This window comes from Xyrauchen texanus, chromosome 9 (genome assembly GCF_025860055.1).
Source record: "Xyrauchen texanus isolate HMW12.3.18 chromosome 9, RBS_HiC_50CHRs, whole genome shotgun sequence".
Taxonomy (NCBI): Eukaryota; Metazoa; Chordata; class Actinopteri; order Cypriniformes; family Catostomidae; genus Xyrauchen; species Xyrauchen texanus.
Genome location: NC_068284.1, coordinates 22,359,878 through 22,625,839, shown reverse-complemented (window position 1 = coordinate 22,625,839; position 265,962 = coordinate 22,359,878). Strand labels below are relative to the sequence as shown.

At 37.5% G+C, this 265,962-nt stretch overlaps 9 protein-coding genes across 12 annotated transcripts; 3 read left to right on the top strand and 6 right to left on the bottom strand.

The window, feature by feature from the left end:
• The first annotated feature begins 22,596 nt into the window (after positions 1-22,596).
• On the top strand, positions 22,597-91,231 carry tgfbr1a (transforming growth factor, beta receptor 1 a). 2 transcript variants are annotated; one of them, XM_052133702.1, is made up of 9 exons: positions 22,597-22,742; positions 51,009-51,242; positions 64,674-64,913; positions 67,446-67,676; positions 76,797-76,964; positions 77,039-77,195; positions 82,036-82,160; positions 83,036-83,166; positions 86,346-91,231. In XM_052133702.1, the coding sequence occupies exons 1-9, from the start codon at positions 22,628-22,630 to the stop codon at positions 86,469-86,471; spliced, it is 1,527 nt and encodes a 508-aa protein (XP_051989662.1). In that variant the 5' UTR covers positions 22,597-22,627; the 3' UTR covers positions 86,472-91,231. The 2 variants fall into 2 exon arrangements, with proteins under 2 accessions (XP_051989662.1, XP_051989663.1); XM_052133703.1 differs by lacking the exons at positions 22,597-22,742; positions 51,009-51,242 and adding an exon at positions 54,302-54,613.
• A 6,774-nt stretch (positions 91,232-98,005) lies between these two features.
• Positions 98,006-112,504, bottom strand: LOC127649195 (Golgi reassembly-stacking protein 1-like). Its single transcript, XM_052134188.1, has 9 exons — positions 112,346-112,504; positions 107,840-107,920; positions 107,457-107,660; positions 107,253-107,339; positions 106,997-107,127; positions 103,021-103,162; positions 101,362-101,452; positions 100,460-100,600; positions 98,006-100,363 (listed from the first exon to the last, which is right to left on the bottom strand). Exons 1-9 carry the CDS (start codon positions 112,406-112,408, stop codon positions 99,888-99,890), a joined length of 1,416 nt encoding a protein of 471 aa, XP_051990148.1. The 5' UTR covers positions 112,409-112,504; the 3' UTR covers positions 98,006-99,887.
• Positions 112,505-114,698: 2,194 nt separating this feature from the next.
• LOC127649203 (cysteine/serine-rich nuclear protein 1-like) lies at positions 114,699-122,141 on the bottom strand. The gene is made up of 5 exons (XM_052134204.1): positions 122,004-122,141; positions 119,569-119,759; positions 117,632-117,894; positions 117,147-117,443; positions 114,699-116,613 (listed from the first exon to the last, which is right to left on the bottom strand). Exons 2-5 carry the CDS (start codon positions 119,747-119,749, stop codon positions 115,924-115,926), a joined length of 1,431 nt encoding a protein of 476 aa, XP_051990164.1. The 5' UTR covers positions 119,750-119,759; positions 122,004-122,141; the 3' UTR covers positions 114,699-115,923.
• A 9,867-nt stretch (positions 122,142-132,008) lies between these two features.
• Positions 132,009-162,598, top strand: LOC127649279 (xin actin-binding repeat-containing protein 1-like). 2 transcript variants are annotated; one of them, XM_052134316.1, is made up of 9 exons: positions 132,009-132,070; positions 133,011-133,132; positions 133,244-133,298; positions 133,453-133,809; positions 134,127-134,211; positions 150,458-150,615; positions 151,862-151,915; positions 155,211-159,698; positions 160,143-162,598. In XM_052134316.1, the coding sequence occupies exons 2-9, from the start codon at positions 133,011-133,013 to the stop codon at positions 160,143-160,145; spliced, it is 5,322 nt and encodes a 1,773-aa protein (XP_051990276.1). In that variant the 5' UTR covers positions 132,009-132,070; the 3' UTR covers positions 160,146-162,598. The 2 variants fall into 2 exon arrangements, with proteins under 2 accessions (XP_051990276.1, XP_051990278.1); XM_052134318.1 differs by lacking the exons at positions 132,009-132,070; positions 133,011-133,132; positions 133,244-133,298; positions 133,453-133,809; positions 134,127-134,211 and adding an exon at positions 147,253-147,417 and having other exon boundaries at positions 160,143-162,595.
• A 3,967-nt stretch (positions 162,599-166,565) lies between these two features.
• slc22a13a (solute carrier family 22 member 13a) lies at positions 166,566-172,423 on the bottom strand. The gene is made up of 10 exons (XM_052134319.1): positions 171,347-172,423; positions 170,990-171,093; positions 169,842-169,996; positions 169,392-169,560; positions 169,092-169,212; positions 168,340-168,434; positions 168,012-168,226; positions 167,776-167,884; positions 167,464-167,670; positions 166,566-167,243 (listed from the first exon to the last, which is right to left on the bottom strand). Exons 1-10 carry the CDS (start codon positions 171,719-171,721, stop codon positions 167,180-167,182), a joined length of 1,614 nt encoding a protein of 537 aa, XP_051990279.1. The 5' UTR covers positions 171,722-172,423; the 3' UTR covers positions 166,566-167,179.
• Positions 172,424-176,582: 4,159 nt separating this feature from the next.
• Positions 176,583-198,548, bottom strand: LOC127649099 (serine/threonine-protein kinase OSR1-like). The gene is made up of 18 exons (XM_052134027.1): positions 198,310-198,548; positions 196,138-196,250; positions 192,829-192,937; positions 192,567-192,708; positions 191,951-192,006; positions 190,928-191,037; positions 185,010-185,111; positions 184,724-184,857; positions 184,525-184,573; positions 183,915-183,980; positions 183,663-183,785; positions 182,156-182,194; positions 181,915-182,028; positions 181,145-181,212; positions 180,665-180,717; positions 180,479-180,547; positions 180,300-180,364; positions 176,583-180,111 (listed from the first exon to the last, which is right to left on the bottom strand). Exons 1-18 carry the CDS (start codon positions 198,377-198,379, stop codon positions 180,037-180,039), a joined length of 1,557 nt encoding a protein of 518 aa, XP_051989987.1. The 5' UTR covers positions 198,380-198,548; the 3' UTR covers positions 176,583-180,036.
• Positions 198,549-206,495: 7,947 nt separating this feature from the next.
• On the top strand, positions 206,496-242,923 carry LOC127649820 (chromodomain Y-like protein). Of its 2 annotated transcripts, none has more exons than XM_052135089.1 (7): positions 206,496-206,829; positions 233,517-234,327; positions 235,610-235,869; positions 236,080-236,252; positions 236,378-236,588; positions 238,013-238,156; positions 239,332-242,923. In XM_052135089.1, exons 1-7 carry the CDS (start codon positions 206,803-206,805, stop codon positions 239,488-239,490), a joined length of 1,785 nt encoding a protein of 594 aa, XP_051991049.1. In that variant the 5' UTR covers positions 206,496-206,802; the 3' UTR covers positions 239,491-242,923. The 2 variants fall into 2 exon arrangements, with proteins under 2 accessions (XP_051991049.1, XP_051991048.1); XM_052135088.1 differs by having other exon boundaries at positions 235,607-235,869.
• A 59-nt stretch (positions 242,924-242,982) lies between these two features.
• rpp40 (ribonuclease P/MRP 40 subunit) lies at positions 242,983-246,935 on the bottom strand. Its single transcript, XM_052134539.1, has 8 exons — positions 246,523-246,935; positions 246,273-246,417; positions 246,116-246,184; positions 245,881-245,976; positions 245,630-245,755; positions 245,333-245,531; positions 244,018-244,152; positions 242,983-243,485 (listed from the first exon to the last, which is right to left on the bottom strand). The coding sequence occupies exons 1-8, from the start codon at positions 246,637-246,639 to the stop codon at positions 243,287-243,289; spliced, it is 1,086 nt and encodes a 361-aa protein (XP_051990499.1). The 5' UTR covers positions 246,640-246,935; the 3' UTR covers positions 242,983-243,286.
• Positions 246,936-252,566: 5,631 nt separating this feature from the next.
• LOC127649491 (LYR motif-containing protein 4) lies at positions 252,567-254,403 on the bottom strand. Its single transcript, XM_052134605.1, has 3 exons — positions 254,279-254,403; positions 252,874-252,994; positions 252,567-252,780 (listed from the first exon to the last, which is right to left on the bottom strand). The coding sequence occupies exons 1-3, from the start codon at positions 254,362-254,364 to the stop codon at positions 252,721-252,723; spliced, it is 267 nt and encodes an 88-aa protein (XP_051990565.1). The 5' UTR covers positions 254,365-254,403; the 3' UTR covers positions 252,567-252,720.
• Positions 254,404-265,962: the final 11,559 nt, after the last annotated feature.

Here is a 265,962-nt window from a genome sequence, read left to right as displayed (position 1 = left end):
TTCCACCCAGTTACTAGGGGCAGTGCAGCAGTACTGATGGTCTTGTCTCTGGAGTCCTTCAGTCACTTTAGAACACTTGTATTCCTCGTTAGACTAGTGAGAGGTAGTTCCAGGACCCCTTTTCCGTAGAGGCTGATGTTAGTTAGACATTGTGGGACACCAAGCCAGATGTTTGCATATGAAGTGATGGTTCGCTCCATCTTCTCCACGGTTGTTAATGGGACTTCATCCACGGTGAGTGGCCACATTGTCCGGGGGTGGAGTCCAAACTCTAGGCACCAGAGCTTCAGTTTCCCAGGCAGTAGAGTCTTGTTGATGTTGTCCAGGCCGTTAACGATCTCTTGCTTTAGTTGTTGCACCTGCTCTTTGTCCTTGAGGCTTGAGTTGTACCATCTGCCTAGGCTTTTGTCAGGCTGCTCAGTAGGGCTGGGTATCGAGTTCGATACATTTTAGGCACGACCGAAATGCCTCTAAACAATCGAGTATCAAAAAATGTCTTGTTTTTGGTACCTGTAAAACAGTTAAAGGATGGGCAAGGAGGAGGCGAGAACTGGCTTGTCAACATAAATCATATTTAATTAAACTCAAAACTCAAAGCACAAACATAAACACACATGACGGATATGCCCGTAATTCTCTCTCTCTCGAACAATCGTCACCGGCCGCCTTTATCCCTCGCGCGCCTCATCAGGCCGATTGGGGACCGGGCGCGCGATATTCCGACCCGGCACCGCCCCCCTCCGCTCCACAGTACCATATTTCAATACCTTAGGGGTTAATCTTGTCAACATCAGTGATAGGCATGTAGCATGTTAAATGTGCCCAAACCTAAAAGTGCTGGTGATTGGCTGTGGTTGGGCATCAAGGAAAAACACTAGTATCAGAAAATGGTTTGAGTTCCAAGGCTGAGAAGAATGTAATAAGTAACACTGCTAACACTGTTCTACATTACAGAGAAATGCTAAAGAGTAATTAAAATATCATTTTTACAAGCGCACGCATGAAGCGAGCTGCAATGACACTGGGAAAAGCGGTAATGATCCTGAATGTGTCGGAAAAAAAAGAAAGGAGACTGTCTTAACATTTTGTTAATTTATAGAGAGAAATGCACATTCGGGTTGAGCAAACAGACGATGATCTCGGGGATTGACGATGGTCAGAGTGACCGCCAATAGCTGATGTCTTTGACCATGTCATAACGATATTTGTCTCGTTTTCCCATTAATCTATTAAATTATTATTATTATTATCATTAGACTATTAAATTAATATTACAATAATTTGCCCGTAGACACAAAGACACGCGTATGAAGAAGCACTCTTTATAATATTATTAAGTACAGATTACAGAAAAGCCGTATATGGGCATATATGATGCGCTGATACAGAGGCGAGCAGCATCCGCGTCACCAAGTCATTTTTCCGGGGCTTCAGCCCCGAATGTTTTGACTCTAGACTTGAATGTAATTTTAAATGTAGGCAACACAAGTTTAGGTGCAGCTCAACAACAAAAATATTTCTGCATGAATATGCAATAATCTTCATGATGCAGCCTGTCACGCAGGTCTTGGAAGAATGTAATCTACTCGCAATAATATTGCTACATTTTGTTTGAAGTTCACGTGCCATGACACCCACTCACCCCCTCTGCCTCCGCCTCCCGCTACTAGAGAGAGGCAGCTTGTGTCACTCTGGAGGAAAAATGAAACGCCAAGAAAAAAAGCAAAGCAGCCTTTTGGACTTTATTGAAAAGAAGTGTAATGGTGAGGATTTACTGATGTTACCTACATGTTTAGCTTAATGTTTTTAAACTTGTGGGCTGGTTAAGGGTGTCCAAATGTAGGGTGACCATATGTCCTCTTTTTCGCAGACATGTCCTCTTTTTGGACCTTAAAAAGTGTCCGGGATTTGGCTTTAGTTGCATTATGATGTGCATCTGGTCTAATACTTCAGTGTGTGTGTGTGCACATTGCATTGCTTTAACCCCTCTTTGTAAGTCCCGCCTTCTCGCACACCAATTGGTCGATTATGAGAGACTTGCAGCAACTATTGGCCAAATTCCTGCCTGTCAGTCTCTCTGCGAATGCACGAAGTGCTGTTGTGTTCGACATCAAACCGTTTCTTGACACTGACAGTAGCAGCAAATGACAGCTGAGTGGAAACAATCCCCAAACGAAAGTGCAAATTTACAGAAGATTTGCACAAATAATTTCCATGCTTTCGTCCAGGTCGAGATCCGTGGGAAGCAGAATGTATGACATATAAAGCTGGCACTTATGTGTGAGTTGCAAATAAAGGTGCAAGTGATTTAGAAGCACACATTAGCACTGCGATGCATAAAGGGTCAGTAAAAGATGAAAATTCATCAGGTGAATTAACAGACTACTTTTTGCGACCAGGTAAAATTGTTATCACATTGCTTCATTTTACATGGCAATTCAAAATAATAGTAAAAGTAAATTAAGGTACACACATGGCATCAAATATTTTATTTTAGTACATGGACATTCAAAAGAATGTTGCACATTTACATTTATTAATATACATTTATGTTATGCTAATAGAGTGTCTTTTTCACTGTATTAAATTTGCATTCATAGTAGCACTGTTTTGAACCCTATAATAAATGGTCTGCATGGGGTGTGCTAGTCTTTTATGCTTGTGTAAAGGGAGCCAGCTGGTAGAAAGCTGTGCGGTATGTAAACCTCACTCTCCTGTCCTCAAGAGGTGCACTAGCGACTGACGCTAGGGGCTGTAGCCTTTAGCCTCCTTGTTAGCACACCTGCTTCCCACGCCGGAGGCGTCGGTTCGAGTCCCGTTTGGAGCAGGGTGACCAGGACCGGTCACACTTGTAACCAGCAACTGACTGACTTAGATGTTCATATTAGAGTAAACTAATGTTACACCAAAATAAATTGTTTTACTGTTTAATGATAAATCAGGAAATTAGCAATTTTTGAGGTACACGTTGAAATTTCCAATAAATAAATGTACTTCAGTTTTTCCCATTAATTGACTAAACTCTAGCGGCCCACCACAGTCTCTTTTTCCCCACCACGGTCTCATAATGAACCAAAAAATGTTTTACTAAAATATTTTTGCACTTCTCAGTCTCATAATAACATCAAATAAAAAGGTTGTGTTTTGCACTCTCTCTCGCGCACCAGTCAGCTCCTCACCCGCTGCTGTAAACTCACGCGCTCACACACACTCACAGATATCTGCACTGGAGTATTCCTGGATCCATCTAACGTTATTTGGTTGAGGAGCTAATCTTTGAGGTAATTAATGTTAACTAACATTAAATGTATCCACTGCATATATACACTATTCAACACACCGTTTATCATCATCAGTGTACAATAGCAAACAGATAATATTATTGCTGAATTTACAATCATGATGATTAACGCAAATTAACGTTAGTGTTACTAGTTTAATTGGCATAATGTTACACTACTTATGGCTTCACTAGCTAGCTATCTTTAGCAGTCTGAGGTAACATTAAAAGATTAAAAAGAACATTAAAAGGCCATACAATTGCTTGCAATTTCTGATTGTGGGTTGAAATGAAGGTACACATTCCGTTATGTGCTCACACACCAAAAACACTAAAAAGTCTGTCTATTATACAATATTTTGTTGTTATTATAATTTAAAGTTATTTTTAAATAGTATTTGAAAGGAATGTTTTTTCAGGTTAATTGAATCAAGGCCATTTTTTCCTTTTCAAATTATTTCTCAAATGGCCTCGCGGGCCGGGTAAAATGGTCTCGTTCCTGGTTTAAAGGATAGCAGAAACAGCAATTGTCAAAGCAAAGGGCTTTTCCCTTTTTCTAGAGAATAATCTAGAGAGGGAACTCACATAGTGTGAAAAAATGAACAATTAATCTACAAAATATCTGCAAAGATCCAGGGGCGAAAATTTCATCAAAATGTTGGGGGGGGGGGGGATACGTGTACACCGAGGAAAGCCTTACTACTATTATTAGTGTAGCATGGAGACCATTCCATTATCCTTAGTTTCTTTCTGCTTTAATGAAAAAGCTGACTAAATTGACCAAAAAATTCTTCAAAACCATAAATTTTTTGTAAATAATTTGTTTACACAATCAAGCCACCAAAATACAATGGAATTTGAACTTAACTTCAACTTTTATTTCTTTATATATCACATTTAATAGCAACGTTGTTGCTTCACAGTTATAATTAAAACATACATAAAAACATTTACCATGCCTAGCAAATGAAGGCATGACTACACTCTTAGACATATACCCTCACACAACTGTATAGTGAGATCAGTATAGACAAGAAAGAGGTGAAAAAACTAAATTAAAATAAGTTATTACTTCAATTAACAAATACCCTTAACTAAAAGCTAAGTTAAAAAGATAAGTTTTCAACTTAAATTTAAAAGTAATGAAAAACTTCAATATTGTGAAAAAGTGTCCCCATATAAAAGAAATAAAAGTATTTTGTAACAAATAAAAATATTATGTTATAGTCACTGCTCTATATTAAGTAATAAAAATAGCTGTAATTTAAATCAAACTTGCATGACAGGACAGGCACTAAACAAAAGTACCAAATGTATTTTTCCTGGTATCACTGGGCCCCACAAACTCTTGGCATATCTTAGTTATGTTAAGGCTGTCCAGCCAGTCTTTGTGAACATTGCAGACTAACAGGCTGTTAAGTCTGTCTTGGCCCATTGTAGCCCTTAGCCACGTCTTCAGTCTCCACAATGCACTGAAGCTCCTCTCAGCTTCACACGACTGTGTGTGAGTGGGGATATACTACTGTATTAAACAAGCTAGGTAAACGCATAGACTTTATTAAACAAGGGTAACGTTAAACGTTATAATCGCTAACACAGCAGACTGCATCAGTGACAAAAGTACATTGGCACATAAGTACACAATCATATATTTGTTTTTTGACGTGATTTATTAATGACTCAGCATCATCTATATTAAAGAGAAAATAATCACTTCATCCGATGTTTAAAGTGAATAAAATAACATTGACTTACTGGAGTTCCACAATTACTCAAAAACTTAGTTCTTCTCTCCCGCCACCGGAATGTGTGTGGGTCGGTGGTGAGGTAAAAGTGGCGGAGGCGGTGGACCAAAGCACTGTGAGGCAAGGGAGGGGAGACTCAAAATGTTTAAAACGTTTTTTTGTTGTTGCCCCGTTTGCATTTGTATTATTTTATTTCTTAAACAATTATTTTAAGAATATATCATTATATTATTTACAATACACATATTTTAATGATATTTTAGGGGGGGACAACCCTCAGATGGGGGGGTCCTGACCCAAAAGCAGTGGACCAAAGCACTGTGAGGCAAGGGAGGGGGGACTCAAAATGTTTAAAAACGTTTTTTTGTTGTTGCCCCGTTTGAATTTGTATTATTTTATTTCTTAAACAAATATTTTAAGAATATATCATTATATTATTTACAATACACATATTTTAATGATATTTTAGGGGGGACAACCCTCAGATAGGGGGGGTCCTGATTTGTATATATATATACAAATTTGGCCAGAATATGTACATCAAGATAAACAAATATATATGTAAAAAAATATATATATATTTACACAATTAAGTGGGTAATTTACATGAATTTTCAGCATTGTCATTGTCATTGCTGTTTGACCCTTTCTTCATCTAATTATTTATTTATGGTCTTGTATAGCTTTATATACATATAATAAATGTAATATTACACTTATTTTTTCCACGACCTCATATTAACTAAGAGAATAGTTTATTTGCACTTCTAGAAAAAAATTGAAAGGTGATTAAGATCTTTAAAAACTTTGAAGAAATGCTGACTTGTCACAGCAACATAAATACACACTTTCCCTTGTACTTTCATGTAAATTTTAACCTAAAATCTATATGTTTGGGGTGGAGAATTGAGAGAGCTTTAAAGCACTTATATCACATTTACAGTGGGTTTTATATGTTTTAAAGTTGACAATTTTTGCAATGGTGGTGCCCGTTGTCATGACTAGCAGTCTATAGAACTGTCCTTTTCTTTTTTTTAAAACACAAAAAAAATGTATTGAGCTGGAAAATTCAATCATTGAGCCGGTTTGTTATGGTGCATTGCAGGCCGGATTTGGTGGGCCGCTCTGGGCCAGAATGTCCAGGGCCACGTTTTAGTCCCAGTACACCCCTGCCTTGGACCCACCTAGAAAAAAAGGGTACAATTTCTGAATTATTTGGGAGACCTGTGCCCCAGTGGTGATAAGTTTACAAATGCTCCTGGTTGGGTATGTCAGTGCAGGGCAACAATTTCAAAGTAAACTTTGAAACAGTTTTAAAATTCGTGTGGTGGGGATTGAATACAAACAGTGGTTCCATAGTGACACAACAAGATGCTTTTATTTGGAACACAGGTTTGATTTACAGGGATACCTTGATCACCTCCAGGGCCTGCTGGGCCTGCTGGGCCTCCTGGTGCTCCTGGCAATGGAAACTCAGGAAGTCTAACAGCAAGCTCATGAATGATTGAAAATACCTTGAATTTTTGGTGAATTTGGACTGTGCGCTTGACTGCTCACTTCGACTGGTCCCGGTGAGCACATATAAATACAGCCAGACCTTGATCAGTGAGACCCATCAAGCTGCAGAAGGGAATACGAGATCTTAGACTATCTTAGACAACATTGAGCTGTACATCAGAGTACAAGGGGGCTGGAGGAATGTTGAGTTATCTACATATTTTCTTATTCCCTTTGTAACATACGTCAATACAGCAACAAGAATTTTATATCAGAGATGTTGTCTGAAAATTTAACTAGTGATTGAGCTATATGTTTTTTTAATGGATGATGTTGATGTCTAAAATACAAGAGAAAAAGCAGATGGCCGATATAATTCTGATATAAGCAAAATACAATTTAATGACCTCAAAAGAGATGCGCTCAAAATTGCTTAAAGGGGTCATACTACATCACATACTCCTTTTTATTATTTATATATATATATATATATATATATATATATATATATATATAAATACACGTTTTATTATCTTTCCTGAGATCCAGTTATAATGTTGGTATAGTTTTGTTTGTTATTTTGCACAAAAACAGTAATAATTTAGTCATATATAATAATTTTCCACCATGTCCCTGGCCCTCTGTCTGAAACGCTGATGATTAAGCTTTCTGGGCATTTAAGACTTCGATGTAAACAGCCACTGTTGTGATTGGCTAACACTGCGCAACCCTTCAAATAGAGCCATATTTTAAACGCAGTCAAAATAAAATGAACAAATTCCACGAGACCACAACATTTATAAAACTAAATTTCAGGATTAATATATAAATCGCATCCAAAACATTTCATCTGAATATATTAAACTGTTCACTCAAGCAGCACCATAAACTATCAAACAGTCATGTCATATGAAATCTTCATGTATTAAATTGTTTACTTACGGATTTGCAGTCCAATTGTGTTTTAACTGCCCCATCCTTCAATTTACAGTTCCTGTGACTGGTTCACAAGCATATAATACAAACCACACAGAAATGTCCTGAATACACAAACATAATACAGTTCATGGTGCTTTTGGGGTGCTTCATCTGGCTTCAACAGGCCAATTCAGAGACACTGGTTGTCAAATCTCACATCTTCCGTGTTTGTTTACACACAGGACTGCATGTTTCTCCCAGTCAGTGGTAGTAGCAGAATGAGACACAATTTTCAAAGTTGTGGTTGTACCGCTCTTAAAATATGGCACACATCACCGGTGTTGTGCTGAAACAAATCAGTACGATCAAAATTGTACATCTTTACAAATGACCAACAATTAAAAATAGCACAGATGGTTGCAAAAAAGTCCAGGACACCTTCAAAACAGCATGACAGCACAGCTGAATGAAACACAATGTGGGTCTTTATTTTAGAGTTCTAACTTGACATGACGTCTTTTAAAAGTGGTTCTAGATGTATGATAATGGTCAGAGCAGTTCATCTAGTTCATATGTATGTACAAAAACGTTTAAATTCAGACACATGAAGGTGTCCTGTGTCCACTTTGGTTGAATCTCCCATGACAGGCCATCTCTCCCCTCTTCACCTGTGTTACTGACTGAGTGCCAGTGGGCAGTGCCAAGGGTCCAATGACATAAAATAGGCGTGGATGTCTCACTGAAGAAGTAGTCATATGCAAATGTATTTATCCTTGTGAAGTCACAAGTTCTACAAATTCCAAATGTGCCGTTTTTATAATGAATAAATGCTCTTTCTATTAAGGAGGAAGTTTTGAGTTCTGAAATGTACAGTATGTTTTTATAGTACAACGACCTCTTAGATGTCAAGGACAATTTGATTCCTCATGTCATGACCCCTTTAAAGCTGAAGTGTATAATTTCTGAGGCACAAAACGGAAATGCAAAAATAAAAATAGCTTTCCTGAATATTTCCCCATCTGCCTTTGGTCGAACAAACAGATAGTCCCACCCAAACACATGCCATTTTTTGAGCCAGAGTTGCTGTGTCAAGCAGTCCAGATGCTCAAACATACAGAGCAATGTCTTAAAGGGATAGTTCACCCAAATATTACAATTCTCTTATCATTTACTTAACCTCATGTCTTCCCAGATATACAGTACATGACTGCTTTTCTACTGAAAGATTTTTAGAAGAATATTTCAGCTCTGTAGGTCCAAACAGTGAAAGTAAATGAGTACCAAAATTTTGAAGCTCTAAAAAGCACAAAGGCAGCATAAAAGTAATCAATATGACTCTAGATGTTAAATCCATGTCGTCAGAAGCGATGTTATATATTTTTTTTTATAATTTCTCCTCCCTGCCCAGTAGGTGCCAATATGCACAAAGAATGTAAATTGCCAAAAAAATTGATATTAATAGTAAAAAAGGACTTAAATATTGGTCTATTTCTCACCCACATTTATCATATCACTTTTGAAGATATGGATTTAACCTTTGGAGTCTTATGTATTACTTTTATACTGCCTTTTTGGAGCTTAAAAGTTCTGATCACCATTCACTTACATCACTTACAATAATTTCAATTACACAGCTGAAATTATCTTTGTGTTCTGCAGAAGAAATTTGTATACATTTGGGACGGCATAAGATAATAATTTTTTTTTAGGTTAATCCTTCAATAGTGACAGTGTTGACAGTTTTCAAAGAAATCGTTTTGCAAATGAGAAGTTACATACATCAGATTTAAAAGAACGGAACATTTTAGACAATTTTTTATATTTATATAAAATGCATTGTAAAATTCGAAAACAAACATTGTTTATTACCCATTGTCAAGACTCTCTGAGAATTTTTGAACTGACACAAGATGTAGCTAACACTTCTGTTAATAAGCCAAGCAGACATGGTTATTGGTAAAAAAATAAGTCTGCTATATCAGCCTATCACTATACATTTTCAAGATTTTGTGATTTTTTGTTTTGTTTTTTTTCAGCTGGGAGAGCTAATCCCAGTTCCCGAAGACACTTCCTCATCTGTTTGTCACAAGGCCTGAGCAGACCAAGTGACCGCAGTATACCCAGAGTACACAGCCAGGTGTGTCATACATACTGGATTGATATTTTCCATTGATAACATACCAAACCAGAGATGTTCTTGTCAAAATAATTTTGAATCAAACTGTATCCCTGCAAAAAATTTAAATGAATCAGAATGCATTTTCCCCATGCTGGTCTAAAGTGGTTAGTGCTGGTTTGGTGCTAGTATTGCTGGTAGACCATCATCGCCATGCTTTTCACAAACAAAACAAAGTTGGTCTTTTTAGAAGTTGGTCTTTTTAGATTCTTTATAGTGAAGCTGGTTGAGCTAATTATGAAGCCTGGATTTGACAGCATCTAAAAATATACAGTATATTATATTTATAGTAGCTAGTGCCTGAACATCTAATCTCTGCTTATTGGAGGAGTTAAAGAGCTACCTGCCACACTTTAATGTTCTTCCGCACACTCCGTGCCTGGGGTAAGGATTGATTAAACCTTGTTCCATCTTGAATTATTGATGTGAAAAGGTGACAATTTGACATGACCTTTGTTGTGTGTCCATCTCAGTTGCGCCTGGTGGCACTCAATGCTCCATTCACAGGGGACATGCTTGGAATCCGAGGGGTGGATTATCAGTGTTACCAGCAAGCTCGTGTCTGGGGCTTGACATAGAGAGATTTCCTCTCCTCTCACCTTCAAGACCTTTCCACCATCGTCAAGAAAGGGGACCACTTCAGCTTGCCAGTGGTGAACCTCAAAGTATGTTATCAAAAGTATCAGCGCATGCTTAAGTGGTAGATTGAAATCAAGAGTTTTTAGATAAATGAGTATCCAAAATGAAGTAGGCATGCCTAAATATAGCATGTCTAAATCCTGTGTGTGTTCCCTTGGGAGAAGTGCTCTTCGGCAGCTGGATGGCTAAGTTCTCTGGCAATGGGGGCGTTTTTGATCCACTTATTCCGATTTACTCCTTTGATGGGTGAAATGTCATGACACATCAGGCATGGTAAAAGGCTTTTGTAGTAGTAATCCACTACAATTTACTAATTATTTCTCTAAAATTGTAATCAGATTGCTTAAGTTATTTTCTAAAACACTTTTCCACTCAAAGTCTAAATAATGTCTGTATTTCATTGTTTTTCATTGTTACACACAAGTCATAAACTCAGCACTTAACATTTCTCCTTCACAATGACTCTTTATGGGCCATAATTCATGTATTCTTCATGAATAATATATTAGAAATACGCATAACTGTGTAATGTACTTGAAACCCAGTTGAAATCCAAAAAGGAGTCAGACCCCATTTTGAGTCTGAATGCAAGAAAGAATTTCCAGAAGAATGGAAGCTTTAAAGATGCAAAGGAGGACTTGATTGAAGTTTATTGATTGATTGAAGTTTATTTCGAGCTAAATAAAATAAAATAATATATACATATATATTAACACACACACAAAAATAAAAAAATAAAAATAACATAGCACAGCTTATCTACCATATACATAGATATAAATATATACACATATACACACATATTATTTACACTTATAATAATAGTTGCTCGAAAGGGAGTGGAAAGAAGTATAACTTATTTGCTCCCACCCCCAATTCCTTCCCATATATTACCCCATATATCCGCTGCCATTAACAGTTAAATAAATAATAATTTATTTGTTTTGATAATATTTATTTGATATTATAGTTTCTTACAATTACATTATGCTATCTCAATAATCACTATAATGCTATATGATAATCCTCATTATCGTAAACATTCAAATATATATCCCGATCTCTATAATAATCACATCATATATAAAATATAGCCATATCCTAGCATATTGTTTACACATAGTTTTACAATAACAGTAATATCAATAATAATTAATAATAATCATTATCATTATTTACTCAGCTATGTACACATATCCCACTCTTTTGTAATTGTGTCACCATTTACAATATCAAGATAAATAAATAGGAACCATTTATAATCCTAAATACTTAAGTTTATTTTACCATAACCAGTACCCCTCCCAATCACAAACACAAGAGCACCCAGATCCCTCACTCTGTCTCATATTTTGTCAACACCATTTCTTTAAATTTTAATTTGAATTGGTGAATATTTGGGCATTGCTTGAACTGTATCCCCAAACCATTCCAAAGTCTGACACCACACACAGACACACACAAGCTTTTCCTGGTGGTTCTCACCGCCTGGACTTTAAAGTTTTCACATCCCCTCAGGTTATAGCCCCCTTCTCTTCCTAAAAAGAACTTTTGAATATTACCTGGCAGATCATTTTTGTTGGCTTTATGCAAGAATTGAGCAGTATAAAAATCAACTAGATCAAAAAGTTTTAAAATTTTAGATTGCAAAAATAATATGTTTGTATGATCAAAATATCCCACCTTGTGTATGATTCTAACTGCTCGTTTTTGGAGTAAGAAGAGGGTATGTAGTGAACTTTTATAATTATTGCAAATTTATATATACAAATATATATACAAATTTCTATACAATAAGTTAAATAGGGCAGAACCAGTGAACAATACAATATATATAGTGCATTATATTCCAAGATGTATTTAACTTTATTAATTATAGAAATACTTTTAGATACTTTGCCTTGTATGTATCTGATGTGTGGTTTCCAGCTTAATTTACTATCAATAGTTATTCCCAAGAATTTAATTTCTGACACTATTTCTAATGTAACACCATCAATACTTAATAATATTTCTGCCTTTTCTTTATAATTACCAAACATCATTACCTTCGTTTTATTTAAATTCAAAGATAATTTATTAATATCCATCCACGTTTTTAGTTTTACTAATTCTTAATTTACAATTTTTATTAGTGTATTATAATTATCACAAGAAAAAAATATATTGGTATCATCAGCAAATAATATAAATTTCAGTAATTTAGATACACAAAATATGTCATTTATATATAAATTAAATAATTTAGGACCTAATACTGATCCTTGAGGGACCCCACAAGCAATGCCCAGACTCTATGATGTAAACTCACCCAACTTCACAAACTGTTGTCTTTCAGTTAAGTAACTTTTGATCCAGTTCGAAGCCACCCCCCTCTTCTTAAGGACCAACTCCATATTAAAGCCCAAGGTTTGAAATTAAACGTCCAAAAAAAACATGGGTGTGGTGTCAAGGTGTCCACACACACTCTGCTTTGTAGAGTGTGCATGTGTTCGTGTCTGACCAACTGTACATGTTACTTTGACTAGGCTTCAGAAAACTGTTTTGGCACGACTCGAGTACCAGGGGAATACATAAGACAACTAACTACTGTGAGGCATGGCGGACAGGTGACATGGCAGTAACCAGACAATCGTCTCTACTGCATACTGGCAGACTGCTTGGGCAGCACACCCGTAGCTGCTTGAACAACTTCGTTCATGCTTTGTATTGAGGACAGCTACCTACAGGACTCCGGAAAGAACTAGAAATTGGACCATCTACCCTTTTAAACTGGTGTTCCTTTCATTCACTGCAGATGTAGGGAGCAGCAGTAGCAGGACTGCTGGGGAAATATCCAATTTAACATGCCAGAGAAAATGACACTGCAATCATGTTTCACTTTTCTTTGAACATGATGTAAATATGTGTAAATCACCCACTGACTTTCATTCAGCTATGTATTAGAATACCAAAGAATACCTCAGTAAGTCTTCAAGTAAGTGTAGATCTCATTCCATTGTATGACTTCAGATAACTGTGTGCCTTCTCAGATGGTCTTAGTCCCTCTTTACCATGACTAATATAGAGTGTTTTTTATGTGTAATGTATTAACTACAGATTTTAAACAGCAAACTTTTATAGACTTAATCAGATTTAAAAGAGCTTGTATCTGTCTGTAATGATGTGTGGAAATAGAAGGCAGACGGGGGTGTGGATCCAAATGCGGCTTTATTGTTAAATACAAAATAACCAAACTCTGGAACAAAAGAAAAGTCCTCGATGGGAAAAAGTAGACTGACACACAACCGAACAGACAGACGAACACAAGTTGACCGAACATCCACGGAGGGTAGGGAAACCTCGAACGAACACGAGTGGAGATAAACAGGGGAACCTCGAACAGACATGAACAGAGACAGCGCACACAGGCTAGAGCAGAGAGCGGGAAGCGTAGGGCGAAAACATGGAACGTCAACGATCGACAGAAGGAGAAAACAGCGGGGTTTAAATGGACAGACACGGTGATAACAAAATGACGAACAGGTGCGGACAATAAAGCTGTGACAGCGCCGGGAAAGACGGGAAGTGAAGTTTACACACGGACAGTGAGACTCAGGGCAGACAACAGGGAAAACGTGACATGGAACGGGATCAGTGCTGGGTGAAACAGAAAACACGGTGCGGAGGACACGAAACACGGTGCGGACGACACGAGACCGTGACATAATCCCCCCTCAAAAGGACCGGATACCAGACGGTCCTAACACAAACAACAAAACAATAAAAAAGACTGAAGAACCCAGGAGAGAGGGGGGTAGACTAGGGAGAGAACAGACAGACCGGGGGGAATCAAGGGGCACAGAGACAGACCACGGGGGCACAAGGGGCATAGAAACAGGCCGTGGGGGTACAAAGGGCAGATAGGCAGACCAGGAAGGCCGAGAGGGCAGGCAGGCAGACCAGGGAGGCCGAGTGGGCAGGCAAGCAGTCTATGGGGGTGTGAGATGGGGCCAGGGTCAAGTGGCCTGGGGAGCCTCCACTGGGTAGGAACAGGTTTAGGAGGTCTGGGAGGTGGCCACAGGACAGGGACAGGTTTAGGTGGCCTGGGAGGAGGAGTGGCCACTAGGGGAGCTGGCGGAGCCAAGGAGGACTTCTGAGGTGGAGCAGTGGAAGACTTGGGTGGCGGCGACGAAGGAGGCGTAGGCAAGGCCGCAGGAGACCCTGGGGGCGGCACAGAGGCAGGCAGAGCCGTGGGAGACTCAGATGGTAAGGCCTTGGGTGGACCAGGAGGCGGAACAGTGTTGGGCGGAGCCAAGGGAGGCGATGGCGTAGAAGGCTCAGAAGGCGGAGCTGGGGGAGCCACTGGAGGCGGAGCCGAAGGTGGCGATGGCGAAGAAGGCTCTGAAGACGGAGCCGATGGAGGCTTCAGAGGCGGAGCCGGAGACGGGAGAGGCTCGGGAGACTCCGGAGGCAGAGCCGAGGGATGGTCAGTAGGCAGAGCCGAAGGAGGCGGGGGTGAAGACGGCTCAGAAGGCGGAGCCATAGGAGGCTCGGGAGGCAGAGCCGACGGAGGCACAGGAGGTGGAACCGTGGTAGGCGGGGCCAAGGAGGACTTCGACGGCGGAGCCGTGGAGGACTTGTGAGGCGGCACCAAGGAGTGCTCTGGGGACGACGGCGAGGCCTCCGGTGGCGAGGCTGAGGGAGGCTTCAGAGGCGGAGCCGGGAAGGACCTAGGAGGCATCGGTGGCGAGGCTGAGGGAGGCTTCGGAGGCGGAGCCGGGAGGGGCGCCGGAGGCGAGGCTGAGGGAGGCTCCGGAGGGTGGTTCTAGCGGCGGAGCCGAGGGAGGTGGCGCCGCAGGAGGTTATTCAGGTGGTGAGCTGAAAGGCTTCGGAGGCGGAGCCGAGGAAGGTGGCGCTGTAGGGGCCTCAAGAGGTGAGGCCCTAGGAATCTCTGGAGGCGGAGCCGCGGGAGGCTGAGCCGTAGGAGACGGAGCCGTAGGAGACTCGGGAGGCCGAGCCGTGGGAGGCGGAGCCGTGGGAGGCTCAGGAGGCGGATCCGTGGGAGGCGGAGCCATAGGAGGCTCGGGAGGCGGAGCTGTGGGAGGCTGAGCCGTAGGAGGCTCAGGAGGCGGAGCCGTAAGAGGCTCGGGAGGCTCGAGAGACTTGAGAGGCGGAGCCCTGGAAGGCTCGGGAGGAGGAGCCCTAGGAGGCGCGGGAGACTTGAGAGGCGGAGCCCTGAAAGGCTCGAGAGGCTTGAGAGGCGGAACCCTGGAAGGCTCGAGAGGAGGAGCCCTGGGAGGCTCGAGAGGCTTGAGAAGCAGAGCCCTGGAAGGCTCGAGAGGAGGAGCCCTAGGAGGCTCGAGAGGCTTGAGAGGAGGAGCCCTGGAAGGCTCGAGAGGCTTGAGGGGCGGGGCCCTGGAAGGCTCGAGAGGAGGAGCCCTAGGAGGCTCGAGAGACTTGAGAGGCGGAGCCCTGGAAGGCTCGAGAGGCTTGAGAAGCAGAGCCCTGGAAGGCTCGAGAGGCTTGAGAAGCAGAGCCCTGGAAGGCTTGAGGGGCGTTGGCTCTAGGACGGGTACGACCACTGGCGCTGGCTCTTGGACGGTCCTTGCTACTGGCGCTGGCCCTTGGACGGTCCTGGCTACTAGCGCTGGCTCTTGGACGGTCCTGGCTACTGGCAGTGGGACAGGGACGGTCATGGTTACAGGCGCTGGCTCAGGGACGGTCGAGGCTACAGGCGCTGGCTCCGGGACGGTCGAGGCTACAGGTGCTGGCTCCGGGACGGTCGAGGCTACAGGCGCTGGCTCACTGACCTCTGGGGCGACAGGCACTGGCTCACTGACCTCTGGGGCGACAGGCTCTTGCTGGTTGACCGTGGTATGCGCTGGAATGCTGTTCCTGGTCGGCGTAGCTTCAGGCTCGCTGACCGTGGACGACGAGGGCTCAGGCTCGCTGACCGTGGACGACGAGGGCTCAGGCTCGCTGACCGGGGCAGGCGTGGGCTCAGGCTCGCTGACCGGGGCAGGCGTGGGCTCTGGCTCGCAGACTGGGGAAGGCGTGGACCGGGAGGCGGAAGCCCGTCTTCTCTTCCTCCTCCGGGCAGACGAAGTGGACAATGCAGGCTCATGGGGAACGACAGGCATGGGGGCAGGCATGACAGGAAGCGCCACGGACGACTGGGGAGTCACCACAGTGGGAGGAGAGGTTGGGTCCTCCTCGGCCACACCCACAGTGAATGGCGAGCCGCAGATCAGCAAGGTCTCCTCCACGAATGCCTGGAGAGTCCAGCCATGCGTCGCCGGTGGCAACCGCTCCTTAAGCGAACCGTTCAGATTACCCCTGAAGAAGGCCACGAGGGAGGAGTCAGGGAAGTCCGCGACACTCGCCAGTTCAAAGAAGTCGCGGACGTGGTCCTCTATGGGCAGTGACGTGCGGTGATGTCTTAAAGAGGCTAGGCACTGAGTTATGAAAGCCAGATTACCTGATTTATTGTTTAAGCTAATAATACGTAATAACAGTGAACGTTACGCACAAGCGCGGCATATCAAGAAATGTAAAAATCAGGATGAATTATTTGTCAAAAATAAAAAAAAAATTTCAGATTTGTGCTTTTTGCTGTACATGTTAAAGAATACAGGATCGAAGTGCGCATGCGCAACATGGGTTTTCCGCGTTTCGTATGCAATGAATGGACCGTAAAAGCACTGCTTATTCTACCATTTGTTTTTAGTTGATTATGCGTAACTGCTACATTTGTCATCATAACGTCTAAACAATTGGAATAACACACATATTGCATATATAAATCACAAGAATAAAAAGTAAAAACACAAATACAAGTTTATTATTTAATAAACATTTTATTTTTGAATTTTGGCAGGGTAGGCAGTGCCTAGTTTGCCTACCCAGACCGCATGTCAGTGTCTATGGGTCGGCCTTCTTGCCTTAGGCTGAGCAGCCGGTAGTTAGCCTGCTGGACCGCTGGATCCATTGGTGTTCGATCGTTCTGTAATGATGTGTGGAAATAGAAGGCAGACGGGGGTGTGAATCCAAATGCGGCTTTATTGTTAAATACAAAATAACCAAACTCTGGAACAAAAGAAAAGTCCTCGATGGGAAAAAGTCGACTGACACACAACCGAACATCCACGGAGGGTAGGGAAACCTCGAACGAACACGAGTGGAGATAAACAGGGGAACCTCGAACAGAGACAGCGCGCACACAGGCTAGAGCAGAGCGCGTGAAGCGTAGGGCGAAAACATGGAACGTCAACGATCGACAGGGGAAGGAGAAAACAGCGGGGTTTAAATGGACAGACACGGTGATATCAAAATGACGAACAGGTGCGGACAATAAAGCTGTGACAGCGCCGGGAAAGACGGGAAGTGAAGTTTACACACGGACAGTGAGACTCAGGGCGGACAACAGGGAAAACGTGACATGGAGCGGGATCAGTGCTGGGTGAAACAGAAAACACGGTGCGGAGGACACGAAACACGGTGCGGACGACACGAGACCGTGACACTGTCAAAGTTAATATATCACTATTTTTAAATATTCAAATGTATTTTGTTGGTCCTGGGGCTGATAGTTGTTTAAATGCACTGGATTAAATGGGAGGGTATTTGTGCTTTGTTGGTTTTGGTTTCTTTGTTTTTTTTCACACCCATAAAGGTCTTTGAACTTGAGTACTATGTATTTAATGAAATAGTTCACCCAAACATAAAATTTCTAATCATTTACCCACTCTCATGACATCCCAGCTGTGTATGACTTTCTTTCTTCTGCTGAACACAAACTAAGATTTTTAGAAGAATATATCAGCTCTGTAAGTCCATTTAATGCAAGTGGTGACCAGATGGTGACCAGAACACCAAAGCTCCAAAAAGGAGATAAAGTCAGCATAAAAGTAATTCATAACACTCCAGTGGTTTAATCAATAGCTTCTGAAGAGATCCAGTTGTTTTTTTGGTGAGAACAGGCCACAATGCAGCTGTACGGCCATGAGCGTGAGACTGACCTGAGAAATATTTACTCTCAGAATATTTCATCAATTATAAAATGTGTCTGTTGGCTGTTTAAAAGAACTACCAATTTGTGAATAAATTATTATTTTGAGTCGGTTCTTTTCAGTGAATTGTCCAAACAGGCTTGCAATACGGTCTGAATCGATTCTTGATTCAGAGCACAATTGGTTCAGTCCGCTCTCTCACTGAATCATTTGGAGAAGTTTTCACACAGTAAAAAGTCAGTTTCTGGATATTTACGAAGACAGATGAACAAACAGCGCTGTATACAGAATACATTTACCTACAATAAACTGAAACAAAAGGCTTTTTAAGAGGTAACTTTCAGAAACTATAGCTGGTGCTGTGGCATGTGACAAGGGGCTGTTGAAACTGGACGTGTTTTTTGCATCCACTCGCGCTGTTTCCATATCGTTTCCATATAAACATTCGCTAGATAGATGTCTTTTGAAAACTGCGTCAAGTTTCACTGTGTTTTTAACATCTCTCACGGGAGCGCTGCACTTTTAGACGCTGTCAAGTTAAAAAATATTTGTTCAGCTGAAATAAAACTCGTCTTGAGACACATGTCTTCTGCTCTATTCGTTGTGGTTTGTTTTGCTTTCTTTTGTTTTTAACTGAACAAGTTGCACAGACATATGACTAACAGAAATTGAATAATGTGTCTGTGAACAAAGGGGGGGTTTGGGGGTAGAGTCAGTTTCTGGTGTGACCAACTGCATTAAGTACTGCAGTGCATCTCATGGACTGCACCAGATTTGCCAGTTCTTGCTGTGAGATGTTACCCCACTCTTCCACCAAGGCACTTGCAAGTTCCCAGACATTTATTTGGGTAATGGCCCTAGCCCTCACCCTCCGATCCAACAGGTCCCAGACATGCTCAATGGGATTCAGATCTGGACTCTTCACTGGCCATGGCTGAACACTGACCTTCCTGTCTTGCAGGAAATCATGCACAGAACGAGCAGTATGGCTGATGGCATTGTCATGCTGGAGGGTCATGTCAGGATGAGCCTGCAAGAAGGGTACCACATGAGGGAGGAGGATGTCTTCCCTGTAAAGAACAGCATTCAGATTGCTTGCGATAAGCTCAGTCCGATGATGCTGTGACAAACCGCCCCAGACCAAGATGGACCCTCCACCTCCAAATCGATCATGCTCCAGAGTACAGGCCTCGGAGTAACACTCATTACGTGAATGATAAACACGAGTCTGACCATAACCCCTGGTGAGACAAAACCATGACTCGTCAGTGAAGAGCACTTTTTTACCAGTCCTGTCTGGTCCAGCTAAGGTGGGTTTGAGGACCTACCTTACAACAGGCCTACAAGCCCTCAGCCCAGCCTCTCTCAGCCTATAGCAGGCAGTCTGAGCACTGATGGAGGTATTGTGTTCCTGGTGTAACTCGGGCAGTTGTTGTTGCAATCCTGAACCTGTCCTGTAGGTGTGATATTCTGATGTACTGATCCTGTGTAGGTGTTGTTATACGTGGTCTGCCGCTGCTAGGACGATCAACCTGTCTCCCTGTAGGACTGTCTTAGGCGTCTCACAGTACGGACATTGCAATTTATTGCAAAATTATCTTTAAAATACAGTGAAAAAAGGGAAGTTTCTTTTTTTGCTGAGTTTATATATATACTGTATACCGTATAAATAAGCAAATACTTAGCGACTAAGATTGGATTATTATTGCAGTGATTAATATGTTTCAGATGGCAACAATTATTTGAACCCTAACTGATGCAGTGTGTAGATTATCATTTCTTAAACAAACACGTCAGAAGAGGTATCCTGTGGTTTTGGAAATCTGTGTTTTGAATGCAGATCAATGGAGCATTCAGTTTTGTGACCCGTCTAGCGCCCCCTTGTGTAAAGACAGCTTTGTGTCTCACAAAATAGGTTATTTCTGACAACATTTGGGTCAATATGAAAATATGTTGAAAACATGTCCCTTGACTTTTCTTAGTCATGAAAAAGCTTTCAAATAGCAAAAAAGAAAAAAAGTTATCATTCTATAGCCTAACCATTAATGATATGAAATGGCTTGACTCTGTTTTGCACATACTTTAGAAAATATATTTGAAATTGTCAATTGCCTGAAAAAATTCCTTGTCCCCTTCACCTGGTACACCACTTCTATGACATTTAAAGTTATTTTTGTGTTTCTTTTTTTACTTATTTTTAATACAAGCATTAGTATAAGGCCGAACAAGTGTGAAAAAAGCTAAACTAAATTATAATTAACAATTTAAATTATTTTAAAAGAATGTTTGTCACTTTATTTCATGGCATTGGTGTTATCAATGTTTTATGTTTAAAAATTTTTTATGAATACAAAAAGTTGCAGAAAATATTTTTTATAGCCAAAGTTCAGAGGCTGCTTAAATATGCATATAGTGATTTTTCCCAGCATGTTAAAAAGTTATTTATTCACATTTTAACTAATATTTTCACACTAAAAAAACCCATTTAACCCTCATTAGCATTAACTTGCTAAAACGAAACTGAACGGAAAATTTAAATATTTTGTAAGTTGGAAAGTCAAAATATTTTGAAAATGACCCATTTGCAATTTCATTCAGTTGCTCATATAAATCTGTTGTGTGACTGTAGAAATTATGGAAAATAGCACATGAGTCATGTGGACTACTGTTTACGGACCCAGTTATTCACTTTTATTGGAAAGTGAAGTGCATTTTAAGGGAGGGAGCGCACTAGAATTGCACATCAATTTCATCATGAATGAACCAACAATTGTTACTGTGAGAATGTGTAGTTAAAGATGCTCATTGAGATATGTTGTAATAAAAATACATTAACTAATACAAATATAAATATTTTTATTTAAAATTAACGAATAACAAGCGAATGTTTTAATTACATCTTGAGCATAATCCTTGAAAAACAAAATATGCTTGAAAAGTTATTGAAAGTTCTTGAATTTAACATTGAAGCATACGAACCATGCATGTGGTCTGATTAGTCTAGATTTAACCCATTCAGAAGTGATGGGCACTTCAGGATAAGAAGGGAAGTGCATGGGGCGATGCACCCGTCATGCTTAGTGCCCACTGTACAAGCCTCTGGAGGAAGTGTTATGATCTAGAGTTGCTTCAGTTGGTCAAGTCTAGGCTCAGTGACATTATGCGGCAATAAAATTAAGTCAGCTGACTACCTGAATGTACTGAAAGGTCAGGTTATCCCATCAATAAATATTTTCTTCCCTGACAGTACGTGCATATTCCAGGATGACAGTGCCAACATTAATCAGGCTCAAAATTTGAAAGAGTGGTTCAGGAAGCATGAGGAATCATTTTCATACATGAATTGGCCACAAGTCCTGACTTTAACCCCATTGAACATCTTTGAGATGTGCTGGAGAAGACTTTACGGAATGGTTTGACTCTCCCATCATCAATATAAGATCTCGGCCAAAAATGAATGCAACTCTGGATGGAAATACATGTGATATTGTCGAAACAATGCAACAACTAATGCACGCTATAATCAAAGCAAAAGGTGGTCTATCGAAAAATAAGAGTATGCAACTTTTTTGGGGGCCAGGCGGTGGATATATATATATATATATATACGATCAGTCTAATACCAATATTAAAACCACCTGCCAAATATTGTGCAGGTCCTCCTCATGCTGCTAAAACACACACACACACACACACACACACACACACACACACACACACACACACACACACACACACACACACACGTATATTGCACCCTTATGGTGTTCAATAGTCACGATTTTAATTAAATTAATTGTGTATTCATATTTTCTGGAGTTACTGTAAATTCTTAAAATATGAAAAGTAAAACAATTTATTTGTCATAAGACCGGTCAAAAGTTTTAAAACACTTACTCATTTTTTATTATTATAATTTTTTTCTTCACATTTTAGTCATCAAATCTATGGAATAACATAAATGTTGTGACTAAACAAAATCCAAAATGAATCAAAACCGTGTTATATTAAAAAATAATGTTTTTTTTTTTTTTATTACAATTTATTTTTACAATGAAATAAATTAATATGGTGGCACAATTATATAAATCAATTGTCTATAATTCAAATTACAAACATTTAAGCATATGCCTTCAGATCAAAATATCATGAGAAACATTTCAGTCAAGTGTTTGAAATGATACATGGCAATTTAGATTTTTTGTATTTTAAGGATGAAAATATAATTATTTTTGAAATTCAGATAATAATGGTTGACAGTTTTGAGGCACGACGGAACTCACTGTCTAAAACTTAGACCTATCGATGTGGGCGGAGCATTGTCTTAGTGTTGACTAATCAGAACGCTCCCTTTCTCGAAGCAAAGACACGACAAGTTGAAATGCGAGAGAAAAAACTGACAAGAATAGTCTCTGCCACGATGGATGTGGGGACGTTGCTTTGTTGTTCACTACTGTTGGCTTTATTAATATACACGGTAACTCCGGAGGCTCGAGGTAAGTGCGTGGGACTGTGACGCTTTGTAGTTTTCCCTGTCTATATTTCTCAAGTTTTATCTGCGCGTTTACTTTTTCAGAATAAGTCTACTTATGGGTGTTCAAATATGGCGCAGGTCATAAGAAGCCGCGCTAAAAAAGTCTAATGTTAAGCGATTTCATGCCGTGGCATTTGTCACATCGCACAACAGTTTGGAAGAGTGGTTTTTTTGGACAGAGTGAGGGAGTGGCTCGCGCATGCAATCGTTGTATCGGAGTTTGGATATCGCGAGCCAGTATTATTTACAACACTTCAGCTCCTGTTCGTTTATAACAACCTTTGGATAATTATTTCATGTAAAACAGTTGCTTTCTTTACCGTACCTTAACCGTGTTTGTGCAGTTTACCATCAATTAACTCCTGCTTTACAAAGGCACGTGCTTGGTGATGGACATGATTGTTTTCGTGATCTGACAATAAATACTCTATCAAAGCATCGCAGATTCTTTCATTCATCTAACGGGAAAGCCCAGCAAGAATATTTGTAACCTCAGATTCACATCAAAGGCTTCAGGTCGATACTGGTATCTGTTATTCTGTGAAGTAATGCGAACTGACAGGAAATCTGTTTTCTATGTCACGTGAAGTTTTTAAAATAAAATCAGACTATTTCTGTTCATTATAAATACCAGTACAGCTATTTTTATATATCAGAATATCTGCACTGTATTGGTCTCTAATAGTATCCACTAGACATATCATGCCACCAATAGAAGCCAACATATTACCTGTACAGACCATAATGGTTTTCATATATCTTAAAATTACTGTGTAGAACTAATTGGGATTACTCTTTAGGGATGCACCGATCCAATACCTGGATCAGTATCGGCTCCGATACCAAAGCATTTAGACCAGACATGGGCAATTTATGGCCTGCGGGCTGGATCAGGCCCTCCACATGGTTTAATGGCTTGGTTTAATGGTTTAAATTTTATTTATCGTAAAAGCGTTTTTTTTTTTTTTTTTCTTATTGGATATTTCAGTTAACTTGCATTGGGACGTAACACGTCTCCACAAGTGTTTACCATGCTCAGGTTTGCCAAATAAGAGACGCAACACCACCAGTTTGAGATTTATACTTGGGCAAATTGGAAATATTCCACCTATAGTTATACTTCTTTTGTGCAATCTAGCAACCATGCACGCGAGTGCTTTTTTTCTGTCTCTCACTTTACCCTTTGAACAAATTTAGCGATCTGTAGTGCAATATATTCTGCTCAAGGAAAAGTGTTATACGGCTACTCTGTGTCCATTCTTGAGGTTGTTTGTGATGTTTGGTGCTACTAATTTTGCAGGTAAACCTTCTCAGTGACTAAATTAAATATAGAAGTAGAGCTCGGCATCATTGACGCACGGAGGGGTAATCACTGACATGCAAGCAAAAGCAAGCCAGAGATGAATATGTATATGTATTTTTTATTTATGCAATTTAGAAATGTTGAAGTCCCTTAGCACCTGTATGTTATTCTAACTCTTGCAGTAATCAGCCGGTGTTATTCAGTTGTGTGCTGAATGTCAAACCACCGAGGAGACCCGCATCATGACCCTTTTAGCATGTAAATGGATAATGTTTTAGAATAAAAGAAGTAAACTCGCCTGCTTTGCGACAAACATTAAAAGTTCTATAAATTTCTTTTTTATTATTATTATTAAAACAGACCCCTGATGTAGAGAGTGTTAAATTGAATAATAAAAAAAGGGAAGTAGAGATGGTAAAAGCTCAGCCTTTTATTTAGTTTTTTTAATGCCTGTTAGAAAAGTATCTAACTTTGTAGACCAATACAATACTTTAGGCAATTGCAGAATAGTCCCATTAGTCACAGACACACTTCAGAAAATTGAGTACACAACTATTTCTGGGTTTAAAAGATACAAAAACCAAATCAATGCAGAACATTGTATCTCAAAAGTAATACTTTGTGGCCCCCTATGCACTACTTAAAGCCCGATGTGGCCCCTTTACCAAAATAGTTGCCCACCCCTGATTTAGACAGATCGGGTATTGGTCTGACGAGCCCGGTCCAAATCTGACACGCTGTGTTAGTCATGTTCGTTACTGTCAACTAAAAAAATTACATAAAAGAACCATTAAAACACAATTAAAGCAGTTCATATGACTTGTGCATTTTATTCAAGGCCACTTGAAGACATGCGATAGCTCTGTGACTCACAAAAGTATATATATAAAATGCATGCGTAGCTTCAGCTCGTCAGTGAATGGCGCTGCTCCGTTTATACACACACACACACACACACACACACACACACACACACACTTGCGGCTATTTTTAACCTTCATGTGGTGCGCAATATTTCAGCGCTACTCCCGAACAACATCTCGGATGTAGATGCTCAAAACTTTGGTTCACTTATAATATGCATTTAGAATGGCACTGGTGGTGCTTATATATATTCAAGTGGCTTTGAATAAAATGCAGGAGTAATATGAACTGCTTTAATTGTGTTTTTATGGTTCTTTTATGTAATTTTTTTTAGCTTAAGTCATACGAACATGACTAACAAACGGGTCGTTGGACCGATACCCGATCTGTCTAAAAGCTTCCGTATCAGAGCCGATACCGATCCAGGTATCGGATCGGTGCAACCCTACCTCTGACGCAAACCATTTTTGTTGATTGTACAGTGCCGTGGTCTTGAGATGCTCTTAGTTTCAGTCTGATAATATTTGTCTTTTGTCAAAATCTTTTATGTAGATTCTTTGTTAGTGTGCAGTCCTATAAGAACAGATTGAGGGTATGTTTACACAACAATGTTCTGAAAACAGAAGAGTTTTCCCTTTTGTGTTTTTGAAAAGGTTTGCATACAGACGACAACGTTGTCAAAGCGATCCCCGTTCACATGAATCCGCGAAAACAACTAAAAACGCTGTATTACGCATGCCAGGCCAGTAGTTGGCGATGTCACTTTGTTAAGAATCACTGCGCACATAAGCTTTCTTCCACGGAGTGGTGAATACAAACAATGATGGCGGCGAAAGCATAGAGCAATTTGGTCTGGAGGTACGATGAGGTTGCTTTTTTACTACAAGTGACCCTGGACTATAAAGCACGCCACCTTTTTAAGGACTCCAACTGGTGATCTCATGTTGGTCTGTTCGCCCTGGGGGTAAGGACGAAGTTCTCGTAGTTCCAGCAAAACGCATAAAGTTTTCCGTTTTTAGTTGAAAACATTATCGTGTAAACGGGCCCTGAGAGGTGAAAGCATTATTCTTCCCATCTGCTACAATCATTAGAAGAAACCATTTCTTAGTATATGGCGGTAACACCTAGCCTGGTGTATTACAAAATCTGACTAGCTGTCTTGCACTTCCTGCAAGGGTAGTTATATTTTTCAATGTAAGACCCCCTTGTGTGCACACAGACTCTGAGACAGAGAAAAACTTGCATTTAAAAGATGATGCTGCAGAATCAAGTCCTACTTGACCTATAGAAATTGGGGCTAAAATATTTAATCTAAAATCCTTCTAAATATAATATTAAATAAACTATTATGATGGTTATAAAATCTGTTGCACACATTTATTTTGGCCTCCCCTTGTAAAAGATGTAGTGTTGTGAATTTTACACCGGCGTGATACAATTTCTGTGTAGGAGTTGTAATTTTGTGTGATGAAGTGTATGCTGTACCACATAACATCATAAACATCTAAAGATTTGTGTTTGTGCAAGAACTAGTTTTGAGAGAACTACATCTCTTCCTGTAGATTTTGTTCTAACAGTACTACATGGATAAGTTTTTGAACTTTGAGGCAAGTCCCATCTTTCACTGTTGCACCACAGAGTAGTTTAAGTGGAATGATTGAATGGCTATTTGAGGAATCAGCTTATTTCTAAATATTGTATGTGATGCGTACATGTTACATTTGGTTGATCCTGAGAGCCAATCAATTCGTTGCAACATTTGTGTGCTTTGGAATGAAAACATCTGATTTCAAATGTTTGTAATGTAGATAGTTTGATTGGATCAAGCCAATGGCATTTTTGATGTTTACAAAATTAAAGGAGTATTTCGGGTTCAATACAAGATACGCTAAATCGATAGCATTTGTAACATAATATAAATTACCACGAAAAATTATTTTGATGCCCCCTTTCTAAAAATCTGGTTACAGTGAGGCACTTGCAATGAATGGGGCCAATTTTTGGAGGGTTTCAATGCAGAAATGTGAAGTTTATCGTTTTATAAAATCACTTCCTGTACATACATTTTTCTGTTAAAATGTGTATTATTTTAGCTGTAAAGTTGCTTAGTCATTAATATGCACTGTAAAATGTTGAGTTTACTTAGAAAAAAGCCTGTGGAAACTGATTGCCTCAAAATTAACAAGCAAATTAGTTAATAATTTCTAAGTTGATATAGCTTACTATAATATAGTAGAGGTAACTTGTGTGTTTGTGTAGTTTACCAGAAATCTTGAGTATTGCTATCTCAATTTGCCAAGTTAAATTAGCTCAGCCAACTTAGAGATTTGAGTTGAGCTTACTAACACCAAAGTACACTAAACTGAATTAAACCAGTTATCTCAACCAGTCAAGTTGTTCACATTACTAGAAAAATTGGAAACTGATTGCCTTAAATTTCTAAAGCAAGGTTTACTCAACTGTGAGTTGTTAATACAAAGACAGACATCAGATTGTTGGGACTACACAAGGCCATTTATTAGTTCCATAAGACAAAGTTATTACTTATTTCAAATATGCCATCACATCAACATCATTAAAATGGGAAAAAAAGTGCATATACTGCACACAGGAAATAAAATATATTTTTTATATACATACATGCATACATACCATGGCCAGACAAAGAAGATTTACAAAATGTCAGAAAAGGGGCATTGAACTTATATCTTGGCTCTTCCAAGCTTTATAAATGGGAGTGAATGTTATCTTTTGTTAACCCAAAAAAACACATCCATCCATCCATCAAAAAGTAATCAATTCGACTGACTCCAGGGGGTTAATAAAGGCCTTTTGAAGCAAAGCAAAATATCCATATTTATAACTTTATAAACTATAATCACTGGCTTCCTCTAACCTCTGCGCTTCCATGTTTGTCACTTCTCTCTGGAGCTTACGCTACGCCTACATCATACGCCGGAACTCGACTCTCTTGTCAGTTTTCCAACAGGAAACAAAATGCATAATTCAGTGATGATACACCATTTTTGAACTCTATAATGGTCAATCATGAACAATTGCTCCATCATACCACAATAATGCTACTGAATTATTTTCAGGGATTGTATTTTAGGTCCAATTTATCCACTATGCCGATTGAAATGCCTGATTTCTCTTCATCGTCTTCCCTTTCCTACAAACAGGAGTGGCATATGAAAAAAAATTAAGCATTTTTGTGAAAAATTATTAAATACTGACTAACATATTTTGTTCTATTTCATAAAGACTGATCAGAACCAGAGAGCACTCACACAGGCCATGTCATAAATTAGTGGTTATAAAACGGATAGTTCCGGTCCTTGATTCTGATTGGTTGAGCAGCATTCGAAGCCTTTATAAATTACATCAGTAATACTGCCACTGCATCTGTGTGTTGCTAAATTAATCCCGATATCCAAATAAATGTTAATAATCACCCCAATCTTTAAGCATGCTTTGATTGTGTCTTTGCTGATGCATCTGTTTTGCTTTGCAACCACTTTGTTGAATTGTTTCTGAAGAATTACATTGCTTGGCGGAAGAATAGATTTACCAATATCATATTTTTTTTTTTTTTGTTGCTGTGTGTTTATATTTATTTATGAATAAAATAAACATTAAAATGAATATTTTTATGGTCTAAACGTTTTATAAAAGCAATAATCCCCTTGAAGCCGTGATTTACAGTGAATTTAGAACAGCTGTTCTAAATTCACTGTAAACCACTGCTTCACAGGGCTTATTGCTTTATTTTCAACCACCAATCACTCATGTATTAGTTTTTCTCTATTTCCAATGTCTTATTTCTTTTTAAACGCCTTTATGCCCGTCAGTCTTTTTCTCTCACTTTCTTACCTTTCTGTTCTGCCTGTCCTTTCTGACTCTTCTTTCTTTCCTCCTTTTTTGGTCTTTCCCTTGTTCTTCCTCCTTTAATTCTCTAACCTTCTTTCCAGCTTTATTAACTCCCTTTTGTTGGCTTTCCATAATTTTTTCTTACTCCATGTCTTATCTAATTTATGTTTTCTAACTCTGTTCTTTTCTTACACATCCCTTCTCTTTTTTTTCTCTCTTCTACTTTTCCCTCTAATTTTTTTCTTACATTGTTTCAGTGTCCTGTCTGTTTTTCCTTCCTTCATAACTTCACTAGCCAGATCTCATGATTGGTTTAAGAACTATTTGCATTACATTGAATAACAAGAACATCACAGGGGAAACCACTTACAGAACATGTCTCTCCAAGAAGAAGTGAAAGGCCATGTAGAACAGCTGTTCTCCTTCCATTGGTATTGGATTTCTGTAAAATCATGAGAATCTTTTTTTGTGTGTGTGTGTGTGTGTATATATATGTATATATATATATATATATATATATATATATATGTATGTATGTGTGTATGTGTGTGTGTGTGTGTGTGTATATGTTAATAGAACTAATGGCAAACACAACAGAGCAAACAACAGCAAAAGCAATGGATCTTTTACCAAAATAAAACACAAAAATAAAAATAAATTGGTGCGTGGCTCAGAAGCTTATGGCATTTACAATCTGTTGCAATATCCTCTTAAGTTTACAACCAATGTCTCCCCTTTGGCCTTGAAAATATCAATGAAGCGTGGAACTAACATTATACGATGGAGCCATACATATCAACAAGTCAACATTGTGAAAAAGAATTCCACATTTCTGGGAGTACAGTGGGGAATGGGAAAATAACATGCAGAGAATGTACCCATTTATACACCAATTTAAAATATTGACTACTGTCCCTCATGTCTGTATATGCACGGAATTACATTGGGGAAATCCTGGAGTTTTATGTAGAAGTGGAAACCACACTATTGCAGTGCAATTCTGATGCAGGTTGGGATGGAAAGTTAAGGAAACAAACAAAGGATGAAACCAAATTTAACAACTGCTCCCCATTCACACCTGAGACCTTGTAACACTAACGAGTCACATGACACCGGGGAGGGAAAATGGCTCATTAGACCCAATTTGGACATTTTCACTTAGGGGTGTACTCACTTTTGTTGCCAGCGGTTTAGACATTAATGGCTGTGTGTTGTTATTTTTAGGGACAGCAAATTTACACTGCTACAATGTAAAGTAGTGAGTGTACAGCTTGTATAACAAAGTGTAATTACTTTAGTGTTGTCACCATGAAAAGATATAATCAAATATTTACAAAAATGTGAGTGGTGTACTCACTTTGTGAGATACTCTATATGGGAGTAAAGAGAAAGCTGACAACACAGTTCATGTAAACGTGTACATCGATTTCAAGTAATTGGTAGCTTTCTCTCCAATTTTCTTACTGTAACCCTGATTTCATTTTTGTTTTTTCAAACAAAGGACGAGTCAAAATAATTTTTTGTGATAAACAAACTTTTGCCACATGCTGTCGACTGAGCTTAACTTAAATCGAACCCGGGATATTCCTTTTAAGTCTCACGTGAGGGAACTACACAAATAATTTATTTTGCATCTATGTACATGACTGACCTTGCAGAGTACATCATTCAATCGAGTAAGTATTTTGAGTACCAGAACCTAGCAGAGGTATCAAAGATGGATAAAACTATAACAATATTAGGGCAGTCTACAGTAAGGAACAATTTCTGTCTGGCTGTGAATTTGTTTGCTCTCAAATGTGGGTCAGCACATATATTCATTAATGCATATTTTCTGAGATTCTTGTCCTAGACTGAACACTTCTGAGTCAGCCTGAGGACTAAATATGTATCTCGTTCACTCTCTATAACAAGGCCTTCTCACTCCCAAGGCGTTAAATACTGCCGTTGTGCAAGAGCCTCACACCCTCTAGCTTCTGTTTCTGACTATTCTTTCCAGACTATCTCAATTTTGTCATTGTGAATTTATATGTTTGGTACAATTATGTCACTGTGAAAAAGTATATTAGGGGTTTTTCTTTTCAAGTGAACTGGGGTTATGTCTACATTCATCTGGATACATTTGAAAACGGCATTTTCGATTCAAAACACTCTCCGTCCACACTAGGGTTTTCCAAAAGTTGCTCGTCCACACTGAAATGTATGAAAACGCTTAAATCATGTTCTGCACATGCGGAAAATCCCAGTTGCATGTACGGTCTGAAACGCATTTGTCCTCATGTTCCGTCGTCAGACACCAATTCCGAGTAAACTTCCCTTTGCTTTGAAGCAACGCAATGGGTTTTTTGTTTTACTTTGTATAACCATCACATCTTTAACGACGCTGTCAGAGTAAATATCATGTACTACAGCATCGCTATAACACTCTGGGCCACCATCTTGATTGTTTTGGTTGGCTAGATCACATGACAACAAATACATCATCATTTTCAGATATATCCATTTTCACAGTCCACACTACAATGCGAAAACCGCATTTTCAAATGTATCCGTTTTGGAATGCGTTTTCAAAAAGCTCAGTTTTTGCAGAGAAAAACGCCATTTCAGTGTGGACGGAAGGCAAAAACGGAGAGTTATTATTGTGGACCAAGCCTGAGCAACATTTATTCACCCTAGTAAATGTTTAATCTGCAACATTTATTAGTTTGCAGTGGTTAATGTTTTATGTTGTTTGCTCTGTAGGGCAAAACTGCTTTGCTCTGCTGAAGTTAACTGTTTTGTTCCGGTTGTATTCTGATCCCTTTGTGTGAAGAACGGACCCAAATTAACAGTTTTATTGGTCCCCGATGTCTGGCATAACATTCCGTTTTTGACTCATTCAAAACGCATTCAAAATTGCTGCCTCAAGAAGCATTATGACACTGGTTTGATGTCACTGATATCAGACACCATTGGCTCTAGCGTGTCTTGTGACCAGTTGCGATTGAGCTCCGGTTTGGAGGCATTTTTGAATGAGATGTGACCCATAGAGCTCCTGATCAGGATTTCACTGCATTCAGGTAGGGAGAAGATTTTATGCTATTTTAAACCCTTAAGTTTCACTGTGTTCCTCACAAAAAGCTATTGTATGGTTTAGAATATTATTATAGTGCTTTTGTATAATTTGGTAGAGATTTTGTGCTCAGAAATGTCTGTATAATGTAAATCAAATTACTGTGACTAAATATACCTGTCTATTACATGTTTTGTATTGTTGATAATGGGTAAGGTTTAGGAATGGGATTGTGTTGGGGGATCTAAAATATCTATATGATTGCATAATGTAGCCTAAATATACCAATATATTTCTAAGTATAATAAACGTATTTCAGTTATGTAGTAAAAATAAGTAATGCAATAATATCCAAACAGTGACGCCTCACTAATAATGCTGCCCTGGGCTTATGGATGACTTCCTGGAAAACCTGGAATTTTGTTATGCAGTTTTCCAATCATGGAAAATGAGAAAAATACCTGAATGTCTGAGTGAGGTATTCATGTAAACACAGAGATTGATGTCTTAAGTGAACGGAAACAGCGGGGGGGAGAATTTATTTGTTAATGATGGAGATGGAGGCTTTCCTTTTATTGGACTGCCATGTGTAACATAAAATAAATACCATATGACATTAGCCGCCTCCCCTACACAGTGCAGTTTACATTGCTTTTGCAGAGAACTTAGTTGATTAAATTAGTACACTATTAGGTTGGGCATCGGTTATAATTTTAGAAAAAATATACAACATGAACTTTGACATGTTACTTGAGCATGTAAATTAAATGTTCTTTTTTCTCTCCGGATAAGTAATTTATTTTACTTGTGAATGACTAATTTACTTGTCCGTAAGACAAGCACATGACCGTGCTTAATGTCGAGCCCCGTAGTGTGATGATGCAGCTTTTACACCTCAGGTTGTGAATTATATTTAATAGTAAATTAACAATCCGAGTCCGCTTATCGCGGTTAACACATGTAGGGCCCGATGATTTTCGTGATGTGGAAAAAGCCCTGTCAGAATCACTGAATCCAGTCACAAAAATGGCTTTAGCTATAAAACGTGGTATGTCTCGGAATTTGACATACTTGGGACTAAAAATTATTTTTGAATGCACAAATATTGAAATAAAAATTTCGAAATCAAGATTTCATAGGGCCCTGAAAATGTCTTTTTATAATCTGATTTTCCTCTTGATTGTCATATGGTTAAGGATTTAGTGTCTTTTTGTTTTGGTATTCTGGATTAAGTTGGGCGTTGTGCTGCTCCCTTATCCGCACTCTTCCTGAGTGTGACTCACAGCAGGCAACTGATATGGAAGCAGAGACTTGACTGTGTAATGTTCTCCAAATTCGGCAGTTTAGGATGTCAGACTCTTTCCTCCAGGCAAGATGAATTTGTATGACTAAGAATATGTATTTAGAGCTTAGAGTAAAGCCTTAGTCTATCGTCCTGATGGGTGGATGTGGTTATGCCAATTGGACAGAGGCAGCAAGTCAAGCTGATACAGGTATTCATTGTTATAGCCACAATACATCAAAGGCCACATTTTGAAAAGATTGGCTGCCCCCACAACAAGAAACATATGAGTGTTAGGCAGGTTAGGTACCTCTAGTGTTATAGTTGGGTTATTTGAATACTGAGTTCTTTAAATCTCCCTGTTTATACTTTTTAGTTTTTCCTGTGCTATAAAAAGAATGGTTTGTGATTTGCTCCTTCCTGTTTAAATGAAGGCAAGTTTTAATGTGCCTGCACTCTTGTTATTACTCGTTGTTTTGGCTTGACTGTAGTTTAGTCCACACTGTCTAGATGCGCTCACTTTTTGCAGGCTGTTGAATTTCTGCATTTCCTTTCCTATTGACCCAGCCATAACATGGCCTCTTTATCTTGTGCTGTCTCCTATAGTACATGTGGCTTTGACAATTTATATATAATGAAGAATGTTAAAGAATCTGTCACTCCTGTGACAAGTCGCCGATGCTACAACAGATTTCAAATGAGCTTGATCTCTATATGTCCAGGAGACAAAAAAATTATTTGAAAATAAAACCCATATCTCCCTACCCACTATCTTTTATTTTCAGCCGTTTTCTTTTTTTCCCTTTTGTAAATAAGCGTGAAAATGGACGAAAGCTGGTCTTTCATGTTTGTTGATTGTTATCAGATCTGAGAAGGACGCATATTAGATGCTCCGTTACAGGTATTGCTCTAAAATAACTGTATTCTGCTCTAAATGTCTTATTTGTGGATGATTAAAAGAAACCAGCTTTGCTTTTAAATTTTTTTTAGCTTTATTATCATTCAGTAAAACACCGACATAATGATTGATGCATGTCCTCATGAAATCAGAGACTCTCTCTTCGAAATCCCAACAGAAGTTGGCAAAAGAGATGACCAGGTGTAACTGTGATGTACCTTGCTTATTCAATTTTGATCCGGTCACCTTAAGTTGGAGTTGAATGGTCATGTAGTTGATGCACCCAGTCTGCGATCAGTCCTGTAGTGTGCACTCCAGCATGACGTAAAACAAGACTGAGTTGCAGGGCGGACTGCAAGTTGTGTATGTTGAGTGGGTATGTTTGTCCATGTGTTGATTTGTATTTGGTCCTTTATGGTTTGGGTGCTCACTGACAAACTACTCTTACACTTTTTTTTTTTAACGTGTTTTGATTTAATATTGCATCGTTCACTGGTCACATGGTTTAATGAATAATCATGAGATTGCGCTTTCTCAATGGACATGGCCATGGAGTCTCATTAATTATGAGACACTGATGCGACAATGTACATTGAAACGTCACATTGTGTGACGTTGACTCAATGTTGATTTTAAAACTTTAAATCACTAAATTAACCACTTTCCTCTTAATGAATGCTTACTTGTCTTTGATCATGTGCAACACATCTGCTAACATCTCAGAAAATTTAGTTTAGTGTTTCATGACCCTATAACAGAAAGTTGTATTGTAATAAATCATTCATATTAAAGCTGCCAAGTCCTTTTTCTGAATCTAATGTGGAATCTAAGGCCTCCTTGGTTCCAAAATGTTTAGCCAATTATTAATGGCAACCATAGATTAAACTTTTTGAAATTGCTTCATCAGAAATTCTCTTCCATCACATACAGAGAACTTGATTCAAAGGAGGGACTTTGAATGAAAACCCGCAATACATAATGAACCCAGTTGGCACAGATTGAGGCACTTTGTTCACTCTTACTGCTGCTTTTTATATTCTCAGAGAAAATAAATTATTTGAAACATTGCTTGATTGTTAATTCGCTCACCTAAATTCAACTCTTGTATGTCAGCCTGTGAGGTCCCACATAAATGGAATTTGTGTTTTTCATAGCCGTTTCATTAAAGCTGTAGGCATAATCTGTCTGATGCAAAAACCCTGGCTATTCATCTCTTATTTATTTTTATAGTATCATGTTATGAGACCAAGTAGCACAATTGGCATTCATTTTCTTTCTCAAATTTTCCAGAAATAACTTTTTAAAACGAATTGTGTGTTCTGTTCAAAGTTAGAGGATTTATGATGAGAGCAACCTTGTTAGATGAAGACTGTTGACCAAGATGACCAGCAAAAACAATTTCACATTTCCAAGGAAGCTTCTTTAGAATTCCTTTTTTTTTTAACTGAGTCTTCATGATGTGCATTTTGCGATATGCAGTTTATTAGGAACACTATGATCCTGCTGTACTTTTGTTACTTGTTTACAAAGAAAAAATCACTGCCCAGCCTGCCCGAGAGCTTTCCAAAGTTGATTGGCTAGTGGACACACTTGCCATGAAAGGGACTTTTAACCACATCCCGACCAAGTACGCTGATAAACAAGTGCTCGTGACTACCCACAGTTGCAGTAGGAACCTAGAAAAGAGAACCAACACGCTGTCCCAAAATGTCACCTCAGTTAAAAATAACTTATTTTTAAATAACTAATTAGCAGAAATCCTGCTTTATAAAGCAGCCTCAACAATGACGTGAAGGCAGTCAAATGATGTCCCCTGTCGGGTGAGGCTATGAGACTGTCATCGCAATATAGAATAATTACAGATGGTAGGCAAGAGATGATTATCCGTTTGATAGCATTTGCAACGACACCACGAAACAGAGATGGGCTGTCATGATAACCTTGCGTCAGTCTCGTCCAGGTGTATTGCTGTCTGTTTCAAGTGAGCGCAAATCGATATTGATCTTCCGATCTAATTGGACATAACCAGAATCCATTGGTTATGTCAATTGAACTGAAATATCGATGATCGGGAGAAATTTTATTCAAAATATTTGTTTGGTTTGCGACAGTAGGAGCCATTTTCTGCGTTACGGAATTTAGTGTGGTATAATCTATGGTCAATCGATAACTGCCATCAGGTTTTCGAACGGGCCACATCGGTGAATTTGTCTGTGACTACCATCTTTTCATGATGCCGTCAGTGTGCAGTTGGCTGACAATTTCCTGTGCTGCTTTCTCAGCATCCCGTTTGAGAGGATATTAAAACACAGGAGGATGGTGTGGGCCTGAAATATTCAAAGGTTCAATTTTGCATAAACCCACAAGTTTTGTTTTTGACAACAATTTAGGAAAGAGCTCAAATGTATTTGTTATTGTTGAAGCGGATTGATCTGTTTCTTTTGATGAAACTGCAGCGACGGTTAGATCTGAAACCTCATATTTGTCACAAAGAGCAATAGGCATCCAGTAACTTTTGTTACCTCGCACTGGTTTCCCATGTGAATCAACCACATCTTGTGCATGTGATCCCCACTAATGCAGCCCAATTTGCAATTGTGGGGATTGAAGAGCACAACAGTTGAGAAAATGTATTTAAATGTGTGTAGAACTACGGATGAGTCTAAATCTGGACCCCCGCATGCAGCCACAAATTCTTTGAGGGCTTTCACAAAGCGTCCTGTATATGAGAAGTCTCATTTGGTCCCTGCTTAACGGTAGTAACGTCTGTATGCCCGTTCCGATAATTTGTTGGATGTCATTACGCATGTTATTAAACTGTACAATAAATTGATTCCCATTAGTGGGCGCGTTAGCTGGGTTAACTAATCCTACCATGCATCCAGCATAATTCGGAGGAGACATTTGCTCACAAATGTGATACCGATCTTTGATTGCGAGGCAATATGCTCATGCATTTACCCATAATCTGTCCCAAAATAAGAATTAGGGTTGTTGGCTTTCATTGTGGGGAGAGATGAAATCATACCGCTTAAATCTCTCAAGGACATGGGTCTGTAAACCCCTACATGATTTTCAGGAATTTGTTTTAGTTTAGTTCCTGAAAAGGCAGCCATTTGTATCTTTCCATCACAGGAAAATTGAGTGACATCCTGGCCAGCTTTAGTAATGGCATGTTTTAATCTGGATGCGTATCGTTGCCAATTAAAAATTTCTTCAGCCGTTGGAGTTTTACCCGGAGCCAATTTCGTGTCATCAGTAACCAGATCTAGCAGTTCCCACATATCAGCAGTGGCTACTTTAGCCACTTTAGCGACTTCATCAAGTCTTAACTCTTCCACAACGATCTCCCTTAGATTGTTCTACCCACATACCACAAAGTACAGTGGCATATTTCCACTGTTTCTTAACATCCTTAATCTCTTTCAAAATCCATTCACTTTGCCTTTTGTGGACCCCACTTTTCCTGAAAACCATCTTTAAGCATCTTCTGTTTCACTTTGATTCTGCCATATTAGAATATCTCCGCAAATGTGCTGTCAAAAGATTCAGTAGGTCTTCCCTATTCCATTTAAGAGAGCCATTTTTCTGTTGTGGCAATTCCAACAAAATAATATGCTTTCTTCACTTGACAAGATAAGATTTATCTTAATTCTAGATTTAGAGTGATACCTCTTGTTATATTTTCCTTCTCTGATATGGTAATTATTCGTATTACTTTCACGGTGTTCTTAGATCACAGGTATTATTAATTCAGTTGTACAAATAGACAACCGTTACCATTTCTCATCTGCTGATAATTGATTAATCTATTGATTATTCGCCGACTATCGCAAAGATTAATCCTCTCTTAACTGATTATTCAGTTTGTGGCTTGACTTAAAAGGTTGGATTAAATGCGCTTACTAACAATAAAGAGGACAAAATCATCTTTTAAAAACACCTCAAAGACATTCATTGAATTAAAGGGCAAAATACTTTTTAGTTTAAAAGTTTAATTCAGTAAAGAAATTCACTGCAAAAAAAGGTTTTTGTTTTCTCTTGTTTTCCATTTTACAAGTCTAAAAAACTAAATACATTTACTTGAAGCAACATATCAGATATCTAGACTTGATTTAAGAGGATGTATCTTAAATATAAAGTGCATTACATGTATTTATTTCACTTGGTTATACTTCTGCGAGTGCAGTGAAGACAAAATATACTTGTATTCAAGATCTATTCTTTAAAAGCAAGTCTAAATATCTAATATGCTGATTCTCATGTGAATGCATCTTTTTTTTTTTAAATGATTTTTAGATATTTTTAAATATTAGCATTTTTATATTATATTCAACATTCTCAGAATTTTTGTATTTTTTTTCCTTCAGTAAAGCTGCTTAAGTAAATGTACGTTGTTTTAAAGTTTAAGATATTTATATTGGAAAACAAGCAAAAACATAATCAAATCAAAAATGTATTTTGTTGCAGTGTATAATGGGGCAGAGACTTCCCCATCTCACCTTTCTGTTCACTTTAGTCCATCTTTATCTCACTAAAAAACAAACTCCCTCTTATTAATAAAGCTGCATATTGACAAATTTCTTCACAATAAAAAATGTACAGTGACATATAATGATTCAATAAGTAGCGAGCCATCACATTCTAATCTAGCTGCATTAAGCGTGTGAGCTCGAGGGATGAGCATCTCCTCGCCAGAGTGTGCAAATATATATATATATATATATATATATGTTAGGGGTATAACAGTTATGACCCAGACCAGATATGGAGAAAGAAAACCAGGAGTCAAGAAGTTCAATCAAAGAATCCAAAATTTACTGAAGAATAGTTTGCAGTGAAATTGGTAGAGCCAGAGGCAAAGTCTCACGAGGAGATCGAAAGCCAAATCATACATTACACAAAATCTTACATCAATTATACCATTTGCAAGGAGTACATTCTATTATTTCACTCCTGATTGGCTAACAGAGCATAAAGTCACAACATATAGATAGCTATAGCACATCAACATTAATCAGCGCAATTGTCGTCCTGGCCCGAGATTTACATCTGAAGTGACCTCGCAGATGGTCTCGGGCGTCTTCGAGTCTGCCTGCTGTGTCTCCCTGGGTTCAAAACCTGGGTAGAAGGTCAATACGCACACAAGAAACACTGACGAACGACAGTGTTTCTCTGCGCACAAGGGAACCAGAGCACACATTTATCAGGTAATTTTAACCAAAAAAGTGAGATAAGCAATATTCACCCCTCAGGCAAAGGAGAGGAAAGAAATAATAAGAGAAAATTTACACTTCTACTTATTCAAGTGCTATCACATAGGATTTTAAATCATATAATTAGTCATGGACAGGTAAAAATCAACCACAGAATACATCTGGAACATATGTTTAACATTCTCCCCGGTGTCTCATCTCAAGCTTATTCCCAAGACGACCTTCAAGTCAGCCTCCGTGCAGAACAGAGAGAGAGGCTTCAAGGAATGTGCATGAAATCAAAAATTAACTCTTAACACACATATGATTCAGCGTATATTTCAGTTATGCATAAGAAAAATAAAATTGATTATGTGATCATGCATATAGTTAATTCATCATTTTATTAAAGAAGTTAAGCAACAGAATATAGATAGATATTGATATAAAAGGAGATATATATATATATATATGTGTATTGATATATCTGAAGAGACAAGGGATTTCGACCCTCACCCTTCGGTATATATATATATATATATATATATATATACATGATCTAACCAAAGTGCAAACGCCAGTCTTATGGCACTTTTTCCACTTCACATTACGATTCGACTCTACTCTCTTTTCTGAGCTTGCTTTTCCACTGCTGTTTAGTGCCACCTCTACGTGGGTGGGGTTATAGGCTGATCATCATAGTTGCGCCACCTCTACTGCCGTGACATCATCTTAAACGCCCCACAAAACAATAAACGATAACCTGACCACTAGCTGTTAGCTAACTCATTGTGCTGCATAAAGTATTGTTGCATGGTGATTTTACACAATTGTAACAGTTAAATTGGCCTGGTTGTTTTAGAAGCAATCTTCCAGTAGCTGGTCAACTAAAAGTGAGGCTTTCAAGCAGAATATAGAGATAACATAACAAAACATGCCATCCTCCATCGTGGACTACAGGTCACTCTCCCTCCCATTACTCGCCGGTCTAGATAGTGTCCATTTGGTCGAAGCACTTCCACTTTTCCTTGATGGTTCTGTAGTCAAGTGTTTTTTTTTTTTTTTTTTTTTTAAATATACTTTTCACTACACTGTTGGTAGGTCCGGTGGTAGCCGTGTGCAGCCAACAACTGAGACACTTTCTGAAAGACTTTTTCATTTAGCGTCGTTTCTTCATCACTAACGAGAGGAATGTCTGCACCAACTTCTGTTTATTGACCACGGCGTGGTTTTGCACACAGCCATTTCTTTTTTTACAATTCGAAAGTCAATTGAACAAAAGATACTGCTATCGCTAACTTTAAAACTAGTGGGTTGATGTCCCATGTTGCAAATCCAGTGCCGCTGGTAGTGACTATTCTCTCGGACCGTTAAGTTTATTTATTAAGCACACTTAAAAACAACAAATGTTGTAACCAAAGTGCTGTAAAATTGTTTTTTTTACAAACATTAATAACAGAATTTAATAGATCTTATAAAACTTATAAAATGTTAAAAAGAAACAAATTAATAAAACATTATAAAACCTACACAGAAAACTCTTATAATTCTCAAACGATATTAAAGGCTAAAGCAAAAAAATGTGACTTCAATTTTGATTTAAATATTGGCAGTGAGGAGGAAGACCTAACAGCAAATGGGAGTGCATTCCACAACCTGGGGGCCGCAACTACAAATGCCCGATCACCTTTAGTTTTCAAACAGGAACGAGGAACAGAGAGGAGTAACTGATTTGATGATCGAAGGGACATGGGTGCAGAATTTTGATGAAGTAAATCAGCGATGTACTGAGGGGCTAAACCATGGAAGGCCTTATAAACATACAGCACAACCTTGAAATTGACTCTGTATCTAACTGGAAGCCAATGTAGGGAAGCGAGAACTGGGGTAATATGCTCTCTTTTCTTGGTACCCGTTAGAAGTCTAGCTGCTGCATTTTGGACTACATGCAGACGTGAAAAAGATGATTGAGACAGACCCACATATAAGGCATTGCAGTAATCCAGCCGGGATGTAATAAGAGCATGAATAACTATTTCCAAGTACTTCTGTGAGAGAAACTGTTTTAATTTAGCAATGGACCTTAGATGAAAAAAGCTTCCTTTTTAACAACAGCATTTATCTGCTTATCAAATAATAAGTCAGAATCAAAGATGACACCCAAGTTCTTAATTCTATTGTGCATGGTTAAAGACAAAGTACCTAACTGATTTTCAATGTCAGTGACATGTAGCGAAGAGCCAAAAGCAATTACCTCGTTTTTTTTCCTCATTAAGCATGAGGACATTTTCAGATATCCATAATTTATCTTCTTCAAGACAGGAGATGAGATTACTGATGGAACAACAATCATTAGACCTGACAGGAAGGTAAAATTGTGTGTCATCAGCATAACAATTATAAGCTACACTGTACTTCTGAAAGATAGAGCCTAATGGAAGCATATAAAGAGAAAAAAAGCAGAGGACCCAACATGGAGCCTTGTGGAACGCCACATGTGAGCAGTGTTGGGGAAGAGAAGTGATTATCAATATTGATAGAAAAAGTTATTTCTTTCAGATATGATGAAAACCAATTTAATGCAACTCCCTTGATGCCAACCACCATTTTGAAATGGGCCTATAATTCTTAAAAACTATAGGATCAATGTTCGGTTTTTTTCAGCAGAAGCTGAACCACAGCATGTTTAAAACTGGCAGGGACTGCTCCATTTCTCAAAGAACTGTTGATTATGGCCAGCATAATGGAGGCAACGGTACTAAAAACATCTTTGAGAAGCAGTGATGGTATGACATCCATGGGAGAATTTGTAGGTTTCATTAACAAAATTATATCCGACAGTTCAGCAGATGAAACGGGGTCAAAGTGACTAAAAGAACTGGAAGGCAGCGTGGGTTCAGAGTGTATCACAGCTGGGGCCATGACATGTGTTCTAATGCCTTGAATTTTGTCAATAAAAAATTCAAGAAACTTTTCACATGTGTCAGGGGTTGCATTTGGATAGCCCACAGGGGCAGGTTTCAAAACAGAATCAATTGTATTAAAAATTATCTTGGGCCTATGCGCATTTTTTGCTCATAGTCCAGATCAATCCATGATCTGCAGAGTTTTGACGTCACATTTAATATCGGCTCGGTTCGCTTAAAACCTTGACCGAGGTGATACTAAAGTACCGGGTACAATCCACAGTGGAAAACCCCCAAAAAGTCAGGTTGTACTGTGCAGTGGAAAAGCCCCATAAGAAGCATCCTACGGTGCAGACTGGCATCTGTACATTGCCTGGAACAATGACAACCACAAGTCGAGTCGAGACCGGGAGAGATTTAAAGTTCTGCCGGGTGATGCGCACTCTAACACTGAGACGCTCGTCTCTCGTGTGTCTGTCTGTCTGTCTGTCTGTGTATCTGTCTGGTTTTGGATAGACGAGATTGGCAAATGCTTATCAATAATACTCTTATGGTTAAAATGTTTACAGTGTTCAGTGGCTAAAATGTCAACAGTTTTCTTTGACTAAATCTACATTTAAAAAGCCCAGTAAACAAAGCACAATTACAGATGTGTTTGGGAGTGTCACACCATATGACAAGTCTTCACAGAGATATAAAGAGACATGATGCACCGTTAGCAAAGTGGGATTCCAGAAAATGATCCACACACTGGACAAGAGGTACCAGCGATAAGTAGAACTTTTTAGAAATACCAGTTGGTCATTTAAAAAAAAAAAACAGAACAGCAACAACAGTTTTAGTGGTTTGAGTGAACCACAATTTTATATCCAGTTTCCTTTTCAAAAGAGTTTATAGAAAGTACATGTTACATCCTGATTGAATGTCCCTGTTTGTTTGAACAATCTTATTTTCATGAAAATTTGTATGTTCTTATTTATTGCTCCATTTTATTTAGGTGTAATATATTGAGAAAATAACAAGTTTGCAGTAATACAAAGATGTTATTTAATTTTGTAAAAATATTTTAATTTGAAAACACTGCATTTATTGTTGTTGCTAGTTTGTATGTTTGAGTTGAGAAATTAGCATTATCAGTTACCTATTTGTAAATTTCCTTGATAACCAAGCAAGTTGACTCATGTTACCATTGTTTATTATATCGCAATATTAGCCTCAATAATCGCAATATTACATTTTCCCCCAAATCATGCAGCCCTAAGTAATACAGAAGTCACTTTATTTCTGTATACACCATACGGATGCGATTTTAAAACTCGAAGTGCATCTCCCGATAAAGTCTCATAGCAGTTCTGCTCACCCCTCACACTCTAGAAGGCTAAGAGGAACTAAAGCTCCTCATGTGCAAAAATGATGAAAAGTAGTTTTGGGTAAAAGTACTTAAAACAGGTTTTTGTTCCTGCAGTGGGAAGGGGCCTAAAGAGTGAAAACAACGGGTTTAGTTTCTCTCTCTCTCTCTCTCTCTCTCTCGTGAATCCAATCACACTAAGAACTGCCTGTCTTAAGAGTTTGCACTTAAATAAACAGTTTAAACTTTCTATGTTCATTGAAATTTTTGCTCATTTTACTTGTACACAACCTCACACAAAGACAAATGAAGGGCTGTTGTGATGCCTCCATCCCTTTTTCCAAATTGTTACATCCATCTTTTTTCCATTGAATTGTTTTGAGGGTGATCTTATTGCGACTGTAAGGGAAAGTATTTTTTCCCTCTAAACACATGACTGAATCCTTGATTATTTTCTGTGGCCTGTTGGCCTTCTCGTTTGACCTCGAGAAATGTTTAGTGATCACACAATTGCAAAGTAATTAGTCGTTATGTAAAGAGCTGGGGAAAAAGTTCAGGACGGTCCACAAAACCTTGAAAATATTGTTAAACAGGGACCTTTCTCATTGGTAGGAAGAAATGTCTATTGAAAAAGCAAGGACAGACTCTAAGGTACTATTGAAACATGAGCTCACAGAGTTCAGTGTATATGACTCAGTGGCTCTACTGCACCAGTGGCTCTACTTGTGTCGAATGCAGGTTTATCAAACTTTCAAATGGCCTTTGGGATACACCAAGAAAGAATATGCTTTCTTGCATTCAGGGAAGGCTGCAAAATAGCTCAAGATTGCTCAAGGACGTTTGTTTATGGTAACTCCGTAAACACAGAATCCATTTAATCAATTATCACAGGGAATATAAAATGTCAAGAAAAATGTAAAGCTTGTGCAAATACGTGTGGGCCTGTGTCATTGATTTTAACTGTTTATTGTTGTTAAATTCAACCCTGACTCATCTACATAGCCTTTATTCATCTGAGTTAAAGAACTTGTCAGTCATTTCATGAAATGCAGCAGCATAAAAGGAATGCATCAGAAAATATAAACACCTTCTGAAAGCAGTGCTTTGTTGGGAAGGTGAGAGGTAGATATAATTGATTGAAATCCATTGGTAAATTGATTAGAAGTACTGCAGTTGAAGTTATAGTTCACCCACAAAAATGTTTCATCTTTACTCACCCTAATATTGTTCCAAACCTTTACGACTTTATTATGGAACACAAAAGGAGGGAGAATGTTGCCTTAAGTCACCATTTACTTTCATTGCATCTTTTTTTTTCCACACTGTGAAAGTGAATGGTAACTGAGACTGTCTCTGTTAATCTCCTTTTGTGTTCTACATAAGAACTTTGGAACATGAGGATAAGTAAATAATGACAGATTTTTCACTTTTGGGTGAACTATCCCTTCAGTGGGCTACTATCATGGTGCTTTCATTCAATTCTACACGCATGCAGGCAGTGATGATACAGGACTGTTCTTAAAGTGTTAGATTGGATTTAATTAAATATTTGCTTTGTTTATTGTTTTCATAATTATGGTTCATTTTCTTTCTCCCTGTCTATGTATTTATCTCCCTCCCTGTCTCGCCCTGAAAGAATGCGAGTTGTTTTCCCTGAGACGAACCATTTTACTGCATCTCTCAGGTTTTATTTCAGTTCAGAGATGTCTAGACACCCTGAATTCCCTCAGTCACTTAATTGTGGCCTGTGGTTTAGTGGCTGGAAGGGGTTGGGCCTCTGCTGTCTCACCTTGTTTGCTCTTCTTGCGTCTCAGCTGCAGTACGTTTCAGACGGAGTCTGGTATTGCTCAGCCCGACTGGGAGCTATGCAGCCCATCTCCCCTTCCTGTGTAACCTGAACTCTCACAAAGACTCTTTAATCCTACATAGTTCACCCACTACACCTCATCTTTACCGGTCTAATTGCCACTTATTGAGTACCAGTTGAGAAGTATAACCACAGGCTGCTAAATTCCAGATACTGTATGTACAGGCAGTCCACTAGTTTGTTTGTGAGACCAGGTTATTTTGAGTTGTAATTAGGGCTGTCAGTATAACACGTTAATTAGGTGTCATTTTTATTTTTATATACATTTTTATGAAAAATAACGTGTTTAAATGAACACAATTAATCATCCCCCTGATCCATGTATAAATTCTGTAATAAGGAACGTCACCATCGGAACAACTCAAGCTTGATGTACCACATTGTTGTGGCAGAAGGGGGCAGTCGGCACTAAAGATGTACAGGCTACATGCCTCTTCAAACCAACTATAGCTACAGGCAGACAAGCCTTACATGGAGCGAATTTCAAACTGCATTTTTGTGCCCTTAAAAGCACTTCAGGAAGGTCCACATGAAGGGGCGTTCCAAAAGAAATTTAGCAACTCAACCTCTCCACGAAGGGCCCTTCCACAAGGCCTTAGCAATTGTACATGCGATGGTCACTTCAAGGAAATAAATTTACCGTTTATTATCACTTAACAGGAGTCACAGTGAGAAGGTCCCCAGTTCAAGTCCTGGATTAACCTGGGCCTTTCTGTGTGAAGTTTGCTTGATATTTACTGGATGTTCGTGTGTGTTTCCTCCGGGTGCTGCAGTTTCCCCACACATTCCCAAGACATGCAGGTCAAGTGAATTGGAGACTCTTAATTTCCCATAGATGAGTGTGAATGTTTGTCTGTGTGTGTGTGTGTGTGTGTGTGTGCGTGCCCTGTGATGGACTGGCCATCTGAGACTACTGGGATAGGCTCCAGCATTACTTGTGACTCTGCATAGGATAAGCAGCTATAGAGAATGGATGGATGGATGATCACGTGACCCTGTGTGGTGTGTCCTCACGATATATTTTGATGCAAGGTTGTGAGTAGGGATGCACTGAAATTTCGGACGGCAAAAATTTTCGCCCGAAAATGGCACTTTCGGTTTTTGGCCGAAAGAGAAAAAAGGCTGAAAATATATACCTCCTCGCCCCGCCCCTCATCGCTCAGATTTCACTCTGGATCGATCTAGCCCTTATCACAGCGCTACCCAACAAAGGCCGATCATGTCAGCGATATCAGAAAAGTTTCTGATAAGGACATCAAATTTGCGATCTGCAGTGTTTGTTCAGCAGAAATTTCAAGATTCTCTCTCTCTCTCTCTCTCTCTCTCTCTATACATACACACACACACACACACACACACACACACAGTACAGCAAGAGATTCTTCAGGAAAGTGCCCCGATCCACAACAAGCGCAGCTACAACACAACTTGAGACGTATCTAGCTGAACTACCCATTGCCAGAAGCGACAATCCCCTTGACTACTGGCGCATAAACAAAGACCGCTTTCCTTTGCTTGCGCGGATTGCTCACAGGTATTTATATCTGCCCAAGCACCAGCACAGAGAGTGAGAGACTGTTCAGTGCAGCATCTCATGTTCTTGATGAGCTTTCTGACAGGAGAGACTGTCAGAAAGTTTAGCAACTTTTGTTCTTGAAGAGAAACCTGTCACTTAAATAGAAAGCGGTCCAAATTGATGTGTATAGGAATTACATTACACTTGTTCTTCACTTAAGGATACATCTGTCGTTTACAGTTGAGGTTGGATTTAGTTCAATTACTGCTGTTTTGCACTGTTGTTTTGCACAATTTTCACTTAAAGTGTACATTTACATAAACAGAATAGAGCACTGATCTAAAATTATATATATATATATATATATATTAGATCAGTGGAATACAGGCCCTCTGCCATTCTGTGTTCTGCCTTTTTGTTTTAATTAAAATTACTGTTGCATATTAAAACTTTTTGAAAGATGCTAAGTTCATTACTTGACTGACTGTTTTGCATATAATAGTTTTCTAAAACTTTACATTATTTGGATAATTGTTAATAAAATCTGTAAAATTTAGATTTTTACAGAACTGAATGAAGAATAATATTTAATATAGTTTAAATATATTTTTTGTCCAATTTTGGTGTGTTACTTTCAATAAAAGTGTGATTTATTTTATTGGTTTGTAGTTTTTCAATTCAGATTTATTAAATTCATGAAATTATTGAAAGAATAATAAATGGGTAAAAAAAAAAAGGACGTTTCGGTTTTCGGCCAAGTGCATCCTGGATTTTCGGTTTCGGCCCAGAATTAAAATTTCGGTGCATCCCTAGTTGTGAGTAATAACTCGACTGGCTCAGGTGGTAGAGCGGGTCGGCCACTAATCGCAGGGTTGGTGGTTTGATTCCAGCCCCACACGACTCCACATGCCTAAGTGTCCTTGGGCAAGACACTGAACCCCAGGTTGCTCCCAATGGCAGGCTAGCGCCTTGCATGGCAGCTCTGCAGCCATTGGTATATGAATGCGTGTGTGAATGGGTGAATGAGTCACAGTGGAAAGAACTTTGAATACCGTTTAAGGTTAAAAAGGCACTGTATAAGTGCAGACCATTTACCTTTTAAATGCTCGGGCAAGTGCTACAGAGCTTTTGTAGCAGATATGTCTCCTTCTCTGCAGTGTACCTTCATCCTCGTACATAAGATGGCAGACAGCAATAAGCAGAGATTCTCCAAAAACCATGTCCATTTTTCCTCTTGTCTAAACCCTTAGGTTACCTAATTATTAACACCTCTCGTGCACACACCAAATAACGTTTTGGTGGAAAATATTCATTAATGTATTTTTATATATACATTTATGTAGTACAGCTATATAATAATAATAATAATAATAATAATAATAATAATAATAATAATATTATAAATCTAGCACGTGGGAGAGAGCAAGCCATTTCAAATAAGACACACAAGCCCATGTTTGAAAAAAGTATATGTATTTGCAACAACAAATTAACTGCATTCAATAAGTGATTCCATTTGTTAGAACAGCTAATGGGATGATGGACGTTGCATTGCGTCATCATGGTAACATTTCACGCGAAGATAAAAAGTAAGCTACGTATGTCTTTCATTACTCTCTTCATCAAGGGTGTTCCAAATGGCCACATGTGAGACACGAGTGCCATGCTCCCTCCAGAGTTCCCACTTCAAGGGCTACACATCTGGAACACCTGCTATGACTTTCATCTTTTTCACCACTCATAAGTTTGCATCCCTGCTGGATTGAGCACAACAGTTCAGGGTTTTAGAGATGCATTTTTTTATATTTCAAACTAGATTTAACATGACACAGCGTCCTATTTATGCCTAGAGACACTGAAAACTACCAAATATACTGTATATAAATAAATTATTTTTGAATTATAAAAAAATATATATAATTTTTTTTACAAAATTATATTCATTTGGGGGCATTTAATATCGCATTGACTTTAAAATCCTTCTTACTTACAAGGCACTCAATAATCTTGCCCCTTCATACTTATTTGACCTTCAAATCCACACTCTTACTCGGACTTTAAGATCGGCTTCTGCACTCACTCTTGTTCTCCCTCAAGTTCGCACAACTTCTGGGGTCTCGATCTTTTAGACATGCAGCACCTTATTTATGGAACTCCTTGTCACAGAACGTGCGAAACAGTGAAAGGCTTCTGGTTTTAAATCTCTCCTTAAGACCCATCTTTTTAAGCAGGCTTTTATGTGATTGCTTTTATGCTTGTAGTAAGTCTGTTCAAGCTGTAATGATGATTATATGTTGTTTAATGTTGATTTGTTTTATTGTAAGTTTTCCTTGAGTGATATGTAAGGCGCCTATAAATAAAATGTATAATAATATAATTATTATTTCTCAGTAAATATTCATATGAGATTTAATTAAATTAATTAATCAGCACATGTCATAAATTGGATTCAAATTAATAATGAATTGAGAGCTCTAGTTTTAACTGTGGAGTTTAGGTCTTTTTGACTGTAAACCGTTTTGACCGCATCAGAGTTAGGGGTGTAACGATCCATCGATCAGGATCAATGCATTGAAACGATAACCAACAATCGAATGTTATTGTTATAGAATTTTTTTTAAGATGCACTTTTATTTGAATACTTTCATGTCAGCCACATCCGTACACATTTCCGTCAGGCGATGAAGGAACTTATTACATTTCACTTTGAGCACTACATACGCTTTTCATTTGGGATTCTGCTATCCGTGCATGCACGTGAACCGGGCTTTCCGCAAAATGCGAGCTCCAGACCAGTGACCGGATCAGTGCAAGCGGATCAGCCGGGCACTCGTTAACGTAAACTCTCGTAACAAACACAGAGCGGCTCACATGCACGATTTTTAATTCTGGCTTCCATCGATATCATTGCGCATGCAACCCATTTGAAATTTACATGAGAATTTGATATTTTAGTACAATGGATAAGTTCCATCATGTGAAACATCTTGACAATGCCGAACTTCTGAACAGCACTAACGAGGGAAAGAGAAATCACCTGCTGCATAGCACTAGCATCAGTTATGAGACTTTACACATTAGCACTCTTACTAACATTTATCCCAGTTAAATTAACAGAATTTTTCATTACAACTGTGGAAGCTGTAGCCAAGAAAACCATGGATAGCACGAATAGTTGGAAACAAGTCATGGGTATGCAAGTACTTTTGAACCAGATTAAACTGCAAAATAAGCTGTAATCAAACGATTGATGATCACTTGTGTTTGATGTTATTTTTTATATTATTAACTGTATGAATTCTTTCAACTTCTGAAGTACCTTATTTGTGGATGTCTCAGTTTGGATACTAAATTTGCACTTTTCAGAGAGCTCAATAAAATAGTCAAATTATATTTTGGTTGCATTTGAGGACAATTTTTGTTTTAATTGATTGTGTAAAATAGGCACGTAATATCGGAATATCGATCGCAGGTTCCTGAATCGAATCAAATCGAAATCGTATTGCAGCAAATATCGGATCGCAGGCCAAGCGAATCAAGATAAGATTGTGTCGTGATGAAACCAATTTACACCCCTAATCAGAGTATTGTGTGGCCACCAGGCTTGAGCTTAGTAACTTAAGTGTTTAAATGTGCTTGTATTACATGTCAAGCCATTGCCCATTTTGGATAACTGAAAGAGCTTATGTTACGTTCCAGTGCCTGCGCATACTTACGGATGCACGTAGTCAGTAGTGAGAAATTAGCAGCCTAGTCAATGCTGTGCATTTGTTAAAGATTAAGAGGCTTCTCACAGTCCAGAGTCTGTACGTTTATTTATTTCCTGTCACTACACTCTTAAAGGAATGGATCACCCAAAAATTTTAATTCTGTCATTATTAACCCTCATGTTGTTCCAAATTTGCCCAACTTCCATGGGAAACAAAGTAGACTTTAGGGAAAATGAAAGTGACTGATGATTGAGGCTTACATTGCACCTTTTTTTACCATACAATAAAAGTAAATTGTGACCGAGACCAGAATTCTGCCTAAAATCTCCTTTTGCGTTCCAGGGAAGAAAATTTTGAACAAGAGGGTGAGTAAGTGATACATAAACTAACATAAAATCTCTCTCACTTCTGCTTCAGGATTGCTGTGTTATTGTGAGCGATGTGTAAATAGGACATGCAACACAACTGGCATGTGCTTTGTATCGGTCTTGAAGTCTGCCGGACAGATTGTGACACAGGAGGCACAATGCATTGAGCAGGATGATCTCCTTCCTCCGGACAGGCCTTTCCAGTGTGCCCCCTCCAACAACGGCAGACATCCATACTGTTGCAAGACCCACATGTGCAACAAGAACCCAAAAGTCATCCCAGGTAAGTGTTTCATCTCCTTCACATGTGAGCGAATACAATTACCATGACTTTTGAGTCGACTTGTTTGTCAAGAAATGTTGTGTTTGTGTCTGTCATTAACTTTGTAATATCTTAGAGCACAATAGAGCGTAACGGTGCCCGCCTACTTTCTTAGCTGTCTTTTTGTTGTAATTTTTAATTAAGTTGAAATAGCATGGACTGATCGCTTCAACAGAAGCATTCACCAGGATTTACAACCTCCAGGGCTCTAGATTGATACAAAAATGGTCACAAATGAGACCTAAAATAAGTGATTGCGACAATCATTTAAACTGAATTCGCCATTGATGATAGTTTCATATGTGGTTTCATCTCTACATATCATCTTGTGAGTTGTTGAATACATGTTTAGAGCGCCAGTGTGTCTCAAACCTCTTTTCACCCATTCTGTTGATGATATATGATCGCTGGTTGCACGCAAAAACAAACACCAGGCAAGCCATGATGTCCGATTTGTGAACAAATGACTCTTTTGAACCGGGTCTTTTATAGTTTCAGCCCTATTGTCGGGGGATTCATTATTAGTCCATGTTATCAACAACGTCGACAAAAAATTTAGACAATATTAATTGTCGAATAGTCATTTGATCTCATTTAACGTAACATGGGATCACATTAATCTGTAATGATGACAGGCGAACAGCACTAAAATATGTCACTGTGCATTTCTTATCGTGAAGAACAATTGGCAATACGCAGCTTTATTAATAATTTTTTTTTTTTTGTGAGTTATTATACACTGCAATATACGATTTTGATTTGTTTTTGTTTTTGTTTTTGCTTGTTTTCAAATATTAATATCTAAAACTCATTAAAAACGACGTACATTTTCTTTAGCAACTATACTGCAGAAGAAAAGATTGTTATTTGAGAGTGTTGAATAAATACACGTAATGCACTTATATATAAGATACATCCTCTTAAATCAATTCTAGATATCTTACATGTTGCTTTCTCAAGTTAGACAATTTTAACATGTTAGTATACTGCTGGATGGTTGTGCTTGGGATGACTCTACATGTTGGTTGTATTAACTACTATTGCACTGTGCTTTTCCTGGCGACACTTCAGTAAAATACTCCCACACTGGTACTTTCTTTAAAGCCTTTGCCATCTGAAAATAATTTAAATATTAATAAAATATTACAGGTCAAATGTGTGAATTTAATTGGTAAGTAACACTAGGTAAATTCGTTAACTAATGTTCAGAGATATAATTTGTATGTAGGGAGGAGATCATTTACTGAAATGTATTCAGTAAATGTTGAAACTAACATCAACTAACAATGAACCATACGTACACAGCATTTTACATGCTGTATTTTCTATTTTACACACTTTAGGGTTTCTGTTCTCATAAAAAGCATGAGGTAAATGCTCTTTATTACCCTAAAACCAAGACTATGATCACTTCACTTCTGGTGAGGGGTCTTTAATGAGAAACTAGGGCAAACTAGGGAATTGCAATGTCTTCAGGTTTTTTTTTTAACGCTTCTATATGATTCAGTGATATTTTTGTTTGTATTTTGCATTGTTGCAACGCTATTTTAAATTCTCCGTGAGAAACTAGTCACACACACACAACTGGATCATTTGATGATTTATCTAATCAAAATGTCAAAAATACATATGAGAGGATAAAAATATTAAAATCAGACGCGTTTCTGATTTGATTTTATATTTCGCTTGACTGCATGGATATTTTTCTCAAATGTCTCACTACCTTTAAATATACAACTTAGCTGGCTAAAGCATAAACGTGACTGGATATAAACTAATGCAAATGGATAGTAATACATTTTATTTAAACATTTTGGGTAGGACTTGCATGTTTTTTGTCACATTGTTCTAACCGCTTGAGGTTTGCTTTAATGTTAGCGTCCTCTCAGCCTGGTCTACAAACATACTGCTGTTCTCTATTAATGCAGCATCTATTCAAGAAATTAATTACTTCATAATGATATGACAATGTGTACTGTATGCATACCTTTTAGTTGTTGGTGTTTTAAATTTGCATTGTTCAGCTCCGTGCGGTGTTCCGCTGCATTCAACGTGCAGACTCGTGTGTCAAAACGACCACCATGAGGCATCAATGATGGCTTTTATTTAGCCTCTAGAGGCCGCTCTCATACTGTATAACAACAGCGCGACCTTCCCAGCCACTCCAGCACCAGACACAACGATCAGGACTTTGACTGGGCCACTGTAGGACAATTATCTTTTTGTTCTTGAGCCACTCTTAATGTTGCTTTGGCCTTGTGCTTGGGATCATTGCCATGCTGTAAGTTGAATTTCCTCCCAATCTTCAGTTTTTTAGCGGACTGAAGCAGGTTCTCTTGCAGTATTTCCAAAAGAATGAATACATTTTCAAAAGATTTCAAAAAACTACTTTCACGTTGTCATTATGGGGTATTGTTTGTAGAGTTTTGAGGATATTAATGAATTTAATAAATTTTGGAATAAGGCTGTAACATAACAAAATGTGGAAAAAGTGAAGCGCTGTGAATACTTTCCGGATGCACTGTATATTAAATCTTGTTGGTATATCTACATATTGGTTGTAGGCTGGCAATGAGTGGGAGAGCTGTAGTTTCATAGGCTTCCGAGATATTACTGTAACCCAAATCTATAGTTATATTTAATCTTGTTGGTACATCTACATATTGGTTGAAGGCTGGCAATGAGTAATCAAGCCGACAGCTGTTAAAGTCACCAAGAAGTAGTACTGGAGCATCCAGATACTTGCTTAGCATATTCTGTGTATTATACGCTATCTGCTCAGCTGCTGCCTTGACATTGGCGCTTGGTGGAACATATACACCGCTATGCACAACAGTCAAGAACTCCCTCGAAGATAAAAGGCACGTGCAGACAGGGTGAGCAGCTCCAGGTCTGTATTACAAATCCTCCCGTGTACTTTGATGTTAGTACACCAACGCGAGTTAATGTACATACACACCCCACCTCCCCGCTCTTTCACTGAGTTACTGGTTCTGTCTGCCCGAAAGATCTCAAAACCATCCAGGCTAACCTCGGTATCCGGGACAGACTCATCCATTCAGGACTCTGTCAAAGAAAAAAACACATGCCTCTCTGAATGATACATCCATGAGACATTTTGCATGCAACAAGTCCATTTTGTTTTTCAATGAACGAACATTTGAAAGGATGATTGAAGGTAGTGGAGGTTTAAAAGGACACCTAAGTCTGCAATGCACACCTCCTCGCTTTCCTCTTTAAACCAGATGTTAATATTATATCAGGCGGAATGAGGATAGATGGATTCAGCTGGCAATGGATGTTTACAAAGGAGAAGTTCATCTCGGGAATAGGTAAGACCATGCATATTCGTCTCATCTGACCACAAAGCCTTCTCACACATTGCAGCTGGGTCACTCATGCTTTCTGGCAAACTCCAGACGTGTTTTCAGATGGTACTTTTTGAGTAACTGCTTCTTTCTTGCCACCCTCCTATACAGCCCAGCATTATGCAGTGCTCTTGATATGGTTGACTGGTGCACCATTACTCCACTCCCAGCCACTGAACTCTGTAGCCCCTTCAAAGTGATTGTTGGCCTCTCTGTGGCTTCTCTCACAAGTCTCCTTTTTGTTAGAGCACTGAGTTTTGAGGGACAACGTTTTCTTTGCAATGCCTGGTTGGTGTGGTGCAGCTTCCACTTCTTGATTATTGATCCAACTGTGCTCACTGTGATATCCAAACATTTGGATATTACTTTGTACCCTTTCTCTACTCTATGCATGTTATTACATTAACTTCTGTGGAATGCTCTTTGGTCTTTATTTTCCTTCAGATTTACTGCCTGACCAATTATCCTTCAACATTTTTATCCAGAAAATGTGATTGCAACTTTAATGATTCACAGGTTGATGCCAATGGTAATGTAATTGTTTTCTTTAGGGCAATTGATTTCGTCTATGTAACCTGGCAGATTCCACAGCACAGGGGTTGAATACTTATGCAAGCAAGATATTTAAGTTTTTTTTTTTATGTTTCCCAACATAAAACCAATGTCACCTAACAATAATTGATTGAGTTCCAGTGTTTTTAAAATAAAATATCAAACAGAATGAAATTTCATTGCACCATTTGTAAATCAGTAATATGAGATAATTGGTCAGGGGTCTGAATATGTGTGTGTGCGCAGTTGAAGTCAGAACTTTACATGCACTTTGTTAGTATTTGGTAGCATTGCCTTTTAAATTGTTTGTAATTGGGTCAAAACATTTTGGGTAGCCTTTCACAAGCTCCTCACAGTAAGTTGCTGTAATTTTGGCCCATTCCTCTAGAGAGAAGTCAGGTTTGTAGGCCTCCTTGCTTGCACATGCTTTTATAGTTCTGCCCACAAATTTTATATCAGATTGAGGTCAGGGCTTTGTAATGGTCACTCCAATACCTTGATTTTGTTGATCTTAAGCCATTTGCCACAAATTTGGAGGTATGCTAGGGGTCATTGTCCATTTTGGAAGACCCATTTGCAACCAAGATTTAACTTCCTGGCTGATGTCTTGAGATGTTACTTCAATGTATCCACATTTTCCTTCCTCACCATGCCATCTATTTTGTGAAGTGCAGCAGTCCCTCCTGCAGCAAAGCACCCCCACAACATGATGCTGCCACCCTCATGCTTCACGGTTGGGATAGTGTTCTTCGGCTTGCAAGCCTCACCCTTTTTTCCTCAAAACATAATAATGGTAATTATGGCCAAACACTTCAATTTTTGTTTCATCAGACCAGAGGACATTTCTCCAAAAAGTAATCTTTGTCCCTTTGTACACTTGCAAACTGCAGTCTGGCTTTTTTATGGTGGTTTTGGAGCAGTGACTTCTTCCTTGCTGAGCAGCCTTTCAGGTTATATCTATATAGGACTCTTTTTACTGTAGCTATAGATACTTGTCCACCTGTATCCTCTAGCATCTTCACAAGGTCCTTTACTGTTGTTCTGGGATTGATTTGCACTTTTCGCACCAAACTACGTTCCTCTCCAGGAGACAGAATGCATCTCTCAACCTGAGCGGTATGATGGCTGCGTGGTCCCATGGTGTTTATACTTGCATACTATTGTTTGCACAGATGAACGTGGTACCTTCAGGCATTTGGAAATTGCTCCCTAGGATAAACCAGACTTGTGGAGGTCCACAATGTTTTTCTGTGGTCTTGGCTGATTTCTTTTGATTTTCCCATGATGAGAGGCAATGAGTTGGAAGGTAGGCCTTAAAATACATCCACAGGTACACCTCCTATCTGAAGCTAATTGTCTAAAGGCTTGACATAATGTTTTGGAATTTTCCAAGTTACTTACCGTAATTTCCGGACTATAAGCCGCAACTTTTTTCCCACGCTTTGAACCTCGCGGCTTATACAATGACGCGGCTAATATATGGATTTTTCCCGCTTTCAAATTTTATTAAAAAAAAAAAAACATTCTGTGACGTGCTCAGTTTTTTGGCGGCGTGAAGCTTTCATTAGACCAATGAAATTGCCGAACGGGTTAAGGTCAAACAACTTTTTTTGTTTAGCCTACTGTTTAGATTAAATCGAGCGCGCTCAAACTTCCCATCATTCTGATTACGGTAGTAATTTTGTCACCCTCACCATGGCAAAGACATGGAGAAACGCATATGATGCTGCTTTCAAGTTGAAGGCGATTGATCTGGCTGTTTGGGAAGGAAATAGAGCTGCTGCACGGGAGCTTGGTCTTAATGAGTCGATGATAAGACGTTGGAAACAGCAGCATGAGGAATTGACTCTAAACTAAAGCTGAGGCTATTCAACTCCGACACCGAAGGAGATGACTTCAGTGGTTTCAGTGCACAGGACGAGGAAGATAGTGACCAATGACTTTCTTGGTAGGCTGCTGTTTACTGCAAATGTTTTATTACAAGCCGTGTGTGGCAGCGGGGGCGTGGTCAAGCGCCCGTCCGGGAGAGAAAAGCTGTAAGGGCGCTGCCCTTACATCTGCGCTAAATTATGTCTAACACTGGTGTCTAATTTCAAGTGCCCTGCTTCACGTGTCCTTCTTGGGAAAACTGTCACACGGGCACCAGTGTGACAGTTTTCAGCAGGGCACTTGACGTTCCAGGTAAGGCTTTTAATGGCCACAGCAATGTTTACAATCAATTTTATAAAGTTTCTCAATTCTTCTATGCGCCAACACTAGACTGACGTGTGTCACTCTCTCAGCTCTGTGGCTGCTGCCTTTTTATGCCGCTCTCCCCATGCTTACTGAAATTAGACACCGGTGTTAAGACATAATTTAGCTCAGGTGTAAGCGCCGGCGCTTGACCACGCCCGCTGCCACACCGTGTTTCGTTAAAGCCTGTGTAAAGTTCATTTGTTTCAATGTACCGGTAGGCACCTGCGGCTTATTTATGTTCAAAATCATATTTTTTGTAAAAATCAGTGGGTGCGGCTTATATTCAGGTGCGCTCAATAGTCCGGAAATTACGGTAGTCACAGTTAACTTGGTGAATGTAAACGTCTGACCCACTGAAATTGTGATTTTATAGTCAATTAATAGTGAAACAATCTGTTTGTAAACAATTGTTGGAACAATTGCACAAAGTAGATGTCCTAAACTACTTGCCAAAACAATAGTTTGCTCATATTAAATCTGTGGATTGGTTAAAAAAATTTGTTTTAATGACTTCAACCTAAGTGAATGTAAACTTCTGACTTCGGGCTCCAGACTAAAAAATATTACTTGGGCGCCATTGGCTCATAAACTGGACCGTTGTGTCAAATGTCTGTTTTTGTCACCAAATCACAGAATTGCTGTTCAGAAAGCAGAAGAAAAGGAAGACTGCTGATAACCCATCAATCAGAGGTTTAATAACAGTATATGTAGTTGAGAAGATAAGTTTGCATTCCCTTTTGTCTCATAAATGTTTACATTCTATTCATAATTTATACAAATATAACAGATAAAATATTTTTTATTTTGTACTGCTCTTCAGAATCTACATTACATATTTACATAAAGTATAGTATGCATATAGTAGTGTGATGTCTTCTTGAGACATCTGTGGCAGAGCAGAACTGCGCACTGCCCCTTTAAGGATCCACCACCACAAACTAAAATGGCTGCTCGTCATATTACCAGGTGTCAACAATAAAGACAATTATAAAGGTAACCAGGAAGATGGTTGTTCATGTCTAAAAGAAAAAGAAGAGAGATTTGAGACTGGTTAGATGTGAAGTTGAGGTGTGCCAAGCTGACTAAGGAGAAAGTTTGTTTTGTGTACTGGGATGTGGATTAGGAACACGATTGGAGAAGAGAGGAAGAAACCACAAGGGGACAAATCTGACAGTGCTTATCACCATAGAGTGAGGCCTGGATTTTCTTCATAGCCGTTGATTGCACTTCAGTGAAAGTGGAGTGGCATGGGTTTGTTGGATCTGCAACTGCCAAAGAGCTCCAGGTTCAAGGTGTGATGGTAAAATAAAGGTCTATAGTGGAAGCGCCAGGTGATTCCTTGATTCTTCTGACCTGCCTTTTTTCGCTTGTGTTGGACTCTCGCTCTGTGTCCTGCAGCATTGCCCACAGTCACCAAACGGGTGCATGCAAACTCTCCGTGAACCAGCGTGCACCATCCACAAGCTCCTGCCTTAACTCTCTCTCATACATTTACACACGCACACACACACACACACACACACACACAAACTTGAATAATTATTGTTGGATGTTTTGTTCTGTTGGGATCTATGTATTTGATTATTGCTGGAATTTTGTTTGTGAGTCTTTGACTCCTTGCATTTGTTTACGGTTTTCTTTTGATATTTGAATAATATACTTTATGCTTTGAAATTTGATTACTCTTATTTTGTGATTTATTTTATTGCATGTAATTGGTGGCTTTTAGAGCTGTCTGGGGCAAGGTATTCATTTTGACAGGCCTAAACCTGTCTGGCACCTGAATTTTGAAATTTTAAATTTAGTAGAGGGGCCGCCACCGTTACACATCAATACATTTTTGCACCTTGTGTAATAGTTGCGTATGAGTCAGGGTCCAATGTCTGTTTCTTTGCCTACTCTAACCTTTTCTTTTTGTTTTTCTGTTTCAAAAGTGTCTTTTTGGTGGATATTATTCAATGAAGCTGTCAGCTGAGGACATGTGAGCCGTCTGATTCTCAAACTAGAGACTCTGATGTACTTATCCTCTTAGTTGTACATCTGGCCTTCCACATCTCTTTCTGTCCTTGTTATGGCACTTTTCCACTGCAAGTTACGGTTCGACTCACCTCAACTCTACTCGCTTTTATGTTTCTGAGCTTGCATTTCCACTGCAGTTTAGTGCCATCTCAACGTGGGTGGGATTATAGGCTTATCGTCATAGTTACGCCACCTCTACTGCCGTGACATCTTAAATGCGACACAAACTGAACAAAACAATAACACAACCCCTAGCTGTTAGCTCATTAACAGTAAGTACTCACTAGCTCATTGTGCTGCCTAAAGCAGTTGTTGCATGGTGATTTTACACAAGTGTAACAGTTAAATTGGCCTGGTTGTTTTAGAAGCAAGCTTCCAGTAGCTGGTCTATTTAATAAATTGAAGCTTTCAAGCAGAGTATATAGTTAACGTAACAAAATGTACCATCCTCAATCGTGGCACTCTCCCTCACATTGCTCGCCGGTTTAGATAGCATCTATTTGGTCGAACCACTTCCACTTTTCCTTTTATGTTTCTGTAGTCACTATTTAAAATTTTTTTAACTTTCTAAATTTTCCCTACACTGTTTGTAGGTCCAGTGGTAGCCGTGTGCAGCCAACAGTTGAAACACTTCCTGAGATAATTTTTTCGTTTCGCTCATCGCTAACGAGTGACCATCTGCACCTCCTTTATTGACGACGGCGTGCTTTTGCGCACAGCCATTTTTTTTTTTACAATTCGAAAGTCGCTTGAACAAACTATACTGTTATCGCTGTTGCTAACTTTAAAACTAGCGGGTTGATGTTGCGTGCCGGAAATCCAGTGACTCTGGCAGTGACTATTCTCCCTGAACAATAATTGATCTGCAGGATTTTGATGTCACATTTAGTATCGGCTCGGCTCGCTTGGAACCTCAACCAAGGTGGTACTTAAAAGTATCAGGTACCAGGTACTATCCACAGTGGGAAAACCCCAAAAAAGTGAGCCGAGTTGAGTTGTACCGTGCAGTGGAAAAGCCCCATTAGAGCCAGTTGTCCTTTGTCTTTGAAGGCTGTAGTGTACACCTTTTGTATGAAATCTTCAGCTTTCCTCAAAGCAATGATTGACCAAGGTTTTTTTTTTTTTACCTAATAATGACCTTAAGTCATGCCAGCCTGTTGCATACTGTGGCAACTCAAAAACAAATATAAAGTCAATGTTAAGCATCATTTAACAAACCAAATAGCTTTCAACTGTGTTTGATATAATGGAAAGTGATTTTTTTCTAGTATCAAATGAGCAATTTAGCATGATTACTCAATGATAAGGTGTTTATTCCAAACTTGTGCGTGAATTTTATATATATATATATATATATATTAACTTTTGATACTAGAGACCATTGAAGGACTCATACACAACTATTACACAAGGTGCCAACATTCTATGATGCTCAAGGCAACACACTGCTATGCATATTATACTTTGTAAATACATGTTGTGTAGATTCTGAAGTATAGTACTAAATCAAATAAAAAATATATTATATCTTATTACAGAATGTGAGTTTGTCACCATTCAGTTTAATTACTTCTTTTATTCATAAAATGGAAATGAAATGTGACTTGAGGCTGTCCTTGTACCTAACATCTCGTTTTGTGTCCAGTGGAATAAAGTCAGTCATGCAGGTTTAGAAGTACTGTATATGAGGGTCAGTAAATTATTAGAGTTTTAATGTTTGGGTTAATGGCCCTACCGATTCTCAGACAACATTCAGCAGGTTTTCTAGACCAGGGGTTTTCAAACTGGGGTCTGCAGACCCCAGGGGGGCCGCAAGAGGGAGCTAGGGGGTCTGTGAAAAACTTGACAGAAAAAAAAAAAAACATGTAAGATTATAATTTTTTACATAATTTATTTTTTAACCTAAAGAGGGTAATAAAGATTTTTGAATAATCGCGCTCCTGCAAGCAGTTCGTGTCAATCTGGCTTGGCGAACGCTAAACAAAAAACTAGAAAATATGACATCTTACATTTACGTTTGGTTTTACATGTATGTTAAAGCAGGGAGTCAAGAGACCCAAGGGTGTTCTCTGTCAAGAGATTCTCTCCAATGAGTGCATGAAACCATCCAAGCTCAAACGCCATCTACAGCAGAAACATCCCAGTGAGGCAGGAAAGTCCACTGACTATTTCAAACATCAGGAGTTGTGTTTGGCCCAGCAGACTAGTACTTTTCGGCAGCAAGCATCGGTCCCTGAGAGGAGTTTAAAGGCATCATATTTGGCATCACTCCACATCGCGCGTGCAAAGAAGCCGCACACGATTTGCGAAGCATTATTATTACCAGCTACTAAAGACATTGTCGGGGAGTTATCTGTAGAGGAAGCGGCACGAAAAGTAGATTTATGTGCCTTTGTCGGACAATACAGTGAGCAGACGCATAGGTGACATGTCCAATGATATTGCTTCACAGCTTTTAGAACAAGTGCAAGCCAGTGAATATTTTGCAATGTATGGTCTACATTCGTTTCCTCGGGCAGGACAAATTTATCGAACTTCTTTTTTTGTAGACCCCTTGAAGGCAGAACCACAGTGCAGGACATATTTAATATGATGGATCAGTTCATGACGGTCAATTCAATAGACTGGTCTCGGTGTGTTGGTGTGTGCACTGATGGTGCTGCTGCTATGACCGGTAAGCGCAGTGGTGTGGTGACCCTGATCAAAGCAAAAGCCCCCAATGCTGTTGCCACACACTGTATGCTTCACCATAAGGCTCTTGTGGCCAAACGCATTGATGATGATTTGCATCACGTGCTGAGGGATGTAGTTAAAACTGTGAACTATATGTAAAATCACACCCCTTGAAACAGACTATTCGGTTTACTCTGCAAAGAAATGGGTGCTGATTATGAGAGCTCGCTGCTTCACTCAGAGGTACGCTGGCTTTCCCGTGGCGCTGTGTTAAATCGTGTGTATGCTCTGCGCAAATAGCTGAGAGAGTTTCTCTCTGGTGAAAAATCAAAGCTTGCCAGCTGTTTTGAAGATGGCTCATGGATACTGAAGTTATCATACATGGCAGATTTTTTTTCCAGCATCTTGGTGCCCTCAATCAGAGCATGCAAGGGCACAACGTTCACATTCTGAACGCACAAGATAAGGTGTTCGCGTTCATGCAAAAATGATCTCTGTGGGAAAGCAAACTGAAAGAGGGAGTTACAGAAATTTTTCCTCTCTATAACCAGGAGTGCATCTCCTCCACTGCTGACAACATCACACCCATAATCCAGTCTCACCTTTCACATCTTCAGGGCTGTTTTAAACAATATTTCCCAGATTTGAACAACACCCACCTGGACCTTGTTAGAAACCCATTTGCACAAGGGATTGGCACTCCTCTGGATCTAGCAGCCCAAGAGCAACTGATTGATTTGACAAATGAGGGAGAGATGAAAACAAAGTTCCTCTGTCAGAGTTTTGGATGTCTGTGAGAAAGGACTACCCTGTTTTGTCTGAGAAGGCAATAAAGTGTCTTTTAACATTCAGCTGGATTTTCAGCACTGAAAGTACTTCAGTCCAAGCACCGGGCCCGTCTGGAGGTTGCAAGTGACATGCGCCTGGCTCTAACTAAAATGATCAATGATTTGATTTGACTTTATATTTGTTTGATTCACATGTTTGAATATGCAAATGCTGCCCTTCAGGTTTAACTTTTCATCTACCAGTGCATTAATACTGTGAAAAAATGTACCCTGTTCAGTTAATGTATATATGTTTTAATTGTTCAGAAATACAAAAAAACTACAGAAGCTACATATAATTGTTAATTGTGAGAATTATTTTTGGCTATAGTGAGTTGCCAAATAATAAAATAAAGTTGTTATTGAAACAGCATTTCATATTTAAGTTTATTGTAATATGAATTTAAATATCTTTACATTATATACAATTATTTATTCAAAAATACATGGTTACCTTTATATTTTAGGTAAGGTGGTCCCCAGCATGTAATCATCATGTTTGGGGGTCCTTGTGATTTTAAAAAGTTTGAAAACCCCTGTTCTAGACAACATTGCAGAAAAGTGCAATACTCAATTTGTTTGGGTGACAGATTCAAAATGAGTCAACTTAAATAATTATAATTTCACTACAGGAGCTTCAAAAAGCTAACAAATGAAAATAAATCAGAGGTAGGGGATTTCATGGACCATTGAATCAGGAATTGCGCACTACAGAGTTTTTGCTTTCACTTGTTTTGAACAAATTCGGTTTTTTTTATATGGTTTATAGAAGTTCACCTCATTTACTCACCCTCCTGTCGTTCCAAACCCATATGACTTTCTGCTGAGGAATTTCGCATTTGCTGATTTCCAAACAATAGCAGTTGATAGTGACTCACTTTAAAGCTTGGAAGAAGAAAAAAACACCTTAAAGAGTCATAAAACTCCTACAGAACCCAAATCAAATAATGATGAAATACCAATACATCAAACCTCCAATGTGTTTTTTGTTTTTGTTTTTGGCCATGTGCCAAAATGAATGAGGTTTGCTGCTGTATTTAATTTTGAGCTCTATTTACATATATAATGGTCTGTTCACCATTTAAAATTGATTGCATACCTTTAATTGCATACCTTTTAAAAGACTTGAAATATCACACACAAGTTGCATGGACTACTTTTATGACACTTTGTGAGTGACACTGCAACACTTTTTTTTTTTTTTTTTTTTGGTTCTCCCATCTTTAGGTGAACTATTCCTCCTAAATCTGTGGTGTGTAATTTCTGCATTACAAGCGCCACTGAACAGAATTGAAAAAATAACTTTTTTTTTTTAAAAAAGGGCTTTCTGAATAGCCTCCCATTTGCTTTTGATCGATCAAAAAAAGTAGTCCTGCCCCAAACTCATGCCATTAGTTGAGTAAATGTTTCTGGGTCAGTATGGAGGTGCTGCTCAAAACAAACACATTTTTATAGCACCACAGAGACAGTGCATGTGTATAGTTTTCAAGACAGTTAACATACAAATGGCTTATTTATTGTTGTCTCTGCATATTAAGCTGGGATCGAAGTCTCTACCGTGTATCCACTTAGGCTAGAAAATAGTTGAGGTACTTGTTATTTTTAGCTTTGCCAAGGCTTTCTCTTTGTGAATTCAACTGTTTATCAGGACATTTTGTTCATGTAACTATGTTCACATCCTAAAGTTTATCTTTTGCTGTTTGTACTTGCTGTCTTAGAGCTCCCTGACAATGAACCCCAGTCTCCGAGTCATGTGGCCCTGGCCGCAATGATCACGATACCCATCTGCATGCTAAGTTTTGTGCTGGTGCTGCTCCTCTACATGTGCCATAAAGGCTCCATCATTAATCACCGTGTGCCAGGTGAGGAAGACCCCGCTGTGGATCACCCCTTCCTCGCTGATGGCACCACACTGAAGGACCTCATCTATGACATGACCACTTCAGGATCCGGCTCAGGTAAAGCTAACACATATTTTACAGATCATACTCACCGGCTGCGTAAACCAAACCCTTCTACCGATATTGATTCCGATAATTTTTTAAACCTTGACGGATAATGAAAAATGCTTTGTCATTTTGAAAGTTTAAAATATATGCTAACTGGCCTATTGCATTTCCCTACTTTAGAAACATTCCCACAGTTAATGATTCAGATATAAATTAGAAGAAAATAAAAAGGGAAATATGAAGTTTAAAAGTGCCCCCATGAAAATGGGCAGGGAAAGAGTTTACCACAACTGGTAGAGCATGATCGTAGCAGTGCCAGGGGTCATGGGATCGATTTCCAGAGATCACACAACTTGAATGCACAAAGTCCCTTTGGATAAAAGCATCTAGTGATCTGACTGTGGATTTATAGAGTGAAATTAGAAAAATCAAGTGTTATCCGGTTTAATAGATTGGATATTGTTTATTAAATTAGGTGACAGCAGTGTGTTGTGTGTTTTTTTTTTTTTTTCCACATTGTTAGAATAGTAAGAAAAAGCCAAGATTCTGTTCCAATATGTTACTGACAGATAAAAATGGAGCATAATGGACAATGTACAACGTGGTGCATAATGACTATATGTTGTACAACTAGCACAACATTTCTACTTTTAGTTCTCCAGCAGTACAGGTTTTAAAGGGGTCATAAAATGCTCTTTTTATATAGTTTCATTATCTTCCATGAGGTCCACTGATCATGCTAGTAAATATTTTGTTTTTTTCACCAAAACAGTCATAATTTAGTTATGTATGCAAATTTTCCTCCCTGTCACAGGCCATCTTTCTGAAAAGCTTGATTTTTGCCTCCGGTCCTACTTTAAACTTCAGTTTAAACACTCACTGTTCTGATTGGCTAACGGCATGCAGCCCCTCAAAATTGGCCATTTTTTTAAACCCAATCGGAAGAAAAGGAGCAAGCACCAAAACATAAATTTCACGGTTTATAAGTAACGCTCATCCAACACATTGCATCCAAATATATTTAAACTGTTCATCACTAGCACAACTGTTAAAACTCACACCGTCTACACCAAATGCAAGAGGCGCATCAGGTCAAAAGCAATAGAAGAACCCATTATAATCAATGATGCAGTCTACCATGGAAGCGTGCGTCTATTGCGGCGAGTCAAGGAAACCGTAAACTGGTGTCCTGTTCGATTTTTCCACTGGTGCTACTATTGCCGTTGCCAACAAAACAAAGAAAAGTTTTAGAAAGTTGGTGTCGATGCGCCTGGTGTAGACAGCCTCAAGCTGTCTTGTCAAAGGACATGCCTGGTGTAGACAGCGTGTCAGCATCATAAACAATTAAACAACCATGACATTTGAAATATTAATGAATAGAACTGTTTTCTTGTGTTTTTGATCTGGTCCAATAATGTTTTTACCTGCCCCATATTCTTCAGTTACAATTCCTTGGCAAAGCTTGTCTGCTTCACAAGACTCACGCATCAAGTTTCCAGTATCATCCTGCACTGAGGTGCACATCTCCGGAAACAAATCAAAACGGTCAAAGACGTCCATCTAATGTGTTTACACCAAGAATGAAAAATCACGCTGATGGGCGAAAGAAGTGTGCTGAACAGTTTAAGCAACAAAACAAGTGGCAGCAGCTGATGAAACCTTGTCTTCTCTTCAGAGTTGAAACTTGACATTGCATCTTTTAAAAGCATGCCAGAGACATGACAACAGTCAAAGACATCTGTGTAGGGCATACTTATGTACCAAAATAAATACAAATAGCCCAAATGGGTCCCATTTTGCATTCAGAAGAAGTGAGGCCACAGTAGGCCTTTTGTCCTTTTGCTCTTTCTTTTTATGAAGTGAGCACCAGTTGGTGGACCTTGGGTGCAATGATTTTAAAGTGGGCATTGATGTTGAGAGGTGGTCATGAATTAATGAGTACCCTTTGGGACATCACTAATAGCCTATACGGAAGTAAAGAACGAGGCGTTTTGGCAGTTTGTTTCAATAAATGCTTTTTATTGCATTGGAGATTAAGTTATGAGTTCTGAAACTTGCAGTATGTTTTTATTGTCATAATATCAAGGAAAATGTAATTCCTCATGGAACCCTTTAAGATCACTTATTATTCAAAGTTACTTTAATCAAATTGCCTTAATTGCTCTCTGTTCACAAATTTATTTGAATGTATTTGGAGGCAGTTTTTTTTCTAATACCTATCATGAACACAGAGAAAGCTCTAGCCAATTTCATTTTCATAGCTTTGTTTTCAAAAGCCCTTGGGAACATTGCAGGATGTGTAAATGTGAAGTTGTCCATTCAATGTTTCCGTACATTATGAGCTTTGCTCTGATTCACTGTAAGATTTATCTACAATCCAGGACTTAAAAGATGCTGTCATGACAGCATTGTTTTGTCTAAGCCAAGAAATACTGTACTTGGCAGTGCATCATGGCATGGATATTTTTCTGCTCCTAAATGTCTGTCGTGATCTCGTTTTAAATCTTGTGCATAGTTAAGTACAGCTTCTTGTATGTACAGGTTTGCCACTGCTAGTACAGAGGACCATTGCCAGGACCATCATCCTGCTGGAGAGTATAGGGAAGGGCCGTTTTGGAGAGGTGTGGAGGGGTCGTTGGCGTGGAGAGGAGGTGGCAGTGAAGATTTTCTCTTCCAGAGAGGAGCGGTCTTGGTTCCGGGAGGCAGAGATCTACCAGACCGTCATGCTCCGTCATGAAAACATCCTGGGTTTTATTGCTGCAGATAACAAAGGTCAGACCACAAAGTCAGTGAAAGCAGTTCAGTGCTGTTAAGGTTGATAGAACCTCATTTGCCCTCCATAAGGAAAGGGTATGTGTAGGAAAGTGTTAATTCACATAATGTCATTAGCCAGTGAACAGTCTCAAATGTTTTACATTAGTGATAGACTGATAAATCTGCCAGGAATTGGCCAATATTTGGCTAAGTCAAGATTTATTGGCATCAGCTGTTAACCATCCATGTAAGAACCCCTTGTGGAAGTTCAAATATGTATATGTATTATGACAATGGATAAAACACACTTTTGGTGAATGTTTAGAAATTGTGTAAAATAAGTTTTCAATTTCAGCAGTTTTATGTGCATGTCATTCACTTAAATTGAACTATTTTATATCCTATACAGAATTGTTTTTTATACACTAAATTTTCAGCTAACATTTTAAATGATTATATCTCAGCAATGATTTGTAATTACATAATTAGGAAGCTGAAAGTTTTTTATTTTTTTTTATTTTTTTATATATACACTCACCTAAAGGATTATTAGGAACACCATACTAATACTGTGTTTGACCCCCTTTCGCCTTCAGAACTGCCTTAATTCTACGTGGCATGGATTCAACAAGGTGCTGAAAGCATTCTTTAGAAATGTTGGCCCATATTGATAGGATAGCATCTTGCAGTTGATGGAGATTTGTGGGATGCACATCCAGGGCATGAAGCTCCCGTTCCACCACATCCCAAAGATGATCTACTGGGTTGAGATCTGGTGACTGTGGGGGCCATTTTAGTACAGTGAACTCATTGTCATGTTCAAGAAACCAATTTGAAATGATTCGAGCTTTGTGACATGGTGCATTATCCTGCTGAAAGTATCCATCAGAGGATGGGTACATGGTGGCCATAAAGGGATGGACATGGTCAGAAACAATGCTCGTAGGCCGTAGCATTTAAACGATGCCCAATTGGCACTAAGGGGTCTAAAGTGTGCCAAGAAAACATCCCCCACACCATTACACCACCACCACCAGCCTGCACAGTGGTAACAAGGCATGATGGATCCATGTTCTCATTCTGTTTACGCCAAATTCTGACTCTACCATCTGAATGTCTCTACAGTAATCGAGACTCATCAGACCAGGCAACATTTTTCCAGTCTTCAACTGTCCAATTTTGGTGTGCTCTTGCAAATTGTAGCCTCTTTTTCCTATTTGTAGTGGAGATGAGTGTTATCCGGTGGGGTCTTCTGCTGTTGTAGCCCATCCGCCTCAAGGTTGTGCATGTTGTGGCTTCACAAATGCTTTGCTGCATACCTCGGTTGTAACGAGTGGTTATTTCAGGCAAAGTTGCTCTTCTGTCAGCTTGAATCACCTCTAGCATCAACAAGGCATTTTCGCCCACAGGACTGCCGCATACTGGATGTTTTTCCCTTTGCACACCATTCTTTGTAAACCCTAGAAATGGTTGTGCGTGAAAATCCCGGTAACTGAGCAGATTGTGAAATACTCAGACTGGCCCGTCTGGCACCAACAACCATGCCACACTCAAAATTGCTTAAATCACCTTTCTTTCCCATTCTGACATTCAGTTTGGAGTTCAGGAGATTGTCTTGACCAGGACCACACCCCTAAATGCATTGAAGCAACTGCCATGTGATTGGTTGATTAGATAATTGCATTAATGAGAAATTTAACAGGTGTTCCTAATAATCGTGTGTGTGTGTGTGTGTGTGTGTGTGTGTGTGTGTGTGTGTGTGTGTGTGTGTGTGTGTGTGTGTGTGTGTGTGTGTGTGTGTGTGTGTGTGTGTGTGTGTGTGTGTGTGTGTGTGTGTGTGTGTGTGTGTGTGTGTGTGTGTGTGTGTGTGGCTTTCTAAGTATCATTCAACCATTATTTTACATCTAACATTTGTCCTAAAATGTGTCTCTACATATGCCAACATTCAGCTAGATGTATGAAGTTATATTTACATGTGTCCTGGAAAATCTGGAATTTTGCAATGCAGTTTTCTGGTCATGAAAAATACCTAAATGTCTTGGAAAATATTTTAGTATAATAAAACTGTTTGACTGTGTCACTAAGGTTTTTGTTACATGTAAAAACATGGTAATGATTGGGATAGGTGTCAAATTCCCAGATTCGTATAGCTTTTTCACTGCTAGCAGCTGTGCATTGTGAAAAACTTTAAAAGACCACATTCCAGGGTTTTGTTCATAACAGTCCAACTTTTTTAGTCTTGTTTTTGACACACAATACATTTTTCATTATGTAAACATGTGAAATGTAAATATGAGTGGATTGTCTCTCTCCATGTGGAATGTGAATAAGTTGGGGCACCCCATAAAAACAAGGAAGGTTATTTCTCTTAAGTGTTAGAAATATGATAGTGTTTTTTCGCCGGCAGCAGAAACATTTGGAAAGATATTGGGCTCGAGTAAGAGCAGGGAATTTATTACTCCCAAAGTAAACATCTACAATTCAAATGTTTCAAAGATTATTGTAATATTTATGCACCTAACGTTGATGATCAGGGCATTTTTATAGATCTTGAATGAATATTGCATGCTGCTGTCACCCCTCATGATGTAATCTTGGGAGTGGTGGTGGTGTAGTGGTCTAAAGCACATAACTGGTAATCTGGTGATCAGAAGGTTGCTGGTTGGACCCCCACAGCCACCACCATTGTGTCCTTGAGAAAGGCACTTAACTCCAGGTTGCTCCTGGGGGATTGTCCCTGTAATAAGGGCTCTGTAAGTCGCTTTGGATAAAAGCGTCTGCCAAATGCATAAATGTAAAATGTAAATATTGGGAGGAGACCATTTACATTTATGCATTTGGCAGACGCTTTTATCCAAAGCATTAATTACATCAGTGCATTTATTACAGGGACAATACCCCTGGAGCAATCTGGAGTTAAGTACCTTGCTCAAGGACACAATGGCGGTGGGGATCGAACCAACGACCTTCTGATTTACAGTTATGTGCTTTAGCCCACTAAACCACCACCACTCCCTTAGTCTATTGATGGACTCAGTCTTTGATAGTGAAACAAAAGTGTGCAAGCCCCCTAGAGCAATATTGACGCTTCACAGGATGTGTAAAACTCTTGGTCTTACAGATATTTGGAGACTTTTGAACCCATCTGGAAGGGACTATACTTTTTTTTTTTTTTTTTTTTTTTTCATTGGTCCATAATATTTACTCTAGAATAGATTATTTTTACATTTACATTTACATTTATTCATTTGGCAGATGCTTTTATCCAAAGGGACTTACAAAAGAGGAGGAACATCAGCTAATCATCTTAGGGAGACAGTGGTACAAAAAGTGCCATATTACAAAGTTTCACTATCATCATAATAGTATACAAAACAGATTTAAGTGCAACAAGAAATGTAAATAATTTTTCTTTTTTTTTTTTTTTTTTTTTTTTTAGTGACCGGTTAAGTGCTTTTGGAAAAGATGTGTTTTTAGCTGTTTTTTTTAAGATGGAGAGTGAGTTAGCTTCCCGGATTGAGTTGGGAAGGTCATTCCACCACCGTGGTATGATGAAATTGAAAGTCCGGGAAAGTGTTTTGGTGCCTCTTTGTTTTGGTACGACAAGGCGACGTTGCTTAACCGACCGCAGGCTTCTGGTGGGAACGTAGCTCTGCATAAATGTTTTTAGGTATGCTGGAGCAGACCCAGTGACTGTTTTATATGCCAGCATTAGGGCCTTGAATTTAATACGTGCATGAACCGGCAGCCAGTGGAGAGAGACAAAGAGTGGTGTAACATGTGCTCTCATTGAAGGTGGTGTTCCTTCATCCAGACTGAGATGTCTGCCAGACAGGCAGTGATTCGAGCGGTCACTGTGGTGTCGTTGGGCTGGAAAGACAAGTAGAGATGCGTGTTATCAGCGTAGCAGTGGTAAGAGAAACCATGTGACTGGATGATGGGTCCCAGTGATGTTGTGTATATGGAGAAGAGAAGTGGCCCAAGCACTGATCCCTGAGGTACCCCAGTAAGTAACTGGTGTGGCTTGGATACTTCCCCTCTCCATGCTACCTCAAAGGACCTTTCTGAGAGATAAGAGTTGAACCAGTCAAGCACAGTTCCAGTGATACCCAGTTTAGAGAGGGTGGAGAGAAGGATCTGATGGTTGACTGTGTCAAAGGCAGCTGAAAGGTCCAGCAGAATCAGAACGGATGATTTCGCCTGTCTCAGTGACTCGATGACAGACAGCAGGGCAGTCTCAGTGGAGTGTCCACTTTTGAAGCCCGACTGATTGTCATCCAGCAGCTTGTTCTGTGAGAGATAGGCGGAGATCTGATTGAAAACTGCCCTTTCAAGTGTTTTTGCCATGAATGGGATGAGAGAGACTGGTCTGTAGTGTTCTATCTGTGTGGGGTTAAGTGCAGGTTTTTTCAGCTGTGGGGTTACTCGAGCCTGCTTATATTTAGTGGGAAAAGTGCCTGCAAGAAGGGATGTGTTAATTATGTGTGTAAGTGCCGGTAGGATGGACGGAGAGATGGCCTGGAGAAGGTGTTATGGAATGGGGTCAAGGGAACAGGTTGTGGGGTGGTTGGAGAGGAGGAGTTTAGAGACCTCAGTGTTAGTTAAAGGAGAGAACATAGGGAAAGAAGGGTTGCATACAGGAGCCAGGTGTTTGACAGGGTGTGCTGTGAATGTATTGCTGATGGCTGTAACCTTATCAGTAAAAAATGTGGCGAATATATCTGCTGTCAGTGATGTGTCAGGTGGTATAGGGGGAGGGCAGAGAAGTGTGTTAAATGTTCTAAACAAGCTACGAGTGTCAGTGGTGCTGTTGATCTTGGTCTGGTAATATGTAGTTTTTGCAGTTTTAACGTTATTTGAAAAAGTTGCGAGCAGAAGCTGATATTTACCTAGATCAGCTGGATCTTTAGATTTCTGCCATCTCCTCTCAGCTGCCCTGAGATCAGTCCGATGTTCACGAAGGACGTCAGACAGCCAGGGGCTGGGTGGTGTAGTCCCTGCTGGTCTAGAGGAGAGAGGACAGATGTTGTCTAGACAGGTTGTTAAAGTAGAGCTAAGGGTGTCTGTGGCAGTGTTTACATCAAGCATGGAAAATAAATTTATTGTGGGAAGAGAGGCAGAGACATCAGTGGAAAGGTGAGAGGGAACGGAGGTTACTGCGAAAGGAAACCAAAGGTGGGTCGGTTTTACAATGGATGGGAGAATCATGTTGAATTGAACAAAGTAGTGATCAGAGACATGTAAAGGTGTAACAGGAATATTAGAGGTGGTACAGTTACGCGTAAAAATGAGGTCCAGCTGGTTGCCCGACCTGTGAGTTGCTGTGGTGTGTAGTCTTTCCAAGTCAAATGAGGCCAGAAGAGTATTCAGTTCTAGTGTTGTCACGATACTAGAATTTCTAACTTCGATACGATACCTTGAAAAATATCGATATTCGATACCATTTTCGATACCACAGAGAAAAAAACTGCCACAATATTAAGAGGGTAGAACTGTCTAGAACATGACAATGAGGTATATTTTACATGAACAAAATGTCCTGAGGTATTGCACTTGTTCAAAAGCCTCTCAGATTGCCATACATTCAAAAACCAATAAAGTGCAAGTAAATAAAAAGTGCAATCTTTTGTATTTCCAAGTCAAATCAAATCCAATCTCAATGTCAACAAAAGATACTTAAACGTCAAGGGGGGTGGGGTTGGGGTTGACTAGCTTTCATAAGGTCTCTCGCTCTCTCCTCTCTGCCGTGCACGCGCTTATGTATGTTGTGTGCACGCTATCTATGTTATGCGTGCAGTATGTTCTGTCTCGCATGTGCGCTATAGATTCCGGAGATTTGAACTAAATTGCGGGCATCAGGGAGAAGCTATCAATATGCGGGAGACTCCCGGAACTTCCGGGAGACTTGGGATGTCTGGCTTCATATCAAAAATATTTCCAGATAGCACTCCTGCTGTGTTCTTTATCAAACAAAACTGGTCGCGGGGGCGCCGCATGCACTTGCCATCTTTACATTCACTTCACTTTTGCTATTTAACCAGAGCGAATGAGAGGAGTGCGTGTGTGTGTGTGTGTGTGTGTGTGTGTGTGTGTGTGTGTGTGTGTGTGTGTGTGTGTGTGTGTGTGTGTGTGTATGCAGCCTTTGGAGAGAAGTGAAAGTGACATCTCGGCTAGTATCGATACTTAGGGAAATTAGTATTGGTACCGTTCAGATATTTCAGTATCGATATTTATCGAAATATCGATATTTTTGACAACACTATTCAGTTCAATGGCCTGGGGTTTGTCTTTTTATATCCAAGTCCCTTATTTCATCCCTTATTTCATCTGTTGTTGATTGCTCAATTGGAAACATTTTAGTCTCAGATCACGCCCAGCTCTGCCAAGGTAATCATGTCTTGCCTCCGGGGCCAGACAGCTTTGCCACTGAATTTTTTAGATCTTATGCTACAGAACTCCACTTTTGCTAGAAGATTATACGGAATCATTAAAGAATGGAAAGCTTCTACCAACCATGACACGCCGAGAACAGTCTGAATCTTAAAGGACAAAGATCCAAGCGAGTGTAAGAGTTACAACCACTTTGATTCCAATTTCCCTAATCCAGCTAGATGTTAAAATAGTGTCAAATTTTGGCAAACTGATTAAGTAAAGTTTATGATATATCTTATACATATAGATCAGGTGGGGGGTTTTCAGGGCCACAGCTCTTCTGATAACATTAGGCTTTTCATCAATATCATGTGGTCAGTGGCGAATGTTCAGAATCGGGACGCTGCATCTCACTTGATGCCGAAAAGGTGTTGATATGGTAGAATGGGATTATCTTTTTAAGAATTTGGAAATGTACATGTTGGAGAATACTTTTATTGGATTGATTAAGTTACTTTATAGACACCCGGTAGCGGCGGTACAAACGAATGGATTGGATTAATTTCAGATTATTTTACTCTGGAAAGGGGCACCCAGCAGGGTTGCCCTCTTTCCCCTTTTTTGTTCCGTCTTGCCCTGGAACAATATGCAGCCACGATAAGAAAAAAGGATGATTTTCCAGGGGTGATGATGGGAGGTGTGATGCATAAGCTTTTGCTTTATGCAGAAGATATTTTATTATTCATCTCGGACCCTACTAGATCCATGCCTTGCCTCCACAGAATTATTAATTCCTTTTCTAAGTTCTCAGGTTCCAGATTCAATTGGCTAAATCCGAAGCTTTGGCTCTGACAGTGTACTTCCCGGTAATGGCTTTTCAGCCGGTCACTATCCAGTGGCCTAAATAGGGCATCAAGTATTTGGGTATTTTATTTCCAGCAAATTTGTGTGACATTGTTCGTTAATTTTGACCTATATGAGAGTGGCATGTTGAGATCTTTTTGAAAATATGGTTCAACATTTTTGGATTCCCGGGTCTCAATTCTTTAGGCATTTACTTATTGTACTATATTTGGGAGTAGCATAAACCCCTCCCTATAGTGGCAGATACTATGGGAGTGATGATTACTGCTTTTGAAAAGGTCATGAGGCATCTGTGTATTACTCACTGCCAATTCAGAGTCTGGGGGATGGAGCTTCAACTTCTCAAGAGTTTATGGGAGAAAGATGTAAACTTTGTATTGGAGGTGGGAGTGTGGGCTAGGATTCTAAAAAAAACATCAAGTCTACATCTAGAGATGCAAGGGGGCACTTAATGCAATTCAAGATTTTACATAAATTCTATTGGACCGCCTCTAGATTGGATAGGATTGGTCTTAAAGACACACCCACCTGCTGGTGATGTCAAGGGGTCACAACCCATGTTCTTTGGTGTGTTAAGATCCAAAAATTTGTATTTTTATGTGTGACGTATTGGGCACTCAAATTTTATTTTGCCCCAGATTCTGTATTTTAGGCGATGGGGCGGTCATTAATATAGGGTCCTATAAAAAATTGTGTCCTATCCAGTGTTCTGATCAGCAGACAGGTCATCCTTAGGGGATGGAAATCGGCTGGAGCGCCCTCATTTCAGGAGTGGTGCACAGAGATGGGCAGGGTGGTTGTAATTGAGGAGGTGCAATATAGAAGGCTAGGCAACCGGGAGTTGTTTGGGGGGGGAGTGGAGCAGCTATTCTGCATTTTTGGAGCACTTTTGGTGAGGGGCAGTGGAGAGGGATTTATAGTTTTAAATGTGTATTTTATTATTATTTTTATATTTTTGTTTATTTTAATCTGTGTGTGTACTCTGGCTTGGCCACAGGGATGTTTGTTTGGGGTTGGGAATTTGGAGGGGGGAATGGAAATAATGGGGGTTTAAGGGGATAATGGTTGACTCCATACATTTTAATATTTTGTTGTTATGTATTATGCTTAAGGAGCAACCAATAAAATGGTAATCAGTCCGCTTATACTGTGGTTACCAAATATAGCACTGCACACGGAGTATGTGTGAAACGGGCGTAATTCTTTCATAGGTTCATTTCCAAACTTCCACGAACCTAGAAGGTGCACAAGTTAATTTCTCAGTCCAAATATGGTGAAGATAAAGAGGAAGTTGTGACATCATGCATACCTCAGTGCCCACATGACAGGGACTTCCCCATCCCATACCATAGTAGGATAAATTAAGGATCAAGCATAAAACAAATATATTACTACTGTATAGTAGTGTAATGCTTACTGTAATTAATAATAATCACATCTGTGATATGTTGTGCAGAAATTTATTTGATACAAATATCCCAGGGTTGTTTCAGATTGTACTGTGAGGATTTATTAATAAAAACATTTGATAAAAATAATCCAATTTTATGTTGAAAATTTTAATTAATTAAAATAATTATATTTTCACCTTTTTGATAATCAAATTTAATTAAACTGTTGAATAAATAATTAAGAAATTAATTAAGAATAAATAATTAAGAAACCCAACCACGATGATCTCTTGTGTGTTTTTGCTTAAATATTACACCCCATGGGTACATGAAAAGTCCTGGAAAATTGTGCCTTGAAAAGAGTGGGATCCCTGATTTAGCCAGAAATTTTGCTAAAAAGCTGCCAAACGTTTTAAGGTTACAACTTTAAAGCAGAGACATGTTTGAAAATATAGAAACTATTATACATCAAACCATAAGGCATTCATTGGTTTCTTATTCTGCATCTCAGATAATGGCACATGGACGCAGCTATGGTTGGTTTCTGATTACCATGAGCATGGCTCACTCTTTGACTACCTGAACAGGTACACAGTCACCGTGGAGGGCATGATCAAGCTCTCTCTCTCCACCGCTAGTGGCTTGGCTCATCTGCATATGGAGATTGTTGGCACTCAGGGTGAGTCACAATACAGATTCCATTTGTTCCATTTGACTTGTTCCATTCTTTACTCTGTCTGATCTGTTCCTCAGGTAAGCCTGCCATTGCCCATCGTGATCTGAAATCCAAAAACATCCTGGTGAAGAAGAATGGAACCTGCTGCATCGCTGACCTTGGCCTGGCTGTGCGCCACGACTCTTCCACAGACACCATCGATATCGCACCCAACCACAGAGTGGGCACTAAAAGGTTAATAACTCATTCCTTAGCACCATTCACGTTGAAAGACATCTAGAGTTAGTCGGCAGACACACGCTCACCTATGTTTGTATGCCAGCACAGAACCATATGACTGATGATTGCTTGCCTAAGCTCTGAGTGCCTGTGAATATTAGTGTTGTGACACTCCCAACGATTGAAACATTTTGTGAGATGAGTGCTATGACCGAGGCTAAGGGAGACAGCAGTTTCATAAGATGGCTTGGTATTGTTGTTTAGAAATGAAATAACAGGCATAGTATGATCCCTCACGCACTCAACACACTCGGAGCACAACCAGACAGAAAGTGCCAGAAACATCAGACTGCCATAAAACCTTTTTGTTGACGCAGGGCACTTCACAAATCAATTTCAAGTCACGATCCGATTCCAAAGTGATTCTTGATGCATCTCAATTTTCTGGCAAATTTCTGGCAAATTCATATGGCTTGTTGCCAACAAATGCCAGAAAAATAATAAAAAATTAAACTCTCAATTCCAGTCTTGCAACACATGTGAGCAGAGACAAAAACAAGAGTTTTGGGGTTCTTTGCTGTAAATCAATCTTGGTAAAACAGGAAAAAAAGTGTTTTGGGGTTTCATGTCCCTTTACCAATAGGAGTACCATGTGAACATAAACCATTGTAAAAGACTGAACTGGGAAGAAGCTTTTTGGTCACTTTACGAGATCATAAGAGCCAGCCCCAGCAACTAAACGATTTTTTCAAACACAACAGAAGTGCTATTCTAGTTGTAGAGCTATTAAAAATAGGCTAGAATGACATTAACTTAAATATGTCTGCTCTGACTCACTAGTAGAAATATGATGTGCGGTTATAATAACATGGCATCAGAGGTGAAACACTTATTGCTTTTGAAGGGATAGTTCACCCAAACATTTCAATTGACTTATTTACTCACCCTCATGCCATCCCAGATATGTCTGTCTTTCTTTCTAAGATTTTTGAAGAAAATCTTAGCTCTGTATGTCCATACAATGCAAGTTAATGTTGACCAGAACTTTCAAGATCCAAAAATCACTTTAAGGCAGCATAAAAGTAATCCATATATTCCAGTGGTTAAATTTATGTTTTAGAAGCGATATGATCGGTGTGGATAAGAAACTGATCAATATTAATGTATTTTATAATTTTTTTTACCATCAATTTTCACTTTCTCATTTTGAAAATGAAAGTGGAGATTTATAGTAAAAAAAGGATTTCATTATTGATCTGTTTCTTACCCCAAAGCAATTGCATTGCTTCATAAGACATATGTTATACTACTGGATGGATTACCGTAATTTCCGGACTATTGAGCGCACCTGAATATAAGCCGCACCCACTGATTTTTACAAAAAATATGGTTTTGAACATAAATAAGCCGCACCTGTCTATAAGCCGCAGGTGCCTACCGGTACATTGAAACAAATGAACTTTACACAGGCTTTAACGAAACACGGTGTGGCAGCGGGCGTGGTCAAGCGCCGGGCTTACACCTGAGCTAAATTATGTCTTAACACCGGTGTCTAATTTCAGTAAGCATGGGGAGAGCGGCATAAAAAGGCAGCAGCCACAGAGCTGAGAGAGTGACACACGTCAGTCTAGTGTTGGCGCATAGAAGAATTGAGAAACTTTATAAAATTGATTGTAAACATTGCTGTGGCCATTAAAAGCCTTACCTGGAACGTCAAGTGCCCTGCTGAAAACTGTCACACTGGTGTCCGTGTGACAGTTTTCCCAAGAAGGACACGTGAAGCAGGGCACTTGAAATTAGACACCGGTGTTAGACATAATTTAGCGCAGGTGTAAGCACCCTTACAGCTTTTCTCTCCCGGACAGGCGCTTGACCACGCCCCCGCTGCCACACACGTTTTGTAATAAAACATTTGCAGTAAACAGTAGCCTACCAAGAAAGTCATTGGTCACTATCTTCCTCGTCCTGTGCACTGAAACCACTGAAGTCATCTCCTTCGGTGTCGGAGTTGAATAGCCTCAGCTTTAGTTTAGAGTCAATTCCTCACGCTGCTGTTTCCAACGTCTTATCATCGACTCATTAAGACCAAGCTCCCGTGCAGCAGCTCTATTTCCTTCTCCAACAGCCAGATCAATCGCCTTCAACTTGAAAGCAGCATCATATGCGTTTCTCCATGTCTTTGCCATGGTGAGGGTGACAAAATTACTACCGTAATCAGAATGATGGGAAGTTTGAGCCTTCGATTTAATCTAAACAGTAGGCTAAACAAAAAAGTTGTTTGACCTTAACCCGTTCGGCAATTTCATTGGTCTAATGAAAGCTTCACGCGCCAAAAAACTGAGCACGTCACAGAATGTTTTTTTTTTTTTTTTTTAATAAAATTTGAAAGCGGGAAAAATCCATATATTAGCCGCGTCATTGTATAAGCCGCGAGGTTCAAAGCGTGGGAAAAAAGTTGCGGCTTATAGTCCGGAAATTACGGTACTTAAATGCCTCTTGTTATTTTTGGAGCTTGAAAGGTCTGTGCACCATTAACTTGCATTGTATGGACCTACAGAGCTAAAATATTCTCCTAAAAATCTTAGTTTGTGTTCTGCAGGAGAAAGAAAGATATACACATCTGGGATGGCAAGAGAGTGAGGTAATGATGAGAGAATTGGGTAAAATATCCCTTTTAAGATAATAATAAATAATAATAATAAAGCTTGCCGGTATTCAATCCTTTTTTTTTTCCTTGGCTCTTTTTTGATTTTCTCCCTTTTTTATTCCTAATTTGGAATGCCCAATTCCCAATGTGCTCTAGGTCCTCGTGGTGGCATAGTGACTCAATCTGGGTGGTGGAGGACGAATCTCAGTTGCCTCAGTGTCTGAGACGTCAATCCGCAAATCTTATCACGTGGCTTGATGAGAACGTTACCACGGAGACATGGCGCGTGTATGTAGGCTTCATGCTATTCCATGGCCAACTCGCCACGTGCCCCACTGAGAACGAACCACCTTATAGTGACCACAAGGAGGTTACGCCATGTGACCTACCCTCCCGAGCAACCGGGCCAATTTGGTTACTTTGGAGATCTTGCTAGAGTCACTCAGCATGCCCTGGATTCGAACTCACTACTCCAGGGGTGGTAGTCAGCATCTTTACTCGCTTGGCTACCCAGCCCCCCTTTTTTCCTTGGCTCTTAAACATGTCTGAAGACTCATTTCTTACACTAATGCCACTACATTATTACACCAACTCATGATATAAATGCCTCTGCAGAAGTGCCCTCCTTGTAGTGTTGCACACGCATAGCATTCTGTATTTGGAATGTTTTGTAATACGTATGCTTTTTCAATAAATTTAATTTAATATGCTGAATAAGAAATTTGGTGGATTGATTGATGCAGAATAATTTGCGAAGAACTGTGATGCATATAGGAAGCAATTATTTTCCCATACCCCTACTAACAAGTACTGGCTGAGTGTGATGTGTGTGTTGATGGTGATTTGAAGTAGCATATGGTGAGAAGGAAAGTTCTGTAAGGACACCACTTCCAGTGTTGTCACCACAGGAGAGGATCAAATTTGATCTACAGTGAGAGGCTCTCAATGCTGACCCATCCTCCTTTGTGCCCCTGGACACCACACACACACACACACTCACTTTGTTGCCTACACTGCTCCTGGGCTGGCAGAGTGACAGGCTGTGACACCTACATTCTGACATTCGTGTACTCTAATATACACCCACTCAGAGGTTGCGCTAGAAAAAATATTATCCATCACTCTGACAGACTGAGTTGTAAAATTTCCATCATGGTCTATTTTTATCCATCATACTTAGTAATTTTGTAAGTACTACATTCAGGGGCGTCGCTTCCATTATACTGGTATATACAGGAGTGGCTAGGCTTAATTGTATTTTTGACTCCAAGTGCTAGTCTGGTGAAACCAAGTAATTCTTGGGTGAAAGTAGTATTTCAATCAACCACTGCACTAAAACAAGATTTTTAAACTTTACCCATATGTGCGGCTTTTAAATTAAATAAACGGCAGATCAGAAAATTCACAGGAACTTCTTCAATCTGCCTAATAGTTTATAGCAATAAAGTTACAGATGAGAAGCACACGCATCACTGAAGCTCTAATGCAGGTAGGCCACCTACTCTAAAATAACTGACAATTCTGCTCTAAACGGAAGAATGTTTGCACTTATATTAAATGCAAGTAATGGGCAAAAACGATACGCTGCTTTTTCGTGCATTCATTTTGTTATTATACTTTTTTTGTGCTTTATTATAATAAAGTGGCACATTGATCATGCAATAACAATAATGTAATTAATGATATATTTATGCAGTCAATTATTCAGACCTCTCCTCAAAAGCTGAACACAATTGGTCAAAAGATGCACATATTACCAGGTGTTGATGGTGATGATGCCTGTAAATATTCATCTTAATACTAGGCAATGAACAGGGTTACAGGGCATACACACACTGTGAATGTGTTTGAGAGACTGTGAAGTCAAAACTGATGCACTAGGTAAAAATGTTTTTCTTATTTTTTATTTAAGAACATAACGGCATTTGAAATTTTCTGTCAGTCTTTAAAAAAAATGGTTAAATAAAGGAGAATATTCGGTTAACTTAACCCCTGCACCCGCTACCTTCCCCTGCTGTGATAAACAAGACATCTGAATGTCAAAGTGTCCCTCTTTGACAGCCTCCTCTAGTGCTTTATGGAATGAGGTTGGCTTGCTAGGCCACTATACAACCCACAAGGCCTCCATGCCCCAAATCGGTCACAAAGCGGCCCAGAGCCGAATAAATGTAATCGTCAGACACATCTAATGTGTTCTTATGTTCACAGGTATATGGCACCTGAGGTACTGGATGACACTATTAACATGAAGCATTTTGAGTCCTTTAAAAGGGCAGACATCTATGCCTTGGGTCTGGTATTTTGGGAGATTGCTCGCAGGTGTTCAATTGGAGGTAAGACATTGGTAGCCCCAACATTGTGATAATGACTGTATTAAAAGATATATTTTTTTTTTTTCAGTTGCATGATGATATGACAACAATAGAAGATATCCAGTGGGGTCAAAAGTAATTTAGCATTTTTATACAGTACATTTAATACATGTTTTTCATCATCAGTATTTTGTACAGTTGAAGTCAGAAGTTTACATTTACCTTAGTCAAATACATTTTAACTCCAGTTTTTCACAATTCCTGACATTTAGTTGTAGAAAACATTCCCTGTCTTAGGTCAGTTAGGATCACTTTTATTTTAAGAATATGAAATATCAGACTAATAGTACATTTTAATCTGTGGAGTGGTTAAAAAATTTGTTTTGACTTCAACCTAATTGTACGTAAACTTTTGACTTCAACTGTATGTCGCCTTTAGCTGGCATGGACTCATAAGTTTGTGCAAAACCTGATGATGGATGTTATCACTGCATTATTTGAGAATGTTCCAAAGAGCATTTTGTGTGCTTTAATGTAAGCAAGAAACTCCGTACAAAAAAGGTCTACAGATTTCAATTATACAAATTTAACATGGTCAGTGTAACTTGTTATATTTTATAAGTGACCTAAAAGTAGTGCAGTATCTTAAATATGAGGAATATGTTTTTCTTCTTTTTTTGTATCCTAATTTTTAGGATACCAAAAATCCTAAAATCCTTATTTCCAGGATTTAATTATATTTTGAATCCCAGATTCATTTCAGTGTGGTCACAGATTTATGGACCCCACTGTATGGATATGTATTATGGAAATATATTGGAATAACATGCATATAACAGTGTGTATCAAAATTACACGGCCATGAAATGTGTGATCTGGTGGGATTCTCCACTCAGGCATCCACGAGGACTATCAACTTCCCTACTATGACCTTGTTCCATCTGACCCGTCAGTAGAGGACATGAAGCGAGTGGTTTGTGACCAGAAGCTTCGTGCCAACATCCCTAATAGGTGGCAGAGCTGTGAGGTATGCACTCTTTTTCTGTAGACATCTTTGTTTGTAGATGATTAATTTGCCCAAAACCACTAATTTTCTTGATCTCCATTGTATTTCCTCTATTCAAGCTCTCCATCATTTCTTTATTCATTCATTCTGCTCTATAATCTTAAGCACATTTTTCATTACTCTGGAGGAAGAATTAGATTACACCCAATTTGCAGTCATAAAAAGCCCCTAATCTAACTATCCATTTGCAGAGCAAGCACAGCTTGCCAATTGCTGCCCAATATTAAATGGATGTTCTGTGATTTAAAAATGTTTTGCACCCTTTTGAAGCAAGTTATTTGTGGGAGGAGGTGCAGAGAACAAGCTGAATGCCAGATTAAATACTTTTGCATTTTGGTCAATTTGTCTACTTAATAAAGTAAATAAAGGCCCCTTTTTGACACTTTTTTTCTGTAGTTCTTCAAAACATTTCATATCAATAAAAAAATTTGTAAGTTCTAAAAAAAAAAAATATTGTTGGAGTCACTGCCATATGGACAGTGCTTCGAGTCTGACATATGGTGCAGTAGTATCACGGGTGACCCGAGTTTGAGTCCCGGCTCAAGATTCTTTCACAGTCTAATTTTCTGCCATTTATTTTCTCTCTCCACTTTCCTATGTAATAAAGGTGGAAAAAAATGGCTAAATAAATGTTGTGACACAACTATGGTATTTTCATGATGGATCAATTGCTATAATTTGTAAATATAAATGTAAAAAAAAAAATGTTTTTTTGCTGGGTGAGCTCATGAGTTCACTTGAGTTTAATATTTTCAAAGTTTGTATGTACGTGCATGGGGCTGGTGTAATAGAATGAGCTGTCTAGACAGTGATCTTTGAAAAGTCAAGAAGGCCACAGCAAATGCTTTATGCTCTCCGTATTAAAGATCCTCCAATAAAAGCCTATCAAACAAACCTACATTTTTTTACAACCAAATGAATACTAGGAGTTCTTTCAAGTCTGGGCTTTACAGTGATTTCTTTGTGAAATAAAACACTTTGCAGAAGCTTGCTAAAGTTATAAAAGTAGAGTTATCAAAACTTGGCCCCCAATAGTAATGAAAGAGGGTGAGCGATTATCACGTTAGTCAACAACTGAATAGTTGGTTTTATATATATATATATATATATATATGTGTTAATATATTAATATATATATATTAGACACACACATCGATTAGCCACAACATTAAAACCACCTGCCAAATAATGTGTAGGTCCCCCTCATGCCGCCAAAACGGCGCCAGCCCGTATCTCAGAATGGCATTCCGAGATACTATTTTTCTTGCCACAATTGTACAGAGCAGATCTGAGTTACCGTAGACTTTGTCAGTTCAAACTAATCAGGCCATTCTCTGACCAAGGCATTTCCATCCACAGAACTGCCACTCACTGAATGTTTTTTGTTTTTGACACCAATCGGAGTAAATTCTAGAGACCGTTGTAGGTGAAAATCACAGGAGATCAGCAGTTACAGAAACACTTTAAAATTCTCATGATTACCTACAAGGCTTTGCATGGTTTAGCCCCTCAATACTTGTCTGAACGTTTAACCCCTTACACTCCAAAGCTTGATCTCCGCTCCTCTGAAGCTGTTTTTTTAACTGTGCTTTCTACTCGTCTACATTTTATGGGTGACAGTGCGTTCTCTTCTTTTGCTCCAAAACTGTGGAATTCTCTTCCCTCTGAGGTTAGACAGGCTGAATCTTTTAGTATTTTTAAATCTTCTCTTAAAACTCACCTTTTTAGGGTTGCTTTTCTGTGATTATGTGATTTTTATTATTGTATTTTAAAATGTTTAATTGCACATTACACATGTTTTCTTGTATTAATGTATTTCCATTTTTCTCTTGTAAAGCGCTTTGAGATGCAACTTTTAAAGGTGCTATATAAAATAGTTTTATTATTTCTCAAACCAGCACATCTAGCACAAACAATCATCCATGTGATTATCTAATCAGCCAGTCGTGTGGCATCAGTGCTTAAAATAATGCAGATATGGGTCAGGAGCTTCAGTTAATGTTCACATCAACTATCAGAATGGGGTACAATGTCAGTGATTTAGACCGTGGCATGATTATTAGTGCCAGATTGGCTGGTTTGAGTATTTCTGTTACTGCTGATATCCTGGGATTTTCATGTGCAACAGTTTCAAGAATTTACTCAATGTTGCCAAAAACAAAAAACATCCAGTGAGCGGCAGTTCTGAGGATGAAATTGTTGATGTGAGAGGTCAACAGAGAATGGCCAGACTGTTTCGAACTGACAAAGTCTGCGGTAACTCTGATAACAGCTCTGTACAATTGTGGTGAGAAGAATAGCATCTCGGATAACTGACTCGTCCTCAAATCTCATTCACTTTCACACATTCAACAAAAATAGTGAAAATAAACACAAGAACCGATGTGCGCAATTTCTATTCCTCTGCCTTTTCTCCTGCCTTGTATAAACTTCTAATTTTAATAAATAATATTATACAAAAAATTATAAAATACCCAATAATATGATATTTAAAAAAAATCTACTCACTTTCCTGCTGCAATAAATGCATGCAGCTGTAAAATATGTTTTCTTTGTGTTAAAACCAAAAGGTTAATATTACGTTTCCATCTTCAATTGGTCATGCACCTTCTTGCTATCTAGATTTGAGTTCAGAGTTCACCATTGTAATCATACAGGACTTCTTTAAGACCAACATGTCGACTAGTGATTCAGGCAACCCATCGAATATTTAATTTTGAAAATATGTAGTTTTGTACAGGGCTGGGGAAAAAGGATTTCCTGATTAATCACAATCTTCATTTGAATGATCCTGATATCGATTCTCAAAATCGAATGATCGAACGCAAGACAACCACTAAGTGATCTACTAAACAGACAAAAAGGAAAGGAGATTTTTTTTTTCAAATAACAAAAATCTTAGATCCTTTAAAATAGCTTTAAAAAAATTATGCATTCACCAAGACCCTTACATTACTGGCTGTTTACTCTCTAAATAGTTGGTATTTTCTTATATTGGAATTGAGAATAATCAAATTGCTTCTGTATTTAAGGAAAATTTACTATTACTGAATTATACATGTATAATATTACTATATGTAGTGAAATGTGTAGCATGGTAAGTTTATCTGTGATGGTATCTTACGTTTCCCTGCCTGCAGGCCCTGCGTGTGATGGCTAAGATCATGAGGGAATGCTGGTACGCCAACGGAGCTGCTCGCCTCACTGCGCTACGTGTGAAGAAGTCTTTGTCTCAGCTCAGCCAACAAGAGGGCATCAAAATATAGATACAACTCGTCATCTTCACATTGCCAATCCACTTCCTCCACTGATCTTAGGAGGTTATGAAAGCAAAAAAATATTTGTGAGAATGCTGTGGAGGTTTACTTCAACAGTCGGGAGATGGACAGCAATTGAGGGACCAGTGTATAGGAATTTAAAACTCCACTCTGTCCACGGAAAGATGCATCCTCATCCAAGATCACCTCAAACAACCTTTAAGCTACTGCAGGATTTCACAAACCAGTGCTCAAAGCTATACATCAGTCCTCCTGGGATATCAGAATACCATACTCAAGAGTTTTCTTTTCAGTTGTTTGGTGACTTACCAGACAACTAAACATAGACAGCCATTCAGTGTCATTGATGTGCTTCGCAAGCTGGGTTTGACCCTGTTTTGATTTGCTGATATAAGGATGCTCTGTATGGTCTTTATTTTTGTATGTAGCCTGTACATATTTGACTAAAGTTTCTTGTGTATATTTATGTGTAGGCTTACCAAGGCACTTTGTGCATGCACGCGCTCCATATTTTCTCACTGTGGAGTTCTTTGACTCTGTGTTCCCATGAAGTGCAAATTCTCTGAATTAATCATGTTTACCATATTTGGTAACAAGGACCGCCTTTAGTTTTTGAGACACTACGTCTATTTACCACTTGACTTACATTGTGTTTGGGTTACTGGCACCACATGTACTTGTCTGCATATGGAAGCAGTAGAACAAATTTTAAAAAGTTACGGCTGTTTCAGCATAAAGTTACTGCATATTCTTCTGATTACTCCAACGCCTTACCAGATTGTTTGGAAATGGTTTCATATTGTGGCTGGCTACTTCATCCTGCTGCGTACAACTTCAAGCAAAGGCAGTGCATTCAATGATAATGCATGTTAGAAGCAGCCCAGAGAGCTGCCTGGAAGGACTGGTCCTTAAAGAATCTCTCAGAAAAGTGAGCCACATGTACAAAGGCAAATTTAAAGGAGTAGTTCACCCAAACATGAAAATTCTCTCATCATTTATTCACCCTCATGCCATCCCAGATGGGTTATGGCTTTCTTTCTTCTGCTGAACACAAACACATTTTTAGAAGAAGGTCCTTTCAATGCAAGTGAATGGGTACCAAATTTTGAAGTTCCAAAAAGCATATAAAGGCAGCATAAAAGTGATCCATAACATTTACATTTATGCATTTGGCAGACACTTTTATCCAAAGCGACTTTCAGTGCACTTATTACAGGGACAATCCCTCCAGAGCAACCTGGAGTTAAGTGCCTTGCTCGAGGACACAATGGTGGTGGCTGTGGGGATCAAACCTGATTAAGTTATGTTAGCCCACTACACCACCACCACTCCACAAGACTCCAGTAGTTAAATCTATATCTTCAGAGGCAATATGATCAAGGTGGATGAGAAACTGATCCATATTTAAAGTTCTTTTTGTACTATAAATTCTCCTCCCTGCCCTGTAGGTGGCGATATGCATGAAGAATTTGAATTGCCTAAAACAATAAGAATGTGTAAGTAAAAGTGGAGATTTATAGTCAAAAATTACTTCAATATTGATCTGTTTCTCACCCACACTTATCATATCTCTTCTGAAGATATGGATTTAACCACTGGAGTCTGATGGAGTGCTTTTGGAGCTTCAAAGTTTTGGTCACCGTTCACTTGCATTGTATGGACCTACAGAACGGAGACATTTTTTCTTTAACTAAAGTGTGTACATTGAAATATGTAGAACTATTTATAAGCTTTTCTTAAAGGAATAGTCCACACAGCATGACATTTCTGTCATTGGGTGTGTTCCATTCAGAAGTGAACATCCTTAGGCCCTATTGCCTTCAAAGACTTTGTCATCCACTGTGAGAGCTTTGGAGTGCTAAAAAGTGTGGGGGTTAAAAATAACGGTCATTCGGAATGCACTTTTAAATTCATTTTTATTGGAAATTCTGTTTGGAACAATCTTGCTGTATGGTCATCATGATTGTTCTCCCTTCAAAGTGCCCTCTGAAGCCATCTTTTATGCCGTTTGCAATGCAGGGATTATTTACCCACCCTCATTTAATTCAAAACCTGTATGACTTCTGCGGAACACAAGATATTTTAAAGGTTTCAATACAATAGCAGTTTGTAGTAACTCCCTTTTATAGAGTTAATCAGTGATTTTATTTGAGCGTAAATAATGACTTAAATTTCTAACCATTATAAACTGGTCGTATTCCTTCAGAAGACTTGGAACATGACACACAAGTTGCATTAACTACTTTTATGACACTTGATTTTTCAAGCTTAAGTGAGTCACTATACAGTATGCTTGTATTTTATGAAAGCAATCATGCCTCTGTTTAAAATATAAAATCTTATGTTTAGCTGAAGGTCAAACAAGTTTGGAGTGACATGAGGGTGAGTAAATGATGAAAGAATTTTCATTTTTTGTGAACTGTTCCTTTTAAGATGCTAACTAGGACCTTTTGTATTATGCACTGTGCATAGTCATTAGACTATGAGCTGAATAGGTTGGGGGGGGATCTTGTTTTGCTGTACATACTACTATTAAGGTGCAGTTTTAATTCCGATCAGCACAAGATGCTTTTCGATTTGTTTTAATGTGATGTCACACATAGTCGAGCAAAACTCATTTAGCTGCAAAATGGTTATGTTGTGTAACTGTCTGTATGTCTGTGTTTGGTCAAGATAAGCAATAAGTGTTTTTGTTGCTTATTTGTTCATATATGGAGAATCAGAGTATAGAGAGTCTATGGATATTATGTCTCTTAAACAACTTTTTGTTTGAATTGTGGAGAATAGAATGTCGCTGTGATCTATTAAAATGGTTTAGATGGTCTTTTGAGAAATTAGTATTAATTCAGACATTTTGTGAACTGAAAAGGCTCTTGTGAAGTTAGAGGATTGAGTGGTTATGAAACGTCATCACTCTAGACTCCCATTATAAATGCATTGCCAACAATAACAAGCAAACTTCAGCTTGTTCAACAAGGAATGAAACCAATCTGATGTTGAGATATCCACAAACTCACCAGCTCAGAATCTCTATATTATCCTTCGATTCTGTTTTCATAGGTTTTATTTTCTGTGTCTTCTAAGGTGTCTGAAGAGTCTGTAGTTCCACTTTACAATAAGGTTTTATATGTTAAAATTAGTTAACGCAATAGTAAACGTGAAATGACAAGGAATAATACTTTTACAGCATTTATTAATCTTTGTTCATTTCTACATATATGGATGCATTTTTATCATTAAATATGTATGTGTTAACATTAATTAACATGCAGTGTATTATGCAGGGTTGCCACAGTTGTAGAACTGGAAATATCAGGGAATTTTAAAATCTGGCCATGGGAATTAATTAAAAAAAAATAGTTGTGGAAAAGTCTATAAGAAATCGCTCTGTCAGTGCAATCGTTATACAATGATTTCTGAATATCCTTATGCAGTAATCACTATGTTTAAAGAAATTCATTGGTCAAAAAATATGGGAACCAAAATTAATAAATGCTTTTAAAAAAACATGGTTAATTGTTATTTCTAGATACCTAATGCATTAATGTTAATATACAGAGACTTATTTAAGTGTTACAGAGTTGGTGAACATATTTTATATATAAAATAGGAAACTTTCCTGTGACTACATAGTCACTTTGAACATGCAGTATTTTGATTGTGAGTTTGGAAGGTGGTAGCACCTCTGCTCCATGTGATGAGTGCTGCCACTTTCCTGTATCCTGAACACTGTCTTTAACAATGTCAGTGAATGAATGCTCTGATGACTATGTAAATGGGAGCTCCAGGCTGATTAGCACAAAGGAGAGGAAATTATGTGGGTTGCAGACAGGAATACATATGCTGTGATAGGCAAGCTTGATTTCAAGCTCACTATGCTTTCCATTGCATGATGCAATAATAGTGCCTATATTTTATAAACATGTGTTCTCTCTGTGAAGTCATAAGCTATTAGAAACCCCAAAACACATAGAAAAGGTCCAGAGTGGGCCTTTTTACATATCTCTATCTATTTCCTGATATTGGAAGGATGTACTTGGGACTCTTTTCTTCTTTGTCCATTTGAAGTTTGTAGTTTATGTACAAAATTAATTTGCTTGATTTTGTTCTAGTATTTCCTCTGTCTAGTTATTGTAAAAAAAAGCTGAAAGAAAGCCTTTTTTATATTTGGTGCCTACTTTAAAGTCAGTGTAAATGTTTATCCATTGTTGTTCCTGTGAGATTTAAGTGTCTTACAAATGAAGACCTCATTAAAAAAAAAAGGTTTTAGTGCAAAGCACAAAAACAATTCATGTCAAAGCATAATACCTCTCTTTTCACCAATGTTTATTTACCTCCGTGTACATAAAGGTATGTTCATTTCTGTAGATTTTTTGTTTTATTGTGCAAAGTGGCAAAAATGCACAATTGAGGGTGTATGATTTTATTTTTGTAGAGTTGTATTTAAGTATAAAGGAGAGATCAAGAATACCATCCTTGAAGCACTTTTCAGTCCTTATAAATTAGAATGTTATTTGCTTACGAGTCTCATTTTCTTTCAACGTGTGTTTTTTTTCGGGTAATGTGCTTAAGACTGGCATTTCCACAGGTCAAAATGAGGAAGAGTCTGCCTCTAGTGCCAGAGAGCACTGCTAACAGTAATATTGAAATGAATCACTGTTCGTTACTGGGTGAGACTAGGAATGCTCAGAGTTGTTCTGGATATGGTTCTCTTGTCGGTTAACATTGTAAATTTGGATTTCATGTTAATAAATAGGTACTTTATTTTGCCTTTTAAGAATGTGGTGCAGTCTTTGCTGGTTTGCACTTTATTGTGAGCACATTGCCTCCTCACTGTTCATTTATGGTATGTAGCTGTTAGGGTTGGGATCCATGCCAATCTATTTAACCTATCGAAAATCTTGAATTTCCAGATGATTATCGATATATATAGTGTTAAGGGATTATTGGAAAGGAGGCGGCGAACCGGCTTGACTATATAATAGTTTTAATAGAAAACTGAACCATAAGACACAAATACACACATATGATGGACAGCTGCCCGTAAACGAGCACACTCACTCACTCTCTCTGTCGCACCACCATCTGCAGTCTGCCTTTATCCCTCTCGGAGGCTTGATTAGCCCGATAAAGGGCCAGGTGTGTAGAAGTCATTCTGTCAGCCCTCCACCCTGTCTCACTCACACACACACACACACACACACACACATATATATTAGGAATTTTTTTTAGATATAACTTGGGCTGATCATTGCACAATATTCTTTGTATTTCAAAGATATTTCTCAACACAACTTCGGTAAATTGTGATCGGCAGGGTAAATTAAAGTGGAAGCACACCGGACGCATCTGTCAGACGTGTCCTTAAATTTGAAACAATTATTTTCTATTAAGGTACTTGTACACAGACCGCTGGCTCAGCTGTTTTCCAATAAACCCATATCATTATCAAAGGACATAGATTATTAGTCATTACTGGATAATATATAGTTTAAGTATCTTTCATAGAGCCTACACAATGTTACAAGTATGTCTTTTTGTGGTTTGACCGCTTAAAAGACCTATTCAAGGCCGCATACAGGGAAATTCGATTTTTAATAATTTAGTTTGCACAGTTACACCAGTTTCATACTCTAACCTGCAAACTCATCAATGTCATTTTGTTCATTCTTAAAGAGAATCAAAAACCTTAACTTTGGACTACCATCGGGAGACTATTTCCAGTCATGACAACCTGAATGTGGGAAAGGACAAAATCTGAAAAAATGATTGGTCAAGATTCCAATCAAAGAACATAAGACATGCTCCTGGATAAACATCTTATTTTTGTTCCTAAAACAGCATTCCTGTAGTAGAATCTTAGTCTTAACCCTGTCTCTAATCACAGCCCTATAAACTATCCCTATAATCAGAGGGAAATGAATGGTGTTTAAACCACAACCCCCATCTCAAAGCCAAACCTTAAGCCTACTTTTATATCCCTAAAATATTGGTTAAAGGAATATTCTGGGTTCAATTTCAAGTTAAGATCAATGCAGTATTTGTGACAGCTAATTAGTTATTTCAAGGCATTCAAGAGTGAGAGGTGTATATGCAGAAAAAGGGAGCCACACAGATGAAGAGACAAATCATAATCAAACTTAGTAAGGTTCCATTTGTTAACATTAATGCATTAGGTATCATTAACAAACTATAATATGCTAGTTAATAAAAATACAGTTGTTCATTGTTAGTTCATGGTAGTTCATAGTGCATTAACTAATGTTAACTAATACAACTTAGAAAAATATAGGCTATGCTCGAAAATATAGGCTATGCTCGAAACATCTATTCAAGTCTATTTAATCCCTGGGGCCACTGAATATTTAACTGTGTGCTAGTCTATGATGCTACCTCATGTTCCACAAACTAAGAGCATTCACTTCCACACACTAAACTGTCTACATTTCTGCTTATCTAACTATCCATGTTTGTTAATTCAACATTTCTTTTTTCACATGAATAAAAATAAAACCCGGATAATGCATTGAACACATTTGTTTTTTAAATTTCTTACTGATTCTGTAGATTTTTCTTCTATTTTCTTCTAGATGTATAATCTATAATATAACTCTCTTCATATTGTGCTCTGTTTTGAAATGAAGAGATTTTCCTCATCCACATTCTGGACTGGTGACAACTGCTGGCTCAGGTGTGCTTAAACTTTCATGAAGTCTGAATTATAAATAAGTGCAGAGAAGCTGAAGGTCTAGCGAATGTTGTCTTGTCTGTTTCAGAGGCCACAGATGAGGCGGCTCACAGAAAAATGTACTTGGGGCAACTGCTTTCTCGCTATTTCATTCTCTCTCTCTGTTTATCCCTCCCTACCTAATGCTCCTGAAGGCACAACCTAGATACATTGAAGGAATAGTTCACCCAAAAAATGAAAATTCTGTCATAATTTACTCACTTGTTGCACGTTTATGAGTGCTGAGAGAAGCTTGATCACCGTAACACGAGCCTTCATGCGATAACTGTATTCGGCCCTTAACAGTGAAAGCCACGACAAGCTTTTAATTGAGGTGACTTTAATGGTAACACTTTACAATAAGGTTTAATTTGTTAACATTAGTTAACAACATTAGTTAATATGAACTAACAAAGAACATCACTTTTATTATTAAAATTGGTTTATTATTAATCTTGGGGGTGGGGGGCGGGGTCTTCATAGTCTTCATTTTTGGGTGAAGTAGCACTGAGTCAGGAGGAGTATTCATTCATTCATTCATTCATTCATTCTTTCTTTGTTTGGCACTTGTTTCACCATAAATTCCCTCAGATACATTTTTATACGATTTATCACAAGTGGTCCTGGATACCACCAGCCCCTGACACACGAAACTGCTGGAGGTGAGGTACAAACAGTTCAGTCTTCATACCAAATTCACAAATGTATTCTTCTGCCGCCACACAAGAAGTCTACTTATGTGTGTCTTTATTATGTTTGGTTTAAAAAAAAAATGTATCATCGTTTTCTTTTTTCATCAAGCTAAACTCATTTGTGGTGTACCAAATACTATTTGAAACAAACTATCTGAGGGAGAACTAGCAAAAATCTGTTTACCAGTACAACTCTCTATCATTTACAGATTAAATTAAACTAAAATAAGGCATATTGCTTTTTCTTTACATTCAATGTCATTAAGTTAATATGTTTTACTTTATATTTAAACTATATTGAATAATAACCAATACTACACATTTCAATAAGAACCTCAAACCTTATTGTAATGCCAAATAAAGGGCTATGAAGATGAATAAGTCTTTGTGTTATAGATGCAAGGCACTTGAAGACACAATGCTGTGTACAAGCCCTTTCAATCACATGAATATGTTTTTTCTGGAAAGTCAACTGTTGTTTATTGTCATTTAGCAGATGCTTTTGACCCAAAGGGACATACAATACATAAATTGCTGGTAGAGTCCTCCTGAGGCAACTAAGTAAAGTATATATATTGCCCAACCTGTATAAACTTAATCTCTCTCTACACTATTGCTTGAATTGTTTGCTTGACTGTTGACTGTTGATTTCACCATGGATATCTTAATGGGTAAAAAAAGGAGAGAGAGAGAGAGAGAGAGAGAGAGAGAGCGAGAGTGAGAGAGAGAGAGAGAGCTAGAGCATGAGCGAGAGCGAGAAGAAAATAAGGTAGCAGCTGTATTAAAGGGATGGTTAAACCAAAAATAAATACTCCGTCGTTGTATAACTCACATCATGTTGTTCCAGAACCATATGACTTACTTTCATCTATGAAACACAAACTTTGACATTTTAAAGGATGTTACAAATGTTTATTTCTATACAACAGCAGTTAATAGTGACTCGCTTTAAAGCTTTAACCCTTTAAGCTCTGAAGGTGTTTTTAAATATTTCCTGTTTCAGTGGCATGTCCAAACTTAAAGGCTTATAACTCTTTAAAATAAAAAAAGCAAAGATGGTCAGTTGTTTGCTAAGAAAACTTTTTAAACCATTGAATTATATTATGATCAATTGTGATACTTTCATTCTAAGAAACTTCTGAAATCTTACTTACTTTTTCTGATTCTCTGATTCTGTTTATATAGCTCAGGGTATAAATAAGGTAGCTCTGAAAAACTGCTTTTGATTTGTTCCCAATGATGTCACCTGTAACTGATGTGTTGATACTACAAACCAATCAAAATTTATAGCATTAAAAAAATTATTTATCCTGGTGTCCAAAAATATCTCCAAGTGTCCAAACGCCTTTCCAAACAATGAAAATATAATAATTGTCTATAAGAACTAATTACACATGCAAATACAACAATGACTAAAGGTATGCTCTCTCTCCAATGCATACAGACATGAGTAACGAGATCTCAATCAGTTCCGTTCTGTGTCATGTTCTTGCCACCGTTTCCTGGTGGCCATATGTAATTAAAGTGAACAATCCTCTCTGCCCATATTTGGATGACTTCCACCTCTGGTTGCAGTGATTTGAATCCAAATACGATTGGTTTAGTGTTACATGATGGTGGAACATAAAACTTACTACATAATTTCCTATGATATTATCTGATCCAGGAAAGCTAACCTGTTTTTAGCCAGACAGCACATAATGTGCTGTGTGCATGTTGTGCTTCATGTGGATTATATTAGGTTGTGTGTGGGCTCTTTTTTTAAAGATAATCACCTCCTCTAAGTAATAGTAAGTGATATTTTATGTTCCTTTTATGTTTCGTGAAGTTATAAGCAGGGGTGTAAAAATGTATTATACTTAAGTTTCATTATGGATACTGAGTGAAAATTTTCTCAATTAAAATTATACTTGAGTGAAAATAAAAAGGTATTCACATTAAATTGTACTTAAATATAAAAAATTAAAAAGTAACATTATCCTAGCTAGAATGAAATCAAGAGTGGAGATTGTGTGAGAGAGGAGGTTGTTACATTCGATTGGTTTGTTAAGTTGCCTTTATTCTGTCTCCAACAACTGTTATAATTCTCCGCAGTGGCATTCTCAATCTGATCATAGAACCATCTTACAATAAGTACATTTTTATGTGGCCTATTGTACGTAACACAGCAATATCCTGGTGGAATGAACACTAGAAGCGCTAAAACAACAATTACTTTTATCCCCTTTCACTCAAATCATGCAGTAAAACGGCAGATTATCAGTTCATAAACACTTTTCATGCTGTTCCTCAAACAATGCTTCTTATGACATCTAAACACTTTTACTATTGTGCATGACTAATTTTAATGTTTGCATTACATAACAACTATATTTAAAAGTTGTTTAAGTGTGATCAAGCTGCGTGGTAGCTCAACTGATCGAGTGTTGCATATGAGATACAAAGGACCGTGGTACAAGTCCTGAAGTAGCACAAAATTATGTGGCTGCTTCAGAAATTGCTTTTCATATCACATTTGTTTTTTCTGACTGTATCTGTTATGTTTAAGGTTTAGGATAGGGAGGTAGGTTTTGTTGATTTAAATCAAGAGAGAACATTAACCTTAAAAACCTTGTCTTTTTGGGATATCATTTGACTTCAATAATTAAATAATTTCAAGCAAAGCTTTGAAGAATGTTAGTAAGTTGGTTTTGTGATTATTTTCTGAGGTTTGCTACCAAATATTGCTGTTGAGCAGATGGATGAATTCAATCAAATTCATAATTATTAATTACTTTGATTCCATAATTTTTATATCATCGCTGATTTTACAGTTGTTATTATTATGATTAATAGTTGACTAACAACAACAGCAACAATAATAATTTAGTAAATGGGGGGAGTAAAAAAGGAAGTAGAAAATCATAGATAGGGTTTAAATATGAAGACAATTGTAGAAATAAATGCCATGTACACATTTAATTTCTAAAGCCTTTTGTTTTAATATACAGTATATTTGCAGCGTGAATGATCATTTCATAACTGATCATTTCAAATCTGTAGAAGTAACAGGTGTTTTGATTACATTTTAGGACAAAAACTGTCAGTGTTTCTAACTTTAAGCTCATCATTTTGAATGAATACATCACATTTATTTGGGAGGTCACATGTAGTTTGAAATATTTCAGCATATCCGAAGCTCAAATCAGATCCGAAATTCTGCCTCTGCAGATGGTCAGAACTCCACGCAGCCTCCATGCGACAATGCATTTGAAATAACTGGCCTCTGTCATCTGTCATTTGTCAGATGCAGTGAAAAGGTGGCTTCAGTCCAGTAAGACGAAAGAAAATGATCTGCAAAAATGTAATGAGTACTTTTCAAGTTAAGATAAAATTGTAAGAAAATGTAATTAAGTACAAATATAAGTAATCCATATAAATTGCACTTGAGTTAAGTACAAATCCCCAAAAATAATACCTAAGTATTATACAAAAGTATTTTTGCTCAATTGCTTTACACCCCTGGTGGGGAGAGCAAAGGTTTATGCACACATTAGTCTAAATAGTGTGTGAAAGATGAAATTGTCCACATTTTACTCTGCAGCCATCTGATACCAAACCAGTTCACAGCATATTATGCATCAAAATTCAAGTAAATAAAATTGATTTTGCTTAAAAAATTTGTCATTACTGTTTTATTTTTAAGTTGTACAGTTGTGTTGATAAGTTGAAAAAGAATACATTGGTTTCATAACTTTTGACCACCAAGTTGTATTGAGCAGTTATGAGTAATAGGAAATTCATTCAAACTACAAGTAATTATCAAATAAGATGTTAAAATAAATTGTATATTATGATATTTTTAGATAAAAAATAATACATTTAAAAAACATTCCATAAAAATATATTTTTATATTTGTCTGTTAACAGGCCAAAAATATAAAAACATTTGACATGTATGAACAGTTAGGAACATATTAATGACTTTATAATAGATTTAGATGAAAACCATCGGTTTATTAATGATTCATAAGCTTACACCTTAAGTATAAGGTGTATGCAGATTCTGAACACAATAGGAGGGTTAAATCATCATTTTTACAGTTGTTTTAGGGTTTGTTGACATTACATCGTCATGGCGATGAATTTGTAAAATTGGTTATAACTTCACACAGAAAAGGTTAGTAAGTGATTTTATTACACTATAATCATGTTAACACACATATTGTTTAAGTCTTGAGGCTACTTTTGAAATAGTATTTCAACATTTACAGATTGGCTCCCCATTCACTTCCACTGTAAGTTCCTCACTGTAACTCGGTTTTGAGCTTTTGTTAAAGAGAAGGATGTCTGATTCAAAATGTATTTTTGTGGCAATCAATATTGTGCCAATTGAGCTTAACTTGTATTGAACTCAGAATATTCCTTAAACAAAATATCACTGCCATGACATTTATTCAATATCCTTCAACACCCACAGTACACAAAAGAAAAACCACCACTAACAATTTATGGGCCTATTTAGGATTTTATTGCTGTAGGGTTCCGGGGTTTTGGAATTTGATATTTTCCAAAACAAAGCAACAATTTAGTTTGAGTAGGTACACCGTATTCAGGTTTTTTTCTTCTTCTTCTTAAATCTACTGATAAGCTTAAGTACAATAATTGCAAAAATATACATTTGTGTTCACACAAGATATTCTACCATTTTTTTTTTATAAAAGGAACATTCAAAACAACATTGTCTCTTCTGCCTCATGAAATACCATTACTGTTGTCTTCAGTATTCACTGGATTCACTTATATATAGACACTTATATAAAGTCTTCACTCACTGCTGAAGCTATTTCAGAATTTGATTTCACAAAGAACTTAAGATCTATGAGGTATTCTCTCAGTTTGCACTTTCCTTTACCAATGCTAATAAAACAAACACCTGGGTATGACACTATTATTGAATATGGCAATAATGATTCAACTCAATCATAACAACACATACATTCTACTGACGTTATTTCCATATTTGCATAGATCAATAAATTACCAACCACAATTGAACAGCAATAGTCCATGTCTCAATATATAGTCAAAGCAATATTTTACTATGACAACATTTCTTTAGTGTTGATTTAGTTCAGTGATCATTTTACTTATACTGACTTCCTAACCAGGCAACCAAAATTCTAAACAAAGACACTATTACGCTTTCAACCTAAAGCACATATAAGCAATTACACCAATACAGATGATGATTAAGTAACACAAACTAAAATAAGATATTTGAGATAGGATTCTAAAAATCACATAAAAATGATGATCGAACTCTAATTAGCCAGTAGAGAATGATTTTGGTTTGCAGCACTAAACAAATACAAAACCATTGACCAGTATAACAATTTGCACTATCCATAACAAATGTTCCCACAATACATAAAAAGCAATAAAAGCAAATATATGGAGTCCTTCTAAAAGACAAATTATAAAAATGTAACAAAGAAATCCAAAACAATGTTATGCTGTACCTAAACAAAATTAATCTATATGCAATATATCTATTCTGTGTTAGTGTTCTATGGATCCTCTGTGCAGATTCCAGACAAATGGAGCATTAGCTAAATATAACATGAGATGATCTATACTAAGTGATAAGTTTAAGACAGCAGTCCATGAATGATTGGATAGTAGCATCACTACAAATTAGTTAATTGGTTAAAACTGTCAATAAAGTTAAGGTTTTGTATGCTGCTTCCAAAACATTTGTAAAATTTCCAACTTAGTTAAATAAAAATATTGTAAATGATGATCTACTAAAATGTAAAACAATGGCCTACTCACATTCAAATATCCTACAGGCATCCTGGCTACTTGCACGCAAATGTAAGATGAACTACACCCAACCGTTCAAAAAGCACACAACAGTCTAAGTAAGACCTGATTCTACCAATGATTGTTAAGCAATTTTGTAAACAAGATAGTGATACAACATGGTACTTGGTAGTTGTGTCACTACTGAAGAGCAGCTTCAGATTCTGCACAATTGGAATCTGGAGACAAAAGATCAGAGGATACCCTCTCCACTTCACTTTCAAATAAGCTACTCTTCAAAGACTGTGGCTCATCAAAAAAGCCCTGATTGAAACCATCAGTTTCTGAGGGAAAAGGTGAGGACTCATTGGGTTGCAAGGGATATTTTGCAGACAGTGCAGAAGAATGGAGGTGAAGGGCAGCACGGTCAATAAGCAGAGAAGAGATGTCTATAGGAGGCACAGAGTCAAAAGATGGAATTGAAGAATTCACCAAAGATGACATGTCTATCGGCATATTATGATCAAGTAGTGTATTAGGGAATTGAGGGTGCGAGAGATAAACATGTGAAGGTGGTGGTGAAGGCTCTTCTACAACTGAGGAGATCAAATCTGCAGAAGATTCCTCTGTAATCTCCTTAGGATCACGGTACGGAATCTCACTGTCATGTAGCTCTTCTGCAAAATAAGAGACATGTTTTGCAAAATTCATTCACTCAATTTAGTGACTCCACAAGTTGAATTCTGTTGATCAAATTAGTAAGGCTGCCTTACCGACACCTGATATGTCAATGTCCTCTCGAACAGCCAGGGATGTGCTTGTCATGTCAATAGAAGAAACTGATAAGTCAAGTCGGTCTGCCATGTCTGACATCTCAGAATTCATCGTAGCCACTTCAGACTGATCTGAGAATCCTGGAGGAAACAGCACTCTGGTACATTATGATGCCTTTATAATGACTCTTGTTCTACAGAAAACATACAGTATAACCCAAACATTTACTTTAGGTTCTTTTTTTTGTGTATCCCCTTTTATCTCCCCGATTTGGAATACCCAATTCCCACTACTTAGTATGTCCTCAAGGTGGCGTGGTTACTCACCTCAATCCGGGTGGCAGAGGACAAGTCTCAGTTGCCTCCGCTTCTGAGACAGTCAATCCGCGCATCTTATCACGTTGCTCGCTGTGCATGACACCGCGGAGACTCACAGCATGTGGAGGCTCATCCTACTCTCCACGATCCACGCACAATTTATCACATGCCCCACTGAGAGTGAGAACCACTATTCGCAACCACGAGGAGGTTACCCCATGCAACTCTACCCTCCCTAGCAACAGGGCCAATTTGTTTGCTTAGGAGACCTGGCTGGAGTCACTAAGCACACCCTGGATTCGAACTCGTGACTTCAGGAGTGGTAGGCAGCATCAGTACTCGCTGAGCTACCCAGACACCATACTTTAGGTTCTTAGAGTCTTGTTTTACAAAAAAGGTCTAAAAATCCTTAAAACAAGATACATTTACTAAAGCAACACTGCATAAGATATTTAGAAAATAGGTGTATTTATCTTACTGCACTGGTAAATTTATTCACTTAAATATATCTTGTTAAAAAGGTGTTTAGATAGGTTTACCTTCAGAAACTTTAGGGAAATTAAGTCTATATTTTGCTGCCTTACCAGGGTCCATGACTCTTTGAATAGGAGGTGGCAGTGGTGTGTCAAGATCCAAGCCACTCACAGCCTGACCGGATGCTGCCATTAGGGACACCTGGGGATGTCCATATAATTTACAGTGCATTAAGAAAGTATTCAAACCCCTTAAATGCTAAAATGCTTTATATAAAAATAAATAAATAAAAAAAATATACAACATCAATCTACACACCATGCCCCATAATGATAAACCAAAACCTTCTGCAAATTTATTAAAAAGAAAAAACTGAAATATCACATTGACATACTGCAAGTATGTGGTCAAAGGTACTGCCTGCAGAGCTCAAGAGACAGGATTGTGTTGAAGCACAGATCTGGGGAAGGCTACAAAAAAAAAAAAAAAAACAATGGCTGCTTTGAAGTGTCCCAAGAAAACAGAACTCCAAGAACTCCATAATTCTTAAATGGAAGACGTTGGGAACAACCAGGACTCTTCCTAACGCTGGCTGCCATACGAAACTGAGCAATCTGAGGATAAGGGCCTTGATAAGAGAGGTGACCAAGAACCCGATGCTCACAGAGAACATGTGTGGAGATAGGAAAAACTTGCAGAAGGATAACCATCACTGCAACAGTCCACTAATCCGGCTTGTCGGAAGCCTCTACTCAGTGCAAGATAAATATAAAAAGCATCTAAAAGGACTCTCAGACTGTGGGAAACAATTTTCTCTGGTCTGATGAAACAATGATTGAATTGTTTGGACTCAATTCCAAACATCATGTCAGGAGGAAACCAGGCACCGCTCATCACATGTGTAATACCATCCCAAAGGTGAAGCATGGTGGTAGCATCATGCTGTGGGGGTGTTTTTCAGAGGCAGGGACTGGGGGACTGGTCAGTGTTGAAGGAAAGCTGAATGCAGCAAAATACAGAGATATCTTAATGAAAACCCGGCCCAGAGCATTCAGGACCTCAGACTTGGCCGAAGGTTCACCTTCCAACAGGACAATGCAAGAGTAGCTTAATGACAACTCTGTGAATGACCTTAAGTGGCCCAGCAAGAGCCCGGACTTGAACCCAATCAAACATCTCTGGAGAGACATGAAAATGGCTGTAAACTGACAGTCCCCATCCAACCTGAAAGAACTTTAGAGGATCTGCAGAGAAGAATAGCAGAAAATCCCCAAATCCAGGTGTGGAAAGCTTGACGCATCATACCCAAAAAGACTTGAGGCTGTAATCACTGCCAAAGGGGCTTCAACTACATTGGCAGCCAAAAGTCCTGACTATACTTTGTGATCAGATGAATGCCACTTTTGTGAATTAAAGTGTCAATTTCCTTCCGAAACAGCAAAATCTGTATATTATACCAAACTTTTGGCCACCAGTTTAAGTACCGAGTTAATGGTTTGAATGCTTTTATGTCAATGTGATATTTCAGTTTTTTCTTTTTAATAAAAATCTGTTTTTTGCTTTGTCATCATGGGGTATGGAGTGTAGATTGAGGAGGAAAAAAACTATTTAAAGCATTTTAGCTTAAGGCTGCAACACAATAAAATGTGAAAAAATTAAGGGGTCTGAATACTTTCAAAAAGTATTTACCAAACATGTTGCCCCAATTTATGAATGTACCCAAACATTGGATGCAAAATACCAGTCTTATATACAAATAAATAAACTACCTCTGTGAATCCACTTGTAGGAAGTTCTTGCTCTGGGGTCCCTGCCACAGGAGAAATATGAGGACTGACATTTTCCGATTTTGGGCTGTCAGGTCGTGCAGGGATTCGGTGCAAGTAGCCATATCCAATACCACAACCAAGACTTGAGGCAAAAACAAATAAAGTTTATTAAAAGCTCTGGAGGAGACAGTTCTGTGAATTATTACTCAAAAGTGGACAAAAAAGGCTGGATCAGGACTTAAATGGATAGTTCACCCAAAAATGAAAATTCTCGCAACATTTGCTCACCCTCATGCCTCCCAGATGTGTATGACTTTCTTTCTTCTGCAGAACACAAACAAAGATTTTTGGAAGAATATCTCAGCTCTGTAGGTCCATACAATGTAACACCATGCCAGCTTCCATGGCTTTTTTTTATGGCGAAAAACAGGTCAAATTATGTTAAAGAGTAGAGAAATTAAAAAAATGATATAAGGTTTTTTTTTCAATAAGAACTCTAAAACTGATTCAGGGTTGATTTTGTTAAAAATCTCTTCAAAAGTATTTGCTGAGTAAAATAAAAAAAAAAATACTAAAAGAAATAAAACCAGCACAATCCAATGAAATATGCTTCAAAGAGAGTAGATTCTGTCATGCGGTGCATAACGGTTGATCTTCATCTGATATTATAAACTTATGTGTGAGTCTAGAATGTCCTATTTGGCAGCGGGTGTAAATGATCTGATCCCAGCGATGACTGTGATTAAAGATCCTACTGTTGCACACTACAGGGTTTATTCCATGCAATTTGTTTGTAATACATTGATCCCATTCTGTTTGCCATTTGTTGATGATGTAAGAGATTATGGTACTTTTCAGATCTGAGGGTGGTATGGAGCATTTTTTTTAAGATCTGTAGACTGTGCTTTTTAGCAGCAGAGTCTGCTTGTTCATTTCCTAGGATTTCACAATGGCCAGGCACCCAACAAAGTTAAATATAAAAATTATGTGCCTCCAGAGTTGACAATTTGGTTAGAATATTTACAAGGGCTGGATGGTCATTTTTGAGTGATGCAAGTGCTTGAAGACATGATTTTGAATCTGTAATTATTAAGAAATGTCTCTGTTGTGTGGTCTTAATGTGATTCAGTGCTAGAATAATAGCACAGCCTCTGCAGTAAAAATAAAACTCTGATTGGGATCCTTATTCCGTTTTATTTGGTAATTGATCACATATGCAGCCGGCACATGATCACCAGTCTTTGATCTGTCTGTATATATGTGTGATGAAAACATCTCTTTGATATCCAGTTGTTGTTGAAGGTATTCATTTGGATGGGTTTCAGATTTCTTGTTAAGTCTAGGATTCTTTTGGGGGGGGTTTTAGATTCCAGGGTGGTATATTGTAGAAGTATGTTTGTTCCAGAATGCCTAAATCAACTTATGTTATGTTTTCTAAATGGGATTTAATCCATAGGCCAAGAGGTTGGACATGCCTTGGTTTTCTCTCAAACAGATAAGAGTATTGGGGTCTGAAGACTGCATGATATGCTTGGTCTAATTGGTTGATATTTACTTTTGTTGTGTATTGGGCTAATTTGAGAAGTCTGTTCTCTAGAGAAAGTTAATTAGCCTCTACATATAGATGTTGAACTGATGATGTTCTGAAGGCCCCCAGTGCCAAACGTATGTCTTGATGGTGAGCTGTGTCCAAAAGTTGGATATATGATTTCCTGGCTGAGCCATACACTATACTTCCATAGTCCAAACATGATCAAATCAGCTTTCTATAAAGGTTGAGAAGAACTGAGCTCTCTGCTCCCCACATAGTCTTTGCTAAAAACTTTCAAATATCAATTGCTTTAAAATATTTGTCTTTGAAAACTTCATGTGAGGGATAAAAGACAATTTATTGTCAATGGTAATTCTAAGGAATTTGGTCTCATTGACAACTTTGATAGGATCGCCATCCATAAATAGCTCTGGGTCATGATGGAGAGAGCCTAACTGGCAAAAATGCATACAACTGTTTTACTCTTTGAGAACTTAAACCCGTTGGACACAGTCCAGGCCTGGACCCTATTAATTTTCAGCTGGAAATTTCTTTCAAGACTGTACATGAATTTGCCTCTGAAGTGAATACAAATGTCATCTACATAAAGGCTGCAATGAATGTTTGATCTGATGGCTTTAGCAACACCGTTTATTTTGATACTAAAAAGAGACACTGATAAGATGCTTCCTTGATGTCCTCCTAACTCTTGTCTGTGTGGGTCTGATAGAATATGACCTTTTCTGACTTTAAAATGTCTATTGGATAAAAAGTTGGCAATAAAAATTGGTAGATGTCCTCTAAAACCAAGTTGATGTAAATCCTTCAAAATACCATACTTCCAAGTCATGTCGTATACTTTCTCCATGTCAAAGAAGACAGCAACAGCATGTTCATTTCTGATAAAAGAATCACGTACATAACTTGTATGAGGTGATCTATAGTGCTTCTTCCTTTTCTAAATCCACCTTGAGCATTATTTATAAGATGTTGAGACTCCAACATCCAGAGTCATTCATTAAACATTCTCTTCAAGGTTTTACATAAACAACTCATCAGGGCTATAGGTCAGTACCTAGAAGGTTCGTTATGATCCTTTCTTGCCTTTGGAATAGGAATAATTTCCACTTTCCAAGAATATGGAACATCCTCTGACATCCAATTGCAGTTAAACATTTTAAAAAGTAAGGACAGGATAGTGGGAGGCAAATTGTTTTTTAAATTTATTGTGAATATTGTCAAGTCCATTTGCAGTATCATGTGATTTGCCTATGGCCCGCAATAGCTCTTCCATTGTGAAAAGTTGGTTGTAAGGTTCCATATTATTGGATGAAAAGTTAACATCTTTCTTTTCTTCAAGTGCCTGAATAATTTGAAAGGTAGGGAGGCAGTTCTCAATAGCAGAGTTCTTCTCAAAGACTAGGATATTTGCAATTTCTTGTTTGGTAGTTAAGACTGAGTCTTGATGTTTAATATGTTGAATTTGAGGTCCACTGTTCTTGTTCTTCATTCTTCTAATCAGATTCCAAACCTTTTTTTATGTCAAATTGGATTCAAATTGTCTCCGACTTTGTTTCTTCGCATCATTTATTACTCTACGTGCTTGTGCTCAATTTATTTTGACATTTATGAGGTTTTCCGTTGTTGGACTTCTGAAGGCTCCTCTTTAAGCTTTCTTCCACTCTTATATAGCCTTTTAGCGGTTAACGTTGAACCATGGCAATAAAATACAATAAAAAAGTTTTTGGAATGGTATCGTTTGCTATGGAGATAAAAATACTGGTAAAAAAAGTTATAGGATCTGGATCGTCCTCAGGAACTGCTTTGAACCTTTCATAACATAAAGTTTGAAAATCGTACCAGTTGGCTTTTTTAAGATCCCATCTCTGTACACTTGATACTTCTCCTCTTCCTCCTCTTGAGGGTCAAGATTAGTGGAAAGTGGTCAATTCCACAGAGGTCATTCCACATTTTCCATGTAAGTGAATGGTGACCAAAAATTTGAAGCTCCATAAGGCACATAAAAACAGCATTAAAATAATTAATTTTAATAGATGTCTTCTGAAGCAATGTTTTCAATTTGGGTGAATTTCAATCCATTTATATTATAAATCTCCACTTTCACTTTCAAAATGTGATTATTGATCTGATTCTCACCCACACCTATCATATTTCTTCTAAATAAATGTAAAATGTACAATAAATTAGTAATATAGATTACTTATATGCTGCCTTTATGTGCCTTTTGGAGCTTCAAAGTTTTGGCCAACATTCACTTACATTGTATGGACTTACAGAGCTGAGATATTCTTCTAAAAATATTTGTCTGTGTTCTGCAAAAGATAGAAAGTCATACACATCTGGGATGGCATGAGGGTGCATAAATAATGAGAGAATTTCCATTTTTGGGTTAAGTTGTAATATCCTTAGTAACAGGGGTATTACCTGCCTTCTCCCCCCCAGGCACCATTTGGTGTCACAACCACCTCCCTGCATTTATCCGTCTCTGTATTATAGACCAGGAGCTTCAGTGGCTTCCCCTCATGTGCTTCAATAAGGGAGAAGAAGTCCTCTGACTGTTGGGAAATTAAAACATTGCTTGAAGGTATATCCCTTTAATATAACTAAATGTACGGCACAGCTTTTTTTCCTCTGAAAATAACAATCAAGCATTCACAAAAATATATAATTCCCTCCTTACGTCTTGCAGAACTTGGTCAGCTCCGACAATAAAATCAGCACGTTCCCTGAGTCCGGCCAATGCTGCAGGTGAACTTGGCTCCACATCCTAAAAATTAAGAAGGCAAAATAATAATACAAAGAATAAACAAAGTAACCTAGTTTTGTAGAAGCCAAAGTAATAAATGGAAACAAACTACATACCCTAAACACAAAGATCACTTACTAGAACATGCCAGACATTTTCACTGGCTCCTTTAAAGCTGCAGAAGCGGACACTGGCCCCCAGAAGTCCCTGGCCCCCCCACATATTGCTAGGAACCACCTCCAATTCCCGCAGCCTCATGGTCTTTGTACTATAAACCTCCATCTTCACCGATTTCTCAACATTAGCCTTGAGGAGGTCCTTCAGCATATCATTCTCCTGGTTCTGTTCCGATGGCATACACAGCAATGAACTCTCATTAGCTCTTCATATTTAAAGAAACATTGTTACTGATAACTGTTATTACTTTGTGAGACAAAGAGTTAAATGTCTGGATTACAGGACACAATAGTTTTTCCAGATTACAAGAAATACCCAACAGAGTTCTATAAATACAAACTTACAAGGCGATTATTGCCAATAGATATGATGAAATCAAAAAAGGGCTCCAGACCAGCTCTCTCTGCAGGCGAATGCTCTTGGATCTGTAAAAGACAGATCTTAATTCATGAAAATTTATTTCATTCTGATTTATAAACTCTTTATTCAAATGTATTTAAATTCCTACTCATTGCTGTTTTACACATTATTGTGCATCTTAGGGAGTTTAATGACTGGGTAATGTCCCAAATAGCACATGTACATCTCAGAAATGTCTGTTTTAGATCTTTGCGTCTGGTAAGTGTAAGGGGGCTCCACCTATTGGTCCAATGGCATCAGATAGCGTGGCTGAAGGTCTCCTGCGTGCTCTGTCTTATCGTGCACATTAAATAATACTTTGATTATTTGATTTGAGTTCCATGTTTTATAAATCTTATCATTTATTCTTTTCTTTATTTCATCTGACTCCAATTAGAGTGCATTTGTTATTTCAGTGATATTTGGGTCCTGTGCTGGCCAACGTAGGTCCTTGAACTACAAAACTCATCAGTTTCAGATATTAGTACATTTTATACTAAGTCCCTATAGGTTCTCGGCTTCATCCGTTCAGACTTATTTGGCTTTTAGCCCCAGTCAATTAAGTTTTGCTTTACAGAATCTCTGTCCTACTCTTAGTATTCCCATTTAATTCTACTTGGCTAAGACCTTAAAGATTCTCGGGTCGCCATTTAGCCTTTTAGTACATACTTAACTAATGGGTTACTTCTGAAGTAGCTTAGTTGAGCCAACTCTGCTCATAGATTTGTAATTAATAAGAAATATACTAGAAAGCAGTCTTTCAGAATGAATCAAAATGTAACAATTTATTCTACCAGGTAATAGTAATACATTCGAACAATCAATTAAAATAATAAATCAAACTCAAAACTATCAATAAACCAAGCATAATAATATTATTATAGTTGCATTCCATTCAAACATTTACGAAACGTAAGAAATTCAAATTGCAATTACCTGGTAGACTACACACGGTTATCAGTGTGGGTCAATCTGGCTGCAGAGAGACCGTGATTTCTTTGGCATTACACACAGCAACTGTGTGTGAGATCTGAATGCAGATTCCTCAAACAATGTGTCACATTCCTTAAATACCCAAACGTGAGAAAACATCAACAAAGGGAATTTTGGGAGAGGTTAGGTTTAACATACAGCCAGGGAGGGGGACAGACCTCCAGAATTATACAGCATTTGGCAAAAGACCTTATAACTTTGTTATCATTAGTTATATGAACATGGGAAAGGGACCAATATATCAGTCGCACTGAGACATTTTAAATTATATCAAATATGCCTAGTCACATTATTTGAATACATCAGATATGACATTTAGTTACATGCAGATGAGCTGAAGGAAAACAGGATGGGTAGAGAGGGGTAGAGATTTGCATTTATGGTCCTTGCTCGACAGGATGTGTTGATTCAGGTGGAGATGCCCATCTATGTAAGAGTTTATATGAATTGGTTCTTGCAAAGTTCTTTGACTTTTATGACACCTTAAGCCAGCCTTACATAAGCATCACAATATAATTAACATCTGCTAAACATCTTAAAAAGATCAGATTTGCAAACATTCTAAATCACATCTGATGTATGTATATCAACATCTGATGTCTTATTGACATATGAGACCTATTTATTTTCATGTCTTATAGACGTATTGCAGATCAGCAAACAACGTAAAGAAATACATCTTCCAGATGTAAACACACATCAAATAGACATCTGGGTAATGTAATAAGGGATTTTTATGTAATATCTGATTGAACATTTGATGTGTGTGTTCACATCTGGAAAACCTATTTTTAGGTTGTTTCATCATCTGCAATATGTCTATGAGACATTTCCTCTTGGATGTCAACAAGACATTCAGCAGATGTCTTCAAGACATTTATGATTTAGAATGTTTGAAATCTGATCTTTCTAAGATGTTTAGCATATGTTCATTAGAATTAGAGGTCGACCGATAGTGGATTTTGCCAAAACCGATAACTAAGGTGGTGGGAAAAGCTGATAAGCGATTCACTGGCCGATAGTTTTTCAAATCAATTTATAGAATGTCAACAAAAAAAATATTTCTTTAATATACAAGGCAAAGACAGAGTCCATAATTAACAAAATCTCAGATTCAGTTTTTTGATCAACAAAAATCCCAATAATAACCAGATAAAATGAAGATTTGGTGCAAAACGCAGGACTTTTCAGTACAAAAAAAAAGACCGAAACACCGGGGACTCTTATTATAATTAGAATGTTTAAGTGTTTCATCTGGAAAGAATCACAGAGTTCTCAGAGATGTACATGTGCTAACTGTAGGAATTTTTGGTCTCTGGATATAAACATTACACCATGTTCCTTTATCCCTGCGGCTTCATTCTTTCTTCACTGACTTGGCGGCTGTGCTGAAACTTAAATACAAAAGCTATTTCTAAACACACTTCCTCCATAGTGATAGACTGGCCACTACATTTAACCTAAGACACATTAGACTAAATATGCAAGAATTTTTATTTAGTAAAGATTGAGGTATAACGTGTTATTAATAAACAATAAATCATACATTTTGTAATTGACAAGAAGGTTTTTTCAGATTTATAGCAAAGACGAACTAACAAAATCTAACTTCCTGACAGTCGCCGCTTATCAAAAACAACTGTCAAATCTTTAAAAGATTAATTAGGTACATGTATAAGAAATCAGACACAGTTGTTTACTTGAATCCAAAATTTGTCAACACATGCAAACAATAATGAATAAAAAGTAAATCAATACATTTAAAACCACTGCGGTAAAGATAGTTTGCTGTTTGAAATTCAGACTTTGATTGGCTATAAGCCCGCTATGCGCTGTCGTAGACATGTAAATAATGTTGCATGTTATTCTTCAAACTTTCACAATCACATTTGATGCATCTTACAGCTCTGCCACTTAATGATTTGTTATTTTTTCACAGATCAGTGTTAGTCTCAACCATTTTCTGGAGTCAACAGTTTTCTTAAACAAAATCAGTGTTATAGGCTTTGAGAGGTTACATTCTGGAAACATGATAATTATGATGGAAAAACTCTAGTTTCACACAAAACTGGATTTGTGAAACCTTTCAGAGATTGTTTGATGGCTTTGGTTTGTTGTTGACAAATACAATTTTTATATGGATGATATGTCAGCTAGTCATTTTGTTTAATCCTTGTGCAGTGTTTGGGTCATATTTGACCCATTTTGATTTAGTTTCTTTAATAAAAAAAATGCATCCTTATTGGTTAATTTTCCTACATTTGCCATCTGAGCACACAAACAAATAGGACTGTATTCAATGAGTTTAGGACGCTTGACAAAAAAAGTAACACTTGTGGTGTTCCAGGTCATTTTAACCCACCATAGGAAATGAATGGGAAAGACTAAAAAACAGAGCAATTACAACACTAAGCCTATAACTTAAATGACAAAAACCGATTTGTGAAAAAAATCAGGATGGTCTATTTAAGTGTAGTGTTATCCGTCTAGTTGGTCATTTTTTAGAATTGTTAGAAGTTCATTGGTTTTAAGGCTTTGTTTATGAATTATTCAAAATGCCAATATGCATGAAGCCATCAAACAGAGTAAAATCAATCTGTGAAAGTTTTCACAAATCCAGTTCAGAGTGAAACTAGTGTTTTTCTACCATAATTATCATGTTTCAAGAATGTGACCTTTCAATACTTGTATTTTTTTTTGTAAATTGTTGACTCAAGAACTCAAAAAATGGTTAAGAGACAAAAAGTGATCTGTGAAATGTTTTTAAATAAATCACAAATCATCAAGGTCTTTTTGAGCATACTGTGACCTGTGAAGATGGTCAATTTTTTTTAATTGGAAGCTGATTTCCTATTATTACTCAAGGCAATGGGGATAGAGCAGAAAAACGCAATCAAACGTGAACAAATGTGATTGTGAAAGTTTTCACAAATGAGGATCTAAAACAAGTAAATTTGTATGAACCCAGACTGCGTGTTTGCTGGAAATGTGAACGTTAAGAGCGCTTATTTGTCACCGTCCCGACACTTTGACTTAAAAAGGGTTGACAGGAAAATAACTGATGTTAAAATTTTCACAAATCAGGGGAGAGAAGTTTCAGTCCTCTACGTGTTCAACTTTTGAAGCTATTTGCATTAGAAAATTAAGAGTTGTAAAATTTAAACAACTGATTGCAGAGCGGGGGATGATGTCATCTGAATTCACAAATCATGAAGATTAATATGCGACAATATTTACATGTCTACGACAGCGCATAGCAAGTTTATAGCCAAAGTCTGAATTTCAAACCGCAAACTGTTTACCGTGGTTTAAAAAACAAGTCTGAATAGTATGATAGACTATGTATTATCTTACGGTAATACTATCAAATTCTAAAGCAATGCGAACATGAGAAATGTATCATTGAAGCAAAGCTGTTCGTTGTCAAAACCAAAGCCAGCTAAATTGAAGTTATTTACCCCATGAACATGATAGCCTTCTGTACCACCCTCAGGTGCACCGTTGCTCTGCGTTAAACCCATTGCTCTTTATCTTGAATACCTTAATGTATTGTAATTTTGTAATGTTTTGCTATCCGAAACAACAGATATTACTCATCACATCGTGGCCATGTTTTCCATCCTGCGTGCGTGGAGGCAGACATGAGCAATCGAACATAATGCCAGTTTGTCTTCTTTTAAGTTTGTCACCTAAAACCACTCTTATGTCTAAAACATAACCTCAGTCTTGACAGCCAGTGTAACAGTTACTCTGATTTAACTCTAAATGTAATCTTATTTGAAAACTTGTTATACCAATGTTAAGGGTTGGGAGGGTTACATTTGAAATGTATTCCATTAGATTACAGAATACATGCTGTAAAATGTCATTTATAACGTATTCTGATAGACTTTGGATTACTTCTTCAGCACTGGTAGATTTTTTCCCTTGTTTTGACTATAAAAATTCTGCCAGTAGGCTACAGTAAGACAAAATACACATGTTAAACATACATAATCTGAAAAACCTAAATATCTTATGCAGTGTTGTTTCTTAAAAAGATAACTCTAATTGATATTGTATCAAGGATTTTTAGATATGTTTACAGGAAAACAATAAAAATAAATTATCATGACTAATATAAGATTATTAAAAGAATTATCCAACGTGAATTTTCTTGATAAACAAATATGATCGTGTCTGGTAAATCTGAAAATTGACGCAAAGTTTATTTCTATTTCCTCTGCTGCAAACTTACGTCTCTGTCAACAACTGAAAGTGTTTCACAGCTGTTCAAATGCACTTTGGATCGCATCAATTATATATAAATGTTTTCCATCTGAAAGGACTAAATATTAAATGAAGCAAATGACAATAAAATGCAAAGTAATCTCTTTAGTAATCAAAATACTTTTTGAATGTAACTGTATTCTAATTACCCATTATTTAAATTGTAACCGTAGTGGAATATAGTTACTTATATTTTGTATTTTAAATACGTAATCCCATTACATGTATTCTGTTACTCTCCAACCCTGCCAATGTTTAGATTGTCATATTCCTGTTTTCCACAGAAAATAACTAAAAGGGACCCATCTACACATACATCTGCTATTTTACTCTTGTTACCATAGTGCCGCTATTTTTGTTAATTGCTAAACTGTTTAATTATAATACAAAATGTTTAAAGGGATAGTTCACTCAAAAATTTAATATCATCTATCATCACTTACGTACACACATTCCATAGATGAATATAACTTTCTTCTGCAAAAGATTTTTAGAAGAATATTTCAGCTCTGTAGGTCCTGATAATACAAGTGAATGATGACCAAAACTTTGAAGCTCTAAAAAGCATATAAAAACAGCATACATGAAATCAATGTAGTTTAATCAATGTCTTCTGAAGCAATCCAATAGGTTTTGGGTGAGAACAGAACAAAATATTTTTTACATTGTGCATCTTACTATTGCAGTCTCTGGGCATGATCATGATTTCAAGTTTGATTACACATCCTAGTGCATGATGCATGCACACAGCGCTAGATGGCACTAGGAAGTGTAATCGAACTTGAAATCAGGATCACCAAAGAGACTGCTGATGGCTCCTTTAACACAAAACAAAAGCTATTTTTGTGTTCATACATTCATTCTGTGCTTAACAGTTTTGTTTGGTTTCTTTGTTTTTTTCTATGAATTAAAAAAATCTGAAACACTATACCATAAGGTTCCATTTGGTAAAGGTGCACTCAATAATATTTCCTCATTAAAAAAAGTTTAACTCCAAAATACATGAATTGAAAGTTTGCAATATACTGTATGTAGGAAATCATGACCACTCACATTAAAATAAAGACTCCAGTCATATCAGTAACATTATAAAAGCTGTTTTATTCTACATGGAGAGGGTCCGCACATGGAGACTGCCATGTTAGAATCACAAGACCAACCGAATACTACTCACTTAATCTCCGTAATCGTCCAGTTATTTGACACTTTCACTCATTGATTATAGTAATCATGGCTGACTGTGAATACTACATTTCTACAATGGCATCTGATAAATGATGCTGCATCCAAGCCGCCAAGTCCAAGATGACACAAAGACAAAAGTTACTGAGTGCAACTTTAACACTAGTTAACTACATTAGTTAATATGAACTAACAATGAACAATTATTTTACAGCATTTATTAATTTTGGTTAATGTTATAGTAATGTTATAGTTCAACATATAGTAATACATTTTTAAAAACAAAATTTGTATATGATAACATTATTTAATGCATTATAAAATAACAGGAATTAACAATGAACAATAGCATTTTTTTGTTGACTAGCGTTATAAATGCTTTATAAAATATATAGTTCAATGGTACTTCATGATTCCGAATACATTATATAATGTTAACAAATGGAAAATTATTGTAAAGTGTTACCAAAAATGTTCAGGTTCTTGTCCTTGTATTTGGAATAAAGCAGGTTGTTGATACCTTTAAATTATTTTCAGGTTGAGAACAATTAGAAAGCAATCTTGTACTGTTCATTGTAATATGAGTATGAAACCAGCATGAGTATGAAATGATCCCAAATTTGTTTTTAAAAACATTTAAAAATAAATCGAAATAATGAGTACCTAAATCAATAGGTTGAGAACTGGATAAGTTTAAGAGTTCAATAATGCCTTAATAAAAATCGATTTTATCCTCCACAAGATTTTATTATCCATCTTCGAGATTTTGCTGTGTATTCTTTGAATTACAATAGTTCTTCCAGAGTCTTTTTTTCTTCTTCTTCAAATAAGTATTTCTCATTGGTTTTGTGAAATAAAATTTATTGAAGTTATTCCACAAAGAAAAAAGTAATTGCACACATTTTAAAAAGTCCAAAAACATGAATTAGTGGCCTACCAGACAGAGTGAAATATTATCAAAGCAAATGTAGCCTGGTTTTTGTTATATATATATATATATTTATTACAAATAAAACTTTTAAATGAAAAAAGAAACACTATGGGAGAGCCATTATGCTTCTTAGCAATTTAACATGCTACACAAATACAAAACTGATTTGCACGATCATTTGAAGCATAACACATTTAACAAATAAATATGAATATTTACTTACATGTAACCTTATAAAAAGGTACATTTTCACTTAAAAATGTATAATAATTCCTGATAATGTAATGAAGAAGACTGTGTAGTTTTCTGAAAAAAGAGGGAAAAGATTTCAGCGCCTGAACACCTTTAGCTTATAAAGTATAAATATAAAATTGGACCTGAAATAAACTCTGTGAGCTTTAGCAACACAGTGTGCACTTGAAATTGGCATATGACTTCACACTAATTTTCAATGAGTGGTTTTTGAACTGCATTTACACAGAGACCAATTATTGTTACAGTCTATATTAATATCTAAATACATTGTTAATGAATCTCCTTAAATTCAGAAACTATTTACACTATTTCTCAAATAAAATTTCATACTGTTTAAATTGCAAATAAACAAGGCTCATTTAAAACTTCAGTAAAAATACTGTTCTGCTCTGATACAAATTAAGAAATTCCTATTAGAGATTCCAGAAGACCAACACCAGAGTCCTCTATTTGGGCATGGCTGGGACAGCTGGGAAACTGGATATGTGACATGTAGTCCATATGACTTTTCCCCTTAAAATGGTCGTACTCATGGAAACTGTCAAAGAAGACCAGGTCAGAGTCTGAGGACAGACTAAGGTCCATGTAACAGTCAGCTGTATTATCAGCGGATGGAGAAGGTGTATTGGGGATATCAAAGGAGTCATTTACAAACTCCAATGCGGCCTGATTAGCATTTTCATCCAGATATTTCAACTGAGATGTACTGGTGTTGCTTTCAGACTGTGTATTATCCTTTGTGGATAGGCCCAATTCATGAGGGCTTCCATCCATATCAAAGTCCTGACTCAGAGCTGAGGAGCAAGAGGTGTCAGTCATGTCACTGCTAGAGCTCTTTTCTGCCTCCCTGCAGAGATCTGAGCTCAGTTGAAAAGCTGGACTGTTGTTTTTTATTGTAAATGTTATAGCTTTATTCTCCTCTGCAGATTGCTGCTCAGAGGCTGCCTCCAGCAGCCTCTTTTCCAGCTCTAACTTCATGTGTGTGTGTATATAGTGGCTCTGTACACGACTGGAGTTGAACTCGATGCGGCCCGCTGGGTTCCCGCAGACTTCCTTTGAACATCCGCAGGGAAAATTGGTGCGGTCCATCTGTTAATATTGACGGATGACATTTATCAACAACAAAAAACACATACTGCACCATCACTACCTCAATACCCTAGTGTGTTGAGTTATCTTTAAAATCTCAATTGTTTTTTCTTTAAAGTATGAGATTAAATAAAGAACATGGAGACTTCATTAGAAAACATACCCCAGTAATCTCACATGCATATCATCTGGAGTTTTAGAAGAGATCTCAACAATTACATAAACTTTGCAGATACCAACGTCTGCAATCAAAAGTCAGGTTTCAATATTCAATATTTCATAGCTCTATCCCATTACTGTATGTAAACAATAGTCTCATTTGTGTATATTTTAGTTCTAAGAAATTTTAGGATCAACATCTGAGACAAAGTTGATACCTAAATGAAACAGCTGAGAAAGCTATGTAATAGCTATGCTATCTAAGAAGTTATGAAAAATAATCTTTAAGCAATAGAAATTTCCTCTGTGAGACCACAAAAATAACATGACAACTGCAAAATAATGTATAGACAACCGATTACTTGAATCATTACCTGGCACTTGATGCCTGCCTGACTGCAGTCACAGGTCTCTGGATAACAGAAACCCTGGCAGTGGCAGCCACAGTCTTCCCGCCAACGTCGTAGCTCCTGCAGCTGCCTCTTCTCCTCTCGGTCGATTCTCACCACACCCGCAGCTTTCAGCAATGCACGTCTCCGTTTCGATGAGTAGGGACGGAGTAATCCTCCATCCTTCAGCTTGGCACTGCTGAGGTCAACATCCTCATCTGGGACATCTTTCAATGTCAAGTTGGCTGCTTCTGCCATTGTGAGAGTGCCACTGCTGATCATCTGCAAAATGAGAAGATATGAAGACATGGAGAGCGTGCACAGTCTTACACCAATTTAATAACCTGACAATGTGTAAGTTCATGTAAACTGGATGGATGGATGGATGGAACGAACAACAGGGCTAAAGGCCATTGATACGATATAAACAGATCATACTTTAGTTGTACATTTGATACTTATGAACTCACCCTCTGTCTCAAAGCCTCCAGCCTTTCCTCTTGGTGTCGCTCACGGAGTCTCTTCAATTGCAAGTGCTGCTGCTCCTCCGCATGCTCTCTCAGGGTGAACTGCTGGCAGGCAGCATGCCGTTTAACCATGCCCAGTGTGCAGCCACCATGACTGGGCACACTGCAGCAGCCTTGACACCGCTGGAAGAAGAACACTGTAACCAGGCCAAAGTGAACACTGCCTTTAGACTGAGTATATCTCGTCTTCTTCAGGATGGATGAAACTGAAAGAAAAAGATAAAGATTTTTGATATTTGAGAGGTAGTTCTTTTCCAAAAAGTGTTGTTTTAAAAGTAGCTGTCATTGTTCCAGTTGCCACTAGAGGGTATCTAAGTCAGCTCTGTCAACACGTAAACTGTACTCAACACTAAAGTGCACTGATGAGACAATGAGGACAAAATAACAGTAATCACTTCAATGGCCTAGCAACTTTACATATATTGTTCTTTGTATAACTGCATGTTTCATTAAGAATACAAAGTTTAGAAAAGGTTAGAGTTATCTGTGTACTGCATGCCTTCCTCTATGCTGCAGTGCCAGAATCAATCTATGAATAAGGATAATTGGCAAAGGTTTTACATCAGGGCTCAGATGCAAAAAACTCCCAAAGTTAAGAAAACCCTTAGTTATAATTTAAGGCAGTTGTCACTAAGGGTTTTCTCATTTCTTGCTACCGGTTGCAAACGCTTGCCTGTTTGCACAGTCATAGCTATTAGTAAATAAGCAAACTAGTGACAGGCATTTTATAGCAGAGTACTCTAGCCTATAGACATTGTTGGACATAATTAAAACTGTAATTATTTTTAGGCTAATATTGTTGACTTTTTTTATAACTTGATGCACAGCTATGAAATATATGCTTTGTTTTCATTTGCGGGGAAATGCTCATGATGCTTAAAAACCGACATAAAAGTAGATCCTTGTACGATGGTATACATGACTCTAACAAGAACTGAATACCAATACAGTATAATTAAATAAGAATCAAAATATTACAAGTATTGCCACACTTCCTTGGATAGAGTCAGTGGTGGGAGAGGCGGAGTTGAGAGAAGCTTTACGTATGGAGCTGCATAGAGAAAATTACCCTATAGAAATCTAATTGCATGAATTAGTGATTCTTTCATTACTCTCCACTTTTTTCTTAAAACAGAAAACACACAAAGCACAGCCATGTCAATTTAAAACACTTAAAGTAATCAAACTATAGCTAAGACTAATTAATAGAACAAAAGGCGTGGCTTGTAAAATCGTGACTGTCCCGTTTTTATATGGAAGTCTGATCAGTATGCATTGCCCACGACGAGCAAATACATCAAGGTAAATCAATTTGAGTGGTGTTTTTAATAGTCAAATAGATGGTGCATAACAAGTACTTGATTAGCCATGCATCCCTGTTGCAAACTAGCAATTTTCACTGTTTATCAACAATGAAAAACACATGGTGAGCCAGGCTATTCTTAGCATAAATCCTTCCATAAACAAAACAATGTAATAACACAACATGCAAAGGAAAACACTTACACAATAGATATGCTCTTTCCAGGTCAGGACAGTGCAACTGATTATAGCTTGATAACTGTTGTGCTTACATTGAGGTTTTCAGGTTTAAAATGACAGTGTAACTTCTCGTGACAAACAATGATTTGATTAACCCTTTACTTTAAAATGGAACACAAAGCTACGTAAATGACAAACAAAAGAGAAACACCCATAACCCAAGAGACGTTTTTTTTTTCAAACAAAAATGTTTTCTCTTCTTATCAGTTGCACTGCACAATAATGCTTAGGGTAGATAAGAAAGGGACCTTCTTCTGTGTGCTTAAATACTGCAGGTTTGCATGATTTGAAAAATGCACAGCCACTATGCAAGACTTACATCCACAAAACAAACTCACTTGGCATGTGAAGCCTGGAAGGGAAAGGACCAATGGGGCTAAAGTACACAGTATCACTTTGGGCACTGTCTTCTTCAGAGTCCCACTCAGAGTGAGATGAGGGGGAGGAGGAAGAGTAAATGGCATCCTCGTCTGAGAACTGATATTTTCTCTTTAAACCCCCACATTGCAAAGTGGCCATGGTGATCTGTCTGAAAATAGGAGAAATTAAATCATAAGATTAAATAAGTATCAATCATTTGAAAAGTAACTAGCAATTGCTGTCAATCTGGCATGTAATAGTCTAAAAGAGATAATGACTGACTTGAAATACACGTCATGATATTGGCTGTTTGAAAAAAGATTTTGTGAAGGTTCAGTATCTATTATTCTGTGACAGTCAGTACAACAGATTCACTGTGGAAAAATCCTGTTTAACAGGTCTAACTTCTCAGCAAGACCAAAAACTTGAAATGAAACACTAAACATTGCTTGTTTTTGAGTGAAATGGTCATTGTCACCAATCATATTATGCAAAGCATACAAATCAGTGTGCATTATGCAAGCAGTGGAGAATGGCTGGCTCTTTATATCTCCCAGTTGAGTAATTAACATTCCTCCTGAGATGTTTTGAGTTCTTCAAGAACAAAATGTTAAGACATTCAGCTCAGCTTAACATCCCAAACATGCTACAATGCATGACCAAATTTGTAACCAAATACTTGTTTTTATTTCAAAATCATGAAAGCTTATGATACCTTTTGTCAAACTCCATATCAAAGCTTATAAAAGCACAGCCTGTGTGAAAAACTAAACAAAAGAGGAAACACAAAATGTACTACTCAAGTCATTCTGCTTGAGTGGGTGTGCAATGGAAAAAAAACATGCACGCGCACACACACACACAGAGAGAGAGAGAGAGAGAGAGAGAGAGAGAGAACTGTGTACCTCGAATGACAGAACAACACTACGTACCTCACACCACAGGATGGAGCGATCAGATCAACCAGATCACCTGGTTTATGTTCCAAGTGCATCCAGTCAAGCCCAACCCACACAAATGGCTCACATGCCAAGAACACTATGTGCCCCTGTGCACACTACCTGTATCCTGGACCTTAACTCTCTCTCACACATCTTTTCACACAGGTTTGCTTCTTTGGATTGTGTTATGTAACCACCTGCACTGTAATCCCACATGCCACAAACACAGTGCAAACCCTCATAGTCAACTATGTGAAAGTTTGCAGCAATTAGAACATTCTGCATGAAGTAAATGAGACTCAGAAAGCAGTGCTTCACATTAATTTCAGTACTGCTGTGTTGTCCCCATATGTGCATGAGAGATTAAGCATATGTTTCACTTTCACATCTAACAGCTGCATAGCAAATAATTTCATAACATATTCTCAATGGGACATGTGTGATTTCCTGCTTCCTGTAACTGTCCGAAAAGTGACAAAGACCGACAACAGTCAGTTGCTTCAAACCCATTAATATATTCATTGCAAACTTCATGCATGTATGCGATGATGTGGGAGTGTGTTTAAGAAATGTAGGAGTAAGACTGGAGAGTAAATGATTACAAGTGCATGTAGCATTTTATAAACAAGCAAAACAAACACAACTTTCCACTGAAACCCAAATAGAATTGATCACAACATGGACTGTCAGTGACACTTGGCCAGACTCCAGCTATGCAACTGCACATGTGTTCCCTACATGTGGGCACGAGGAGGAGTTGGGGTTTGTGTACTGTGAGAGCAGGGAGCTGACAGCTGTCAGGTGGGGAAAATAGGTTATCACCCTGTCCTAAAGCACACAAAACAACCTGACTTTTGTTTACCTTTCCCATGCAACAAACATAATGCATAATGTATATGCAAACTATCAAATAGAATGGCATAAAAAACAGGAAAGTAGTCACACCCACTCTAACTTTCTCTTGGCCTTAGTAAGCATTTGTCTCTTCCATTTATAGTCATCACTCCAAATATTGGAGGTTTTGTGTAGATAATATGCAGTGACACATGTAGGTGCACTTACTGTAGTTATATTGCCAGCCACAGTCACACTCATTCATATAACATCCACTGATAAAATACTGTAGCTAAAGCGCACTTATTTAATAATAAAACATAATAGATATCCAAACATATTTCTAATGTATTCACATTCTAACGCGATACTAGTTTACAAATCTACTTCAGTGTACTTAGTTTCGCTTTAGATATGTTTGAGACACTTGGAAAGTCTGACCATCGAGAGACTGTTTAAATCGCGCTGAAAATGCAACATTTAGTCGTGCAGCTGTTGAACTTCCGTAGCGGAATTTTTATTTTAATAATAAAAAAACATGAGTTTACCTTTATGGCGCTTTATTAAAAGATTGTGTTTCATTGGTTGAGATTTACAGCATTATAAAGCAGCATGAATGAAAACAAACGTGAACTCACTAAGTTATCGTGTATCCTTGTATCATGAGTGGAAGAGACGACCATACGACGCTTAAAAAGTCATCAAGATAGAAACAACGTCCTCCGATTCACATAACGCTATCGTTGCGATCAGCTGTTGTTGAGACGTGTGTGGCGTGCTAGTCAGTGGAAAACTCCCCCCACAGTGCATGACGTAAACAGAAATATGAGGTGAAAAAACACAACTCAACGCGTGCACGCAGACACACACAGCAAAAAACAGAGAGTGGCCCAGAGAGTAATAATTAGCAGGAACAGTGGATCAACAACAACATAAAAAACGTGTTAATGACGAAAATATACAACTTAATCATATTGTGCCATAATTCTAATGTATTGAGTGTACTTCCTTTGATATGTGTACACATATCATCCAGACAGGGCTACTCAGTTCAAAGTGCAGAGGTCAGAGGCTTCTAGTATCTTGAAACATTTCTCTCTATCATGTAACATCACAATATTTTAGATGAGTTCAAGGGATCTGTCCTTGAAAAACTCATTGCTCAACCACTAATCCGAATATCATTTCACCTTAAAGGGATAGTTTACCCAAGTCAAGTCAAGTGGTATTTATTGTCGTTCAATACAGTTATTACAGTACACAGCGAAACGAGACAACGTTCCTCCAGGACCATGGTGCTACATAAAACAACATAGGACAAACAGAGAACCACATGAGACTACACAGGCTAAATAACATTTTTACATAAAGTGCACGTGCAAACGTGTGCAAAAAGTATGGGACAGTACAATAAGTTACTAAAAGGTACAGGACAATAGGCACAGTGAGAGACCAGTACACGTTTGTAATCAGAGTAGTGCAAAAAGATAACACTTTCTAAAATGCTAAATGTAAACATCTGGACATGTGCAAAAGTTGGATGGTGTACAGGTGAGTATGTGTGTCGGTCCAGTCTCTCAGTATTGAGGAGTCTGATGGCTTGGGGGAAGAAGCTGTTACACAGTCTGGCCGTGAGGGCCCGAATGCTTCGGTACCTCTTGCCAGACGACAGAAGGGTAAAGAGTTTGTGTGAGGGGTGTGTGGGGTCGTCCACAATGCTGGTTGCTTTGCGGATGCAGTGTTTTGTGTTGAGGGAACAGGTGAGGTTCTCCGCCAGGTGAACACCAAGGAATTTGGTGCTCTTGATGATCTCCACAGAGGAGCATTTGATGTTCAGTGGAGAGTGGTCACTCTGTGCTCTCCTGAAGTCAACAACCATCTCTTTTGTTTTGTACACATTCAGAGACAGGTTGGCCCATTTTTCCAGACAGAACTGGTATAACAGAGTCAGGTTTGTAGGCCTCCTTGCTCACACACACTTTTTCAGTTCTGCCCACAAATGTTCTATAGAATTGAGGTCAGGGCTTTGTGAGGGACACTCCAATACCTTGACTTTGCTGTCCTTAAGATATTTTGCCACAACTTTGGAGGTATGTTTGGGGTCATTGACCATTTGGAAGACCCAGTTGCTTCAATAGATCCACATAATTTTCCTTCATCATAAAGCAATCTATTTCTGAATTCCACCAGTCCCTCCTGCAGCAAAACACCCCCACAACATGATGCTGCCACCCCCATGCTTCACGGTTGGGATGGTGTTCTTCAGCTTGCAAGCCTCACCCTTTTTAGGGGGAACTTAGGGGTGGCTGTGGCTCAGGTGGTAGAGCGGGTTGTCCACTAATTGCAAGGTTGGTGGTTCGATTCCCAGCCCACATGACTCCACATGCTGAAGTGTCCTTGGGCAAGACACTGAACCCCAAGTTGCTCCCAATGGCAGACTAGCGCCTTGCATGGCAGCTCTGCCGTCACTGGTGTGTGTGAATGGGTGAATGAGATGCAGTGTAAAGTGCTTTGAATACTGCTAAGGTTAAAAAGACACTATATAAGTGCAGACCATTTACCATTTTTCCTCCTAACATAACGATGGTAATTATGGCCAAACAGTTCAATTTTTGTTTCATTAGACCAGAGAACATTTCTCCAAAAACTAAGATCTTTGTCCCCATGTGTAATTGCAAACTGTAGTCTGGCTTTATGGTGGTTTTGGAGCAGTGGATTCATCCTTGCTGAGCAGCCTTTCAGGTTATGTCGATATAGGACTCATTTACTGTGGTTATAGATACTTGTCTATCTGTTTCCTCCAACATCTTCTCAAGGTCCTTTGCTGTTGTTCTGGGATTGATTTGCACTTTTCATACCAAATTACGTTCATCTCTAGAAGACAGAATGTGTCTCCTTCCTGAGCAGTATGATGGCTGTGTGGTCCCATGGTGTTTGTACTTGCGTACTATTGTTTGTACAGATGAACATGGTACATTCAGTCAAGGATGAACCAGAATTGTGGAGGTCCACAATTTTTTTCTGAGGTCTTGGCTGATTTATTTAGATTTTCCCATTTTTTTTTCATCTCTCTCTCTCTCTCTCTCTCTCTCTCACTGTCGCTCTGCGTTGGCCTTTTCCCTCTTTTAAATTTTACAGTGTTTTTGGGGGGGGGGTACTACACTGTTACAGGAAATATTATTTATATTAATAATATTATCTATTATTTATATTGGAAAGCCGGTTTGTGCCTCCTCCTTTCCATAGATCACTTTACATATAGTTTGTTAATATTCATTTAAAGAGTGGTTAAAAAATGAGTTTTAATGACTTCAACCTAAGTATAGGCAAACTTCTGTCTTCAACTGTAAAGGAAGGATAAAAGTAATTCGTAAAACTCCAGTCATTAATCCATGTCTTCAGAAGCCATTTGATAGGTGTGGATGAGAAAAAGAATATTTAAGTCCTTTCTTTCTATAAATTCTCCTCCCTGCTCAGTAGGTGGCGATATGCATGAAGATTGTAAATTGTCAAAAACAAAAGAAGATTTTGAAAGTGGGAACTGATCGTAAAAAAAGGACAAAACCAATAATCCGTTTCTCACCCACACTTATCATATCGCTTCTGAAGATGTGGATTAAACCACTGGAGTCTTATGGATTGCTTTTGCACTGACTTTATCTGCTTTTGGGACCTTAAAAATTTTGGTCACCATTAACTGGCATTGTATGGACCTACAGAGCTGAAAAATTCTTCTAAAAGATCTTCGTTTGTGTTCAGCAGAAGAAAATCAGACATATGGGATGGCATAAGGGTGAGTAAATGATGAGAATATTCATTTTTGGGTGAACTATTTCTTTAATGTCTAGATGGTGATTACAACTGCAGATGAGTTGATGATAAGATCATATTGTGAAATTATTGTTTTTTTTTCTCACAACGAACAATACAAAAATGAAGAAGTTGCATCTGTGTCATGGTTTGGGGAAAAATGTCATTGGCAATGTGAGAGCAACTGAGCTTATTTTGGGAACCTGTGAAAGGCACATGACATTTCATATGTCCTTATACAGATTTGATTTGATCTTTGTTGACATTTAATGCTTTCTGCAATACTGTGCAATGGTAGTTATACTTAAAGGGATAGTACACCCCAAAATGAACAATATCAGATCATTTACTCACCCTCATGACATCCCAGATGTGTATGACTATCTTTCCTCTGCAGAACACAAACAAAGAGTTTTTGAAGTATATCTCAGCTCTGTAGGTCCATATAATGCAAGTGAATGGTGACCAAACCTTTCAAGCTCCAAAAATCACATTATCCCTTTAACCTTGATAGCACATGTACTGTATATTACCTTTAATATGTACTGTATTATATTAGAATGTGATGCTTTCCAGATGAAATCCTCTTAATTAGACATCTGCTGTACGTGTGCTATCTGGGGATGGGAAAGCCACAAAATCAGGTTTTACACTAGATCTTTCTGTAGATTACTTCTAATTAAGTCTTTTTCAGCTTATGTTGAGGAACAGCCATAGGGGTGAAGGCAGCCATAGGGGTCAGACAAAAGGCAGAGGGAAAAAACATAAGACTGCTGTTCCAGTCACTCTTCAATAGAACCAGAGAGCTCTAGAAAGCAGGTTAAAAGATTCCAATAATACACCGGAATTAGCTTAAACATAACACATACACTTGTTGAGGAGTTCAGTATTTAATCTGAATGATATTGTGGTCATTAGCTATTTTAGGGATTAGCAGCAGTATTGAGAGGCTAGTGACAATAAGTGAAGTATGTCAGTAAGGGAGCGATCTCCAACTTATTATTATTGATTACCATAGATTTTGCAAAACATAAGCAAATCAATTTAAAGCACAGACCATAAACTAGTCTGTATAGTGAAAAGTGTAGAATGGAGAGGTGGCAACATGCATCTCACAAACTGCACATTGGATCATTAAGCACTGGAAAAACAACATTTCCATAACTTTTTGATGCGTTTAACAGAGGAGGGCGGTGCAGGGCCGTGACTATGCACAGATGGCCCCCAATCAGGCTAATCAGCCAAGGAGAGGGATAAGTGCAGCAGAATGTGGCAGTTCGGGAGAGAGAGAACCACCTGCATCTGCAGTGTGTGCGTTTGTGTTTTGTGTCTTTTTGTTTAAGTTTTCATTAAACCGTTATTTTGATTGTTCAGCCGGCTCCCGCCTCCTCCTTTCCCATAAAGCTAGTAACTTTGTTACATTGGTGTCGAAACCCAGGAAGGAGGAGGGATGCGCTGTCATGGAGTTCTTGCCAATACCAGCCAACCGAGGAGCAGCCTCGGCCGTCCACTGGGGACGGAGACGTCACTGCCTGCCGCAGAGGATCTGACGCTGCCGTTTCCCCACATAGAAAAAAGAATAGAGGAAAAAAAAGAGAGAAAAGAGGGGGAGGAGCGTGACCATCTGTCCAGGGCAGGGGGACCCACTACTGTCCACCAGGGGAGGAGCGAGCTGTCATCTGCCAGATGTTGGGGAGTGGCTGAGGGCAGGGCGACAGCATATCTGGGTTCCGGCGAACCAGGTTATTCCTCTCTCCTCTCTCTCTCACTGTCATTCCACTTTCCTCTTTCCCTCTCCTCTATTTTGTTTTTTGTCGTCCCCCTCAGTAGCCCTAGAGAGGCGGGAAAAAGCTTACCGATTTCCCTGGCCTGAGGCAAAGGAGAGAGGAGTGAGATGAGGACTGGGCTAGGCCGTGACTACACACGCCTGGCCCCCAGTCGGGTTAGTCAGCCAAGGATAGGGATAAGAAACAGAATGTGTCAGTTCGGGAGAGAGAGAGCCACATGCAGCTGCAGTGTGTGCAATTGTTTTCTGTGTCTTTTTGTTAACGTTTTCATTAAACCATTATTTTGACGGTTCCGCCGGTTCCCACCTCCTCCTCTCCCAACCTTAACCTTGTTACACGGAATATGTGTTTTTTTTTTCATCCCTTTGCATATGGCTTTGGTATTACAAAGCAGATTACACATGCATTGTATTGTGCAGCAAAATAAGATGGTTTTTTTTTTAATTGCATGCTTTAAATCCACATTGCTCCTTTAATAATCTAGAGCCTAAACAGAATTTTGTCTCTACTCAAAAATCCTTTAAATGTATCATCATCTTTGATCATTCTCCTATTAAACACTGATTCATAACCATCTGTCAACCAAGTTATTTTTTTCACCGCTATATTGAAACTGTGTCAACGTGTTGACTTTTTTCATGTAAATCTGAATCTATCCCAAGGCAATCGTGCTGTTGTTTAATATGTAGTTAACCTACAATTTCCCTCTCAGGTTGCTGCCACTAGCACTTTTGGAATTTTTTTTTGTGTCAAGAACTGGTCTACATACAAGGAGATTCTGACAAACTTTGCAAAGCTTTCGGCACAAAAACACTGGCCTAATTTCTCATCCTTTACTGAATTCAGTCCAAGAAAGTCACATCCGCTCAGCTACTCTCTGCTGACATAGTGAGAGGGGACATACTGTGAAATATATAGTTGTGCTCTGTGGTAATGCATCTTTAACTAGGAGATAACTCATAAAAATCAAATCAGTTAATCTATATTGCTTTTAGACATCCTAACTCTAATTTAGCATGTAATACTGCATGCTAAAATTCCATAGCTCTTATTTGTTTATGACTTGGGGCAATAGAGAATGAAGACTTTTAAGCAGATGGCTGATGCTGGTTTTAATGCAAATACAAGATGCAAATCTAATGGCAGCGCATCTCAACAGCCATATTTAGTTATACATCTGTCCTATGGTATTTACCCATCATTCTTGATTTTCGCAAGACTGTTTGTGCTTTTGGAAAGCTTTGGAAAACTCAAAAAGTAATAAAATAATACCGTATGTTCCCTTCTAAGTAATCACATTCATTGATTCTTGTGAAAGAAAGTCCAATTTGATTTGTACGTCATCTACAATAATTTCCTCTAGTCTACTGAGGATTCTCCTGGGGTTATTCTGTTTCTAACTATAGCTATCTGTCTATGAAATCTTTGTTGTACATGCTGGTTTGAAAGCAGTAGCATACATGTTTCTTACTTCATTTGTTAAAATCAATTCCAAGACGTTTTCATACAGCTGTGGACAAAGAAAGATCAAGCAAAGACAGACAGCAAAAATTTAAAAAAACTTGCCATTAAAATGTAGTGTAAAGATATACAGTTTATGATATAAAAAATAGATAAATAGCACAGAGACCAAATGGAAGTGTGTTATTACATATGTTTTAAAAGAAAAACATGTAAGCTGAATAACTCCTTGTTTCCAAACTAACAAATATATTAATTGGTAATAGAAACCAAAATGCCTCCATATTGCACTTATAATGCATGGTTGCTTTATGCAGGTTTTAAAAATAGCCTGAAAGAAAAATGCATTTTAATGCACAGTGGTCCAAATGATAAGTGATACATCTGTAATAATTGCAATAGTGAGTCATAAAAGCACCACAAATAGGAAGAAGATCAATGACTTAACATCATTCGCTATTTCACCACTCTTATCATTCACTACAGAAAAGGGTCATATTAAAGCACTCATCCTTTGACGTCACCATGAGAACAGCGACCAGCTGATGCTGGAGGACACGTCACCACAAGGGCTAAATGAAAATGATCCTGCATTTTCATTTAGCCCTTGTGGTGACACATCCTTCAGCATCAGCTGGTCGCTGTTCACATGGTGACGTCAAAGCAGCGTCAAAGGAGTTTAAAAACATGTTGAAGACCCAAACATGTGAAAACTAATTCTGCATTTTGAGTTTTTGTGAAGCAAAGAGCCAAGAGACAACATTTCAGAAAATAAATGTTTCATGTAGGTGTATGTAATATCATATTTAAAAAGATTCAAATAAACTCACTATATCACATTGAAGTTTTGCTCCATTCCTACAACACCATCATACCTCATCTCTAATGTGCTGGATGTTTCGTTTTCTTCATCAGATAGCACAGACAAATAGGCTTACTGTTTATTTGTCCTGTACAGATACTTTAATCTCAGGTCACCAAACCAATAAATATGCACATGATCTAAAAACACATATTGTCTCTGGATACAGAACACATACACAGATAATCGTACACTTATGGTATACAGGGTTGGGAGGGTTACTTTTGAAATGTATTCCACTACAGATTACATGCTGTAAAATGTCATTTGTAATGTATTCCGTTGGATTACTCAAGGTCAATATCGTATTCTAAATACTTTGGATTACTTCAGCACTGGTAGATTCTTTTTCACTTGTTTTGTCTATAAAAACTCTGCCAGTACAGTAAGACAAAATACACGTGTTAAAAATAAGTTCTCTGAAAAAGCTAAATATCTTAAGCAGTGTTGTTTCTAAAACAAGATAAATCAACTTGATCATGTTTTAAGATTTTTTTGATATTTTTACAGTAAAACATTACAAAAATGATTAACAAGAATATGATTTTTGCCCTAATATCAAAGGTTTTACTAGGAAAAAAGAAATTATGATCCAACATGAATTTTCTTGACAAAAAATATGATCGTGTCTGGTAACGTGTGCATGTAAAATGGCTAGAAATAGCATTTTAGCTTAGCATAAAGATCACAATTTACACAAGGTTTATTTCTATTTCTTCTGCTCCAAACTTACTTCAAACTTATTTCTCTGTCTGCTCGTATGAATGTAACACATCATAAGAAAGTGTTTCACCGCTGTTCAAATGCACTTTGGATCGCATCATTTATATGTATAAATGCTTTCCAATACTTTTTGAATGTAACTGTATTAAATGATGTTTTAACTTATGATTTAAACTTGATGTTTAAACACTGATGGTAACAATATCATCATCTAGTGGTGAATAAGAGATATTGGTTTATATTGGGACACTAGAAACTCAGGGGCAGTTTGCAGTGCAAGTTACCACAAGGAAAACAGAAAGAGGCTTGAATAGATTCATGAAAGGAGAAAGTTTGAAAAGAAGTGGTAAATTATTTAAGGCTTACATACAAAGAAACGTTTACTGGACAATATCCACACGAGTAAAGGTGCACGGTAGATCTCACAACAGCAAAAAAAAATATTTTTATGTAATGCGCTTTATATTAAATATAAAATAATTTTTGTGTTTGTATTTTTTTTTTTTTGCATAGCGTGCCTATAATCCACACTATAAACTAATTTACTATTCTGTTTTTGGAGTTTAGGATCTCAAAGACTTAAGGGCTTGTGGGAAAAAGGCAATCTAATAAAACGTAAAAGTATGGAAGCCCGTTTACGCCACATTAAAATATCGTGTTTTGGTAAATCAAAATAGAAAGTCATAATTTTATGATAAAAAGTCATGATTAAGAAATTAAAAAGCCATAATGATGAGATCAATGTGATTTTGAGTTATTAAAAAGAAAAATCATAATTATGAGATTAAAAAAAAGGCCCATTTCCACCGCCTAAGAAAAGACAGTGCTATGGTAAATAACAATTATGAGATACCAAGTCATAATTATGAAATAAAGAGTCAAAATGAAGACATAATATGTCAAAATTATGAAATGCTTAGTCATATTTATGAGACACTAACTCATAATTATGAGATTGAAAAGTCACAATTTTGAGATATAAAGTCTTCTCATAATTCTGACTTTTATCTCAAAATTATGACTTTTTATCCATAATTTTGATTTACCAAAGCACGATTTTGTTTTTCTATGTGGTGGAAATGTGCTTCCATATGTTTATGATACTAAGTCAAAATTATTTGATAAACAGTCATAATTATAAGAAAAAAAGACTTTATTTTGAAATAAAATAAACTATAAGATACACATTTTTTATGTTGATATAAAAACTCAAAATTATGATATACTAAATCATTATTATGAAATTAAAAAGTTATCATTTTGAGATTAAAAAGTCAAAATTAATAGATGCTAAATCGTAATTATGAGATAAAATGTCTGAATTATTAGATAAAACCCTCTTTAAATAATGATTATTTACTATCTCATAACCATGACATTTTATCTCAAAATTATGACATTGTATCTTCTATTTGTGACTTAACATGCATAATTTTTTTCTTATGTGATGTAAATGGGCTTCCATATTATTATTACATAATAAAAGGTTAACCATGAACCTCAGGGCATAGCACTTTAATGCATTTTGTCAATGCATTAAAAACTATAATGCATGAAACGTGCTGAAAATGTCTGGCATGCATTCATTCAGCATCTATAAATACGATTGTGTCCGGAGCTTCCATGACCTTGTGAGTGATTGCTTTACATTCCTGAAGCGTTTTGTCTACACTTTAGTTAACATTTAGCAGATAACCATCATTTTAAAACCTTCCTGATGAGGGGAATGAATGATTAGCTCAAAGTTGAGTGTGAATGTGCTTACATAAAAAGATGCAGAAATCTTTACATTTTTTTCTTGCATCCTAAATTAAAAACATTATGATAAACACTGTAACTGCAATGTTTAAAGACCCTATTTTGACTTTTAGTCAACCCTTATCTATAATGATTGGGTGAGAAATACATGTAAGTGATCAGGTACTTTTCCGCATACCTGCGCTCAAGCTGTAAATGAGAGGACTTTGGCCAGTGTGAAAAGCAGTGTCTTGTGAGTGATGCTCAAGTTCACATTGCATAGCATTACAGAAGGCAATGAGGAGTGCAAGACAGATCGCTTAAGGTAACTCTCCAACTAAAGGTTAATTGATGTGATATTTTGTCAGTCATATTTTTTGAAGCAATTAAAGCAATGCATGCATGCTTATGCTAATTGCACACATTTAGACTAATGACTAATTGAACATTTAGTCACCATAAGCAAACTGTAGTGACTGTGTAATGTATTCTGTATACTGACTGTGATTTATTTTCCCTGACATTTAATGTTTTCACTTTTGTACTTTGTCTGTGTGCATGGTTATTAAAACAGATCTCCACTTTTTGCCTTTGCACATTTTGTGTGAAAATGACACAATACAGCAAAGCTTTCAATGTGTAATGTAACTGAGCATAGGAATGATAAACATTAACTAAGTCAGATGAGGGAACCGCTGACAAGCAGGTGGGTCATGTGCCCGGAGCCATTTAAAAAACTTTTTGGTGGTGTTTTGTTTGCCTGGATTGTCAATTATTTTCCATTTTTACATTCTAAAAGACTTAGTTTTGTATGGTTTAATTAACCCAAATGTTGTATTTGCGATCATGCCCTACAAAATAACATGTTTGAAAGTGTAATCAAGTAGCAGATAAGAAGTTTGCAATTAGAAGAGGATTTACTGGTGATGGATTTATAGAGTATTTAGTAAAAAATTAAGTGAAACACATTAACTGTGATGTTTTTTATATACTTTTTTGGTCATTTGATCTTTGTACTTTGATGCAATTCTGTAATGGTAATATTTTGCTACTTCCTGGATACAGTATATATATTTTTTTATGAAGCCTTCTTATTACAATTTCGTGCTTTATGATTTTGATTTATCTAAGGCAGTGCAAAAAGATATATTACAAATTATATATATATATTGCATCTGAGTCTTCTCAATAGTAAATATTTTGTTATTTATGTGATTAATACCGTCTCCAAAATAAAATGAATAATCAGTGTTATTACCATTGAGATGAGCTTCACCTTGAGAAGAAGTCAGTCTCTTAAGAGCCTCTCTGGAGGTCATAGCTCTTGGTCTACAACAGAGATCCAGGTGTGGGACAAGAGGAGGTCTGTGTCTCAGCTTGTTGAAAAGTAAGTAAGCCAAATACAATGATCTACATATTCAGTTCTACCTACTGTGCCATCAACAAATGGACTCTATTTTTTGAAGTGTAAAAGCCTCAACCTGACCATTTTTTACAGGTACGAAAGCTGTGTAGAGCTAACAGATATTGGCAGAGAAGACGCTTTGTTTAAGGTATAGTAATAACACAATTCCAACTAAGTATAGAAGTGAAAATTTAGGTGAAAGACCATAGAATCATGTACTAAATGGGTCACCACTACTCTAAATGGTCATGTGAAACTCTCAAAACATTGTGGCCTAAATGGATAATCTCTGTATCCCACAGACATCTGGCCTGATAAGATCAAACCATGGTGAGACTCAAGAGAGTAAAGTTGAAACTCTCTGGAGGAGATATGAGTCCCTCAGTGAGGCAAATCACACTTTGTCCAGAAGTATTTCCATGGACATGCTGCCCCAGCCAGACCATTTGGTCACTAATGCATCAAGGTCCCTGTTTGAGACAAAGAACGCCCAGCGACAGTACTATGCCAGCAGCCCTCGGATCAACGTTACACCACAGGCCAGAAGCAGCCCTGTGAGTCACATTACCTCACCATGGAGGGAGGCACCAACAGGGAGGGAGAAGGGTTATTCTAGTGCTACCACTGTCATTACCGTCAAAAAGAACATGGCTCATCAGGTGTGTGGAACAGTCACATCAAATTTTATTTCTGTTTGTGCTAGTGCAGAATTGGTATACATGAATAAGGATGTAGGTATGCATGCTTTTTCCTAATGTATCCTTTGATACTTAGAGTAGGTTACTCTATTGTAAATTATTGGTTCGGCCTCACTGAAGTATTGATCATCACTATACAACCAGAAGCACAAAAACTATATATGCAATGCATAGGAATGCCACACAATCCATAGGAGCACAAAATGAACTTATACATTTTCTTAAATTGAGATAATATTCATATGAAATTCCAAATATGTCCTTGATTACCTTGGCAGAAGGACAAAACCTTTGAGACATCGAGAAGGAGGACTTTCAGTGGGGTTCCTGGATATGTCACGCAATCCTCCCGAGGATTAATTGGTAAGTTGCTTAGCACATTTAAAAATACCTTGTTTGTACTTGTGTAAATGAGTGAGTATATTTACCAGTTACCAGTAATTCTTATTAACTCAGCTGTCATGTTAGTCAGTACTATGGTGTCAAAGATCATGTGAAATGTTTGCCCTATATCAGACAAAAATTTGGCATATAAAGTCTTTGTACACAAGCATGTGGGACCATATGAAATTCCAGTGGAGAATGAATTTGGCAGCTGTGTCTGTGTAAAAAATATTCCTCAGATAATCCTGAAAGCATTTAGTGTAGACTTGCTGTCACATACACAACAACCTAGTCTGGGTTATTTCACAAGCTTTCAAAGAGAGCTAAGAGCAAGACTGAATGTGTGGACTAATATGCAACGCATTCAGGAGACACAGCGCACTGCATATGGTTACAGTAATATACAGGCACAGGCTGAAAGCCACATCAATTGACCTTAAATTCTTAGTTTGACTCTAACCAAGGCCGTAACCATGTCTTGAACATTGGGGGGGACCAAACCATTTTGGGGGTGGGGGATCGTGGGTGTTGGGGTCACAAACATAATGGTCTTCTTTGGTCCTTTGAAATAGTAAAGGTGCTGAATGCAATACTTAACTGAATAAAGAATTTTAATGCAGTAAAGGCCCAAAATTTTATAATTTTTTGTTTTTTAAAGATACATGTTTTTTTAGGTTCACACAGTACAAGACAAACACTGTGTCTGCATTGCTAGTAATTTGCCTGGTTCAGTCAATTATTATTATTATTATTGTGCTGTCTCAAAGAAAATACAAATAGAATTTGAATTTAATTTCATCAATGATGTATCTGTAAAATGAAATGACTGTGTCAGCTGGTTAGCAAAAAGAAAATACACAAAATGTTTTACTACCCTCAAGCTGTCCCTCATTGTGTTTTTCCCCCAGTTGAATCTTAACACAATCTTTTCTTCAAGAACCTTAATGGTGCTCTTTTCCATACAAAAACTGTTCTTAAAGAGCTGTTCAGCCGTGATTTCAAATTGTAGGTGAACCCGGAAGTCTAATTCGCAATAGGTTCCCTAAGAATTATGGGTTTTTGTAATGGAGTTTTTTGAACTTATGTGTAAAATAAGGTCTGTGGTAAACATTACTTAACGATACATGGATGTTTTGTTCTACAACATAAATTACACACAGTAATATTTTAAACGTGAATTTTGAAGCCAGTGTGTGGTTTTAAAAAAGTATTTACTTCAGTACGCTTTAAAATTCAAGTTTGAGGTATGAAAGTGTGTAATTTATGTTGTTGAACAAAACGTCCACATATCGTCAAGTAATGTTTAACACAGACCATTTTTAAATCATAAGTTAAAAAAACCCATTATAAAAACCCACACGAAAATAAATTTTTAAGTGAACTACTTTAACTGGTGTCTCTTTTTTTTCTTATTTTTTTTTAAACATACTCAAAATAAAATGGTCTCTTTTAAAATTAGACTCTTAGGATATGATGATTCAAAATCAGAATGAATTAAAGACATAAAATAATATGGGGGCCTGGGTAGCTCAGAGAGTATTGACACTGACTACCACCCCTGGAGTCACGAGTTCGAATTCAGGGCGTGCTGAGTGACTCCAGCCAAGTCAAGCAAGGAAATTGGCCCAGTTGCTAGGGAGGGTAGAGTCACACGGGGTAACCTCCTCGTGGTCACTATAATGTGGTTCTCGCTCTCGGTGGGATTCATGGTGTGTTGAGCGTGGATGCCGCGAAGAATGCCGTGAAGCCTCCACACACGCTATGTCTCCACTGTAACATGCTCATCAAGCCACGTGATAAAATACGAGGATTGATGGTCTCAGACATGGAGGCAACTGAGATTTGTCCTCCCCACAACGAGGACTTAGAGTGCATTGGGAAATGGGCACTCTAAATTGGGGAGAAAATACAATCAATTTTTAATGAATGAAAAACTTATTTCTAAAAAATTATTTAGAAAATCTTTAATTTACTTTTAATTATTACCTAAAATATTTAACATTACCTAACATATATAACAAATATATGACACTGTCCTTGCCAAAATCCAAAATAGAAGTCACAAGTCACCAGAGGTGGGTAGTAACACGCTACATTTACTCCGTTACATTTACTTGAGTAACTTTTTAGAGAAAATTTACTTTTGAGAGTAGATTTAATGGTGGGTACTTTTTACTCTTACTCAAGTGAAATTCTAATGAAAAAAATGTATGCTTTGTTACAAAGGGGAACGTTACTGTCATTACATTACTGGTTCTAATTCAATAAATGTTAATGAATGCATAATTTATTAAGAGATTTTTGAATGGTACTTCTACGACACCAAAACTTTACCGTAGCACTCTGTTACTGGACTCAAGTTCATTACTGAAGCAAAAGCAGTAAGCGCTCAAAAAAACACTTTCTTTATTTCATACAGTGAAAATAAAGAGTTATGTTTATGCAATGCATTCATTCAACTCCAAAACAAGCGGGAATTTCATCATACAGAATTACGGATTTAACTAAGAAAACATGTTGTGGTAAGTTGTGGTGATAATGATAACGCGGGCGATAAAGTTTCAGCGATTCTGTACATATGGGCTCTGTTGATCCAGAGACTATTTAGCAGAGATGGGCCACTTCTATTAAAATTAATTCGAGAAATTGGAACGTCCAGCCAAGTAGCTCGTGCCCAACGGTCAACAGATGTAAGTGGTGGTGGCGTAGTGGACTAAAGCACATAACTGTTAATCAGAAGGTCGTTGGTACGATCTCCCCAGCCACCAGCATCGTGTCCTTGAGCAAGGCACTTAACTCCAGGTTGCTCTGGGAAGATTGTCCCTATAATAAGTGCACTGTAAGTCGCTTTGGATAAAAGCATCTGCCAAATGCATAAATGTAAATTTAAATGTAACAGATGTAGAAAGGAAGTCCCACCTTACAGTTAATAGAGCCAATCCCCTTTTAGAACGCACATGAGCATTAGCTATACAAGCCGGCGTTTAAGTTTTTCAGCATAATCTGGGGTGAATTTCTAAAAAGCTACTTCAGAAGCCTACCAGATTACCACATTCATTAAATTCCTTTAAAATATACACACATTCGCTCTTTGTCTTAAGCCTGATATGCTAAAAATTACTCTGTTTATGTTTTCAAATTCACAATTATGAATGATAAACAAATCACGTACTGCACATGACATATTGTCAATTCAAAACGGTGAATTTCGCCAAATAGTAAATAGTTTGCACACTTTGAAATTGCTGTCTGTCGGTACAATATTTCAATAATAAAATAGTGGGCAGATCTTGCATGTTTAGTTAGATACTTACATCTTACATGACACTAACAATCTCTAAACCTGAACAGCTTGCTGATGCGTGGCACTGGAATGATCCTTTGGATTCTTATAGTTTGACAGGGGAAGGATTTGAGGGCGTCTTTCTGTGGCTTTTCTTGACACAATAATGCTGTGCCCACCAGTGGTGTTTCAGTGAACACAGTGTTGGGTGCATACGATTACGAAGTATGTAGTTACTGTAATCTAATTGCTTTTAAGTTAAAAAAGAAGTGTATTAAATTCTTGTAATCAGATTACAGTTACTGATTTTCAGTGAAAGTAATTACTTTAAAGTACATTACTTGCGCTAAAGTAATATGAATAATACATTTAAAATATGAATTAATTTGTCCAAGGTCCAGTTACGATGCTTGCATGCTCATTGTTGGTGCTTTCGACGGTGGACAGGGGTCATCGTTGGCACTCTGACTGGTCTGCATCTATGTAGCCCCATACGCAGCAGGGTGCGATGCACTGTGTGTTGTGACACATTCCTTCTGTAACCATCATTAACATTTTCTATGACTTGTCCACACTAGACCTTCTGTCAGTTCGGACCAGACAGATTAGCCTTCATTGCCCTTGTGCATCGATGAGCCTTGGGTGCCCAACAACCTGTCGTGGGTTTGTGGTTTGTCCCTCCTTGAACCACTGTCGGTAGGTACTAACCACTGCTGCCCTGGAGCACCCCTCAAGCCTTGTCGTTTCAGAGATGCTCTGACCCAGTCATCTGGACATAACAATTTGGCCCTTATCACCGTCCTTCGGGTCTTTACTCCTGCCCATTTCTCCTTCATTCAACATGTTGACTATGAGAACTGATTGTTTGCTTACCATCAAATCTACCTTGAGTAATCATGCTAAATTACTAATTTGGTACTAGAAAAATCACTTGCCATTATTTTAAACACAGTTGAAAGCTATTTGGTCCGTTAAATGATGCTTAACATTGTCTTTGTGTTTGTTCTTGATTTGTCACAGTATGCAATAGACCGGCATGTCTTAAGGTCAATATTAGGTCAAAAATGGCAAAAAAGAAACAGCTTTCTCTAGAAACTCGTCAGTCAATCATTGTTTTGAGGAATGAAGGCTATCCAGTGCTTGAAATTGCCAAAAAAAAAAAACTGAAGATTTCATACAAATGTGTACACTACAGTCTTCAAAGACAAAGGACAACTGGCTCTAACAAGGACAGAAGAGATGTGGAAGGCCAGATGTACAACTAAACAAGAGGATAAGTACATCAGAGTCTCTAGTTTGAGAAATAGACACCTCACATGTCCTCAGCTGACAGCTTCATTGAATTCTACCCACTCAACACCAGTTTCATCTCAGGGGTGCAGGCCTTATGGGAAGAATTGCAAAGAAAGAAAAAGCCACTTTTGAAACAGAAAAGTATCTGCAAAGTGGAGTCACGTGACGCCATGCGAGGAATGGATGTGTGAACAGCAAGCTCTGCACACTTTGTTAGTTTTAACACTTTTAATGACATAAACTGGTGAGATTCAATACACTCTGTTCCATGACTGTTCTAGGAGGACAATATGTCAAAGAATTCAAAATCCTCGGGCTCTGGAGTCATTAAAAGACACTTACGTGCTCAAGCTGACACCCCCAAGTAGGCCTGAGCCAGGAAGTCGATTTAGAGAGATGCAGGAAATGCGGCAAGAGCATTTGCTGAACAATGCTAATGAAGGTTGTTGCTGACTCGGAGGGTCTTGCTGTGATAGGTCGATCGATCGCTGCCATGGAGATGAAATTCTCTGTGGTAGTTACAAGAGTAGAGGATGTCGAGAAACTGATCGATTAACTGGAGTCATTGGAGAGGGAATCTCCAATCTGTTTTATCTGCTAATCTGTTAGTGACCAAGGTGGATTTGAAGCATGTCTGGGAGAAGTTGGAGGACATGGAGAAACGTAGCCAGCGGAATAACATCCGTCTGGTCAAAATTCCTGAGGCCGAAGAGGGTCAGGATATGGTTAAATTCCAAGACGGGCTCTTTCAGAATCTGCTTGACATAAAAGGCCATAAGATGGAAATTGAGTGAGCTTACAGGGTTCCTTCTCAGCTAGCTGTTGAAGGATTCTGGCCAAATTTCTGAGATCATCCGATAAAGATCTTGGGTTATGTGAGATGACGAGTAAAGGAAGGCTTTCTTGGGAAAAACATAGTATTTCCTTGTTCCCAGACTTTGCGAATTCGACAAGAGAGAAACATGATAAGAGTCAAGGAATGCAAGAAACTTTTACATCAACAGAAGTTCACTTTTGCACTGATATTCCCGGCCAAATTGAGAATAGATGCTAAGAATGGCCGTAAAGTATTCACATGCTCACAGCAAGCGATATCCTTCAGAAAGTCAATGGAGTGAGTAAGTTATCTTGTGGTACTCACGTTGCAGCTGAGTGGACCAGCTCATTGAACATTCACTTAACTGTTTGAGGAAACTGAGCACCTTTTTTTCTTTTTGTGCTGGTTCTGCCTAGTGGCTGGAGTTTGTTTTGTGGAGTATTTCTTGCAAGACATTGGAATGATTAGGCCATTTGTTGCACTCATGTTGCAGCCGAGTGGACCGGCTCACTGAACATTCGTTTGACCGTTCGAGAAAACGGAATACTTTTTTTGTGTGCTGGTTCCGCCTAGCGGCTGGAGTTTGTTTTGTTGAGTAACATATCTTCTGGACAGTTTTGTGGATGAATCTACATGCTCTTTGTGTTTGTTCCACCTATTGGTTGGAGATTGTTTTATAGATTATCTTTTGCCATGTAATTCTGTCTCACAAAATTTGCATAGAAACACCGGACTTGAGCAATCCAAAGTTGTCACGGGGTTCTCGTAGGCGTACATGGACTGTTTGAGTTTAGAGGGATGGATGCCAGTTGGCGCTGTCATGGGTGGGGTTAATGTGCATGTTTTTCTTTTTTCTGTTTGTTTGGTTCTGGGGGAAGTTCAGGGTTTGATTGTTGCACTAATGTTGGAATGTGGTCTTTATAATTTTGTTTTTGGCACACAATCGATTTTCTTATATGTCAAATGTCAATATGAGTGTGAATGGGTTGGGGCACCCCATAAAAAGAAGGAAGGTTATTTCTCTTCTAAAGCATAATAAATATTATATTGTCATTCTTCAAGAAACGCATTTTCCCCCACAGGAATCTGATAAAATTGGGAAGATATGGGGTGGACATGTTTTCTTTAGTGCTGGCTCAAGTGAGAGCAGGGGAGTCATTAAGTATGATAAGTTAAAGGGGTCAAATAATGCCATTTTTGTACAAGTTAATATGAATCTATAGGGTCTAAATGAAAACTTTGTAATATACTTTTATTAAAAATTCTCATTAGTATTTTAAGAAAACACTAATTTTACCTGCTCAAAAACAGCTCTGTTTTCAGCACGCCATTTCAGTGCATATGACTTTAAATGATAATGAGCTTTGGTCACCCCGCCCCTCCGTTAGGGTTAGCGATTTGCAAAGATTAATATAAAGGTTAATAAAACATTACACTTACTTCTTCTGGAGGTGCAGAGGGAATATAAATAGTTGGTACCGAATCTTTTTTCAGCAGCAGCTTCTTAGCAAAACCAGCTTTATACTGACCCTCGTTTATAAAGCAGTCTGGTGAAAAATGATTAGCGCAAACATGAACGCATTGACGTTGCTCGTGGGGAACATTCCCATCGTAAATAAAACTCAGCCACTGCGTCTTCAGCGGTTCAGATTTAGGAACATCAAAATGACTGCTGTGTTCGTTATTACTCCGAAGAACAGAACACCACAATCGCTTAGGCGCCATTCTGCTCCAGTGTATCAACAATGATGACGGACTGTGATTGACAGCTCGCTCACGAGCGAGGGCGGGTCTGTGTTGAAACACTGCTGTCAATCAACAATCCTGGGAGGGGCGTCCGATCGTGTGACGTCACACGGTCGAACGGCTCGATTTGAGGCAGGGGAAAATATATAAGGAGATTAAAACAAAAACACTGGATGGATTTTTATCATAATAGGATGGTTGTGTACAAGCACAGCCAACACACATTTCAGTACAATCAACTTGAAAAAGTGCATGTACCATTATATGACCCCTTTAAGTAAACATATACAATTAAAATGTCTCAAACAGATTAAAGATAAATTAGGAAGAGTCATTATTGTTTTAGCTGAAATTCAGGGGCAAAGCTAATATTTATGCACCTAACATTGATGATCAGGTCTTTTTTATAAATCTTGTAGGGATGTTGCAAGCCGCTGGCACCCTTCATGATATAATCTTGGGAGGAGACTTTAATCATTTGATGAACTCAGTCCTTGATCATAGTGAAGCAAAAGTGCGCAAGCCCCCTAGAGCAACATTGATGCTTCACAGGATGTGTAAAAGATATTTGGAGACTTTTGAACCCATCTGGTAGGGACTATAATTTGTTTTTCCTCAGTCTATAAAATTTACTCTAGAATAGATTTTTTTTTTTCTATCTACGTCACTCATTTAATCTGTTGTTGATTGCTCTATTGGAAACATTTTAGTCTCAGATCACACCTTGGTGTCTTTAGATGTGTTGCCACACATAGAGAAAAGAAAATCATATAGTTGGCACTTTAATATATCCCTTTTGAAAAATCCTGAATTCCAACAAGTGTTAAAGGCTGAAATCAATGTTTATATGGAGACCAACTGGTTCTCAGTATCCTCTGTGGGATAAACTTGGGAGGTACTTAAGGCAGTTCTTAGGGGCTGGATCATACATCATGCTGCATTCATAAAAAATTCCAAAGCACAAGAACTTGTGAAATTGGAAGGGAATATTGAAAATGCCAAGGCAGAGCTGAAGCGCCGAATGTATTGAAATACAGATATAAAACTATTTTGTCGAGGAAGTTGGACTTTTGACTATTCAGGGCAAGACAACTTTGAGTTGGGGGACAGGAACATTTCTGTCTAGATATAAAACAGTCTTTTTTTACAAAATTCTCTTGATTCTGAGATAACCTTGGAAGAGTTTGGCGAGGTAATTAAAGCCTTGCCTAAAGGCAAGGCTCTGGGTCCAGACAGTTTTGCCACTGAATTTTTTTTAGATCTTATTCTACAGAATTGGCTCCACTTTTGCTAGACGTTTATATGGAATCATTAAAGAATGGAAAGTTTCCGCCAACCATGACGCAAGCCCGGATCAGTCTGATTCTTAAAAAGGACAAAGACCCAAGCGAGTGTAAGTGTTACCGTCCAATTTCCCTGATCCAGCTAGATGTAAAAATATTGTCAAACATTTTGGCTAACCAGTGAAGTAAAGTTATGACATCTCTTATACATATAGATCAGGTGAGGTTTATTCAGGTCGTAACCCTTCTGATAACCTTAGGCGTTTCATTAATAGTATGTAGGCAGTGGTGATTGACCAGTCTCCACTCGCTGCCATCACACTCGATGCCAAAAAGGCTTTTGATATGGTAGAATGGGATTATCTTTTTAAGATTCTGGAAATGTACAGGTTCAGGGATACTTTAATATGGTGGATGAACTACTTTATAGACACCCATTAGCGGCGGTTCAAACGAATGGATTCATTTCAGATTATTTTACTTTGGATAGGGGCACCCAGCTGGGTTGCCCTCTTTCCCATTTTTTGTTCTGTCTTGCCCTGGAACAATAAGCAGCCACGAGAAGAAAGAAGGATGATTTTCCAGGGGTGATGGCAGGAGGTGTGGTGCATAAGCTTTTGCTGTACGCAGATGATATTTTATTATTTGTCTTCGACCCTACTAGATGCCTTGCCTAAACAGGGCATTAAGTATTTGTTTTTTTTACTCCCAGCAAATTTGTCTGATCTAGTTGAGTTCATTTTGATCCCTTAATAAAAAAGTTTTTGAGCGATGTGGGCAGGTGGGCTTCATTACATTTGTCTATGATTAGGAAGGTTAATGTTATTAAAATGAATTGTGTTCCAAAATGTAACTACTTGCTACAATCTCTCCCTGTGGATAGATAGTCAAGCAATTTCAAGCAATTTGATAGCATAGCGAAGACCTTCATTTGGAATGGTAAGCTTCCTAGGTAACATTTTAACAAGTTACATAGTCCTTTAATACACTTTAATACAAGTTATAGCATGAAATAAAAAATGAACGAACATGAGAGGGTAAAGATACAGTACAACTTACTTATATGTATCGTCTCTCATGTAATCGCCCAATCAGTGTTTCAACCGTGGTAAGACATCAATAAATCAGCTAGTGAACAACCTGTCACCTAATGTTACATTTACCTCAGGAAAGTTATCTCATTTGACTAGTTTGTTAGCTTGAAAAACTAACTCTACAATAAAATTCTACATTATTAAATATATGCAGATTTTGATATGTAATATATCCTTATCTACCTGTGGTTGATGTCTATTAAGTATTTCATGTATGTTAATGTGAATTTTCTAATCCTGTCAAATAATGTCTTAAAATTGTTTAGAATCTTTAAAACAAATTCTCAAAAAGAGCATTTACATAATAAATAATAAGAAAGCAAGGACTTTTCTTTTTCATTTAGAAAATAAAAATGTGTTTCAGAATCTGTTATTAAAGAAGTTATTAAATTCAAAATGATGGAGCAAGTCACAATCACAAAAGTATTACATATTTTATGTAAATGTTCATAAATTAACCTATTACATTTATCTTAATATAATAACCTATTGCATTTGCAAACTTCTCTTAGGTTTTTTGGTCATAACATTATTAGGTTAAGAGAAAAGTATTATATATATTAGGTTTCACTTACACATTATGTGCTGTTATTACATTACTGTAATTACATCAAGAGTTACAGTGAGTTCATAATGTAATACATTTCTCAAAATATAATAACCTATTAAATTATGCAAAAAACGTTATTACATTTTGTGCTCACAATTTTATTGCATTTTTAATACAATTATTACATTATGAACAAACATTACATTTAATTTATCACATTGTGTGCAGTGTTTCAACTGCATTAAGACATCAATACAACAGCTATTGAACAATCTGTCACCTTATGTTACATTTACCTCAGGAACATTATGCTATTGTAATTATGTTATTAGTTACTTCAATGTATAAATATCATTGATTTGATCTGACCTGATACTAGCAACCAGCTATAATTACACTGAAGACAGAGCGGACATACAGACATAAATGCAAAACCAAAAGTTTAGTTTTGCAAATTGCTTTTGTACTCATACTTTTACAAAAATGCACATTAATGCGCTTTTGCAACAACTTTTATGTAACTGGTCTGATCTTTTACCAAACATTGATGGCGTTTTAATGCCAAATTTTCCGGAGTAAAAACATTTTAAATGCCTTTTTAAAAATAAGAAATTAGCGAGGATTTAAACAATCATATAAATAATCATATTTTTTTAGTTTACATAACCAACATTATGTCAAAATAATACATGCTTATCCTACTCAAATTATTATTTTTGTTATTCATTAAAATATTAAAAATATATATATTTTTGAGTGTGTTCTGGTCACCATTCACTTTAAATTTATGGAGCAGAGATATTCTTCTAAAAATCTTAGTTTGTGTTCAGCAGAAAAAAGAATGTCATACACATCTGGGATGGCTTGAGGGTAAATTATGAGAATTTTATTTTGGAGTGAATTATCACTTTAAAATCACCCTGAGAGCAGTTGCTTAAAAGTAATGTAAAAATGGCTAAGAAAAGTTAAGTTATCTCTTAGAAAAGGTCCAGCGTCATTTGCTTCTAGGTGTCACTTGGTTTGATATTTATCATCTATGCAAAGAAATTCATACCATAAAGTATGGGTTAAAGCATGTTTAATTCCAACTATAACTTCAACAGTATAGTTTTAGTATAGCTCCAAAACAGCTGAAATAGTACAAAAAGGGAATCAAATGGTTTACCACAGGCACAACTCATAATTCTTAATAATCACAAGTACCTCCATGGCATTAGTGAGTGCCATCATTATTTTGAGATGCATTAGCAAGCACTGTGCACCTCAACATACGTCACTGAGCATGATATTGTTATTAGCTGTGTTCAGTTTGGATCCTATTTTAATAAATAACAGCTATAAATAGAAGTTACATGAGACTATTTCTGAACGTTCTGCCAAAAAGCCACTGAAACTCAGGACTCAGGGCTCCACATTATGCATTGTCATGTGTTTGTCCTCCAGACAAGTAAATTGGTAATTTAAGAGAGAAAAAAGGATATTTAAGTTACATGCTCAATGCCCAACCTAATAGTGTACCTATTTAATCAACTAAGTTCTCTGCAACAGAAATGTAAACTTCACTGTGTAGGGGAGGCGGCTATTGTCATATAGTAATTATTTTATGTTACATGTGGTAGTCAAACAAAGGAAAGCCTCCATCGTCACCATTAACAGCTGGGATGCTCATAGGTCTATTGAATGAGATCTAGTTTTTCATCATGCTATTGCAGCAATATCTATCATGTACAATAAAGGCTTTACATTATCACAATACCAACATTTCAGTAGTCTATAGTGAAATTTGACGATTCTCAATACCAGCATCAAAACCACATCAAATAAAAACACTAACTAGTATTTTAATAATTCTTAAGTAATTATTCAAGACCAGTAAACAGTCGGCAATAAAATGACAATAAAAAAACAGCAATAAATAGAAATAGATTAAAAATAATAGAACAAAAAATACAAATTAAGAAAATTAAATTATTTTTGTAACAGCTTTAAAAGTTTTTAACAGCAGTCGGATATCAAGTATAAAAGTGAACATTCAGAATGAAATGCAAAATAAAACTACTACTGGTCTTTACTGTATGATTATAATACATTCATATTTGTTTTAAAGATACTAAAGTTATTCAGTCAAGAGCAGTGAGTGTTTTCTCGTTTTCTTGTTATTGTTGTTTGATTATTACAATGACACACTACACTAGACAGCAGCAGGTCTATTAGCTTACATTTATACATACAAGTCCGACATTTTAATACAAATCTTCTTTTCAATTTAGACACCACTCTCTGTGTTTACATGAACCAAGATGAGCATTTTGGCAGAATTTTGAAATGTATTTGACCGTTCAGGCGCGCATTAGCGCGAGCATGTTCAGCACATACACATATGCTGCCTGTCATTCAAACAGGGTGCAGCTGTTACTAGATTGCTAGCGAATTATAAAATTACGTGCTCTGGATTACTTTCAACAGCAGAATAAGAACATGAACTTTCAAATAAGTTACACCAGCTTAGGCTATCAGAAATATAGCTGGTTATTTTTTTGTTATTGATGTTTTAATCACTCTGCTTGTCCGGTCGGGCAAGTACTGCACAATTCTCTTTCAATCGCCCCTTCAAAATGCCACTTGTCCCGGAAAAGCAGACAAGTGTTAAAGTCAAGTCATGTCATTCAATACATGTATATAGGTAATAGGTAAAGGCAATGTCTTGGAAACATCATGAGGAAGCAAATCTGTGTCATTGATGAGCGAGTGACTAATGTAGTCATAGTGGTAATTATGCTCATGGGGGTTCCTTGTACCCCTGTCACTTCCAGAAGCCCTGATTGACTCAGGCGTGTGGAATACCGCCCATGATGGTTCCAAAATAGCAGGCTGACCTCATCCCTGCTCCACAGTGAACGGTGATAAAAATCAGCTGTCATCCATTAGAGAGGGCCAGAGACAAGCACAGTGACGGAGTGAGACAGTACTACCACTATAGACAGCATCCGAGTACAGGGTACGAGAGAGTGAGAGGACTGACTGACAAGACATCATATAGGGAAATATAAAAGACTCAACCGGAAGCTTTTAAGGACAGTAAGACCAGCAAGCAAGAATCAGCCAGCAATTTATTGTCTGTGAGTACAATATTCAGTGTGTAAAGAGGCCTGTGAATTAATATAAATGTATCTTTGATATAACAGACTAAATCTTATTTCAATCTAAATTTTGATTTGGAAAGCATTCCCTTATTATAGCCAAGTGATGTGGGCTCATATTGTTGTCTATGATTTAAACCAGTGCATAGGAATTTAATATAAATGATCCATTGATGTTGAGGGACATAACTTAAAATAACAAAAAATGTACAGTAATTATAGTGATTAGGACATAATGTATGCTCTGATTAACCCTGAGCTTTACAAAAAAGGATGTTTATGAAAACAACACACAGTTATGGAAAACCTGGAAACACTAGGGAACTTTAAAATTGTGTTTTCCAAGGCTGGAAAAGTCATGAAACTTCTTATATAATTATAACACAAAATGTACAGCAGGCGAAATTTGCTCACAAGCCATAAGTGATGTCTGATCTTTCTAAGTATGTAATAAATGCAAAATACATACATTAACCATACAACCAAACAGTAGCATAGAAATTGAATGCATCACTTGGAATCAAATAACTGGAAATGCAGTGGTGAATATCTTGACATACCAAAGTTAATTATGTTTAATTGAAGAGGAGTTTGGTTTTTTTTAGGTAAAAAAAATAGCTAAATTGTCTTCACACGCCTCATGGGTCAGCTAAAAATGCCTTTGTTGATACAAGCCTATTTTAAGTCGTGGTTTTAAATTGTCATTGTTTTAACATCCTTTGAGTGCTCACAGGAAACTAAGAATGGCAGCTGAAGGGAATAAATGCCAAGTGCATTTTACAATAATTTGGACAGCTGTAAGCAGCACAAAAGCACTTGCATTCTAGGACACTATGGCTGTGCCCTCCATTACTGCTCTGTGAGGACTGCTCCTGAATAGCTATGAATGGGGGTTGGTCTCTGTGAAATCTTTATTCAGCTGACATGATACTCTTTAAATATACACTCACTGAGCACTTTATTAGGAACTCTATGGTCCTTATAAAATACCAGTTTTATCCCATCCACCTCAAGGTTCGATGTGTGATCATTCTGAGGTGTAATTCTGCTCACTACAATTGTACAGAGTGGTTATACCAGTTGCTGTAGCCTTTCTGTCAGCTCAAACAAGTCTGGCAATTCTCTGTTGACCTCTCTCATCAACAAGCCATTTCCATCAGCAGAACTGCCATGGTTGGCCGATTAGATAATCACATGAATTAGTAGGTGTACAGGTGTTCCTAATAAAATTATTAGTGAGTGCACATATTTAAGCACGTTAATTAATTGTATCACAGGTGCAAATAAAAGTTTGGATGGTTGGACCCATTTCTAAATTAAACAATTGTGAAATAACCATTGGCAATAGAATAACCATCGGCAAAGGCCTTTGATGAAGTACAAAACCATACTTTACAATTCTTGCAGTCTATCAACTAGATTACACCATTTATGTCAGATTAGTCATGCACTTTCATCACATGACAATGGCATAAAATCAAGGGGAACTTAACACTTAGTATTTGTAGTCCATAGAATAAAATGTTTTGCTGCTGCTTTTTAAAAGTGAATATTTTCCCATGACAAGGTACTTTATTACAAATCAGAGAGCTAAATATTCCAGACTTGTAAACAGTGTGATGATAGGACTATCTCTCTCTGCAAAATGTAACATCTAGCTGGACCTTAGTATTGTTCAGCACTGTTATTCTGTGTGCTCATCCAGCTATGCAAATGCTTTAAGCCCAGACTCGTGAGTGGCGCCAGTGATGGGCTCTATCCTTTTGTCCCATGAGAGCTTACAGTGTGAAAAACAGAGGTATGCTCGAAAATAGAAATAGAAATTAGTTACAGCTGACAGACCTATGCTGCTAGCTAGTGCTCCTGATCTCTGGCAGAGATGCTTGAATGCCCTACAGAGGGAAAGCTTTTGTTGTGACTGGGCCTTGAAAGCTTTAAAACAGTTTCCACGTTTATCTTTTGCTGTTCCGAATGGTAATTACATCACATTACGCCAGGGATTATATGTGATCTGCTCCGATTCAGCATTCTGAAACATCGGTCACGTCTAGCACACGTCAGAGGTTTTTAATCATTTGATTTCTTTTAATTTTTTTATGTGCATTCTGAATCTATGATATCTGATCAACATTTGTTGTATTTATTGTCTTGCTATATTGTAAGATAACAATTTTGAAGGCAAACCTTCATAATTATGTTGTCAAAACTATACAATTGTGTCCTTCAAAAGGCAAAAATAACACCCCTGAATCAGAAAGGCTTTGTCAGAATGTTTTGTCCACTGAGAATGAGAAACCTTAAAAAGGGGTCACACAGACTCCAGCTGAGAGTGCAGTTGTTCTTTTTCACATTTTACAGTGGCATGCAGGCCATTATTTTTGTTAGTTGGATGCAGTGCTAAGAAATGCAATGCAATTGCAATATTAATGTTTGTATACTGAATGTAGACAAGGGATACATCTGAAATGTAAACAGACTGCTGCTTCTTGCCATTGTCCTTATTTTGAATTGGTTTATTATAGCCAAATGTCTTTTAATTACACAACCATATACTGTTTCTAACTAAATAGTTTCCAAAGGCTTTTGAGGCATAATAACAGCCCACAGATAAAAAGCACACCAACAGCAACACTCTATATATAAACCACTATCAATGAATCTGTTCACAGAGCCACTTGATGGCCAAGGAACTAGGTCAGGTCACACTTGTGTTATTTCTAGCCCAGTTCTTGTTTTTCCAAGATGGATTATGGACCACAGTAGTAATGTTTGAAGAGCCTCGGGCATGTATTTTATTACATATCTTTATATTTGGATCAATAAGAACGAATTCAACAGCAACTTTGGCTCAACCAATGGCATGAATTTGGGGTGGGGTTTTGTGATCAGTTCATCTATTTAAACCCAGTCATTACTTTTGCAATTCCGTTTCACAAAAGAAATTTCACACTTTGCATTTAAGTTATAAATAATTTTTGACTGTAGTTTTGTAACAATATTTGTTCCTATTATTAATTAGATGAGAAGAGACGTTTTAAGGCTGACCTGAAAGAATCTTCCTATCAAGAATACAAACAGACTTACCCTTACTCTCCTACCCCGACTGTGAAAGACAGATCTACCCGTTACCTGTCAAAGGTAGCAACTGCAGACTTCTCAGGATTTACGGAAAAGCAAGTGAGTGCCCATTGCATCAATCATATCACTCACACAGACCAGTGGCGGCTGCTGGTCTTTCAAAGAGGGGAAGCTCATTTTCGGCCTACATTATAAACTTATTTACCCTATTTGTTGCACTAAATCAATCTTAGGTGTTGATCTGCCCTGCTGTTTAATTCTAATTCTTTCCTCATAAGGAAGACTTTCAAATGGCTTCGCCAAAATCAGGTCGACAATATTAGCACCGTCTGCCATCGTGCGCAGTTTCACCAGTACGACGCTAGCCTAGCCTGCTGTATGAATGAATGAATGAACGAACAACGAACGAACGAACGAACGAACGAACGCTCTAAAACAAAATATATTAAACTTGGTAAAATTGAAACAAGGAATGTGGTGTATAATTGTGTGAAATGTATTATGCAAATTGACTAGCAATTTCGCCAAACAAATATAAAGAAATAGGTTGCAGCAGTTTGTCTTTCGACTACACTTGAGAAATCCGCGATGGGACTGAGCGCGAAATAGCTTCAGTGACTTCTTATAGTACAGATTCGCTGTCAATCAAAAGGAGATGCAGTCTTTCGACAGATCTTCCAAATCAAGCCCGGAATCCGGGCCAGCCCACTCCTCATTCACCCCCAGAGACGCTGAGCGTCCGTGGGCGGGACATAATCGCAGCATTTATCCAATGACCGTCTATTTTCGGAGCACTGAAAAAAAACTGTTCAGAGCAGCCCCATTGAAGTCAATGGACGCTCGGCTTCAACAGGGAAATGCACTGATGCTACGGGAATGTATGAGAAGTAAATCGAGTCAGCCGACCTGCTATATGTAATGTAGCTGATTCTGAACGAACTCGTCTTCGAGATGAACGTGTTCTAACGCATTTTTAGTCAATAAATTGTTTACACAATAGTACATATTTGACCATTATTTTTTGGACATTATAGGGGAAGCTGAGCTTCCCTTGCAGTCTTAAAGAAATCCCCACTGACACAGACAGGTATCTACATATGGCCATAAGGTCGAGTGCTCAGACTGGATGACACAAATGCATGCAATGCTGTGAACTCTGGTATAGGCTTATTTGACAGTACACAAGTCTCTCAATTCCTTTGATGGCCAGAATTACTGTCACTGAATAAGTTATGTGTTTTGAAATGCAGTTGCTATGTGCATATAAAACAAATTCGATGAAACATTGTGATAAGTGATAATTAATTATTCATATAATTAGTCATTGTTCATAATTCTTTCTCAGGGTAGTGTGGTCCACGAACACTTTGTCTCAAGTGGAAAGAAGAAACAAAATAAGGTATGAACAACAGTTTGGGATGACTTTCAAACTACGGATAATTATAAGAGCCTACTGTGTGACTAATTACTAATGCTAATAAATGTTGTGTGGCTATTTTAGAAAAATATAATGAAAATGATAGTATAGCATAATACTAGTATAATACATATTATAATACTTCCATGGAAAAGCAACAAGAATTGTTTCTAAATTATATTGTTTCTTCATTACCATATTTCAATACTAGTAGCAGGATCATTAATTGCCATTAGTAAACAAACCATAATGGTAAAAAAATTGTCATGGAAACAAAACTTTTTGTTTGTCTTAATGATTACTGAATTTGTGACACGTTGAAAGCAAAATAAGGGACAAATTAACTTTTTTACTTTGTGTTCCCCGATATACTTTAAACGAAATCGAAGAAGGATCAGGTGTGATGTTATTTAGTATGAAATCTGGCCAAAAAGAAGGTTTTTTGCATCCATTTCAGTGGTTCGTAATAGCTCGTCTGGGTGAACTTTCAGGAAAAATTCTTACCGGCTGCTAAACATCTTCTAACGTCATCGGTAGGTGTGACTTTGAGCTCCACCTAACTTGAAGCCGACAGCTAATTTTGTTTATAATGTTCAGTCAGTCAAGTTCAGTCAACATGAACACACTGGCATGCAGAGTTCATAGCGAGCTGGTTCAAATTTACCTACATCTGTACGATCGTTTGTTTAGAGACATTTTCCAAGACCATGTAATGCGATTTTTTTTTCTTTACTTAGTTTACAAAGGGAATCAATTCTACAATACTCTCAAGTGCTCATTCACTTAAGTGCCTTCTGCAGCAAAAGCCATTCACACATCTGCCCAAAGTAGTATATGCCTTTCATCATACTTTTGTCTTTATTCTGCACATTAACACTTTTATACACTCATACACTGATCATTGCAGTAATATCAGTGTCATTATTACAATAACAGTGTAACCATATAGTGTGTTCGCGCATTAGGATCATGAATTTTCAATACTAGTAGCAGGATCATTAATTGCCATTAGTAAACAAACCATAATGGTAAAAAAAGTCATGGAAACAAAATGTATTTGTTTGTCTTTATGATTACAGGATTACAGGTGGTGGCGTAGTGGGCTAATGCACACAACTGTTAATCAGAAGGTCGCTTGGTTTGATCCCCACAGCCACCACCATTGTGTCCTTGAGCAAGACACTTAACTCCAGGTTGCTCCGGGGGGATTGTCCCTGTAATAAGTGCTTTGGATAAAAGCGTCTGCCAAATGCATAAATGTAAATGAACTCAAAATGTAAATAAGAGAAATTCAACATTTCTACTGCATATATATCAAATTCTTTCTAGTAAGTCTGTCCACTGGCGGCTTTCTTTGGAACGCTTTTGCAAAGCTATTTTCAGTCATGAAAGTTGAGCTCGGAAACATAGAAATCTAAAAAATGGTTGGTCAAGATTACGATCAAAGAACATATTTCAAACCAGCAGTAAAATCTGACAACATTGGAATCTTAAATTGTGCTTCTTTGTACTTTGTGCTCCCCACAATTTTCCCAGCTTATATAGCTAATAATATGCATGCACTTTCTCGAGTTGATTGACAGGCGATATCTGTATCTAAAAGATGATTTGCTCTTTTATCTGTAGGGCCTTTCTACATCCTTGGACCATTGGGGGTTCCAATTTCTACCATTCATTTTAATAGAAGTGGCACATCTTTGCTAAATACTCTCTGATTTTAAATCATCATCATCAAGTGGTTAAAAACTTATTTTACTGATCGTATGTGAATTCTACTCTGAGAATGATACATAAAGTCATTGATAACACATTTTAAATGTCACATTTGTTAAGGTTTTTCTCATATCATTCATTCATTCATTCATATTTAAATGCTCCTCTAAACACCTCCCACAGCGGTGTGGCGGGAATCTGAATGTTCACAAACAGTATACCATTGCTTGGCTGTTTAGAACTTCTTTTTAACCCTGAACGAAGAAGAACTTCTCTGGAAGGATATTAGGGCCTTTAATTGGAAATAAATAAAAAATAAATTGGAAATAAAATATTTACATTTTGGTAATTATCACATATCTAAAATGCAAGGCATTAAACAATTTGAAGTTTATTTGTAACTTCCCTCACAACATCTTCAAAATCACAATAAAGATTTAGATATTCCTGCATTTCATATTCTTGTTTCATTTCACTATCTTAAGTAAAATACACATTAAAAATTCTGTCAAAATGTACTCACCCTCATGTTGTGACATGACTTTCTTTTTTTCTCAGTAACACAAAAGGAGATATTAGGCAGAATGTTAGTCTCTGTCACATTCTCTTTCATGGCATCTTTTTTCCATACTGCTTAAAAAAAATGATATGCTGCCTAACATCTCCTTATGTATTCCTCAGAAGAAAGAAAGACACATGGAACAACATGAGGGTGTGTACAGTAAATGATAGAATTTATATTTTCTGAAATTCCTTTAAAATAGAAAAAGTATAATAAGACTTCAAAAGTATATACTGTATATAAGCAAAAGTGACAAAAATTGCATGATTAACTGTTCCGTTCTTTCAAACTAATAGCATTGCTGCGATATCTGCAAAGACATTTACATTTAAATTTACATTTATTTATTTATTTGGCAGATGCTTTTATCCAAAGTGACTTACAAAAGAGGAAAACATAAGCAAATCATCTTAAGGGGACAGTGGTAAAAAAGTGCCATATTACAAAGTTTCACTAGCATCATAATAGTATTCAAAACATATACAAGTGCAAAAAAAAAAAAAAGTTAAGTGCTCTTGGAAAAAAATGCATTTTATCATCTTAGACAGACAGTGAGTCTGCTTCACAAATGAGTTGGGGAGGTCATTCCACCAATGTGGTATGATGAAGCTGAAAGTCTGAGAAAGTGTTTTGGTGTTTTGGTGTCTTTGTGTTGACATACAACAAACTCTCAAGCTTTCTCACAGAGAATAAGGTTTGGAAATGTGAAACTGTATTTGTAATGGAGTATGAATTTTGTACTAACAAGAAAGAACTCTCATGAATGGAGTGAAGACTCACTTACACAGGGATGGTGCACAGTGAACTAAACCAGCTATTCCCTGCTAAACTCTAACAGGTAAAGTATGGCTTTAAATGTAAATGCTAATAGCTAACATTTTAGATACTAACATATTATTTCATTAAAATGTTTAATGAATATTTTACAATTATGGCAGTTTCATTAATTTCATTATGGAGTGTAACTTGAGCCTTCATACATACTTCTTCTTTGTATCCAAGATGGCAGAAGTAGCCAAAGATATAAAAGTGGCAGAAGCAGCCAGTGGAGATGATGATTTACCTTCCCCTCAACCACCACTACCATCAATTCAGCAGGATTTAAGTCAGAATGTCCTTCCTGTGCCACCTCCAAAAGAAACCTTCACAGAGTTTTACCAGCAACGACAAAAAAGTGAACTGAAACGTCTTTTTAAACACATTCATCCTAAACTGAGGAAGAATTTTGATGATGTTATAGATGATGAACTGATAGAAGCAATAAACCCCCAAGCAGTAGATACAGCATATCAGGGAGAGGTCCAATCAATGCGTTGGATATTTGAGAACTGGAACCTTGACAATATTGGAGGCCCACATGAAACTAAAAAATTACTTGATGAGGAAAATCTTCATGGTGGTGATGTGAGGGGCAAATCCTCCTTGTTTGACCATTCCACACTGAACGGTCAACAAACAGTTAGTGAGAGACCAGGTCTAGTTAAAGGAGACGTTCGCGCAGCCACCTGGTTATTTGAGACGCAGAATCTAGATTCAATCAGTAGATCAAAAATGGAGGATGATGAATTTGTGGAAGTTGTACTGAAGGAACCTATTCAGAAGGGAGATGTGAGAGGTGCACATCTTCTGTTTGAATCCAAGCCATTGGATGCCTTAGGCCGCTTCTGTTCTGTTGAAGATAAGCATTTCCTAACATTGAAATCAGAGCTCCAGGAAAATAAAGGAGATGTGAAGAAAACTGTCAGGCTCTTCCAAGCAGATCCCTGTTGTGCACTTAGGGATAGCATTGGCAATGTCCATGAGATAAAGTCAATTTGTAGAGAGGAAATCCAGAGCAGTATCTTCAAAACAGCACGTTGGCTGTTCGAAACTCAACCGTTGGATCTCATTAATAAAGGAACAACTGGTGTGCAAATCATTCGGGGGATCTCACTTGAGGAAGCCCAGAAGTGTGGTTTTGAAAAGAAGAGATGGATGTTCGAGACTCAACCACTTGATGCAATTCATGAAGGTGATGTAGAAGTACAAAAGTTCCAAGGAACAGTGGAGGACATCTCAGGGGACGCAGATGTTCATAATACACTAAAGCTTTTTGAAAACCAGCCCCTATCATCGCTTAAAGGAGATTCCATGGGTGAAAGCTTGGAGAAGGAGGCAGTTGTTGGAGGAAATGTAGGGTCCACCCTATGGCTTTTTGAAACACAGCCCATGGACACTCTGAAGGACAGCTACGAAGTGGGACATCTCACAAAAGTTGTGGGGTCGAGCAATGAAAAAGGAGAGGTTAAAGACAAAAAGCAGCAGTTTGAGAAGATCGGTGCTTGTAAAATGACACTTGACAGAGGGAGCAAAGTTGAAGAAGTAGAGAGAGGAGATGTAAAGACTTTCAAGAATCTGTTTGAAACCATACCTCTTTGTCAAATCTCTGACTCTGAGAATGCAAAAAATCAAGTCAATGACATTACTGCTGTTGATGTCAAAGGCAACCGTTCTCTGTTCGAAACCACACCATTGTATGCAATTAAGGACTGTGCTGGAAATTTCCACGAGGTAAAAACTGTCAATCGAGAAGAATGCATAAAAGGGAATGTACAGAACTACAAATTGATGTTTGAGACAAAAACTTTAGACCAGTTTGATGAAGGTAATGAAAAAGTAGAGGTCATCAAAGGCATTACAAGGCAAGAAGACATGACAGGTGACGTGAGAACAGCCAAATGGATGTTTGAAACGCAACCTTTGGATTGCATACACTTAAAATTCAATCAGTCAGAAGTGGATTCAACTGCACCACATGAAGAATTACAAAAGGGTAATGTGAAGACATGCAAATGGCTGTTTGAGACACAACCAATGGACATTTTGTATGACAAATCAGAGAGAAACCAGGATGTACAAGTGGTTCCCAAAGCTAATGTGAAGTCACACACTTGGCTTTTTGAAACACAGCCATTGGATAACATTAAAGACAAAGAGGAATTCAGTTTGAAATTGTGCAGTACTGCGCAGGAAGATGTAAAAAGTGACGTGAATGTGAAAACAGTGAAACACCTTTTTGAAACCGAGACTTTGGACAGGATAACAAAGCGAACAGATTCGGTCCAAAATATTAGATATGTCAGTCAAGTGGATGTTCAGTCTGGAGATGTCACGCATGTCAAAGAAATATTTGAATCCAAGTCACTTGATGAAATTGGAAGCGAGGGCATCAATGAGTCAAAAGTTGAGGAGCAAAACAAAGAAATTCAGTCAGGGTCAGTCCACAAATTCACTTGGCTGTTTGAGAATCAGCCTATCTATGACATCAGTGAGAAGGAAGATGGAATGACTTGCAGTGTAAATGATGTTGAGGGTGGTGATGTTGGAGGCAAGAAGTTCATTTTTGAAACATTGTCTCTGGACAAAACCCAAGATAAAAACCAACTACTTGAGCACCAGTCAATGAGTGTTGAGAAGCTAATGAGCGGAAGCGGTAATGTTAAGTCCAGCACAATGCTGTTTGAATCTCAGCCTCTGTATGCTATAAGAGACAAAGATGGACAGTTTCATGAAGTTACCACAGTGAGGAAAGAGGAAATGGCGAGAGGAGATGTAAGAGGAACAAGATGGATGTTTGAAGCCAAGCCACTTGATAACATTCAAGCAGACAAAGAAATTTACGTTATTCGTGCAGTTACTCAGGAGGATGTGCTCAAGGGTGATATGAAATCAGCACGATGGAAGTTTGAGACACAACCCCTGGACTCCTTCACCCTTTGTAAAGGGCCTTCAGTAAGGGTTGTGGAAGATATAGGCCATGGACAAAATGTGCAACAAAGCAAACAACTTTTTGAGACTGAGAAAGTAGCCCAAAATAAGTATGTGAGAATGGTGAGTGTCACAGATGTACAACAAGGTGATGTACGAACTTCTACCTGGCTCTTTGAGAATCAACCAATTGATAATCTAAAAGGTGAGCCACATGAGCAGAATACCTTGAAAACTGTGCATCGAGAGGACAACACAAAGGGAGATGTGAAACGATGCACTTGGTTATTCGAGTCACAATCCATGGATAAAATAAAGAACAGTGAATCTACTGAAGAGTTTGTTTCGAAGGAAAAAATTCCCAAGGCAGATGTTAAAAGCACCACCTGGTTATTTGAGACCACACCACTGGACAAAATCACAGTGGAAAGTGTGACAGACATACTCTACCGCCTTTGCCATAATTCATTTATTCATTCAAATGGAATCATTATCCAGGCAAATGATTCTAAATATGTAAACATGGCAAAATATCAGTTTGTGAACGATATGGATCCCAAAGTTCAAAATGAGGAAGTTGTTGAAGGAAACATCAGGAACATAATGCTACAGTTACTCTTCAGACCAAACCTGAAATCTAAGGTTGTTCTACTTAAAGAAGATGAACAAGGCAAGGTACACAGCACAGTGCTGGAAATTCCATTTCAACAGCCTAGATCTGTAGAAAACGCAAACGCAGAATGCAAGACTCAAGAAGCAGTTAAAATCATTGAGAACTTGCTAGTGCAACAAAAAGCAATCAAGACAGGCTTGATAATGCAAGAATCTGATGGAGGCCAGCCAGAGATGACAGTCTATTCTCTCCTGTGTCAAAGAAGCATGAAAACTGAGTCTCATGATGTCACTCGGGGAGACGTCAAGTCCACCATTAGCAGCCTCTTAGCCACAGTCCACAGCCAGAAGACCAAAGCATCTTGCAGATTGGAAGAAAATGAGAGGGGGAATGTTGATTTGTATAGAAACTGCATTGAAAAGGGTGACCTTTATTACCTCAAGGGTCTTCAGCAGGAGCTGTCTGATGAACCAACATGCTCCTGGAAAGAGGAAATTGAAATTGTTCAAGGGGATGTAAAGCAAGCAAAGAAACACCTTGATCAAGAAAGGGAACAAGTTGAAAGAACCATCTTGGATGTCATACCAGGAGATGTGAAGAGCGTTAAAAAGATTTTCTCAGAGGTCTGCACAGACCTTGATGTTGGAAACGGCATACCAAAGGAGGAGATAATCAGAGGCAATGTTTTGTCTGCCAAGCAGCAGCTTGGTGAGACACTCAAGCAGCCCTTCATTTTACAGAAAGAAGAAATAGTGTCTGGGGACATTAAAGCCTCAATTGAATCCTTGGAACGGGCAAAGCAACAAAGTATGCACTTGGAACATGAGGTCATCATACCAGGAACCATTTACGATCTAAATGTAGAAGCACAAGAAATGTGCTCGGATGACAGTGAAAGAAAATTAATAAAGGATGAAATAATTTCAGGAGATGTTAAAGCAGCCAAAAGGTCCCTGGAGAGGGCAAAGAACCAAAGCATAAGAGTAGAACGAGAGCCTGTTACTCCTGAAAAGTTATGTAAACTAAACATTGATTTAAATGAATCATCTCAGGAACAAAATACCTCAACAGTGCAGCAGTCTACAACATCATCCTCAAGTAACCAGCGGATTACTACAACATTTCGAAAGGTTAGTGGCACAGAGAAGGATCAGCGATCCATTGAAAGAGTATGTCATCAGAATGAAGTGGGAATGAGAGAAGATGCTATAGGTGATAGTACAGAAAATGGTTCAATGAGGCTAGATATCAATCCTCAGTTGTCTGAGATAGAGTCAGAAATTGTAAGATGGGATGTGAAGGCTGCTATTCAGTCTTTATAATGCGCTGCAACAGAGCAGAGAAGTGTAGACAGAGAGGAAATTGTAAGAGGTAACTTGCAAGAGACTCTCCAGTCTCTGGAGAGGTCTAGCATTAACATTTCTAAAGGGGATTACAAGGCAGCAATGTTATATAGAACATCTGGACAGTCTTACATAGCAAAGTGAAAAATTACTCAGGGACTCAAGAATGCAAGCAGAGTTTTGTTTTACCTTTGCCCATATCTGACACTGAATTGTCTTCTTTGGTTTCAGTGACTGGCAGTGAGCATCTGACCCTCTTGGCACTGAACTCAGAACCTATGATTAGTTCCAACTCGGACAATTCAAACCAGCTTTCTAGCGCTTTTGCAAGTCAAGGCGAACATCCACCACCTATCCCTCCAAAAACTGGTCATCACATTAAAGATCAGAAATCATTTATTCCACCAAAACCATTGCATATCACCACTAATTCTGAATATATTGCAGAAACCCCACATATTTGTCAAGGCTCATCTGAGCCTGTTATTAATAACCAACAGAATCCAGTAATCCCACCCAAAATGATACCCAGCAAGAAAATGTTCTTGCATAAAAACAAAACTTGGAAATTTGAAAGCCCAGAGACTTCAAACCAAATTAAAGACAAGTTACACAACAGTAATGATCCAGTTGAGAGTACAAAAGATCCTATGGATCTTCAAAAAATGCAATGTACTCAGCAATGGGTTCAAAATTCCCACATGGAACATATGGACACCCTGTCGGTCAGTAAAATAGAGAATGTTGAGGATAATTCCATTGCTTGTAATACAGCGGGAATAGAGAAAAATGTGATTCAGAAGATAAATGCTGCTGAAGAAATCAGGATGTATATGCAGAGTTACTCAAAGGACAAGAAATAAATTAACATGGGATTTAAGGTTGCACTTCAGAATTTTGGGGAAAGGAAAACAGCATCTGTAGACAATATCTTATTTTTCCCAAAGAAAATTAAAGTTGTGCCAAATTAAATCACCCCAGAACAAGCAAAAGGCTTTAGAGACAACACAAATGGAGTTGACCTATACTTGCCCAGACAAGATAACAGTGGAGAGACCTCTACATCACCTGAAAAACTGCCTGTAAAGAGCTTAATAACCCTGAGAAGAAAGTAGTTTTGAGAGGAAAAAAAAGCAAGGAGAGAGACTGTTGATGAGCGCTGCCAGAGGCTCTCCGTCCACAAAGAGGAGATTATGAGGGACAGTGTAACAGCAACCATGGAGATATTTGAAAATATCATGAGACAAGAGGAACTGAAAAAAAGTCTGCATTCTTAAAGTACAAACAGTTCCTGAAGTTGCAAGCGGAATCATTGGAACTAAAACCGTCAGTGAGAAATATGAAGAGATAGATTGCTTCTGGAATAAATACTTCTCCAAAAGATCTACATTTGTTACAAGACAGTCTGAGACAGAATTGTTGTTACCAATCCAGGGATGTATGAAGTAGTAACTCTACCCATTTTGCAAAGGTCTGCCTGTAAAAGCAAAGATAGCAAAGTGTTTGTTACTTTTGGTCATCCAAACATAGAAAAATATGAATCTGGCAGGTAATTCCTATTTAAACAAAATTTTGTTAGGTTATATCATATTCATCTCAATAGAAATTCATACATATTAGCTTATTAATCCTCATTTTTATGTGTACAATAAAAAGTTTTATTGTGATGCTTGATCTATTTAATGGTGCTATATGTAAGATTGACAACAAGCATTTGAAATGGGTGCTGCAGTCCAAATTAAAAATATTGGAGAGTTGTCTGCCCCGCCCCAGATTTGAAGCTCATGCGGGTTGGCAGAATGTTTACAAGCAAATTAGCGAACCCACTATCTGTTTTAAAGGATTTCTGGGTATTAAACTGTCTCCAACTTCCATAGGCATCTCCAGTATTTATACTTGTTTTACTACGCCTCTGGACATGGTGGTTTTTAGATGGATTGCGAGGCTTTTTAGGTCGGGTTGAATCTGTTATCTTTGATGCAGTTCGTTTGCAGCACACAGTGTTGTTTGCCTGCAAACTTGTTCAAATCTGGCAACCCATAAACAGAAATTCCGGCCCCAATGGAAACTTCAAAGTAGAATATACTGGCTTTGTAGAATATTTAGCTTTGTTATCGGAGAAGCCAGTATTTCAATTTAGCATGTTTCCTAATTCCCTAATGACATATGAATGTCATTTTATGATTTAGTACAGTAAAATAAAAATATTACAAATAGCACCTTTAAAAAAAGTTTAGTAAGAGCAAGGATTTTTGTACTGTTGCAATATTTTGATAAATATTTTTTGTTACATAAACTGTATATTAATTAACTTAAAATAAAATATTTCAAAATGTCTATGTGTCATAATTATTTTCTTTTGAGCATATACTGGTTAGACTTAACTAGTGTCTGAAAATCAATTAAGTCATGTCCATTTCTGTGGTAGAACCTAAAACTCAAAATATACAGAAGAACAGATTTGACCAGAACTGATTTGAAGTAGAATATATAATGTAAAACTTTGCAATTAGAACTGATAAATATCCTTACCAAAAAAAATGTATCTTAAAAATACCATGCCATGTATGTTTAAAATACAATGATTGTACACAGCCAATAAATACCTGTAATTTTAAAGTTTTAGGTTTGTCATTGGAGGATCTTCATGCTCTGTCTACATCCTATCTTATATCATATACTGTATATATTATATCATATATACTAATATTTCATGTATGTCTATATTGTTGCCTTAGTTTCTTTCAACTGCTAAAGAGATGTGCTCTGCATGCCTGACACCAGTTTACCCAATGGAGAAAATGGTGGCTGATAAACTAATCCTACATAATAACTGTTTCTGCTGCAAACACTGTCAGAAAAAGTTAAGGTGAGAGCTATGGCTTGTCAAATGGAAATCATCCATTGTGAGATTCTTTCAAAAATCTACTTTCTGGAAGTTGACAATCAAATTAAAATTGACAAATCAATTAAAAACTGTTTTATTTAAAACCCCTGATTCATGAGAAAAAAATATATCTTGTCAAATTTAATTGTAGTGATCACAAATAAATTAAGATAACACCTTTTTGATTCCATGGGAACTTCCAGTGACATTTATTTAATGAACTTAAACTTTAGTATTTTTGTACTATTATTCATTACAGCATTCACAATTATTCTGCTCTTTATGGAGAATTCTACTGCATGTCACACTACCAACAGTTATTTAAGAAAAAGGGGAACTATGATGAGGGCTTTGGCCACAAACAACACAAAGACCGCTGGCTTGCAAAAACCGAGGAACCCAAACCTACTTACAAGATCAGCTCAGCACATACAACAGATCATGTTGATGGTCCTCTGGAGTTATCTTCTGGTCCAATGCAAAGACGCAGAGATGCGCAGTTAAAAAATAGCCTTGATACCAGGAACAAGCTTAAAATTAGCTGGCCACCTCAAATCAAGGGAACCAAGCATAGCCCTATTTCGCAAAGTAATTCCTCAGCTCCAGGAAGGAAAACAGACTGGTCAAATCGTAACCAATCTTCTGCAAGGTTTAGCTCCAGAAATTCTCCAGGAAAAAATAGGTTTAATTTTGGACTGGATGAAATTGACAAATCAGTTCAGTTGTCACCTAGTGACAAGGCTAACACGTTCTCCACTCCTTCCACATTAAAAGTTGGGGTTAAAGCACCACACTCAAAACCTATTAATACAATTCTCACAGGAGGTACAAAATCATTACAAAAGACTGCATTTTCATCTGCCCACTTTGGAACAAAAAGTAAAGTTCCAAATAGTCACAAAAAGATAAGACAATGCCTGAATTCTGATAGCTCAAGATCAGATTCTGTGATAGAACAACAAACTTTGGCTGAAGATTGGAAAATTGATAGTCCAACAAAAATAAAAAAGACTGTTCGGTTTGCTTCAAATTTGAACACAGAGGAGAAAAATAACATGGAGGTCAGTAGTGATGAATTTGAAAGCAGTACCAAGGCCTTTGATGAACCTGCATCTGTAGTTCTCAATGGTGATATAATGGCAGCAAATAGAGATAACGCAACTTTAAAACCAGGAAAAGAAACAGAGGAATCACCATTGGAAGACACCATAAACAATCGATATTGCAATGATTCTGAAACTGCAGATGGACCAATGGAAAATGATTTACCTCCAACAGGAATACAGGAAATCGTCTCTCCTGTGCAAAGCAATCAGTATGAAAACACAAAGGCAGATGAGGAACATATCATTGAGCAGAAAACAATTCCAAACCTTGATGAACTGCAGGGAAATGACACTGCAGACTTTGAAAAAGAAACATTCAAACCAGTTAGTGAATCTTGTGATTTTGAGCAGGATGAAAAGATAAAGAACGAAAAGCTTATTGTGGCAGAGGCTAATACCAATTTTATAAAGTCTAAAAGTCAAGAACCCACCAAAAAAATCAGAGATGGATCTAAAGACCCTGATGTGATGGATATGCCTCCAAAGACTGATGAGAAACGCAACATGAAAGTTGCTGACAATAAAGTTATAGATAAAGCAAATAAAGGGTCTTGGTCTAAAGGTAAAAGTCCTCTTTCCAAACTCTTCCCATCTGGTTCAAAAGGGAAAAAGAACAAGAGTGAGTCAAAAACGGAAAGCAAAAGACATGTTTCGTCCACTGAAAATGATTTAGAAGTATTAGAAACTCTGGTAATCAAAACAGAAACTGCAACTACAGCATGTGAGAAGGAACAAGAGATAGTTGGAGACACAGAGGAGGCTATGAACACTGCATTGTCTCAGGACAATTTTGCTCATCTCATTTCCTTGACCACCTCTCAAAACACCCCACATGGAAAACAAAACTCACATAGTGATGCTCCTGAAGAACTAAATGCAACCAAGAACAGTGAAAATCCAATTAAACTGCCTAGTAGAAGCCCTGCAGAAGTGGCAGTGCCATCAATGGACCTTTATCCAACTGAACAAGTTAAGCCCCTTACTGGTGGTTTTGTGGAGATTGATAGCAATGAGGCTCTTATGTCTTCACAAGAAAGCATTCATGTTGATATCACTTCTGCAGACTTTTCAAAACCTGCAAGTCTTGAAGACAACCTGAACTCCTCTTTCCCTCATACTGAAGATCCTGGTTTTCCTGATGCAACTGGAGTGTTTACATCTCAAGTCATGAGCCCCAAGACCGAAGTCATTAGCTTTTCAGATTCAGACACACTTAATTTTGCAAACAGTGGCACATTAACAGACATTACGAATTTTGAAACACCATCATTGACAGTTTTAAATGATATAGAGAGCTCTTTTATTCAGGAAGACCCATTTGGAGAAAAAACACAGGGAGAATGTGGATCAAGTGGAGATGCAAAAGTAAGTCAGTCTGTGAATTTGAATGAAGAGACTCTTGATATTTTTGGTTCATCAGAGTCAAACATTAAGGCAACCTCATATGGCTTTGGAAACACCCAGAATGTAGCCAATGAAACCAGTTTTTTCTCAGGAATGACTGACAAACTCTTTGGAGTGTCCAATGCTATCTTTGGAGGAGACAATATGTTTATGGCCTCTGAAATGTCCACTAATTTCTTTGATATTATGACAAACAGCGAAAGTCAAAGCCAAAACCATTTTGAGCCAATTGCAAATGGTCAACCTGCTCCAAATGGAGCTCTTGACTTGATAAGTTCTGAGAGTGACCCATCAACTCTGTCAAATCCTTCAAATGTGTTTGGTCAGAAAACCTCTGACCTTGAACAGGGCAATCTAATTCAAAGTGAGGTTAAGAATGTATTCAATGGCAAGGGCAATCAATCAGATTCTAATGTGTTTGATCAAAATCTTTCTGACCAAGGACTAATTCAGTCAACTCAAATGGAGGCTTTCGATTTGTTCAGTTCTGAGCAAGATCCACCCCTAGTTAGGGTCGGTCAAAGAGGTGCTGATCCTTTTTCTGATCCTTTCCAAAATGACATCTTTGCAACTACAACTGACAGCACAGGAACAAATACATTCAGTGTGGAAACATCACAAACCACTGCAAACCTATTTGATGATTTCACTGGCTTAGAGAGTCACAGTGAGGCTGCCGAGACAAAAGAGAGCATCTTATTTCATGATGACATATTCTCATCCATTTCTGCCATGCCTTCAGAACCAGCACAGGAATGTTCCACTCCACTAGATGCAACACACACCAACACAAATGTTGTGTGGCCACAAAGTGGTGAAAATGATTGGATGTCTGAGTTATTGGGTTAGTGGAGCTACCATACTTCATATCCCTGATCCATTAACAAAATCCAATTTTAATGAACAAAAATAACACAATTATTACATTTAATGGAATAGTTCACCCAAAAATGAAAATTCAGTCAAAATTTACTTACCCTCATATAGTTCCAAACCCATATGACTATCTTTATTTTGTGGAAAACCAAACAGAGATGCATATCACAGTCCATCGTTTCACTACAATGGCAGTGGATAGTTCCTTACTTTAAATTTAGTACAGAATTTAAATTTTTTGGGTGAGATGTTCCTTTAAATTAAATAAGCATATGTATTGATTTGACTTTGTCATTCTATTCTGTACAATTTAGTAATTTGATAACTGTAATTTGCTTAATTAGTCAATGTATATTATGTTAATATATCAGTGTTGATATCTAATATTGTTTTACTTAAAAAAAAAAAAAATCAGATCTGAATAATGTACAAACACAGACCCTGCCCATTTAAACAAAAATGTTTTTGCGGCAATATGGTCTGGAAAATGATTTAAGTATTACAACATTGTGATTCTAAAAAAGTTGCTCAGTTAAACGAGACAACTTTCTGATTGTTTTATGATCAATTGTTGCATTGCATATGGGAAAAATATATTGATTTATCTAACAAAGTCACTAAATAATCTATAGTCTTCATATAGTCTTCAGAGATTTATTGGTTGATAAATAAGTAATGCCATTATGACCATGTTCATTTATTGATTTATTAATTTACTGAAGCATTCATTTCCTTATATCAAAGTATCAAAGATTAATTGGGTCAATAAAACTGGAATTCACAATGAGGTTTATTGCATATTATTTTATGTTTTTAAGTTTATACATTTCTGCATAGTAAATAAGAGAACACAGAACCAACCAATCTTTTCATACTATTGAAGATAAACAGTAACACTTACTATAATGCAAATGCTTATAATAATAACACTGTAAACCCTTAATAGAAATAGTAATAATAAAAAAAAGAAACACCACTGTCAAGAAGTTTAGGGGTTATAATTTGGTTGCTTGGATGTCTTCACAATCCCCAGTTGTGTGATTTGTATTCTTTGGTTTTCTATGGGAGAAACACAGAGATAGAGTGTTATTTTCCTTTGACAAAAATGTTACGTTGTTTTAAATTATAAATATTAAAAGACATGCAATTAATGAACATTTTTAGAAATTTAGAAACTTTTTTCTTTAAACAGCGGAATTTCACAAAATATTTCACTTTTTTTTTCCTCACTAGTTTAATGAAAACATTTCTATATGTCTCAGTGTAATAGTACATGTACCTTGTGCCTTCTGCCTCCTCTATGGAATCAGGCAGCTCAGTGCGTCTGGTCTCAGGCAGCAAGAAGGCCAATGCCCCACTTGCTAGTGCTAGACTGCTGAATACCACAGTGGGTATAGAATAGTGGTAGATCTCAAGCACGTTCAGCACAGGTGCCAACATACTTGCAACTCGAGAAGCTGTGATACCCAGTCCTGTGGCTGTCTGGCTGAAATTTTACAAGTAATGTATTATATAACTGCATAAAAAATAATAAAAGTCTCATGTGTACACATACAAAATGACTGGTTGCATGACAGGGGCCTGTGCCTACCGGATAGAGGTGGGAAACAGTTCTTGAACATAAACATTGCAAATACTGCCTGCTGCGTTCATGAGAAATCTTCCAGTTGTGGCAAGAGCAATGAGGGCAATGTTATTACCTAAAGTATAAACATATTGAAATATATTGCTCTCTTACACAGCTTATTACCATTTTATTTCCATGACTCCAATACAGTATTTCAATTTTTGTATGTTATGGAATGTAATACATGGAAAAGGTTTTACCTTGTGGTACTGCAAGAATCAGGAGACAGAAAAATCCTCCCAATAGAAGAGAACCCATCAGTGATGCCTTTCTTCCAACTGTTTCCAACAACCACATGCAGAGGAAGTGGACAGGCAACTCAGCAAGTCCGAATATGAGTTGATTGAGAAAAATATCAAGGCCAAACCTCCCCACATTTAGAGAGAGGCTGTAGTATGCTAGGTTTAGTGCACACCTAAGTATTAACAACACAGTGACCCATTCATGTTTAAAAGTGAACTTTGGAAATTCAGGAAAACACACAACTTTTTTTGTTTTTGTTTTTTTGGAGTTAGTTATCTGACTCACCATCCGAAGGTAATGATTAAGAAATATTTCCTGAGAACGTGGGAAGTAAACAGGAGTTTTATTCCCCCTCTTTCAACAGTCTTTTCTTTTAAGACCTAATACATCAAATAACAACAACAGCAACAAAATATAATCCATATTATTTGTAATTTATCATGTTATTTTGAAGAGATTGTCCTCTACTTTGACAATTTGAGAAATGTAGAGTATGGTAACGGGTAGGGGATGGGCAAGGACGAGATGGGAACTGGCTGAGCAGACAAAACATAAGACACACACACACATTGGTCACGTGCGTGCGTCTCTCTCTCTCTCTCTCTCTCTCTCTCTCTCTATCTCTCTCTCTCTGTGTCTCCTGCTCGCACTTTCCCTCTCCCCTTTCCCTCCTCTCGTCTCCCAGAGGTTCCCAGGAGGCGGGGTGGACCACCAGCTGGCGGAATGGCCTTAATGGGGGAGTAGGTCAGTCTGGATGGTTCCCTGGCCTGAATCGGGCGGTGGAGGAGTGTGACGAGGAGGAGGGCATCAGCTGAGTCAGCTGATCAGCGGGAGAGCGAAATAAAGGGGAGATGGAGATGCCAGTTCGAGATAGAATGAGACACAAGTGGCAGCTGTATGTGTGTGTGCGTCTTTGTTTTATGTTGTTTTAAATTGATTTCTGTGATTAAAGTTACATTGAATGTTCTGCCAGTTCCCGCCTCCTCCTTGCCCACCCTTTACCCGTTACAAGTATATAATAATATAAATCAGGCCACCTTTTCCACTAATGAATCAGGAATTGAACGTTTGTTGATTTTAGCTGCCTTCTGAATTAGTTCTTTTGCCTCTGTAGTTCTTCCACGGTCAAGAAGCCACCTAGCAGATTCTGGAATAAACCTATAATGGTATGCACAAAAAAATTGTGTAAAACACTGGTAAATTCATAATTCAGAATGAAAATCACCCTCTAAGTGATGCCCTGTAAAGTTACAGAATAACACTAAAATAATTGAATCAATTGTAAAAACTATTAATTGCAACTATTCTTTAAATATTTATTAAAACTACACACATACCATATATAGAGTAGCACAAATCCAATTGGGCCAGCCATTATAAACTGGGCTTTTCTCCAGTCCCTAACGAAATACACAACGGCCAGAAAAATGACCTGCCCCAAAGCTCCTAGTTCCTGACTCAGACATGCTGCATATGATCTCTGGGTAACTCCAATCCACTCAGTGGCTACAGCAACAAAACCATTCTAATGAGGACAGAACAATTACAGTGACAAAAAATACAGACATTCTGTGGTTTAAATATGGCGTCCATAGTCTAATAATTATGCTATGACAGATAAGAACTGATTTGTCGATGACAAAAATAAGTATCTGTAAAATTTCATGGAGTTAAGAGTTATCTGATATTTTGCCATGTATATAAGGATTGTCAGTCTGCTGATAACCAACATGATGAAAAGGTTCAGAAAAGGGTGCTTTAGAATTCAGTGAACAACATTATCTCACCAAGGATGATGCAGTTGACCCGAAATCCTCCATAAGACAGACCAACAAAGAACTGGGATGTGATGTACACCTCAATGTTTGGAGAAAGACCAGTCACCACTGTAAAAATTAGCATGAGCACCATAGGTATCTGTGTTGTTCGTTTACGTCCAAACCTGGAGTTTAAAACAGAAAATGAGAAGAAAAAAGAAAAAGCAATTTACTGAAAATTACTATTTATGATATCATTGGAAATATGTTCTTTACCATGCAAATAAATCTTGCACATTTATTTTGTTGTACTTCCAAATACAGAACCTTCAGAAACTATTCAATAATTAATCAACAACACGATCACATGTGAAATCGACATGTTGCTTCTGAAAGTTGTTCCCTGAAATCAACTCCATTCTGCCAAATTAATGACGAGCACCATCAACCATTAGACATTTTTGCATCAATTTGGTTGCGATCATCTTTCCCTCTAGTGCTACTGATCTCCGAGTCCCGGGTTCTGGACTGGTCCTGTGGGAACCAGGTAGTAATCGGATTCAAATAAACAGTGGCGAGCATGATTCAGAGGTTGTATTTTTGCTCTAAAATAAAAATTTTACTCCACTGACAGTTAGGTGTAGGGTACGAGATAGGGTTAGGGTGTAGAGTTAATAAAATATGCATTCATGTTGACCGTATTACATTAGGTAAATTAAAAATACTACTCGTGCCACTCTGTAGACATTTCCCCTGGAAAATGGAGTTCACATGTGCCCATACATTTAACAACATTTCCAGCTTCGGCCACTAGGGGCAGTAATTTGAATTTTGGAAAGCACAGGCCGATTTCAGCAGCAGAACTTTCGACCTACTGTTACCGAATTCAAAGTAGTTATCAGTTTATCATTTTTAATTTACATACTTTCACATTATAGTGCAAAAAATATATATTTAAATGTTTTAATTTGACTTTGCGAATAAAAGGGGTGGGGTGAATACATTGACACCATTATGTGCAACAAAATTTACAGTACTTTACTGTAAATTGCATGCACATAATTGTGTTATCAAGTTTAAAATATCCAAAAAATGAAATCTACAGATTTCTGAAGTGTGTCTGTAAATTCAGTACCGGCATTCAAAATATATGAAAGGTTCAGTTTCTTTACACTTACGATTCTGAAAAGGGGCCAAAGAGTAGAGCTCCAACTAATATTCCAGCCAACATTACTGTTTGTGCTCCCCGAAATAAGTTTGCTTTGTCACAAACGAGATCAAACTGCAAAACAATAAAAGACAAATACAAAATAGGAACTTCAAATCAAAGGATTCCTTAATGGCAACTGTCTTTTAATCAGCTCATATTGAGGCCATTTAAACACATGCTTGTTAAATTATATGGCGCTGTATTTAGGACACAATGAACACATGATTTTAATAGCAGAAATATTTTCAAAAATACAGGTGCCTAAATCAGTTACTAGCTATATATCTGAAACAACTCTTTAAAATCCATTAGTGCTAGAACTTACGTCTGTGACAATTGTTGCCTCATAAATGGTATCATTGTGCACCCACCCATCAGTGCAAGTGGTGGTTTCATTCAAGCCATATTCCCTTATAGCAGTGAGATTCCAATTCACAGGCATGTACATCTCACATCCACTGATAGATCCATCCGGGAGCCTCGGCACAGTCAGGTTAAGCTGCTCTTCCTTCGTCAGATTAGGATCTATATGAAGAATCCAATCAGTGTTGCAATGATGGTTTGTGTCTGCATGGTTGAAAACAAGGCTGGCAAAATGAAAAGGCAGTATGAGGTTCGGAAAGCACAGAGCAAACAGTACAAGCTTTTGGAATATCCCAAAGTCTCCAATAGCCTCTAGAATCTCCCCAAAATCAGCCATGATGGTCCAGGAGAAGAGCAAGTGTGTAAGCGGTTACACTATAAAGCACTGTAAATTAATGTTTAACTGCACAATCTGTGAATATATCAGAATGTCATATAAAAATGGTTAAGTTATTGTAGTAAAAGTGTAATGGTTGATCATTCAAGGCTGATGGTGTTGAAAAGACTGATATGTTAAGGTTTATCAGTGTCTTTCTATATGTTTTCCTTGATGTAGAGCCTTGATATATAGTCTCAATCATCTGAGATGGACTCAGATACTGAATGTATTTTTATTCATGCTTGCTATTTTTGATCTTTGTATTTATATTTATCATAGAGGTGTCTTATCATAGAGCCTCTGGGTTACAGTGGGGTACTTATAATGAAAGTGGATGGAGCCAAGCCGTAAAAATAAAATACTTACTTCAAAAGTATAGCCACAAGACATAAGTTACAGTATATAAAATGGAATGCTGTAAACCCTAAAATGACAGAAAAACAATGTATATAGCTTAAATAATACACAAGTTTTAAGAGAATTAATGTAAGTGCTTTTATAAAATTGTAAGCTTCACTTCAATTGTCTTCAATTCACTTCCAAAACAGCACCAGAAATGCACAGTTCTCTTTCAATTATGGTTCACTCAACAGTAAACGCATTAAACGCTTTTGGGGAACCTCCAACGACACAATTGAAGCCTTTGTATAACAACGCCAATCCTTGACAACAGTGTTTGATACCCGCCTCTTTAGGCACGCAGTTACCCATATAAGTGGGTGCTCAATCTTTATATAGCTCAATAGCGACCACAAAGATGTTACCCCACGTGACTACCCACCCTAGAATCAAGGCCAATTTGGTTGATTAGGAGACCTGGCTGGAGTCACTCAGCATGCACAGGATTCAAACTCGCGACTCCAGGGGTGGTAGTCAACATCTTTACATTTGAAATCCGAATTGAGCAGCCAGAGCGTCCGGACTGAGACACATCTGAAAAAAAAATCTGATCTCAATCCCGATGTGGTTTGAATCAGATTCGGAAAAATCAGATTTCATGTGTTTTTTTTGTTGTCCAGACTATCAAAAACTCATCTGGATACAATCTAGATATGCAAAAAACCTGATTTTTAGTAGCAGTCTGAACTAGTCACAATTTACGCTCTACTAAATATTTGAGCGTTGCACCATTAAACTTAGGTAGGACGTAACACTACGTATAAACTAAATATTTACGGCAGACTCCAACCAGGAGTAACGGTTGGAATAAAAAAGCTAAATTACATTTAATGACATCGATGTGCTCATGTTTGCGTGACAGGCTCCAATAATTTTGACACTTAGCATGATGTTTACATTTACACTCGTTTAGGTATACAAAAGAGAGAAAAAACTTTTGGATCATTGAATAATGTATAACTATTAAGGGCAGAGGGTTGACTTTCTGGTGCCATCCTAGGGAGTTGGGGCCCTAAACAGCGTATTATGCTTATAGGGAGCGGTGGTACTGCTTAGAAATAGCCTACGTTTTCTCTCTCTCTCTCGTAAATGTCAACATCATACTGTATGTCGAAATTATTGATGTCTGTGACACAAAACATTATCTCATTGATGTCATTAAATTAATCTGCTTTTTAATTCCAACCGTTCCTCCTGGTCGGAGGCTTCCGCAATAATTTTGTTTATATGTAGGGTTACTACCCAAGTTTAATGGTGCAACGTTCAAATATTTAGTAGTGCGTAAGTTGTGGCTTATTGTCCATTTACGCCACAACTAGGCTAAGTTTGAAATTACGGATAGCTGGTGCAACCGGCTGTGATTTGGTTTGTGTATCACTAACGTACGCTGACCGCTTTATATTTAAAGCGCTCCATATTTTCTTCAGTTGCACATTTGGGTAAAAACATCACATGTTTCTAAACTAATCTAAAGTAACACCTTGGTATAGGGGTAGTGTGTAGTTTGGATGAGATTCAATTATTTCACCATGTTTGAGCTAACAACAGGTTTGTGCTCCTTCCAATATAAACACAGAAACAACACCACACACTTCCTTCATTTCCTCCTCAAAATAAAGGCTTGAGCCAAAAGCAATGCCAAAAGCGAAATTATTACCAAAATGATTACTATTGTACAACGCAATAATAATAATAATTTAAAAACTAGATTATTTAAAAGAGGACTCGAGTGTTAACACCCTACAGAGTAAATCTTACATTGGCAGTAAAGCATGCGCAATCATTTACTAGTTTGAATTTTCACAAATTGTTAAACATGAGCTGCTGTTTAATGTAAGTTTATTTTAGATTTAATTTTAGATTAAAGTTTAATTTTAGAATTGATAGGATAAGCATTGACAACAGTGATTTTTTTTTTTGTCCAAATCATTCAAATCCCTGTAATATAGAAAAAAAAAAAATCTGAAATTACACAATAATCGTGACTACTAACTGCAAATACAATTTTGAGCAAAATAATCATGATTATCATTTTAACCATTATCGTGCAGCCCAAGCATATGGTTGTTATTTGCCTTTCTGCCAACTCATTCTACATTACAATACATGACCAGCTAATCATCAGCAGACAGCACTAAGTCATGCAAATGCAGTAAAGTTTTAAAAACTGAACTTAGGTAGCACATAAAAGTCAAAGCAGACAAACAGCATATAAAATTGTGCTGACAGTAAGTGTATTGTGTCACTAAACATTGTAACAGTGTGTAAAATAAACAGGGAAAATACCACAGATGAGACACTTTAACAAGGTACCAAGTCAGCAGATAAATCACATATTTATACAAGTTGGCAGGTAAAATGTCATCATTTTATTCTTTATTGATGATCATGTAAAAATAATTGAGTAAACATGCACTGAAAATCCCAAAATGTGAAATACTATAGTGTTTTTCCATTGTCCTTATCACACCACATTGAATGTGACCATAATACCTCCATTGCTGTTGTGTTGTGACAGTTTAATTCTTGCAGATCAGTGAGATTAAACAATGAAAAGAATAATGCCACACTGAAATTATAAAAGCTTTAAATTCAAAAAGCTTAAATGTTTCTCTAAAAAGTAGCCAATCACTCTGAAAATAATGTTATCCATATCCTTGGTGCCATCCAGAACGCTATAAACTGCAGATAGAACCAAATATTATTGAATTGAGAGAAGGAGAGAAGCAACAGGGTGGAATGATCACAGACAACTCTCCTGAACGCATAGAAACATTATCAAAGAACTACTTTGAAAAGACATGTATTGTGAAAGCACTATTCAAATAATAATAATTAAAAAAAGAGGTTAGAGTTCTTCAACAAACCTGATGTCTAAATCTGTAGACAAATCAGTGTATACAATTTTAAAGTACCTTCAAAAATATCATAAGAATAACAAACAAGTATGTGATTTTGATATTCAAAGTGCTCAGATGAATTACTAAAATGAATTCCAGAAGGGCAGCCAACTACTTGCACACACAAAATAAAAACAAATCCTTCTGTTATCTCACTTTAAAAGAGGTGAAAAGTGAAAAGGAGAATGAGATAATGATGTGTCCATAACATAATGACAGGGTCAACAGCATTTTTGACTGTCACAGAAATAATTGTGTTCAGACTTTGATTTGACAGTCTATTTAAGGTATCTGAAATATTTAAAGATAAACACCACAATTATATAAAAACAGTCAGGTGGCATGCCATTGTATTGTGTTGCTACCTATATAATCACACAACTTAAACACAAACACAACTGACAAACATACCACTGGCAATCCTTCTAAGCATCGGCCAACCAGTCCCAACAACGATGCATTCAAACAAAGACAGCAAGACAGAAACAGAAATGTAGAAAAAAAAAAAATAGTAGTCCACTGTTCATACAGTAGAATTTAACATGAGGCAAAAAAGAGAATGAGTTACTCAAACATGTTCTCAAGCCATGCTAATGATGCCATTTTTAGGGGATTTTAATCAGTCATTCATTTTCAGTCATGACACCATTTGGGCCGAGTGTTAAGTTTCCTAAAACCATAATTAAGATAACTGTGACCACAGAAAGCCAAAAAATATATACCTAAGACAAACCACCATGTCCACTCCATTTAAAGGCCAACTGTGAACATTATATATAATGTTTATATTATATATAAACAACACCAATTTGACTTATTTACATAATTTGTTTCCTTCATCAAGTATTCATAAGATGCCCCACCCACATTCAATGTAGTTTTCACACTTAAAATGGATATATACAAAAAATAAAGAATTTAACAGTAATTTGCACATACATACAAGTGCAAAAGAAAGTGAATGAATTGCAGATTGTGTCTGGAATTAATTTTAAAGCCACCTTAAAATAGACAGTTGTGGAAGCCAAGCTAAGAAAATAAACAGAAAAATGAAATTGTGAGGTGTAGTGTAGATCCCCAGTAACAACAAAAAGATCAGCAAAAGATTAAAAACAATGAAAACTGTTATTGCCAACTAAAATACTAGCAATAATAGGGATGACCATGTTATTTTGTTTCCAAAAGGGGACAGTTGCATGAAAACTAATATATACATACATATACATACATATATACATATATATATATATATATATATATACACATATATATATATATACATATACATATATACATACATATATATATATATATATATATATATATATATATATATATATACTATATATATATATATATATATATATATATATATATACATATACACTCACCTAAAGGATTATTAGGAACACCATACTAATACTGTGTTTGACCCCCTTTCAGCCTTCAGAACTGCCTTAATTCTACGTGGCATTGATTCAACAAGGTGCTGAAAGCATTCTTTAGAAATGTTGGCCCATATTGATAGGATAGCATCTTGCAGTTGATGGAGATTTGTGGGATGCACATCCAGGGCACGAAGCTCCTGTTCCACCACATCCCAAAGATGCTCTATTGGGTTGAGATCTGGTGACTGTGAGGGCCATTTTAGTACAGTGAACTCATTGTCATGTTCAAGAAACCAATTTGAAATGATTCGAGCTTTGTGACATGGTGCATTATCCTGCTGGAAGTAGCCATCAGAGGATGGGTACATGGTGGCCATAAAGGGATGGACATGGTCAGAAACAATGCCCAGGTAGGCCGTGGCATTTAAACGATGCCCATTTGGCACTAAGGGGCCTAAAGTGTGCCAAGAAAACATCCCCCACACCATTACACCACCACCAGCAGCCTGCACAGTGGTAACAAGGCATGATGGATCCATGTTCTCATTCTGTTTATGCCAAATTCTGACTCTACCATCTGAATGTCTCAACAGAAATCGAGACTCATCAGACCAGGCAACATTTTTCCAGTTTTCAACTGTCCAATTTTGGTGAGCTCTTGCCAATTGTAGTCTCTTTTTCCTATTTGTAGTGGAGATGAGTGGTACCCGGTGGGGTCTTCTGCTGTTGTAGCCCATCCGCCTCAAGGTTGTGTGTGTTGTGGCTTCACAAATGCTTTGCTGCATACCTCGGTTGTAACGAGTGGTTATTTCAGGCAAAGTTGCTCTTCTATCAGCTTGAATCAGTCGGCCCATTCTCCTCTGACCTCTAGCATCAACAAGGCATTTTTGCCCACAGGACTGCCGCATACTGGATATTTTTCCCTTTTCATACCATTCTTTGTAAACCCTAGAAATGGTTGTGCGTGAAAATCCCAGTAACTGAGCAGATTGTGAAATACTCAGACCGGCCCGTCTGGCACCAACAACCATGCCACGCTCAAAATTGCTTAATTCACCTTTCTTTCCTATTCTGACATTCAGTTTGGAGTTCAGGAGATTGTCTTGACCAGGACCACACCCCTAAATGCATGGAAGCAACTGCCATGTGATTGGTTGATTAGATAATTGCATTAGTGAGAAATTGAACAGGTGTTCCTAATAATCCTTTAGGTGAGTGTATATATATATATATATATATATATATATAACACACTCTTGGAATCAGACATCTGTCTACAGCTGAGAAAGATGATATAAAGTAGGAAGGTGAAATGGACTTAAATATTTACAGACACAAACAGGGCAACAATTTCAAACTTAGCGAATCCTATTGCCAATAACTTGATGACAACACACTTAGAGACAAGATGGTCACTGAAGTCCCTTTTTTCATTTGTTTCTTGCAGGCCAGTAACTAAAGCCCTGGACAGAGGGGGAAACTGCTTCACAAACCTTTAACACATTTTCACAATGCTTGCAAGGCGAGCACTGTATTCAAATCCATCACAAACAAAGATTTTTAGAAGAATATCTCTGATCTGTATGTCCTCTCAATGCAAGTGATTTGTGGCCAAAACTTTGAAGCTCCATCTGAAAATCCATGACTCTAGTTGTTTTATATAAGTCTTCTAAAGTGATGCAGTCACTTTGGGTGAGAAACTGATCAATATTTTAAAAAAGTTTTTTTTTTCTATTTTTTTTTACATAAATCTCCACTTTTACTTTCAGAATGTAAAAATGAAAGTGGAGATTTATGGTAAAAAACAAAATATTGATCTGTTTCCCATCCACACCTATTATATGGCTTCTGAAGACAAAGATTTAACCACTGGAGTCTTGTGATTACTTTTATGCTGCCTTTATGAGCTTTTTTGGAGCTTGAAAGGTGTGGTCACCATTCACTTGCATTGTATGGACCGACAGAGCTGGGATATCCTTCTAAAGAAGAAAGAAAGTCATACACATCTGGGATTGCATGAGGGTGAGTAAATGAGAATATTTTCATTTTTGGGTGAACTATCCCTTTAAAAAATTACTTCAGCTTTAAATTTCTTTAATGTTGAAAGACTTTTGTACCCCAGCTTAATATGCTGTCAACTTTAAGCCCAATGTATGTTCACTTAAAAGTCTAGCACTGTAATGCTCTTAAATCATTTCCCTGTTTGTCTGGATGGCCTGTCCAGCCCAAAATGGCATTACTGGCTCAACCAGTGGTGTGAGTTTGGGACAAGACTATCTATTTGTACATACAATGAAACACTGCGGGAGTTTTTTGGAATTTATTTTTTAAAACAGCTCAAATGTTTTCCAATTCCATTTGGTGATGCCAGTGGTGCTACTATTACACTTTAGTTTAAGTTTAAAGTTTTGAAATGCCCCATTGACAAATAATTTACAGAATTCAATGAAGATAGTAACTTGTATGCATTAAACTGGCTTTATTCTCCTTTTAGAAATAAATGCATTAAAAAACTTTTTTTTTCGCTGCCTTGCAAGCACTGTTAATTTCTGCAAAAATGGCAAATCTATCTATGTAACACTATCCAAACAGCTGCCACCATTTCCTAATGCATATAAATAAAAATTCTAACAATATGCTCGACCCACAAAATTGCTTAAATTATTTCCCAATATATACTAATTTCTAGAGAAACTTTGAAAGATCAGCATATACTGTACATCATCTATAGGGAGAAATCCATTTAATAAACACAAAATCATTGTCAATCATCTTCTTGACGAGACAAGCTCATTACCATATTCCATGTACATCACTTGCAACTTTTGTTTTCACATATTAAAATGCAATTCAGTGCAAAATGGTCAGCCTATCTTTTATAAGTCAAAATCTTTCATGCAGTTTGGCGTTAGCCCATGCAGAAGGATGGTAATGCAGCCCTATAGTGAGAGCAGCTATAATGTGTGTCATTTAACTGTAAGGTGCGATGCACAGGTGTGTCTCAACACAATGTTCTGAGGGAGTTTTAGGACTGATGGCTAACCATATTAACTGGATAATGTGTAAAACTAAGATGAACTTGATCACTACAATATGACTAACCACTTTGCTGAGTGGTTATTGAACAGCTAACTTTATAAGTGTGTCAACATGCACTGTGTGCGAGTCTTTTAAATGCTTTTGAATGACAATCCTCCCCGGAGCATTCTCCATCGACATACACAGCACTCACAGTCACTCATTCATTTCACAGATGAGATCCACAGCTACAATCTACCTAAAGTTGTAAATTCAGTAGTACTATCGAAAATAAGGCATTCTTTTGACATCTACCAGTAGACGAAGTTGGTTCAGATTGTGCAAATGTTTAAAGCAACAGAAGATAACATACATGAATACTGTAAACATCTGAGGTGCGCTCCTATGAACTCAGCTGCAGTCCTATTCAACCATTTGTTCATCCTATGTGGTGTCAGGTTCCTTCCATCCCTTTGGCAGTAGTGGTTTCTTTAGGCCAATGAAAGCATTTACAATGCACTCTTGTGCGGAGAAGTCTGTGTTTTCCAGTTGCTGATAATACTACGTTTTAACTTATACTCAGCTGAGCAAATCCCATGAGTTTAACATCGTCTGGAATTTCAGAGCTGTCCACTCCTGATGCCTAAACAGAACAAAAATAAACATGATGCTAAATGCACAAGCAATGCACGCAACAAAATATATTTAGCGCCAAAACTCTACTATTATGTATGCTTTCGCTATGCAATGTGAATGTCTTGTTAACAAGGGCGCGAAAAAAATATGCATTTGCATGAACTGTGAAACAGGCCTTATAGTAAAGTAACTTACCAGCTTGAAAGTGACATTTCTGTGGGTTTGAGGATCATCAACAATTTTCTGCAAATTGGCTGCAACTATATAAGTCAAAGCACAAGTAAAAGGCAAATCCTAAATTTCCAACTTTTTACAGTCAACTTTAAAGGCATTTGCTAAAAGGGCAGCCACTTTCATAATAATGACACACTCACCAATGACTAAGTCTCTCCCATCCACCAGGCCTGCAGACACAAGTTCCTGAGACACTCCATCAGCGGTGTCTGGATAGAGAGGGCAAAAACTATATTTTAATAAAAAATTTGTGTGACCTAGATTAGAATCTATGTCAAGTCATTCTAATTTATCTAAAGAGCAGAGTTCCAGTAAACTGCACAAACCTCTCCCTGGCATGAACTCAAATCTGATATCATTTAGCTCTTTCTTTGTATTCCTGTTGTAAAACAAAATCATTTAAAAGATATGTTAAATTATTGTAAGCATTTTTCTTGGGTTTTTTATTTGGCTGGCACAGACCTCTTACCAAACAACATTGTATATAACTGTTAATTAATCATATTGAATTAAACTACACAAAGATCACTGTAAGACATAATAGATATTACAGTTTCATTTTTATGTATTTTTTGTAATGCACGATTTCCTGTAAAGCTGCTTTGAAATCATGCATGTTGAGAAAAGCGCTATACAAATAAAAATTACTTGACCATGCCAGCACAATGAGCCAAATTTAGCACAATGTTGAGTGTCTCTTCAACAAGACACGGGATTGTTCAAATTATCCTCGATTGCTTGTAATATACCAAAAACATTGTTATAAAATGATAGTTATCAGCAAGTCACTCAATGATGCCAAATACCTTAGTCTTAGGACTAGGCTGATGGTCTTGGCCAAGTCCAGCGCTGTTGCAGTTGGTGCACCAACAGCCTGTTGGGACACAATAGCAAGATGTAAGAAGTTCAACCTAAATTATGAACAGGGGCTGGTTGCATAAAACTGTTTTAGACTAGTCTTACTAGTTAGTCGTCTAAAATGTTGGTCTTAATTGTTTCAGTCAGTTGCATAAAAACTTAGATCAGTCTAATTAAAGACCAAAATGTAAGATAGCACACCTCAGGCTAACTTTTGTTTACATTCCATTTTGCCAATGAAAATAACTTTCAGCTGAGCCAGTGGGGGCTGAAAGGGGCTTAAGTTGAGACTTGGTTGAAGACTTTGACTTCAAAAATGGTAACAAAATGTTGTATTTTTAATTATTTGGGTTAAATCACTAAATGTGTTCATTAAAATACATTTTGAAGCATTGTAGTCCTCTAATAAACAAATATTCTCAGCGAATAAAATTTTTTACTGTTTACTGTCTGCCATTTTTTTTTAAGCTGTTCAGTGTCTTATTTTTCCCACAATGCAATGCAAATTAGACTGTCTTACTAAAGACAACTGTGAGCTTGTTTTATGCAACGGGCTTTCTATGGCGTCTTTAGCTAGTCAAACTAATTGTTAGATTCAGTCTTAAGTTAATCGCTATGTTTATGCAACCGGCCCCAGACTTCAATAATTAGGTCATTCTCAATGCTGACACTGCTGCCATATATAAATAATATAAAGACTCCCTACAGTGGAGCTTACCTGGGAGCCTGGACAAGACACCGATATCGTGGAGGTTTCATCTGCAGTTTGTGGCACTTCAGACTGACCTGCAGTTGTTGCCAGCAGGAAGCTTGGCGGATTCCTTGAAAAGATCTTTAAGAACAGCAAACAAGATTTAGTGCACAATACCATATACTCTTAAACGGTCACATTGATTTTCTTCAGAATGGTTTAGGGGTTGATCAAAAGTGTCATCTAGGATTTGGGATTTAACTCTCACCTTGGCAGTTTGCACAGCTTCCTCTTTGACCCTTGGTGACTAAGAAAAGAGAAACACAGATGTTTAGAATTAAATGCTGTCTCATAAAACACAGACTAGATTGGATAATACTACATTATAGACTAGATCAGGGCTACTCAACTTTGGAAAGCTCAGGGACTGCAAAGCCTTGTAGCCTTCAATGCCATGCTCTTAATTTTTATATATGTAAACAATGTATATTTTATACATTATAAAAAAACAAAAAGAGCACATTCATTGCAATAAAGAAAACAGATATGATCAGTTCTGTCGACACTTTCAAAGAAAGTTTACCAGTTTGATTGACAAACCATGCATGTGCACACATACTGTTTCTATGAACATGCACGTAAACTTGACCACTGCTCTCATGTAAAATCAGCTATGCTCAGATATTCAGTTTTTATTTAATTCATTACATCTTGTAACATCCCTCTCTTACTGCGATTCAGCGACATAGAACTACCATAAATACCTCACAATTCAGACACATTTGATAGGCTATTGACAAATCTATTTTTTATGATGAAATCATAACACAGGCTGCAAAAGATGGCTCAAGAGCCACATGTTCAGTAGCACTGCACTAGATAGACTATAGTCTTTTCTGTCTGCAGAACCCCAGTGACTTAAATTACTTTCTGAAGTACCCCTAAGATTTCAAGTAGCCCAATACTACAAACTAGGGCTGTCAATATTTCACTGTCGAATTAATCACAATAAAACGGTTAGCAAAATTCTCTGAAAAAGCAGTATGTCATAATATATATATATATATGTATATTTGTGCTGTCAGTCCATAACATTTTTTTAATCACGATTAATCAAAATGTTGCATTGTTATTCGTGATTAATCGCAAATATTGAAGGTGCTTAAATTTGACTCTAAATACACTTTTCCTGACAAAATGCATTTATTTCCTTCTAAAGAAAACAAAACAATATGCCACAATATAACGCATAATTAAATTTTTCCAAACAAAGCCTTCCACAGTATAAAGATAGAAATGCACTAAAATGGCACCAATTCAAGTTACATTAAATGTTTCCCAAAGTCTAAGAGGTAGTTTGACTAATTGAAAGAACTAGGTATCATATTTATTGCAATGGTCATTAAATCTCTTAAATTCTCATCCTCCACAATATTAATCATCGTTTATGCTTCTTTATGCTATTCATTCTCAATGATTTAATTGCGATTAAGGAAAATGTATGCGTATATATACATAAAAATAATAATTCAGATAATTGAAAGACATTATTATGGAATTTCCATACAGTCAGGGAACATGATAAATTACATAATATTTTAACATGTTTTAATATAATTAATCGCACTGAATTTAGGAGATAAAATAACCACCTTAATTCCAACCTTTCAATAATTAACCTTTTTTTTTCTGAGATCAGAAAAAATGAGATCAGTGATAATTTTGATTATTTGGTTGGACCGGTGAGTTGGTTTGTGTAGTGGACTAGTGTTCACCCGCAATGCAGACACTGCAGCCTTGCCTTCCTCACTTTCCAAGTCTAGCTCATCATCACTCCATTCCCATTCTCCATCCTCGGTCTTATGGAGACGCCCACTGGAGCCCGGAACCCTCCGCACCTGTTACATACAAACAAATGCACATACACACACACAAAAATGAATGAAGCTCAACTGCTATACTTTTAATTTCAATTCACATGATGTGAAATATTACATTACATAATAGTCAGTAATTTTGTCACCCACCTTCCTTGCTCTCTCTCCTATTGTTGGTGCCCTCTCCAGCAACTTTTCTTTCAAGTATTCAGTGTTCTGAAGGAATTTGGGGAAATATATTTATTTTAAAAGCATGCTACATACAAGGGAAGTTATTCCCTAATATTTTATATTTAATAGCAATTTTGCTAAAACTTAAAACAAGGTCAAGCTATTCTTAAAAGCTATTTGAGACATATAATGAGATATACAATGTAATATTAGATACAATGTAAAGACAGCATCCTCTGTGGGTTGTAATGCTGCACTGCAATGCTAAACAGGCCTTGATGTTTATGCAAAGACTACAGTGCCACTGAGCCATTAGAGAAGAATATTCTGCTGAGCAAGCAGTGCATTCGTCAGAATGTAGACATTAACACATGAACAGGAAATGGCCTTTAGAAAACCTAATCCTGTGTATTTGTTACAGTAAACCAGTCATGCTGGACCAGGGATTTGGGAATGTTTAGGCGACAGCTGCTTTAGACAAACTAAATAATAACTGCCAGCAGTCATTACACAAAACAGACTAAAAATTTGTGCACTTAGATTACCATTGGGGAAATTGTAACTGTCACTTCTAGTCTCATTCTCTTACCTTGGCTTTTGTAAAGAACTTGTTTTTTAAAAGGTCAGCAGCTGCTGGCCTGTTAGAGGACAAAGACATATTATTAAGATCAAGGAAAGAAAAATAATAATAAAAGGAAAATTGTGGCAACATTGTCATAATCAACAAGTTTAAAAATGAAAAATCAGTGAACTTCAGAAAACAAACTTTTGTTTGAGTATTGCCCTACCGTTTCTCTGGATCCTTCTGGAGGCACAAGGAGATCATCTTCCGAAAGGATTTCCCATACTTTTTGACCATCTCTTTATCTGTAACTCCAGTCTCTAGGCAAGGAGGGTCATTCTGCAGGGTTAACATGAGAACCTAAAGCACCAACAAGTGGGAAGGAATGAAGACAACACAAACCATTACTAAGGAAGACTTAGTCTGAGAGGCTGAGTGACTTTGAATGATTATTTATGTTTGTATGGTCCATGGCAGTTTCTCTGGAGTATAAACAGTGACTTCCAGTTTACCTTCATTGGTGGGTATTTATGATATGGAGCAGCCCCGGTTGCCAGTTCAATAGCTGTAATCCCAAAACTCCAGATATCAGCTTTGAAATCATAACCCCTAACCTATGGATGAGCAAAGACATTATAATGAACTCATAATAAAGACACTCATTTCATGTTTCCACAATATATAAAGCTGCACTGTCATTTTGTGCTCTCTAGCAATATCTGTGGTTGAAATTTAAAATTGCAAGCAATTTGCAGAAGAATACATTACGTCCATCGTGTTTCGACACTACTGCTCTAGTGGATGAATCTCATGATTTGAGGTTACCTGGACATCGCCTGTGTGTGATCATGACGGGAAGATATTCAGAGCTGGAGTTATAATGTGCTATTTTCATGTTAATATAATTGTTATATGATTAAACATTTAAAAATATAATATTACTTGCTTTGATGAATATAAACAACACTCTTATTTACGTATTTTTAATGAATTAATTATACACTTTTCTGACAATACACTCAAAGCACTTTTACATAGAGAACAGGGGACTCTCCTGAATCACCACCAGTAACAAGTATATTTAAATATGATTATTACTATTATATGTGATGGACTGGCGACCTGTCCAGGGTGTCCCCCGCCTTTCGCCCAATGTTAGCTGGGATAGGCTCCAGCCCCCTGTGACCCTGTACACAGGATAAGCGGTTGACGATGGATGGATGGATGGATGGATATTACTATTATATAATAATATAATATATATTTATATTGTATTATCAATTTAATAGGAGAATGTCTTGATACTGCAGATTCGAGTTCAATGTAAGACTTCATTTTTTTTACATTATTAATCTTTATTAAATTAGAAAAAGTTTATAATTTGTTTTTTCTAAATACTTGAATATTTCATTAAAGTTTGGTCTGTTACAGTTTGACACTTTTTTTGTCCATTTTGCACGTCAAGTAAAAGACATTCTATTTGTTGACAAAATGTTATAGTGTTTTGGTAAAACTGACTAAAAGTAATGAATATAACATGACGAAATATTGCCTTTTTTTAAAGGCCATTTTTGTCAAAAGACTAAAACTGTGACTAAAACAAAAAAATGAACACGGCAGGTGATAAAGCAAGTGAAACTGTAGGCCTAATAATATTATAAACTAAAAACATAAAATGAGCCATAATGGGGATTAAATACACTTTATAAAACATGAAAATAATATGTACAAGTCTATTTCAGAAGTGATACGTATTATTAAACATTAGGAATTGGTGATATGGACCACAAATCATATCTTGGTATTTTTAGGCTGAATGACCATACACGATAAATATCACGGTATTTTCAACCAAGTGGGTTAAACGTTGAGTTGTAAGTCAAAGCCACATGTGAGATGGTAAATGATGCTTGCAACGTGCTTTTTTCGAGGCAGAAGACTTTTCAGGCTGCGAAAGCTTCACGGGGGTTGCAGCAGCAGCAGCGCAAAGTTTAACACACTCATTGTACTGCATGCTTCCTAAAAAATCCCACAAACTGCAAAAACCAGGGAGCATCATTGCTCATTATGCAGTGGTTGCCCAGGTTGCCCAGGGCGGCATCTTGCAGGGGGATGGGTGTGTGTGTGTGGTTAACAACTTTGGTGGCATTCTCATTTAGAATAACATTCACTGCTGTCGAAGTTTATCCTGCAAATGTTTACTTCTGCATTTTAAAACCCAGAGTGTGAAACAGGTATAACACTGTACATTTGAATATCTTCAATATTCAAGTGACATTTATACAGCAATGGTGCTGATTAATAACAGCTGTTATAATACAATGTGCAAGCTCGTTAATGTATCGCGGGTGATTGAGTCACAAGTGTCCCAATGTTCAGTGGACCAGTACCCAAATTCGTGTTCACAAGATACTGATTCACGACATAGGCAGCTAGAGAGCTGATTGAGACACAGGTCGAGTTTTCTTCAGCAGTGTGGACCAGCACTGTGTCTCCATCCATGTTGCAGGGGAACTTGTGAGCATGGGGCCGGATTTGCATGCAGTATCCCTGGCTGCAGCTTGCAGAAGGAGCGGGGCAACACGTTGGGCGTGGCAACACGTGTCGCCACGCCCATAAGTTACTCTCATTGGCTCGGTCATCATTTATTGGTGATGCATTTAAAAATAGTCTAGTCCAATAATTGTTATTATAGTGCTGTTGATCCTAAATTATGTTGTACCTCATGGTTAATTGCAAACAGATGTAGTAGGAGTCTGACTGAGCTGCCTGTTGTTGTTTAAGTCGTGTTGAAAGCGGAGGGCAAAATTTATAATCTTACTTTGGAGAAGATTAAACTCTAATGTGGTCATAGTCAGTGTTGAAATAATTAGGAAATATAATTTGAATTTTAGTGCTATGATTCGTAAGTGACTTTTCAAACAAGTGTAGTAGGACTGAGTCACATGGACTGATTAACAAATTGTGTTGTGTCTGCTGTCACGCAAATCTGTAAATCAAGAAATTTTACAGTTACAATTTAATAAAGCCTTCATTATAATGCATGGTTAGAGAAATTAATTATCAATTAATGATAAAATATGTAAAAATTGTAATATCACCATAGAGTGAAAATGAAAAGAGTATCAGTTTTGTTGTTATATAAATGGTAACATTTTTAACCCAACATATAGGTTATGAAAACTAACAGTGCTGTCTACTGTAAATTAACTCTCACAAATGTTATAAAGATGTAATATATGAAGAGCGGGGTCAATGTTGGGGGGTTCCTTCAAAAGTCCACAATCATCTCCACTGTTTTCAGCGTGTTCAGCTCCAGGTTGTTTTGAATGCACCTGTGAGCCAGCCGTTCAACCTCCATTCTGTATACAGACTCATCGTCATCTTGGATGAGGCCAATGACAGTAGTGTAGTCTGCAAACTTCAGAAGCTTGACAGAGGGGTCCTTGGTAGTGCAGTCATTGGTATACAGGGAGAAGACTAGTGGGGAGAGTACACATCCTGGGGGGGGGGCACCAGTGCTGATCGTACATGTGTTGGAAGTGCATTTCCCCTGTCTCACTAGCTGCTGCCTGTCTGAAAGAAAGCTGGTGATCCACTGACAGATAGACACGGGAACAGAGAGTTGGTGTCATTTAGTCTGGAGTATAGCCGAGAAGATGGGGTTGAAAGCCAAACTGAAGTCCACAAAAAGGATCCTTGCATATGTCCCTGGTCTGTCCAGATACTGCAGAATATGTTGTAATCCCATGTTGACTGCATCATCCACACACCTGTTTGCTCGATAAGCAAAGTGAAGGGGATCTAGAAAAGGTCCAGTGATGTCCTTCAGGTGGGCCAACACTAGTCGCTCAAATTACTTTGTGACCACAGACATCAGAGCGACGGGTCTGTAGTCATGTCCTGTGATTTTGGGTTTCTTTGGGACAGTAATGATGGTGGACCATTTAAAGCAGCAGGGAACTTCCTTCTGCTCTAGTGATCTGTTGAAGATCTTTGTGAAGATGGGGGCTAGCTGGTCAGCACAGGATTTTAGACAAGTGGGTGAAACACCACCAGTTCAACACCACTGACTCTAGAAGCATGTGGCAGGGAATTAACATCATCACGGACTACAAAGGGAATAAAAACTCTGCAGTGAACACCGCTGTCTCTATCCCGGATGAGCTAAATACCTTTTATGCTAATTTTGCGGAGAGAGCATTCGCGGCCGACGCTACAGAGGATGGTTCACTCTCAGTCTCTGTTGCGGATTTAACCCTATCCTTCCGACGGGTGAACATCTGTAAAGCCGCGGGTCAAGGCGGCATTCTGGGCCGCGTCAGAGCGTGGAGAACCAACTGGCTGGTATTTTAACAGACATTTTCAATCTGTCCCTCACCTTGTCTGTAGTCCCCACATGCTTCAAAACGTCCACTGTTGTGCCCGTACCAAAGCAATCAAAAATCACTTGCTTAAATGACTGGTGTCCTGTTGCATGACCCCCATCATCAGCAAATGCTTTGAGAGGCTAATCATAGTTTACATCTGCTCTGTGCTGCCCACCTCACTGGACCCATTGCAGTTTGAATACCGCAACAACCGCTCCAATGATGATGCCATTGCATCTACATTACACACTGCTCTCTCCCACCTGGAATAAAATAACACATATGTGAGAATTCTGTTTGTAGACTACAACTCAGCATTCAACACCATAGTGTCCTCCAAGCTTGATGTGAAACTCTGGGCTCTGGGCCTAAACAGCTCGCTGTGCAGCTGGATCCTGGACTTCCGGTCAGGCAGACGTCAGGGGGTTAGAATTGGCAGCAACATCTCATCACTGAACCTCAACACTGGAGCACTGCAGGGCTGTGTTCTCAGACCACTCCTGTATTCCCTGTACACACATGACTGTGTGGCAACACATAGCTCCAATGCCATCATTAAGTTTGCTGACAATACGACTGTGGTAGGTCTGATCACTGACAATGATGAAACAGCCTACAGAGAGGAGGTGCACACTTGGACACGCTGGTGTCAGGAGCACAACCTCTCCAAGGAGCTTGTAGTGGACTTCAGGAGGAAAGACAGAAAACACAGCCCCATCACCATTAATGGAGCTCCGGTGGAGAGAGTCAGCAGCTTCAAGTTCCTCGGTGTCCACATCACTGAGGAACTCACATGGTCCATCCACACTGAGGCCGTTGTGAAGAAGGCTCACCAGCGCCTCTTCTTCCTGAGATGGCTGAGGAAGTTTGGAATGAACCACCCCATACTCAAACGGTTCTACACCAGCACTTTAGAGAGCATCCTGATTGGCTGCATCACTGCCTGGTACGGCAATAGCACCGCCCACAACTGCAAAGCCCTGCAAAGGGTGGTGCGAACTGCCAGACACATCATCGGAGGTGAGCTTCCCTCCCTCCAGGACATATATACCAGGCAGTGTGTGAGAAAAGCTTGGAGGATCATCAGAGACTCCAGCCACCCGAGCCATGGGCTGCTCTCACTGCTACCATCAAGCAGGCGGTATCGCAGCATCAGGACCCGCACCAGCCGACTACATGACAGCTTCTTCCCCCAAGCAATTTGAACACTTGATCTCTCGATCAATATACATCAGCACTGCACTTTATTAATCCTTCACTGGACTGTCATAAATTATATTCTCTTTACAATACAACCTACTGTATATTTATTTATACACTTGATATACTTTTTTTTTAACTGTATGTGTATTCTATATTGTGTGTATTATTTACTGTACATTGTATATTATTATTGTGTTGTGTAATTATGTGTAGATTAGAAATGTAAATTGTGTTGTGTAAATCAGATTTTTATTGTAAATTGGTATATGTCTCATCACTGTCATGACTGCTATGTTGCTCGGATCTGCACACAAGACTTTCACCCACTGCTGCACTTGTGCATATGGTCGTGTGACAATAAAGTGATTTGATTGATTTTATATGATGTCACAGTATCTGTGAGCTTGTCCAAATTGGTGTCTGCAGCCTCAAATACACTCCAATCAGTGCAGTCAAAGCAGGCTTATAGTTCCAGCTCTGCTTTATTGGTCCAACTCTTAACAGTCTCTAGCTGATTCTAGTTTCCGTCTGTAGGTTGGATGAAGATGAACCATACAGTCATCAGATATTCCCAAATGTGCACTAGGGACAGAGCGATATGCTTCCTTTATTGTTGTGTAGCAATGATCCAAAGTATTTCTGTCTCTAGTGAGGCATGTAATGTGCGGTCTGTATTTTGGCAGTTCACGTGTTAGCTTTATTAAAATCTTCCTGAATAATAATAAGTGAGTCTGGGTATTGTTGTTCCCTGTCTGTGATCTGATCAGCCAGCTGTTGCAGAACTGTGTTCACACACACTTGTGGAGGAATATAAACAGGATACAAGTGAAATATTTGTTAAACTGATCAACACTAACCTGCTCCATCACCTCTGGGGCCATCCAGCAGGGAGTTCCTACAAATGTCTTCCTCACTTTATTCCTAGTCATGTCACCCCCAGTGGCTAAAAAGGCACTAACACCAAAGTCTTTGGAAAAAGGAGACAATAAATCTATCAATCTTCTTACCCATATAAATCTAATTTGTATACTATATTCTTTTCTGTATACAGCAGACAGCAACATAAAATGGAACAATTCACCCAAAAATGAAAATTATTTCATCCTTAGCCTAATGTTGTTCCAAACTCATATGACTTTCTTTCTTCCATGGAGTACAAAAGGAGATTTACATAGACTGGCAATCTCTGTCACCATTTGCTTTCATTGGATATATTTTCCATACAATGACCGTGAATAAACATCTCCTTTTGTGTTCCAATGAACTTGAAAAAATTCATAAAATATTTCACATTCTCTATATTCTTAAAGAGATAATTCATCCAAAAATGAAAATTCTCATTTATTCACTCTCATGCCATCCCAGATGTGTATGACTTTCTTTCTTCTGCTGAACATGAATTAAGATTTTTAGAAGAATATCTCAGCAGTGTAGTGTATCTCAATATCTCATACAATGCCAGTGAATGGTGGCCAGAACTCCAAAGGTCCAAAAATAAAATAAAAGCAGTATAAAAGTAATCCAAACGACTCCAGTGGTTTAATCCATATACTAAGAAGCAATTTGATAGGTGTGGGTGAAAAACAGATCAATATTTAAGTCCTTTTTTACTATCAATCTTCACTTTCACATTCTTCATTTGTTTTTAATGATTCACATTCTTTGTGCATATCCTACTGGTCTAGGAGAATATATGGTAACTTGTGTTCTGCAGAAGAAAAAAAGTCATACACATCTGGGATGGCATGAGGGTGAGTAAATAATCAGAGAATTTGAATTTTCAGGTGAACTATCCCTTTAATTGACATTGTGTATCAAATTATTTCATCATAAAGATCAGAATAAGGTTGTAATAAGATGCATTGAGAGAAAAACTCCACCTGCAATTTGTACAGAGCCGTCCTCTCCTAAAAGAATATTTCCAGCCTTAACATCCCTGTTCAGAGAAAAGCCCATATCAGTGTATTGACACAGCAAACAAGAGCTCAAAAAATTTAAAACCACATGAAATTGCTTAACAAATGCATTTTTCTTTCCTTAGCTGACGTATTTCCTTTTTAAACAGGAAGTTTAGATGGGACATATCAAAGCCCCCATCCATATTTCTTAATGTCCAACAGTACTTATATGTCACAGCCATTTACCATAATTTGCAATACTTGCAAGTTGTCTGCATGGGGAGGGAGAATCCAAAAAGCATTTGATTGGACAAAACATTTGTGTAGTGCAAGATGAGTTCTCAAAATGAATGTTAAATTTTACTCTGAGAAAAACTATACATTTTAAAAGCGCATATCTGCTAAAGGTTATTTTTGTCAACTTTCAGGAGTACACTAGCAAAGAGATGTCTTCAAAGCTAACAGATATGGATTAAAAGCAACAAAGCTCCAATTTCGATTTCATGGGGTCTTTAAGAATGGAAAATGAAGCTAAACCTACACATATCCCATTAAACATGACACCAAACAAGGTTGAGGTGAGAGCATATCTGTATACCTGTGAATCTGACCATTTTTGTGCAGATAATCCAGACCCTCTAGCACCTCTTTTAGTATGGTGGCGATGCTGGCCTCATCCATCACACCCGATTTGTGTTCCCCTTTGGAAATGATGTACTTAATAAAATCAAGAACTGAGCCTGTAAACAGAGATAAGTGGAAGTATGTTGTATTACACAGCGCTTTATCTGAATACCCTTTTTGTTATCCTCCTCAAGACATGCAAGCAAAAAGCAAGTATAATCAATGAAGAAACTAACCACCACTGAGCAACTTCATGACAAGCCAAAGCTCATCCTTAACCACAAAGGAGGTGTAATAAGACACAATATTTGGGTGATGGCACTGGCTCATTGCCTGGATCTCTTTCTATAAAAAGAATGAAAGAAATGTTAGGAAGTTAATATTTGCACACAAACAGCAGCTTTTGAAAGGCAACATTGGCAAGTATTTGCAAACAAAAGGCCAGTTCAGATCACCCTTGACTGCTCAACCAGGACCTTCAGAAGTAGCGTATGGTATGCCCACCTATCTTTCTTAGGATTTTGCATATGCCCACCTGAAAAAAGCGATGCGTGTGGCCACCAGAATAACGAGTAGATTTTGACCCAGAACTTTTTCGGTCTACTTACGCGATGCCGCGTATGTATGTATGTATGTATGTATGTGTATATATATATATATATATATATATATATGCAGGGTTGGGGAGTAACGAAATACATGTAATGGGATTACTTTTTTAAAATACAAAATATAATTAACTGTATTCCACTACAGTTGCAATTTAAATCATTGGTAATTTGACTACAGTTATGTTCAAAAAGTATTTTGAGGAGATTACTTTGCATTTTAATGTCATTAGTTTCATTTAATATTTACTAGCTTTCTTATGATGCATTACATTCATACGAGCAGACAGAGAAGTAAGTTTGCAGCAGAGGAAATAGAAATAAACCTTGTGTAAATTGTCAGCTTTATGCTAAGCTAAAATACTATTTATAGCCATTTTACATGCACACGTTATGCATGTAAAAATCATATTCTTGATAAGAATTTTTGTAATGTTTTTCTGTAAAAATATCTAAAAATCCTTGATACAAGATCAGTTTGATTTATCTTGTTTTAGAAACAACACTGCATAAGATATTAAAGTTTTTCAGAGAACTTATTTTTAACACGTGTATTTTGTCTTAAAGTACTGGCAGAGTTTTTATAGTCAAAACAAGTGAAAAAAAATCTACCAGTGCTGAAGTAATACAAAGTATTTAGAATACGATAATGACCTTGAGTAATCCAACGGAATACATTACAAATGACATTTTACAGCATGCATTCTGTAATCTGTAGTGGAATACATTTCAAAAGTAACCCTCCCAACCCTGTATATATTTTTAAAGTGTACAGAGATTCTCTCTATACGCGCACGGAGCTCTGGGAGTGCAACTGATGCCACCGGCAAGACGGCAATATCCAACGAAGCTGATCCACCAATCAGAAAGCTGATTTCAGACACGATTGGATATTTGCTAACATTTGCAATCATATTTTCCGTTTCAGTAAGGGGGGGACATTGCCTGTGTCTGATGCACAAGCATCTCTGGAGTGATAACTTGTGCTGTCAATTTATTTCCCTTCTAAACGTAAATATATTTATATACATTTAAATTTAACTTATGCAACTAAACTTTGTGAAAATAAGGCATGCTATTGCATCCCTGCTAGTTTTTGATGCTTTTTTTTTTTTTTGCCTTTTACTGCTGTCGGTGGTGCCTTTTTCTCATGATATCAAATAATTTCAATTTATATTTCTAGATGCCACAAAACTTCAACAGACGAATGCAGAGACATTCAGTGATAAATAATAAAACAATAAATAAGTAAAAGCTAACTGCATTTATTTCCAAAAATACTTTAAATCTGTAAACAAGGTACACACAACTTTATACCAATGAATTTCCATCATTTATTCAGACTTTTGCGATTACTGTATACATTTGTTAAAAATGGAGATTACATTCAAAAACCGGAGCATAACTGCAAAAATGTATACTGAATTCAGAATATTTCATAACTTGGTAATGTTTTTGTTTTTTTTGATGACCGTGGGAAACCTGTGTACACAAAAACTCATCTTAAATCTAGAATAAACTGTTAAAAGTAATAAACGCCACACTAATCAAACCTAATTATATAAAAAGCAACAGTAGTTAGCCAGTCCTCTCTCAGAGGATATTCTAACTCAGATATATAGTGTAATCACGGACCAAAAAAAGTCATTCCTGGTGTCTGTGCCAGTTTAATACTTCTCTGATTGAAAGACATGTGGTTGCCTTGCACATGACCTAAGTTACGTCATGACTTGGCCACTTGGCAAAAAGATCATTAACTGGGGTAAACAAGGCAGAGCCTGAATCAGATGTACATTGCATAATCTCTAAAATTGCAGTCTGCAGCAGTCCACATAGCAACCTTTAACATCATGGCAAACTGCAGTTTCCAATGGCAGCAACAATATATTTAACCAGACTTACAGTAGACAAACATCACAATTTGCTCCTAGATTGTTCCAACTATACAAGCTCTGCTTTGCTTCAAATAGGCCTTCAAATAGGCTTATAAACTCAGTGTAAAGCATAATAAGAACGTTTAGACTGAGGAGAGATGTCATGAATAAACAGACTTATAAGAAAATGTATGATTCGTCTATATTTTCCAAGTGATCACTGGTATTTTTATAGGTTTGTTATCTGTATACTTGAACAGTTGTATATCTGAGCCTGTCATTTGTTTCAGGCTGCATATTCAATACAAATCAAACTTTCTGGCTCATTTTATCAAGACAGGTAAGATGATTGGACAATTGGAAGAAAAATAACAAAAGAATAATAAATAAAGGCATATCAATTGCTGAATTTCCACTATCGGGCCAAATGAGGGCATGCTAGTACGTGCCATGGAATGTTGCGTTTCCACTGTCACTTCCGGGATTCATCGTGCCTCCTCAGGTCTTCCACGGGGCCAACAGCCATGCGCCTTTGACCCGCCGATTACCCTTGGTCTAAAGAAGGCCACGATTGTTCATTTCAAGGGCTAGATAGTCTCCAGAGTCTGATTCCTCAGCTTGAGCGTTCCTCTTGCTTGTGAAAAGGGCAGGGTGTGTGACGTTGACACCAGGGCGGTGTTTTAAGGGCAACGCTGTGGGGCTATTAGTCCGATGGTGGGATGCAGATAGATTTTGATCTCACGGCTTGAGGCTATTGGCCCTGGCCGGCCAGTTGATTGCCCTGGCTCGCACTGGCCCGATAGTGGAAATGCGACTAAAGCAACACAGATGTGAATGGCTTACAGACTGCTGATCAGTCCAAAAATGTACATTTCTTAGGCTGCAGTACCTTATTCTACAATGAGCCCTAGACTCTGAAATACCCCTGAGACAGCACATTATCTTTCTTAAGAGCGCCAGACTAAACTACCATCCATAAATAACCGGTTTAAGCCGTTGCTCTACCCTAATCAAATACCTTTCAGTGGGGTGTCTTTTTTATGACCAGTAAGCAAAACATTACCAGGAGCTCATCCATGCTGGTCTGGCATTTCTCAAGATTGATGCGTTTAATGGCCACTTTCTCCTTCCTGGGTTTGCAATACGCTGCCTGGACCACAGCTGTTGCTCCGCTCCCTATAAGAAGACAAGATTCAAAAATAACAAAAATTCTCATTTAAATTACATCGATATAGGCTAGAAAAATAACAATGAGAGATAAAAATACATAAAATGAAAACATTTTAAATGTATATTTCACCCAAAAATGATAATTCTCTCATAATTTCTCATTGATCATTTCTTTCTTCTGCTGAACACAAAGATTTTTACAAGAATATTTCAGCTTTGTATGTCTTTTCAATGCAAGTGAATGGTGGCAATATAAAAGTAATCCATAGGATTTAGGACTGGGTGACAGGACGATGTAATCTAATATCGACGATGACTTACAAAGATCCCCATGCCGATTGTGAACAGATTATTATAGACAATGGGGAAATGGATTCAAAACAATGAATCTGGGAAGTCACCAAATATATTAAACAGTGGCCAGGGTGTGAAGCTAACGCTCGCTACCCACCAAATGAGACGAGGCTGAAACCAGTTCGCAAGTTCCTCGCCCAAATGTATTTTATGCGTGGGTAATTTTGCACCTCTACCTGCAACAGGTGGGCGACATATTGCCCAGCCCTAATATGACTCCAGTGGTTACATCTATGTCTTTCTAAAGCGATGCAATCATTTTGGGTGAGAAACAGATCAATAAAATCTCAACTTTCACTTTCAGCATGTGAAACAATGTGAATGTGAAAGTGGAGATTTATAGTAAAAAAAGGACTTAATTGATCGGTTTCTTACTACACCAATTACATCTATTCTGTAGACAAAGGTTTAACCACTGTAATCTTATGGATTAAGTTTATGCTGCCTTTATGTGATTTTTGGAGCTTGAAATGTCTGGTCAACATTCATTTGCATTTTATGGACCTATAGAACTGAGATATTCATCTAAAAATCTTCATTTGTGTTCAGCAGAAGAATTACATACATATCTGGGATGGAATGAGGATAGGTTTTGGGTGAACTGTCCCTTTAAGAACATCATGGAAAAGAGGTAAAATGACAGAAACAGAAGACTATAGCTTCCACAATATTGATTAAAGATTAAAGATGCTTGGGCATTTGTTTATCATTTGTAATATTTAAGGGTTAGGGCATCTAAAAATGTAAATTCTCTCTTCATTTACTCGCCTTTATGCTGTTCCAAACCCGTAGCTTTTTTTCTTCAGTGGAACATAAAAGGAGATGTTGTGCAGAATGTTAAACTGAGTCACCATTCACTTTCATTGCAATTTGCATCTTTTTTCCAAACAACAAAAGTAAATGGTGACTGAAGCTATCATTCTGCCTAACATCTTTTTTTGCAATAACACAAGGGTAATGTTGATAGGATATTCATTTTTGGATTAAATATTCCCTAATGCTCAAAAACCCAATTTTAGAAGGTTGACATACAATTTAACTGACGCCTTAAAATTCCTATTTCAGACAATTTCAAATGTCCAAAGAAATAGAACGGCCTTGCATTTATATTAACATTCTCTTTCCTTTTGCTTGATGACAACTTCCTTTGTCAAAAGGGGCTGAAATACCATAAACAGAAGTCCAGGAACATCACAGCCAGTTCATAACTGTTTATGTGGTTAGTCAAAGAGCCCCCACAATATAGATGTCATCTTCAAGACAACAGCTTATTTGCATACACGTTACTTGATTACTTGTGCAGTTTGACTCTAGAGAAAGTGCTGAGTTTCAGTCTGCCTTGGATAGGTAGCAAAGGCTGCCAGTGTGCTACTATCCAACCACACAAGTTTTCAATTGTAATGGGTATTTAAGTACTAAACCATACATATGTAATCTACACCACATTTTCAATTCCAAAATGAACCAATAAGTCTATCAGCCATTGTATTGTAGCACTACAGTCTGCTGCCATGACGGGTGGCTAGTTAGCATGTCGAGCGAACCTAAACACTGACTGAACATCTTTTAGGCGTTATGACTCAATTACTAATGGAGATCTGAAATTACAAAGACCATTTGGGCTCCAGGGGTGTTAAGATCGATGTCTTATTTGTCATCTTTTCATAATGAATGTATTCTAAACGCGTGTGTGTGGATAGAGTTAGCTCACCGATCACCTCCTGTAGCTCATAGTCATCCTTGTTGATAGACCAAGGTTGAGAGCTCAGGTCCTCAGACATGACTGCAGTCAGATAACGACTGCCGTACGTTACGATGCACAGTTACACAGCTGCCCGCCTACTCCGATCGATCCGATTCGATTCGACAACGAACGGTCGGCTGTTATATTCGCTGTACTAATGTTGATCTCGCGGATCCCTCTCAAGTCTCAACGGCCAACCACTGTCAGCCGAGATGGTGACCCCGCCTTCAGGCGGAAAACGCTCTTCCTCGTGTCAAAATCTTTGAGGCGACCGAAATTGTGCTGCGTTACGCCACCTATTGGTCGTGAGGTTGAATGTTTTTCTTTTGTTTGTTTTTTATTGCCACAACATAGTATATACAACAGGATAAAAAATTGTTAGGCCCTATTGTTAATAGCTTGTAGTGTAGTAACTATTTTTTTTAATGGGTAGCTTCAACTCATAATTTCTCAGGAACAGAATAAGTAAATACATTGAATTTATTCATACACAATACAATTATTTATATTGTATAAAATTAGTTATATTCTGTATATGCAAATTTTAACTATAGATTATTTTTTGAATATAATACCAGTCCTTATCCACCTGCGACTCACTGGTTGTCTACTGAACTATTTTTCTAATTATTTATTCGTATCGGAACAGCAAAAAATAAAAAACGAAAACAGATGTTTTGTACATAGAGATTATAGCACATGCTAATTTGCATCTCAGGTACTTAGATATACTTTTTACCCAGAATAAAATAAAATAAATAAATAAAAACAATAAAAATTAAAACAAGTATTTGACCAGTGAAGAGATAATATTAATTATGAAAGTTAATATTTATTGTATCCAATATTACCTATATGAGACTCATTTATATGGCTTAAAAAATAACAACATGAGTGGGCTGCAATTTATAGGATGAACAGATTTGAATTTGTAGTACATTTAGTTTAAGAAAATAAGTATTTTTAAAACCAGGAACTTTTTTCTTCTACTTAACACATATGTGTGGTATCTGCACTTTTACTTGGTAAGTATGGAAATTCTTCTGATTCTGCTGGACCTTTCTGCAGCCTTTGATACAGTCAACCATCAGATCCTACTCTCCAACCTCTCTACTCTGGGCATCACAGTAACTGTGCTGTAACTCTGTGCTGTAACTCTAATCTCTCAGGTAGGTCCTTTAAGGTAGCTTGGAGAGGTGAGGTATCCAAGCCACATCAATTTCTTACTGGGGTACCTCAGGGATCAGTGCTTGGACAACTTCTCTTCTCCATATACACAACATCACTGGGACCCATCATTCAGTCACATGGTTTCTCTTTCAACTGCTACGCTGATGACACGCAACTCTACTTGTCTTTCCAGCCCAACGACACCACAGTGACCGCTCGAATCGCTGCCTGCCTTGCAGACAATCTCGGCCTGGATGAAGGAACACCACCTGCAACTCATCCCAGCCAAGATCGAACTCCTTGTCTTTCCAGCCAACCCTGCTGTTGAACACAACATCACCATGCAGCTGGGTCCAACTACAGTTTCGCCTTCCAAAATGGTCAGAAATCTAGGGGAAACCATCGATAACAAGCTAAATTTCACAGACCACATCACAAAGACTGCACGATCATGTTGATTTACACTCTACAATATCAGGAAGATAAGACCCTTCCTCTCTGTACATGCCACACAACTGCTTGTTCAGTCACTTGTCATAAATAGACTGGACTACTGTAACTCTCTTATTGCAGGCCTTCCTGCATGTGCAATTAGACCTCTGCAAATGATCCAGAATGCATAGAACGTCTGGTCTTTAGTGAACCAAAGAGAGCATGTTACACCACTCTTTGTCTCTCTCCACTGGCTGCCTGTTGATGCACGTATTAAATTCAAGGCTCTGATGCTGGCGTACAAAACAGTCACTGGGTCTGCTCAACAGTGGCGGCTGCTGGTCTTTCAAAGAGGGGAAGCTCATTTTCGGCCTACATTATAAACTTATTTACCCTATTTTTTGCACTAAATCAATCTTAGGTGTTGATCTGCCCTGCTGTTTAATTCTAATTTTTTCCTCGTACGGAAGACTTTCAAATGGCTTCGCCAAAATCAGGTCGACAATATTAGCACCGTCTGCCATCGTGCGCAGTTTCACCCGTACGACGCTAGCCTAGCCTACTGTATGATAGTGATGTGTCGTTCATGAACGATTCGTTCATTTTGAACGAATCTTTAATATGACTCGGGACTACCGAGTTGTCTCAGAGAGTGATTCGTTCATTTTGTGTTGACCGCGCATGCGCGCAACATCGCATAAGGTACATGAAGTCATAAATGATTAGTTCATCTTTCGCGAGTCTTCGGGTTCGGCCGGGTCCGAGTCTTTCGTTCTTCCTGTCAGTCCCATAGAGACTATGCTGCTGTCAGTACCGGAAAGAGAAATGATTAGTTCGTCTGGTTCGGTTTCGGCCGGGTCCGAGTCTTTCGTTCTTCCTGTCAGTCCCATAGAGACTATGCTGTCAGTACCGGAAAGAGAAATGATTAGTTCGTCTCTTCGGTTTCGAGTAGTGCTGTGCTATGGGTTTGTGAGTCTGACTTGAAGAACGAACGACTCGAACCGAAGAGACGAACTAATCATTTCTCTTTCCGGTACTGATAGCATAGTCTCTATGGGACTGACAGGAAGAACGAAAGACTCGGACCCGGCAGAACCCAAACCCGAAGACTCGAGAGTCGAGACTTGAACTAATCATTTATCTTTCCGGATCCGGACCGGTATGCTGCAGGTGCATGCAGTCAGTGAGTGCATTGGCTGCTGTGTCACACCACACGGCCCACACACAGACACTGACGAGTCGACATCGACAACTAAGTATTTTTAACGTTTTGAAGTTCGAACCCGATGACACAAGAGGCGGAGAAAAAGGAGGTGAGGTGAACTAACTGCAATAGCTTAAACTTAAGACCCAATTAATAAATTAACATTTCGGTTTCTTATAAATTGGCTTTGGCTGCATTACCCTATAGTTTATTTTTATTTATTTATTTCAAATTGAATCAACATTTTCGTAAGTAGACTACTTGATGTTTTGGGCTATTTAACATGACATTTAATTATATTCTGCTGAAATGAACGAAATGACTCGAAAAAAGATTCGTTCATTTTGCTGAACGAGACTCAAAGATCCGAGTCAGTAAAATGATCCGAACTTCCCACTACTACTGTATGAATGAATGAATGAATGAACGAACGAACGAACGAACGCTCTAAAACAAAATATATTAAACTTGGTAAAATTGAAACAAGGAATGTGGTGTATAATTGTGTGAAATGTATTATGCAAATTGACTAGCAATTTCGCCAAACAAATATAAAGAAATAGGTTGCAGCAGTTTGTCTTTCGACTACACTTGAGAAATCCGCGATGGGACGGAGCGCGAAATAGCTTCAGTGACTTCTTATAGTACAGATTCGCTGTCAATCAAAAGGAGATGCAGTCTTTCGACAGATCCTCCAATCAAGCCCGGAGTCCGGGCCAGCCCACTCCTCATTCACTCCCAGAGACGCTGAGCGTCCGTGGGCGGGACATAATCGCAGCATTTATCCAATGACCGTCTATTTTCGGAGCACTGAAAAAAACTGTTCAGAGCAGCCCCATTGAAGTCAATGGACGCTCGGCTTCAACAGGGAAATGCACTGATGCTACGGGAATGTATGAGAAGTAAATCGAGTCAGCCGACCTGCTATGTAATGTAGCTGATTCTGAACGAACTCGTCTTCGAGATGAACGTGTTCTAACGCATTTTTAGTCAATAAATTGTTTACACAATAGTACATATTTGACCATTATTTTTTTGACATTATAGGGGAAGCTGAGCTTCCCTTGCAGTCTTAAAGAAATCCCCACTGCTGCTTAAGCATACCTAAAATCATTTCTGCAGAACTACATGCCCACCAGAAGCCTGCGGTCGGCTAAGGAACGTCGCCTTGTCGTACCAACACTAAGAGGCACCAAAACACTTTCCCGAACTTTCAGTTTCATCATACCACGTTGGTGGAATGACCTTCCCAACTCCATCCGTGAAGCTGACTCACTCTCTGTCTTCAAAAAACGACTTAAAACACATCTTTCCCATGAACATTTAACCAGTCACTAAAAAAAAAAAAAATATATTGTTGCACTTTAATCTATTTTGAATACTATTCTGATGCTAGTGAAACGTTGTAGTATCTAGAAATTTGTATCTCCTTAAGATGATTCGCTTATATTTTTCTCTTTTGTAAGTCGCTTTGGATAAAAGTGTCTGCCAAATGAATAAATGTAAATGTAAATTGGCTACATTTCCACCACTGAGAAATAAACGAGTTCATACACAAAACAGCTATAGTGTACAAAGCATCCATTCATTTATCAGATATTCTATATTCATCTAAAACATAAAACATTTTCTTCACTTTTTATTGACAATGTTCTCCAAAGAGGTGCTTCACCGTATGCACTTCTAGTCCCAAGATTATTAAATGTTGTACAAGAACAATACAATTATTATTATTGTTATTGAAATAATACATACACATATCAAAATTCTAAATCATTCAGCCTGAATACAATATTAGTTTTCATTATAATATTTTTTTTTTCATATCCATTAAAAAAAAAATGTGTATACACAATTACAAAAAAGATGGACAGTAGATAATTTTTCTAATGAACAAAAATCACAGGAATAATCAATTTCTAATTAAAATCACTCTAATATACTTTTAACTGGATGTATACAATGTAAAAGACCTCTTTTACTTTATTTTGTAAACAATTTAACACATTCTCCAAGCTTTACTCCAAAATTTAAAATGCTTCTGTTTGGCCAAGTTAATTCATTAAAAGTTATATTATCCGGATAAAAATGTAGGTGAAAAGTTTAACTGAAATATTAATAATGAATTTCAGAATTTCTTATTGTTTGTTATGCTCCCCTTTTGCTTAGGGATAGATCACCCAAAAATTAAAATTCTCTCTTCATTTGCTCAACCTTATGCCATCTCAGAGAATTGTCTGAAATAGGCATTTTAAAGGCGTCAGTTAAATTGTATGTCAACCTTCAAAAATTGGGTGTTTGAGCATTAGGGAATTAAAAAAATTTAAATCTTGTCAACATTACCCTCATGTTGTTGCAAACAAAGATGTTAGGCAGAATGATAGCTTCAGTCACTATTTACTTTTGTTGTTTGGAAAAAAGATGCAAATTGCAATGAAAGTGAATGGTGACTCAGTTTAACATTCTGCACAACATCTCCTTTTATGTTCCACTGAAGAAAAAAAGTGCTACAGGTTTGAAACAGCATAAAGGCGAGTAAATGAAGAGAGAATTTACATTTTTAGATGCCCTAACCCTTAAATATTACAAATGATAAACAAATGCCCAAGCATCTTTAATCTATATATTGTGAAAGCTATAGTCTTCTGTTTCTGTCATTTTATCTCTTTTCCAGGATGTTCTTAAAGGGACAGTTCACCCAAAACCTATCCTCATTCCATCCCAGATATGTATGTAATTCTTCTGCTGAACACAAATGAAGATTTTTAGAAGAATATCTCAGTTCTATAGGTCCATAAAATGCAAATGAATGTTGACCAGACATTTCAAGCTCTAAAAATCACATAAATGCAGCATAAACGTAATCCATACAACCCCAGTGGTTAAATCAGTATCTTCAGAAGTGATATGATAGATGTGTGAGTAACAGATTAATACAAATGCTGGTGGCCAAAAGTTTGGAATAATGTACAGATTTTGCTGTTTTGGAAGGAAATTGGTACTTTAATTCACCAAAGTGTCATTCAACTGATCACAAAGTATAGTCAGAACATTAAAAACACAAAAATAATTTTTTATAAAATCTAGACAGGCCCCATTTCCAGCAGCCATCACTCCAACACCTTATCCTTGAGTAACCATGCTAAATTGCTATTTTGATACTAGAAAATCACTTGCCATTATATTAAATGCAATTGAAAGATATTTGGTTCTTTAAATGAAGCTTAACATTGTATTTGTGTTTGTTTTAGAGCTGCCACGATATGCAATAGACTGGCATGTCTTAAGGTCAATAGGTAAAATACTGCAAAAAAGAAACAACTATCTCTAGAAACTTGTCAGTCAATCATTGTTTTGAGGAATGAAGGCTACACAATGCTTGAAATTGCCAAAAACTGAAGATTTCATACAAATGTGTACACTACAGTCTTCAAAGACAAATGACAACTGGCTCTAACAAGGACAGAAAGAGACGTGGAAGATCAGATGTTCAACTAAACAAGAGGATAAGTACATCAGAGTCTCTAGTTTGAGAAATAGACACCTCACATGTCCTCAGCTGATTCTACCCGCTCAACACCAGTTTCATGTACAACAGTAAAGTAAAGACTCAGGGGTGCAGGCCTTATGGGAAGAATTGCAAAGAAAAAGTCACTTTTGTAACAGAAAAACAAAAAGAAAAGGTTAGAGTGGGCAAAGAATCACAGACATTGAACAACAGATTATTGGAAAAGAGTTTTATGGATCTTTTTTTTATTATCCCATTTTCTCCCAATTTGGAATGCCCAATCCCTACTTACTAGGTCCTCGTGGTGGCACGGTTACTCACCTCAATCCGGGTGGCGGAGGACAAGTCTCAGTTGCCTCCGCTTCTGAGACAGTCAATACGTGCATCTTTTGACGTGGCTCGTTGTGCATGACACCGCGGAGACTCACAGCATGTGGGGGCTCATGCTACTCTCCACGATCCACGCACAACTTACCATGCACACCATTGAGAGCGAGAACCACTAATCGTGACCACGAGGAGGTTACCCCATGTGACTCTACCCTCCCTTGCAACAGGCCAATTTGGTTGCTTAGGAGACCTGGCTAGAGTCACTCAGCACACCCTCTTGATTTGTGTTCAGCGGAAGAACGAAAGTCATAAACATCTGGGATGGCATGGATTTGAATTCCCGACTTCAGAGGTGGTAGACAGCATCAATAGTTAATGAGCTACCCAGGTCCCCGAGTGTTTTCTTAACCCCATTGAGCTTTTGTGATTTCAGCTAGACTGTGAGGTGCGTGAGAAGGAAGTGTGGGGTGAAATGTCACCTGAGTATCTGGACAATCAGACAGCTAGAATGTCAAAGATCTGCAAAGCTGTCATTGCTGCACATGGAGGATTTTTTGATGAGAACTCTTTGAAGAAGTTTTTTTCAAATTGTAATAGACATTTCTCATGTTATTAATTAACTATACATTGTGATCAGTTGAATGCCACTTTGGTGAATAAAAGTACCAATTTCTTTCCATAAGGCCAAAATCTGTACATTATTACAAACTTTTGGCCACTAGTGTAAGTCACTTTTATGTGAAAGTGGAGATTTGTAGTAAAAAAGGACTTATATATTGATCTGTTTCTTGCCCACACATATTGCTTCTGAAGATATTGAGGAGTGGAGTCATATGGATTACATTTTTGTTGCCTTTCTGTGATTTTTGGAGCTTCAAGTGTCTGGCCACAATTCACTTGCATTCAATGGACCTAAAGAGCTGAGATATTCTTCTAAAAATCTTGGTTTGTGTTCAGCGGAAGAAAGTCATACACATCTGGGATGGCATGGAATGAGGCTGAGCAATTAATTTCGGTGTGAACAATCACTTTAATGAGTTTTAAAAGGAATTCTCAACACAATAAGATTATAAAAAGAACATTGCACAAATTTTCAGGCTGATCTGCTGGCTAGTTTTAGAGAGGTTGGACAGGAGGCAGCCCAGTTTAAGACTTGGGCCAGGCTGAGAGACCATCTTAAATGAGCTAAGACCAGTTTAAACCAGCTAAATTAATAATCTTAGTCTAGTTTAATTTTTTTTTTTTTTTTTTGTGCAGTATTCATGAAAATTTTAGTTTTTCATAATTTAGGGTTCTGTGCTAAACTTGTGGCATCTAACGCTGTATTATTGTTTGAACTATTATTACGTTAGTAATGATTCATTAGATCTGCGCTCAAAATCAACGCCGATAAAAAGTGTAAAACACAGGAACTATCGTACACAGCTCTATCATTCTCGACGGTTGCAGGCAGTGCGAACCCATCTAGCCTCTAATCTGCATTCGATTGAGACTTCCTGTGTGGCAAAACTGAGAGAGGGCAGGCGAGCGCGTAATCAGCTCGCCTACGGACTAGTTTACGGTTGAATTGCTGCCTGAAAAGTGCTCTTTTGGACTTAATCGGGAATGAAATGCTTAGGTATATCTATAATGTTGCTGGCTAGCCCTTGACTGCGTTAGACGGAGATCTAGACGGCGCAGAGATCCACGTTGCGGGTCAAGCACATCTCACCCGACAAACTGAAAAAAGAAGAGGCCAAAAAGACAACTGCAACTGGAGGAAAAAAAGTGTCTACCAATCCTCACGGATTGCCGCAACGTCGAAGATTATCGGGACATGATGGCCACGGAGGAACTGTACGAGGTGATTGTCGCTGATATTACCGTTTTGAGACGCAGTTACTCGATTATTTTAGTGTTTAGTTGAGGTTCGTGTGTACTGTAGTAGCAAACAGACTTTTAAACTAACCTACCCACACTAATACTAGTTATAACCACACCGGTAGGGGGTTGTATGCTTGCATAATGAACTAATAACTTGAGATATGCAGTCGGTAGTGTAGAGGCAATGTTGTTAGTTTGTGGAGTTTATGAGCATTGCTCGTGAAGTGTGGTGAGATGCTGGTGGAGGCAGTGGATGAGGCGGGGGAGGGAAGGGCACTTTGGAGCGTGATATTTCATAAAGCTAGCGGCTAACCATGAGTTATGTGGGGTGTACTGGACACAAAAGATAGCTAGAAGATATCCCAGTCCAGAATGGGGTTCTCTGTGAGAACTTTTTTTTACAGCAGGACACATTAATTTAGCTCTTCTTGCACAGCTTTCAAACTGCCTAGCTGAAGCTACTCGGAACTAGCCATCCAGCCATGCTGTGTTGTGCGTTATGTGTTATGTTTGCCACTGGAAGCCTTTGCTTCAGTTTCTAGTTAGATCATTGTCAAGTTTTGGGGCTGACGTTATTAATTGGCTATAGCATGAACATGGTGTAGAATTTCACATAAAGAAAGTCAAATGTCACATGCCATCTTGATTGATGGATTTGTAATTTATGCCCATTCAAACCAATAATTTCACCATGGTTTAGATTAATGGCTGCCTTAATAGTGGTTTTGCAGAGGAATCAGTATGTATTGCATCATATAATGCTCCATGTTTATCTATCATGAACATACTGAAAGTATGTTGTCACATCCATGCTGTGAATAGTCAAATATAGTGAAACCATTGATTTGTTCCTCAGCACAGACTTTGTGACTTGATCCCTTTTGCTAATGAGGACTACATTCAGAAATCAGATTTTTACTACAGGTTAAAGTTTTAAACTGCTGTGCTTATTGACATAGCCAAAATGCATCAGTGTGATCACATGCGCTTGATCCTCATTTTTAAAATACAATGGCGTGATGACGAAAACAGATCTATCCAAATATGTTTGACAGTTAGAAAGTGTATTCCGTGTTCAATACAAGTTAAGCACAAGTGACAACATTTGTGGCATAATGTTGATTACCACAACAAATCATTTCAACTTGTCCCTCCTTTTCATAAAAAAAAAGCAACAATTGCAGGAAATCGAAGAATAGATGGGTGTGACGTCGTATAGAACAAACTGTGGTCAAAAAGTTTTTTTTACGTTTGTTTCAGTGGTTCGTAACAGCTCTCCTAGGTGAACTTTTAGGAAAAAAAATTACCGGCTGCTTAACACCTTTTTACTGCTATTTATCCATATCATCGTTAGGTGTGATCTGAAGCTCCACCTACTTCAAGATTGATAGCTAGTCCTGTTTATGTTGTTTAGTCTGTCAAGAAGATCAATAAACATGAACACACCAGCATGCAGTTTTTACTGAGCTGGTGCAAATTGAACTAAATCTGTACGATCGTTCGTGTAAAGACATTTTCCAAAAACATGTCAAGCAATTTGTGTTGCAGATTTAGGAATCAAATACTCTCATGTGCCTAATCACTCATGTGCCATCTGCAGTGAAAGCCAAAGTAAGATATGCCTATCATCATTCATTTGTCTGTATTTTACACATTTACACAAGTCTTTTGCAGTACTATCGGTGTCAAATTACAATAATCGAGTGTAATTGGTGCATATTATGGCCTCATATAGCGTGATGGCACATTAGCATCATTAATTCAGAATCTAAACAATACAAATAAAAACTTATCTGCTGCATATTACTTTCTTCATTGAGTGGTTAAAACTGCTTCTTTTACTGACCTTGTGTGAATTCTACTCATAGAATGAGGCATGAAGTCATTGCTAACACATTTTAATGTCACATCAATTAAGGTTTTACATGTAGTCTTGAGCATCCTCATATTTAAATGTACAGCCATGGCCAAAAGTGTTGACAGTGACATTTTGTGTTTTGCAAAGTTTGCTGCTTCAGTATTTGTATATTAGCCTATTTTTTCACGTGTTTCTATGGTATACTGGAAAACAATAAGCATTTCACAAGTTTGAAAGGGTTTTATTGGCAAAAACATTCAATATATGCAAAGAGTCAATATTTAAAGTGTTGACCCTTGTTCTTCATAACACCTGCAATTCGCTCTGGCTGCTGGATATCAACTTCTGGGCCAAATCCTTACAGATGGCGATCCATTCTTGAATAATTAGTGCTCGGAGTTGATCACAATTTGTGGTCTTCTGCTTGTCCACTTGCCTTTTGAGGATTGACCACAGGTTCTCAATGGGATTGAGATCCGGGGAGTTGCCTGGCAACGGATCCAAAAATTAAATGTAATTATCTCTGAGCCACTTCATTATCACTCTTGCCTTGTGACATGGTGCTCCATCATGTTGGAAAATGCACAGATCATCACCAAATTGCTCTTGGATCGTTGGGAGAAGTTGCTCTTGCAGGACGTTTTGATACCATTCTTTAGTCATAGTCGTGTTTTTGGGCAGAATTGTGAGAGAGCCCACTCCCTTAGATGAAAAGCAACCCCACACATGGATGGTCTCAAGATGCTTCACTGTTGGCACGATACAGGACTCTTGGTAGCGTTCACCTTTTCTTCTCCGGACTATCGATTTTCCCGATGTCCCAAACAGTCAGTAGGTGGCTTCATCAGAGAACATAACTTTGCACCAGTCTTCTGCTGTCCAATCCTTGTACTTCCTGCAGAATTCAGTCGGTCCTTGATGTTTTTCTTGGAGAGAAATGGGTTCTTTTCTGCCCTTCTTGACACCAGGCCATTGTCCAAAATTCTTCGCCTCACTGTGCGTGCAGATGCACTCACAACAACCTGCTGCCAATATTGAGCAAGCTCTGAACTGGTGGTGACACTATTCCGTAGCTGACTCCTCAGGATGAAAATGGTGCTTGCTGGACACTCTGGGAGGTCCTGAAGCCTTCTTCACTGCAGTTGAACCTCTCTCCTTGAAGTTCTTGATGATCCGGTAAATGGTTCTTTCAGGTGCAATATTATTTGCAGCAATTTCCTTGCATGTGAGGCAATTTTGATGCAGAGCGATGATGGCTGCACGTCTTTCTTTAGCGGTAACCGTTGCTAACAAGAACACAATGGCTGGAAGCTCTTCTTCCCTCCTTTTATAGCAATCCATCTGCTCTTATAATCCAATCAGAATGATAGAGTGATGTCACCTGACTAGTACTCGTTCACACTTTCCCAGGTGCTGCTGATATGATTAGTAAAATTAGGGAGAATCTTCACTACCAGTGTCACTGGATTTCCAACACGCGACATCAACCCACTAGTTTTAAAGTTAGCTATAGTGATAACGGTATCATTTGTTCACGCAACTTTCGAATTGTGAAAAAAAAAAATGGCTGTGTGCAAAACCACGACTTGGTCAATAAACAAGGTGCAGATGGTCACTCGTTAGCATTGAGCGAAATGAAAAAGTCTCTCAGGAAGTGTATCCGCTGTTGGCCGCACACGGCTACCTCCGGACCCGCAAAAGTGAAAGTGGTTAGAACAAAAGGACGGTTAGAATAAATCTAAACCGGCAAGCAATGGGAGGGAGAGTGACCTGGACTGGCGTTGATCCATGATGGAGGATGATATGTTTTGTTTTTAACTCTATATTCTGCTTGAAAGCTTCACTTTATTTAGTTGACCAGCTACTGGAAGCTTGCTTCTAAAACAACCAGGCCAATTTAACTCTTATACTTGTGTAAAATCACCATGCAACAACTGCTTTATGCAGCACAATGAGGTAGTAGTTAACAGCTAGTGGTCGTGTTATTGTTTTGGTAAGTTTGTGTCATGTTTAAGATGATGTCACGACAGTAGAGGTGGCGCAACTATGGCGATCAGCCTATAACCCCACCCAAGTTGAGATGGCACTAAACTACAGTGGAAATGCAAGCTCAGAAAAGTAAAGCAAGTAGAGTTGAGGCGAGTCGAACCGTAACGTGCAGTGGAAAAGTGCCATATGTTAGCTGGTAATTTTGTGCCAGGGCCAAAAAAACAGTGAAATTGGGTTTTCTGTGATAAAGTTCATTTGAGAGGTTTATTTAAAATGCATCTGATCACTAGGACAATAATCTAGAAACAATGTGAATCAACACTACAACAACTGAAGCAGAAAACTTTGCGAAACACAAAATTTATGTCACTGCCAATACTTTTGACCACGGCTCACAGCAGTGTGCCGGGTGTCTGAATGTTTGCAATCTGTATGTCATTGCTCGGCTGTTTCAAACTTATTTTTGGCTCTGAACAAAGAAGAACTTCTCCGTAAGTGTGCTGGGGCCTTTTCTTACTGCTCCAAAAAATATCTTTAATAAGTAAACATTAGAGGTCGACCGATACAGGTTTTTTCAGGCCGATGCCGATCTTTTGAAATCCGGGTCGGCCGATTAATGCTGCCGATTTATCTTGGCCGATATGTGCTTGTTTTTAACCTCTTATTTGAACCTTTTATTTGAAAGATAAAATGTAACACAAATAATTACTTAAGATAGACCAAATTTCTCAACAAATACATTTATTGAACACTTTACCAATCTGCACTTGTACACTTAAATAAAAAATGTATAATGTAAAAACATATTGTATAAATAATGTATAACAAATATATTAAATAAACAAAGCAGGTGTTACGAACTGCTCCGAGACACGAAGGTTGAGATCCAAATGCAGCTTTAATTAAGGGGCAATCCAGACACGTAATCCAATATTCAGAGTATCCAAGAGAAGCACAGGCATAACTAGGAATGGGTATTGTTAAGGTTTTAATGGTATTACTATCTTACCGATACTGCTTATCGATCCGGTACTTTAACAGTATTCTTAACGGTTCTTTTTGTTATATATATATATTAAACAAAGATAAACAATTACACAAAGATAAATGTTATATAGGCACAGTGATTTAATTTCAGGAAGGTCTACTAACATTACTGTTCAGGTGTGGTCTAATAAGGAATCAATTGTAAAATAACACTGCATAGTTTATCATAGAAAGATTAATGCTTATTAATGCAGAAATTATTCATTCAAGAGCTGTAAGTGATTTTCTCTTTGCCTTTTGTTGTTTGATTCGCAGTAATGGCTCAATCGTCACACGTTTAATAGACAGCTTCCCCTTTAAGATCGAGTTCAGATCTAATAGACTCCTGATGCAGCATATTTTCTCCCAACTATTTCCATAACTACGTCCATTTAAGACATAAACTGTGTTTAAGTGAATCTCCAAGCCGGTCGTTTTGACATTTTTGTGTATAGTTGATCATTTAGATGCGCACATGAAACCCAAAGTAGCCTATACTTTGCTTGTCTCGTTGCGGTCTGTTTCAGAGCGCGCGCCGCCTTGGGAACGGTATCTCTTGTGCTTCTTTTTATTATTAAACGCGTCCCGCAATTTAGCAACAGTAGCTAGACTGCATTTTACAACAATCACCGATCGTGCTGATTCTGACGTTAAGTTTGAGTTTTAGGGAGAAATGTCAGTGCACCGATGTGAAGTTAAGGAAGTTGTGCTAGACAGAATGCGGCTTATGTATAAATATTCTTTTTATAATCTTTGGAAGGCGAAATCTAAAATAAAATCAAACTAATATCACAGATCTAAAGTGTAACCAGACTACGTTTGAATGTTTAGTTCTGTCACTCATTAAGCAGGGCTCATGTTGTGCTCGCTGTGGCACTGAGCGAGTTCTCTCTCTCTCTCTGACTGCGAATAGCTAAATTGCATCACATACACATGGTTTCATATTATTATACATAGAAATGGCTGGCGAGATAAAATTACTTTCTCTTTATAGCAATAATAAATGTATTTTCTTAATTTCTCCAGTACCGACAGCAGAACTGATAACGTCCTGAGCTTACCAAAGCCAGTTCTTCAATAGCCTATAGTGCGTTGGTATCTTTTTTTATTACTTATTTCTCTGCATTGAGTGACAACCCTCTCAAATATAAGACACACAAACAGAACAAATAAAAGTCTCAGATTCACTGTCTGTTATTGCAAAATTCATTCTTATTGTGACATGATAGCAACCCTTCTGCTGTGATAATGCAACTTCAACTACGCTATCAATATCCAAAGTAGCCGAACGTCATGTTGCCTATCGTGTTTGTCGTGTTTTTTCTTGAAGTTGGCAGTAACATATCAAAAGTTTTTCATTAAATATAAAGGAGTTATACAAATTTAATCCTTACCGTTTTCTCCAAGGAACTTAGCTCCTTCCTTAGGCACTGGATGAGGTCTGCTCACTCTGCTTGAAAATGACTCTAGGGGCAGGGTGCGTCGAACACGTGTTCCACAACAACACTAGGCTGCCCACAGATGCGCCTGCCGATTATGTTAAAAAATACAAAAAAATCGGCCGATTAATCAGCCGACCTCTAGTAAACGTGTTTAACATTTCAACCTACACACAAGTCTTCTTCAGAACAATACTTCAAACTTTGTATGGTCTATTTCAAGTTTAGCATCCCTTGTTTCACACAGGTGCTCGCAATTTGCTGTTAATAGCAACACCCAATCTGATGTCTTATGGTGGGATAAATAAGGGATAATGTAAACATGGTTAAATACAATTGGACAATTTACAGACAGGTATACAACAACCAACACCCACAGAATACTAAAATAAAGGCTATATTACATATGCATCCATCTCAACTCACACATATAAATATCCTACCCATACCACATACATTATAAATACAAATATATTGATTATACAGTTTAAGACAACAAAAAACAGCCCTTACCAAAACTGAAAAACTTAAAGGGTAACAAAAAAAAATAATAATATATATATATATTTATTAGTTTTTTAGATGTCAACAGAAATGTACAGGTTTCTCATTGTTAAAGACAATGATAGCACTCATTATGTTTATTAATAAGGGGAAAGTGGCTCTCTTTTTTTCCTTTTATTGAGACATTTCATTCTTTGGGTTTAAAAACGATAGTTGCACAAAAATGAGGTACATGCGACAAACTCGGAGTTATGATTGGTAGGACATGACCCTCCAGCATGACAATGCTACCAGCCATACTGCTCGTTCTGTGCGTGATTTCCTGCAAGACAGGAAGGTCAGTGTTCTGCCATGGTCAGCGAAGAGCCCGGATCTCAATCCCAGTTGAGCACGTCTGGGACCTGTTGGATCAGAGGGTGAGGGCTAGGGCCATTCCATCCAGAAATGTCTGTGAACTTGCAAATGCCTTGGTGGAAGAGTGAGATAACATCTCACAGCAAGAACTGTCAAATCTGGTGCAGTGAGGAGGAGATGCACTGCAGTACTTAATGCAGCTGGTGGCCACTGACAGTTACTTTTGATACTGACTGTTACCCCCTTTATTCAGGGACACATTATTCCATTTCTGTTAGTCGCATGAAACTTAGTTGTGGAATCTTTATGTTCATACATTTATTTACACATGTTAAGTTTGCTGTAAATAAAAGTAGAGTGGATGTTTATTATTTATCCCCACATGAATACATTGTATGTTAGAATGATCCAGCATTTAGCACTGGGACTAAAAACTGCCCAGAACAGGGACACTAGGGCTGTGAAATAAAAATTTGAGTAGTCATTGAATTTAAGAAAGAAAATGCACATTCGAAACTGTGCATTCGAATTTTGGATGTGTGCCAAGCACTGACGATGAAAAGGTTTACAATTTAACAAAGCAGGTGTCTCAATATACTTTTTAAAGTTGTTTTTAATTAGACACAGCATCGAAACAAACACCAAATGAAAATATTTTCTAATAATTGTGCTTAATGAAAATATTTTCTAATAATTGTGCTTAATGAAAATACAGAATTATGTTAGATACTTATGCTGCTTACACACAGTCACTGATTACATTTAAAATATTTAATAATAAAATAATGTCGCAGATTACATCTAAATATTCTTTTCAAAATACATATTAAATGGAAGTGCATGCTTATCCAGTTAAATAATAATAATTTGCTGATGAAATAAAATCAGACCGGACATTTCACATTAGGATTATATTTCTCCATAGCATTATTATACATAATATTCTGCATTATATACAGTAGATTAATATAGCACTCTCATTAAACATCTGTAAACTTTCTCATGCAGTTAGTGCAGATCTATTATATTCTTGTGTTACAAGCGGACATTCCATCCCTCATGCTGAATAGGCACGTTTCACTCCCTCTTGTGGTTTCACTTAGTTTCAATATTCGCAATTTCAGCCGAACTCATCAGACAACACCTGTGGCTGCTAGTATGCAGTTGTATTTTAGAGCTCCTTTGTGCAATGAGGCAATTTCCATTGGTATGCCTACATTATGTAGGCTTAGGATGTCGCAGGTATTGGATAGAACGGACGCTAAAATGTTTTTAAAAACAGTTCCATTTCTACAATGCACATAGTCAAATTTTATTAATCGCTACGTATCATGCCACGATAAACTGTTACACCTCTACCTTTAATGAATATAAAATGTATATATTTAACCATACTCTTATGTTTCTTTTGTACATAGCTACATCATAACAAAGGAAGCTTGGACAGAAGTTTATTTTGTCAGAATGGAGAAATGTTTGGGGAAACTTTTAGAAAACTAAAACTATAAAATAGAAAACTTAAAAATTGTTCCTGTGCACGAGCATTCACGCAATGTACTGTGCTCATGCTTGATTTTCTGAAGAAAACGAATGGCAAGTAAAGGCAAAAGCAGCATTTTCAAATATTAATCTACTTGGCAACAAAACCTTTTTGGAATGCCCATGTTTATAATTTGACTGGAACACATTGTACCCCCCTCAACCCCAGAGGAAAAAAAAAACTCATTGGATCTGCACAAACTCATAAGTAGGCTCCATTTTTGACTTTGTAACAAAGGTGCGATCGTGAATTTTGCGCAACGTACATCCGGTGACGAAGAGTTTCCCCTCACACAGTTCAGTGGAGTTAAAGTATGGTGAACTTTGACAGGCATATTCGCTGCATTGACCAATATTAAGTCGCTTGGTTTAGCAGTGACCTGTGTGGGCAGTGCTTCGTACACAGCTACATTGAATATTAATAGAGGCAAGAATAACATTTTAGTGGCGAGTTTCTTTTGAACTTCTCTCTCACAGAATAAAAAGTACAGCATTAAAAAGGCTGCTTGGCCAATCGTTTTTTGCTGGTTTCACACGTGCTCAATATCTGCCTATGTCTGCATCTCCAGTGGAATTTCGCCATGCAATGGTAAATTAGACCGCACCTTAAATTTGTATCTTCGGTATATTTATATTTTTAATGGATGTGTTCTGGATAGGATATTTATATTTTTGTAAGTTGTGATGGCTGCTTAACTAATATACTGTATATTTTTGTATTCTGTGGTTGTTGGTCGTTGTATATTTGTGTATATTGTCCATTTGTATTTAACCATGTTTATATTAGAATCTCTTATGTGTTCCGCCCTTGGACATCAGATTGGGTGGAGTAATTACCAGCAAAATGCATGCTCCTGTGTGAACCATGGGACGCTATGTTGAAATAGACATTACAAAATTTTAAGTATTGTTCTGAAGATGATGTGTGTGTCCAGGTATTCCCTAAGTTGTGGTTACCAAATATCCCTACAAGGATAGTAAAACCTGTAATATGTGACGTTGTAAGGAAAATCAGTTGGTCCCCAAGAGGAAAACAGCTTATAAATCATGTGATGTGTTTTGAAAATGTAAAAATGCAGAATGTGAGTGTGAAATTTTTGTGTTAGGTTTAGGGGACAGAGTATAAAGTTTGTACATTATAAAAACCATTATGTCAATGGGGAGTCCTCATAAAACATGAAAACCGAGCGTGTGTGTGTGTGTGGATCGATATTTTTGGATTAAGGATATATTTTTAGGAGCAGCAAGTGTGCATGGTTTTTTACTTGACTTTAAACCCAGAATTTTCCTTTTAATGTACCTCTTTTTAAACACCTTGATAATACTGACTGTCCGTTCAGCTGGCAATACCAGAACTCTTAGTCATGATTCAGCATAAGTTTCCATGTCTTTTCAAGCTCATTGTGCTCTCTGGTTGTGGTCTTATGGCTTTGGCCTCTGTAACATTAAATAGTTTAATATCACTTAGTTTATTTTTTTTGTGGCTTGTGAGTGGCATATTTTACTCCAAACTTGAACTCCTATCTCTGGTTCTCTAAAGTCACAACTAAATTGAGTGTGTGGAACTTTGGAAATCAAGATTGTCTTCTTTTTAATTATACACTTTTATCCTGACAAGAGCTAAACTCACATAATTCTATATTTTCCTTACCAAGATATAGGTCTAAAACCTCACAAAAAGGAATTAAATGTCATGAAATTGTTTAATTTAAATACATTTTACATGACTGTTCCTAGTTCATTACAAGTTAAGCCTTGTAGTGCAGCATTTCCCCTGGGATTTTTTTCAGCAGCGGTCGTGTTATGCGCTGTGGAGTAATAGCTTAACCATAAAACAGGCAGCGTACACCCCAAGATACATACTCTTTAGTTTCTTATAGGACAGGGGCATTCAATTAAAATTCCATGATGTCCGGTCTCTACATTTCCTTCCCAGCAAAGGTCCACAATAACTTGCAAGGTGTCAGTATAGCTATGAAAAGACATCCTCTTTCTTTTTTTTTTTAAATAGTTATTATAAATTTCCAAGTTGGTAGCAGTAGTATTTTGTAAAAGAAGAAAAATAAAGTTAAAAATTACAAAAGTATCTTCAAAACTGGGCAGGGATTAGGACATGTGGCTCCAGAGACAAAGTAGTGGGGTTTGGGGGATCTTTTACCAAAATCAATTCAGTCCAGTATTTGTGTTTTAATATTTTTAGATACCCAAGGGGAATAGGAGGCCTTATGACTAAGATACTATATGGGGGTTGATGGGTATCCCCCAAGAGAAAATTCTGAATGAACCATTTTTATATTTTCATTAAAGTGAAAATCTACCAACAACAAACAACGTCCATCACAATAGTGAAGCTTAAAAATACTATTAGCTAAAATAACATAGGCTTATAAGTAGTCAGACTATTAAATAATGGAAAGTTCTCATGAGAACTCCACTCTGCCACTAGTAATATACAATTTTTTTGTTGTTTTCATTGCTATCTAGATGATGATATATTTGATAAGCTTGAAACATGCTGATTAATAATAAGCAAATTTTAGATGAAAAAACTAAACTTTAGTTTAAAGGTGCTCTGTAAGCATATTCTGTCACAAACCTGTTTTAGATGAACGGTTGGATTCATTTCAGACACATCACGTTTAGGGCTGAAATGATTAGTCGACGTTATTGTCAATAAAAAAAGAAATTACAACAAATTTCTGTTATTTAACATAACATGAGATCATATGAAACTAATGATGGTGCGTAAGAGCAGCACTGCAGTTCATGCCTGACTGATGAGAGGAAGAATTACACAGCTCACAGTCCAAATGCACACTAAACTTTTCAAACAGCTTCAGGTGATGAAGATCGCAAAGTATGAGTAATTAATATAAAAATACAAAATAAGTAAATACAGAAGCACTCTCATTGTGGAATAAGCGGAGCTGGAGTTGCCACTCCGCTGAAGCAAAACTTGCATGTCGAGCATCCTTAAAGGAAACACCCCGGTGTTACATGTTAAATGCAGTTATATTTAATGCGTTATAGCTTTAATAAAGTTTTAAAAATAAGGAAGCAGGTCATGAAAATAACTACAAACAATGAAATTTGCCATTTCTCTGTGCGGTCCGCACCTCTTCTATGAGTTGCGTGAATGTCCCGATCTAAGGGGGAGAGATTGAAACTGCACCTGGCTGATACACACACTGTCGCGGGGACGCTCGTCCCTCTAGCTCACGCTTAATGCAGCTTATTACGTGATGGCTCGTGACTTATTGAATCATAATATGTATACGTCACTGTGCATTTCTTATCTTGAAGAAAATTTTCAATATGCAGCTTTATTCATACGAGGGAGGTTTTTTTTCTGAGTTAAAGATGGATTGAAGTGAACAAAGGTGAGATACGGTAGTCCTTATACCCATTATACACTGCAACAAAATACATTTTAGATTTTTTGTTGTTTGGCTTGTTTTTCAAAAATGATATCTAATGCTCAATTAAAACAACGTACATTTTCTTTAGCAGCTATAATGCAGAATAAAAAATTTATCTGAGAATTTTGAATATAATATTAAAAATACAAATATTTTAAAATATCTAAAAATCATTTAAAAAAAGATGCATTCACTTGAGAATCAGCATATAAGATATTTAGACTTGCTTTTAGAGAATAGATCTTGAATATAAGTACATTTTGTCTTTTCTACACTTAAATTTAACAAAGTGAAGAAGTACACTTGTATACAAAAAACACTTATATTTAAGATGCATTCTCTTAAAGCAAGTCTAAATATATTATATGTTGCTTAAGTAAATGTATCTTGTTTTAAGGATTTTTAGACAATTTTAAATGGAAAACAAAACGAAAACACTTGATAACAATAGGATTTGCAGTGAATTGTTTTTACTTAAACTTCATAAAATTGATTTTTTCCTTAAATTCAGTGAATGTCATTGTAAAGGGGTTACTTGGAAAGGAAGAGGCGATAACTGGCTTAACAATATAAATAATAGTTTAATGATGAACTACACAACAAGACAAACATGCCACACACACACACTGGTGTCGGACAGCTGCCCCTAAATCTCTCACTCTCGCACTGCAGCTTCCAGTTGGCCTTTATCCCTCTCTGAGGCTTGATTTAGCCTGATTAGTGTGTAGAAAAATGCATGAAAATAATAATAATAATTTCAGGGATCAAAACTCCTCACCTCTCGGAGAAATTCCCTGTTTTGAAACCACAATCGGTCACTTTTGTGATTGTGAAGAGCGATGATTAATGTGCAAAAGTAACTGATAATTATACGTGTTAAGGGTCTGTCACATGACTCACGTCAGTGCTGCAGGATACATTGAAGTCTATGAAGTGACGTCGCTTTACACCAGAGTGTTTTTCACACACATGTTTTTGCTTCACCAATAATGTCTTTGAGAGTACTAAGCAACAAGAAATATAAAAAAAATTGTCCAAATTTGTGAAGAGACATTGAATGTCTCATTTCTTTTAATTAAATATGACCTTATCGTTTACGAATATCAGAGACCCCAGTTATTGAACTAATTTAAATTCACCAAGAAAACTCTTATACCTAAACATAAATTAGTCCTTTTATTACTTTCCGCTATCAAAGAAACCGCAAGCTTTTTTCTCTTCCAAATACATGTTTTCAATGTTTATTGTGCACACCTCCTGCTTTTTTATGTGGCAATCTGGTAAAATCACCCCTCTGTGACACTTTCTGCAACTCTTGTCATGTGTAGGGCAATGACGCTGGGTTCAGCCTTCAGAACCAAATTAAATCTGACACGATAAGTCATCTGTCTGAGACAAAGATGCAAAATCTAAAGACAATTTCCTAAGCATCAGTCTCCCTTGATGTGTTTGATTATGCACAGGCGAGCACACAGTTTAAGCCGATGCAGACCAGGAGGAAGGTTTGAGTTGTCGATTGAATTTTGTTCAGTTAATTTTTTACGTGTTTTGTTCATATTGTAATTGTTTTTTGTAATATTGTGTTCATATGTCGTGTTTTAGTGGCCTCTGCTCTCACTGCGGGGGGAAAACATGAATCTGCCTCATGTCTCTGTTGTTCATCTGTTCTCTTCATAAATAACCGAACCTATCTTCAAGTTATCTAGGGGGAGGCTTACTTTCATCCAATTGATAACCCCTGCCCTAATCAATATATATATTTTTTTATCTTTTGCATTTTTCATTCTAAAGCCGCAATCCACTGATATACCTAGCAACGTCATTGTTGTTGGTTATTCATTTTTGTTTATTTTATAAATATTTATGTTGATTTTATGACCAATTAATTTTCGTCATGTTTCCATTTGTTTTATGCACTTAAAATGAACTTGATGTCTCAATGTTTTGAGTTTTAGGACCATGCACTGTCATTGTGTTAGCTGTAATGTTCATTCATGTAATGTTTAATGCACTTTAAAAAAAAATCATAACGAGCTCTTTTGTATGTAATGCAGAAAGGAATAAATTTTCTTTCTTATTGTACTTTTATGTTAAAATGAGGTTATAAATAAGGTTATCATACTCAAATTGCATGTGACATCAAATAAAATATAATTGGGGTGCAAGTAATCCAAAAGTAATCATATTAGATTACCCAAAAATGTAATCTACAAGGTTGTTATTGCATTTTGCTGTGGCTCAGGTGGTAGAGCGTGTCGGCTGCCAGTCGCAGGGTTGGCGGTTCGATTCCCAGCCCACACGACTCCACATGCCGAAGTGTCCTTGGGCAAGACACTGAACCCCAAGTTGCTCCCAATGGCAGGATAGCCCCTTGCATGGCAGCTCTTCTGCCATCTACTGGTATGAGTGTGAGTGTTAATGTGTGTGTGTGTGTGAATGGGTGATTGGGACACAGTATAAAGCACTTTGGTAACCTCTAATATTAAAAAAAAAAAAAAAGCGCTATATAAGTGCAGACAATTTACTGGTTACACACACAAACATACTCTCTCTCAATCTCTCGCAACACACTCACTCACTTCCACAAACACACACATGTATGAAATATAAAAAAAGAGGGGATTTTTTGCATCAAATAAAACTGACTTTTTTGTTCCTCAATATGGCAGCATATCCAACTCATAGAGAGATACAACTCATAAAATCCTAAATGTATCAAATATATAAAAATATTCCTTTGGATATGTTTTACATAAGTCCAAATTATTTAAAAAATAATATGGAATGATGTTTTGCTAATCATTTTCCACTCTTAAAACAGGGTTGTCTAATGGGGCTTTTGCACTGCATGATACGGCTCAACTTGACTCACTTTTTGGGGATTTTCCACTGTGGATAGTACCTGGTACTTTTTTTAGTACCACCTCGGTCAGGTTCCAAGTGAGCCGAGCCGATACTAAATGTGATGTCAAAACCCTGCAGATCACTGATTGGTCAGAGAGAATCATCACTACCGGCGTCACTGGATTTGCGACATGGGACATCAACCCGCTAGTTTTCAAGTTAGCAATAGCAGTATCATTTGTTCACGCGACTTTAGAATTGTTAAAAGAAATGGCTGTGCGCAAAACCACACCGTGGTCTATAAACGAAGTGCAGACGTTCCTCTCGTTAGTAGCCGAGGAGAGGATCCAACGAGAGCTGGATGGGGGGGGGAAGTGTCTATGACGATCAGCCTATAATCCCTAAACTGCAGTGGAAAAGTAAAGCGAGTCGAACAGTAACGTGCAGTGGAAAAGTGCCAAAATTCAGTTTCCGTCTGAGCCACATAAGGCTAAATTCAAATATACTGACAGTGTGTTGGTTCTTCTTTTCAGATTCCTTTCATCAGGCTCCTACTAATTAAACTACAGTAATCCCTTGGAATTTCTGAAGGCAAAAAAAACGACTAACATTTTTCTACAACCAGAGAGCATTACAAGAGAACAGATTGTATACTGATGGAAAACTGATAGCTTGCTCCATAATAATTATGAAAATTTACCATAGTACTTCCATGATATCCAATGATATTTGTAGTAGTTTGTGGTAACATAGGTAAAACCATGCATGGCTCCTAACTACCATGATTATTAACTATTGTTTCTATTTATAGAACAATAACATTTTTGTAATGAAAACAGCAGTCTAAATAGGCTACATTTAGAATTTTTCTGCCACACATAGTTAATAGTTTTCGTGTTACCACATTAAAGCCATGGTGAATTTGCACTGTGATGTGAGGATTGAAAAGCCTTCTAATTTGAGTTTTCTCCTGTTTTCTTTCTCAGTGCTGTTTAGAATGTGGGGGCTGTTAGATTAAACCAGTTTCATCACCGAGACATTTGGAGTTTCGCAACACAATAGACCTTTTTCACAGACTGTGATGATGCGTTTCTCCTTGTTTTTCAGTGTAAATCTCTCATTAGTTTCTTATATTATACATTTTTTAAATATTGTGTGTAAATTTAAAACATTATGCTTTGTGTTATATTACCCTGGAGTTAGTTTTAAAAATGGAATTACCACAGCTGTGAGGGGGTTTCTTTTAAAGCTGCTGAGAGAGTAACTGTAAATTTGGCATCTCCCATTTTACTGTCTAAATCCACCGCTCTATTTTTTTCCTCTTATTGAAAGTCATTCAAACATAATAGATTTTTTTCTTTTGGTCTTGGAGCAAATGTGTAAGTGAAAATAATATTTGCTAATATATAATATCCTCTGTCAAAGTTTACCCTGCAGACGTTTACTTCTGCGTTCCAAAACCCGGAGTGTGAAAATGGTCTACAGTGCCGCATTCATACCGGTTTCGCGTGTAACTGCTTCACTAGCGAATAGCAAATTGTTTGTGCTGTACGGTTGAGACCAGTCCATGAGTAAACGCATCTGCCCTGTGCTCTTTTCATTCTGCTTTGTTGATTAATCAGGAAAACTTCTGGCGCTGTTGACAATGATGCGGTCTGTGAGATAATGCACTTGTGGTGCTCTATCGAGCCATGTTGATAAATGGTATGCGTAGCACTGTTTAATTCCACTTTTGAAGCAAGCACTCCAAATGCACTCCAAAACATAAATTTAAGATGAAGGCTCTTTAATATTCATGAGAAAAGCACTAACTGATTGGTCAGTGAGAAGTTGCGATAGTATAAGCTTCATTTAGTTGTAAAATTCCTGATGAAGAACTACACTACCCATAATCCTTAATAAATATCGACCAAATGAGAGAAGTAGTTGTTAACTTTTAAAATAAGAATTCCCTTTTAAAGTGGCACATGCATGCCACCTTAATCACTGACCTGATCTATCCTGTCAGTCTTGTTTCAAGTGAGCAGCTGTGAGGAGAGGACGCTGGCGCTGTTTGTTCGCCGCTTCTCCGTCTGCTATTCCTTCTTTGTTCCTGTTTTATTTGTGTTTACTGTACCTCTATCCATAGCCCCCCGCCCCTCCAAACTCTATATGTTCCTGAATAATATCTTTTTTTTTTTCACTTGCTCTGTAAAGTGACTTTGAGTTCGAGAAAAGCGCTATACAAATTCAATTTATTATTATTATTATTATAGCATTGCGAATGACGTAATTGAGTCTCCCTACACTCTCAGACAACTTGTATATTTGAATATTTTGCAGTGAAATTTGTAGTTTTATGGTTTTATTTAATAATTATAAAAAAGGACTTCTAATCATTAGTTTTATATTGTATCATTGTTTCTGATTTGAATTTGATTACATCGTTTACAATGCTTAATGGGATGAGTAGTGCTTAATGAATTCCTTCATAAAACAATGTAAGATTAAAGACAGTTTCACATATCAGTTTAAGATAAAAATTGTTTGGTTTTGTTCAAGGCTTACAACTCTTTGAAGAATTAAAAAAAATTCCTAATAGAGAAAATAAATCTGATGAATACTTCTGTTACCAAGACCACTGAGAAAGTGGGTGTTCGCTGTTGTGCTCTATTGTCAGCATCTGTGGCATGCTGTTAATTAGCACAGAAAAAAATTCAACTCCCTTAGTTTGTAAACACAAATGTGTTTACAGTAATTCACTTAACAGCGGAAGCAGTCTTAACTTGTATATTGAATTGAACCCAGAGAATTCCTTTATGATGTATTTCTAAATGCATTTGAGAGCTTTTGCAGATTTTGTTGTCATGAGTTTGTCCGATTGAAATATATAACGGCCTTGAGTAGACTCTGCCATTGTGCTAAATTAACATATCAGTACCTGCTAAATTATAGGCTTATGCTAGGTAAAACTGACCTTAAATACTATTCTGATACTTAAACATGATTTTTCTAGTATTTTGAGAGGCTGTTGTGAAGATGCAGTTGTAAATTATTTTATTAACACTAACATCTGGAAAAATGTACACCTAATTTATAAAGGGTACATTATTATAAGTTTAGTAAAATGAAATATTTAGATGTGTGACATCTACAGATTTATTTGATCAGACTCCCACTGTTTAAAGTAGTCATCTCTTTGAATTTCTAAAGGCATGAATTCATTTTTTTTACCTACAATCAGAAATCATTAAGAAAAAAGATTTTACACAGGTGGAAAACCAATAGCTTTGTCCATAATGATTATGAAAATATACCATTGTTCTTCCATAGTATCCATAGTTTTAACAATAGTATTTGTAATAAGACCCACTTATGGTAAAACGATGCATGTCTCTTCACAATGGTTTCTGAAATGTGCCATTTTTGTCATGAAACACTGTAGTCTAAACACATTTATAAATTATTTCTACAAAAAATACCATAGTAACACTAACTGTATTAACAAAAGTAAATTCATGGTAATTGTTTTGTATGTTTTTTTTTTAAGTATGTCTACGGTGTTTTCTACTGTTTTTTTTTTTTTTTGAGCTGTTTACATTGTCAGTGCTGTTTAATATGGTTTTAATCTAGTTTATTAACCGAGACATTTGAAGTCTTACAATAGAGAATTCATTGCTGTATTCAAAGGGGTTTCATGTGTGGGCTATTCGGTTGAAACCGGTCTTCCGAGTAAAACATCTGCTCTTCGCATGCTCTCCTCTTTCTGTTCTGCTGTGCTGATAATTGGTCCGGGTAGCAGCTAGCTTGTTGATTTAATGATTTGCACTGCACGGTCAAGACCGGTCCGCGAGTAAATTCACCTGCTCTGTGCTCATGCTGCTCTCTATTGAGCTGTGCTGATAATTATTAAAGGGGTCATGACATGAGAAACCAAATTTGCCTTGATCTTTTGGTATATAAGAGGTCTTTGTATCATTAAAACGTCCTGCAAGTTTAATATTTTAAGACGTCCTCCCCATTCTAAACGAATCATTTATTTAATCAAGCTCAAAATACAGCTCGTTCTGGATTCATGGTTAGAAGTGACGTGACGGTTAGAAGTGACGTAACAGCGTTTGCATATGACCGCCTCCAGCACAAGATAACTACGCTTTAAGCGCCAAGACAACTACGCTCATTTCAGTATCGCCGTCGCCTCACAAGTGTTCAGTCGATGGACAGCGAGCTCTGACAGAGACTACTTGTGCACAGGAAAATTACGATGCCACACAGATGTGCTGTTCCTGGCTGTGGTCAAACAAAACCTCTGAATAAGCTGCCGAAAGATCCAGACGTCAGGGAAAAATGGATGCAGTTTATTTTTTGCGGACGTCCCAGTCACGGCAGTGTTAACTTAAGCGTTTGTTCTGTACATTTTAAGGATGACTGTTTTGAGAACAAATCTCAATATGATGCTGGCTTTGCCAGAAAACTGTTGCTCAAAGATAAGTCCGTGCCGACTATTCTGGGAACAACGACGACGCAAACTGTAAGTAATCTATTTTAAACTTTAAACTACTTTTTAAAGCGCAATTTCATTCATTATGAATAATCACAGTGTTTTTACTTAGTTTACTTGCATATTGTTCTGGCTGGGGCGTCAATAATTGATACATAGGCACTGGCGTTAGCCAATCATAACAGTGGGCGTTAACACTGAAGTCTTAAATGGAAAACGCCCCAAAACAGACTGTTTGAATCAGAGGATGAGAAACAGGGTGGGAAAAGGTCATAAATCACTAGATTTTAAAAGTTTTTCTTAAAAAAAAATATATTAATACTATAATTGCACCTAAGGGAACATAATAATACAATAAAAAAACCCATGTCATGACCCCTTTAATGTGCTATCTGGAAGCCCAGATAGCTGTAGTAAAAGCTGTCAAATAAATAAATGCCTCAACAGAAAATTACTTGCACTATTTTTTTACTAAACATAGATACTATAAACCTATTAAACAAAACATACACGTTTAACAACTATCAACACTTAATCACTACATCAGCGGTTCTCTCTGGTTTTGCTTCGGGCCCAGTTAGATAACAAGTCACGACCCAACGCAATAAAAAACGTAACCTGTATTTAATGTGGCCTGGGTGGCATTTTCTTTTATTTTGCATATAGTTTTGTTCATGGTTTTCAAGTATAAGTGTATGTATCAATTGCCATGATGTTGATGACGACAACAACAAAAGATACAGGAAGTTTACTCTTCCCCTTTTAAAAGTTGATGAGTCAGTTTATTTATATGAGCCCTTTATATTTATTATCCCGTTTATTTAGTAATATCAAACATCATTCAATCAGAACATATATTACACAGGAGGGAAACTTCGCCCTTATTTGTCCTCTTGGAGGTCCATACTTTAAAGCCCTTACAGAACTTGCCCATATAAGTACAAAGGCCATAGATGGCTCTTCATTGCTGTGGTAAGGTCTTGTAGCTTGTCTTTATAAAATACTAATTTAATAAATTAAAGTATTTATCGTTGTATCCATTAAACAACTTAAACTAACGCATGAAACTAACATTTTGATTTTAAATATTATAGTTACTGTTACTACTGTAAAATCTTGATACATCTTTTGTAAGAATGATGATGTGTAATTTGAATAAACTTTTATTTTGGCTCATAGAACAGTTGCTCTTTAGCTCCTCAGTGCTGTTTAGCATGTCAATGTTTTCTACTGTTTGAGAGGTTTGACTTCTTCCATTGTGCTTTAAGCAAGAAAATTAATTGGTCACATCAGTTTTGTGGTCTGCGGCATGATAGATTGGGAAACCTGCATGCCCGATATATGCACTCCAGGGATGCAAAGCAGATCAAACCCCTTCGAAAACCAGGCTTCAATCGTACTGTGAAAATATTACGTTGCAGCTTATTTAGCATGTATAAAGCACCAAATTTTAAATTATCATTATATTTGCATCAGTGACTTGAAATTTTGCTTAGGCAGCTGCCAAAAGTGTTTCAATGGAGGGAGAACCATGGCATTATTCTTTTCCTGCTGTCCACAACCACATCCAAACAGACCTATCAAGCGTTATGTTACGTCAAGAATATTAATGAACCATGTGAAATTTAAGCACCTGCGCTCATAATTTGCGCCGCTGCTGAATACAATTGAGGGAAACACTGCCTGTTGTAAACATGCCAAATGCACTTGGTAAATACTGGCATTTATGCATAGGAGCAGAGTACTTTTTTGCCATATGTACAAATGGAATTCTAATGCATTTTGATATTATTACATTGATAAAAACAGCAAACACTACAACATAGGGCTGGGCGCTAAAATGATATCGATATATATCACGATAAAGAAAATCCACGATAAGCTTTTGAGGAATTTTCGATATTTACTGCGTGTCGCTAAAACACAAGCAGTTCGACTTTCTCAGGCTGTGTTTCCATGGAGGTGGAAGAAATCCACTAAAAGAGAGCTTCCTCCGCATCGCTGCCAATCCGATGATCCACCTTGCGAGCATGACGCTCTGCTTTCATAGCAAGACTTTGACAACGGTTGCGCCCTCTCATCGTCTCTAGTGAAGAGCGCGACAGAACAACAGTGATGTGGACAACAGCTCTGATCTTTCTGCTATGTAATATTGAATATTGTTCTCTAGCACCAAACATGCATAATGTCTGCCCTGTCCCGCCCCGCACGCGTTACATCTTTTCCTGCATGAGTAAACGTTGTTTCAAAGCACCTTTTAGACCAAAACATTTTTCCCTTCTAAATGTATCTTTATTAATCAGCATGTTACAAGCCTTTAATACTAAACAAATAGAATAAACAAATCCATTTCTGTTCTAATTTTGTGAAAATTAATTAGATGTCTGGAATGGATAAGAAAAGACTAAAATTACTAGTCTACTAATTACTACTCTAAATTTTCTCTCGGGACACCCCTGAACCCACATTCAGCATCATTCACAGTCACAAGAGCTTCTATGCCCCATACTTGGGTGTCTGAATCTAAAGAAATATAACAAATATTTCATTTTAATGTAAAAATATTCCAACAAATACTGGACTGCTGTCACTATGCCTCAGAACAAACAGATGATCTTTTAACATTCATTTTCAATTGATAAACGGTAAAAGATCCCACAGACCCCACTGCTTTGGCCGTCTCTGGATCCCCTGTGCAGTTTTGTAGAGACTATTTTGACTGTTTAGAATAAATTTTTTCTTCTTTTCTTCCATCAACTTTGAAATAAAAAAAAAATAAAGTGCAATGTATAGCTTGATAAATATCGATATCGAACAATAAGAAAAAGATTATCATAACAATTTTGGCCATATCGCCCAGCCCTACTACAACAGCACCATAACTGTACATAACAATTAACAATCTGATACAATGCAGGACCTGAAATTCATTTCTGAAAATGGGGGGAATAAAACTTGTAACAATAACGCATCTTACATTTTTCAACAATCTCACCTAAATCTCACAGTGGGCTACTTTTCTCAGTTTTGCCTCTAGTTTTATTCAGATGGAATGATGAAGTATATGTTACAGCCTACATTATGGCCCATTTCTTCAGTCTCTTGTTTCCCAGCAATACCTGATGCAGTCATGAGCTAACAAGAGATTGTATTGTTCTTGGCAAATACATTTAACAAACACTTAACAGGTAGTTAAAAGGATAGTTCTATCAAAGAAAAAAATATATATATTTCTGTCATTATATAACCCTGTATGAATTTCTCTCTTCCATGGAACACAAAAGATGTTTTTTTTCTTTCTATACAAAAAAATGTAAGTAAATGTTGATTGAAGCTAATATCTCCTTTTGAGTTAAAATGAAGAAAGAACGTCGAACAGGTTTACAACATGGTTTAGTCAATTTCTAGCACTTGCATTACAGATGAAATACTGAGAGAGAACATTAAAATATAATTCATATATTTAATAGGGGTGTAATGGTTTATTGTGACATGATCCATCGTGGTTAAAAAATGTATGCGCATCGTGAAGATGGGGGTAAAAAAGTATTATAATTTTAGCGTCTGTTCTGTCCAATAAACGCAACTTCCTATGCCTCCGTAATGCGGGCATAGAAATGGAAATTGCTTCTTTTGCACAAGGAGATCTAAAATACTGATATTCTCTGACAGCGTGAGAGAAAATCAAAGCTTACAAAGGATTAAAGAGAGTGCTATATTAATCTACTAAATATAATGCAGAATATTATGTATAATAATGCTATGGGGGGAATATAATGTCAAATTTGATTTCATCAGTAAATTATTTAACTGGATAAGCATGCACTTCCATTAAATATGTATGTTTTTAAAGAATATTTTGATGTAATCAGAGGCAACACTATTTTAGATCAAATAAAACTTTAATTAAAAATATTTAAAATGTAATATTTTGATGTAATCAGAGGCAACACTATTTTAGATCAAATAAAACTTTAATTAAAATTTTTTTTAAATAGCAGTGTGTAAGCAGCGTATGTATCTACCATACAGTTGAAGTCAGAAGTTCATTATATCAATTTTTTAACCACTCCACAGATTTCATATTAGCAAACTATAGTTTTAGCAAGTCATTTAGGACATCTACTTTGTCCATGACAAAAGTAATTTTACCAACAATTGTTTACAGACTGATTGTTTCACTTTTTATTGACTATATCACAACATCAGTGGGTCAGAACTTTACATTCACTAAGTTTACTGTGCCTTTAAGCAGCTTGGAAAATTCCAGAAAATTATGTCAAGACTTTAAATGATTGGCTTCTGATAAAAGGTGTACTGAATTGGAGCTGTACCTGTGGATGTATTTTAAGGCCTACCTTCAAACTCGGTGCCTCTTCGTTTGACATCATGTGAAAATCAAAAGAAATGAGCCAAGACCTCAGAAAAAAAAAATGTGTGGACCTCCACAAGTCTGGTTCATCCTTGGGAGCAATTTCCAAATGCCTGAAGGTACCACGTTCATCTGTACAAACAATAGTACATAAGTATAAATACCATGGTACCACTCTGTCTCTTGGAGGTAAACGTAGTTTGGTGCGGAAAGTGAAAATCAATCCCAGAACAACAGCAAACGACCTTGTGAAGATGCTGGAGGAAAGAGGCAGACAAGTATCTATATCCACATTAAACAAGACCTATATCGAAATAACCTGAAAAACTGCTCTAAAACTGCTATAAAAAAGCCAGACTATAGTTTGCAATTTCACATGAGGACAAAGATCTTTTTGTAGAAAATGTCCTCTGGTCTGACGAAACAAAAACATTTACTGTTTGGCAATAATGACCATCGTTATGTTTGGAGGAAAAAGAGTGAGGCTTGCAAAGCTGAAGAACACATCCCAACCGTGAAGCATGGGGTTGCAGCATCATGTTGTGGGGGTGTTTTACTGCAGGAGGGACTGGTGCACTTCACAAAATAGATGGCATCATGAGGCAGGAAAATTATGTGGATATATTAAAGCAAAATCTCAAGACATCAGCCAGGAAGTTAAAGCTTGATCGCAAATGGGTCCTCCAAATGGATAATGACCCCAATCATACCTCCCAAAGTTGTGGTGAAATGGCTTAAGGACAACAAAGTCAAGGTATTGTAGTGGCCATCACAAAGCACTGACAAAACTCACAAAGCGCAGAACTGAAAAATCATGTATGAGCAAGAAGGCCTATAAACCAGACTCCGTTACACCAGTTCTGTCTGGAGGAATGGGCCAAAATTCCAGCAACGTATTATGAGAAGCTTGTGGAAGGCTTCCCAAAACATTTGACCCAAGTTAAACAATTTAAAGGCAATGCTACCAAATACTAACAAAGTGTATGTAATCTTCTGACTCCCTGAGAATGCGATGAAAGAAAAAAAAGCTTAAATATATAATTCTCTCAACATTTCACCTTCTTAAAATAAAGTAATGATCCTAACTAACCCAAGTCATGGAAAGTTTTCTATGAATAAATGTCAGGAATTGTGAAAAACAGAGTTGAAATGTATTTGGCTAAGTTGTATGTAAACTTCTGACTTCGTATTTTCAGTAAGCAGAATTATTACCTAATGTTTTCATTTGGTGTCACCATTGCCCTGTTCTGGGCTGTTTTAGTCCCAGTACATCTCTGATGAATCATTTAGCATTTTAAGAACAGTACTTTAAGCTAAATTGTTAAGGAGACATACTGTTTTGCATATGTCTATTAACTTTTCTTGATTCAGGCCTAGTTAATCGTGAAACAAACCGAACCATGAGATCAGTATTGTGAACAATGGCAACCCTAATATTTAATGTGATGTATATTATCAATATGATAGTATTTATATTATATTGCTATTACTGTATGTATATTATTACATGCTTATTAAAATTGACTGAATCACAAGGCACAAAATATACCTATATAGGTCAGATGGAAGTGGAACTTTAGAAAGATGAGAGATGATGTAACGGGTGTTTAGGCGTCTCTCTTCACCATTCAGCTGGTACATTACACAAAACAGCCTTGTCAAATGTGCTTCATTACGACTACTATGGGATTGCCACGATATGAAATGCAACAAATAGATCGCTCCAATGTCACACGCTTGCAATATTGACAGCTTTGTTGGTTAGCCTATAAAAAGAAACAAATTATCACGTCGCTCTTATAGAGACTGGTAAAACACTATATGCATGTAGAATGAACATGTTGTTTAGAATGGTTTATACATCTTTAGCATCATAAGTTCAGTAAATATGCAACAAAGCACTTCCTCACTGCGCAAAAGCACACTAAACTCCACAAGCGCTCAACATGCTGCTGACATTAGAGAGAGAGCGAGAGCGCTACTCACTCAGCTTCTGGAATTACAGTTTCATACAAAAACAAGATTATTGATTTGATTTTGATTTGTTTCTGTGTATGGATTGGTTTACAAATTCGTAACTACATATAAAACTGTGCTGGAATTCCCCACGTTATGAAAGTTGAACGGAATGATTACAATTATGCACAATACCCGCAGTCCCGTGCCGAATTTCAGGCCCTGCAATACAATAAATAGTGTAAACAATGGCTACAGTTAAATACTATAAAAAAATATAAGGTGTGAATATGGATGGGAATAAAAAAAATCAGTTATCTTAACAATTTCATTAACAATTCTAACAGTTGTCAGTTCATTTCAAGTTGGACATGATAAAAGATATGACCGTTTGGTGTAAGTCCAGAACCACTTGTTCATGAGTTGAGCAACATTGGTCATGTTGCATGTTTGTTGTTGCTTGAGGTTATCGCAAAAGAAATACATGTTGTCTGATTATTATCTTTGTGCGATTTTGTGGTTCCTACGATTTCTCTCTTAACTACATTTAATTCATCCTGCAAACTCATAACGCAGCTAAAATATACAGTGCCCTCCAGTGACTGTGAGATACTTCTCATATTTTTGGCTTTGTACACCACCACAATGGATTTAAAATGAATCCATAAATATGTGGTTAAAGTACAGACTGTCAGCTTTAATTTAAAGGGACTTACATCCAATGTGTTAAACAGTTTAGGAATTACAGCACATTTTATACACAGACCCCAATTTTCAGTCTCTTTCAGACTTTTATTTTGTTGCTTGTAATTGTTGATTTTTCTTCTCACTGATTATTTTACTTCAATTTCACTTAGCAATACTTTTATCCGCATGCCTCTCTTCAGGTGGAGAGAATAGTGGGTAAGCGTAAGAACAAGAAAGGGAAGACCGAGTATCTGGTCCGCTGGAGAGGCTATGGCTTTGAGGGAGACACATGGGAGCCGGAGAGTCACCTGTCCAGTTGCATCCAGTTCATCCATGAATTTAATCGTCAGCACAGCGAGAAGCAGAAAGATGGAGCTTTACTACGTTCCACGCGCGGCGCTCACAGCACAACCGGAGGCAACACTAGCATCAATGCCCGCAAACAGATCAGCAGGCCTCATCAACCCAGCAGCAGTGCGAGTCCTAGCCCAGTGAAGAACTCTACACATGCCCCAAGCACACCCTTCAGCAGCTCCACAAAACGGCTTCAGCCATCACAGCCTTCACCAGACACCATTGATGGTGGGAGTAAAGCAAATGCACAGCAGCAGAAGAACAAGCGTTCAGCTGGCATGAGCAACACTGGCATAACAAGCACAATCACTAATACTATCCCAATGGCAGCCCCAACTACAGCCCCCACTGTGAGTGCACTACGACGTAGTATGGACCTGGCTAAATCTGGCATTAAAATTCTAGTGCCAAAGAGCCCGATGAATAATCGTACTGACACAGAGTCGCCCAGTGAGGCAGCGCACAGTTTGGAACAGGGAGGGCAAGAGCCAGATGCGGTTCCTCCTGAAGTTGCCCTGCTGGAGAAACCAGCCGGAAATGTACGTGTACCGGGAGAGGAACGGGCTCGGATGGGCACGAGGCCCAGGATGCAAACGGCCCTTCCACCACCACAGATCCCAATTACACCAGCAGCTGTCTGCATGTTAAATGGGAAAGGTACGTTCGTGATACCTTAGACTGAGAACATAATTTTTTCTTTGAGTCTTAGAAGAGTGTTTTATAGTTCCAGGCCTGGAAGCATCACTAAATTATTCAGTCATACTTGTATCATTTGTAGGATACGTGATTTTTACCAATTACAGTGTGTCCATGGCGATGCAATCTTAATAATACAGATTCAGATACATTATATAATAGAAAAAATTTAAGATACAGGGGGGTTCAAAATTCTGGGTCCACACTGAATAGAATATATAAAATACTAAAGGATTTTGAAAAGTTTTAAATGAAGAAATGAAATTAAGAAATTATATAATTTAAGATTCTGCACTATTTCTAAGTCACTAATGAAATATGCATATTTGTGGCATAGTTCAGGTTTACTTGCATATATTGAAGCACAGAAGATGCTGGAATAACATGTATCATCTGGTCTTGCTGAACTGGTCCATGCCAGCTTGAGTGCATGCTGTCGTTAAGGGCAAAAAGGGAGGGTGGGGGGATACTAAATAGTAAGGAAGTCTTATATTTATTTTAATTTTCAATTCAAATTTTCACTCAAATTGTAATGTTAATAATATATTTTGTAATAAAAAGAGGAAACTTACGAAGCCCCTTAGAGGACAGAGTGGAAATGTGTTACTATTTTGTTACATGTTACTATATGGATATGTGTATATATATATATATATATATATATATAGCAAAAAAAAAAAAAAATGTTACTTTACTTTTCATAGTTACTACAATATTACTATAGTAATATTGTTTCTGCCAAAAAACAAAACATGGTTAGCCAAAAACAGTCACGGTTACTAAAATATTACTATAGAAAAGGATCAGGTTTTTTTCACCAAAAACTATGGTTACTACAGTCTACAATATTACTATAGTAAAACCATAGTTAAAATATGGCATTTGTATTGTAAAATCATAAGAACCACAAAAAATTATAGTTTTCGTGTATTATCACTACCGCTTTACTACGAATATCATGGTTAAAATATGGTTACTGTAGTAAAACTATGGTAAATGTATTGCAAGGGAATGCAAAACTTATTGAGAGGGAATTCAAACTATTGCGAGGGCACGCAAAACTATTGTAGAAAACAAATTCCTGCCCAGTCCTCTAAGTGGCTCCGTAGAAACTAAAGTAGTTTAGGAAACAAGTGGGCTCAAGACTTTTAAGCACCAGTGTATATTTTGGAACATTTATACATAGATACACAAAGATCTTGATGTATAAAGTCATTTACTCTATTGTTTTGTTCTAAAGTAGTGACTGCTCTCATGGAGGCGTCATCAGCCAATGGAACAGCCCTTACACAGAGTGGTGCGGCAGGAGGGATGGGCAGCTCAGGGCTAACAGGGAAACGCTGCATTGAGGACCGTGCGACTTTCGACAAGCGCTTGCGTTTCAGTGTCCGTCAAACTGAAAGTGCATACCGTTACAGGGACATTGTAGTTAAGAAACAAGACGGCTTTACACACATTCTTTTCTCTACTAAAACCACAGAGAACAACTCATTGAATCCTGATGTAAGTGTAAATATATCAAATGCTGTATCACAAAATTACATTTTAGAAATAAATCTCCTTTCAGTTCACACCATAATGTATAGAAATTGTCTCAAGTATTCTGATATTTGAGTGCTTTTACAAGAATCTTCTCTCTCCCAGTAGAAAACATTCATTCTCTGAATTGGTTTGGCTTGACTCTAACTGGCCCGTGCTGAATGTGTTTGTCAGGTAATGAAGGAGGTTCAGAGTGCCATGGCCACAGCTGCAGCTGATGACAGTAAACTTGTGCTACTAAGCGCTGTGGGAAGCGTGTTTTGCTTTGGTCTCGACTTCATTTACTTCATCAGACGGCTCACAGATGACAGGAAAAAAGAAAGCATCAAAATGGCAGAGACAATCAGGTAAAAAAAATCTAACCAGAGAGATTAGAGATGTATTAAGAGGTATTTTATCAGATTTCAGTTGTAAATATTTGAACTCCAGTAATATATGGCTGTATAATATAAGTGTTTTCTCTGGTCCCCAGAACATTTGTCAACACCTTCATTCAGTTCAAGAAGCCCATCATTGCTGCTGTGAATGGACCTGCTATTGGGCTTGGAGCGTCTATTTTGCCATTGTGTGATGTAATCTGGGCCAATGAGAAGGCTTGGTTCCAGACTCCTTACACAACTTTTGGTCAAACCCCAGATGCCTGTTCCTCCGTAACATTCCCTCTCATCATGGGAGTAGCCTCGGTCAGTATATGAATAGTATGGTTCTGCATTAAACACTTGTTAAAGCTTATTATACCTTAATATACAATTTACTGTATTTACTATGAGGATGTGACATTTGCAGATTAATGGAATATGCCAGGTTTATTCCAGAATTTGTGGCATAATGTTGATACCACAAAAAATTTTCAACACATCCCTCCTTTAAAAAATAAAATAAAATCGAGGTTACAGTGAAGCACTTACAATGGACGTAAATGGGGCCAATTTAAACTTATTTTAATTTGATAAAAACACCTACAATAATTCTTCTTTTAAAACTTGTGTATTTGAGTTTTTATTGTCATTTTTACTGTCGTTTTAGAGTTTACGGCTTTGTAATAAATGTCAACAAAGCTGTAAATTTGGATATAACTTCACACAAAAAGTTAGTAAGTGATTTTATCACACTGAAATCATGTTAACATGCATATTGTTTTTGTCTTGTGGTTATACTTTTGAAATAGTGAATATTTTAATGTTTATGGATTGGCCCATTCACTTCCATTGTAAGTGCCTCAATGTAACCCAGATTTTTGTTCTTTTTTTAAATTTTATATATATATATATATATATATATATATATATATATAAAATGAGGGACCAGTTGTAATTTTTCTTTTTTTTTTTGTAATCAACATTAAGCTTAATCAACAATGCTTAGGATCATTGTTCTGGTTCTCTACCTTCTGCTTTTGTATCAGTTTTCAATTTGTGTACTTGATTGGCAATAGAAATGTACATTTATATCTTATGCCAAAGCATATGAAACTTACAAAGAACATACCTAAAGTTAAAGGGTAAAAAATACAGAATGAATACTAAATACTAATAAAAAAAAGTTGTAGAAGCAATAGTAATATTGGACAAAAGTACTAATAAAAATTAAGGGACCTGGGTAGCTCGGGGAGTAAAGACGGCGACTACCACACCTGGATTCGCAAGTACGAATCCAGGGTGTGCTGAGTGACTCCAGCCAGATCTCCTCATAAACCAAATTGGCCTGGTTGCTAGGGAGGGTAGAGTCACATGGGGTAACCTCCTCATGGACTTGGTGAGTTGTGCATGGAATAGCGTGAAGACTCCACATGCACTGTGTCTCCCTGGTAACGCGATCAACAAGCCACGTGATAAGATGTGCGGATTGACTGTCTCAGACGCGGAGGCAACTGAGATTAGTCCTCCGCCTCCCGGATTGAGGTGAATCACTATGCTACCACGAGGACCTAGAGCACATTGGGAACTGGGCATTCCAAATTGGGGGAAAAAAAAAATTATATAATAAAAGGTAAAAGCACAAAAGTTTGGCGAGAGATACGGTTTACCTAAATAGACCAATTTTTTTTTCCTCACTTATTGTTTCATTTCTTTTCCTTATGCTCTTCTCTATTATTCTGTCACTTTAGGCAAATGAAATGTTATTGAGTGGGAGGAAGCTGACAGCCCAGGAGGCTTGTGCCAAAGGACTGGTGTCTCAGGTTCTGTGGCCAGGGACCTTCAGACAGGAAGTCATGGTTCGCATTAAGGAGCTAGTATCTTGTAATTCAGTTGTAAGTCATCTTTTTCATGTGGTTTGTTTTTTTGTATCACATTTTCTTAAACGGAGCATACATCCACACCCCTCTCATCCTTTCATTTTGTTTGTTTTTTGCTTCAATGGGCCCTCATTTAGTGATCATGCACATTTGATCCTCAAACACTCTTTCTAGATATAAATTGATTTAAATCATTTTTATGCCCTGACGTTTTCCTTTTAAACCCTTATTAGACTTCTGATTAATTTAAGTAATTTGTATTAAAGGAATATTCTGGATTTAATATCAATTCAGTTCAATCGTGTCCCTCCTTTTCTTATGAAAAATTAAATAAATCTGGGTTAGAGGCACTTACAATGGAAATGAATGGGACCGTAAAAGTTAAAATACTCACCGTTAGCCACAAGACCTAAACAATGTGCATGTTAACATTATTTTAATGTGATAAAATCACTTACTAACATTTTCTGTCTTAAGTTATTGCCAATTTTACAATATTGTTGCCATGACAATGTAATGTCAACAAACCCTAAAACGACTGTAAAAATTATGATTTAACGTTAAAGCTCCAATATTACATGAGGTTTTATGGAAGATTTAATGCAAGTGCTTTAATCAAATGTTTTTCATTGTAAGTGCCACATTGTATCTTTGATTTGTTTTTTTTAAGAATTGGAGGAACGAGCCAACATTATTATGATATGATTGATGATATGATTATTAGTGATAATCAACATTATGCCACAAATGCTGTCGACTGAGCTTCTATTGAAACCAGAATATTCCTTTAAAAGGATAATTAACCTAAAAATTAGAATTCTGTCATAATTTCCTCACGCTCATGTTTCAAACCCATATTACATGTGTTATTACATATTTCTTCAGTATAACAAAATATGATGTTAGACAGAATGTTCACTATTCCTCAGTCACTATTCACTTTCATTGAATTCAAGAAATAATCAAAGAAAGTCAAGGGTGACAAAGGGTGAGTGAATGATGACAGAATTTTCATTTTGGGGTGAAATATCCCTTTAAAGATAATTTGTGTAATATTTTCTAAAACAATGCACTTCTGTTAAAATTCACAATGCATCCACATCCATAAGTCATGTGCCGTTTCTTTTTCTTATTTTTTTCCCCCTTCATTTTATTTTGTTTTCATGGCGTCGCTGCTGGCCACACTGAAGGTTCTGCGCGAGTCCAAAGCGCTGGTGCGGAACGTTAACCGGGCCGCCCTGGAGCAGGCCAACGAGAGGGAATGTGAGGCACTTAAGAGGGTCTGGGGCTCTTCTCAGGGCATGGACTCCATACTCAAATATCTCCAGAAGAAAATCGATGAATTCTAAGTCGTTAAAATGTCCTGCGGATGTAAAAATCTACATTTTCATCTGCAGACACATTATCAAGTGCCTGATGTTGATGCCAGAGTTGATTTATTAAGACAAGGATTGTCAGTGTTGAATCTTCATTGCAAACGTTTTTAGTAGGATTGTGATGGGAAAAACACGACGTGTTCTAACCCACATTCGCCTTCGTCCAGGGTGCATTTCCTTTTTATCAAACTGCAAGAAAGCAGCATCTCTTTCTGCTACACTTGATAATGAACTTAATACAAAGTTTGTGATACATATTGCACGTCTTTTCTTTCTGTGCAGAAAGAATAATCTGTCCTTCTCTTGCCTTCATGTAAATTCCTGTCATCCTTTGACTCTAGCTCTGTTCTATCAGGACTGGCCTCAATAATATGACTCGTCTAAATATGACACAGTCCTGAATTTCTTTGTCATATGTAATATGGTTTGGATTATTTCTTTAACCCGCCTCTAATGAAGATTTGAATGAGTTACAGTTTTGCATTTGTGTATGTACGCGTGCCTCAGTTTGATCTCTGTTAAAGGGATAGTTCACCTAAAATGGTCATCATTTACTTACCCTTAAGTTCTTCCAAACCTATATGACTATCTTTCGTAGAACATAAAATGGGATGTTAGGCCCAAAGTTGGCCTCAGTCACCATTCACTTTCATTGTGTGGAAAATAAATAAGCAATAAAAATGAATAGTGACTGAGGTTGTCGTTCTGCCTAACATCTCCTTTTGTGTGCCACAGGTGAGAGAAAGTTGTACTTTTTTGGAACAAATAATTTAATTTTTCTTTGGGGGTTAACTTCCCCCAAAACGGGCCATTATTAGAATCAAGCCTTTCGTAAGCAGTAGGCTATTCTTTAGTAGGTACTTTTATTACATAGTCTTTGTAACTGTAAATGTCTTGGTAAAGGAATAGTTCACTCAAAAATGACAATTCTCATAATTGACTCACCCTTATGCCATCTTGGATGTGTATGACTTTCTTCAGCAGAACACAACTGAAGATTTTTTTGAAACATATTTCAGCTCTTTAGGTCCACACAATGCAAGTGAATGGGTGCCAATATTTTGAAGCTCCAGAAATCTTATATGTCCACAAAAGTAATCCATATCACTCCAGTGGTTAAATCAATGTCTTCAGAAGCGATTTGATAGATGTGGGTCAGTGTTTACTATAAAATCTCCACTTTAACATTTTTCTTGTGATTCACATTCTTCATGTAAACGCCCCTTACTGGGCAGGGAGAAGAATCTTTTGCAAAAATTCACTTCAATATTAATCTGTTTCTCACCCACACCTATCATGTCACTTTTGAAGATATGGATTTAACCACTGGAGTCATGTGGATTCATTTAATGCTGACTTAATGTGGTTTTTGGAACGTCCAGATTTTGACACTCATTCACTTGCATTGTATGGACCTACAGAGGTAATATATTCTTCTAAAAATCTTAATTTGTGTTCTGCAGAAGAAAGCCAGTCACATATCTGGGATGGCATAAGGGTGAGTAAATGATGAGAGAATTTTCATTTTTGGGTGAACTATCCTTTTAACCTTGATTATTCTGAAAGATCTTCAGCACTGACATCGGTAAGCCTTTTGTAGTCATTTTGCCTTTATGAATGGATACTCCCCTTTGCCTAATGTTGTGGCAACATCAATGCCTGTGTAAGTCATTGATGGCAATACAATTATTATGCAAATGATTAGGAATTTGGCATCAGTGCTGCTACAGCATCAATTTAAGCAGACCTGACTGAGCTTACTAATGCTTAAAAAGTCTTACATGAACATGACTATGCTCAGTTTAAATTGGCCATAACATTCAAGTGAACAAAATATAAACAAGTTAATGTGGATTTGCAAGGTTCTGGCTTAACTAACAGGAATTAAGTTATTTGTACCAAAGTTAACTTTTGTACATTTTGCTGGTTTAATTTGAATATTTTTAGATTACAAACAATTTGCTTTGGAGTAAAAATATACCACCAAATATTTTGATGTAAATGTTGATACATTTTTCTAATTTAATATTAATAACTTATAATGACAAATGTAATGAGTTATATTCCTCATTTGAGTCAATTAAGAATGCTGGTATTTTGAACCTGCATACTTCTGTTCTGCTGACTCGAACAGATTGGACTGCTGTGTCATTAGAAGAGTCCTGGACATTAATCGTCCATCCCTAAGGGAAGATCCTACTGAAATCAGTGTTGTCTTATCCACTAGAATGCCCACTAGCTAGTATGCACTATTATTGGATGGCAGATGCTTTCTTTTTTTATAATAATGGAGGGTGGGTTTGAAGTAGGTTGAGAAATATGGGTTCTGAGAATAACAAAACTGCATCCTGACCATGTATCACGCAAATACAACAATATCATTTTAAAAGTGTTAACAAATACCTGCAGAAATATCTACAGTTGATCCTCAGTTTTTCCACAGTCTGAAAATCCTACCTGTAAAAATCATGATTTTGTTCAGCACTGAAACAGTCAGCTGCAGTCCAGTCACTCGTTTTAAAAATCTAGTGAAAAAACAACATTCCTAGAACAGATATTTATGCACCATTTCTTAATGTCCAACTCCTGGTTACAATTGGTCTCACTTAAAAACTTGAAACAATCCACTATTTCATTGTAATAAGTTTAGCTCAGCCCCAGCCATAAAATGTGTAAATTATATATACACTGTTAATTCTATGTAGTATTTATTGACTATAGATAGTTTGCTGCAGTGGTTCTTTAACATCACATAATAGAGGGTCCTGTATGTTTTCCCTTCCCAAATGGTTGTGCAAAATATATTCTTGTTTACAGAATTGTATTTATGATTGTGAGAATAGAATTGTTTTCATTCTTGCTATTAAACTTATTGAATGGTTTAGTTATTTTAATTAGAACAATGTGACAGGTTATATTTCATTATGAAATGTATCATAACATTATTCCTAAATAATGTCTTTATATTTTAAAATCTCAAATATTTATGTAATATCTTGTTTGGCTTATTGACTGATGGTGGAAAATGGATCCCATGAGTTTGATCTGTGGTCATTGTTAACAACTGTTAATAATCCTAGAAGAAACAACAGCTTCTAATTTAATCAGCACAGCTTTGCTTTTAAGTTTAAAATAGTTTAGTTATTTTAAGCCACTATTTCAGGTAAACACACACTCTATTCATTGTTGTTTTAGCAGATTTTATTCTGGATTCAGTGTGTTGTAAACAGTTGCAGTCTCCACATCTGAAGAGAACATTGAAATATCTTTGTTCTAGTCACTTCACTGACAAAAGTATATATTTTTTTCTTGTTCAACATTATCTACCCCACCTACCTAACATAGCTGTACATATGAATTCTGCCTTTAGTCTCAAATGCTGGTAAAATTTGAATTTTATATATATATATATATATATATATATATATATATATATATATATATATATATATATATATATATATATATATAAATCTCGGCAAAGCTTATTTCTTGTAGTTGATCTTATACTAAATGCTATAAATTGTACAATCTGTAAAGATATTTTTTAGATTTCTGAACATTTAACAGCTGTGAAAAACTGGTCAAAATAAATTATACTATACATCCTTTCACCCATGTCTGTCCTGAATTAAATTTTTACCACAAACTTAGAAAGGAAAAACTGTACATTTTACATGTAAAGAAATTGCTTGTAACTACAACTGGTGATGAATAAAAAAAAAAAAAAAAAAAAGAGAGAGGTCCGCTATTTGAAATATCAGGTATGTTAGGGTGGGCAGCCATCTTGGGCACCAGTAGCCATGTGTAACCAATAGTCCTGATTCTTGAAGCAAACAAAATTGTAGAAGTTTTCACCACCTTTCAGAAATCCGTGTTCTGCAGTCCCCCATGACACTGGACTGTCCATAAATCCATGCACAGTGAGTGAAAGCCATGGTGTAAACTTCGGTTCATCGAAATATTGCCTGAGTGATCCGAAAAATAAACAGCTTGTAAGTTTTTTTTTTTTTTTTATCCCCTTTTCTATGAATTTGGAATGCCACCCACCTAGTAGGTCCTCATGGTGGAGCGGGTGGCGGAGGACAAGTCTCAGTTGCCTCCGCTTCTGAGATAGTCAATCCGTGCATCTTGTCACGTGGCTCGCTGTGCATAACACCACGGAGACTCACTGCATGTGGAGGCTCATGCTACTCCGCAATCCACGCACAACTTACCACGCACCCCACTGAGATTGAGAACCACTAATCGCGACCACGAGGAGGTTATCCCATGTGACTCTAACCTCCCTAGCAAACGGGCCAATTTGGTTGCTTGGGAGACCTAGCTGGAATCATTCAGCACACATTGGATTCGAACTTGCGACTCCAAGGGTGGTAGTCATTGTCATTACTCGCTGAGCTACCAGGCTCCCCAGCTTGTAAGTTTTAAATATCCTTTGCTTGGTCGGATTGTGAGAAAGCATCGATGCAAGTTGTGACAGCAATATTCTGGTCATACCTGAGTTCTTGCAGGAGTACAGACACATCCTCAGGAGATATAAAGCCAGTAATTGTGCACAACAGGGCTTGACTGACAGAGCTCTGGGGGTCTGGACAAACATACGAAGACAGGAAACTGTCTGCTGCATTTTCACTGAAATGATACAAGTTGAATCTTAAGAAATAGTCATACACACAGAGCTTGTTTAAATAGTTTGATGCCATTTAATTCTTGTGAAACAGTCACTGCAATGAATGGAGTACAACAAACCAATATGTGTATTTGACAGATGACAATTTTAAAGGTATAGTTCATTCAGAAATGAAAATTCTCATTTACTCACATGCCATTGCAGATGTTTATGACTTCTGCTGAATGACAATGAAGATTTTTTGAATAATATTTCAGCACTGTAGGTCCATACAATGGAAGTGAATGGTGGGCAGACCTTTCAAGTTCTGAATAATCTCATAAAGGCAGCATAAAAGTAATCTGTAACTCCAGTGGTTAAATCCATGTCTTCAGAAGCGATATGATAGATGTGGGTGAGAAACAGATCAATATTGAAGTCCTTTTTTACTCCGATGTGAAAGTGAAACTAAACAGGCACCACATGTGACTTTCAGTTGTGAAAGTGAAGGATTTAACCACTGGAGTCTTATGAATTACTTTGGTTTCCTTTATGTGCTTTTTGGACCTTCAAAATTCTGGCCACCATTCACTTGCATTGTGTTGACCTACAGAGCTGAGATATACTTATAAAATATTTGTTTGTGTTCAGCAGAAGAAAGTACACATCTGGAAAGGCACAAGAGTGAATCAATTTGAGAATTTTAAATTCTTGGGTGAATTAAACCTTTAAGGCCAATCCACACCACCCATTAAACACAGATGAATCAGTGTGTTAACCCTAATGGTGTTTGTTAGAAAAGAGTGAATATGAGCCAATTAAGTATATTTAATATTTCATGTGTATATGCAGCAGGAAAATGACAAAACGCCTGCAAACTATACTTGTGGCTATACTTTTGAAACAGTGAGTATTTTAATGTTGACTGGCTGGCCCCACTGGAACCCAGATTTTTGCTTTTTCTTTTTTAAGAAAAGGAGGTACAAGTCAAAACAAATTTTTGTGGTAATCAATATAACATGCCACAAATGCTGTTGATTATGCTTAACTATATGTATTGAACCCGGAACACTCCTTTAATGTGGATGTGGCCTTAGAATGTTTGAAATGTTGGTGTGTGCTGGGGAAGTGTGAACCAGTCCTTTAAAGAAAACCGCATGATAACTGAAATTTAACATGTCAAAGATTATTCATCTTGCTCACCAATTTATGTCCAGGTTGACTGCACCAAGCCACTCCAAAAAGTGATGTGGATTACATGACAGTGTAGTTCCTTGTAAATCTGATGGGTAAAGTATAGGGCACTGTAGATTTTTCAGGGTTTGACTGCTAAAAGCAGGCTTGTGTTCAACATGTGTATACTGGGACAACAGCTGGTAAATTGTCTTATCATCATCGGCACCTGAAAAGGTGACAAATCCAAAATGTTAAGCCTCTAATAGGTACAAGTATGGACTATGGAGACAGCAACCTACATTGGATTAAATACTTGGCAAAAACCTGTGTTGTGTTTAGTTAAAAGGAAGTCATATCTGAGTGGCAGTCTGTCCTTTAAACTTGACAGAACCCGTTGGTATCTTTTGGTGCCTGGGACCAAGGTTTTGTCTGTGAGGTCCAGAGTAACGACTGCAAAAGAAAGGTGTTTTTATAACTGTAATCTGTTTTCAGTGCACTAACCAATTCTATTTCTCCGAACTATAAAATATGACATTCACTTCTTGCTGAGAGAGACAGCAAGCATAGACATTTACCATATCTCATAGCCTTTTTGTGATTGTACAGTGATGGTCGCCCCTCCAAACCAAGTTGTTCATACGTGTCTTTATCTAGGGACAAAATTAACTGACCTGGGGATGACAGACATACACACATCAGTTATTACAATGCAAAATTACAAGTCATGATTTATTACAATATATGGAGAGGTTTCAAAGATCCAAACTACAAACATGTACAGTATGTTGTCTATTGGATCATCTTACTCACCACTGGACAGAAGTGCAACAGTATTGTCTTCATCGATTTTGGTGTTGTAAGAGAGAGCATAGAAGTTTCCTGTGTAAAAAGACATACATATCCAGTTCAATAGCAAAGAGGCAACATGAAAGACATTTACAAAAGCTCAGATGGCAACAATTCCTACCTTTCTTTATAACCATTTCAAGGAATGTTTCTTGTAGTAGTTCATGAACCGGTAGATCGCGCACTAAATAATAAGGGCTGAAATTGTTGATCACTCTGGAGATATCAGCAGGCAGGATTGCACATTCGGGTATCAGTAAAGAGATCTATGGAGACAGCCAGCCAGAGAAAGAGTCATGTCGAAAATATAGCGATTAATTATTCATCTGAGCAGAGAACAGATATTATATTATGTTACTGTTTAAATTCACCTTGCAATTGAAGCTATGCTTCGACACGTGGCTGTCGTGCCGAGATTTTTCATTTAAGAAATTTGATTTCTCGCACACCAGCAAGCTTCTCGAACACTTCTCCAGCTCTGGCGACATTCTGATATCTAAGAAGGTAAGTCTAAATTTGTATTACATTCTAAACCGATCTCCTTCGTTCTCTTGGTTTAAATTGCCGTTGGAAAATGTTTTACACAAATGTGGTAGCGACTTGGCTTGTCGCATACGTTTGACGTCAGTTCCTACACACAGGCTCCAGTGTTGCCAACTTAGCAATTTTGTTGCTAGATTTAGCAACTTTTCATACTACCCTAGCAACTGTTTTTTCAAAAAGCACCTAGCAACAAATTTAGCAATTTTTTAAAAAGATTTGGCAACTTTTAGCAACTTTTGGAAAGTGACTCTAATCCAAACAACACACGGCAAGGGCGTGGTGAGCTGGTACCTGCTTACGTCGGGGCAAGGGCACCACAACTTCCAATAGGAAAATTAAACTGCAGTAGCCACCGTTCAACCTGAACAGGGCAGCACTCAGACGTTTTTACACCATATATTGTAGAATTAAAACACTTTATACCCAAATGTAAAAAAATGTATTTCAACAAAATTACTTGAATAAATGAACAGCATTAATAAAGCCCCAGTCTTACAGATCATTAACTAAAAAAAGTTGTTTTAGGGTTTAGTTACCCTTTAAGATAGCTGTGGAAATGTGAAAACAGGAAGACAAAAGACAACGAGCGCAGGGGCGGGGCTACATAAGGTCTATATAGCCAGGACACAGAGGCTGCGCGGGCAGGCAGCTTGCAAAAATTTATGACATCAAAAAACATTGTGCTACAGCAAAGCATATAAATCAAAACCATATAACCCTGCAAAGCAGTCTACATTACCGCAGCTAGTTACGAAAGTGGATAACTCCAAAAGTGCAGAAGCTACTATGGTAATGTTCATTGCAGAACACTGTTCACCGCTAGCATGCGACCATTTAGGTATGACTTGCAAAGCTGCCTTTTCAGATTCTGTTGCAGCAACAAACTTCCAAATGCACCGCACCAAGTGCACAGAAATGATTAAGGGAGTATTGGCTCCTTATTTTCTGAAAAGGATAACATCAGATGTGGGGGATGAGAGGTTCAGTCTCCTTTTGGATGAGTCCACTGATGTCAGTGTCTCAAAATACCTGGCTGTGGTGATTCCGTATTTTAGTGCTAAAAAAAGAACAATTGTGTCCACATTTCTTGGGCTGGTTGAATTGGAGGCGGCGATGCCAGATCAATAGCAAAGGCAATAGTTGAGTTTCTTCAAAAGTGTAGCCTTAAAAAGGAGAATCTTCAGGGTATTGGCACTGATAATGTGTCTGTGATGACTGGGGTGCACAATGGCATACACAAGACTTTAAAGGAAGAATGTGCTTTGCCCAATTTGGTACTCATCCGCTGTGTGTGCCATTCTTTACAATTGGCTGTCAGTGCAGCATCCAAAGAAACCATCCCTAGATGTGTTGAATACTTAATCAGGGAAACCTACAACTGGTTTTCTATTTCCCCAGAACGGCGAGAGGCATACAAAGCAGTGTATGCCACCATTAATTGAAAAAGTGTTGTTTGAATTACTTTTACAAATGCTGTGTGTGTGTATTTCAAATAATATCTACGTATTACATAATGGCGTAGTTTTGCGTTGGGATTACGTAATGACGTCATAGCGCAATGACGTCACAACGTCATTTAGCAACTTTTAGCAACAAATCGACCTGCCTTTAGCAACTTCCGCTGAAAATTAGTTGGCAACACTGCACACAGCAGGATTATAAAAGTTTTTTCAGATGAATATCTTGTTAAAACTTAAGTGGCTGCAAATGTTTATATGTAATGTTGTTAGATTTAGTTTGTATTTCCTTCAGCGTTTTTCTAAGAATGGGTGGAATTCACTTTCTTCACAAGTGTGACTGATTTCTCCAAACTATTCACTGATAGTGCTCAAACTGTTGGTGATTCCATCAACAAGTCTCATTATTTTGGAAATGGGCACACAAACAATTTTATCCCCCACAATACTCCTATCTGTAATAACAAGTATATTTTATATAGAAACAAATCTCTATTTTATGATGATTGGTTTAGTAGAAATATCTGGTCAGACTAAATTGATGATAATGTTAACACTTTAGATTACAATGCTTTCACTTTAAAACACGGATTTGCCTGCCATCCAAAAACATTCTTCACTGTTATTAATGCAATACCTTCTGGTATAAAAATGATAATGAGATGTTCCCTTTCTTATCCAAAAGTTACTGCAGTTCTTCCCTCTTTATATATCTGTGATATTGAATTTAAGATTAAACAATACCTAATCAAATCAAATTCCTTTATTATCACTCAACCATATACAAAGTGCAACAGTGGGTGAAAGTCTGGAGTGCAGTTCAGAGTGATGAGACATATACCAATTTCAATAAACATCAGATTTACACAACACAATTTACATATCTAGTATGCACATAATTACACACAAAACAATATACAAATCATAATGAACAATGTACAGTATACAATAAAAATAGTATATATAAAATATACAGTAGGTTGTATTGTGCTGTATTGAGATTAAGACTGGCGATTGATAGTCAGTTGCCAGTGTGTTAAGAGAGAATATAATTTTTGACAGTCCAGTGTGAGATTAATAAAGTGCAGTGCAGTATATGCACTAACAAATACAAAAGACATGTTATAATCAAAACTTGCTATCCTTAATCAAATTTTAAGAAATAAATTAGATCATATACTTGATCAAAATAAGGTAAAATATTTTAGAACAGCCCATTTAAGATTTCCTCTTCCCCCAAAGCAAAACACACTTCAAAATATTAAATTCTTCTAATACATTCCTAAATCTAAAATCTAATCTTGAAAAAGTGCCTTGTCATTTCTGTAATTGCTCTTATGAAGATACAGAACATATATTTTTTCCGTGCAATTTCAGTGCCTTTTGGAGAGCATTACAGGATTGGCTAGAAAAAGATGTTGTTGCTGATGCTTTCACTTTCAGCTTACAAAATATAATGTATGGGATAATCAAAGACTGCCATGTTTGGTTTTATTTGATTAATAACATTATAATATTGCCAAAAACAATTATACATAATGTAGATTCCTTAAATCCCCTCTATGTTTATTATATTCAGAAATTAATTATAACACTTTTCAGAAGCCCTTACAAAAATAAAAAGTCAAAATTCAACAAAACTGTTTGATATTGTAATGTATAATTTACTGTAGAAATGATTCTGCCCCCATTTTCTTCCTTTTTCATCTGTCTTGTATTTAATCTGGTTCTGATGTGTTGAGCCCTCCATATCAGTTTCTTGACTATTTATACCATTCTGTTGTAATCATACTTTGTATTTAATAAAAAATAAATAAACAAAAGTTTATTTAGGGAAAACAAAATTTTTATAGCTTTTGTTAGCTACATTTGATATTAATAAGCACAAATGTGCACACTTAACCCCAACTGTTCTTTTTTTCATTGTAGAATTGGAAAATTATTTGCAATCTTTAAGGCTGTTAAATAACAAAGTCCAAAGCTTGTGTAAGGTATGATGATATGTTCACAAATCCCCCTTAAATGATGTAACTTTTATAAGTGTTACAATGCTATGCTTGTGCTACTTTAGCCTACATGTTCGTGTAAACTTTACTGTTTAAATAATAATAAATAAATAAAAGTTTATTCAGACAACAATAAATGCCCGTTCTCGTTCTGAGCTAGCAAAACTAGAAACTGAACTAAGAGAGGGTATTTTTAGAAGGAAATGTGTTCATCTTTTTTCCCCCCGTTATGTTTTTGTTTATATACTATCCAAACTTTATTGGGCCATATAAGCCCCATATCGCAGTTATCATTATAAACGTTAGTATAGAATAGCCTACTTTGTTAAATTAACACCGTGTTGTGATATGTGCAATGTAATCTTGAACTTTCCCCTGGCCATTCGACTGGTTTCTTTTGGAATATTATGACAGTAAAACTGACTCCCCTGCGTTGCGTCATAAAAAAGTGTAAACAGTTCCATGGTCATACAGATGTGTTCACTCGCTGTCAAGTGCGCACAAGCTAAGTTCGTCATCGTGTTTTAGCATTAGACAATGATTGACAGCGCGTATTTTGGATAATTAAATACGAGTACACAAAGATTAGATCCTCTTTACGAGCGTTTTCACCATTAGAATTATTAGGGTACAACGGGGCAAAAGTTTCCTTTGATTTTATTTTCTCCAAAAACACTTAATAGATTTGGGAGAAATATTTTTGTTGGGTTATTGTGTTTATAGAATAGACTACTTGAAATGTTATGCAAATGATGTCTTCGAAATTATAGGAAATCGTGCACCCTTTTCTGATGTAGTTATTTTGAGTAAGATTTATCTTAATTTTTTTACTCGATAAAGCAACTTGCTGTCTCAAAATGATTTGCATTAGTTGACAAATTGTGCACTAGCTATTGCTCCTATCTACACAATTTCATTTTAAACCCCCTGGGGGCCAAAGGTGTTTGTGGGGTAAAAGGATCCCTCTCCACCTTAAAAAAAACGGAATTTTTATCAAAATAACCTTCCATTATTATTATTTTTACTCAAAGAATGATGCTCCTTCGACATTCAATAAAACTAAATAAAAAATATATATATATCTTGATACATTTTGTGACCAGAAAAATGCAACATTTTACTTAAGTTGTGCCTTTAGAACCGCTATAGGGCCTACCTCTTTAATATAATTATGTAATTATATTAGAATTTTGTATGTTTTTTAAGCTTATATAGGCCTATATATATATATATATATAAATAAAACAGTTTTTCTTTTTAAATGTCCAGTAGTATATTCACAATGGCTTCATTAGATTGGTTGTCGTCATCAATTTGTTTTCACAGACAAGCGACGTTGTTGTGACGCAACTGTATGCTCACATTGTATTTGACAAGAATCTTCCTTACGTAAAGAGTACAAGTCCAGTACTCATTTAAGAGACTTTTTGGTTCTCAGTTTTCGGGATCATGAATACAGATGGAGAGCAAGCAGAGGCGTACGGCGCGAGTTCTAATCCGGACGACACCGATGAAAGACGGTCTGAACTGAAACACGCAACAAAAAATGACAAAACTGATAGACGAAGAGCAAAATCCCTGCCTGTATATTCAGATGAATCTTCACTCAAGGATCTCCGTAGAAAGAGGGTCCAGTTTGCAGACACGATGGGGCTAAACTTGGCAATTGTGCGTCACTTTGACATCTCCGATTATGCAAATGAAACGTGTAATGTATCTGGACTCCAGAGTTACCCTCCAACACATTACCTGGTGTCAGCACTTAAATTTGCACGTTTAGTACCAACTTTTAATAAGTCTGTTAGTTCGGTAGAACTGCTTCTAAAAACACGCCGTCTGGGAGTTGCACTGGAGAGTGTCACAACCGGTTCTGAAGTGAAAGGTGTTATAAGAGTCATGCCCAGTAACGAAAGAAGAGAAGTTGGCATCAGGTACACTTCAAATAACTGGCTGACATTTTCCGATATACAGGCTGACCTAAAACTGGATGAAGAAAACGTGCTAAAATGGGAACAGTTTGAATTTACGTTGCACGCACCCTGTTTTGACACAGATTCATCAGTGCATTTCGCAGTGTTTTGTCGGGCTAATCATAGGGAATACTGGGACAATAATGATGGACAGAACTACACCTTAAGGATTCAGACCGATTGACAACCCAAGTCATTACTTGACAGAATGTCATGGTGCAATGATCAGGAATGAAGTTCAATAAAGTTAACTTGACTTTTGACTTGCACTAATAATCAATATTTGTAATAAAAGCTTTCTAAATCACTAAACAGTTTATCCATGCATTGCACAAAATTACGTATTCAGTTATTAATCATGTTTACATTGAAACGATAAGGCAACACTGACCTCTTATTATTTGTATACCATTTATTTGTTGAAAAATAATTGCATCAACATAAATTAAATGTACAGTTTACTCTGATATACATTACAATTTTACGATATGTATTTTATGGGCTTCAACACAGATTCTTCTTCCCTAGAGCATGATATACACAGTATGAGCAGTGTTTTTGGTGCTGAAGAGAATTCCTATAAAGGTCCTTAATTATAATTCACGCTCCTCAACAATAGTCTTCTGTGCATTATACAGCTGGCCAATGGATACCTGTGAAACATGGTTGAGAGATACATTAAGATGAAGAACCTTATAAGAAACATTGACGATACTCTATGCAAAATATCCTGAAGCATTACTTGCCTGTCTCTTGATTGTTGCCAGATTCTCTCTAGCTTGATTTATTAGCATATCAAGTGTTTTGGGGTTGTCAACCTGAAGGTTCTCCCTGAAGCCATCTTTCACTCTGCGAAGTGCATATGTTCTGAAAGCAACCAGTAAATGGTCTTTTACAGTAATTGTTCTCAACCAGTGGGCCTCCAAGGGACCCCACAAGATCCCACTGACTTAAAGGGATAGTTCACCCAGAAATGAAAATCCCATCCCAGATGTGTATGACTTTCTTTCTTCAGCAGAACACAAATGAAGATTTTTTTTTTTCAGATATATTCCATAAAATACAAGTGAATGGTGACCAGAACTTTAAAGGTCCAGAAAGGACATAAAGGCAGCATAAAAGTAATCCACCAGTGCTTAAATCCATGTCTTCAGAAGCGATATGATAGGTGTGGGTGAAAAACAGATCAATAGTTGAGTCCATTTTACTATAAATTCTCGTCCCTGCCCAGGAGGTGGTGACATGCACAAAGAATGCGAATCACCAAAAACAAATGAAGAATTTGAAAGTGAAAGTGGAGATTTATATTAAATATTGATTTGTTTCTCACCCACACCTATCACTTGAGACAACTGAAGATATTGATTTAATTAATGGAGTCTTAAGAATTACTTTTATGCTGCCATTATATGCTTTTTGAAGCTTCAAAGGTCTGGATACCATTCACTTTTATTGTATGGACCTACAGAGATGAAATATTCTTCTAAAAATCTTTATTTGTATTCTGCAGATGAAAGCCATACAAATCTGGGATTGCATGAGGGTGAGTAAATTATTAGATTATTGTTTTTTTAATTTGGGGTAAACCTTTATTGACTTAAATCACAAAAACGACTTACAGAAATTTAAATTAAGTAATATATTATTTAACTTTCTATAATAAATCTACAAATGCTAAGAACAGCTAAAAATCTAGATGTACAACATGTAAACTGGCATCATATTTCTTATTTGAAATCAAGAACCCTCCTTTCAGCAACTGCGTTTTATGAAGACAGTTCTCGAAACCTCTGGAATCACAAAATGTATTATTTGAGAACCACTGTTCACATAAAAATGGAAAATAAAATGTTCGTTATATAACGAAGGAACACTGCGTTTTTAACCCTTACCAAAAAAGAGGCTAGTTGTAGTGCCAACAATACATTGATGGTGTACAGATGCTAACAATGATACTTTGATGTGTACCATAATGTCCATGGTACTGACATGGTACTCAAAGTTTTACAATTGTACTACAATTTACTTATAGAAATAGGCTACCGACGTTTGGTTGTTGAAATAAAAGGTTACTGTACATTTGTCTGGTGTAGTAGCCTATATAATATTTCGAGATAATTGTAGAGGACAGATTAAACCTTCAAGACGTACCTATAATTATACGAGGGGAATTCTTTACTCTCTTTCATAAGCATCCTGTAGAGTGAAATCACTTGAGCCCTGCTGCACGACGCCATGTTGAATAATTTAGTGTTTGTTTTTTTCTCGTGTTGCAAAGCGCTAGTTGATGCGATAGACCGCCATCTAATGTAAGGAGCTGAAAAGTGGAACACTGTGTACATTCCTCCTATGGAGGACAAAACATGCAAAAAATAATAAATAAATGTAATAATAAGAAAATAAATAAAGGAATAAATGTCTTGATAAAACAAATATAATTTGTTTTTATTTAAAGTTATTCCTGAATTTAGTTTTGTATGACTTTTTTCCTTTATTATTTTCTCTTTTTATTTGTATTCTTTAAAAAAAATTATTCTTCCATTTGTTTTTGTTTTTTTATTATTTATTTATGCATTCATTTATTTTTATATTTATTTATTCCCACATGTATTTATTTCTATAGTTAAATATTCCCACATTTATTTATTTTTGTATTTATTCTTACATTTCTGTCTCTTGTATGATAATTATGTGGGCGGGTCCTGCTTACCATTGGTTTATCTTAAATTGAAGCTTGACTTGTTTTGATGCGAGGTTAGGTCATAGCCATATCATGTAAACTATAGCTATTTGTGGCGCTAAAATCATAAGAGCTTAAGTCAATCCAAGATTTATTGGTTATACTTAAATCACAAAATAAATGTGGAGCTGTTTCTTCAACAGATCCACAAAATGAGCAAGTTTCATAAATTATATGATTTGTCCTTTTCTCTTTTTTATGTGTATAGCCAATTACTTGATATTTTGATGTCCGCAAATCCATACTATTGATTTCTGTTGTTATGATTGTTCATTGTAAAAGATACAACCATGCTTCATTTCCCTGTTCATTTATGCATGTATGTATATATAAGTTTTGCAATAAAAAAAAAATATATATATATATATATATATATATATATATATATATATATATATATATATATATATATATATATATATATATATATAGCTGACGCTTCACATATGTCTAGAGAGTTGCGCAACTTGCGAATTAAGTCGATAACCACGCATCAAATGACTATGTTTCACTTAGAGTAGAGGAGCTTATTGATGGTTAAGGAGAGCTGTAGGCCGGTATGAATGTCGAAGCACATCCTGGATTGTTAGACTCTCTGCGAAATGTTCCCTGCATATTCAAAATCTGTGCGAGTCAGGGGGTGCTAAGGTGGGACGTCCATCTGCTCCCGATAAGTATTGAGCTCTCAACCAATGATGCACTGGAGCTACGCAAGGACCGCCTCCCTCATTTCCATGTTGCACACAGAAAAGTAAAAATAAATAAATTTATAAATAAATAAATATATATGGGAATATATAAATATGGAAATAAATATATGTGGGAATAAATAAATATAAAAAATAAATTAACACATAAATACAAAGAATAAAAATAAAGTTAAAAATAAATATAGAAAATAATAAAGGAATAAAGTAATAATAAATTCAGGAATACAAAATTATTATATATGTTTTATCAAGACATTTATTCCTTTATATATTTTGATATTATTACATTTATTTATTTATTTATTATTTATGCAGGTTTGGACCTCTATGCAAAATTACTGCTAAAAGTGCAATAGCTGAAAATCAAATACAGTTTACTGAAGGTACCCTTATAGCTTTTGAGTGCTACCTTTTATGAGAGTTATAAGCCCACAATTTGTGACTGGGAAAACAACAGAATACCAGCACGTCATGGCTGGCTGTGGCATATGGGGCCTCTTAAATGATTGTCCTGTCTTTCGGATGAGATGTTAAACCGAGGTCCTGACACTCTGTGGACATTAAAAATCCCAGGGCACTTCTCGTAAAGAGTTGGGGTGTAACCCTGGTGTCCTGGCCAAATTCCCCCCATTTGCCCTTATCTGTCATGCCTCCTAATAATCCCCATCCCTGAATTGGCTACATCACTCTACTCCCCTCTCCATCAATAGCTGGTGTGTGGTGAGTGTACTGGTGCACTATGGCTGATGTCACAACATCCAGGTGGATGCTTCACACTGGTGGTAGTTGAGGAGATTTCCCCTATACTATGCAAAGCCTTTGAGTGCCTAGAAAAGAACTATATAAATGTAAGGAATTATTATTATTAATTATTAAGCATCACACTTTATTACCGTGATGTGGTGGAGATATATATTTTTTTATATAGCAGTCTTCCCCATGATTGTGAATTCAACTGAACCAGACTGAGAGACCATTTAAAGGCTCAGGAACCCTTTGCAGGTGTTTAGCTGATTAGAGTGTGACACTTTGAGCCTACAATACTGAACCTTTTCACAATATTCTAATTTTCTGAGATTCTGAATTTGGGGTTTTCATAAGCTGTAAGCCATAATCATCAAAATTATATCAAATAAAGGCTTGAAATATCTTACTTTGCTTGTAATGAGTCTATATAATATATTAGTTTCACCTTTTAAGTTGAATTACTGAAAATAATGAACTTTTGCACGATATTCTAATTTTTCGAGTTTCACCTGTACATTATTAATAATTAAAATCCAGGAATTTTGCTGTGGTCTTCAAATATCTTTCTGCTAGATGTTTTTCAGTTCACGTCAACAAACAAGCTCTTAACATTGAAATATAAAACAACAAGGTTAGCTGAAAATGTTAACCTAAAATGTGCTTGATGTGGTAACATACATTTACTGGTTTTATTCAAGTCAAAAATATACAAAAATACATTTTGATATATAATATTATTTAACTTGTCTGAATCAACCTGAGTATTTCAAGTTATACCTACAAATTTAATGTTTAATGTTATATTTGACTATGACTATTTGACTACTTGAACACAGATTCACAATTAAAACGTTAGGTCTATCGCTCACTCTGTCAATCAAATGAAAAGAGAACAGTACAAATGTAAAAAAAAAGCAAATTGTCAAGGAACATATAAATGTACTTCATGAGGTAACAGCCAAATGAAATAGTTTCATATGATCAAACCAGCATGACTACATTGTTACACTAACAAGTTATTTTTAAGATATCAGTTGCATTTTACCACTTTTACAGAGTAGATTAGAAGGCATGAGTACCCTCTGTGGATCTAGTCATTTGCTTGCACTGACCATCTTTACAAATTGTAACATATTCATGGAAGTCAGAGCATTGGTTTGAAACTCATATTGAAGAACAGCACTGAGACTCCCTTTATATATATCTGTCTCTGTCTGGTTTCTCTCCCTTCTAACACGTAACCTGTTTGTATTATTCATCCTCTGCTCTGCTACTTCCACGTCCACACAACCTGCTTGTGGCAGCGGGGGCGTGGTCAAGCGCCCGTCCGGGAGAGAAAAGCGGTAAGGGCGCTCACACCTGAGCTAAATTATGTCTAACACCTGTCTCTAATTGCAGTAGAGCGAGGAGAGCGGATAAAAAGCCAGCAGCCACAGAGCAGAGGGAGACCGACCTACAGCAACCCAGCGTTTCTGTCTGTGTGTCTGTGTGTCTGTGTGTCTGTGTGTCTGTGTGTCTGTGTGTCTGTGTGTCTGTGTGTCTGTGTGTCTGTGTGTCTGTGTGTCTGTGTGTCTGTGTGTCTGTGTGTCTGTGTGTCTGTGTGTCTGTGTGTCTGTGTGTCTGTGTGTCTCTCTGTGTGTCTGTGTGTCTCTCTGTGTCTCTCTGTGTCTCTGTGTGTCTCTGTGTGTGTCTGTGTGTGTCTGTGTGTGTCTGTGTGTGTGCGCGCGCGCGCACATTATAAGAGACAATTAAAAAGGCTTACCTTGTGCCGGAGACCTGTTTTCCTGTCCTCTTTTGAGAAAGTTACTACACTGCTATATTATTGACAGTCAGATAGAGCCTGGACTCTTTCCTGCTATAGCCCACAGAACAGAAGTGAAGAGGGATTCAACAGAGACCAGTCAGACAAAGACATACTAGTACTCATAGTCCTTCATAGATGACAGTGATTCTGGAAGCTATAACTCTATTCAGACCTCTCAGTATTTTGCATACAAAGAAATGTGTCCTTTACATTTTAGATGTAAAGATGCAGGGAGACATGATTCCTGTACAAAGCCACATCACATCAGTTGCATGATTCATCAGTATGGCTGTCTCTGTTCCTGTTTTTAGCTATACTTTCTGCTGTCTTACACTTGAGCCTTGAGACTTGTGTTAGACTAAACTGTATATATGACAGCTACAATTAACAATCAGATTAGTCTTATAAACTGTTATTTTTCATATGAAATCAATTAGACTGAATTATTTTCATGTTAAAAGTGTCGAGGTTCTACATTAGATCGGCTGCTCTGTGAGTGTGTGTTTGCGATATGCAGAAAAGGACAGTGAACACAGCAGTTTGTGATTATTAATATTATGCTATAAATGCTGTCGATTGAGCTTAACTTGTACTGAACCTGGAATATTCCTTTAAATGGTGGATGTATTTTGAAAATGTCAGTGTTTTTATTTTATTTATTGTTTTACAAACCACACAAATCACATAATTTAAGTTATATTTTCCCACATCAAATAAAGTGAGATCGAGTTCTGCTGAACAAAACATGCTGAGAGATCGTGTCATACTGCATGGTTTATTGTGAGTTTGGGGTTACTAAATTATTGAACACATGAGTTTAGGCCCATAGTTCTCAGAGACTCATCATTTGCATGTTTGAGATGTAATTGATATTGCTTTAATAATTTAGGCACATTAAAAAAAATATATATATTTCCCATGCAATCCAAAAAAAAAAAGGATTAGAACTATTATATTCAACTCTCAAAGCAGCTGAATTAGATTTGCATTTATTTAGTCCATGTCATAGGCCATGAAACAGAAAACAGATGTGATTGAGTCAACAAGAGCACAATCCCTTTAGGGAATGTTTAGGACCCTCAGCTAGTGTTAAAAACCATGCTGTGGTCCTAATCAAGAGCTAGGATTAACACAAAAGAGAGCATCTGCATTTCTTATGCCATTAATATTCCATCAGAAATATTCATCCAGTTAAATAAAAGGATATGTCATTTTTAATGGGTGATGTTGTATCTTGCTTAAAACAGATGTTCAGGTTCTGTACTATAATTACAGAGAACAAACGCTGGGGGCACTGTTATGGTAAATGAGCATATACAACTCTTCATATTGAAACAAATGTGGAATTACATTTAGTGTATTTAGCAGTACATTTTATCCAGAGCAACTCACTCGAATTGTGAATGAGCAGGATTGTAATCGCAAGAGCTCTCCATCCCCAGGTTTGCCCCCAATATTGATCCTGCAAACTAAAATTAAAGTGTCTGTAATAACTACACAGAGTGGTGAGAATCTCAAAATACAACTAATAATCTATAATGTTGATACAAAACCAGGGAGGGGATCTCTCAGGTGGAAGCGACCAATGAGCCAAATGTCTGAGACCGAATGCTTAATAAAACAAAATCTTGTGTAGGCCTATCCTACCTTTGTCAATCGGCCTATGCAACTTATTCAAATGTAATCTAGGACACTTACATTCCAAATGAAGGACTTCGCTATGCTATCAAATTTCTTGAAATAAAAGAGGTGGACATCTACAGGGAGAGACTGTAGCAGGTTGCTGAATTTTGGAAAACAATACATTTTAATAACTGTAACAAAAAAGTATACCGGGAGCTGGTTTCTTTAAAACACAGGTAGTGAATTTTTAATTAACCACTTCTCTGGTTTACAGCTTCACAATGATTTATAGCTTCCCAATAACTACACAGTTACGTAGTCACTTCAACACATCCGTTTCACAATAACACATCAGTTTCAAAATTACTCATCAGCTTCACGGTAAGGCTCTCAAACTAGTCTCTCTCTCTCTCGATCTGGCGCTGGTGTGGTCCTTTTATGCAGCTCTTCCCAATCTCACTACAATTAGAGACAGGTGTTAGTCATAATTTGGTTCAGGTGTATGCACCCTTACCGCTCCCTCTCTCCCGAAGGACACTTGACCACGCACCCGCTGCAACAATAACGTTAACCTTTCCAATCATAGATAAATATAATGAAGCCCACCTGCCCACATTGCTCGAAAACCTTTTTATTAAGGGGTCAAAATTAACTCTAAGTAAATCAGCCAAATTTGCTGGAAATAAAATGCCCAAATATTTAATGCCCTGATGGGGCCACTGGAAACCCGTTACTGGGCAGTACCGTTACTGTCAGAGCCAAAGCTTCGGATTTAGACCAATTGACTCTGTATCCTGATAATTTATATAAGGGATTAATAATCCTGTGGAGGCAAGGCATAGATTTAGTAGGGTCAGAAACGAATAATAAAATATCATCTGCGTAAAGCAAAAGCTTATGCGACACACCTCCCGCCACTACCACTGGAAAATCATCCTCCTTTTTTATTGCGGCTGCTAATGGTTCCAGGGCAAGACAGAACAATAATAGGGAAGGAGGGCAACTCTGACGGGTGCCCCTATCCAGAGTAAAATTATCTGAAATTAATCCATTTGTTTGTTGCTACCGGGTGTCTATAAAGTAACTGTAAAGGAGTTCAATGGGAAGGAGGAGGCGAGAACCGGCTTGTCAATATAAATCATATTTTAATAATAATCTTAAACAAAAGACAAAACACACACACGACGGACATGTCCGTAAACTATCTCTCTCTCCCGCACAATCCTCCGCAGTCAGCCTTTATCCCTCTCAGAGGTTTGATTAGCCTGATAAGGGACCAGGTGTGTATAATCACGACCCGGCCCTGCCCTCCGCCCTGCCACAGTAACTTAATCCACCTAATAAAAGTATTCAATCCATCCAATAAAAGTATTCTCAAACCTGTATTTTTCCAAAATCTTAAAAAGAGAATACCATATCAAAAGCCTTTTCGGTGTCAAGTGAGATGGCAGTGACCGGAGTCTGATTATTCGCCACTGACCACATAATATTGATGAAATGCCTAATGTTATCAAAAGAGCTGAATAAACTCCACGTGATCTATATGTATAAGAGATGTCATAACTTAATCGGAAAGCCAGAATTTTTTACAATATTTTGACATCCAGCTGGATCAGGGAAATTGAATGGTAACTCTTACACTCGCTTGAATCTTTGTCCTTTTTAAGAATCAGGCTGATCCAGGCTTGTGTCATGGTTGGCGGAAGCTTTCCATTCTTTAATGATTCCGTATAAACTTCTAACAAAAGTGGAGCCAGTTCTGTAGCATAAGATCTAAGAAATTCAGCTGCAAAGCCATCTGGCCCCGGAGTCTTGCCCGTAGGCATGGCTTTAATTACCTCGCAAAACATCTCCAAGGTTATCTCAGAATCAAGATAATTTTTTTGCTCAGTCGTCAGTTTAGGGAGTTCTAATGGTTCCACAAAGTTTCTCATATCTTTATCAGTAGTAGAAGATGTGGAACTATAAAGATCAAGATTCTTTCAACAATTCTTTAAAAGCATTATTAAAATCAATGGTAAGAGGTAAAAAATGTCACCACCAGCAGGTTTCACTGAGGGAATGGTAGAAAAAGACTCTCTGCTTTATATATCTAGCCAAAAGCTTCCCTGCTTTGTCCCCCGACTCAAAGTATGACTGTCTTGCCCTGAATAGCCAAAACTCCACCTTCTGTGGCAAAATAGTTTTATATCTGTATTTCAATCAGATCAATTCTCTGAGGCCATCAGACAACATTCAGTGCTTCAGCTCTGCCTTGGCACTTTAAATATTCCCTTCCAACTCCACGAGTTCTCGTGCTTTGGATTTTTTGATGAATGAGGCATACTGTATGATCCAGCCCCTAAAAACCACCTTAAGTGTGCCTCCCATGCCAGGCCCACAGAGGATAGTGAGGACCAGTTGGTCTCGATATAAACATTGATTTCAGTCTTAAAAATGTTTGGAAATCAGGATTTTACAAAAGGGAAACATTAAAGTAGCAACTATATGATTTCCTTTTCTCTGTATGTGGCAACACCTCTAAACTCACCAGGGTGTGATCTGAGACTAAGATGTTTCCAATTGAGCAATCAACAACAGATGAAATGAGGGACTTAGATATGAAAAAAAAAAATCTATTCTAGAATAAATCTTATGGACTGATGAAAAAAAATGTATAGTCCCTACCGGATGGATTCAAAAGTCTCCAAATATCTATAAGATCAAGATTTTTACACATCCTGTGAAGCATCAAGGTTGCTTTAGGGGGCTTTGCTTCACTTTTGGGGCTTTTCCACTGCGTGGTACAACTCGACTCATCACAACCTGACTTTTTTTAGTACCACCTCGGTCGAGGTTCCAAGCAAGCCGAGCCGAAACTAAATGTGAGGTCAAAATCCTGCAGATCACTGATCGGTCAGGGAGAATCGTCACTACCAGCGTCACTGGATTTCCGACATGCGACATCAACCAGCTAGTTTTAAAGTTAGCAACAGCGATACCTGTATCACTTGTTCACAGGATTTCGAATTGTGAAAAAAGAAATGGCTGTGCACAAAACCATGCTGTGGTCAATAAACGTGGTGCAGACGGTCCACTCGTTAGCGATGAGCGAAACGGAAAAATTATCTCAGGAAGTGTATCAGCTGTTGGCCACACACAGCTACCACCGGACCTACGAACAGTGTAGGGAAAAGTAAAAAAATTTTTTTAAGTGACTGCAGAACCATTAAGGAAAAGTGGAAGTATCTAGATCGGAGAGCAATAGGAGGGAGAGTTCCCGGCTGGAGTCCACGATGGAGGATGGTACGTTAACTCTATATTCTGCTTGAAAGCTTCACTTTATTTAGTTGACCAGCTACTGGAAGCTTGCTTTTAAAACAACCAGGCAAGGCCAATTTAACTGTTACACTTGTGTAAAATCACCATGCAACAACTGCTTTATTCAGCACAATGAGCTAGTAGCTAACAGCTAGCGGTCGTGTTATTATTTTGGTCAGTTTGTGTCGTTTAAGATGATGTCACGGCAGTAGAGGTAGTGCAACTATGACAATCAGCCTATAATCCCACCCACGTTGAGATGGCACTAAACTGCAGTGGAAATGCAAGATCGGAAACGTAACTTGAGTAGAGTTGAGGTGTGTTGAACCATAACGTGCAGTGGAAAATTGCCAAAAGATCAAGGACTGAATCCATCAATAGATTAAAGTCTCCTCACAATATTATATCATGAGGGGTGCCAACATCCCTTCAAGATCTATAAAAAAAAGCCCTGATCATCAGCGTTATGCGTTTAAGTATTAGCCAAAATCAGACTTTGCCCCTGAATTTCTGCTAAAACAACAATGACTCTGCCTAATTTATCTTTTATATTTTGGAGACGTTTGAATTGTAGATGTTTACTTATCAATGTATTTACTCCCCTGCTCTTACTTGAGCCAGCAATAAAGAAAACACGCCCACCCCATATCTTGCCAAATTTTTCAGCTTCCTGCAGTGAAAGATGAGTTTCTTGAAGAAACACCATATCATATTTTGTACGTTTAAGAAGAGAAATAACCTTCCTTCTATTTATGGGGTGTCCCAACCCATTCACAATCCACATAGAGAGAGAGACAATCCACTCATACTAACATTTGACATTTTGACATTAGAAAAATAGATCAATAGTGTAAAAAAAAAATTATAAAGACTACATTACACATTAGTGCAACAATCAAACCACAAGCCTCCCCCCAAATCAAACAAACAGAAAAAAGAAAAATGTGTGCATTAATCCCATGCACAACAGCGCCAGCCCTCCATCCCTCTAAACTCAAACAGTCCATGTAAGCCTACGAGAGCCCCCGTGACAGATTTGCTGTCGGATTGCTCAAGTTTGGTGTTTCTATACAAAATTTGTGAAACAGAATTACACAACAGAAGATAATCTATAAAACAAACTCCAGCCAATAGGCAGGATAAACACAAAGAACATGAGCATCTACATGTGTCCCGAAGATGTGTTCCTCCACAAAACAAAATACAGCCTCTAGCGGAACCAGCACACAATAAATAAATAAATTATATATATATATATATATATATATATATATATATATATATATATATCAATTTAAAAAAGGGCGGTTCAGTTTCCTCGGACAGACAAACGAAGGTTCAGTAAGCCAGCCCATTCAACTGTTACATGAGTGCAACAGATGACCCATCACTCCAATGTCCTGCAAGAACTACTCCACAAAACAAACTACAACCAATAGCAGGCATAAGCACAAAGAATGTGCAGATTCATCCACAACACTGTCCCGAAGGAGTGCTGCTATAGCAAACTCCGGGCGCTAGGCAGAACCAGCACAAAAAGAAACAAAAAGGCACTCTGCTTCCTCGGACGGTCAAGTGAATGTTCAGTGAGTCAGGCCCATTCGGCTGCAAAATTAGTATCACCATATGACTTATTCCTTTGACTTTATGAAGGACAATGCTTGCTTTTGGCATGTAAATGTTTTATTGCCATCCTTAGCATCTATTCTCAGTTTGGCTGGAAACCTTCCATTGATTAAAGAGTTTCTTGCATTTCTTGAATCGATCACGTTTCTCTGTTCTCGAATTTGCAAAGTCTGGGAACAAGAAAATGCTGTGGTTCTTCCAAAAAAGCCTTCCTTTACTCCTCACCACGCATAACACAAGATCTTTATCGGATGATCTAAGAACTGATCATGGCCTGTCTCCCTCTGCGGATCTCTGAGCCGGAACCCTGTGAGCTTGCTCAATTTCCATCTTATGGCCTGTTATGCCGAGCAGACTCGGAAAGAGCCCATCCAGAAATTTCACCATATCTAGACCTTCTTCGTCCTCAGGAATTCCAACAATTCAGACATTATTTCACCGGCTAAAATTCTCTAAGGCCTCTAACAGACCCGCTCCAAGTCTGCTTTGGTCATTAACAGATTAGCAGCTAATTTCCTCTCCAATGACTCAAGATCATTTATCTGTTTCTTGACCTCTGCCTCTCTTGTAACCATATCAGTGAATTTCGTCTCCATGGCAGTAATCGATCGACGTATTACAGCAAGATCCTACAAGTCAGCAACGACCTTCGCCAGCATTGCCGACATGTTCAGCAATTCATGCCGAATCTCCTTCACTTCTCCAAACAAATTGACTGCTTGGTCCAAAGCCTCTGGGGGGGTCTCAGCTTGAGCACATAAGTGTCTTTTAATGTCTCCAGAGCCCAAGGATTTTTAGTTCTTTTACATATTTTCTATGTCTCACTGGTTTATGACATGAAAAGTATTAAATCTAGCAAAGTGCACAGAGCTCGCCGTTCACACGTCCCAACCTTGCATGGCGTCACGTTGCTAAATTGGCTTTAATTTTACACAGAATAGATTAGTACATGATTTTATCACACTAAAATCATGTTAACATGCATATTGTTTATGTCTTGTGGTTATACTTTTGAAAAAGGGAGTATTTTAACATTAAACATTTGGCCCTATTCACTTCCATTGTAAGTGCCTCACTGGAACCTCGATTTTTGCTTCTTTGTTTTTGTAAGAAAAGGAGTGTAAAGGGATCACATTCCTCCCTCGTTCTCTCAGGCTGGGGAGCCCCCAGCATGGCGTACACCCCCCCCCCCCCTTTCCCTGGGGGAGGGCGTGCCAGCAGGTCATCCCAGTCTACCTGGACGAGGGAGGGGACAAGGGAGGGAAACAGAAATAATTAAACTGGG

Coding starts and splice junctions, on each gene's coding strand:
- tgfbr1a (XM_052133702.1), top strand. CDS start 22,628: ATGCGAGAGAAAAAACTGACAAGAATAGTCTCTGCCACGATGGATGTG. Junction 22,743..51,008: donor GGTAACTCCGGAGGCTCGAG/GTAAGTGCGTGG, acceptor CTTCTGCTTCAG/GATTGCTGTGTTATTGTGAG. Junction 64,914..67,445: donor CACTTCAGGATCCGGCTCAG/GTAAAGCTAACA, acceptor TTGTATGTACAG/GTTTGCCACTGCTAGTACAG.
- LOC127649195 (XM_052134188.1), bottom strand. CDS start 112,408: ATGGGTTTAACGCAGAGCAACGGTGCACCTGAGGGTGGTACAGAAGGC. Junction 107,340..107,456: donor AAAATGTCTGGCATGTTCTA/GTAAGTGATCTT, acceptor CTTAATTTTTAG/GATGTGGAGCCAAGTTCACC. Junction 100,601..101,361: donor TCAAAGAGTCATGGACCCTG/GTAAGGCAGCAA, acceptor TGTTTCCTCCAG/GATTCTCAGATCAGTCTGAA.
- LOC127649203 (XM_052134204.1), bottom strand. CDS start 119,749: ATGGCCACTTTGCAATGTGGGGGTTTAAAGAGAAAATATCAGTTCTCA. Junction 117,895..119,568: donor TTCCAGGCTTCACATGCCAA/GTGAGTTTGTTT, acceptor TTTTTCTTTCAG/TTTCATCCATCCTGAAGAAG. Junction 116,614..117,146: donor AGGCAGGCATCAAGTGCCAG/GTAATGATTCAA, acceptor CAATATTAACAG/ATGGACCGCACCAATTTTCC.
- LOC127649279 (XM_052134316.1), top strand. CDS start 133,011: ATGAGCTTCACCTTGAGAAGAAGTCAGTCTCTTAAGAGCCTCTCTGGA. Junction 133,810..134,126: donor AAAAGAACATGGCTCATCAG/GTGTGTGGAACA, acceptor TTACCTTGGCAG/AAGGACAAAACCTTTGAGAC. Junction 150,616..151,861: donor CAGGATTTACGGAAAAGCAA/GTGAGTGCCCAT, acceptor ATTCTTTCTCAG/GGTAGTGTGGTCCACGAACA.
- slc22a13a (XM_052134319.1), bottom strand. CDS start 171,721: ATGGCTGATTTTGGGGAGATTCTAGAGGCTATTGGAGACTTTGGGATA. Junction 168,435..169,091: donor CTGATTCATTAGTGGAAAAG/GTGGCCTGATTT, acceptor TTGATGTATTAG/GTCTTAAAAGAAAAGACTGT. Junction 167,671..167,775: donor CTGTTTCCCACCTCTATCCG/GTAGGCACAGGC, acceptor GTAAAATTTCAG/CCAGACAGCCACAGGACTGG.
- LOC127649099 (XM_052134027.1), bottom strand. CDS start 198,379: ATGTCTGAGGACCTGAGCTCTCAACCTTGGTCTATCAACAAGGATGAC. Junction 183,981..184,524: donor AGTTCTTTACAAAAGCCAAG/GTAAGAGAATGA, acceptor AAATTCCTTCAG/AACACTGAATACTTGAAAGA. Junction 180,718..181,144: donor AGCCTAGTCCTAAGACTAAG/GTATTTGGCATC, acceptor GTTTTACAACAG/GAATACAAAGAAAGAGCTAA.
- LOC127649820 (XM_052135088.1), top strand. CDS start 206,803: ATGATGGCCACGGAGGAACTGTACGAG. Junction 235,870..236,079: donor ACAACTCATTGAATCCTGAT/GTAAGTGTAAAT, acceptor TGTGTTTGTCAG/GTAATGAAGGAGGTTCAGAG. Junction 236,589..238,012: donor TCATCATGGGAGTAGCCTCG/GTCAGTATATGA, acceptor CTGTCACTTTAG/GCAAATGAAATGTTATTGAG.
- rpp40 (XM_052134539.1), bottom strand. CDS start 246,639: ATGTCGCCAGAGCTGGAGAAGTGTTCGAGAAGCTTGCTGGTGTGCGAG. Junction 245,532..245,629: donor TTTAACTAAACACAACACAG/GTTTTTGCCAAG, acceptor TCACCTTTTCAG/GTGCCGATGATGATAAGACA. Junction 243,486..244,017: donor GTACTCCTGCAAGAACTCAG/GTATGACCAGAA, acceptor CGGATCACTCAG/GCAATATTTCGATGAACCGA.
- LOC127649491 (XM_052134605.1), bottom strand. CDS start 254,364: ATGGCGTCGTGCAGCAGGGCTCAAGTGATTTCACTCTACAGGATGCTT. Junction 252,995..254,278: donor TTCCCCTCGTATAATTATAG/GTACGTCTTGAA, acceptor GGTTGCTTTCAG/AACATATGCACTTCGCAGAG. Junction 252,781..252,873: donor TGGCAACAATCAAGAGACAG/GCAAGTAATGCT, acceptor CATGTTTCACAG/GTATCCATTGGCCAGCTGTA.